The sequence below is a fragment of the Aulonocara stuartgranti genome (genome assembly GCF_965226115.1).
Source record: "Aulonocara stuartgranti genome assembly, chromosome: 19".
NCBI lineage: Eukaryota > Metazoa > Chordata > Actinopteri > Cichliformes > Cichlidae > Aulonocara > Aulonocara stuartgranti.
In genome coordinates, this window is record NC_138955.1 from 9,990,831 (window position 1) to 10,279,188 (window position 288,358).

Here is a 288,358-nt window from a genome sequence, read left to right on the forward strand (position 1 = left end):
GTGTCGGGGAGCAACAAATCTTTCTTATTGCTTGCAACTGGGGTTTCTCTGCAGAAAGTGCTTGCCTGCTGAACATGTGAAAGTAAGGAATATTCCCTCTATAACACACTGAGCTGCAAACGTTGAGCTTGAAAGACAATCGCGTAAAGGTTAAGAAATAAAAGGTAATTATGTTATCACATAAGAACCTTAACAACCTGCATTCCATTAACGCTCGCTGGGCATAATTGGCTAAAAAAATTGGCCTGCTTTGCGCAGGCTAAGCCTAAAGAGACGTGCAGCTTATAATAGAAACGTGAAAATAAATAATTGTTTAAAAAAAAAACAATGATTTGAATTGTATTTTTCTTTTGACACGTGTCCGACTAAAAAAACGAAATAATACTTAATGTCAAATGGGCACAAAATTGAAACCTGGCCATGGTTTTTAACTGTGCCGTGTATTTTCAAACTGCATGACAAGAGAGATTAAATTCTAAAGATTAAACTTATTCGCCTCATTTTCACCAAATCGCTGGAGCGTTTGGTCTGCTGTCAGTCTATGCTCGACGCCTGAAAGAGAATAAAAGAAGAAGAAGAAGAAAAGAAATACTTGGGTGACAAATAAGAAAAAAGTTATGATAACCTTCAAGTGCAATGAGATAGAATTTACAAACATCAACCAGCCAATTACATTACAGAAAAGCAATCATTCATTTCCTGCCATTTCCTTAATGATGCCATTTAAAAGCTTGAGATGAAAGTTAGTGTGGCGGAGCATAAAGCCACACAAAGTCGGGTCTTTGGAGCTGAACTTTTATTTTATTTTGAAAGGCAACTGATTATTATAAAAACAGCTGCATAAAATAAAACCGGTTACTGCTGGGGTCGAAAATGCACACATTTGTGGGGTTTCCCCCTATAAATAAATTCACATAATATTTCAGTTGGTGTTTCCTTGTGATGCTCACAAATAGGAACCTGTTTGTCATTTTTTTTTTGTTGGTATCTTCACATCATTGTTGAAAGAGTGAAGATGCGATCCCGTACGGATACTGGATTGCACTCAACCTGCCTAAAAAACAAAGCCATTCATGGTGGCATGTCCCCGTTTTTTGGATAGCAGGATGAGAGGGACCCGGGTGTGTGTGTGTGACACTCTGAAGTTGTCATGACAAACTTCTGGGCCAATGATAATTTAGGTCTGTGCAAACTCGATGGCAAATGGGAGGGTCCGATCCAATCAGCGGGGGGAGAACCCTCGGAAGCCCAGCCTCCTGATTTCAACAGATTGAAATGTAAGCCTGTCTCCAGCGCCGTCAGGAAACAGATCGAGAATTTTGTCTCTCTTGTTCCTTATCGCGCAAGAAGATTTTCTTGGACGCGATTTTAGAAAGTGGACACGCTGGACGCGGAGCAGGACCCACGCAGGAGGCACAAAGCGGACACCGTATTCTTCATTTGCGGCTTTAACACGATGGGTGAGTTCAGTGTTGTATCGCTTTTTGGTTTCTTGACAGGGATGCAGCGATCGGTGCAACTTCTTAAAGCAAGGTGGGGGGAATTTAGCGAGATATTGTCTGTGGTGTTTTGACGGATTAGTTTAGTCTTTAATCCAGAGGATATAAAACAGGGCGATGAGTATTTATGTGGAGGTTACGCACGAATTTTGGCACTTCCCACCGGACATCGGTGTGAAATCTACCCTGCATAAACGACAGCTATCAGCGATCACTTAACACAGTTGATCCATAACTTCAGTTGTTTAGCGGGAGTGAAAACTTTGCTGAAAAAACAAAAATTCAAGTTTAAAATCAAGTGCAAATGTGAGAAGGTTGATTTTTCCCCCCGTCGTATATAAATAACAAAAGTTGAAATATGTTGACTGAGACACAAATAAACTATCAGCATATCTGCTGAAATTCATATCTGTAATATAAGCATATATTATTTAAATATTCTGTTATATTATAAATAAGGGGTCGTTAGCAGTGTGGAGGGCCTTGGGTTGGTTACCTAATCGCTGTCTCACTGTTGTGCCCTTCTGTGTGTTTGTTTTTGACACCAGAGCCTGCCTTCGGTGAAGTGAACCAACTCGGTGGTGTTTTCGTAAACGGCAGGCCGCTCCCCAACGCCATCCGGCTCAGGATAGTGGAGCTGGCCCAACTCGGGATTCGACCCTGTGACATCAGCAGGCAGTTGCGCGTGTCCCACGGCTGTGTCAGCAAGATCCTGGCTCGCTACAACGAGACCGGCTCCATCCTCCCGGGGGCAATCGGAGGCAGCAAGCCGCGGGTCACCACACCCACCGTTGTCAAACACATACGGACATACAAGCAGAGAGACCCGGGGATTTTTGCCTGGGAGATCCGGGACAGGCTACTCGCTGACGGGGTTTGCGACAAGTTCAACCTGCCCTCCGTTAGCTCCATCAGTCGGATCCTCCGAAACAAGATTGGGAATCTGTCCCAGCAGAGCCAGTATGAGTCGGGCAAGCAGGCGCCTCATCCACCGCCACAACCAACGTTACCCTACAACCACTTATACTCATACCCGACGTCCAAAGTGCCCACTCCCCCTGGCATGCCCACCCTTCCCGGACACATGGCCATGCACAGGATATGGCCTTCCTCGCACTCTGTAACTGATATTCTGGGGATACGGTCTATTACAGAGCAACAAAGTAAGCATGGCTGCATGGAGGGCGGTTACATTTGTTTATTGCACCACATATAACCAACTTTTGAAGGGGTTTTGCACGCAAGAGTGCGAATGTGTGTGTGTATGTGTGTGTGTATTTGGAATAAAACCGGCACTTGTGTTTTTTTTCTCCCTTTGAGTTAGTGTAATTGTTTTTAAAGGCCTCCAAAAGTAACTATTGGAACGTTATAAACCCACAGGCCTTTTTGGAGAGAGAAAGCTTAAATGCCATTTGACCTGCCTGCTGATATTGATTTTAAAAGGAGGCAGGTTAGTTCAGAAACAGATGGTCCAGCTTGCAAGAATAATTAAGAGGCGGATGTGGAATATTAGAGGGACAGCGGAGGGAAAGGCGGTGAGACGAAGTGTATCAAAATGAGGTGTGCTGAATGTTTGCCATGACTTGGAGCGAGTCGTTTTGTGCAGAACTGTGCATTCAGCGGTTTGCCCGATTCAGGCCTCAAATAAGTATCTCGCATTAGAATGCGTTTTCTGCTGCGTGGGTTGTGTTTTGTCCACATGCAGGTAGGCCCAGATAACTTTGCCTTGTACTCAACAAAACCGCAATTGTTTTGGAAACAGTGAAACAGGATCCAGCATAAATCAGTGCTAATGGTCGGCTCGGTGGTGTGAGAGGGCTTCTTCTAAGAGCTTGTTTTCCAGTGGCAGGAAGGGAAGTGTTGTCAGTCCATTGCCGCAATCCTGTTGCTGTCAGGATTCAGGGCTGCCATGCAGAAACACGCCCCGGCCTCTTCCACTTCCACCGCCATGCAAAGCTTCACTCGAGCAATATAAATAACATAAATGTAAAGCAGATATCCACGAAAGCTCACGGGGTGGGGGTGGGTGGGGGGAGAACAGTGTTTTGAGGGGCTGCCTTTATAAACAATTTATGCATTTCTAAATTATTAGCAGATGCTTGTGGCAGGTTTTTGAACGCTGAGTTGAAGTTTTTAGTACATTTAGTAAAGTGAGAGATTTGCCACATACTTTTTTAAAATGGGTTTGGAATTAATGGAAATGATAGGAAATAAAATAAAATAAAACACGTGCACGGCTAAAAATGTAAAATATTAGTGGCTTTGTCTAGGGTAGTTTTTATTTTTACGCACACGGACAACACATTCAAAACTCCCGAGGGTTGATAAAGTCGCAGAGTGTTATAATATTAATATGTGCCGCACGCAGTTTGTTTACAGCTCTTTGTCGAAATTGTTGTGATGGCTTCTCTCACAGTAAACAACGGGGAATCTATGTAGTGTGCCCATCATGCACAAGAAGGAGACGATGAAAGTCAATTCAATTTGTCTCCGACAGCGAGACAATTTTTTTTTCTCTAATATCCTTGACCCAGAGAGAGGGAGTCGCTTTAGCCATAACTTAAAAAAGAAATGGATTAAAAAAAAAAACCCAACTACATTTAGTCCCATGTATTCTGAGCACATTTTCTTTACGACGAATAAAATAAATAAATACATAATTAAAAATATGACAGATAATTTCACCTTTGTGTTAGGTTCTCATTCACAGCCCTAAAGAAAAATATAAATTTACGACAAAAGGCAATTATCAGGCAAAAAATACTTTCCCCAAACTTTTATTTTCAGAAGAGATTATCTCAATTTCAGACATCTGGAAAATTTTTGAAAAAAATAATACAGAGTCTAGGTTTCATACACTTGAAACTCGGCTGAAATACAGTACATCGGATAATAGATAATACAAAGATAATTGTTTAATGGCTCAAGGAAACATTTAAAGAAGCATTACGCACAGGAAAGACCTTCAACCTACGTGCTATTCATACCTAAATTGACAAATAATCAGTTCAGAATGTCACAGGGTTTATTGTCTTGTGCAACCTGGCTAACCTGCGGTTAACGGATGCATGAATCACAGCAGCGGCCTGTGCCGGTCTTTTTTCCCCCTAACCTTAGCACAGTCTCCTCCTGACCGCCCTCTCTTCTCTCTTTCTCTTTTGCCCCCCTCCCAGTTAGTGACAGTCCATCCTTTCCCAGCACCAAACTAGAAGAATGGAGCGCTATTAACAGGACTAATTTCCTACCAGCAAGCTCTCCACTAGTCAATGGCGTGGATAAGGCGCATTTAGAACCTGAGGCAAAATACACACAGGTAAAAAAGTGGAAATCTCAATTTTTAATTTTTTTTTGTTTGTTTTTTAATCAGGAGTACAGAAAGAGCGAAAAGAGTGTAGGCTATTAATCTACTTGCAGACTTGAGTATTCTTCTATTTTAACAGTTAGCATGGAAACTTCCCATTTCACAGCATTAATGCGCTCCTTCTGCTGGCTGGGGTGCATTTTTATTTCACTCTCTCTTCTCTTTTTTTTATTCTGGCTTTACAAGGGGCAGTTCGTTTAGGCCCTGCTGCTTGGTCAGTGCTTTTATGGATGATTACAGAGCAGATTATTTAACAATAAGCACATCAAAGGGGGTTTAAATAGCCTAGTTATTATTAACTTTTAGGATTTTGAAAATTAAGTGTAGCGTGCTTCACACTCGAGACAATGGCTGGACCCCTGAATAAGAGCCAGTTGCCTCCTGTTTTCGTTTCCCTGGTAAATTATACAGTATTTGAATTGGCTGGTTTTTAATGCTGTAGCCTAGTCAACGACAACCATCATCCCGTCATTTGTCTGTGAGTTTTAAAGTAGGCTTTGGGATATTGTTGTGTCCTTAATGGCAGTCCTGCAGCTCTAAGCGTCCGGTGCATTCGTTATTTTGCTGGAGCGGTTAAGTCCACGCTAAAAACGCCGACTCAAACATACAATAGTGAAAAATTAATACACGAATCGTTACTGACTTTCATGCAACTTAAGATGTTTTTCGTTTTATTTCCTAATGTTATGTAGCTTTAATAAAATGTATATGGCCAAACTCAATAAGCTGCAAGTCTGAAAGTGATTGGATAGATTTTTATTCAGCTTTATCTCCGCTTTTCTATCTAAAACTAACGCAGGTCTACACACCACTCATCGCAGGCCTTTAATGTCATTTCCCTCCCAAATCACGCTTGTGTGCGCATGCTTTCCTTTTCTTCTTTTATTTTGAAAGGGCTTGTGATTCTGGTCACTGACAGAAAACGTTTCCATGCACATCATTTATTTTGCTACTTTATCATGGGGGGCTTTTCATTCTCATTATGAAGGAAAAAAAAAGATTGAACCGATGCTGGAAGATTAGGAGCGCTCAAAGTGGACGCACAATAACTGTCTGAGCGGTTAGCCAAGCAGCTATACAAAAACAGAAGTGAGCCATTAAATGCAGAAAATAACAACTCCATAAATTACACAGTTTATTGCATGAAAAACAAAGAATGGCGAAGCAAGAACTGTTCCACCAAAACACTGAGGATTAAAATGTGCCCCATCACTCCGATTTTATACATGCAGACTCTGCAGCCTGCTAAGATCTAATGTGACTTTAGACTTTGTTAAATTTGTGTTTGTCAGACAGGCTGAGACGCAGGGAAAGTGCGCGGTCTTGCCAGGATCGTGTTCAAACAAGATGGCTAAACAACTTTGTATCTATCAAACTACAAGTCACTTTTTACCACCAGTTTCAAAGCACGATCTTTCTTGCAGCAGCAGGGAACTTGTTGTTTTTGGTTTTCTTTTTTAATTTTTCTAAAGGTTGACTTTCAGCTAAGAAAACTAACCAAACCTGGCCAATGAAAACCTTTGACGGCTTTACATTTCTGACAAATTTCCTAACACCTATTTTTCCATAAGGACCAAGACCGCGGCTAGAAACCTTTGGCCTCTGCTCTGAAGGCAAAGCGGGCAGATGCACCCGTGTGTGCTTCTCTGCAAGATTGCGAGCATCATTAACACAGATTAAGGTTAAATCACGAACCGCGGCTCGGAGTTAATGCAAAAGTGTTTTAAAAACGCTTGAAAGAGGCGAAATGTTTAACAAAACATAGCCTACATATTATATATATCTAAAAAAAAATATTTAAAATTTGTACTCTCTAGAAATTTAACAAAAAAACAAACAAACAAACTCGTAAATGTCCTGAAGTTTAGTTTAAATTATTTGTTTAAAAAAGAAATACAGGGATTAGAGCAGCAGTAAATTCGCTAAAGTATTTTGTCGCATAGTCGACCAAATACACCAAGTGTTTTATTTATTTTTATTATTATTCATAACAATGAAACACTTTAATGTTATTATTATTAATATGAATTTTAAAACTTTTTAATAGTAATGTTAAAGTAAGTACAAGTGATGTAATTCAAGTTTAAAAACGTTTTATATATACGGAGGGCGGAGGATGAAAGAACAGGTCCGCCTTATAAATTATACAATCAGATACAAGATCAGTCCCATAAATTCGCCTTTTGTATACTCGTTTGATTTTGTTGACTTTGTGTCAGACAGGTGTTGATTCAACTATGTGGTCGTTCCGGAGGCTGCAGTTAGTTGTGTTCTTGCAGTAGTCAGTTGCGTAAAACTGAAAGGGAGTTTCTTTTCTTTTCTTTCTCTCTATATACTATATATCTATATCTATGTTATATCTATACCTATAGATAGATAGACATTGCCATGAGCCGAATGTGTGTCTGTATGTATAAGTATACCATGTGCAAACACTAGGCTGTGTGTAATATATGATGTTTTTCAAGAGTGGAAATGTGTTAATTTTGGGGAAACTGTTTAATTACATTTGTTGATTTAAATTGGAAAAAAACAAGAATAATATAATGGGCTGTCTGTACAGGACTTAATGAAATACATTTCAGTATATTTGAGTGAAGTTATGATACAAAACACCCGCATACTCATACACACATGGTCAGACACCCACAAACAACTGCCCCAGACACCCACAGCCACCCAGTACAGACCCACAGACACCTGCAGGCCCAGGCCCAGGCATGCACACACACACACACACACACACACACACACACACACACACACACACACACACACACACACACACACACACACACACACGCAGTTTTTTCTCTGTACTTGTGTTTTTATAATCACCGCAAATGCCAGTTAGGAAGATAATTTTTCATATCTCTTTTAAGATAGTTGCCAGTGACTTTGTCAGTCAAGCAAGTCTATGAAAATAAGTGAGAGGAACAGAAAAGATCCCAGTTGTATAGAAATAATTCTCAGTAGTCCGGGACCACCCAGGAACAGAAATTCTGCCTCCCTGCTGAAATGCTTTGGTGAATTCCTCAAGTTAAGTCCTGTCGCTGTGCCAGAGAAGCAAAGCCCATTCCTGGTTCGAACCATGATATTTCCCCTGTGCGTGCCTTTTCCCTCTCAGTCTGTCATGACATCCTTTAAGTGCAGTTTATCAGCAACACTGGTGCAATGTCCACTTTTGAGTTGAAAACAAGCTCCATATAGTGCACGTATGCTTCCCGAAACTGGGAAAATATTTATTTTCATGTGGTAGCTGTGAAGTTAGAATTAAGCTCTCTGCTGTTTATAATTCAACCAACATCACTTTCACTTTCTTCTACAGCTTGCCCCAGTTTTTCTTTCCTTTTCTAATTACAGCAGCTGCTTTTGTGTGTTTCCCTGGGATGGGCAGAAATTTTTTGAACTTATTACAGTCCCTATTTAGGAAAATGTCTGTGGCAAACAATTTCTTTTTGATCATTTTTTAGAAAAGGAAAATGACTAATGATGAAATGAGTTATTAGTGACTTTTTAAACCTATAATTAAGAGGCTCTTATCTTAATCTTATTTTCCCCTTTCTTCTTTAAATCCCAGATGCCGAATGGCTTGCCCACAGTGAACAGCTATGTCACAGCACCCAGCATCCCTCCCTACCACCCTCCCACCCAAGTGTCACCCTACATGGGGTACAGCGCCACCACGTCGGCCTATGTGACCGGACCCACGTGGCAGCCAGCCAGTGGCAATGCTCTATCTCCCCACAGCTGTGACATTGCCACCCCGCTGGCCTTCAAGAGGATGTCAGCCAACCGTGACGCCATCCACCCAGTCGCCGCCTCGGTGCTGTGAAGTCAACTCCACAGACTGATGGGAGAAAGGGGGGTGGGAGGGTATGAAGGGGAGTGGGTTGGGTGAGAGACGGAGAGGACATTCAACTCCAAGTCTGTCCGTGGTGGCAACTGTTTTCCACTCCCACTGCCAGCTTTCTATGAAGGACTCGGCCCCAGGACTCATATCTGCGCCACTGGGTATATGATGCCCCTCCGAGCTAAGCGCAGTCAGACCAAAGACACACAACGAATAAAAAGCCTGTCAGTTTTTACAGCAAATGTGTTGTCTAAAAGTACTTGCAGGACAGGTGTTCCAAAGACTGACATATGACTGCTACACCACCCATCAACATAATTCCTCTCAGATTCTTTACTGCACATCTGCAAATGTCTCTGGGCAAAATGGGGTAATGTATAACTTCATGAATACAGAATCAAAGAAAAGGGAAAAAAAACTTTACATTAGTGTTTCAGGGTGCTTAATAATAATAATTGCTATTGTTTTTTTATGTTTGTATGCTTTTTGTTTATGATTTGATAAAAGTAACTCTGTTATGGAGCGTTGTTTTCCACTTCTCTAAAAGTGTAGCCTATGCAAGAGCTTCAAAGGGAAGTTTATTTATTAGATTAAAGGTACGTTGAATGAAGTGCAATTAGTCTTACAGAAAGCATGGACATCTCCACGCACATTTAGACAGAATTGGCATTGGGCACATTGGAGTCTAGAGCATTAACATAATTAATTGTCAAATGTTGCACAATGAAATTGAATGTATCTTATTAAATTGTTTGGCTTTTATTGGTCTTCGTGGAGTTTTCTGGCTGTTTGGGGATTCCTCAACACTTATTATTCGGAGAACAGAAAACAAGTGCACCATCACAGCTAAAAATATTTCATCTCTTTTTCTTCCAGCTATTCTAGACTCAGGGCATTGTGGCCTACTGGCCTGTTTTACATGAGCAGGAAACTGCTTTCCATAAAAGAAAAAAAAAAAAGACGTGTGCACGCTGACAAGGCCTGTATTTTCTATTACCATGCGTCATGGCTCACTAGGAAACTTCATCAGAAATGCTTTGGGAGCACGAGTGTTTGCGACCACTTGAAGCAATTCTTTGAAAGTCCTTTGGCCATTAAAAATGGGTACATGTCTTCTCACCTCATTACATTTAATGCGGTCCTTTCTGTAAGCATAAAAAATTATACCTGTGCATTAGAGTGACAAAAACACAATTTGAGTAATTTGGGTTCGCACTATTTTAACAGATTATTCCCATAAAAATTATAAATAAAAATAAAACACAAATGAATAAAATGTGCAAAACATAAGAGAATTTTGGACATTTCCCACTGCAACCAAACTGAAAAAAAGTCAAAATGCAGTGTATATTTATACTTTGAAACATAGAATATTAATTCCAGTAAAGCCCTGCTGTCTTTAAAAAATAATAATAACAGCCTAATGTCATGCATTATAATTTTCAACCATTTTAAGTCATAGAATTTTTTTCATATGGTTTTGTGGGAAAAATAGTAAATAAAAATATCAGCTTTTCAAACAAATTTGAGATCTGTGTGCCCAAGAGTCCTAGACTCCTGGGGTCAGGTGCAGTCCATGTACATTCAGAGAGCCACAAATAGACTCATTGGCCTGCGGTTTCCAAGGTCATCAGACATGTGACCCAAACACGAACCTCCAGCAGCCACATAAAGGGCCAAATAGGACTGTCAGGGCCAACTCAACGTGTTCATTACAAAGGAAAAGCACATAGGCCATCTGACAAATGACATGTTTGCAAAATGATGCAAAAATACTTTCTGAAAGTGTAGAGGGGGGAAGAGTGTAGTGTAATAAATTACGAGTGAGTCTGGCAAGCCCTGTCTAGCCCTGCAGTGGAAACCACAGATTTACACAAACTGGGCTTTAGTTGAAGTTGTAGATTGATAACTTGATATAGGTGCTTACCCAGCTCTTTCGCATAGCATTACCTGCTGCCGATGGTTCAGTAGGTGCGCGGCTCAGTTTTTCTTTCCCTCCCGCGATACAGCATAAACAGCCTCTGCACGTGACAGTGTCAACAGTCCTCCCCATGCAGGAGCTGATTTGACTTGGAAAGCAGTCTTCCCCGCATCCAGTGGTCACGGACCGTTGCTCAGGGATCGTAGTGTTTCTTTGACCGTATGTGAACCACATCACAGAGACGAGATGTTCACTCGCTGTACCAGCCAGCCATCACGGCCACCCTTTTACCATCCACCATCCATCATGAACGGCAAATGATAGTTAAGTCTCTGAGTGGCATGAAAGAGTCGTTACACGCTCTGTTCTTTACCTCAGCCGACACACAACAAGGCCAAACAACTTTTCCTTTCAACTAAGCTACATGAACTGCACACAGCCTTGTTAGTCTAGTCTGACTCACAGAACAAAATTAAAATGTGGTTGTCTTAATTGACAACAGTATTCAAAAAACAGGAACAGTGTGTTTTCTAGACAGGAGGAAGCTTCTCGAAAGTCTAACAATCCCTGCTCTTGTAGTTTAATGTTGGTCAGCTTTATGGAAAGAGAGGTCTAAAAGGCGTACTTTAAAAAAAAATAATAAGGGCAGACACGTGTTTACAATTAATTAAGTTGAGTCTGACTTCAGTGTCATATGGTTATCTTTACTTCTCCGCATGCAATTAGAAGCAAGACAGCCATTTACAGAGTAACACTGAGCAGAGAAAGTAATACCGGCTGAATACAGGACTTCATGCGTGCTTCTGCTCAATGAACACTTTTAAAAGCAGCTGACAACAGCCAGAATGTTTTCTAAATGTCTTAAAACAACAACAGTGAGGAGACAGGTGAGCAAAATGGAAAAAAATAAGTGCCGTGTTTTTAAAAATCACGTCTGGTGCCGTGTCTTTGTGTGTGTGTGTGCATGGCTGACTGCTTTTTACCTACAGTGTAAATTGCAGACATTTTAATATACTAATCATTAACCACATTTGCACTGGGAAAGGCAGGTAGAGCCATGCCCAGGTTGCAGCCTTGTCAAAGCGGAGCCACTGAATTGAGATGTTACAGATGAGGGTGGGAAAATCCATAAAAAGGGCGCAAAGAAAATGACGTGAGGGAGACTTATAAGATTTATAATTATTGCAGTGTGCAGGGAATTCATGGTAAAGTTTCACAAGCTTTTAAAATACAGATACAGATTCAGAACTCCATTACATAAAGGACAGGTTAAGCTCTTACAATTCCATCAGTCTTCAAGCCACAGTTGTTAGTCTCTCACCGCGGGCCCCTAGGCAAAAACTAGGAGCCGTTCCATTTTGGCAGAGAGTGACTCCCACATTAATGATGACTGTCAAATGCCAACGTGGCTCACTATACCAGCTACCAGATGAAGTTAAGATGAGTCTCTTCGAGAAGCCACTATGCCTAAGGCTGTGCAACAGGTGTGTGTATATATGTGTTTTTGAATATTTGTATAAGAAACAGACCGAGAGAGAGAGAAAGAGAATGTGTGTGGTAACCCCCTCGATCCCTGCAGCCCCATTTGAATTCTTGGGGCTTGTTATTTTAGCTTGCACTAAATGTTCGAGCGCTGACTACCCGCCAGAGAGAGAAAGACTGACACTAAGTTGGCTACGAAGCGCTCGGATGACAAAAAGGAGAGTGATGAAGTGGCAAACTGTAGAAAGGGGATATTCTTATATCGATGCCAAGATGAAACGGTCCCAGTTAAGACAAAAACAACAACACGAATCTACTGTTACAGGACACGCAACACACAATTATACAGTGACGAAAATGTGGGTTCATTTTTTCTTTTTATTTGTTACCAATACATGAAAGAACTGTCCAGTTGTTGTTTTTGATTTGAGGTTTTTTTTTCTGGAAGGTCTTAAAAAGGAAAATCCACACAACATTTTATCAATAAAACCTTGAAAACATATAAAACTCAGATTTTTTTTTTGGAGGTACATTAAAAACAGAAGAATCCCATCGAATACTGTCCATTTTCATGGTGCAGGGTGCACCAAAACCTTCATATTTTCCATAGCACTTTTCTTGACAAAGCCAGAAAATGATTATTGAAAAAACTGAACTGCATGTTAAATTGTTGTTGTTGTTGTTTTTTTTAAAATAACGTGGAAAACAGGAAGCTCTCAAAGATGTTGACAGTTTTGTGACTGATTGTCTCAGGCAGGACGGTTTGCCCCCAGCATCCAGTATAATTATGGAACGACATCAAAAGAGACTCTCCGCGTGCCTTTGCGATGCCATGGGCTTCTGGTGCCAAGTTTGATCCGTGTATTAAGAACAAACTGGCAAAAACATATGCATTAATAACTTTTGCAATAAGCTTTCATAACGTCAGTGTAGACATTAAAACACTATTTCAGCTAAGGCTCAGTAGTACACGGATGAAGATAGGTGTAATCAATAAGCAGACTTCCAAGGAATCCTCCAAAAGTTGCAGTAGCACTGGGAGCAGTGCTTTGCTGCACAATGAGGTGTTCTTGAAGGCTGCTGAATTTAAATTTAAATATGATTTCTACTCTACACTATGTCTGAACTTCCTGATTGCATCTTGTATTTGCATTTATGAATACATATACCATAAAAAGATGAATATGTATATATATATATATTATAATGTGATAAAATAGGAGACTGGAGATTGATCGTTGTACAAACTCATCTTAATTGAGGATATATGTTCAAGTATAGCTGTAAATAGACAGAAATCAGGATAATCATAAAAATGCCTTCACTCTATTTTTGGTGTTTTATGTCATTTGAACACATTTCAAGTATTTCTATATAAATAGAGTTCATATTCTGAAGCGTTCAGCTCAGTCTACTTTGTCTTTGTCTATTTAATCTGTGATTGTTGCACCAAACCAGTGAGATGAGCCCAAAAAAGAAGAAAAACATGAGAACTACAACCAATGAAATGTGAAAACACTATGTTAATGCATGACTTCATTAGGAACACTGATTTGTCAATGATTTTAAACTCAATGAAGACTATTTTCAGGTATTAGAACAGTTCCTTCAGACTCAAAATGTGTTGTAGCATTTTGAATGTGGGAAATGAAAGCTGCATTTTAAAACATAATATAATGCTGATTTGGTAATTTGAGTTTTTTGTATTCAAGATAAAAAAAATATCGAATTTATTCCGATATGACTCTGATCAGGTAACGATACTTGCAATAAGGCACAGTTCATAAGGCACCATTGTGGGGTTCCCTGTTTTGTTACCAGTTTCTCTGCAGCCACTCAGACACATATTCATAGACCAACAGCATTACTGCTCCACCTGTGAGAGAATATAAGAGAAGTACCCGTTGTGAATTTGATTTTCAGAGGCTTTACTTCCCCAGTGAGTTTCTGAGAGCAGGAACATGTGAAAAGCTTGTAGCACTTGTTTACAAAGGAGGTGGACGGTATCTCTAGCTCACTGTATTTCCATTTAAAGCTTATTATTGTGGAATATTATGTAAATGTGTTTGCTACAGCCTTATTTCACTGGAAGCACTGCATGCAAAGTTGAAATGCTAATATGCTTAAGGGAAGGCTTTTTCTTGCTTAATCGCTCTCTTCACCAGCCTTATCTGCTGCAACAGGTGTGACAGATGTGAGGATGACAATGATTTCAATATTAACACGAGGAATTTTTTTTTTCTTACCTGGTCCAAGCCTCATTATCTTGGGAACCAATCCCTTGTATAGTGCCAAATACCTGCAAAGAAAGGAAAGAAAAGCTGTAAGGTGTTAATGTGCAAAGATTTTAGCTAGAATCCAGTATATGTAAATCGTTTCAGTTTGCGTAATGGCTGTGCTGCGATGGAGTTGAAATGTAAATTAGTGCAAATGGAGTGGTGGTGTGTAAATTTTAGACTGCACATAAGTACTTCTCATGTGTCCTACTTCATATGTCAAATCCAGCACAACTCAGAGGCAAATTTTAAACCTCTGACATCACTTCATTTATTAAATATCATTTTAGATGCTTTGCAGATCTCAAAGAAAACCAATGTAAGTGAACTCTTGTGTATGATAATCTATTATCATTTGATCTAAAAAAGAAATTCAGAAGCTGCCTAGCAATTCATGAATCAAGCCCCAGCTTTATTAGATGTAATGTATGCAATGCATCAATACTTACAGTTCGCTATTATAATAAGCAAGTTCTGAATAGAGTCATTTTTACATGATAAATCTATTTGTTTTTGGAAGTGTTTGACTGATCTGAGTCCTTCCATATGCTGGTTGTATACATGCGCCTGTGCTCTTGCTTGTGAATGCATGAATGAGTATACATGTGAGAGCCTGTCTGTCAGTCTGTCTGTCTGCTGCGCTGCCTGTCTGTCACTCCATCAGGTATATAGGGTCCAGCGGCCAGCGCTACCGAGTACCTGCTCCTTAATGCATTCAAGGTGATCAGTGGCTGTCCGCCTCCGCCTCGTGCTCCCTGTCCCGCTCCCTGCCCCCGCCACTGATGGCGTTAATAAGGCTCGACCCACTTCCTCCCTGGCCCTCTGTCTGATTAGATTGACCCGTGGAGCGCCGTGCGGCTCGTTAGGGTCTGCTTAACGACGTCTCCCATAGGGACCACTAATTAGCTGGGACTGTGTTGTGTTAGAGAAGGGGACTGGATGTGGCGGATGGGGCACCATCCATGCACCCCTGCAACGACAACATTTCAGTGCCATTCTTGCAACAACCTCTATACTAACAACATCCACTAACTACAAACATATCGCTGGCCCTTGTCTAGCGGAGCAGCATGGGGGAAAGTGGAAAGCCTGAGGCAATTGCTAGCATAACATACATCTTTCCTTGAAGCTTCCATTTAGAGCTGTCATTCTTTGAGGCATGAAAATATGTTAACATTTACTAAACAACTGACAGGCTGCAGAAATGTATGATCGTACTCATGGGGAATACAGCCCAGAATCTAACATCATTATTTAGTTTCCATTCATTGGATCACAGTTTTGCATGAAGCAATTCGTGCTTTTTTGCTGTATTTAGTGTAGGAAAGTCACTCCACACAATCAAACCCTGCTAACTTGTAGCTCCAGCTGGTACATTTGTCTTTTCTGACAGCCAGTTTGGCAGATAACCAACTATCGACTGATAACAAAACAGACAAAGTGGCTCATTAATTCTTGAATGAATCAGCATTCCAGTTTTTGTCCCGAACATCCCCTGTTTTTCTCCTCCCACATTTGTCCATACCCCTCTTCGCGGTACACTAGTGCCATGGTCTGGAAGCAGGTGCGGTACTTGATCTCTCCTGGCACTGGCTGGGGGCCCTGGATCCGGCTCTTGGCTACATCGAAGGGAATATTCACACAGGAGGAGATGGTCCCAGACAACAGGCCGATGGTAAACTTGCGCAGGAACTCTAGGGTAGGGTCCTGAAAAAGGAGGAGATAAAATTAGGTATGCCTTTTTAAGGGTGACACTTATATTTTTAAAGTGTGAACCACAGGGTTAAATTTGGTCCCATAAAACATAAACAGCAAATAGAGCTTTTGGAAATAAAAAGGAAAGTAGTGACAGGGAGTTGACAAAGTCAGCGCTGAGACATTATGTGTCTACGTCTATGAGCGAATGTGGGGGAGAGCATGAGGGGACTTGTGCATATGATTGCAAAGCTTGCATGAAAGCCCTGATCATTTTATGGTAGCGGGGGGCAGATTAGTGCTTCCTGACTGCAGTGCAGCATTCTGATTGGCTGAGCAGAAGCACATGTTCACCGGGGAGCCAAGACAGAGGATTTATAAACAGGGTTCATGCAGGCAGACTGGGGAGGCATATGGGGACAATTTGGGTAATTGGGCTGTGACTCGGCACAGGGGTATTACTGTACCAAAGAAGCCCAGACTCAGAGAGCTCTGACAGCTAATTGGCCAGGATATTTTTACAAATGACAGCAGCCTCTCTGGTCCAGGCCTTTCTCAAGCGGCTGGACACCCTGAGAGCCGTGGTAAATCAACAGCTAATCCCACTTTTTCTATTTTTTTTCAAGTGGGATGTGGAGAAGGGGGCAACGTAACTGTGGCCTAAGTACACCCATCAACCCACTTCCTAACAGCCTTAAGCAAACATCTCCTCACACATTCACTTGTGAATGATGGCAGTGTGCTATCTGCCTCCTCTGTTAGTCAAAAGGCCACATGAGAGAAACCTGGACTCGACAGTCTGAATTCGACTGCAGACAAGTTTGAGTTGCAAGCTCATTGCTCATGTTGCTGACACAAGGCCTTTGAAGAAACACCACTATCAGCTCAGCCTGTGAATTGCACAACGTCCGCAATATTTCTGCTTTTGCTGTCTCGACAATGGCCACTGTTAGCATCTAACAAACAGGATCGCTCCATCAATGTGCATCGAGACGGATAATTCCCAAAAAGCAACTGCCACAATCTAAGAAGGGAGCTATTTGAGTCATCCAGCCACATAATTATCATTCACAGAAGATGACCACTTGGTTTTCTGTACATCATGCGTCATTGGAAAAATGTTGAAAATTTAGCAGAGCCTGGCCTCCCACTGTAACCCTCCTCTTGAAAATAGTACAGTTGTCTGCTTCCAATTAGTTCATTGGAGTTAATCTAATGCTCCAGTTTGCACATGTGGAACTGGCGTATGGTAACGTTTCCATTAAACAAAATTAACTTTTGTTTGGGCCATCAGGAACTGCCGGATGTGTAATCTGAAACTTTGAGGATGTTATGAAGAGCAAACAGAAGAGGTATTAGTGGGGCTGATCTTCCAAGTCCTCTCTGATTTTTGCTTCCTTCCCTCCATGCCAGTCAGGCTAACTAATAATACTGTTAAATACATTTGGTATTTCCCTGTGGCAAGGTTGTTGGCACACATGCATATCACATAGCCTATGGATAGCAAAAAAACTAGGTGTAGTCAAGGTTACCAATGTCAAAGCAAGGTTAAAGTGGTTTGGAAAAAAAACCCAAAACAAGTAAGTGTGTGATCATAGATTATGATTGGCATATTACCGGGTTGGTAGGAATAGCGTCCTTGACATTGAAGTAGAAGCCAAAGTAGATCATGTTGAAAACTCCATGGCGCCCCAGTGTTGATGTTAATCCTTTATTAAGGCCCCTCAGTCCAAAGCCGTCTGACTTAATTATCCGTCTTGCTTGGGCAAAGGAGGAGGGTTGCTGTATTGGAAAGATTGAATTCGAAAGAAACACATGTGAGCAGATTTCTATGGAAAGATGTGTAGATTACCAATATTTTACACATTATGACAATATTTGATTTCAGTCAACCTCTTTGAAGGAATCCCTGTTGGCCTGGAGACTGACTTTCACCACCTCGAATGGATTGATCACTAAAGCCTCAGTCAAGCCAGAACCAAGCCCTGCTGCAGACAGCGCCTAAGGGGAGTTGGACGTGATTTAGGACTCAGAATGTGGAGATAATATTTGGGTAGAGACAGAGCAAACTAGATAAACTGATGAAGACAATGAAGAGTGACAACGTGTCCGGGTTACAAGAGCTGCCGTTGTTATTTCATTTCCAGAAACCTGAGTCTTTTTGTCTTGTCTAAAATATGTATTCGTCACAGCCATCATTGTTACTTCTTGACAAATGCTTTAAGACGCCTGTGTTTATCATCAGACAGAATGCCAGATGACAGATGGGAATGAGAGGAAGGTGAGTAGAAAGTAGGAATGTGAGCAAGGTAACAAACTTGCACTGAAGAAGCCAAAAAATTATTTTCTGCTTTCATTCATCTCATCACAATCAACATGCACTAATGTAGCACCGATTTTATACAACTGGCTGTTGCAACACTGCATGTACTTACATTGGTCTGTCTATTTCTGCATCTAAGTGTGTGTGTACATGTGTGTGTGTGTACATGTGTGCGTGCATGCGTGCTCAGAGCGAGGCGTAATGGGAACATGTCAAGAACGTGTCTATAGCTCATTACTCTTCCTGCCTCTTTATCCTGCTGTCAGAGCCCCGGGACCCATCCTCTCAGAAATGCCTCGCGATGTTTACACAGCCAGCGAGCCACGTTTTAATTCCTTATTTGTATTATTACTGTGTGTGTCCTCATTAATCAGAGTGAAGGCATTCAGCTGTGCCATGCTGAATAGGGGGGAAGAGAGAGCACCATTCACAACCAATCTGTAATTCACTTGCATTAATGATCTGATGTGATTACAGTACTTGATATGCGAGGGCCTCTGGGGGGAATGGGGTTAGAGGTACTTGAGGAAGAGGAAGGGGTGGAAAGAAGATAGTCAGAAGGAGGCATAAGAAGAGTGGGAAGAGGGCATGATGAATGGGACAGGTAAACATTACTCCAGAAATGGCTGTAAAAACAAGATGAGGATATTCTCCACGCTGGGGCGGCTTTGACACTGAGCTACAGGTAAGCCATCCATCATGGCTGACACTTGGCTGCCACCTGAATAGGTGGTGTGCGGTGACCACACCCCACCAATACAAATCTTTCTAGCTTAAAACTCTGACTCAATGTAACAGAAAATCAATTACTCAAGAAGGATGAAACCTCTTCTTACCTCATGGCCTGTGGTGTAGCCAGTCTCCAGAATTAACAACCGCCAAGCAAATTGGTCAAGTTGGTTTTAAAGTACTGTGTTAAATATTAGACTATTTTGGCTCTACTTCCAAACATCGGGGTTTGAAAGGAGTGGTGACTATGAAGTTTTGTGGGTTCATCTTAATTTAAGAGGCAATCTGTGTTTATGTCCAGGCTATAAAGAATCCCACCTGCTTAACTTGGGGATGAAGAGAAAAAGGTGCTACTATATAAACGATATAATCCCAGTGGGTTGTCCCAGTGTAGCCACGCTGCAATAAAATAACGTGATTAAAGTTAACTAAATGGGAACTTGAAATTTTAATACACTGATTTTTAACTGCCTTTTTTCTCGAATTGGGATTAGTTGCTGTTGGACGTGCAGTTGAGGTTGGGTAAACGATATTATCTGATCAGCTGTCTCAGTTGTTATGAATTCAACCTTTAGATCACTAGCATGTCACAAACTTTGCTGGACTCCTTTTGCTGTTTTAAATTGTAAGGTCTGACTTCCCATATGGCTGAGCTTATTTAAAAATGACTGAATGTCACAGCAGACAGGCAGTATTGTTACCGCCATAGCTTTTCTACTTGCTTTACATTCATTGTAGAATTGCAAAGTGATTTTTCGTCTGTGTCAGCAGTGAAGGGGCACACTCATTTTGTTTGAATAAGCATTAATCAAATTGTCAATGGACAAACCAGACTGCAGATTCCAGGATTATACCGAGTGCAAGCACTATGATTGGTGTTGTGACTCCAGGTTACAGATTTGGGTTGTCTATTATATTAACACAACATACAGCATGGGCAAAACGCAGCACCTGCCCAATGTTAAGTCTGCACCGTAGTCTTATGGTAACTGTTGCTGTTATGCAACATTTAGCTCCTTCCTATCTTCAATTTAAAAAAAAAATCTGAATAGATTCTCACACAGTGTGAGTCAATGAAATGAAAACAAAGTCATTATTACTTGTGTAATTTTAAAAAAGCCTTCTAATAAGCTGCCAGTTATACTGGATTAACACATACGTAGCAGCACCGAACAAACGCTTGTAGTTTTTGTGGCTGCTCTGTTGCTGGGAATGAAGCTCATAAAAGCAAAGGTTCAGCCAGAGACATGGAGTCATTAGTGCCACACTGATCACAGCTGATGTCCCAAACTGAGTGCCAACTACATATAAATGTTGCTTCATACATTTAAATGCTAAACTGAGGTGAAAGTGGAACATTCAGGGTTTGTTTCAGAAGTTCTAAAAATGACATTGACAGCTACATAAATGACTAAATGTGTGCTGAATTGCTCGCACTATGCCAACAGTATTAATTTAAGCTCTGGAAATCATTTCATGTTTATCTTGTCCAATGTGTGACCAAGATAAAAAACACAAAATGAGTAAGAATTTCCCTTCTAAACCTATTCCTTCATTACTAAAAGTTTTACATGAAACAGCACTGAAAATGAAATGTTAACAAGGACATTTACATTTTTATTAATTCATTTGCCTGGCAAAATTATTCTTGGCATTTGTCTTTGTTTTAAAAGCCTTTGGCAGGTGAGCTGTTTTTATACTCTAAAACATTATTCCAAATCCGGTGTGCGTGCGTATTTCTTTTTTCAAGTGAGAGTGTATTCAGGTGTCCCTGGATGGAAGACTCACCACACCGGGAGACAAAGGGGTCAAATTCAGCAACTTCTTGTACTGCTCAAAGGTGAAAAACTGCAGTGGGAAAGATCAGGATAAAAGCGCTGTCAGAAAGTGACATCTGTGCACACATACACACCCACATATGGTGTACATAAAGAAAGCTACCTTAAAAACACACAAAAGGAAAGGGGGAACTACATGAAGATTGCATGTATTTAGTAAACGAACATGAAATGACGGTACGCTTTGAATTTCAGACCTTGATCTTTGTGGAAAGACAAAAGTCTCAAAAGCAGACAGATCCACGGATCTGTTTATTTGACCAAGGGCAAAATGCCAGCAAGACTGTTTTAATCGGAGCTTTAATTTGTTTTCTGGCTCCAGACATTTCTCACCACCTAGCTTTGTTCTCAATGTGAGTGATTACCCCATCTTCTCAGTGTGAGTGCTTACTTTTAAAGTTCACACATCCTTGTTTCCAGCATCTCATTACAGAGGTGTTCTATGCCAAGCATCAGGGCCCTCTGCGCCACCCAACCCCCCGCTCACCCCAATCCCTGTCACCCCATTACACGTTAGCTCCAAATGCTAAACCTCATTACAAATATCCAAAGATGGCTCTCAAGAGATGGCTTTCTTTCAAATGCTTGTAAGTCAATATTTGGAAGACCAACAGAATGAACAGGAGTGGCTGAGGAGGCAGACATGGCAGAGGGCGTCATGTGTTTAATCAACACGTGTGTACCATGTTAGAACGATTGTGGTTTGAGTGTTTTCATATGGGAGTGAAGCAGTTTGCCAAGAAACCAGATCCTGAGCGTTGCATCATATGCCGAGAAGCTCTGCGGCCATCAGTGAACAAACGGCCATGTCCTTTGTCTCACCTTGACTGCTCTCTTTGGTGTCTCTGCCAGAATAGGAGGTAGGATTCCCTTGTAGAATCCAAATACTCTGTAGAAAGAGGAAATAAAATGTTTCTCTGTAAAGTGTGTGTGTTAGTCCCCATAGGGAAATAGTTCCTCTGCATTTAACCCATGCACCCAGTGAAGCAGTGGGCAGCCACCAGTGCAGCGCCCGGGGAGCAGTGTGCAGGGACGGTACCTTGCTCAGGGGTACCTCAGGGTAGCCGTTCAGTGGAGTCGAACCCCCGACCTTCCGATCATGGGGCCACCACTCTACCTAATGAGCTATCCCTGCCCCTCTCTGGCACTGAATTCGACTTAAGTTTTTGTAAAATGTTAGTTTACTTTTACATTGTACGTGTAGTGTATCAACACTACACGTACATCGGATCAACCAAACTGCTGCTGAAATATCCTCTAATACACTGATAACTTTACATCAACTTATTATTCATCGTTGTAATGCAATACAGCTCAACACCACAGCAACTCTAACTTAGGATACAAAGTACAGATTGCATAGGATTTAGGAAGTTTTAGTTATGCATTTTGCCATGTTCCAAGACAAGTTTCAAATGGCTGCTCACTGATTTTCATATTGTATGGAAATAAGTGGAAGCCAATGAACGTCAAAAGGCAGCGTGGTGCAGTGGACAGCACTGTCGCCTTGCATCAAGAAGCTTTAATCCACTATTCAGGGCTATGCATGCTTGATAAAGACTTGGCTTTGCGTGATGTCGCAGTGACTTGCTAGTCAAATTTGAGTTAAGGAATTCATACAATGTGCAGAATTCCTGTTTAAGGTTTATATAAAGGTTTAAAAATCACAAAGGGATTGGCGTGACATTTTCTCTTCCTCCTTATTCAGCAAGGCACATTTTCAGATATACTTTCAAACCACAAACCCTGGTAAACATGTTCTACATGAATATGCTGAGGAAATGATTTAAGGGTGTTTTTTCAGTATTTGATATGTTGGATATTTCAGAAGCAGTAGCTGTATAATTTTAGTCAATTTGGTCGTTTGCCTGTGCTCGATCATACATCCAGCTATGATTTAAGGCAGAGTCAGAGCCAGGAAAAATAATAAAATGATACAGTGAGTTATTCATATTGAGATGTGTGCCTACATGGAACACAGGCTATATTTTGGAAAAGCAAATTTTATGTAATGCCTTCACAAACTAAATGAACAGAATGTTAAATTAGTCATTAACACACTTATTGGGTGCTTTTTTTGAATTATATACAAATCTCTTCTTAACCTTTCCATGCTGTGTTCAGATTCACTCAGATTCTTGGATATAAGCTGAGTTATCCTCTCATAGGTAAATGCCCCTTTGTAACCAGGTGAGGTATGTTAACGGCTGATGGAAAAGTAACAAAAGAGCACATATATAGATTCACACGAATGTCTGACTGGTTTTTGATGTACACATGCAAGAGGACAGTAGTAGGCTTTGTTTTGCACACTGCATGTTTCGTATACATTCAGAAGTGCACACACATGCATTTCCCACAGCCTTCAGTTAGGTCAAAACATGTTAGAACATTTAGGACATTTGTTTGAACTGGTCTAGTTTACACTAATGGGGCCAGATTGACATACTTTAACTTTTTCTTACTAGTTGTAATATGTTGTTTTTGTCAAACTTTACCACGTGTGCCACAGGCTCCAGGTCTAAAACGCAGCACATCTGAAGCATCGGATACTTTGAGTCATTAGCTTTTGTGTTGATAGCAAACTGTTCCTGGCAACAGCTACCTCTCCTCCACTATTATCATTCCTAAATGTTGTTTTAAGGGGACTGTCTTGAATTAAAACAGGTAAAACAGGTTTAAATCTTCAAAGAAGGGAAGCAGCAGAGGCCACTACTCTTATACTATCAGTATAAAGGACAGGACAGGTCAGGACATTTTTATCCATAATAAATCAATCAATCTGAAGATGGGGTTATGCATGTGTAATTGCGATAAATATTTCAATAAATATTTTGTTTAATTGCCGTGCAAAGCTCAGGGCAACGATGTGTAAACACATAACAAACGTGTTGCTATGGAAAAACTACATTCTTTTGTGGTCACCACCCATCACAAGCTTTTTAGATTTCCCGCTTCCTTGTTTATTTACCATTGAGATATTTTCCATGATACAAATTCCATTCATGGAAAATGCAAAATATGCTCTTCGATCACAACGTTTCAAAGCTTCCTCTGTTCAATTTTTTTGTTGCTACCTTACTTCTTGAAAGAACACTTTCAAATGACATCAGTGGTTATTGTGAAACTGCAAGATGGCCTTAATAAAAAAAGTTTCATTCAGCTGTTTTCTTTTCTTTAAAAAAAAAAAAATACAAAACAAAATAAATATTCCGTGGCTAGTTATCTGTGCCAGCTCTAACCTCGAAAAGTGAAAACACACATCAGTGAATCAGAGATGCACATTATGACATGCCCTTCATTACAATGTGGAATACAAGTCATTTTGAAGGAATAGTTACCAGAAACCTGATGGCGTTCTGAAGATTTACTTCTAAAACTCAAGGCTAATATTACAAAGTCTTCGCTATGCTACAAAATAAGAATTTCTCTTTCTCGACCTGCAGATAGAGACTCAAGTAGAGGCTCCAAATGTGGGTTGATGCACAGCTAAAAAAAAAAAGGTTCAGAGAAAAGACACGATTTACTCGGTATTTCTCAGTTGTTTCAGGAAATCATCTAGCCTCCCCCCCATTTGTCATCTAAACAAACACACCACCCTGACAGCAATTAATGGGACTAAGGAGTCAAAAACTAATCTTTTAGGCCTTTCCAAGGAGTTTACTGACAAATAAAAAGTAGCCTTATTACCAAAAATAATTTCTTTATCTAAAAATAAAAAATAATAGATAATAATATTCTGTAAATGTACACATGGTCATTAAATATTTGTTGTGGCGAAGGGAAAGCGAAACTATCAGAGAGGGCAAACTGATATTGAATACAAGTCAAAGAGGACAACATGGCGTGGCCGACTGTATCCTGTGAACAGCAGCACCAGCTCTGTTGTGGCAACATTCTCTAAAAGTCAACAGAGATGATCTTGGTTGATTGGGTACAAGTGTAAATATTTTTGCTGCTGGAACACATTTCCACTGACTATAACCTGAGACCGACAGGCGATTACGCTTGCACAGAATCCACAGCGGCGAGGGCGCCTAGCAAAAACAGCAGCAAACCACAACTAATTATCAAAAGACTTTTCATCAGGTGATCCAGCCTATTTGATCAACACCTGAAGCTACACAAGCAGCGCTGGCTCTGGGTAATTGAGCCCGCATTATCATGCCAGAGCAAGGGATTATCGCTGAGCAAAATGCTGCCTGGAAGCCAAAAATGAATCTCTTATATGGTTTGTGTAAACAAGTTATTTCAGTCAGACGGAAGGCCTTTCCCTCTCCTCTCTTTGTCCATGCAAATGGTGGCCACAGATTTCCCGGGTGTGGTCAGGCTGGGGAGCCACCAGGTGATGAAGGAGGAGTGAAATTTGTTACAGAACAAATATGGCCTCTAGTGAGTGGCCATCATTTGAATCCTTATTTGATTGCCAATGTAAAGTACACACTAAGTCCCTTTTTGTCTTTCCTAAACAAATGGCCTCCTGACACAGAGCGAGGGATGAGGGATGTGTATATCCCAGCATTAGTTGGGTGTACTTGTATGCTTGTGTGTGTAATTTGGCTTTCATTTTCATAAACCTTTCCTTTTTTAACAGCCTTCATCCATCTGGAGAGAAGCGTGTCAGTGACACAACTACACAAAAAAGACCAACTAAATAAATCCACTAACAGCGATACCAGTGACAGAAATAAAAACAGACAAAAATAGCGTAACAGTGAAAATGTGCAAACCTGGAAAGTTGCTGCGATTTACATTTTGGAACACACATTTTATTTTCACAGTCTTTGAGGAAACTGAAAAATGTTGCACAGGGAATATTTTAGCATTTCCTAGTGCCTGTTAAAACTTGACATTGCTCCTAACAGGAACTAAATAACAGAATTCCCAGTGGCCAGGATTAAATCCACCAAAACTGCTTCCGTTTATGCAACTTAGATGTCACCTAAGTCACGAATAGCTATAACTAGAATAAAAAAAACCCTGTGTTACTGACGTAAGAGATTGTACGATAAACACTTTTACCTGCTGTAACAAAAGGACGCTATAGCACATGTTGTGGTTGTCAGGGGTTTGAGATTTGGATTAATCTAGCACAGTCTGTAAGATAAGTAGGTTTAACAGTAGTTTAACAGTATACTGTTCTTTCTTGCTTTGATTCTGAATCATTAGTTTTTATTCATCTCTGGCTCTCTTCCACATTGTGTCTTTTGTCCTGACTCCCTCTGCTCACCCCTTACCGGTCGCGGCAGACGGCTGCCCCACCCTAAACCTGGTTCATGTTTCTTCCACTTAAAAGGGAGTTTTTCCTTCCCACTGTTGCCAAATGTTTCCTCATAGTTGATCGTATGATTTTGAGGGTTTTCTTTCTAGTATTATTGGGTCTTTACCTTTCATTATAAAGCACCTTGAGGCAACTCTTGTTGGGATTTGGCACTATATAAATAGAATTGAGGATTAGATATATGTGTATTTTCCTTTATAAATGCAATGCAAGTAGGTCAGTTTAGGATCAAAACTAAAAACAGAAGACAGCAGCTGGCCTTGACAATGTCTCTTTACCTCCTTACTATATCTCCATCAAAAGCTCACTAATAATCTTGGACTATCTTTCCTTTATAAGCTATAAAACTTAATTTCCCTTCAGAGATCCCAGTTATGCATGTTTCCAAAAATGCCAAATATTCCTTTAACCTCTTCCTTTCACCGTCGCATTTCATACATGATCTGGATCATCATAATCGTATCTGCTCTTCTTCACACTACCACGAATGTATACATATTTTTTGCATGGGTGGTCCCAGCTGGATTCAACCCCACATCCCTCAACCCTACAGTGTTAGTTCCAGGCATTAGTCACTCATCTTCAGTATTTCCACCGTTCTCATGTAATGCATGGACCCTTTTAATATAACCATGGCCGCGCTTTGGGTCCCGACCCAGTCTCTGGATACCACACTAGCAAAGAATGCTAGAGAATAGAGTCTTTTTGTTTGCCTCCAGACGGAAACACTTAACACATGCTCGCGCTGCTGCACCCACATGCAAAAAAAGAAAGAAGTGCAGACTGTAAGGCAATACACAACCAAGTGTTAGTGAGTGTAGTTCACACGGTCACACACTTATGAGCACAGCTACAGGATTTCATGCTATATTTCAGAGATGGCAAATGTAAAATTTTAACAGATATAACTCTTAATTCGTGTTAAGCATTCACGTGCATCTCCTTGTATATGAAATTAAATACTATAGGTGCAGCTATTGTGTCCAGGCTTGTGTCTTTCTTCAGCTTAGTCACTGAGCTCAACTTTAGAGCTCAGGTTTCCTCCCTCACCGCCTCAAAGAGGGAGAGAGAGAGTGAGAGAGAGGTCTGGTGTTGGCCCTGTTCTGCCATGAGCTGACGGGAGAAGTTTATTTTTAATAATAATTCTACAACAGTGGGGCCTAACACTATTTATATAAATTATAACTAAGTGGTTTGGCCTGTAGGTAATCCTCAAAGTGCTACTGGGGAGTGATTACATACTCAGCAAAAATATACTGTTAATGATAATTGGTCGACAAGGAAGTGGATCTTCCGTATTCAGTGATTCTGCGGCACGTCTCGACTTTGTTAGATGAGATCACACTCAAACAGCACTCAAAAGCTTATGTTGATATTGTAAACGCCACGCTTTATGTCAACCATTTTATGTGCCAAAAGAATTCTCTGGAAATTCGTACAAGGTTAGTCCCGCAGGACACACCCAAAAAGTAGGCAAAGAAGCGTTAAATGTCACACTGTCAGCATGCGTATGGGGTGAAGAGGGCATGGCTACTGTAACAGCATAAGTGTGTGTGTTGAACTCCAGCCAACTGAGGATTTCTAACTGTCACTAGCCAGCCTCTTGCCTTGCGCTCACTCACACCTTGCAGCAGATCAACTTTATATCCGCAGTAAAGCTGTCGGCTCATCGTAAACAGAGCGAGTGGCAAACACTTTCTCCTACGCCTGCTCTATCTCACAGACCTTTGACAGGGCAGGCAGACGAGGAGGGAGCATGGCAGGATGGCTGTCTTTAGTTAGTCTACTCGTATCCTGTACGAGATACAGCGTATAATAAGGTATGTTCAGTGGTTTGCTGCACGATATTTTTGGAGGCTGACAGACACATCAGCCATTTTTAAGGAAGCCAAACTGTAATGCTCACATCCTTATAGCCACCAAACCACATAACTTTTGGTTACATTTAAATAAAGCAGCATGTTTGGAAGAAATGTCACTCACAGCATAGCTGACTACATACTTTTCTCCCTGATATGCTGTTAGTATGACAGCAACAGTAGCTTTTCCTAAGAATTAAAGACATAAAAAGCATAGCATACCTATGGACACAACAGCATAAGCAAACACCAAGTTTTTGGTGGCCAACTTAAAGTTTTGCCTTGATGTCACAGTACATTTTATTGTTCTAGGTTGTTGTAATAAAGATGCATTCATTGAGTTTGTGCTTGACTTTTGCCCCTCAAGGAACTATTAAAAAGAAATGAATTTAATAAGCATAGGCAAATAATGGCACTATCAACCTTTGTGTTTTTCATGTGCAGGAAAACAGAAAGACTCATGAGTGGCTTCCCGTGTTATTTTGAATCACTACTGAGGATAACCTACCCTTCACTCTGGAAAATTGTCCGGAAGCAGTGACCCAGGCTCTTGTAGCTGGTGGGGTCAGTGGTGCCTCTTTGGATCTGAAACCTGCAACAAGAAATTTCTGATTAAAAATTCAGTTACTTTAAATATTATGATCATCAGCTCCATCAACTTATGTTAACTCTGCATAGGGACTGTTATCATAGCTAGATGTTGGTTTCTTTTAATTTCTATCCTCATTTCCTGTGTAGGCTATACTCCGACATGGCTTCAAAAGCACAAATTTGAGCTTGTTTTCCCTCTATTTTCTTCCCTCTCTTTTTTCCCTCCTCCACTATGATGAGAGGCTCCTTCCACTCAGTGCAGGAGAGAACTTAAACATTTATTTAACCCAACTGATCCAATTAACCACGCAACACACCAGGACCAGGCCTTTTGCACAAAGCATTTCAGGTACTAACATGCCAGCAAGCCTATAGTAACAGCTCTTGAGTTACGTGTAAATTTTTAATACGATGGAGCCAGTCGAGTGACTTTTTGTTGTACAGCAAACATGCAGGTACCTCTCTAATAAAGTCTGGTGAGCTGTGTGTAAATCTTGAAAGAATGAATAGAAATCATGCTTGTTAGTGGTAAAGAGCTTCAGGTACTCATTTAAGACTCCTCATTTAACACCACTGTATGCCTTGGAATTAGAGAAAACATGATGAAATAACTAACGTCTTATATGTGAAATGACATGATGACAACTGTGTTTAACAAGATGACAAAATCTAACTTGAAGATCTTAAATAACATTAGCAATTCTGAGGAGCGAAGCAGGAGACACGAGTAAAAAAAGCAGGCAGTAATGGGACAAGAGAAAGATTCCCTCCTCATATGGCTTCAACTTCTAGGTCACAAGGTCAGCAGTAAGTCGTCCACGCGGGTGCCTGATGGGGCCATAAAGAGCCCCCAGGTTCCAGTGGAGGGGAAGTTTAGTGGGGTGAGCGGCCTTTCATATCACTAACAGATTAACATCTTAGAGGGGTGTCCCTCAAATCCTATTTGGTGGATTCCCAAATAGCTTGTAACTGGTTCCTGAAAACTAGTAAAAACAGGATAATAAATAGATGTCTGACACCATATTAAAGACAAGAAGAAAAGAAGGACTCAAGGTATGAGATGATGGTGAAACAGGGGGTACTGGGAGGAGGCAAAGACCAAGAAGATTTAAGACCACAGGGGCTTGTAAACAAATTCAAATCTGGCTTAATTAGAGTCATATGATGAAGGGGTCAAGGATGGAAGGCACTCTGTCCTCAGTCTCCCCCTGTCTCCTTTGCTTGCCCTACTTCGACCCGAACTGGCCCTAAGAGAGTGAGGTTGGCAATGCCGTGGTCCAGTTCCAGCCCCCTGACTCCACTCGTAACCCCGGGGTCACCTCATTTCCTCATGGCCCTCTTCTACCCTGTCATAAAAGCCAGGGACCAAGCAGAAAGGCCCAGGGAGTAGAAGATAATAGGGATGAATATAAGAACTTATGGCAGCAGGGGAACTGTCAGGCCCCTGGCTAGGAAACTGCTTGTGTTGCTTTTCACAGCAACCAGTTGTAGAAAACAAGACCCAAAGCTTCAGTTGGTTGTGAGTGGATGTCCTGTTTGGGGGGATTTGTGCAGACAAAAAGCTCTAGTTTCTGTTAACACGGCCTCAGTGAATACAAAGATATACTGGTTGGCTGAAGAAGAGCAAAAGATATCCTTTATATTGCTCTGGCAGATTTGCTTGGCCTTGGAGTCAGCCCTGCAAGTCATAAACTCTACAGACGGAAGACCCAAGGAAAACCCTGGGGCTTCTTTAAAACACACTGCTTGGAGCATCTTCTTCAATCATCAGTGAAAGCTAATGGAGATACAGTATACCAAGAGGTGATGAAATCTGCAAGTTCATCAAGGCTCCCCCATTTGTTCTTCACCCACATCCTACTCTCTCTGTACTTGTGCTTTATAGGCCCAGAGCTACCCGGGAGAGGGTGAAGGCGAGGGCAGGTTGGTGATTCTGCAAACGAGACAAGCACTCTTGTTTAAATAATACGAAAGACCTCGTCCACCTGACCTCCAATACCTATAAAAGCACAAATGTCAGGCATCCACAAAGATGTCAAAAAGGTAAAGGAATGTGCAGTAGAAGGCTAGAGCCCCATTCTTTGTATTTTTATGGATAGCAGAGGAGTGTTTCAGGGCTTAGCAAGGCTATGCCCGCTCCCAGACCCTTGTGGTAATGGGCTTGAATGGGCCACCGACAAAATGGGCTGTCATCTCATAGATGGTGAGATGTGGAGGTGAACCTACAGACTGTGTTAAAAAAAAAAAAAGCCTATAGGAAGGGGGTTGCTAGGTTGATTCAAGCGCATAGGTTTGACTGGGCAGATTTAAAAGCCTTTCTTAAGAGATATGGATATTCCCTTAAAAGAAATTAATAGCTGGATGAGTTTGATGACTTGCTATTTATTTAAAAACTCTTATTTATAGCTGTTCAGACAGACTGACATTTAATTAAAACACTAAGTAGAGAAGTAATGACCTAATCTACAACAGGCAGTTACCTATACCTATCTATTATACTGTAGTATTTCATATAGTGCAATTTTCCCCAAGTATGAATGTTTTATGATTTATGTGTTTTGCTGCGTATTTGGACTGGTTGCTACAGTGAGAGCCTTGATCTGCCCATGCCTTCTCTCTTGGAATGCCAAGTGCTTTGACAAAAAAGGAGAGAAACAAAAAATATGATTGAAGAAAAAGAAGAAGTGAATCACAAGGGGGAGGAATGAAAGTTGAGCAATTTCTCATGTTAGATCTGAAGTACATAAGACAATCCAGAAGGAAACATAAAGGGGAAGTCTATTTTTTACAACCAGACAGTTAATTTTAATGAGCAGGATCATAAAGATGGTAAAAGTCCATTGCATTGGTACATGAGGTTACGACCACATTTCCGACATAAATGGTCCAACATGGCAAATTCCTTCAATTGTGACTTTAGCCATACAGTCTTGCATCAGGGTAAAGAGCCAAAATAAAAGGCTCCCGTCTTATTGTTTTGACAACGGAGATGACTTAGTCCCACAGAGTAAATAGTGTGTTCGATTTAAAAAGCACCATAAATTAAGGTGTATCACACTTAAGTTTGATTTCAACTCATCTATGCCCTGTCCATAAAGAAATGAGCAAAGAAAAAATTGATATATTAAATCTATAATAAAACTGTTACAGGAAAAACTGAGAATAGGAGCAGAAGGGATATAAAGACAAACCTTTGGAGAACAGAATAGAAAAAATATTAAAGGGGAAGAAGATGTGAGATGGGAGCTCAAGGGAAGTGATAAACTTTTGGTGCTTGCAACACGGCAGGCTGCCAGAGTTTGATCTGGACCAGGCCAGGTTAGGTTTCACCAGCACCCACTGGATCTGGGAAATCCCAAATTATACATGCAGTCTGGATATCAGAAAAAAAGTTAGTCTGGTTGTTAAAGGGGCTACAAAATCCTTCTGTCATTCTGGATTCTCTCTCACACTGATAAAACTGGTTCCTCTGAATCCCAGTGGTGATGTTGGGACTGTTTCGCTAGTCCAGATGTCTGCTCATATGCTGTGACCCTTGTGACCTGAGATCAGGCAGTGTTACTGGAGAAGAGCAAGAAAAAAAGCTGCATAAAACACCATGAGGCAGGGCCAGTCTAAGACTGGGACCTCAAATGCTTTGAGCATTACAAACTTCTGCTTGACTAAGAGATAACTCTGTGTTAGAGTGGACTGTGGCAAATTTAGAACGTGACTGCTGCAGAAGTGGATCAGATAGGTGGAAAAAATGAGCAGTCTTACCACCATTTCCAGAAAACGATTGCATAACAGGAAGGATTTCTTGGGTGTTTAATCTAGAGTCTTTTAAACTCTGCCAACTGCTGTTAGCTGAAATTATGGCGCTATGGTGCAGTTTTAATTATGGCATCATATAAAAGTAAAAGTAAAACAGTAAAACCTCTTTTGCAGGTTCTTCAAGTACAAATTAAGAACAAAGAAAAAAAACTCAGGTTACTATAACTCAATATTATTTTTTTTTATCATGGCTAAAACTAGACCAACTCTCTTTTTCGATAATTAAGGTACTAGTCTTTCGATTGATTATCTCATCAGTCATAGAGTAGTCCAGGAGAGGACAGTAGAAGCCACGGTTGGGAACTTCTGCAATATTGTTTAGACTCCCATGAGCTACCAACATGACATGTCTCAGCCTTGGCTCAGGTCTCGACTGAATTTGCCAATAATCATACTTAACCTCCTAGGACCTGACATTACATTTTGGGTTATTTAGACCAAAATACTAAATTTTACACAATAAGGGCCTGATATCCACTTACGAGGACATTATACTGCTACTGTTCTATGAAAATTTTAAACGAATATCCTCATATGTGGCTCTTATTTTTCTTAAAAACAAAAATAAGGTAAAAAAAAAAATCTGGTAATTCTTTGTTTTTACATTCATCGGGCCCCAATATGCCGAAATATCAAAGAGAAATTAAAAATGCATGCGGTGGAAGAGTTCGGGTCTTAGGAGGTTAAACTACAGAGGCCTTGTTTCAAGAAATTCAGTCATCTTGCTGTTACATTCTTCATTTGTTTAAACATTTGTGTCATGATGTTTTAGGGTGTAGATGCCAGTTTGTCTCAGGGCTTGTAATATTGTTATTTAAAGACTTACTGATCAGAAAGTTGTTGAAAAAGAGTCACCCAGCCACGTGTGGATAAAGAAGAATACTGTTACCTTTCTCTGTTGCTTTTCTTTCAACTTTCTTTTCATCACATATATCTCTTAAACTCTTTCTTGGACAAACTGCTATCTGCCCTTATCTGGTATCACTGACTAAGAAGTAAGCATAACGCTTTGTGCAAGTGCAGGCCACAGTAATTTTTACTGGACGCCATCCAGATCTTTTAGCTTAAATCCAGTTATTTTAAGAGCTTGAGTGACATGAAGAATTATGGATCTAGTCAGTGATGCAGACCTATGAAAGTTACAACCAAATCATGCCAAGGTTTTTAAATAAGTCTGGAATGCTTGAGCAGTGACTTCTTCTCACCCACAGGCCAGATCACTTTCAGAGCAATGTCAACTACATATTACACACCGTTGTGTAGTCCGGTGCAGTAAACATGCTTGGCTCTATCTGCCTAAACACTGCATGAAAAAATGGGAACAAACTTATACCTACGCTTTAGGCACTAGTACGAAATATCAATTTAATTGGATTTAAAAGATTTAATGACTGAAAGAAAAGAGGCAATCTAGAGAGTAAAGAAACTGCCAAACAACTACGAGTTGTTCCAAAGCAACAACAATTTGTGCTGAGCTTGAAATGTTGTGTAAGAGCGACTCCAATGTGGGAATAGCTTCTCGCGGGAGGCTGGAACTTTAGTAATAAATAAAGGATGCACAGACATGTATGTCTGAGTTTTGAAATGGTGCGGCAGGGGGGCAGCCGTGTGGTTGCAGCACAGTGAGGGTGTAGTGAAATCAAAGCCCTCTATGTTTTTACTCTGTAATTAGTGCACTGGAATGTGAACCTCTTCACTGATAATGAATACAGGTGCTCAACTACAAACACTGACAGGCCATATGCTCTTTACATGCACCTCTATAACACAAACTTCTATAATAATCCATATGACTGTTAGCTATAGCTCAAACAGCTGTGTGTAACTCTAGTAACATCTGTCACAGCTGTAAAACTATGGGTGTGGTTTTTAAGGGCTTTTTTATGGTTGAAAGTCAGGTTAAAATAAGTGGGTAGTAACATCTTTCAGACATGCATGCCTTTCTGTTAATCCAACCAAAATGTAACATGTCAGCGGTTTGTCGAAATTTCCATTTAATCCACAATAGCCGTCAACCTAAATGGATTGTTTCTGTAACACTTCCAAAAAAAAGTCTGAATGAATACAGTCATATTGATGTAGGATGATTTTACATCATCCTACATGATGGTGAGTACCAATAAGGACCAATAAGGACGCCAAAGAACTTGATGATCTAACTCTAGACTTCATTCAGAAGAGTATGGTTTGAAACCAAGAAGAAATGTAGCTTTCTGGACAACAACACAAACAAAAGTTCTTGGGTTGCAAACTGGTGCAACGCCAAGAGCGCAACTGTTGTGCCTTCAGATGAATATGAGAAAACCAGGCAACCAAACAGGATGACAAACAGACTGTAAGGATCATACAATATAAGCTATTTTTCTGTGATGTTTTGGCATGTTTGAATAAACCCGTGAAAAACACTGATGTAAAAGTCACCAATGTCACGATGACACAAATCTGGCTTGACTAAGCAGTGACTTGCCTGAAAAGAGATGGAACATTTCAGTTCTTAGTTCTTTGATATTTTAAACGTTTTTCATTAAAACTGCTCAACAGAAGGAAGGGTATATTCAGGGATATGTCACTGTTTTTCACTGAACTATTTTTGGACTTATTGATGGCGTCATCTTGGGAGAGCTGCCCACATATAACGCAAGAGCTGACAAACTTATTTGAAGGTGAAGTTGCACTTAAAGGAAGGTTAGAGGAAGGATCATGAGCCTTGTATTGTATTGCTTAAACTCCTTTTGATTTTTTAATGAATTTTATTTTTCACTGTGCAATACAATAAAGTCACAATGGAGCAACAGTTACAAAAAATCAAAAATAACACAAAATCACCATCAAAAAGTCAAACACCCATCATATAAAAGACAGAAGGATCTCATAATGTTTCAAAAGCAATTTAAAAAAAAGATTTTTTACTCTATTTTTGCAGCATCTGCAGAAAGTTTAGTATAGTACTGCACAGGTTTTGGAAAAACTGTGGTTATGATGAACAGAGGTATAAGTTAGGCACATTAAAACACTTGGTAGGAGAAAGATTATGGTTACGGTTAACAAAACCACAAATGTTAATTGCAGGTCTGTGACAAAATGAACTGTCAGCATAAACGTGGGATGTATTGACCGATGCACCTCCTCAACCCACCGCACCCCTACTTTCTGCCTTTCTACATCGTTCGCATTTCAGTCAGGACCGCTTTAGCGAAAGAAAATTATTATTTCCATTTGCAGTAATTTATATTTGGTGGTTCTGTGCTGTTCTAGTAGTCTCTACCCACCCTTTAAAGTGCATCAATGGAAAAAAAGCCTGAAGCAGGAAAACCAGCAGTACAGCTCTCTAGGTTACAGAGGAGAGGAGGCATTAATGCCAACCTATATACACAGATACACAGGATGAAAAGAAAGAGTTGGTATGAAGGTGGGCTGCAAAGCTGCTTGCAGAGAAAGCAGTGAAGACAGACTAAAGTAGAGCATTGCGATTGCGGGGCGATCGTGGCTCAAGAGTTGGAAGTTCGCCTTGTAATCGGAAGGTTGCCGGTTTGACCCCTGGCTTGGACAGTCTCGGTCGTTGTGTCCTTGGGCAAGACACTTCATCCGTTGCCTACTGGTGGTGGTCAGAGGGCCCGGTGGCGCCAGCGTCTGGCAGCCTCGCCTCTGTCAGTGCGCCCCAGGGTGGCTGTGGCTACAATGTAGTTTGCCATCACGAATGTATGTGTGTGAATGGGTGGATGACTGGTTGTGTAAAGCGCTTTGGGGTCCTTAGGGACTAGTAAAGCACTATACAAATACAGGCCATTTACCATTTTTACCACTGCCATTTGAGTATACAGAATAGCATTAGTTATTATTAGCATTAGTAATACTATTCTACAATACCAGATGAACTATGATTGCTAGCTTAGCTTGACTTTGAGGATTGCCTCAACCTGTGCTATGCTCAATATGAGTAAAAATAATCAACATAATCATATAAATAATTATTCATAGTGTGTTATTAGGATGGCAGACTTGGTAAGTACAACAGTCTAATGAACCATATTACAAACACTTATGTTGAACTGCATTTTTCACCATTGAGAAATGCAAGCGAGCGTGACTAGGCTATGACTATTCATATTGTAGTCCTGCCAAATATGCAGTTCTGCTCTGCCCATGAAAAGAATTGCTCTCTGCCTTTTGAACTGGACTCACAACTAACTCACTCAAGCAATGCACTGACTAAGTTGAGTTTATCCTGCATTCGCCCGGCATGTGTCTAGCTTTACATGTTGAGCGAAGCCTTGCCCTGCGGACTGAGAGCGCTGGGGGGGATTAGAAGCCAGCTTGACTACCGCTGACCTGCCTTTCCTTTACAAGGAAAGATCAGCTATCAGACTGCTACTGCTTTGTGCCCTGCTGTTTGAGGGTTGTGTCAGGGATTCCTCCTTAAGTGCACAGGGGTTCACCAAACAGTTGGGGGCAAACAGACGTGGAGGGAGGAGGCCTGAAACCTCTCACTATCCTTAGTGCTGTCACATGTTGCCCAAAAAGCCTGGATGTCATCTGTCAAAGCCCTCATCAAAGAGCACTTTCAAGCTCAGCAAGTTTCATGCGTGCTGTGACCAAATGAAGGTAGTGTTTCCATGGATACTGCCCCAATTGAGGGCTAGTACCAGGTTTTTCTAATCAGGCTTGAAACAAGCTACTGGCAGGCTTAGTGGTTTGCAGTGACAGCCATGTCATACAACACAATTTACAGAATTGCACAATTCAATACAAATCTTCTAAAATGTACAACAGGGATCTAAAACAAAACATTATATAATCGCTCAACTAACTACAAATTCAGAAGAAAAGATGCAAGTTTAAACAATAGATTCCACATGATATTGATGAAGTAGTTATGTAATAAGGTTTATATTAACAACCGTAGTGGTTAAACAACAACAGGTTAACTGAGACGTTTGCTGAAAAACTGAAACCACAGAAGAATGCAAAAACACGAGAAAGCGTTTGTATTTAAAAGGTTAAAAAGTTGAATGAAGCACAGTTAGAGGACAAAGAAAGAGACTTAGAGGAACAAACAAGGAATACGTAAGGAGAGGATACAAAAAACTAGAATGGCAAAAAGGCAGAATTGGTGCAGAGGGCGACAAGATAGAAAGAAGGAGTGGCTCCGTCAGAGCGATTGCTTAAAAAATATGGGGCCTTATTAAAACAAACACATCCGATCATGTATGCACTGTAGAAGCAAAAATAGCTTCCCTGTGACACAAGCTGCTTAGGCAGACACAGACATGAGGAAGGTGTGGTTTCATTCTCTGGAAGGAAGCACAGCATAAGGGTTGATGGGAAGCTGTTTCAGATGTGTGTGTGAGTATGTTTGCGCATGCATGTTTATAAGGGTGGAGCTCCATGTAACAGGATCTCAACATGAAGGGAAATGCGGGCTCATTGAGACTCTCTAATGAGAGGGGGAACCTGATCAGATTCAGATGGGGTGCCCCGAGCGCACAGCCCCCCTACAGAAAGTGCCGCCCGACACCCTTTGTTACCTCCAAGTGAGCTGAGAACAGCCCATGAACCATGTAACTAGGTGGTTTCCAGGTTAATGAAAAGCTGTAACTCCGGTCCCACTGTCTCTCTCGGCTAGAGTGACGACTGCCCTCCCCTTCCCATGTCGTATCACCCCCCCCCCCCCCCACCCCCTTCTTCACCTCCACATTCCTGCCCATGTCCATGACGGGAGTATCAGGGTCAAGGGCAATTAACTTTGCTTTGTGCGAAGTATGCTTTATTTATATCTGAGGCTTTTTATTATCCAGAGGAGTGCACAATATAAGAAAAGTCAAAACCTCTGAGTGGTATATTTTGAATTAAATTATCTGAAATTGTATGACAATTAACAGAAATGTGCATTATATTACCAAAAGGGCAATTCACACTAAATTCACTTTGCAGTTAAGAATTTTTTTTATCAAGACATAACCTCTACTGATTCATTTGCTGCACAAAAATATAAAATGCTGTCTTGTGCCCAAGAAACTGTATGTTTAACTCTCTTTTAACGATGAAAGCGGTTGTAAGTCAAACTGATGGCAGGTGGGCTCAGCAGGAGTCCCTCAGATGTAAGATAGATGTACTTGTTAGCAAAGGTGAGTAACAGGAGTCATGGCTTGACTGGTCAGTAAACACACCACAGAGAGTTAAAGTGCAGCAACAAAGGCAAAAATACACACTGTGAGTCATCTGACAAGACTTTTACTTTTGCCCATATTTAAAGCAATGTCGAATGTGCTTTAATGAAATGCTGGCTATCATTACTCAAAAGTGCTTTAATAGATATGTAGAGCTATTACATTGTCTAGCTATTTCTTTATCTACCAAATCAGTCATCTTGGACGAGTAAAAGCTGCCAAATGGTCCGTGACATTACATTTTGTTGATTCATAACAGCAGTATTTGGCTACTGGTGGAGAAGCAAACTGCTGATGTTAGTCCTAAATCTGCAGTTCACTCCCCCCGTCCCTGTGAAAGAGGAGAAAGCCAAATCCTCATTTGCAATACAGGTAAACATCAACTCCACGGCAGGTACACATTAGGGCGGGTTTACTACAAAAGAAAGAAAAAGGGAGAAAGAAAAAAAGGAAGAAAAAAAAGCTCCTTTGATTCTGTGTTGGTGGAAAAAAGTAAATTTACACCAGTTGCTGTTCAATTTGGACCGGTGGACAATAAAGCAGGAGCCAGTGCCTAATAAGAGCCATGCCTGAGAGAGAGAGGGAGAGACACAGAGAGCGAGAGAAACCCAGTGGAGGTGTGTCTGCGTCTCGGCTCCAAGGTTCCTGCTAATAGACTTCAGCTCCCTCAGTTTCCCAATTAGCTGGTATGTAATGCTTGGTTTATGAATTCATGTGTAGATACTAAGTGTTAGAACATGTGTGAACATGTACAGTGTGAATGCATATTTACACATACATGGCATTGTATGTGTACGGCAAAGATACAAGCTGTGTGTGTAATTATCACGCCAAATAAACAGCAACTACCTGTTGTTTATAAATTCATATACTGATTATAGTGGTGATTTAAATTAATTTTTAAAAATCCCCTATTTAAGACAGAAAGGAATCAGATTACACTGACCAATTCCCAGCCAAAATCTGCCTATCAACGTCAACACATGGCGACACAAACAGAAAACAAACAGATAAACCTGTCCAGTTTTAGTGCAGCTTTTACCACTTTTTAAGGAAGAGCATTACAAAGCAAATAGTGAGTGCACTTTTAACCCTGACCCTGTGTGAGGATGGACAGGCAGCGCTCAAGACTTACCTGTAATAAACCCCAATAGCTTCCACACATGACCATAAATCACACGGTATGCCTTCAAAGTATCGAATATCGACTAATACAACACCGCTCACCCCTGGCTTTTATCCCCCGTGCTTCCTTTTCTGTGTTCTGGTGGTGGCACTGCCTTTAAAGTGCAACCATCTCACTTTTTTAAAAGGCACGCCGAGCAATTTATTTACCAAGAAACTGCAGCCGTAAATGACAGAAAAAGCTTCACAATTTACGGACAAGTAGTGAATGGGGGTAGGGGGGCCCAGAACGAAGCCAGGGGTCTTGGCTGGGCCTGTGAAAGCCTATAAAGCTTTAGTAGTAGCCCACGACCTGTTTATGGCTGGCTGAGACGCTGTGGTGTGAGGCTCCTGATCACTCTGCAGCTCGTGACTGCTGCCGCTCTTGCATAACACACAAACAGGAGATGGTAACGGAAACAAGGCATTAAAACACTGCAAACAGATTCGGTGACATGGGCTTTATTCTGCAAGTCTCAGAAAGAAAAGGTCTGGGCGTTTTTTTTAAATAAGGTAACGAGGCAAAAAAAAGAAGAGTGACTTAAAAACAGAAAACATCTAACCTTAACATTGTGTGAGGAATAAATGGGTAAATGATGCATTTCATTTTCCACAAAACGTCTGAGGCTCTTGGCATTTGTCTTGGCCTGCTTAAATGTGGATTGCAGAACTGGCTTGGCATGCTGAGCTGGGGGACCTGGTATGCTCGGAACTTCACAGCATAGATGCAAATGCCCACCAAGAAGATTCAAGGCAGATGTGGACTGAAATGGCGTCCTTGTAAGTAGCCATTTGGTAAAGGTATTGCAGGAATTTTTTATTTTGAAAATGTGGCTCACCTCGTCTTCACCACATCGAGGGGATGCATCAAGCAGATCTCTACCAGACCTAAAAAAAGTAAAAAAAAAAAAAAAAAAGAACAGTCAAGATTAGTCACTTTAAAAAGAATAGGTAATTCGGTCTCTATTTTCCTTGCTTTCGTTTTTGTTCACTGCACTGATGACTGCTTACGAATGAAGATAAATGAAAAGCATTTTTTATCTGTCACTGGATGATTTCCAACGGTTTCAAGATTGTATTTCTGCAAATGCACTCCTTCTGCGTTCTGCACAGACTGTTTACCAGCATGAAACCAAAGCCTGCTCAAACATGACTGGTCAATACAACTGGACTACAAACAGAAACCAGACATTTCTGATGGTTAAGACAGCATTAAGTATGTTGAAGAAAGATTCATTGGCAGCATACGTTTGTCAGAAATGAGAGTAATTGAAAATTATGAGTTTGAGTCTCTATAGTTTCAAGTTGGCTTTCCAAATGCTCAGCAATTACTACTTAGTCTAAACTGAGCATATTTAGGTTTGGGACAGTCAACCCATGCACACAATTTTTTTTTAGAGATTTTAGTAAAACATAACTAAATGTGAATAAAATAATAAATAATCTACAAACAGTGATAACGTGACAAACGTTTATCAGTCTATTTTTTTGTTATGACTTTTTTGTCAGTCTTCTGTTTTTGTAAATCACATCAGTGCTGTGAGCCAATCAAATCTTCCACATAGATCATGTGAACTTGTAGATGTATGCGAAATCTCTGTGACCATCAGATAGCAACACAGTGTGTGTGACAGTCACCCTGTAAACAATCTGATAAGAAGCTTGTTTAACGTCTAACTGGGGAAAAACAGTGAATGTTCGTTCATGTGATATGTTTCGCTTTCATTTTAAACCCATTTAAATTGGAAAGTTCTGTAAAAATTACATTTTTTCATGTTTCTACCAAATGGTTTTGAGGTGCAACCCATGCAAGTCCAAGCAACTTTACATAAGAACCTCATCAGCACTCTGATTATCACTCTGCCTTTTGGAAACAGCAGCTACTTCAGTAATTCTCAGTTTTTTATGCATTGGTCTGAATGAGAGATCCGGCAAGACTTCTTTTTCTGTCCAAAAACCCTCTGAGTGCTGAAGCCACCGACTATATCACCCGTGCAAACCCAGTACATCAGCAATATGCCAGCAGAATCAATGCAGCCGGGTGATCATTGAAAGGCTCTGAGGTTTCACACACATGCTAACTATGTGCATCTGTGTTGAAAAGCCACTGCTTTGGCACGGAGGCTCTCTGACTCAATCAGGATTTTTTTTTTTGAACTGGCGATTCTCACTGCATCCCTTTACTGGGGCTCTGAGGGCTTCCCTTGCAGATTCCACTGTGTGTGTACACAGCTGCTGTGCAATATGGGGTCTTTCTAATTTGCTCAATTAAACATATTGTCTATAAAAGCGTGTGTCTTCTGGGGTTTTTCCAGGGAAGTAATTATCAAGTGAAATACCACAGTAAAAATTACTTTGTCTACAGTTGCATCTTAATGTACGAATGGGAGAACTAAGAAGCACTGAACCAAGTTGCCAGTGGCAGAGAGTCAAACAAAATTCCATCTGTTACGGCTCAGTTGACCTGACTTTGGTTCTTAATGACACTGCGCTGGAGAGGTAAATGCAACCGTCCATTGGACAGATTGTTTTCTGTCCTCTCTATTAATAGGCCTGATGTGAAGACGAGGCACGTCAAATCTTTCAACGGGTAATCAGATTACATGATGAAACCAAACCTGCCTGTTTGCTCGATCAGCCTGTGCACTTTCTGGGAAGTGACTGAACATGCTCAAGGTGATTGTATTTTATTGTTCATCACTTTGGTCAGCCTTGGTTGTTTTTAAATGTGCTTTATAAATAAACTTGACTTGACTAGAGGAGGAAGTGCAAAGGGGAAAAAGAGACAACTTCTTCAAACAGTGGACACTTGTGAGGAAGGCAAACAAAGATAAAGACATACAACTCTCCCCAACTCATTGTGAGCCTCTGTGTGATCTAAGTTAAAAGTAAAGCAGGAGTCGCATGTAAAATAGGTCCAACACCACGCCATAGTCAGCAGAGCAGGATTGCTCCCGCATTAAGTGTAATGGAGGGAAAATGCAAAATGTATTTTCGTGAATTGATGTGGAAATGAAATATGAGTTAGCCATTACTACTTGTATCATAACAAAAGGTGCTACTACATTTTTATGGCTAAATAAAAGCCCGTGTCTCTAGGTTGTAGAATGAGCAGAGATTAAAACAAACCCGAAATTACACTGAAGACAACAGAGCAGAAAATCTATTAGTAATCTATTATTTACATTCTTTTAAAACCATGGAATACATTTTGCATCTGTGCGTATCTAAATAGAGAAAAAGACGAAGATGCTTCTTTTGGCCGTTGACTTATTCACAAGAAGTCGACACAGCAGGCGGCTCGGCACATTTCATTTGGCAGATTTTCCCCCACATGCTGTTCCTGATGCAACCCCACAGGAGATGTGTGTCTCCTCCAAAGGGACGTGTAAACCATTACACTATGGTGTGACTATCTGTGCACATCTGAATATTTTACTAAAATGATTACTTTAGTTTTTCGGGCCTTGTGATCAACCTCAGATTACAGGAAATCTGTCATCCAGTTTCCCATACATGGATTAAATGTAACCCTAGACTAACAGAAAAATCTAATCCCTACTGAAAAACAACTTTTGATTTAGGACTAGGTTTAATCTATGTATGGGAAACTGGGCCTAAAGGATACATAATTATAACCAAACCAGCATAAGTAGATACTCTTTACCAACTGACAGGTCTGCCACAGTATGCAATTTAGGTACAGCAATTCATGAGGTGTGTTTCACTTCTCAGGGTATCATTATGTAAGTCTAAGTGCATTATGGACCACAGACAGCGTGTCAGTTAGCAATGTATGCTGCTTTGTTCCTCCAAGATGGCAGTTGCAAAAGGATTAAGTGATGACAAGCACTAATGCAAAACTCAGCTGTGTTTGTCTGAGTATTTGTCTAACACCCTTGCAAACAGGACATCTGAAGAAGAGTTGATGGCAGATGAACTGACAGGCTGTGTGGACTTGAAGAAAAAAAATAAAGTTTGTGGCCATAATCCTAAACTGACCTCTACATGACATCTCACTCACACAGCAGTTTATTTATAAGACACTCCATAGTGATTTCCAGCAGTGCTGAAAAATCGATTCATTTGTATTAGAAATCAATTTTATATTAGCACATATAATCACACTGAAGTTTTCTATTTGTCAAAAAACCTGTAAACAGCAGCTACAGTAGTTGTATGCAACCAATTTGTGATTATTTTGATAACATATTTGCATTTTGGGAAAACTAGGTAGAATAAAAACAGAACAATGATGTGGCGTGTCCTCTCACTCAAAGTACAAAGAATACACTGCGAGAAAGGGCACAGCAATTACATAAGTGATGACAGGTCCACAAAAGATGCAAGTTGTTGCTGCAATAAATTCTGATTTATAGAGACTATTTTCAGAGAAGCAATTAATTCCAAACAATTATGTTAGACAGCTCATTTTTTTCCTGCTAATGTCCAATGGAAACACTTCATCAAACTGTCTCTGTGTAAAAAACCAAGTATGTAATTTCCTCGACATTCTCACACCGCTGTGCCCCAGTGTATCCTGCCTTTCTGTTCCAACTGCCAGTGCAAAATGCTTTTTAATCATACAGTGCGGCCATAGTGAACCCACACACTCTCGAGAGCACTTCACACTCAACAGTCTCTGATGCAGTCACCGAGCATGCTGAGGACGCACTAAAGGGATGATACTACTGAACTTTTCTTATATTTAGCCAGAGTTTGGCTGCAACTCTTTCTGCAATTGCTTCCCTCCTCCAGCTGCAAGGAGGAGCCTAATATTACAGTGACCCACCATCTGGTTGATGTTTATGGCTTTGCCATGCATCAGTGAGTTGCATATTAGAAAATTCCATTATTTAAAGGTTCTTTTATTTCTGATACACAATAGTACTGACAGGGCTTGTCATTCAGCACATTGCAGACACACATACACACGCGGAGGCGCACGCGCTAATGGCAAAGGAGTGTCTGGAGCGCAGCCATTTAGAGACACTTAAATATACGCCGCCACACTTGTATTTCAGACACATGCATTCAAGGCTAAGATGCAGTGTGAAGGTGAACTGAGCAGTGGAAACAAAAGAGCTGGGCACAACATTAGGTGAATTTTATGCCCATCGCCAATGCAGAGTGGTGAAAAAGAGCTTTTATTTTGGCTCTCACATTCACCACATGTCTGAAAAACAACGAGGATCGGTGTTAAAAACTGCTGCATCACACCACAGTCAATCTTTTTTTTCCTACACAGTGCAGTGACTCTTTGGAGCAGAACCAACAAGTAGCTTCACTGGTAACACGGGTATTCAGACATTCCAGGTCGTCTGATAACTTGTCCAAAGAAAGAAGATCATACATCACACAGATGAGATGATTATCTTCATTGGTTTTGGCATGGGAATGCATACAGTTTGCTCCCACGCAAAAGTGAGAAAGAACAACAATAGCGCACCAGGGAATGATTGCTCAATGGGTGCAGGTGTCATCCATCTTGCCAAGACACACATTGAATGACTGTAATTCCCAGCAACCACAAGGAGAAGGTCACTGCTTGGAAGCAAGATTTTCCTTGTTTAATGGGCTAATACTTGAAAGACAAAGTAGCTGGTTATTTCTCATGCTTACTTGACCCAATGAATGCTATAATCTCAAACAATGGCTTAAACACTACTTTCTTAACAATATTTATAATATATTAATTATTTAAATTTAATAATAACTTATTTTAATTAATTCTATAAAATACTGACACTTTGAAAGTTGTAAAGATGTCAAAATTATGTACACTTTGTTAGTGAAATATCATGAAGAGCACGAAGAGATAAAAAAAAAGGTGACAGATAAACAGCTTAGTGGATTTTTTTCTAATGCATTTTAAAACCGATCCAACATTGCTAATTGTTTTCCAAAACCAACGTATTACTTGGTTCATTGAGAGCCAGAGCAGAAAATCGCAGCTTGCTCTGTGATTTCAAGGCGTGACAAGAAGCATGAGTGTCATAATGACAAAGCGTCACCTTGCAGGCCGACTCGAGTTTTAACAAGGGCACCTGACTGAACCTGCAGGAAATATCTCATGCCTCCATGTCCTCCATTAATACCTTTCAAAACACATCGGACCTGGAATGCTAAACAAACCCTGCAAGGTGTTGCTCCACTGCAGTCACAAAGCTAACATGATATCCATCAGCAGCGAGGCTGGGCACGCTGATTTAGAAAATCAACTTAATTTTAAGCTCTTTTAAAGCAGAAAGAAGGGACAAAGGGACAAATGAAAGAAGAATGTTTTTGCGATCAGATAAATTAAAAAATGCAGCGGTAGAGATGATGAACTCATGGGAATCACCAGATAAGTAAGTCACGGTTTATTTTGGCTGCATCTTCACTTTCGTGCTATTTAACAAAACAAAACCCAATACACACACACGCACACACACACACACACACACACACACACGCACACACACACACACACACATATATATACGTATATATGTGAAAAATAAAATAAAAAAAACAAGACAAATCGAGGAAGTGCATGATATAAATGTGACATAAAAGTGCCCAAATAACATGGGGTCTCCCTGTTTCGGTCAAGCCATTAAACTTTAGTTACTACCAAGTAAGGCAAACCATAGTACTGAAATACAGCCCTTGAGCCAAAGGTGTTTTCACAGAAAACAGCTGGTGTAATGGTTCCAAACTGATCACATTAAAACTGAAATGGAGTATAAACCATTTTCACCCAATCATAGCACAAGCTATCTGTCATAAGTGTATAATGATGCCACGGGGAGAAAGTGAAATGCCTTTCTAGAAAATAAACCTGTATATTACAGATAATTAAAAAGAGAGGTAACTAAAGTAGCCAAAAAGCATTTCTTCATTATCTAAAGGAATGATGAATAAGGAATCTTAGTGACTTTTTCTTCTAGGAATGGGTCATCTAAATCATATATGGAGAAACTTACTGCATATGAATTTATTTATTTAAAAGAAAGCTTAGTACATGTGGAAAAAAAAAAGCCGAGAGAGTGAGCCTGAGAGAAAGACAGAGAGAGATAGACAGGGCTATTATGAGCTATTAATCACAAATATCACCAATCATGCTTCCTGTTGTGGGAGTGCAGAAGCTTCCCAGTTAAGTCCCCAAACACTCCCTAATTCTACACTTGAAAAAGCTCAAAGGGTGCTTAGAAAAACAAGCAGGGTCATCTCTAGTGACAGTGGGGGATTTATTTTTTTTTACCCCCCGGGGGCTCTGACATGAAGTGCAGGCATTCACACTTTCTCTGGGTCTGAGATGTCTACTACATCATAAGGCACACACTGTGGATATTCTCACCAAAGTTAAGCCATTGAAGCTAAAATATTGGATCTAAAAGGTTCAGGATGTTAAAACTAGAATTAAGTCATTTCTCTCCTTTGTAAGACAAACAAACTGTTACATACATTTATAGACATAAAGTATCTTCCATGTTGCAGTGCGGTGGAATTAAAAAGGGCAAAACTGGGAATTACAATGCTTGTAAACACTTCAAATTACTTTTCAAATCTTTAAGAACACATTCAGAGTTTCACCATCCCAGATAATTTTTATGCAATTCCTCTTCTATGTTAAAATAAATAAGTTCTTAATAACAAATGACACATTTCCTGTCTCCTGCAGAGCCTTGGCATGCCCTGTTTGCAGGTCAGAAGCCATAAATGCACGAGTTGGCAAGAAGTGAGTGAAAAAAAAGAATCCTTTCCCTTCACCTTATACTGCCGCCTTTTTGTGTAACAGTTGAGCAATTTCCATCAAATCAAACAGCTCCTTATTTTATTTATTTATTTTTCTGTTTTCTGGCCTTAATAAATGGTAGGAGGAAACAAACAAAGATTGCATTTATCATGGAATATGCTGACTAGAATATTACATTTGTAAATGATATATTGGTTATTCCATAAGTGTGCTGTCTCCAGTTTAGATTTATCTTGGAAGTCATGGCATATTTCCCCCACTGGCTATGCACAGGGAAAGCATGACTCTGTCTCTGTCTGTCAAACTTGAGATGAACTCTGCGATATTGATGGAAGTGTAAAGGTGAGTCAGGTGCATGTGCAGCTGACTGGGTCAACCTGAGCTGTCTGCCCTGACAGACAAACGATAGATATCAGTGTGTGTGAGAGCCTGCATCCTTCATTACTGTCACTGGTTTCTTAAAACCTGTGGTGACATCTTTTCTTTTTTCTCTACATGGCCATCTGTAGGAAAAACAATACGATGCAAATAGCTACACCGTGAAGGCGGAAGTGGCTATCAGGCGGAGAAGAAAAGGGTACAAAATGGATGCAAAACCTGGTGTAACTGATGTTTGACAGGAAGTGCTCCGTGTCCTCTCAGGGTGATTTCTTTCATGAGGATTGCTTTTTAAGCAAATTTTCTCCAACTCCTGCAGGACACCTGTCACCATCTAAATAAACTCTGTAATCCTCTAACAAAGGTTAGAGGGTGTGAAGTATGGCTCTACAAATATGAGCGCAACATGCAACTATAAACCCTTCAGGAGGTTTGAGCTGCTACATTGTCCACAGGAAACCAGTTGTTCCCCAACCTGTGGGTTGTGACAGGTCACGAGATAAAACGCTCCAACAGCAGTACTAAAAAAATTAAAAACATTTGACTATGTTATACTTGTTTCTCATACCATTAAACATACATTATTTTATTCTTTGTTTGTTACATTTTTAACATACTGAGACTTTTATTTCCGTCAAAAAGGAGAGACAAGTAGCTGCCGGAAGTATAGATCAGTATTTGTAACACAAACTCAATTGAAAAATGACAATACAATTGACAACAGAGCCACTAACAACTACAGTTCCTCTTAAACTTAAAAGTTCCTGAGCAAATTTAAGATTCAAAAAAGCTGTTTTACGTATACAGATGATTCATACATGTCATTAAAAAAATTAAAAGGCACAGTAAGTCAAATGTAAATGCACTGAATATTTTTATATGTAAAATATAAAATATGGTTAAATATAATCTCCAAACAAAGCTGTCATTTTATTAAAAATAAGCGGTAAGCGTAGCACGGGCAACATTGTTAATACGTTTCCTTGCTACTTCACTACGATCCTTAAAATCTGGGTATCAGTCATTGTACCATCTTGCTAAATTAAAGGAATGACGACAGAGGGGATATTTTATTATATATATATTATATACGTGTTTAGATTTTTCTAGGCAAAGAATTAGGTTTAATTCACGCAAATATTTAATAAAAGAAATACCGGGATTTGAACTTCCACCATTATGTATGACAGACACAAACGTCTTAAGGATATGTTTTTATTTCCGGAGGCTTTGCAGCCACCCATTTCATTCAACTGCCTCTACAAGCCCAGTGTAACATCTGCCAAATCAGCAGGTGAAAACCATGTAATTTTTAACTCAAATTATATGTCCGAGGCTCATCAAATGTTTTCGCTTGAAAACATTAATAATTATTTTCACATCTCTTTACACATCCACTTTGTGTACTTTCCCTAAAAATAACCTGCTGGTGCGAAACCTCAGATTAAGCCTACAGGTCAGATCTGGCCAGGAAACAAAGTGCATGCTTCTTGACTGTTGGTACCAGTTGATTTTATTACTATGTATTATAATATTATATATAAATTAATTTGTGACAATATTATTTAGACGTAAGACATGTCTTTAAAAAAAGGAACTACAGCATTAAGAGATTTCACTTTCACACCATCTACACAGAGCCTTGATAGAGAGAGATTACAGGTAACCAAAACAGTGCAAAAACATAAACAGCTCGTCCCCCTCCACAAACTCCTCTCTACCATCATGACTTCAGACAATAACAAAGAAACTGAGATGTTTATTTTCTGCATTAAGTTTATGCTACAGTGGATTTGCACACTGAAACTGATATAGCCCTGAAATGACTCTCTGGATCAAAATATTTGACTGCTGTTGTCAAATGTCCTCTGTTTTTAAAAACAACTCTTTCAGCCATTATGCAGGCTGGCATGTGTGTATACGAGGTGCTAAGCTTGTTTAGTGCACATTATGTCAGCCTTTAGACATTATTTTGTGGTCATCACCCCACATTGTTCTAGTCTGCACATGTTAAATAATTACACTATTACACAACTCTCCTCCGCCATGTAATGACACTGGAGAAGAAAATGAGCAGTAAGCACTGCTACCGAAGTGTTGAAGAGCAAATTGATTCTTAGCTTATACTTGTTCCCCTGGGGGTACCTCTGATGTTATCATACGTTAGGTGGAATGACTTTTGAGTATTTTCTCTAATCTAAAAAGCCTGATATATAGACTGTCACTATAACAAATGGACTACGAGCTATGACAGGCCAGCTTCACAGTACACACTACACAATTACCAACTGTGCCGTGGGGAAGGAGTGAAAACTAGCTAGAAAGTAAGCAGAGAAATCAAAATATAAACCAAAACTTGTGACAGAAATTAAAATTAGGAGTATTTATGTGCAGGGTTTAAATCATTTCTTTGAACTGAATTATTTTAATGGCATCAGCTAATGAGAGCATGTTGACAGTGTGGAAAAAAGCGGAAATTAACTGGAAGGGCGCAGAACTGTGCGTGGATGGTGTACATTCATCTTAAGAAACAGCAAATATTGCATTTATTGAGTTAATCATTTAGAGAATAATTATCCTTGTTTGTTGATAAATGAAAAAAGTATTATTGCTGAACACAGTAACAAACTACATCCCTCATACCTGAGATGGCAACAATGGCTAGAAATAACGCTCTTTGTTAAAAGCATCTTTGGATATCAATGGCTTTCCTCAGTACTAGTCTTACAGCAGAGTAATTGTTCTCCATCACTGAAGATAAAACCTGACCCTTTGTTATATAAGACACACCTACACACACACAAAATTGTTGCATAATTTTCACCCTCCGGTATAATACCTTTAAAAAGCTGTACTCTCGCACACACTTCTCTGCTTTTGTCTGTTAGAAAACAACCCCTATCAAAGCCAATTGGCTTAACTGGCAGTTGTGCTTCATTTGCAGATAAGTGGGCAAAAGACATGAGTCACTAGTTTGGCACAAATTCGGTGGAATTACCAAGGATGATTGGATCAAAAATGTATGACACCAGACACCAATGACTGCACCTGAATCAACTTGTGCGCTGCCAATCAGATCGGCACTTCAACCATCTATGCAAAAGAGGAGCAGCTGCATCGGAAAGTTTCCTTAAAAGTGCAAATAAGGGAGAATTTCACTTGACTGCAATATATCAATTTAGCCAGTTACAAAGCTTAAAATTTTGTCACCTGCTCCACTGACTTTGGCCAGGAGCTAAAAATTATGCTGAGAAAATCTATATATAATGATATAGCTTAAATAGATCACTTCATGGCTGAATTTTGAGTAAGCGATGACATTAAAACACATTTAATTAGCAACAATTTTATAGTTGCATATATCTAGCTTCTTCTGCATGGCTTAATATTTACACCAAAAAAAGTTGGGTTAATAATATGACCACATATTTTGGGATTCAGAATATTTTTAACTCTATTAATGTTTGAAATGTCCTCACACATTTTCATACATATAAAAATACATATATAATAGTGAGTTCAAAGTCAGTTCATATGAAACTTTAGCTTGGTTAGTTGGACGCTCAAATGATAAGGCTTCAAGGTTATGCGATGTAAGACAAATAGGATTGAAACTACTGGGGTTTTGCTCTGATTTGAGATGCAAAGTGGCACCGAGGGGGGTTGCTAGGGCTGACTAGATGCAGTGGTGCTGGGAAAAACATCACGACTACTTCCTAGACGAGAATAAAAAAAGTCGCTGCTGACTACAATTTCACAGCTAAAATAACAACCTCTAGTATTTTTATGAAATTGTACAGATACACAGCACATGGGCCATTATGCCGAGTCTTTATATGCTGCTGAGTGATGTGGAGCAGAATGGTAAATGGGTAGTAAGTGGAGTTTTCACCACGTGCACTGCCAGCATTAACTTCACCGCCACGTCACCGCGTCGCTATAACATCACTTCTCTGGCTGTAACCTATAGTTCTTAGAAAATTCACGTTTTGTAAATAAAAATCACACCTCATCCCATCTTCAACCCCCAGAGGGGAGAGCTGTGTCATTACTGTCACCTAGTGGATGGATGTGAGACAGAGATGGAGTAATACACAAAGAGGTGAGAGAAAGAGAGAGAGAGAGGGGGGTGGGGGGGGGGGGGGGGTGGAAAGCACATGTGGCCATTGACAAAAGATGACTCTGCCTGAGAGAAAGGAAAGCAGCTGTAGAGACCCTATTTAATGTATCAAGGAAATGGGAAATTAACCACCAGTAGTCTGTGTCACTGTAATAACTGTAAGATTTTAGTATCTGCTATACAGTTGTCATAGACAATCAATTTTTCTTTGTTTTTTAAAAAAAATGGAGACAGAACTGACCGCTCGGCCAAAACAAGCGTAAATTCCCCCGGAAGCTCACCTTAGTCCATAAAAGCTGATAATAGAGCCAATAATTGGGAGGGAACACCAATAATGGACTTTTAGTGAGGCAGTAAATTCTTTAATTAGTTGTTAACACCTTGTGTCTATATGCTGAAGTTCCCCCGTTACAAGCTGCTGTCTACAGCGGGCTGGATGGACACTAAGGCTGAAGCCCAGTGACTCATCTTTTAAAAAAGAGAAGACCATCACTTTCAGTGTTATAAGGCTGTTGAGCACCTGTGTGCTATAATGGCAAGCTGCTGGGAGACGTATAAAGCTAGAAAAGCTACCATGTGCAAAGTTGTAACTTTGCAGCTCAGGATCTAGTTTGAGGTTGAAAATACAGCCAGTGCAGAAATCTTCTGCGGACCCAGGCTTCATGCCACCTGGAAGAAAGCGCATTTTGGCTGACATTTCGGGACGCATCATGGTAGGGACGTTCTCCAAACATACAATCTTTGTGGGCACTGGGTAAGGCTGCAAGGTAGATAAATGCAAATGATGCAGGGACTGAAAAACCAGCGGACATTCCTGAAGAGTGATACCATCTTTCAGGCAACAAACTATCCATGGTAGAAGTGATACAGTAGGAAAGAGAGTGAAAAGGCTCACGGGGTGGTCTGTCCTTTTTGTTCTGGGCTGCCTGAAAAGTATAAGGGGCAAAAAGAGAAGAGCTACAAGGCTGCTATAGGAGTAGAAGACTCGCTGCAGTAGCAAAGGGGAAGTACCCGCATGGTTCCCCTCTTGTCTTAAGCCGAGAGAGTTAAAGGCAGGAAGCCATTACCAAGTGTAAATGCACTCAGCCATCACTGCTTAAACACAGTCAAAATATGTTCCAGCACTTGAAAACAGTGGGAGGAGGTTGTTCTTGTTTAAATGTCTCTTTTATATATAAGACTCTCATACAAGACATCCAACTGAACAGCTTCACACATATAGTCAGCAAGCTTGCTGTGTCTCTTTCCAAACATTGCATAATGCAGCTCCAGATGCACGCTGGTGGTTTGAGCCTGATGAGAGACCGTGATTATATTACATACGACCATGGTTGGATGCAGTAATTATGCAATCAGGAGCAAAGCTTTGTGTTTTGTCTATGATTTATCAACATTATTTGAAACGGGGTAATAAATTGTCACAGGCGGGTGGACAGGCAGGCTTATTGGCTTAAAGCGTGACAGGTCGTCGCTGACAGCTTTTGTTTTGGCAGATGGCCCAGTGCCACGTCGCTAACCCAGCATCAGGGAAACTATACTTGGGCCTAATCACACTACAGGCCTTATCCTCAGCCTATCAGTGCTTTCAAGGTCACAGATATACAAATAAGAGATGTAGAGATAGGGTACCAGATGCAGAGAGGCTTTGCAAGGGAGAAACTGGTTCTGTCATGTGCTGTGTGAACTGAAAGTGCTGGGAGTAAAAAAAAAAGAAAGAAAAAAAAAAGGTCAATTTAGGGAAATCCACCATAAACCAGAACAAACACAGCAGTATACCTGCAGTCTTAGACAGTTAAGTCAAGACTGCATACATGATCACATGCCACTCAGAGCTGGAAATGAGACTCCAGGCTCTCTAGATGTAGTCATTTAAGAGACAAACCGAGGCGCTGCTTCACTGACACTGAATGAGGGATCGACTTTTTGAATTGACTCAGTGTCCAAAGTGATGCAGAGAAAGGTCAAGCAAACATTCTCCGGGTCTCAGATTCATTGTCAATGGAGCAGATCCGCGTTTTGTCTCTCTGATGGCCTCCGATTATAGCATTGGCTCTTCGGTTTCTGGCTTTGTGAGAAACTTGCTGCTGAAGGAAACAGACAGAACCAAAGGTCACACATGTACTGAGCAGCATTTAGAAGGAGCCTCTTTAAATATATACTCCAGGAGTATCACATAATGCACATGCATGAAAATCACTGTCAAAAAAAAGAGCTTACATGTAAGCTAACATGCTTTAATTCAAAGCTGCACCGAGTTAATTTCACATGTGTGGATGCCAAATTGTTAATGAAATTCAGCAACACGCAAAGGACGAAATAGCTCCATCATCCTGTAATTGAGGGGTCAGGATCTCCTCGTTGGACAAACTCCAGCTGAACCGTGCACGCTTGTGGTGGTCGCTTTTATCCTGCCATTTGGCAGAAAAGCTGAAATAACTCCAAACTGTCAGCAGAGAATTATGAATGAGAGGTAGTGGGGGTTTTTTTTTGTTGTTTTTTAAAAGGGGGGAGAAAGTCACACAGTAACCAGACTAACAATATTAAAAGGAGTTTTTCCCAAAACATAACATACACCGTTTAAAACCGATCCGTAAAATGAAATAAATCGCAAAAAGGAAAGTGCAACTGTTTTATTGAGTATTTTGGAGGATTTAAGTAAATTTAATTACAACGTAACTGAATCTTTAAAAAAAGTGAGATAAAACATCATAAATTTCAGTGACCATTTTTATTTTTGTGTCAAATGGAAACACAGTATTTTCTTTTGGATTTGGTTATGTAAAGGCTCATAAAACTAACAGATGACACCATGGCTCCGATTCACGTCAATGTGTGAGGGCCGTTGTGTAGGCGCTAGTCAGGCCTTGGGACAGATCCTGACATGTCCTAAAAGGATCCATCAGTTTGCTTATGTTTAGCCATTACTGAAGCCAGTTTGGCAACAGCGCTCTAGCTGCATGGCCTGTGTACATTTGGAGCAAGAGTGAGCCGCTGCGGTGTGAGAGCAGCAAATGCTTTTTGGGCATCGACCTTGCTATGACAGATGCTAACGATGAACTCTTGACACTGGCTCAACGGGTTTATGTTCCACATGTGTGTCTCTGTTACTGTCTCTGGTTTCCAGAAGGCTGCCCTGACTGACTCACTGTGGACATGGGTATGCTGTGTATGTGCATGTGTGTGTGTGTGTGTGTGTTGAGGCCAGGGTGAGATGAGAGGAGCAGCAGGATCTGTAGCTATCTGGGAGGTTGCGCATAATGACACACCGGGGACAGATTAGGTTCCTGTCCATCAGGGTTCCATCAGGAAGACTCTGATTTACAGCCATGCTGACCAGCCCGCTTGCCCTCCACCCAAAGCAAACATACACGGAAAACACCACTACCTCTGTGTGGAGGCAGCTGGTGGGCTCGCACACATGTTGCATTTGGCTACCTCACACTCCGGTCATTTTTTTTCTCTTTACTTTAATGTCAGCGTAGATTCCAATGCAGGACTGTGATGAAGCAAAAAGACAAGCTTAAAATCACAATTTGATGTGAAATTCTTTGAGTGTGTGCACACGTGTCTGACTAAGCATTCTACTTTAGAACTTACCTCCCCTGAACAGTGAAAGAAGGGAGATGGACAGATCCATTAAACAAGATGTCACCCCCAAACACAACAATGATTAATCACACGCTGCAAATTATAAGCACCTGTATGAATGGACGGCAAAGGTCTCTCCCACTGTCTGACTGCATGCTTTCACTCTCTCAGACAGACACCCCACCACCTCCACAAGCCCCTTCTTTTCTTGCTGACCCTCTGCACCCCCCTCCCAACCTCACTCATACCAACAGGAAGTCTGCGTGAAATGAAATAACTCACTGGGCACAGAAATGGCCATTTTAACTTTAACTCCCTATGATTTCTGACACTTAAATATTGTCTATTTTTTCCATCAAGGATACAGAAATTAAATTAAAAAATTAAATGCAAGAAAAAAACACAACGTGTAAAAAGAAAAAGGTAATTTTTTGTTCCTCTTCCAACAAGCTGAATTTGGTTTTTGAAGACTGTGGCCCTCTGTGTAAAAATCACCTGAATTCATTATGCTAACAAGCTGGCCCTGCTGATGGGCACACTGGCTGATGTGAGGAAATGTGAGTTTGATTAATGTGGGCAAAATTGAGCTGTGCAGACTGCTCCCCAGCCCCAGTTAAAGGAGTCGCCTGCCATCAGGCTCAAAAGTCTGCGAGCTGCAGAGCGGCACTCCGACCAGAAGTCCTCCCAACACTTCACAGCAAATCTGCAGCAGACCTTACCTCTGTTGACACACAAAACAAAAGTGGCCCCTGCCTGGACCTGTGTTAATCTAACTGGCACACAGACCCCTAAATTAAAACCATATTTCTGATAGCTTACACAGTGAGAGAGATGTGCTTTGTGTTCTGCGTGCATGTCAAATAGACCTAGGCTGGTTTGTCTCTGGTTGTGATCTTCCAGTACTTTTAAACTAGCCAGACCACAGCAAGGAGGCAGGACCAACCCGGCCAACAAATCAGACCCTCTTCAAAGCCTGTCCCACAAGAAGAAACATCTCACGGACCCAGTGTATCAGTTGGCTTGGTTCAAAAGCAGCGACCCTCCAGTCTTTAGAGGAGCATGGCCCACCGACGTGCATGAAGAAGTAGAGGTGGAGATGGGAGGGGGAGGTGGAGGAAAGGAGGGGGAGAGCAAAACTGAGCAACACAGAGCCCCCAGGTACCTGCCTGTACAGTGCTTCTCTCCAAATGTTTACTTTGGATCAGACTGGCAGCCGAATGGTTGCAATTGACCCTCTACCAGGACGAGTTAGAGAGTGAACATGAGCCTTTTCCTTCTGGGAAAAAACATGGAGGAAAGCCACACACTCCTGAGCACACGCACACACAAATATGCATATCAACTAAATGAGTAAGTTAAATCTACAATCATTATAATAATACAAGAAAACAAACTTTAAGAATACATTGTTATGGCTGAGTCAATGCCTCACAAAGCCTTTTTGCTCAAAATAAAAGTGTGGACTAAAATTTCATAAATAAGTTGGAAAGAGGCCAGAAAATGAGAGCCGTCTAAAAACAACAACAACCAGAAAACCTTGCACACACACAAAGTCCACCTGCCACAGGTGTTAAAGCTCAGGCCTGTTGAGGCTCAGTGTGGTGGAGAAAATGGTGGCTGGCACACAGGATTGTGTCAGACACTGTCACCACCAAAAACATTCAATTCTACAAACTCAGAGACCTCCTTTGCCATTGGTCATCCACTCAAGAACAGAGAGAGGCTAGGATGTGATGAGGGTTGCACAGAGGAGGCTTGCTGGTCCCATAGACTAAATAAAACCTCTTAATCCTCATAAACTACTCCATATGAGTATTACATCCCTAACTATGCACAGCTCTTCCAAGGGAATGGAACTCATTTTGTGGATACAACATTACCAGAATTCCTCCTGTAGCTGCCTGGCTTCCATAATGGGTTCCGTGTTCTGCTGAAGACCGCTCCATTGCGAACCCTCAATTTCCCCACAAATATTGATGACAGAACGCGCTTATGATGAAAAATGCCCCGGAAAATGTAAATGAGCGGGCTGGCTAGATGCAATGATTACCGTCTATGACTGAGTATGTGTGTTCGGACAGGGAGTGCATGTTGCCTGAAAAGGATACAAACTATGTGCATAAGCCCTTTAGGGATTTGTTGCACCACAAGAAGACGAAAAAAAAAAAACAGCAGACCTAACATGACACCCTCTTTCTAAACGTGATCATACAGGCCTCCACAGTTGATATGATTCATCAATAAAAATCACATTCAAAACAAACACGTTCATGTAAACATTTCCCTTGTCAGCTGGCCTATTCATTCTGAGCACGCAAGCCCTCTGAGCATACACCTGAGCAGTGTAAGCGTGCGTCGGCTCGGGCAGGAAACAAGGAGGGGGGCGTTTGGGAGGGGGGCAGGTAGGCGTTTCACTTCAGGCCAGTCATTTGTCACAATTGTCACTGAATGCACAAACACAAATTACTGAATTATAACTGCGGATGTGTGTGTCGTGCCTTGGCTAAATCAAAACAGCGCTGGGAGCTGTCATAACAGGGGCTGCGTGGTGTCTGGGCCACCATGGGGTGAGGGAGGGGAGGGTTGGGGTGGGGTCATAGTCAGAGTCAGTTTATGCGACTGCTGTTTAGGTTGTTAGGTGTTTATGGGGGTAAACACAATATGGATGCATGGCTGACTGACATGGAAGAGAAATCAAGTTTGTATAATAAACATCCAGATGCATATTAAAGGTGCAGCAGTTAGCATTTTGAAACACTAATACATCACTGTCACATTAACTTTGATATATTGGTATAACTGCTGTAAACAAATCATGGAAACATGCAGTAGCTGCCTCCCTGCTTCCTGAAAGAAAGACAATGAGGCTACTTTGTTGAAATGATTGCACAGAATACGCTTAAAGTCAGTGTGTCTTGGCGAAGCGAGGCATACGAAAATAATTCCTTGGGTTTGGGCTTATAATTTCTGAAAATATTTTTGTCTTTCAATCTAAAAGTTAAGATTTTTGAGGAACTGAGCCTTCTCACTAATTTCTAACAAAATTTGCCATCAGCTCAGTAACAACTCAGTAAGGCTACCAGATTGGTTAGCAATGCATTCATGAATACAGTCTAAGCATACGTTCTAAAACAGTAAATCAACGACAACCATTTTACTTCTGGATACAACAAAAGTGCCTCATCCATCTGCTAAAACAAAACACCCAGTGTGGATAAATGAGATATTGCCTTACACTGACTCACTCTATTGTGCAGCGAGCGTGTGTGTCGAGGTGAACCACACAGGTACGGTGGCCCAGACACAGGAAACGTATTAACATGGACCACCGTTTACTCTTCTAACCACACTGCATCCCACGGGGACATGGATAAAAAGCTCAAGCCAAAAACAAACACACACGCACACAAACACGCACGCACACAAATCCAAACATATAAATTCACATACACTAGACAGACAGGCACACATGAATTTTCAATATACACCCTACTTTTGAGCAATAAAACAGACTCTTATCCATAAAGAAATGCAGATATACAAACACACAAATCAAGCCATACACACAATTTCAGACATAAATGAAAATATTTACACATGCACGCATACACACCCTCGCTCTCCTTCAGATAAACTCTACAGAAGCTCACACAGAAAGAGACATTTTAACTAACAGAGAGAAGCACTAGTTTCTCTACCTCTGCATGTTAACACCTGTCCACACAGACATTCAGACATTCACAAACTATCCATTAACACCTACATAAAACACCTACAGGCACCCGTACTCTATTAAAGGTCAGCACCCAGCTCCTCAATTTCATGGCCCATGTATGAGGGAGGCAAAGGTGATTGTGATGACAGAAGGGCATGCGAGCTGCACCGCTGCAGACACACATGCACATACCTGGAGAACATGCAAGAGACTGCCCCTGTAGGGCCATAGAAACATCTGTGTTATACATGTGATTCAAAATAAATGCAAAGTTAAGGAGATGAGAGATAGACAAAAAATAATTATAATAAGAAGGATTATTTTGATTTTCAACTCTTTGTCTTGGATTTCTCCATCTGTATTTATTCATATTCCTCTTTCTAAAAATTGGAAATATCTGCTTTCCAGTTTTTTGCTCCTTTTATCCAGCCAGGTCTTTTAGAGGTATCGAGTTATCCTCTTTGGCTATCCAACTCTCTCTCAACTCTCCTCTTCCCCCCACCCCCTGACTCAGGAACTATGTCTCTTCCATGGCTGGGAGGTTGTAATTTGTTACAGGCAGCTGGGAAGCAGAGTGGTCTCCCTCTTATCTGGACAAGGGATCACCAGGAAAATCATATCAGAGCGAAGGCGTGTTTAAATATAGCCGTAATTGCGGCAATCATTTCTTGCTGTCTCTTCGACCCCCACCTACTGCTTTAAAGGCCCCACCCTCCGTTCCCTTAACTTTCTCTCTCAAGCCTCCCCAACAGGCCCCCGCCATTCCCAATTCCCTGACGTTTTTTTTCCCCTTGGCTTTTCAGAACAACCTCCCTCTTCCCCAGCATTTCCTCTTCTAGTATCCAGTTAATCCTGGCTCGTGGTGTGGGCTGGGGGGCTGACAGTTGCATGACAAGGAATGTTTCCCTTTGTAAGAGCCTACTTCCTCCTTGCGCAGTTTTAGCCTAATTGAAATGTTTCCTATTGAGCTCAATCAAGGGGGCAATTACCTAATTATTCGCTTATGCCTAACTCGACCCAGTAGAGAGAGACTGAGAGGTGGAGTGAGGGGAGAGGGCTAAAAAGAGGGGACAGAGGAGGAGGTGGAATAGAGGACAGCGATATGAATTTTGAGATAAAGACAGGAAAATATGAGGAAAAATGTAAAGAGCAACTAAAGGAACAAATTAGTAGCCACATTTTTCTAACTGGGAATAGAATCTTAAAATGTACGGGTAGCAAGGAAAAGAGGTTAAAGCTGTGCAAAAGTGCAGAAAGGTTTTATAATTATCAGATAATTATTAAATACTACTAAACATACTGCCTTTACAATGCGCCCCTCAACCCATGTAAATGAGGGGTGCTGCTCTGCACCCTCCATGAGGCTGGCATATAGGAACCTGCACCAGATTTCAATCTGGTGCAGGTTCTGGTTAGAACAGCCTGCTGTTGCCACCTTCAGTCCATACAGGCAGCACTGAAATCTTCCAGTCAGCAAAAAAAGCAGACTTTCTGGAGAGGTAGCAGAATGATAGTGAGGAACTCAACCACCGGGTCAGCCTAAGGAAACATGAGATGGGAAGGGTGGGGCTAGATAGCTGTGTCTATACTTTTAAAAGCTGTGGATTATTCACTAATAAAGTGATGGTGGAAAGCACTGCAATATTAAAATAAAAATATAAAAAAAAATGCTGTATTTCCAGATATTTTTTATTTGAGAAAATGAAATAAACTCTTCTGCAAATATGTAAATCTTGTCATTAAGATCTTTTTAATACACTTTATGAAAAAGTTTCAGTATAGAGCACAAGGCTAGTTGAGATGACCATTTTTGCAGTGCATAGTGTAAGAAGGTGGTTCTCTGAGAAAGCATCTGGTTTTATGGGCTCATAAGAAAAAGTATTATCAAAGAGAGGAGCAAGGGGAACGGGGGAGACGAGAGGGAGACATTAAAGGAGCTGGAATGTTTTGTCCCAGCTTTGCCGGCCTCCAACACATTTAATAATGAGACAGGTAATAAAACACACTCACACTTGCACACTCAGATACACGCACACACACATACAACATGGCAATGGGAAGGTGTTTTCATACGTTTTCTTCTACACTCTACTGACATTAAAATAGATTGCCTATGTCATGTTCTAAACCATAATAAACAAACTTTTATAGCTCATTTGAAAATGGAGTAGTTTAAAAAGCAATCAGTACATCGTTAAAAGTATCCATCTTGTGAAAAGTAAAGCTTTACTTCTGAATAATTTATTTCAGCTCTGTGAATAATGTCTCTTAGCCATGTGAAGGATGGCATAAATATCACTACCTGTGTGAGAGACGCAGTGTATTTTCTGATGTGAATTCTGTCCTTCTTCTCTCTCATCTCCTATAGCCCGCCTCTAGCCGCAGCTTCAACAAGTGTTGGCTGGATGACTCTTAAATCAATCATTTAAATATATGGATAAATCAGCAAGCCGTCTGGGTTTAAGCACACATGCCGTAGCTTAATTCACCCGAGGAAACGAGCACAGCAGCCATATTTCAGCCAACATGTGCACCACTGTTGTCTAAACAAGCGCTGCAAGGCAGGCCGCAGAGGAGGGTCCTGGCTGGAGGTCATGGAAAGCAGTTATAATGCATGCACACAAACTAAAAAAGAAGAAGAAGAAAAGAAAAAAAATAAAAAAATATATATATATATATATATATATATATATATATATATATATATATATATATATATATATATATATATATATATATTTATATATTTTTTTTCTTCTTCTTCTTTTTTAGTTTGTGTGCATATATATATGTATGTATATATATATATATATATATATATATATATACACATATACATATACATACACACACACACACGCTCAGGCAGAGAAGAGAGCAAAGGCCCGGTGTTGAGGTCATGGAAATCAGATATAATGCTGCCTTTCACCAGGGAAAATGAGAGGAGCACTGGATCATACACTCAAAGTTGCTTTCCTGACAAGCAAGTGCGTGTATACATATGTGCATTCACAAATGCTTCGCAGTCTTAAAGACACACGAAAACAAGCAGGCAAACATACAACAGCACGCTATGCTCAGACACACACATGATCATGCTGACCTCTTCAGTCTGCAGAGAGAAGAAAAATGGAAGCTCACTCTCTCACAGGCTGGGTGGGCTGGTCAGCTGGACATAGTGGGGCAGTGCATCTGGGAATTCTGCTGAAATACTTTACACACGCAAATACTCACATTATAACGTCTCTATTTTCACAAGTTCACAGAAACTTGGTCTCAGCTCTTCCACCTCCCCTGCGTGCTAAAAGCAAGTCTGACAAGCTCAAAAAGATAGCGGTAGCAAAAGAAAGGGAAAAAAAAGGAAAAAACAAAACAAGAGGAAGCCAAAATGGAGAAGAGAAGTAAGAAGAGGCCAAAACACAGAAGGAGGGAGCAGATCTGTGAGTCGTCCAGGTGGTCCTTACCCCTGGAGCCTGCATGGGTACTGCACTGATGTAAAGAGCAAAACCTGAAACCCATGCAAATGTGATCACCGGAGCCTTGATTGGAACGGCCGCATATGATTAAATATAATTGCAAAGAACCTTTTCCAAATGCTTTAGTGGTTTTAAAAAAGTAGGAAGGAAGGATTTAAAACCAATTCCAAGCCTTTTTTAGATAAATGCGCGAGAAAGAGAATGTTTGTGAGGAAAGACTATATTCTGCAGGACAGTGAGACAGAAGAAGATAACAACTTGATTTGCTTCTTTCAAATCGGGGCTGGTTGTTACATGCAAGCAATGAGCAGGGAGGATTTGCTGGCAGATAAAATACGCTGGGGTTCGGGGGCAGACCCGTCACACTTGGATGATTGATGGCTCAGTCTGAATGCTTAAGTCAACAGAGCATGAGCACGTCTCAGCAGCCCAGCCTAGGCCCTCCACTCAGCACCTATTCAAGGGTCAGGTGCTTCAGAACACACTCACTGTGCAACTGCTCCCATTATCTTATCACAGCCTGCACTGAGAAGCAAAGAAAAAACAGAGGGTCAGTTTTTAAAACAAAGACCATGAATTTTTAAATTTGCTGATTTTCATTTTTGAATGATGGCTCAAATTTTTCTCAGCTGTTCAAACTTTTTTTTCTTTTTTAATCCCAGTAGTTACAGTCCTGCTTTAGTTGCTGGGAATTTTATACAAATTTATAATGTTATGGAGAAATACTCATTTAATCCAGCATAGGTGTGTGCAGCTACTAGAGCAAGTGTCTATAGGTAAGACTGCAAGCACAGACAGAAAATATTTAGTGTCGATGTGCATGCACGTTTCTGTGCATGTGTGTGTCTAACCCTCCTTTGTGTGAAGAAGGATTTGGAGTGTTCTGGGTCACTTGCTCCAGGGGGGCTGGTGTCCACCATGGTGATTTGCAGGCTTTTCCACTTCAACACCTTGTCAACCAACCTCTCTAACCCTCTTCCAAAATCTCCACCCACCTTACTCCATCATGTCATGAAAGAATTCAGGTAAGAAATCTGGGAAGTACTTGTCACACTGGCTGTAATTAGAAATGTGGATCTCCTCATCTACATCTGGGAGAGATGAGCACAGTTTACAGTACACCATGAGGCCTCCCATAATTTGGAGGAAAACTTGGGTCTTATTTTCATAGTTTTGGCCATCTCTTCCATGTTTTATGATAACATTTTACTTACCAGACAAAATTTACTGCAGAGTGCAATCAGGGAAGTAACAGGAGCTGACAGATGGACAGACGATAACATGGTTTGGATAATATAATTAAAAAGGGAATTTGTTTACAACCTGTCTAAATGTCTGACCGCAAGTGGACAGCGTGTATAGTGTGTTTACAGATGATGCTGAGACCTCAAGTTGGTGGAGAAAAATTTTGAAAACTTAAAAAAAAACTAAACTCAAGTTATACAAGTTAATATAATCTAGTAATATGAAGCTGTTGTAAGGTTTAAACCAGTCCTTTTTCAGGATTATCGCTTGAGCAACCAGGCCACCCTGCCTGAGCGATGCACTGAAACTAAAAATTTAAAAAAGCAGCAGTTATCAGTTAGCTTTGGAACTGATGGACAACAAATAGTCTTGGAAAGTCACAGATAACTGCCTCAGAGTTCCATTATGATCTGTGCCTGTTAGGTTTCCACATGTCAAACTTGCATAAATTAAACGCAGATGCACTACACACACACACACACACACACACACACACACACACACACACACACACACACACACACACACACACACACACACACACACACACACACACTTAGCTACAACAGTCTTCACTGAGAGTGTGTTTAAACAAAGTAAAATTAAATTGTGGAGATGAAGCTGGAGTTTGAAATGTGGTCCATGTGCCGAGCAAACATGTTTAAAATGCAGCAGATATGTGCATATACAATGGCATGGAGGTGCCCGTTTTCTACTCTAACCCCCCAGCAAGACAGAAAGAAAGACAGAGGAGAAGAAAGAAGCAGAAATAGTCGGGAAGCAAAGAGCAGGAGACAAATCCAGACAGAAATGGTCTTGTGGTCTGAGTCATTTTGATCAGTGTGTTTGTCTTCTGCTCCAAATGAATGGCAGATGCTACAAGGTGGACTACTAACAACAGTCAAGGCTCCTTTAACAGATACACACACATACATGGAGTCTCTCCCTCTCTCACACACACAGGCAGACACAAACTCAACAGTATATAGTTTACCTATGTGATACAGTGTTGCTTCAATTTATGTTTGATTAGGAGCAGGCCTCAGTCATTAAGGAGGAGATAAAGCTTGAGGGGCGGAAGGAGAAGGAAACTGAGACAGTTTTGACATGCTGTAGGTCTCTGCTGGAATAGAGCTCAATAAATCGCCTGGATTTCAGGCTCTGTCATGGTTCCGCCCAGACCTTAATGTACATATTGTATGTGTGTGTTTGTGCAGGAGTCTACAGATGTCTCAGGAATAGGCGCACGGCCCTGACGGAACCTCCACACCCATGCATATATGAGTATATTGTATGTGTGTGCATGCCCAAGTGTCTTTTGTATGTATGTCTCTTCCTGTGGGGCCTGCAGCTGTGATGGGACCTACATCACAACACAAACATCAGGAAAATAGCTAAGAACACAATCACTGGATCACACAAGATCACATTCAGTGACTCAGCAGGGGCCTGGGGAGCACTAACGAAACAATCACAAGTAGACAAAACACAAGGCAGCATGCACGTGCACGCACAGACACACAGACACACACACACACACACACACACACAGAGCAAAACAGGAACAGCATTTAACCTTCACTCTGTAGGGGGAATCTCATCTCTGATTTCCCCAATTTCCCTCCATTGATTTGCTCCCTGTTGGAGCCAGATGAGAATGAGGATGGCACAACAAAGGCTGGCGCTCTTGAGCTTCCCTCTGGTCATCAGTGTCCACATCGTCATCCTGACCAACTCCTCCACCCCCACCACCCCCCAATCCCTTTCTCACTCACCCACCCACTGCCACCCTTGGCCCCATGGGTTGGGTGCCTCCCAGCAGACTGGCTCGTCCTGATTGCGCCTGATTTGGGTTAAGTGATTATTACCCTGCTGCGGTTTGGGTAGGGACTCGCCCACATGCTGGAAACAAGGAAGGAGGGAGACATCTCCCTCTTAAACACACACACACACTGCGTATTTAGGTGTGTATCTAAGGGTGAAGGGCAGAAAGAGAGAAACTACTCGAATGGGAAAAGATGACTGCAAATGACAAAAAAGGTTATATTAATGTGCATTTTCAACTCTATCATTATGCAAGTATTAGTAAGTGGTTCAGCTTTTCCAGCTGGGTGCCATTTAATCATTGCAGAGGATGAGATGATGAAACGTAGTGACATACCTAGCAGTCAAACCTCATAAAATGACAAATTTAAGCCATTTAATCTAATGAATACCTGATGTTTTTATTTTTATTAATTCAGAGCATTTCCAAAATACTCAGAGGACAAAAAGGGCACTTTTGGTCCTCGGAATCTTTTGGAATACCCTAAGGTTCTATTAACATGTAAATTTAGGAAGTATCAGTCATGCAAGATTTTTGATATATTTGGCTATAATTAATATGATTAAACATTGTAAGTTCCGTGAATAAGTTTGATATTGAATATTCTGTTTCTGGAAGAAAGCAACAAATGCAGTTACTGTCATACCAGCCATAAAAGAAATCAGTTTCTGGTATTTGATGGAAGACAAAAATCAAGAAAAAGGATTTGTGATTGAAATGTTGGGGCAATACAGCTAAAAACAGAGAGACAGAAGTGATTTGGACATTTTTTCTATGACGACTTTGATCAAAACCAAAGCAAAGAAAAGCTATTCAAGATCTGAAAACCACTACTTTAGAGTTTAGAGGAGCAGAATGTTCCATGATTCAAGCAAGTCACTTTTTATTGTTTTTATCCAACTTTTCAACTTCATTCAAGCATGAAAAATGTATTGCAAGGCTTTCAATTTCTGCTGCTTTCGCTCTTTTATCCAAAAAATGACAGACAGAGACGGGCCGACTTTGGAGAAAAAACACACACACTATATATGCTAGAGCATCAATATAGCATAGTAACAAAGATGTCACAGGAGAAGCACAGAGGGAGGGAAAAAGCGAAAATGTTCCAAACACATATTTATGACCCAGAGTTAAACTGTCTCTCACTCTGTAATTCTCAGAGCTTTTTACTGCAGGCTGGGGGTGAACAAAGTGCACGTTCTGTTATTCTACCGTCCGTCTCGTCTTACATCCACCCATCAGATTTAGAGCTGAGGTTTCAGGGCCTCCACTATAGAGACTGAAGGCCTTTGGTGCATTAGGAACACCCTGAAAATTGGGTAGAGTTCAGGATGGGTTATGGGTTGCTATTCATATTCTCTTCCTTTCTGATTTGCTATTTCTGGACACACAGCATAGTTTCCTGAGCCAGTTCACTCTGAACTTGTGCTAAAATGTCATTTTTTGACAGATTCTTGGTTCAAATTGCTTCGATTATGATTTGCGACTCACGTAAGAATAATTAAACTTTGACTTTAGTTTATTGTGGCTGCTAAAATTAAAGTATTCACTCAGTTTAAAGGAAATTTTAAAAAAAATAGGAATATTTTAGCAGAAATATTTTTGATATTTTTGACTTTTCATTACTTTTCCAGGCATTCACAAAAACCAGTGATATCTGACACTACAACTGTTTTTTGTCTAACACTTTAACCAGTAGTAATAAGCTTATATGTTTACATTTGCTTACACATGTGGCCACTCTGTGAATCCCATCATCTTCTTCAAATTAAAAGCAGCTTTCTTTTTGCTTAATTTACCTACCCTATCAGATGTTCTTATCATTATGAATTCAAGGTGTCCTGAGTTCACACTGCAGAAAATAAGCGAACAGCTGGAGTCCAGCTTTGGCTCCTTAAACATAGCCATGCTCGGGCCGTACAACTCCCAGCTAAGATACTCGGCCCAGAAGCACATGAAAAGAGAAAAAGCAATGAGTTCGAAAAGAATACACACAGAACCTCTGAACGGCGGGAAGCCAAAAAACACACCATAATCTAAACCATACCAATATAATCATGGTGGGAAAGATTCAGCAAAGCATGCACACCTGCTCAATGGAGAACGTCCATATGGGAGGGATATTTCACAAGTTCAACAATGAATTTTAATCACGGGGCTGCAGTGGACAGAATGCAAAGTAAATGTTAATGCCAAGAAAAGAGTTTAATCTAGGAAAATGTATTTGAATTACCAAAATGTTCCTAAAAAGAGCTGCGCGGCATAACAGTTTGTGTTACTTAAATAAAGATTTCTATAAGCAGTAACTGAATACAGCACATTAGCTTTCCTGCTTCTACGTTACCACAGCATACAGTTAATAAAGGGGACACTTACTTATATGTATGCACTCACAAGCCACTATATTAGGCACACCTGTTCAACTGGTCATTAACATAAATATCTGATCAGCCAATCACATGACAGCAACTCAGTGGACTGAGGTATGTAGACAGGATCAAAATGACCCTCTGAAGTTCAGACTGAGCATCAGAATGGGGAAAAAGGGTGATTTTAGGTGACTTTGATTGTTGCATGGTTGCTGGTGTCAGCCAGCCTGTTCTATATATTTCAGAAGCTGGGATTTTCCCACACAACCATCTCTGTGTTTACAGAGAATGGTCTGAAAAAGAGAAAATAGCCATTTACAGCCCATCTGCTTAAAGCCCATCTGAAGACCACATTGGATGCTCCTCCTGCCAGCTAAAAGCAGGAAAATGAGGCTACAATTCACACAGGTTCACCAAAATTGAACAACAGAAGTGCTGATGGAACAGTCAGAATTTGGTGTAAACAACATAAAAGCATGGATCTGTTTGTATCAATGGTTCAGGCCCCTGTTGGTGGTGTAATGATGTTCTGGATTTTTGCTTGGCACACTATGGGCCCTTTGGTACCAATTAAATCATTAAACCAATTACATTTCAGAGCCTGTCTAGGGCTACGTTCACACTGCAGGTCTTAATGCTCAATTCCGATTTTTTGATCAAACCCGATTTTTTTGTCTGCTTGTTCACACTACAAATAAAATGCACACTAGTGTGAACTCGTCAAGTGAAGACGTCACACACAACGCGCTCTATTTAGAACCAGAGCAAACAATATTGTTTGACTGATGGCTCTTAATATAAAGACTTTGGACTTCACGTTTCCCAATTTTTGCTTTAAGTTATTAGGTTATTTACATAATATTGCTTATTGCTGTTTAAGAGAGGAGCAGTGCTTCAAAGGATAGTTGCAGATTTCTGTCAGAATCTGCAGATTATACAGTACAAATAAAATGTTCACGTTTCTCCAACGTTGTCTTCCCAACAGTTTCACTGACATCTACACTGGATGGCCAGGAAGCATTCGCGATGTCTTCTTGGGCGCTTCTCCAGAACTGATAATTGGCGTCTGTCTTGTGTCAGTGACGTAAAAGATGGATTTAATGCGACATGACCATTCAAACAGCAGTCGCTTTCTAAAACATCGGATATGTATTGGATTCAGTACCACATACGAAAGTGACCCAGATCGGATTTGAAAATATTGGATTTGTGCCGTTCACACTGTCATACCATGATCGGTTATGTGTCGTATAGGGTCAAAAAAATCAGATTTGATGCGCTTTCGCCTGCAGTGTGAACGTAGCCTAAGTATTGTTGCTGATCATGTCCATACCCTTATGACCACACTGTACCTGATGGATGTTTCAGGCAGGTTAATAGGGCATGTCACAAAAGTCACATCATCTCAAACTGGTTTCTTGAACATAATATTGATTTCACTGTACTCACATGGCTACGATAAAGTGTTTGATCAGTGTATATTTGCATGAACAAAACAAATCAAAGTGTATGTTAAGACACTGTCTTAACCCTCTCAAGGCAGGCGTTGCCGATTTGCAACAGTTAAAAGCTAACAACCTGATTACCCCACATACATATTTTATGAAGTTTTTTTACTCAGAAGTACCACTGCAGGAGTTGGTTGTGCATTAGCAACAAAAAGTTTAATTTGAGCCTGAGAGGATGATTACAATGTGACAAATGACCAACCTAAGCCTCAATGCTGATGCAGCTAAACACACACATACATGTTCAAACACACCTCCCTTCCAAACCACTAAAATAAAGAAATCATTCACTGAGGGATTTGTACTCGCATTATTACACAATAATAATATTGGGAAGAGGCCCAACAGTGTAATGAAACAACATGTTTCAGATAGCACTGGTGAAAAGCATGAACTCTCAGCCTTGTGGAGCATGGGTACAGAACTAAACCACACATAGCAAAAACCTGGTGCTAAATTTTGAGAAGCAAATTGGTCTGCTTTTAATTATGTAGAAAAGCAGTCAGACATTAAGGCTGGAATGCAGGGTGTGAATAGATTCTTCAACAGCAACTGATTTCAGATGTTTACTACGCATGAGCTATTTTAAAAGTTGAAAATGGTGCACTGAAGTGGAAAACATAACACTGAACATTTTTTTTTTTTTTTTGGAAGAGGCAATAGATGAATTATGTCTGACATCAATGCATGGCATGCTGAATGAGTGCAGGAATACACTTCTCTTAAGATATCTGACATGACAACATGAAATACAGTATGGAAATGATAGCTAAGTAGATACTTAGGAGAGTGCTGTAAGAGTGCGCACTGCTAAATTTAACGAGTGAATCATCCCACCTCTCCAAGTCAAAACCTAGTAACATGTGATTGCATGGCCTGCTTCATACAACGTGAATATGCGTAAGTGTATTCTCAAGCAAATCAAAATTCTACATTGGGTCACTGGGGCATAATACAGCATTGCATATAGTTGTCTAAACAAGGGCAGAGGGGAGCAAAAACATCAGCTGAGAAGGGGAAGGGTAGACCACCAAGGTTATTCCTCCTCTCCATATTTACTTAAACTTTCATGGCTTGGCTGAGGTCCTACAGGGCCATCTTTCACCCCATGTTTTCCCCTCCTTCACACCCCAAAACAGCATGCAGCGGAAGTGGTTTCCTGTAGCAGCCGTCTGATAAGTATGTACATCCTAAACAGGTCAGCACATGTGAACACATACAAGGAGGGAAACAAATCCCTATTGGTCAGTTTGACCTGTGGATAAGGTCAAGCAAATGGGAATGTTTACCATCTTGGGGTTCTCACAGAGGAACGTAATCTGCTCAACTATCCCACTTTAATGAGCCCTAAAGGTTTGGCTGAAGTAGATGACTTTGAGTTTGCTTTCAGTGTTTCAATTTATTTTATTTTGGAAGTTGAATTTAGCTTTCTATCGCTGAACATGCATGCAAAACCTGGACAGCAAAGAGATGGAAAGTCTCCCTGTCTGACTGGGTGAGACAACTTATTTCTGGGGAGGAATGCTGTGGGTTCACCCTTCCCAGGGGACCCGAGACCAGGATGACTGCTTGTTTTCTTATGGTCCCCTGTGGTTCCCCTCAATGCCTATAACAGCACCAAATACACTAAAATCACTGAAAAATATTCTGATCATGACATCAGGTCACTAACCAGCCGTCTGTGTATTTTCATGAGGTGTAAGTAACTAAGACCTCCTTGTTAGAATATGCGTACTGCTATAGTGCACATCTTCACTCTACGCACGTAACCGACTTCCCACAGAGGTCTCGTGCTTTGACAGGGAAGGTGTGTGTGTGTGTGCATGTGTATTTGTATGGGGGGGAGGCTGTGGAAAATAGAGGCAAGTTTTATGACCCATGTTCCTTGTCCTCCTGTAAAAATCACACCAGCCGTTTTCCAGCATCGCAGCAGCATCATCAGCCATGCAGCCAATGAAAACAATGGAGCGTGTGGAGAGGAAACAAGGCAAACAAAGAGGGGAAAAAAACCCTCTGAGACAGAAATACCTGCAGGTCTACTTTATATTTACACATCATCCTTTCCCTTCCCATCAGACACTGAGGTAGACCGCTTACCTACTCGCTCACATGTCAAAATCTTTAAGGAGCACACAACCTCAGAGAAGTTCTCATGGCTTTTCAGCAGCAATCCAACCTGGCAATCTTCCAGAGCCCTCTGTAGACATTTTTTGGGTTTGACCCAAAAGACCCCCCCTCCACAGAACAAAGATGCATCACTGCATAGACCCACCACATGTGTGTGGGTAAATGGGCACAGTTTTGTAATTCCATATTACCAAAGGAAAGCTGCCAGGCTACTCTGCCGTCACCCTAATTGTGATTGTCAAACTCTCTATTGAATTATGTGTAGAGAGGAGGAATGTATGTCTCTACTAAGCCTTGAAGATGAGAGAGCAGGAAACGCCAAAGTGGCTGTCCTGTGAGGTCCTGTCTACAGAGGTCGGATGAAGACATGCATTGTGTGTATGATTCATGTGCCACATTGCATTAGTATACAACAACGGCTGAGAGGAGGCAGATTGGCTTGGAACGCTGGAGGAGAGGGACAAGGCATTTGTATTCTCCTGTTCACGTAATACATGGTAACAAGGGTGATTTGCACAGTTAAATCAAAACCAACTGATGGTGACATTGAAATCTAATGCATCTTATGATGATGAAGCTCTTCAGTGTGCTTTGCATCGCAGCCCACTGTAAACCATTTGCTTCTCGGGAGACTCAGTCACTTGAGGTAACATGAAGAGTTAGTTAACCTGCGAGAGCGTGCTTGAACTCTAATGCGCTGCAGATGTAACCATCTTAGAAGTCACACTTTTTATTGAAAGCTGACTGCACTGTTGCTTCATTGCGCCTCTATCCCTTAAAGGAAATGTTTAGAGAATGACAATTGTGTCTGTTTATCTGGGGATGCAAGGAATGATACTGAGACCACTTTGATCAAGAGACACACACGTTTTGCGTTATAGTAACATGACTGTTTTGTTGGGGACGTTTAAGAAAGAACAGGCTGTAACCTCTGCTAAGGCAGCACTAACGTAGCCTAGGTGCAAGATACTGTAGATGCATGATAGGGGACTTCTGTGAAGGTTTCCAAAGGACATGCCTGCCAGGCAGCCACATTACTCATGTACTTGGAAAGTTTATTGTGAAATTGGCTATGCATTACAGGGACCTAATGTGGGCTGCTGGCAGTCCTGCACACTGCCTGTGGTGAGGCTATCTTACACAGTCAGTGGGATTTATCTGCTATTATGATCAGACCCACAGCAGACCTGCCTAAACACAACTTATCAAATATAACATCCAGCCTACGGAAAACGCATGAGAGAAAGCTCAAGATGTGCGAACCGGGCCCAATCAGAAGCTAAAACCATGTGAGAAAGTAGAATCTAAGCATTAGATGCACCTCTTATTCTTCATCAAAAATCCCCCCTCCTTCAAGGCTCCTCCTCATCCCCCCTTCCCTCTCAGACCACCCCCTTCACCGGCTCCATTGCTCCAGGAGATCCTATCATTTCTCCCGCAGACTAGATTTCTTGGGTGACTTCAAAGCTTGTTCACTAAGTGTTTAGAAGAATGCAATGGAAACAGGAAAATAATGTTCTGATTTCTGTAAACTTTATAACATCTGCTTTTGCTTAGTGCTGCTGCAGTGCGAAGCAGGGGCTCCATACTGTGTTCACTTTGGGTCACTTTTTTTTCCCACAGTTTAGCATTTGCGCTGTGTGCACAATGGGAAGTGAAAAAAAATTGTCTCTTGGATGAAGAATGTAATCTTAAGGGTAGCAAAAATGACATTAATTAAGCTTTGGGAAAAGGAAAAGCGCTTGTTTTTCACGTGGGCCAGTTTCATTCATTCCCGTGTCCTGTCACACATCATTTGAAAAGCAGGTAAGGATAAATCCCACAAGAAAGGTAATAGTTTACCCTTCGAAGACTTAATTTTCATTGCTGTTTGTGTAACCTTCATCTTCTGAGAATTCAGAGGATGCAATGAGTACATTTCCACTGAGAGGGAAAGGAACCAGGCGAGGCTTTGCGAGTGTCCCAAAAGGCCTGTGAGTAATGTTGTTGGCACCGTACAAGCATACACACAGACTAACGCTACCTCCTTGTGTATACACAAGATGACAAGCAGTTTTTAAGGCCAAGCCAGATAACTCCATCACAATCTCCCCATGCTAACAGGGCAGCATGACAAGAGTGCTGTGTATACACGCACAGCATCTGACTGGCAGCCTCGGGGCTCCTGTCTCCTTTCCCCTAACTCAATCATGCTCAGGTTTCACTCTCGCCCATCCGAGGCTAACTCGCTTCCTCTCTCTATCCCCTCATTCTACCCCCCATCCTTCAAGTCCTTAACCCACATCCCACCCATACAGTATTAGTTCCAAGTCCAATATACATGCGTTTCAAATCATCACGTAAAAGAGAAAATCTTACACCAAATGGCTATTCACATTATTGCATTTCCTAAAACTGAACTAGCCATTATGTCAAAATTAAAAAGGAATATATTGGAATTTAATACACTTTCAAAGGATAATCGCCAATACAGATTTATCCAGGCACTGCAAGATATTTTTAGTAGGATTCAGTCCAAGGCCAACACAGATACATGTGGAGCTTCAGAGACAGCAGCCTTAAACATTTAATTCTCCATGAACACAGTTAAAGGAAAAATCCTCCCTAAATCACCCTGACACTGCTGAAGAAAAATAAGCGCTGGCAGTGCACCTTGCACTTCTCCGTTTCATTGTTTGGTTGTATATTTTTCATATTCCAGGGAAAGTGCCAAAATATCAAAGGCATTAAGTCATGCTGAGCCATTTCCATTGCATATGTAAAGGCATCTGGCATGTTTTCAGGGAAATTTTTCACTCCTTTAAAACTTTAAATGTCAGGATTTGCTGTCACTCTCTCATCGTTTGAAAAGCCTTGTTTCCCTTCGAAATGTAACAGTTGAACACAGAAAAAGAGAAGGACGAGATGTCTACAAGCTGCAGTAAACCACAATACAAGTCGGTACACAGCATCTTGCTGCCCACAAAATACTGTATATTGACGTCTCCTGTTAGCAAGCCAAGAAAACAGTCTGTCTGACCTGACAGATTTGGTACACATACATACAGAAATGTTCCTCTCAGAGCAGAACTTTCATCAGGTGGGTTAGATTTTATATGGCCTATTTGAGACCGAGATTTAGTTTCTTTTAAAAAAGTTGCTGGAAACAATGCAAACCTTTACTCAACTTTTAAAAACAAAAATCATCAGTGCTATCTATATTTAAAACAACAACAAAAAACATTTGTTTTAAACTAGATGGGCAGCTTGCTGAAAAGAACTTTTATTAAATTACTTATTTGTAACAATCAACTCAATAAAGTGTCTTTGCCTACAGTCAAAGTTTTGGGTTATTATCTCAAAACATTGACTCAATAATTCAAAATCTTGAGTTACATATCTCTAAATTTGAACTTAGAAGTGACTCAAATTTTTAAGATAGTCAAAAAATTTTAATTTTGAGATAATAACCCCACATTATTTGTCTTTAGCTGTGTAAAGAACTTTCCATGGAAATCATAATCTTACTATAAATGCTAATTTATATTAGGGCTGCCACAAACGATTATTTTGATAGTCGACTAGTCACCGATTATTTTTGCGATTAGTCGACTAATCAGATCATGCATCCATTGAACGTAAAACGTACAGCTTATTGCACTAGCAAGCATCTGCTCTTATATAACTATCATTAGCTTACAGCTTTAAGTGTTTAAGGTATGTGCTAACTAAAAATAAAGACAAGATGATAGTTTATTAAATTTTAATAAAATGTGCAGATTGTTTCAGTGGAGTTTAATAAATTCAGCTGTCTGCTCCTTGCTATCTAAAATATAACAGGACACCGGAGTATATACTCAAACTATAACTTAAATCTCAGCCAAACCAATTTACTCAGGAACAAATAAAATATTGAAAAAAGCGCCTTGAACCCCGGCTAGCTATCAAGCTGGTGGGTAACAGACGTCTCCAAAAATGTCGAAGCGCTTTTGAAAATATGTGGTGTCTTGATAACCTGAGCAGATATTTGAAGTTTACACAGCTACATTCTCACCTGAAAATATGTTAAACATTTATTTTGTGACCCAGAAAGAATAATAAGAGTAATGTTAAAACTAACTAGCTGCCGCCATTGTTGGAAACTGAGCAGGGCCGTGCTATGAATTCTGGGATAGATTGGGCCACGAAGTATAAAGTGGGGCAAAAAAGTATTTAGTCAGCCACCGATTGTGCAAGTTCCCCCACTTAAAATGATGACAGAGGTCAGTAATTTGCACCAGAGGTACACTTCAACTGTGAGAGACAGAATGTGAAAAAAAAATAAATCCATGAATCCACATGGTAGGATTTGTAAAGAATTTATTCGTAAATCAGGGTGGAAAATAAGTATTTGGTCAATAACAAAAATACAACTCAATACTTTGTAACATAACCTTTGTTGGCAATAACAGAGGTCAAACGTTTACTATAGGTCTTTACCAGGTTTGCACACACAGTAGCTGGTATTTTGGCCCATTCCTCCATGCAGATCTTCTCGAGAGCAGTGATGTTTTGGGGCTGTCGCCGAGCAACACGGACTTTCAACTCCCGCCACAGATTTTCTATGGGGTTGAGGTCTGGAGACTGGCTAGGCCACTCCAGGACTTTCAAATGCTTCTTACGGAGCCACTCCTTTGTTGCCCGGGCGGTGTGTTTTGGATCATTGTCATGTTGGAAGACCCAGCCTCGTTTCATCTTCAAAGTTCTCACTGATGGAAGGAGGTTTTGGCTCAAAATCTCACGATACATGGCCCCATTCATTCTGTCCTTAACACGGATCAGTCGTCCTGTCCCCTTGGCAGAAAAACAGCCCCATAGCATGATGTTTCCACCCCCATGCTTCACAGTAGGTAGGGTGTTCTTGGGATGCAACTCAGTATTCTTCTTCCTCCAAACACGACGAGTTGAGTTTATACCAAAAAGTTCTACTTTGGTTTCATCTGACCACATGACATTCTCCCAATCCTCTGCTGTATCATCCATGTGCTCTCTGGCAAACTTCAGACGGGCCTGGACATGCACTGGCTTCAGCAGCGGAACACGTCTGGCACTGCGGGATTTGATTCCCTGCCGTTGTAGTGTGTTACTGATGGTGACCTTTGTTACTTTGGTCCCAGCTCTCTGCAGGTCATTCACCAGGTCCCCCCGTGTGGTTCTGGGATCTTTGCTCACTGTTCTCATGATCATTTTGACCCCACGGGATGAGATCTTGCGTGGAACCCCAGATCGAGGGAGATTATCAGTGGTCTTGTATGTCTTCCATTTTCTGATGATTGCTCCCACAGTTGATTTTTTTCACACCAAGCTGCTTGCCTATTGTAGATTCACTCTTCCCAGTCTGGTGCAGGTCTACAATACTTTTCCTGGTGTCTTTCGAAAGCTCTTTGGTCTTGGCCATGGCGGAGTTTGGAGTCTGACTGTTTGAGGCTGTGGACAGGTGTCTTTTATACAGATGATGAGTTCAAACAGGTGCCATTCATACAGGTAACGAGTGGGGGACAGAAAAGCTTCTTACAGAAGACGTTACAGGTCTGTGAGAGCCAGAGATTTTCCTTGTTTGAGGTGACCAAATACTTATTTTCCACCCTAATTTACGAATAAATTCTTTACAAATCCTACCATGTGGATTCATGGATTTTTTTTTCACATTCTGTCTCTCACAGTTGAAGTGTACCTCTGGTGCAAATTACTGACCTCTGTCATCATTTTAAGTGGGGGAACTTGCACAATCGGTGGCTGACTAAATACTTTTTTGCCCCACTGTATATGACCAAATAGGAACATTTTTATTTTCCCCTCTGTCTTGTTATAATGTTGAATAATGGCCAGAAAAATGTTTAGGCAGAATATTTCCATAACGATATTAAAATGTAATATAAAAATGAACTTTAATATGCACTGGAAACATGACACGGTTAGTATCTCAAAAGGGGAACGCGCAAAGTACATTTCAAATAATTTATTTGCTCACTAAGCAGAACGCTGGCAGTACTCAGAGGTACATTCAAATTAAACCAGGCCACAAGCTGGTGGGGGGCAAATCCTTGTCAAGCCAGTGTGAAACTGAACATGTGCCGAGCCCAGACGATCCAGCCCTGCTCTGTTCTGTGTAAGTTAGGACTTTACGCATGCACTTGTAGAAACTGTGACAATGCCATTTTGTTTACAGCACTTTTTTTTGCTAGCAGTGTTTAAAGGTTAATAAGTTACAGATGAAGTGTCAAGTTTGTTTCTAGGATGAGGAAGTAATGCAGTGAGGATGTTAAACACTATACAAGTTAAGAGGGTCAAGTGCAATGTATTGTTAGACTGAGTAGGGATGAGTGTAAAGCCCACTTACACATATACTGCATGTTTGTTTGCAGGAATGCAGGCATTATATTCTCCTTCATATGAGAACATTAGATAGAAGAAGCAAGCATATCTAATTGTGTGCATACAACACATTCAGTGGTCAGGGAATGCCCTGAATGTTTTCTAAACTAATCTGGTGTCTTTTCTTTTCCTCGTTTTCAAAAACTCAGTCAAGGGAAAACAGAAAATGAGAAAAAATAAACACAGAGGAGAGTTGCAGACCTACAGCAGGGAGTAGCAGAAAAACAACACAGACTATATGAGACTATTTTTTTCCTTGTATTTGTTGATGTCATCAAAAATGTCTGAAATAATTAGTTAATGATTAATGACTAACAATAATTGATAATAATCATATTTTTTTGTAAAAATCCAGTTAACTTCAACAAAGCTTTCTATACTACCAAAGCTCCCAAAACTTGCTATAAAATATATATGACATACCTTCAAACAATCTTATCTTTCAGCTCTTAAAGCCAAAGTAATTGTAACTTGAAATTGAAAATTAATACTATATTTGAATGTTACTATGGAAACACTGGAGCCCGAACTTGACAGAGGTTCAAGAGGCAAGCAGGCAGTGACACTTTCCCTAATGACCATCTTTTGCAGTTGGCCGTGTCTATCAGGCAGACGGGGGAGGAGTTTAAGTGCTGCTAATTTTCCCTGGTCGTGGGTAAACATTAATTTCATGGCCAGTTGGAGTCAGTATGTGTCTGTCTTAATTGAACTGCAAAAAAAGTGACATCTTTTCTGTCCAATGGCTCGCCTTCTAACTGTCACATCCTTCTCCCCAAACTAACTCCATCCAGGTCCAGCCATTTGCTTCCTGCTTTAGACGCCCACTCCTATGATGAATGGGCCCAAGCTCCATTCAATTACGCCCAAAGTGCGAAGACGCAGGGACAATGGAAACTGGCCTCAGCAGTGCAGCGCAGACCCGCAGCATTCTTCGCAACAATTTAGTCTAATTAGCATCAAGTCCAGCCCCATCCATCATACTCCTCAAGAAACATAAACAAACTGTCAGCTCTAGCGTAACAAACAGATCGGCCAGCTACTTAGCACAAATTATTCTTACATGAAACGCAGCTTCTCAGGCAACCCCTCCCCCCATTTAGGCCATCTGGGGGAATGGAGAGCTATTAAAATTGAAGACATATGTTTCAGTCAAGTTCAGCTCTCTAGAGTGCCACAGTGGACACAGTGACAGTTCACTCTGCTGGCTCGAGTCTGACGCGTTGCGGCTGCAGGACTCACTGAAAGCAATGTGGTGACCAGAATTCGTTTTTGCAAGGGGGTCTGTGTATTACACAGACAGTGCACATATGCAGACATGTCACATATATGTGCTTTTGTGTACAGTATAAGAAATATACTGTACATGTGTGTGCATGTCCATAAGTATTACTAAAACAATTTTGGTGTATAAGCCATGGTTTCATGCGTTTCCCATGTATTTTCAAACCCAAGCACTATATACATATATATATATATATATATATATATATATGTATATATATATATATATATATATACATACATACGTACGTATGTATATATATATATACATACATACATACGTATGTATATATATATATATATATATATATATATATATATATATATATATATATATATATATATATATATATATATATATATATATATATATATATATATATACATACATACATACATACATACATACATACATACATACATACATACGTATGTATGTATATATATATATATATATATATACATACATACATACATACATACATATATATATATATATATATATATATATATATATATATATATATATATATATATATATATATATATATACATACATACATACATACATACATACATATGTATGTATATATATATATATATATATATATATATATATACATACATACATACATACATACATATGTATATATATATATATATATATATATACATACATATGTATGTATGTATGTATGTATGTATGTATGTATGTATGTATGTATGTATGTATATATATATATATATATATATATATATATATATATATATATATATATATATATATATATATATATATATATATATATATATATATATATACATACATACATACATACATACATACATACATATGTATGTATATATATATATATATATATATATATATATATATATATATACATACATACATACATACATACATACATATGTATGTATATATATATATATATATATATATATATATATATATATATATATATATATATATATATATATATATATATATATATATATATATATATTATCATATACAGACCAAAAAAAGGGTCAATAACCTCAAAGATGCTGCAACTATTAAGCAACTGAAATGACTCATAAATTTACGCTGTTTTATTGAACTGAACGGACATTTGAGTCCACTTTTATGTCTAACAAGAAATTTGTCACAAAAAACAAGAAAAAGCCTACAATCAGGTAAAGAACATCACTGCCTTCTTATAAATGCCAAAGCCAGAGAAACTATCATCAAGGTCCTATTAATGCAAATAAAAATTAACTGTGATTTTGAGTAGACGCAGACTACACAAATGAAAAGTTTACACAATCAACACTTAACAAAACCAGAAACCGTTTGATCACATTTAAGATTTTAGCTTTTGATTGACTTTTAAGTGGCTGCCTGACCCACCAAGGAAATGGGCCAACCAAATTTAAAACATTCCTTTGGTAAAAAAAAAAATGCCATTGAAGATATGCTGTGGTTGCATTAAAATACAATTAGGCACATTCCTCTTACGCTTATCTTGGTGCTTATAATCAGTTATGAGGCCTGTATGATAAACAAGTGTAAATACATTATCTTTAATGAATTCAAAAATTTTAAAAACGTCTTATTAGAATGAAACCAGTGCAATAAAAAGCCACATCTCTGCTGACTGGTGTAAAGTGAACTAAGCTATACAGTAAGCTTGTTTTAGAGTGACCATGTGCTGCATTGGACCTCCACCAATCCTACTCTCAAAAAAAAAAAAAAAAAAAAATGAGCCTCTACGGGGACCATGCTTAATTTGTCGATTTTCCATTTCCTTTTAGATGTTCTGCAGAGTGTGAAATGCTTTGCTAATTATCTAGGAAGTTTGGCAGGCGAGGCTTGTTGTTTTTAAAGCGCTGATGGCAAGCCTCACTCGTCCCCGCAAAGAAGGATCTGTGCAGACTCACAATGACAAAAAAACCAGACCACTCCTCATACCAGCTGTTAACAGAAAATAATGTTCAACAAAGACGCAAAATTGTTACTTTGTGCTAATTTTTCTTTAACGTACTTCTTGCACAAGTGACGATGGTTAAATCTTTCAAAACAAAACCAAAGAAGCTGAAAGTGAGAGAGATTTTGACAGGCAGGCTGCAGAGGAGCTGGATGCTTGGCCAAGGTGAGACTGCAGGGTTATTCTAATCAAGCTAATTCCCGGCAAACCTCAAAATGATGTCATCCAGTGTTTGGTCATTAGAGATTCCTGTCAAGAGGCCAAGACTAATTCTCATTCGGTCGTGAATCCAGCTCACCTACTTTTTCTTTACAATCATCTTTTTTTCTTTTTTTTTTTTTAAACAGAGAAATTAAAAAGACGCACATTGTATAAAACTACGCGCAGGGAGGGATCAGTTTCTCTACAATGACTAATAAATGGATTACATTTGTCATGTAGTCAGCTCACAGCATCTCAGCCTAATTCACATACATGCAAAACCACCCTTTTCCCCCTTGCTTTCCCACAAAGCTCAATTTTTCATGTAGGACTTTTATGCAGAGCTTTACGCCCCGTTTCTTCCCTGATGGGTATCACTCACAAGCCGTTAAGCTTCTGAACTGCTCTTTGGCCCATACTGTCAGATCTGTGACTCAGCTCGCAGAGTGATTCTCAGATCCAATGCACAACTGGATCAGAAGAGCGAGTGCCAGTGCTGTCTTGTGTTTTCTTTTTATCCTGCGGCCACTCCCAGATCTTTCTGAGCTCTTGTTTTTCATCTCCTCTTAACTACTTGTCTTTAATGTACCCTTTTCAATGACCACATCAGTTTGTCCGCACGCTTTGTAGCATGGCAGGCTAGGCACAGCAACGATGGTCATACAAGTTGTATCTTGTACTTGGACCACTTAAATCCAGCCTTCATATACACAGATCAGCCATAACGTTAAAGCCACACCGTTTAGGTCCTCTAGGGGTTTAATTTCAGTTTGGTTAAAACGCCAATTTTTCTTAAAAGGGGATGAATAAAAAAAAAAAAACTCCCAGAGATTTATTTATTTATTTTACACCACAAGCCTGGATTTTTAATCAAGAATAAAAGCAAAAAAAAAGAGAAAAAAAGCTGTATTATTGAGATTTATTTCACACATTATCAGAGCAGTCTTTAAACTTTACGGCTTTCAGCAGACTAACATGCTTATACTACACAACGGCTTCACATGAGCTTCTTCACCTGGAAGATGGGACTGCGATGGGACCATTTGTAAGAAGATTATGGTCTTGGTTTCAGAATTGTTACAGTCCACGTTTAACCAGTTGGTGCATGAAGATATAACCTCTGGGTATCAGCAGGGAATTCCTTGGGTGTTGTGGTTGTGGTGTGAGACATCTGGAATCAGATTTGTCACAGTACATTTATGGATGTTTGACTGGATTCTTGTTGGGGAGTTTGGAGGCTACTGGTCTCCCACAAGCCCCCAGTTGGCCTGCAGGGAGCGAGTGCTATTGAGGAGCGATGTTAACATGAGGAGTGTGTATAATTATAATGTATTATATCAAGATGATCAATGCTGTTTATTTTACTTGCTGTCAGTGGTTGTACGTTAACTGAAATATTAAAGAGTCCCAACCAGGGCTGAAACTAATGATTATTATCATTATTAATTAGTGTGTCAAAGATCTCCTGGACTAATTCTTTAATTGATGAAAACGCCAGATATTCTCTGAAAGGCTGCAAATTGTTTGTCAGTTAAACTGTTCTCTCATAATTTATCATAAGGCTGATTGATCAAAGAGTCTTATTTTGTTAGACACAAAGACTAAAATCCCAAAAGTTGCAGTTTAGCATTATTGGATACAGAGAAACTCACCAAGCCTTATAGAAAATGAATTTTGGGAAGATTTGACTCCTCGTTTGGTACACTGGCTCTTGGTAAATTTTTCAGTCAATTCAAATGAATTAGTCAACAAAATTTAAAGTCCTCCTTCTGGTATTATTGTTAAAATGGACTTCCCTCTCCTGAAAAGCTCTTGTATGTCTGGCAATCCATGACATGACATTGCATTATCAATATTATCAATATTATCCTGTTAGGTTAAAAAAAAAACACTTTTTTTTTGAGTATTTTTCTTCTTCAGTTATCCAAATATTTTAATGTATAGTAGACAACTGTCTTGAAATGTATTACAGAGTCTCTGATACCATTGTTATTATGGGCAACGTATCATATTGCAGAATGGTATCATATTGTAACTTACTTTGTGGTTCTCGCTACTTCTTAATATTTATAAACACAGCCCTTGGGCATCATAATGGCCATGAAATTAGCTTTGCTGCAGAAATAAGTAAGTTAGTAATTAATTAATCAGTATGTAATTAAAGAAAGTAAAGTTATAGCAGAGGGGAACAACTGATAATAATTTTTAATTGTGATTTAATGACTCATCATTTTATTAAAATCTTATTTTTTCTTTTTAAAATTATTAAAAGTTAGACATGCCTAGTAAGTTTGGTCAATTAAGTAATAAGTAATAATTAACGCTGATATTTTTCTTTCTTTTTGGGATTGCTACTTTATGATATTTCCTTTAGTGAAAGACAAACTTCTTTATATGGTCGAGTAATACCAACAAATGGAAACTCTGACTGTACAGCACAGGTTGATGATGCTGTGAAATAAAGTGAAGCCACAGAAACCACATTTGCTTTTCACATTTATTTCTCCTGCTGTTGTTGCATACTGCCAACTTACTGCATATAGTGTAATAAGCTAAATATTATGTGGGTTGTGTATGTTTACAGGTCCACACAAACACTGTCAAGCCACCTTAAGGAGGCTGCAGAAAAATAACTCTCCTGATCTACCATACTGCTCACCATGTGATGAAGCTGACTAAAGCATTTCATATACACACAGGCCTGGCACAGTACAGTAAATCACTCCCTCTACTGACGGTAGTAGGAGAGCTGCTGCATTTCAGGTGCAGTTCATCTGGCAGAAGTTTCAGAGGCCTGCCTCCAGAGAAAGAAAACAAACCCCTGATCTGCTTTCCCGCGAACGGCTCCCAGCGAGCCAGCCAGCGGCCTCCAGGAGGTTGTCCAGCCACTCCGGCCCCTCGGACCAGGATGTTTGGGTTAGAAAATGACTTTGCTACTCCCTCAGCCCCTTTCTCTAATTGCCCCAAGGGTAATTACCTTGTCTCCCTTCCACTTAAGAAAAACCAAGAGCCATACTGTTATTGTATCAAGTAGAAAGCAAAGTTTTCAAAAATTAGTAATATTGTTCTAATCATTATCACAGTTACTAGAATAATAAATGTATTAAATTTGAAAATGTAGGCGATGTAAATATCAATGAACTATTAAAATAAAGAGTAGTAACAACCGGTGGTCTAATAACAGATCTACTTACTTTCTCCTGTTTATACAGCGGCTTACAGAATGACCTAAAATAATCCAGCAGAAAATACTTTACTAACACCTTAACATAATCACAATAAAAACAAAAATTTGCCAAACCGCAGTTGTCTAAATAAGATCACTCAAGACTTTTCCCACAATTAAAAAAAAACACAACAAAAAAAAAACTACTCTCGCTTTAAATTCTAAATATGATGGCGAGTGGGGGGGGGGGGGGGGGGGGCTATAATCGCAGAAGCATGACTGTGTCATTCTGCCTTCCTCAGCCTCGGGACTGACAGATTGGTGCCGAGTGCAGTTTCTCCCTTGGGTGTGATATATCAGGCTGCAACGGTCCAAGTACCATTATGAAACACACCCGAGAGTACCGCAATTCAGGAAAGACCAGAACACCAACGGAGCTCTCGAAAGATTTCGCCTTGTGCGGTATAGGCAAAGATGCAGGAAAATGTTCTGACTGATTCCCCTCTAACTTCAACAAACCACGTGCAGACCTGGAAAACACAAATTTGGGTTATGGAGGTAAATAAAACTTCTAATCAGAATATGGAAAATTATAGGCTCAATGGAAAAAAAATTATCAGTGCTAATATGTAAGTGAGAAAAGGAGTAGCGTTACATGTTGAAAAACACGCTCAGCTATAGTTATTGTTGGATTCACATTCTCCTTTTGAAGACAGTAACATCAGTGCTTCGCTATAGAAACAGCTGTCCACCTGTGTGTTCCTTTAAAGCTTCTGGGGGATTCTTATCGAGAAAGCATCTGTTAGAGCCTCTGATTACAGAGCTGCCCAGCTGAGCGCTCGCACTGTCAGACCACTGATAACTTAACCGTCCTCTGTCCCATTTCTCGGCCACTGCTTTCCCCCTGGACGTGCTTCAAACACCGCGGAGCTGCCAGGCCAGCGCCCTGTGAGGTCTCTGTTCTACTGAAAGCATCTCAGTGTGAAATCTTGTTTTAAAACTCACACGGGCTATAGAAAATACACTCTGTGTCGCATCTGAGTCACGATTTGGATCTCAGAGTGGGATGAAACAATTTTAAAGAATTGTTGTGCTGAAGGAAAGCTTGGATGCCTTTCAGAATAAATATAGACAAAGTCTGCTGCACACCTTAGTCTTACTGGTAATACTAACATTTCCAGTGACACCTGCAGCAAACTAAACACAGATGTGAAGGATATCTCAGACTTTGAGAGTTCTGGTAAAATGAAATCATTTGCACATGCATATGAAAGGATCCACACAGTTATCCCCCTTCATATTACCTGAAAACCCATTACCATAACCATGCTTTACTACTAAAAGTGCAGATGAGAAAAGAAAAAAATGCTTAACTCAACACACGAGTCAAAACTAATCATATTCATGAAATAATTTAACCACATTGTTCTCTAAAAAGAAAACATTTTAATCCTCATTAAATAGCAAACTAATGCCCACATTTGAAAAGCCTGGATTGTTTTCTTTCTTCTATGAACAGATGTTTTACGCTCTGTCTTTTTCTCAGAAATAAAAACCAGATACATTCAGAATGCACCGTCTTCAGACCCACAGCCTTAACCAACAGATGAACATTAACACACTAACTCGCTGCTCTTTTCTACAACTTAGCAGCTTCCTTTCCATCTCTGCTGCTTATCCTTATTTCAAATAAATTGAAAAGAACTGGTGCATACCTCTCACTGTTCTTCACAAACTCTTTCCAGACTGTGACATTTGTGTCCACTTTGATTTTACTGCAGAACTCTTTGATTTCAAAATGATAATGAAATGGTAAACAAATTCCTAGCATGACCTTTCATTCCGTTTTGTTTCTCATTATCAGATTTTTCCTCATCCTCTGCCAGAGTCCACTTAACTATGTCATCCTCCGACCACTCAAGATCAGAAATAATACAAAGTGTCTATAAATTTGAGCTTCCCTAATTAAAGCCTTGCCCCAAGACATGTTCCTCGCATGGCCACCAGGCACGGGATACGTCCCCTGAAACGACACAAATTGGCCCATGAGCACAACAAATTACATTATGATTACTGCACTGGCCCAAATGCTGTTCATCTTGATAGAGTTAACCCAAAGTGGCTAAGCCTGTCTCCCAACTGCAGAGCTAAAAAGGGGAGAAAGAATTACAGTTTTTGGCCAGGGCTTACTGTAAAAACCTGTGTTGTAAATTTCCAGCTCATCCAGAGAATCACAGGGCAGACACACACAAAGCTCACATCCATCAATGCATACACACACACACACACAAATACATATACACAGAAAAAGCCATGTAATTCAGGGTTTTTAGTTTGTCCAGTTTTGTTTTTGTTTTTTTGACAGTACTTATTATGTTTATTTATATTTCAGTGCTTACAGCAGGAGCATGGAGGGTTTGTAATTACAGTATCTGAACTCTTGTATCAAATTCAGTTGAAATAACATGAGGTTTGCCGTGGCCTTGGCTTTTTTGAGGGGAGAAGATTTCCTGTAACAAAACAAAAACTATTAAACAAGCGATCAAAAGTCAGTGAGCCTGAAAAATTAGCATTAGGAATCCATCCAGTGGTTACCTCTAGTAGAACAGGCCCATATGTCTGACCTGCTACCAACTGTGGCTATGAGTTACAGGGCAGGAGGTTAAATGCCCAATTCAAGACTTTTCAACACATGTCAGTGTTCATAGGGAACAAGGTGGTAGAGGATAAACAGAGGACATGCTGCTCTTGAGTCAAAATCCTCAAAAATCAGAATGTTAAAATGTAATTTGGAAATTTTCATAAAGTTTAAAGGTAGAAATGTCTAGGAGGTCTAGGAGGGATGGAGGGATGACTGACAGCTGCTCTCCAAAGAAAGAATTTGTTTCTACTGTGACTTAATTGCGAGGTTGAAGACTCAAAAATATATCTGAAAACATAATCCAGATGCATGCAGAACACACACACACTCACTTAAGTATATCTATTTCCTTGGATGCATTTGCACGCATGTCTGCGCAAACACTTGCAATTATATCCCATTTCCCAGCATAAATTTCTCATCTGGATGCACATACACGCAAAAACAAACAAACAAACACATACACTTGACCATTTTGTGGCATGAAAACACAGCCCCCACACACGCACAGCCATTTCCTTCACACGAATGCATAATTCAGCTGCACACATACACACACCTAAACACAGAGTTGATTCTCACAACTGTAAATGCAACATTTCTTACAAGGTCACTCTCTTTCTGACCCCTTCACTACTTAGTCTAAGTGCTCAATTAAGCATAGCTTGTTGTGCTGATTTTCCTCCCAGTTTTATTATTGTTGCCATGTGCTGCTCTATGTATGCCTTCACTTTTCACTTCTGAATTTTGGTGTGATCTCAGTGGGCCCTACACATCTGTCCTCCACCTAGTTTAGCATTCTATTTTATGCTCCCCACACATACAGTGCAAAATGATGACGTGTACGGCTGGCACGCTGACTAGTAAAGTGTCGTGTGGCGAAAGGTGTAGAGGCTCTTTGTGATCATCCTGTTTGCAGTATGAAATCATTGCAATGATGCAATGAAACACCATTTGTGCCACAATCTAAAAATCAGCTGCCTGTAGTGCACTGTGCTGTTTTTAATAAAAAGTACCTCTAAATAGAAGGCAATGATCCAGAGAAAGCCTCCCATGTTGAGCAATCATAATTTTCTTCCTGAATCCATACTTACCATAACAGCATAATTATTATTATTATTCTAAGAACTTGTATGTATGATAAATGTCCTGTGAGTGCAGGCTGTTAGGCCGGGCTTGCTAAGATGTATGCACGGTACCACAACTTAATAGTGCAATGATGCTTAATAAACAGAAGCATCATCGCACAGATCAGACTGACTATAACTGGTTGCAATCAAGTTGTTGCAATAGCGGCATCCAAAATCACTGTTTTAACAATTCCAGCAAATAATTACTGGGAGAACCGGGACAGCTGAATTATGCAGTCTTGAATGCTCATGCTGAGAATGTCAGGAGAATGTTGTGGGGTCTTTGCATTTGACCTTCCATGCATGCACAAAATAGGAGATCCGCTTCAATCACATTCGCACTACTTCAAACTTCAAACACTGTCTGGCTTAGACAAGGACACTTCCTGAATAGAGCATTGAGGAATTAATATACACACATGCACAGACTTTGAATTTACAACCAGTGTCAGACATTTGTTTTCTCATGAACATCAGAGTTGCAGTGCACACACAGACACATACACATATTTAATATGTATATGGGATATATATATATACACACACACATACATACACACACATACACACACACACACACAATTTAATACATTTATTTTTTAAAGAGACTATAGTTTGCGTATTCTTTAATGTCACCCACACACCAATAAAGCATGTGGTGGACAATCATAATGTTTATAGCTGTTTGCTTTGGGGGGAAATAACTATAGGCTCAATTATCATCAATTAAAATCAAAGATTTACTATGCATTAAAAAGCCCGAAATGACATTAAGTGTTAGAATGGCTGCAAAAGATTGGCATAATAGAACACTGTATGCATTTATGCGGCCGTTTCATAAATTAGGCAGTTTTGTATCATTCATGTATCCCGCTGGACTTTCCCTGACTAACAATGCTGATTCAGAAGTCATTGCAGTGCGCGCGTCCTCCCCTGGCTCCCTCTCAAAGTTTAAACCGTGCGCGTAACCGTGCGAGCTCGAGCAAGTACTATCCGGTAATTCTCGCGTCTTGGCTGGACTCATTTCACACACAGCCTTCCTCTGGGTGCTCTCTCCCCAACGCTTGGCCTCCTCTGACCCCCAGAAACTCCACCAGTGAAACATTTTCATAAATCATGTCGTTAAGATAACGTCGGGAGCGCGTCTGGAGCTCATACGTCACATCACATCATAACACACTAAATAGGGATTTTTTTTTAATAGTCTTACCTGCCAGCTGACGGATTAACGTCTTAAATGCATCAGTAAGATACAGGAATATGTTACACCTTAACCTAATTCTACTATGCTTTTCAAAAGATAATTTAAAAAGAAAAATAGAGATTGTTTAAATCCATTTGAATTTCGTAAGCTTTACGTTTTACACTGAGAGACTACAGGCCTGTTCACTTTTGAATTTAGCGTTAAGGACTCTATGTTCTAAGGTTTGACAGAGACCGATCTCACTCGGAGTCGGGAAATTTCAGTGAATATTGATGGCTCTTGTCAAAATAACGATGATTCACATGCAGCCTAAAGCCTTGTAAGACATTTAACTCGAAGACACGGCTAAAGTGAAACAGTGAAGATTGTGCTGCTGGAATTAAGAGTTAAATTCTACTTTAATACCATAATCAACGAGGCTACTCTAGCGATTATGCACTTTTAAATGAAGAAAATGGATGTTTAGATTGTTTTCAATGTAGGGTAACTAAAATATTTCAGACACAGGCGTGTACTGCTGTGAAAACGCAGTTGCAACGCTTGTAGCGGGGAGTCGGGGTGCACGACCGCCTGCACCCTGTCTCTTAACGCAGAAGGAAGAAGCTGAGGTTCCTCACGTCTGTCTCGAAACGAAAAATCACCATGATGTCTGCTTTGTGCGCGTAAGTAGTGGACAATATGCTTTTGGGAGATGTTACAGCTGTTTTTGGACTATAGGATCATTTTGTTTGTTAAAATATACCTTACTGATTTTTTTTAAGTTTCATTTAAGATCTGAGGGCTAATTCGGGCCTAATCATACCGATCTAAAATATATCAACCGACGCCAAATTGTGCAAAAGCATTCATTATTTGATCATCAAAATCTCAGCGCCAGTTAACCTTTTGGCTTCTAACTATTTTGGGATGCGAGGCATTTGTAGTGCATTAATTAGACTACCATTAAACTTGATGCCTGTTCGCATTCAGCTAATTTCTTATGGCATTGTGATCATTCACATCTACCGGGGAAGGTAATTAGTTAACGGAGATAATAAATCTTCGGTGTTTGTTTTAGGATTGATTGGTGTGTTGTACTTCTTCCATATTAAATGAGGGGTTACTTTAATTACATGCTGCACACCCTGAAGCGTGCAATTTATTCCTAAAGAAACATCGTGGAGAATTTCACTCGGATTCATGTGTGAGATCACTTCGATCGAGAAATCAGTTCGTCTATCAGACAGAAAGATTCCAGCAGGTATTCGTGTTAAATCCCGCTTCTTCTTTTTAAAGAGAAGAAAACACACGTGTCCGGTTAAGTAGTCATCCTTCAGCACTATCATGGCTCATTTTAGCCAAGCCATCCACGACCCCATGGGTGGACATGTGTCTGTCAAAGACGGAGTAAAAAAATGTATAAGGGTGCTTTTTAATCTAAGCCAAAACACATATTAAATATGAGTGATGTGAGCCGCCACATGCCCTAGGCTGAGACAAAAAAGAAGAAAAAATGATGAGAGGCAGAGAGAGCTGATTTAGAGGAATAGGCCAAGAAGCACCCCATCCAGAATCAACATTACTTCAAACATGAGGTCATCTAAACATCTGTCTACAACATGTCCGCCGGGAGTTCAATCAAAGCCCTGCTGAAACATGTAGGCTACAATTGTTTCTGGAAATAAATATTAGGCCTAATTCGGCTGTGATTGGTGCAGCCGCTCGGGAATCGCGGAGAAAAAACACTCTTCCTTAACTGCGCGTCTCTGTCAGTGGATAACCCCCACCACTGCAAAGACACACACACACGTAGCCTATGCGCACACACTTTGGTTTGACTTTATTTATTTGATTCCTCCTCTCCTCTTTTCTTCCTCTCCTACATTTAGGTTAAGTGGCTTTATTTGTTCTTTCCCGACTGATTTCAGGTCCGCTGTTTAAAACCAATTATATCAAAGGAGCTGCGGTGCGGTCTGAGCGAGGCTCTGACAGTCTGGAGGGAGAGCTGCAGTAATCACACGCGGGGCGTCTGTCTCATGTCGTCACAGTCCATTTGCTGGAGACGGATCGATTTACTCATGGAGTTTTAAAAAAGCATCTACCGAGGAAATAACAAAGGACTTTGAGAAAACATTACAGCAAAGAGCATGTAACTGGATAGATTTTCTATTTTTATATTTGGTCCATTCGGTACTTAATCATAATGACTGCATTATTTTAATATTTATACTCTTTCAATGTTTTCCTTCTCTTTCTTTTTTTTTTTTTAGCTTAAAGGAAATTATTACTATACTATATGCCTTGTTCCCCCTCCAAATAAGAAAACACGTTTTTAAGCTGCCTTTAAGATGCAGCACAAATGGCTACTGTCTCCTTGCATCCAAAGGTAGTGACTGAAGCTTGGCCTCTAAAAAGTTGCAACTTCCCTTTACCAAGAAACTAAACATAACATGCAACTACTACCCCCTTGTGGATAAAGTTTGAATGACCATTAAAAAGTAATAAAAAATATGTATAAAATTATATATATATGAACGAACTGATAAACGACAATGGTCATTTTACCTATTTTGGTAAAAATTTACTAATTTACAATAGTAAATTTAAAATAAATAAATAAAACTAGCTGTAAAATCATACTGCTCTTTATCTTTTAGTATATTTTAGTCAGATATGTTACAAAAACAAGAATTAGGCAGTTTTGGGTGGATAAGTTTAATGTTGAGTTTGTATAAATAAGCAAATAAACCAGTGTTACATTAAATAAACGAATGAATACATTTAAATCTGTAACAAAAAAAACAAAACAAAAAAACCCCCACATTTTTAATCAATGTAAACTAAGTAAAACAAGCAACCCCACTGTGGAAGCTAAACTGAATTATTTTATAATTCTAACCATAATAATTCTGTTGTGATAATATGTGGAATGTAGACCTATTGCAAACGCACTGGTAACAACAATGAACAATTTCCTCAACTTCTACTTTATAAGATTCATTTGTAAATATTGTCTACTCTCTTATTTTGTTGTGTCAACAATGCAGTTGTTTAACTGTCAGTGTGCCCCAGGGCAGCTGTGGCTACAATGTAGCTTGCTATCGCCAGTGTGTGAATGTGTGTGTGAATGTGTGTGTGAATGGGTGAATGACTGAATGTAGTGTAAAGCGCTTTGGGGTCCTATGGACTAGAAAAGCGCTATACAAATGCAGGCCATTTACCATTTTTACCATTTTAACACACCCTCACACAATACAGAGTACATGCTGCTCCTCAAAAGATGGGCCTAAAACCCACTAACCGCGACTAAGATTTAAACTTTGTGAGGAAGGAGAGACTGAAATTAATGTTTCAGTTTTGTTTAAAAACAAAATAATTTGCAAAAAAGTGTATTTCACAGAAACTCGATATTCACCAAAAAACATATTGAAACAGACACACAGACTCCACAAACTGTCAGCTTATCACAGGAAAGAAGTTCACAACCCGTCTTTACAAAGAAATGGAGCCCAGTTAGAGTGTTGACCCTATAAAAAGGTCAAAAATAGCTGCTTGCACCTAGAATGCCAAGCTGAAATCAGATCACTTTACAGAGTGACAAATACAGCTTTCTTCGCTCAAACCGCATTTAACTAAAGCCCTGTGACCAGGTTGTACATAAATTATCTCCAGTCTCCCTGTTAACACAGAATCAAGATTTTCAAAAAAGTTAAAACAGTGAGGTCTTTCTCTTCTGGTATAACCCTCTGCCCCCTGAACGCCCCCATCACAGATGAGTGCGAATCAAGACAGAAGGTTGTCAGACCCAGGGGGCTTGTGAGGAATCGACAAGGATAGACAAGCTGCAATAATATAATATAACACCTCATTTCATATATATATCTATATCTATATAGATATATAGATATATTTATTTGCCTTTAAATTGATAATGACAAATATGGCACAGGAACAAACCGGTCACAAAAGGCCTCTACTCACTTTTAGCTTTAACCACATAAAAAGTAAGAACAATGGCATGACAACTGAAACACCAGTTTAGCCAATAACAGAAGACTGCAAGTCAGCAAAATTGGCATGCACATAAAAAACGAGACTGATGAAATAGAATACGTGTTTTAGGCTTCACTTTCACCTCGAAAGACAATCTTTTGATGAAAGGAGGCGAATATAATGTTGAGCAAGAGGTTTCGTAGGCATTTGTAAAGTTACTGGGTTTGACTCTATAGCTAATCCGTGTGATGAAGTAATTTACATTTTTTTATTGTTTCAATACAAATGCAAAAGAAATATAAATACTGCACGCAATATTAATATAAATATGGAAGTGCAATGTAAATATTGCTCCGAAATACTGAGAGAAAATTGCGAATGATTCAAACAATATTTTGGCATATCAAAAGTGAATATTATATTAGTCCAGTCTTTAAATATTTAGGAAATATATTCTTAAACTGGAAGATTAAGATAAAAACTATATGTAGACAAAAAATAAATCATAGATAAAGTCAGTGAGGAGGACATCAGCAACAACATGAAAAATAACATTATATAGACAAACCAAATGGTTTGTCTATATAAAAAAAAATACCATTTTGCTAATTTTTTTGCAAAATAATGAGCAATCCTGCAACTGCAAAACTGCCACTTCAGTCTACAAACAAACAATGGCTAGAGGAACACAACTACCTTGATGTCTAAATAAACATATAATATTCATGTTAAAGGTTGAGTTAATGTAGACAAAAATCAGCTTTTAGAAAATGAAAATTTCGCCATAAAAGAAATTCTGTTGGAATGACTGCATCCTTGTATGCATTAAAAGACTTTAACAAAGCATCCACAACTTTCTTTTTCTCCCCCTCACATCCAATGCAGAAATCCACACAAACCACAAGTTCAAACTGTCAGACAGTGAGCTGCACATCAAGAGTAATGGAAACTAAAGCTGAAGTTTCACAGTGGTTCTTTTTAAAGGGTAAATGATTACTCAAATTCAATGACTAACCGTGCAAATCTTTAACCAAAGACATTCCAGCAACTGCAGAATCACTGACAACAGCGGAGACTTCTGCTTATTTGTTCAAATCATTCCCTGGCTATCCTACAATATAAGCAAAATAAAAACTATAGTTTTATATATATACATCTCACAAAAATGTACCAGTATAAAGAACAGTGGACGCACAGTTTCTAACGCAGTGAACCACAACCAGTGTGTGGCCAATTTCAACATTTCAAATGTAACGCATTTCACATTCACCACTCAGAAAGTGTTGTGAAGCAAGACAAAGACAAAACAAAGCTCAGTTCTGCTCCCTTTCTGGTTAGGCATGGTGTCTTTCATACAGAATTAAAACTCATAATCCTGAAGTGACAGAACCCCAGTTTGACTCTGATGTCTAAGTTTTATATAACACTTAAAATTAAGAGATAAACGAGCAAATTAAATACATAATTAAATTTAAAATTAAGAAAGAGCCTTTTTCTAAGCTGATGAACTTTAAAGTCTCTTTTTTTCAAAAATATAAATATAGTTAAATTAATTAAATCCTAATTAACCCCTGTTTAATTTGAGAGTCTTTAGGAAAAACTGTTCTAGCACCAAAGTTATCAAATATTTCAATATTTTGAGACAAGGCTAATCGAATATTGAAACATGGTAATGAACAGTATATTTGCATAATGACTGAAATCTAGCACCACTGATTAACAATTAGCTGTTAACATGTGGTGCTAGTTTGCAATTATGCAAACATGCTGTTTATGAGGTTGGGAAACCTGCAGTCAGCTGAGAATGAAGAAGTCACTTGGATGAGTGACGCTACGTTACTTTTTTTAGGAAACCATAAAAGCGTTAGTAAACTATCCCTTCTCACTGTGAAATTTAATTAACTTTCATTTGATTAGATATATAATAAGACCACTAATTACTATTGCCTTCTTTTTATGAAGTGTGACTATCTCTAGCCAGACACATTGAAATTGGCTATAAAGATCTCCTCTTTTAAAATAAGCAGTGAATCCATCTGTATATCCCCGACTATGCAAACCCAGCAACCCACTTCCATCATGGTGTCAGATGAAGGTAAATAAATCACAACCCAAGTGATTTAACTTGAAACATAAAAACGCAAAAATAGAACAACTCATTTTGCACTCCACAAATATGTAAATAGTACAGCCTTGAGGTCCCTGGGATTTTCTAAAGGTCGCCGAGTGTGGAGCGCTCAGTGATGACGTTGCCTGAGAGCACCGGGACTAAAATGAATGTAGCATTTGTTGAGTTTCATTTCAGAGTTGCTGTCAATTGTTTTTAGAACACAGTGAAGGACATTTGTGTTACTGATTGTAATAAAGCTGTTTGCTGTTCACATTTTTAAAAAAGTTGTTTTTTTGTTAGTTCTTCATGTTCTGTCTCTGATGATAAGAAGGATAGTGTGTATTTCATGATCTTTCAAGTGTCTTGTATCCATAGACAAAAGACACTTTAAAGGTTATTTAGTTTGTTCTCGCTTTGCAACTGTGACCCACTCAATTTGAACTTCTTTTTTTCCCCCTCACATGGTAGCCAGAGGTTTAAACTTTACGTTTCATTTTGGAGTCTTTAGAAATACTCTATTCTAGTTCCAACACTGTTAAAATATTTGAACATTTGAGACAATCCAGAATGGATAATCTAATACTAAAACACAGTAATGGTAAGGCGACATATATCTTCTCTATGCACAAAAAGTATTTAGAGTAATAAAGTAAAGCCATAAAAATATTTTGAATTCTAATATGTTGGAAAAATAAAGAGTTTATTAGCACCATTTAAAACCAATTTGAGTATTTTTTTTTTGCAAGCACTTCTGAAGACATTAAAAACGGTTAACTTCTTCAGCTTCAGCTTTTTCTAGGTTTATCACAGAAATATCTGAGAGTTGCTGGTGTAAAACTGACAGATTGGACTTCAACACATTTAACCGTGCCGATCTTAGGCAAACAGTCTTAGAAAAAAATCAGCATAATTTCAAAACTGCTGTAACCAGATGTGCATACTTCACTGCTCCTCATATCCACCTTTAATGTAACATAACTTTTAGCAACTTTAATGGAAGTCTGCCTCTCTCTCCATCCTTCAGTGGAGTGCTCACTAAGAAGAATATCATCACTCTACTGAGTTTCTATTTTGAAAATGTTACTCAACTGATAAACAAATGCAGATTTTGATCTGGGAGCCAATCAATAACGCGCATTTCCAAGACTATTAGCCTACTACATATCTAAGGAAAACAAATAGTGATAGAAAACAACTTGCATGGAAGTTATACTTTTAATAACAGTGATGTCAAAATGAGCATTTACCTAATTTCTTTGTCTAAACTGGTACTGAATAAGCTTGTCCAGCAATAATATCGTTCAGCAATTTATTAAAGCTGAAAGCTAAGTTGATTAGCAGTTGCGCGCATGCGCACAATTGGCTTTATGTCCCGGTGTGCAAATTCAGCATTTGAGGAGGGTGGGAATTATCTTGGCAGCACAAGAAAATCTTTGGGCTCCACGGACAACGAGAAACAGTTAGTAGCTTAATGAGAAAGTAGTGGAGAAGTGCGTCGGTGCTTTTCGTGTAGCGATGCTGCTTTCACCTCGCTACGTTCACGCTTTCAGAAGTGTCAAGGGATTTCAATAAATCGTCTAAAAATCATTAAAAGTTAAACCATGGTTGGACTTACCAGCGGATCCACCGGCGATGACCTGACGAGAGGCTTCTCGGAGCATGCTCTGTGGCTTTGTGGCTGTCATTTTTAGTGTTTTTAGATGCCCTGTCACAGAAAACACGGCCATACGCTGTTACACGCCCTGTAAGGTTACTGCTACTGTGGCGTTAATGCTGTATTACACCTACGTCGGTGCTGATTAACTCGCAACAAACCTGTGGATTTCGTGCTCTTCGGTGAGGCTGCTCGGTGGTGTCCTGCCCCGTGCGGCTCACGGTTGACTCAGAGGTTCCTCTGCTCCTGTAGCGGCAGCCCAAGCTGGAGACAGCGCAGCAGCGCTATCTATCCGAGTGCTCACGGGCTAGGCTAGGCTAGGCTAATATGGAGTAGTTACCCCCCCCCACGGGCCCACACTTACCTCTCCACTCTCTGAATAGTTTAATTTAATCCAGCCACCGATAAACGTAAAGCAAATAATCCTATGTATAGATAATTAATATGCACTTAGTGCTTTATATTAAACAAAGGCAGCTATTAAATCTTTATGCATTGTTTATATTACAAATGCAGGCGTTTTAATTAAATTAATTATAATCCTATAATATTAGATGGGTCAAAGCCCTGGTGTGCACGCCAGAATGAGACCACTCACGAGCACTATTCGTGGTTTTCAGGGGTTTGGGGATCTAGAAGCAACACACTATACAATACCTCTTCAATAAATTAATAAAATAAAATCAGATATTGACACACACACACACACACACCCGGCATCTATGGTGTAATTGCCATGCACCGTGAACTCAGACGTCACTCGGTAGAAGTCAACGTGAAAACACAGCAGTGGGGCAAGTCAGATTACACATTAGTCAAACAGCTTTGTGGTGCAAGGTCCATGTGATGTGGTGTTGTACAAGTGTGTAAATAGGTCAGCTAAAGACAAATTTGGAAATTATCCCATTTGTCCAAAGTTCATATTTGAAAGTGTTTATAACGGTTTAAAGTCATGCATTTTGTTTTATCTGTAGAATGCATGCATATCTGCATAATATCTGCGCGAGCCCTTTTGTAATGTACCGACATTGTGATCCATAGAGGTCAATTAAGAGCAGGTGCTGTAGATTCCCATTGCTTTTCCAGTTAAATGTGTTGTTTTACAAAGATGTGAAATGTATGTAGGACTCACACTGTTGAATCCCTGTAACATTATTTATTGTATATTTATACGTTTGAATAGGGTCATTTTTTGTGTAGTGCTGAGTTGAGTATTTTTACTCTTCACAATATAATTTGTTCTGTTATTCAAACTTTTTTCTTCCTCCAGCACTGTTTTTTTCTTATTTTTCTTTTTTGTCTCTGTGTTACTTTTAAGCAAATTGATGCATTTAGGATGCCAAACTGCACTCTGAAGAAACTAGTTAAGAAATATCACCTGCTTTGTGTATTTTTAAAGAACATAAGGTTACAGAGAAAACAGCAAAGGGTAAACTCTGGATGACTTTGTGAAGTAAACAGTCAGATACGAACACAATGTTTTTAAACTATGTACAGACATCCTCCTTTGCAAACATTAGTCTAGTTAAACACACACCCAGTAAGACTTTCAAGGTAAGCAAATGTTCATCTACAGCTACAACATTGAGATTGTTTGCTATAAATTCAAATAGAGCATGTGGCCTTATTGCACCATGGATAAAGTGCAAAAGATATTCTTTTTTGTTTAGAAATGAAGGCATGTAGAAATTTAGCAGTGAGCCCTATAATAGAATTTCATTTTGTATGAGAGTAGTTATGGAACAACAAGAGCTCCAGACAAGCTATAAAAATCTGGAATTTATAGCATACATTTGGCAGGAAAATACCATTACCACTTTGACCTCCTTGGATAAGAAAAAACAGAGCATGATAATATATACTTGGAAGGCTGTGTACAACTGGCACAGAAGGTAAGTTTATGGACAAAATGAATGAGAGAAGTTCTGTGCTCTCCAAGGGACGCTTTGGCTAGAACACGATTCTTGTCACCATTGCTTAAACCTTCTGATTCATGATTAAACTTTATAGTACTTAGTAGCAGGAGTGTTTCATAAGGGAAAGCCAGTGGAACATTTGTTCCAGGAAAAGAAAATAGGACAAGTGTTAATAGCATTTAAAATGTTTCTACCATTTCCTTAGACACATAATTAATAAAAATGGAAGCACGCCTAGTCATGCCAGGTGGCCGCCCATCCCTGAGCCCAACTCAACAGAGATTTCTTCCTGTTAAACGGGAGTTTTTCCTTCCCACTCTTGCCAATTGCTTGCTCCTAGAGGGTTGTCTGACTGTTGGGGGTTTCTCTTTGCTATTGCAGGGTCTTTATCTTACAATATAAAACACCTAGAGGCAACTGATGTTGTGATTTGATGCTATTTAAATAAAACAATTGAAAATTGAATTTAAAAAAAAATGTACTTAGTTGCAATACTTTCTACCACTCTGAAGTATTAAATAGTCTACATAACAAAATTTATACAAAACTGGAGCTAAAAAAAAAAGTCAGGAATTTATCATTTATTTTAATAACCATACACAGACATATAAGCTACATCTTTTAAACAATTGCAACATATGTCAATACAGTAACCAGACGTACTCTGCTACACAAAGGAAACTACATTTTCCCCACACAAATGTGACATTTGTGGTAAACATTTCCTAATGTTATGGAGAAATAAATAGCTATTATGAACATAAGCAAGACAGTGGTTTATCCAAAACAGTTCAAGTCATTATAATATTTTGATAGCTCTTTTAAAAAAAAAAAAAGAAAGAAAGAAAGTGTTCTCTCCTTTTGTTTGCCTGATGATCTATTAAAAATAATGTAATTTTAAATATACTGTATGTTTAGTGTAATTAGGGAAGACCATTTTGTCTTATTGTGAAAGAACAAAGCAAGAAAATACTATCAATTCACTGTTTCCAGTAACTCAAGAGTCAAATATTTTTCCAACTTTCAACTTTTTAGACTATTTTTCAACTAAATCTGAATCTGTCCATTTGCTAGAGAGACATCTGTGAGGGGCATCAACTGAAATTTCTGACATTTGCAGGACAAAATATTTCATTAATTAGATAATCGAGAAATTAGTCATTTCAATCTACCATATTAATTGCTATTTGCCGCCCTACATTAGTCAAATATTATATTATGGGTAATTAACAGATTAAAATGTATGAATCTGTCCTAAAATACGCAACATTAGCTCCTTTCTAAACGAGCAGCAGCTCTTCATCATATTCAGACTCTTGCTTCATTGTCATTTACTTTTGATCGCTGATGATGAAAAATTCTAGTGACACACAGGCAGACAAATTATGACTTCTGCAAGTGGGAACATCGAGTATCATCAAGTCCTCAGATCATTACAGTATTTCAGGAATGGTTCTGATGTCCAATTTCAACACTGAATTCCCAAGTGAACTAGCACCTATGAAATGCAAAGTTGAAACACCTGTGTTGAAATAAATAGTCTAAAAGACTGATCCTGACATTTCTAATTCTAACTCTTAATAAGAACAACAACAATAATAAAAACTTTAATAAAAGTACCTCTTCTGTAAGAATGAAAACTCAGGACATGCAACCCAGTGCACTCCAGATGAATGCAAAGTAATAGTAACTGCTGCCATCAAACCTCCCTCTACTAACAGTCTTTCTCAATTTTTTTTTATTTTCGCAATTCACAGTAGCGTGGGGCCCTTGGTGGTGTAGTTCATGGTTGGGAAGTGCCTGCTGTCTGCATCCCAGTGACTGAGGGGCTGGTGAGAGGCAGATGGGAGGCTGGGGTTCCAGTGGTTAATGTAGCTGGCCATGAGCAGAGTCAGCTCCAGTATCTGACATGAGAGTGAAAATAGATTTTAACAACCTAAAGTCAATGATATTAATGAGTTTTATGTAATTCAGGTGAGCTGGAAGCCCAGAAAATGCAAGAAAGCCAACTGAATATGTTTACCTTGATTAGGTAAATGCAATCTGACCACAAATAGATATATAATTACAATGATAAAAGCAGGAAGTATACCTTAGGTTTAGGCATTGCAAAGACCAGCTTCTCCACGCTCTTCTTCCCGGCTCCAGCCTCCCTCTGTTGGCTCGTGACCACCATGAAATCATCACGACAACCACCAAAGGTAATCACAGACTGGTAGGAGTACGTGACCAGAGTGTGCTGAAAAAAAGGAGCATTGCCAGTGTGAAATCTGCAGTGAAGTGGATATAAACAGAATTCATGTTCAGATTTTATTGCTGACCCCATTATATAGTATGGAATTCACTTAGGAAATCATTTTGGTTTCTCCTTCTTTTTGAGGAGTAAATTGAGTGTGAAGATATGTGACATAATTTCCAGCAACTTATTCTGATTTTCACTTTGTTTTCTCCCATTTCTTTCTGAAGGCACATGGTCTGCACGCCAGACCAAGAATGAAATGAATCAACATGAGCTGCAGAAAATTACAGAGCTCACGTTAGCATAGTTTACATGATGGAACTGCTGTGTGTCAGGGTCAAGTATGTCAATTCAGAGGCTGGCCGTTTTATTTTCCTTGGGATTTCTGGTGTTCGAAACACCACAGAACGAAAATCATTCCAGACCAGTGGGTCAAGAAAGCTTTGCAGCTGTGTCCTATCCAGCTGCTGCAGCAGTTAAAAGCTATCTCTAGATTTAACAGTTATAAAGTCAAGCCGGAAATTCAATAAAAGAATGGACTTTCTAAATTCTAAATTGTTCTGGCAGCAGATTTTATTCTGAAAACACATGACAGGATGGTCTGCTCAGCTTGAAACTCACCATTGTGTAGTCCAGCACACACAATCCATCCTCATTGACTGCCAGCCACACCTGGCTCTGCTCAATAGTAGAGGGGGGTACAGGCTGTGGACAGGGGAAACAAAGAAGGGTCGTTTTACAGATGTTATACAGCTTCGTCTCAAACAGGTTTGGGCTTGAAAGCTTAGTTCAAGGTTTTGGTTCAAAATGATCTAAGTATGCTTTTTGGTTTTGATGAAGAATCACATCAAGACCGACATTTAAAGATTGATTAGACAAACAGGAGGCGATAAAGTTCACATAGAATAACATCAGTAACAAAACAACAGAAGACATGTATTCAACTTTTTTTTTGTTACCTTGGCACTGAAGAGCTTGGCTCCAAACAAAGGCCATTTCCGAGCCACAGTTAGGTATATTCTTACACACTCGGATGCACTGCACCCACGCAGCATTGACCACTTAGTGGCGAGACGCTCGGTAAGGTCTCTGAGAGGATAAAAGGAACAGTGGTGAGTTAAAATATGGCAGGATAACAAAGCTTTATAAAGTTCTCAGATCAGGTTCTAGATTAAGAAATTGTGGAATGGCACGTTTATTTGTTTTTGGGGTTTTTTTTCTTTACTTGAGCTGCTCTGAGCTGCAGTCCTGTTTGTAGCGTTTTGGGTAGAAGCGTTCTAAGGCTTGAAGGAGAATTATTTGAGATTTAGGCTGAGAAGAGCCAGAGGGAGAGGAGGCACCTGGTCTGTCCAAATCACCATGTTCAACCTGGAGGACAAAAGAAAACAGATAGTTAGAAGACAAAAAGGCTTTCGAAAACGCACAAAATCATACATTTCAGCACTGGAGATAAAAGAATAGCATTTTTTTCCTTCCAAAAAGTCTCTTTTTCTTGATAGAATTGTTACAGACCTGGGCCAAGAGGGCAGCCACTTCAAGAGCCAGCTCTTTGTTTACAGGAAAATGGCCTTGCTGGACTTCATCATTCACCTGGTATGCCAGCAGGAGGCGCTCTCGCTCCATTTCTCCCTTTACCTGAGATCTGAAATACAACCTGCATACAAGAGCATATTGTTATTAAGGCCGTTTTCTTGGGAGAAACTGAAAGTTGAGATATAACATCAGCATATTTCACTTTGCAGTCTATAACATTTTTTAAAAAAATCTTTAAATACATCTCTATGACTATAGAGTAAAAGTACAATGTTGCTGATGTGTTTGAGTGCTACAAAATTGAGATATGAAAATAGAAGTCATACCTGTTCTTGTATGTTAGCCGTACAATCCGTGTTCCTTCATTTTTCCCAGGATGCAGCTCCTTTAGAGCCTGTTCCCATTTGGAAATAACATCACAGATCTGGGAAAAGCAAAAGTTAGTCTCAAGTCATACAAGCACACATTTTTTCACTCATGTTACAGTGAGCAGGTGATCTAGAGATTCTGATTTGTACACAAACTCTTATATACAGTGCATTGCATGAGCCAGACAGACCTATACTTCTGTGGAATGGTGGATTCTTTTAACAACAATAATTAAAAAAATCTAGAGGCACTACTTTAAATATGACTGGATAGAATTAAAACACAGAAAGGTTGTCCTATACTAGACCACATCCTAAGTTGTCAAAAAATGTTTGGACAGTGTAAATTTGCCAAAAAATAATCCCACTACTCACTACTGATCCTCTAACTTATTAGAAAATTTGAGACAGATGATCTACCTTCAAACCACAGAGCCAAAAACCATCAGTGATTTCTGTACAGCAGCTTTCTCCCATCTACTAATGGTCTGTGACCCACAGCCCTACCTTGGCAGATGGCTGCAGGCAGTGCTCCAGGTCTTTGCCAGATGGATCATCAGTGAAGAGGGCAAATCCAGTCAGCTGTGGTTTCCTCATGCTAATCCTCTGGTTCAGCGTGTTGAGGAACTCCTCCACTGTAGTCGACCCATCGAATCCCACTACCTATAGTAGAAAACAAAGGACACAGCTGGCACTGAGTTTCAGATTCTGCAGTGGTTGCAGGAGTTTGTAGTTCCAATGGCAGTCAAAAAACTGCAACAGCAGATTAGAAATGTAACAGAAATAAAAAGGAGGTTCATTTTCCAAAAAGGACATATACAAAGTACAGTTGGGAAGGTATAGATGCAAACTAAAATATATACAACTAAAGGAAAGCCTAGAGGAAATTTGTGCATGAAGAATGTATTATTTGCTTCTCGAAACAGGGGTATAGTCATTACAACACCTGTGCTAGCTACCTGGTAAGCTATGTGTTACCTGGTAGGTGTTGTTCATGAAATGAACTGGGATGCTGAAAGGTAGTGAATGGTGGTAGGGGTTCCGCAAAAGGATGGAAACTATCTCCATACGTGAAGGTTTAGCCTCCCGCTCTCCATTCTGCAGAGTTCGCTCCAAAGATCTCTGACAATACACTGCATATTTCCCCACCTCACTCCTGTATGTGGTGGGAAAAAGGGAAAAGATAATTAGAAGAGGTTTTTATGTATTGGGAGTTTTTCTGCTATATTTTAAGGTGTGGATTAAGTTAGCTCACCTTGGGTTAGCATTGCGTTGCAGATACTGTCTCAGGTACCACAGAAAATGTTGCTGAGGGAGGAACAGAGCCACACACAAAGACAACAGCTGCCAGCACTGCAGGGAGAGATAGAAAAAGAAGACATATTTTAACTAACGCGTTTTATCTTAAAATATATTTTTAAAAAATACATTTTTTAAAAATATATTTTAAGTACATAAAAAAGTACATTTAAAAATTAATGTCTGAGCGCTTTAAACATGGCTCCTGACTCTTTACTGTGTAGTGGGTTGACCTGTGTGAGAGAGTAGTTGTGTGGCGTCCGACAGTTGGTCTGTTTGATGAGCTGACAGTAAATTTCATTCTGCAGCTCTGGGTGGTTCAGGCACACTTGCAAAGCATTCTGGGCCAGCGAGGTGTGGTAATCAATAGATGGAGACTCAACCAGCACATTGATGAAGAGCTGACAGGACTGCAAAATGTCAAAGAAACAAAATTTAATGGCACTGAGCTACCAACAGGTGGAGACAAACACAAACCCAGAAACCTGAACACAAAAGTAAGGGACACATATTGAAAGCAACTTAAAACAGTTAAATTAATACAGGATTGGGTGATCATAACACTCGGGTGATGAAAACAACAAAAAATATCCCAGCATGAGGTCAAGAAGAGCTCCAGTGTAAGGGGGGGAAAAGGGTGAATGTCATTACTTTGTTCTCATTCAGTGTGACAGCTGAAGACAAAGACGCCATTTAACAGGTTTAATCAGTCTTGTCAGTCTCATTAATACTTCAAAGACATGAAGTAGAGCATAGACTTGAAAAGCATGCAACGTCCTTTCATTCAGTTTCATTGTGTGTGTTTGGGACAATTTTTAAGGCTGGATGGTCAGAGAGAGCCGATCTATTCAGCCATCAATCCTAATGTAGTTGGTGGGGCTGTGAAGCATAAATTGGAAGGAAGGGGCTTCTGGTTGACATGAGAGGAAAAGAATCTGCCATCTCCCTACAAGGTCCTTGTTCTGCTCTGATCCCATTTCTTCTTCCCTATCGTGTAGTTTCCATATCCATTGCTGTCACTCTGTGAAGGCCTTGACCTCCCATGTCTCCTCTTAAAAGAGGGCTACCTTCACGCTGGCTCTAAACCACAGGAACAGTTAGCTTCAATGAAAGCAGATAATCAAGGCCATTATCTATCTTCAACACTTTTGATGAGCTGGGCCCCTCGGTCCTCAGCCTTTGATCTGGTTTAGTGGCAGGAGGGGTGGGGTGGGGGGGGGAGACTGCTGCAGAGCTCATCCAAGAGTACAAGGGGTTAAAGAGGGGGACAAACTGGAGTGGGATGGATGATGTCTTGAACAGATCCTCACAGTGAGTGGGAGATAGAGAAGTGGAAAGGGATTCCGAGAAAGGGATAAAAGGGAAAAGCATAATCAAAAGTAAGTGGGATGGAACAAAAGAAAGAGAAGGGTGAGAGGTGGGCACACTGACCTTGAAAAGCTTGAGAGCCTCTGTCTGCAGAGCTTCAGAGGGCAGCGTGGTGAGAGGCAAGCGGAGACCCTCCTTACAGAAGCTCAAGGCCTCACTCTTCCACAACACAGACTCTGGGAAAAGACGGACGGTGAAAGACACACATATATAAAAAGGCACAAATATAACACGAGTACACACGGACAAACAAAGATTGAGTTTCAAAGCTTTAATGACTCAACAGCTGATAAAAATTCATATACGGTGCTACAGTCTCAAACAGTGTCTGCAATGTAGATCAAAATAACATGCAGCATGCTAGTGTGTGCATTTATACCCACTTATAGATATTCTAAGCCAGGGGTGTCAAACATAAGGCCTGGGGGCCAGAATTGGCCCAGCAAAGACACCAAACTGGCCCACTGGGCACTCTGGAAAATATGAACTGCAATTTTGCAAGTTTTATAGCTTATCATAATGAAAAAGTCCTGCATCATGGCTATTCATACTATATCAAAGTAATCAACCAATAAACATTGTTCCTGGTTTTATCTACTATAGAAGTGTCTAAAAAATGAACTTTTTTGTCAACGAGCAAAACAATTCTGCTGTATAATTACAAGACAATTTGGCCGATGAGTTACCAGAGCTGTTTTTGTAATTTTACACATTACAAAAATTTACACATTTTACATTTTTTTTATAATTTAAGTCCAAAGCCAGCCAGGGGATGGAATCAAACTCAAGACATTCTTACTGTGAGGCAACAGTGCTAATCGATGAAATCTAATAAATGAAATGACGTCACCTGATTGGCAGCCTATATAACCTGGCTTCCTTTCAAGACGGCTCTCTCTATTCCTTGAAGGCTGCTGCCTTTGAGGCACCCAACTTGATTTTCATTTACTTTGGTTTGATTGAGTTATAGTTCTCCCATTTTTATTCACCTTTTGTCAGATTATGATAATAAATTTGCTTAATGAAAATTGTTATTGTGTTGCTCTCTCTTCTTTTAATGTACTTGAGTGAGCCAGCCATAACAAGCGGGGGCTTGTCCAGGATAAAGTACAAACTTTTGTAACAAAGTAACCGCTGTTTTGGGTTACTAAAACACTATCTTACGAGCTAATGATAGTGACTATGCGATTATAACACCCTGGTGTTTTCCTGTTAATTATCTGCTGTCAATAATTAAAATCAAATAACAACATCAGAAAAAAACATCAGAAAGGTTTGGATATGATTGAACTATTTTTGTTGAGAAATATGGATTTCTTACCAGGGTCTCCGTCAGCATCAAGCAGTTTACCAATGAGCTGCTCATACTCTGTGCCTACTTTGAAGGCTGCATTGCTACAAGCTGCTACAGTCAGGTGATACAACCAGGTATCCTATGTAAAATAAAACATACTAATTAATATGAAAACAGAATTTTATTTCTTTTTTTGAATGAAAAACAACTCATTAACATATTTATTGTTGGACTACCTTCTCCTGTTTGGTGCCAATGAGCAGATATGTAGGACTCTGGTCTCTCGGTTGGACCACTAAGGTGTAGTGGGAGGAGAGAAAACCTCGAGAGCCTGCCTCATAGTCCTCATCTGAATCGCAGGAGCGATCTACTTCCTGAACTGATGCCTCCCGCATTTGCAGCTGACCCAGAGGAAGCTGAAAAAGAGAAAGGCAAATCAGCATCAGCTAGGGAGCACTAAAATAAGTCTTGTCATGTCAGGAGTAGAGAGATGTTTGTTTAATAGACCTTGTCCTCCTGGTTGCGATAGTAGTAGAAAACCTTTCCAACCAAAGAACACCACACTAGTTTTGAGTGGCCGTGTTTGACCTGAAAGCACAAGACAAAAAAATAAGCAAAGTTTCAGGACAAATCCAAAGTTACCAGGAAGTTACTCACTACAATGAATCTATGATATTAGAAAGCTTGTGAATTTCTAGACAGACTGAAATATGATCATTAGGAAATTTCTGCTTCTGTCCATCTGTTGGGAAGCCAGTGTGAAAATCACTTAAGAAGTAAAGTGCAAGCTAATTCCTGCCAAAAGAAAACAGTCCATCCACATACACGACTCCCCTGCTGCATTCATTCAGTGTCATATTAAACAGTGATGCAGCTGGAGATGATAATCACATGTCATTTTCCCGAGAAGGGGTTCTTTCAAAGCGTTTCTTGTATCTGAATGGAGCAATGATGTCACTGGAGGATGCCTTCCAGACAAAGCCAGCTGTGCTTCCCTCAGAAGGGGGTTATCGAGGTTAACTAAGCTCTGAGAGGAAGAACATCCCCAGCCTTATCTGTTATCATGTCACAACAGATCAAAGCCAACTCACAGGAAGGGAGTATGGTGTTGGTGAGAGGACAAGGGCTCCATCATCTTAGCTTGGGGTTGTCAGTCATCTGCCAGTAAGTCATCAAACACACACGCACGCGTCAGATGTTTAAGTGTTTTAATTTTAGCAAAACAAGCAGGCCTCAGTTAAGAAAAGGCAGGGGGAGACTAGAGGAAGGTGGAAGGAAAGAGGAAAGAAGCTCTGCAGTGTTCCAACAGCTCTAATCTTGTGGTGTTGTCCCAACATGAAGGAGTTCTTTTAAGAATCTGCTTTAAGAGTGCTCTATTCGATCCTCACTTAAAGAGTGCCCACTGTATTATGGATTATATCTGCCATGTTTTCCTGCATTGTCTTTAAAAGACAAAACGCTTCTAAAAGCCTATAAAAAATATATGTTTTTGAGTGTTATACAACTACCCCAACAAGCAGAACTTTAATATCATATCGAAATACTTTGCTTCCTACTTTGAGATTCGGATGACAAGATTGTTAAAGTTGTGATTGTCAGTGTGATCTTTGATATAACTTTTAGCACTGCACAAATCTGAATGCACTCTCACCAGAGGCCCACATATGATCACTGTGCAGTCTCTTATCCATCTTTATATTTTGTTTGGTTCACTAGAACTAAAAATGTTTAAATAATGACTTCTGACCTTCGTAAGCCAACCTCTCACAGAGGGCTTTGCAGTCGTCTCCATGGTAAGTGGGCTACTAGCCTGGACTTTGAGTATATTCTGCAGAACCCTGATCCACTCCTCCAGGATGTTGGGTGAATCCGCGGTCAGATAGAAGGTCTTCTTCTCTGTAATCAGCTGATTAGATGGAAAAGAGAAATATGGGAAAAATGCTAAGCCAAGCCAACTGAGACAGCAGCATCATGTCAGAAGAGATCAGAATCAGCTTATGAAGAGCCATGAAAACATTCCAGTCCGATGCTATACCTGATGTCATCTCAGGCCGCTTCTGTGGTATGCAGCAGTAAAGCTCTGTTGTTATTTAGTGCTATATTAAGCACGCTGTGTGTGAATGAGCATCCTAGTGCAAAGTCTGTCTCTTTTTTTCTTACAGTTTTAAAACTGTGGATTCTAACCAATAATTTAAATGCTTTGAGTAGTAGTGCCAATTTTGGGTATCCTATGTTTGGGATCTCTTACAGAAAAGCAGTGTGTTTGCACTCACTTGAAATGTCTGCGCTCCTTCTCCACGTACTATACAGCAGGAAGAGTTTAGCTCAATCTGACCCTGAGGTTTCCTGATCACGTCACTCTGAAAACACATGCGTAAAAGCATCACAACTTCTGTCCAAGATTATACAGAAATACAACCAAAAAAACAAACAAACCCAAAAAACAAAGAATGCAGTGAGCACGAATGAACATTTTTGTTAAATTTAGATATAAAAGTTGTAAATAACGCATGCCTTTACTGCAGCCATCCTGTACTTAAACACACCAATCTTAGAAATATTTCTACAATGTTTTCCATGCAGGCTGAAAAACCTTAGAAGGAAGCAGACAGGCATGCTCGAAGCGAGACACACTCACAGGAGATTTGTAGTACAGGATCTCTCCATTCCTCAGGATGAACCAGCGGCGCTTCCAGGCTTTCACCTGACTGCCCATCTTGAGCAGATATCCAGACTTCTCCAGCATCTCCTACAGACATAAACAGCACAGGTAAAGTTATACTCAATAACTGTGACTGATTAATTGCTGGTATACTAGTGATTATCTTGATTAAAGAGTTTAAAGTGGAGGTGCCTCTACTCACAGGCCCAGTGCTCTCACAAGAGTAGGATGAGGTCCGCTGGACTTTATGCTCTGGTTCAGAGTAGTCACTGTCTAGGGAGTAGGCATCAGGAGGAATGGCATAATCGCTCTCTGAACTGATGGAGGACATGGACACACCTGGGGTACCAGAGAATCATGGGGAAAACAGAAGAAGACACAGAGGCAAGGTAACTTAAGGAGTGTTGGTAAAGGCCAACATTGCAATTAAATATTCATATTTTACAGAGAACAAAAGATTCAAGACTATTGCACTGTTGCAATGCAGTTTTTTGCATATATTGGTTTTTTTTCTGTGCCGTCTGCACTGTAATCCATAACAATCACCTCTCTTGACAGCTCTCGGGCTGCCAGGGACGCTTCCCTTCCTATCAGGGCTCAGAATGGAGGTTCGCACGCTGGCCAGAGAGCTGCTATCGTCCTCCGACCCAGAGTCATCATCTGGCAGAGGCACACTGCTGATCTGAGTGGCTTTCTACAGCACACAAAATAAAATAACACAGATGAAAGGTGGTGTTGTGCAACACATAGTGTGTTAGGCTGTATATTAGCATCCAAACTGGACAAAGTTAAGCAAATGTGAAAACGCAAAGAAAATTTCACTCACCCCTTTCAGTGTGGTGTATACTGGTACGCTGATATTCTTATAGATCAGCTGAGTGAATGGGCCTGCTGCTGGATACTGGGGTAAGTTGGATCCTGCAGCGTAAACATGTATTAAAGGACAAGGAACATTTTTAACAAGGTCTATGCTTATTTTAGGGTTATATGCCCCATAGACATGTTTGGAGTAGTGGTCTGTGTAGCACTGATTTCTAGCTCTGTTCCACTTATTAACTACATTAGAGATATGGCCAATGTGATGTCATCCAGTCAACAAAGTCGGCATGAGGATTTTAGCCACTGCTGCCTTTTTGTTTCAAACTGAATGCAACAAACAAAGTCAAACCCAAGGGACACTACACCCATGAGTTAGCCATAACCTAAAACATACCCTTGGTTTACCATCCTTTTTTACTCCAAACGGCCATAATTTACAAAATGGTAAATGGGCTGATTCTTATATAGCGCTTTTCTAATCTAAGCCCTTTATATAACTTGCCTTGTTCACATAAGCACTTATTTTTATGCTCTTTCCATGCAAGTCCTTTCTATCTAATGTTCACATGCATTCATACTCAGATGGATGCATCAGAGAGCAACTTGGGGTTAGTATCTTGCCCAATGATATTTGGCTTGCAGACTGGAGCAAACAGGGATTGAACCCCCAACCTTCTGATTAGTAGGTGACCTGCTCTACCTCCTGTCATGTTGTATTCAATTAGACACACTAGTAACTGAAACACTAAACTCAGATTCAGAAGGCTGAGTGGTTGTTTTCCCGTAAGCTTCTATACAGTCTGATCTGAGGAGCTGCCTCTCTCTGGCTATTAGAGTTTTAAGGCACTTTTCAGATGATAAACGGCCTATGGTTCAAAATAAAAAGTTCAAATCCACCGGCACTTTTACGAAGAGGTCTTTGAGTGAGAGAGAGAGCGGGGAAAACAGTGCATGTAACCAACTGCAGATCTGCTGCCCACCATGGGTTAAAGTGGGTTGGAATGATACAGAAATCCATTCTGGCACCTTCAGTTAATGAGTAACTAATTGGTGGTTTAAGTTCGTTTAATACAAAGTGGTTTCATCTGCAAATTGGTGGTCATTTTAGCTGATGCCACAGAGACATTTAAATCGCTACATGATTCCGCCATACACATTTATGACACGTGAACGTTTTCCATGCAGCTGTCTGCTAGCTAAGGATACAGTGTCTGTATTTTCCAGGAAGATGAAACATTAGTTGTGTGATAGCTTTACTGTCTGAAATAAAGAAAGATATATATAAAAAAAGAGAAAACACAAGAGGAAGATATTCTTTAAAAAGGTAAGAACTAAACAGCAAGTAACATTATGTAATCTGGAAATTTAAAGCTTATATCCAAGTAGCCATAATGGCTCATGTCACATGCGTGTATGGGTTGTAAAATATAGTTGAGCAGGAAACAACCTCGGAACCAGCAGGAGCACAGGTCAGCCAATCACAGCCTGTGTACAAAGAAAATCTACCGGAGCTCACAACAGAAATGATTATGTCATTTATTTCTAAGTGTCAAAAGACTTAAAAAAATGCACAATTATGAGTAGATTAACTGGGATTAAATAAACTATGATCAGAATACAGTATACAGTAGTGAGGACAGTGAGTAAAGTAAAAGGAAAAAACAGTAATCCAGTTTGCTAGTATCAAAAGAGTCTCCAACATTTTCCAGCAGTCCTTTGCTACAATCAAAATCGATTTTAGCCACATTAGCCATGACACAACCGAGTATCTTCCAATTGTTTGAGATTATTATTATTATTATTTTAAATTAATGATTCCTCTGGCTCGTCAGTTCTTTAGAAGAAAACAGTGCATGAAGACACTCCTGCAGCTTTTTCTCTCAACAGGTGATCCAGGAGTTTTTTTTTCTTCTTTCGCTCTTTAAGTGCCCTTTCTCACTGTCCCTCTTCCCCTCTGTTTTTTTCCATCATCTTTCTTTCTCCCTTTCCTATCCCCTAGTCATGTGTCTCCCGTCTGTAACAACTGAAAATAAAATAAAATAAATAATAACAACAAAGGTCGATCAAATGGACCAATACGGCAAGGCCGTGATGATCCACTTGGTAAAGTAAATCCATTGGGTATCCTCGTTGGCCTTCAGACAACAATTCTGACGGCTAAAGTACCAAATGGGACAGGCAAAAAAAATTAATAAATAAATCATTTTTTTCTGTTCTAACGACAACATCGGACTTCAGCATACTGCGTTACAGGCCGAGCAGGATCTGCTGTGACTTTGCCCCAGTGGGTGTGTCTTGCGCTCCCCTTGGCAGCTGACTCCAATCAGCAATGAGATCATATGGATAAACCCAGACAGTGGACAGCTACAGTGGCAGAGTGTCTTGGCTGTATACATCTGCTCAGTGGAGATAAAGATTTTTTGTTTGTGTATCATTAGACATTTTAACTTTATTCTAACTGTTGTTGTTCTCTTCCTTCACTTGATCATGATAGCAACTTGTCTCTTTTTGGTTAACTAATAATTACAGTAATAATAATAATAATAACAATGAAAATAATAATATTCAGCTTTGTTTTCCTCCTAACTTTGCTCCCTTGCCATCTTTGTTTCAATGCACTCTTACTTCCACACATCTGTGCTAGCTGTGTTAGCCTTCTGCAACTCCAAAGTTTGGTAACCTTCTGCAACACCAGCAAACGTCAAAGACGAATGAGCAGTGTTTTAAGGCCAGCATGTTTCTTGTCAACCAGAATCCATCTATTGCCCCTGACCAGGACTTTTAGCAAATCTAATAAAGCACATCAGTCATTGTCAGGATGTTGATTAATATATGTATTTTAACTGTGCTTCATTTCACACTAAGAACATTTTTTAATGCATTTTACCATTTTAAAAGGTAAAAAGTACTCTACTATAAAGTAAGACAAGTCAGGACAAATCCATTTTTACACATTTTTCTATCCACTGAAAGGAAATTTTTAAATTATCTTCATGTAAAACAAAGTTTAAAAAAATTACTTCCCATGGTTTAATTGGGTGGATACCTGAATTTGCCTGCCACTGATGCAGCTTAAGAGAAAAACATGCCTGGAAGCTGAAAAAGCTGAGCAAGCAGCAACTTAATCCATAACAGTGATTTGGCAGTCAGCTGCATGTACATAGCAGTTACAAATTTCAATCGTCCAAGTGCTGTCAAACTTTAGCTCCTGCATCCTGACAAAATGGATGATGTTGCAGCAATAATTACACCCAGACCAAATCCTTTCATCGCAGCTGATTAAAAAGCAGCCTCTCTATATACCCCCCCTCCAAGGCTCTAAATAAAGACAAGGTAGGGAGGGGGCAGTCCTCCTGGAGATCAGCCCACACCTGCACAGGTGTGTGGAGCCTCAGGCCAAAGGAAGTGACATCAAAAGCAGCAATGACAGATCCAAACAGACCCCGCTCAACCCACACAGACCCCGCTCAACCCACACATCAGCTTAAGCATCAGCTGAATGACATGCCTCTTCACAGTACTGACTCACTTCCCACAACAGAAGCACCACCACCCAAGCTGAAGACACAGATGCAGAACAATGAGCACAAACCCAATGTTATAGTGGAGAAAATCTTTTTTCTGGCATCCTGATTACAGACTTTAATTCCTTGTTATAGTATAACCGTTTTGATGACTGAGTGGATGACTAGCTTCTTGCTTCTGGGTGCAGGGGACTCACCTCGTCCAGGGCTTCTGCCTCCAAGACTGGCCTCTGACACTCTCATTCCTGACTTAGCCACAGCGTAGATCCGACTCTCCTGCAGAAAGCAACACAGTCAGAAATATTCATGATTATTCAACTTAAACATGACTACCACCTTCAAAGAGACAGATAGGTATTTTGGCACTTGGTAAATCTTTAAGGAAACAGCGTGACATACTGCAAAACATTAAGAAAATTAAGGTAATGCATGCATTAAAAAACAAACAAACACAACAAAAAACAAGAAGCATTCATATGTTGCATATTTAATACTTGTCTCTCATACCCACGAAGGGAATCGATGTAAAGGCGGTGTTGGCGGTTTGAGAACTTCCGGATCTAATCGGTCTAACTCTTCTGCAAGCCCCACAAATGAAACCCCATCCCGGGACAGCTCATCTGACGCTGGGCCCTCCACTACTCCATCCATGCTGTCTGGGAGCCCATCATCAATGTCGGTCTCTTCCACAACCTGAGAGAAAGGTGAAGAGGTGGTGCCTGCGCTCTTAAGAGTGGAGGAGGTGGAAGAAGGTGTCATAATGTCTATGTTAACATTGAGGTGGTGGAGTTTGTCCAGGCTGGGCTGAGGCTGGCTGTAGTGCTTCTTGACCAGCTGGATGCTGTCTCTGGGGGTGAGGGGAGTCCGTACCTTAGGTAGCGTCATGCTGGTGCCTGACTGGTTACCCAGTGGCTGGTGAGGTTTGGGAAAGGGATTGCTGGTGGAGGGGGAACGAGACAGCAGCACACTGTTGGGTGCCATTATAAAAGACGACTCTGGAGAACTTGATCCATGTGCCATCTCGTAGGCCGAAGATGAAGATGAAGAGGATGAGGACGAATGAAGGCACTGAGAGCGAAACTTGCTATTGAGCTCATCAGATGAGTTGTCTCTGTCAGAGGACCCTGCCTGACCCTCTGTAAGCTCTGGTGCACTGATGGAAACAGAAGTGTTGCTCCGACTCTGAGAGAGAAGATCATGAGTGAGGTCTCCGAGGCAAATCCCTTTACTGACTTGTTCAGGAGTCCTTTTCACATCTGAGGAAATACAAGAGTGTGATTAAATCTGAGACAGCCTATTAAAGAAGCGGAGAATGCTGATAAAAATGGTTTATTACATTTGTTTATCACAGAGTGCCACGCTTCAAGGAGCTAGACTTTCTTGTAATTTTTCAAAGTGGCCTTGAGCAATACTTTTCTGGGATTTCTGATGGTGTTTTAAAGGTTTTCTTGGGACACTGGATGCTTTTTCACTCATTATCATTCCAGTCCTGAAGAATGATTCATTGGCTTGTTAACTCACCTAACTCTGGCCTATGAATCATTCAAGCATAAAAAAAAGGCGCCTAACCCAAGGGATGAGCCAGTGATGTATCAACATGGAACAGACAACTTAGCAACACACCAATTTCTAATTGTATCCTTAGCCAATTTGTTACTGTCAGCCACTCACAAAAACACATAATTTCCACCAATTTCTTTAGCTGAATTGATGACATGCCAAAGATAACAGTTTGACAGGCATAAAACAGTATTTTTGCACCAACTAGGTCATTCCCAAATAGCCATTATCCAAAACTGCATATTTCAGCATCGTGTGCAGTGTGTGATTAAAAGAAATTGAGCAAACAACATGTGGAGAACAAAAGAAGAAGTGGTAGACTTAAATAAAATCTCCAGCAGATGAGCAGTATTTGAAAAGTTATGGATTGGCCTTGTCAGACCATCATCGTGTCAGCAACATCACTGAAGCAGTGTGGGATCCAGACTGAGAGCAAAACAAAAGGCAACAAACATCCAAAGAAGAGCTTTGGATGTCCTTCATGAAACCCGGAGAACTATTCCTGAAGGCTATTTAGCACATTAGAAGAAAGCTTGCCTAAGAGAGTTCAGCCTGTGTTGCAGAATAAAGGTGGTCATACCAAATACAGACTTTCAAGCTTGTTAGAATTGTAAACACTGTAGTTCCATTTGTGTTTCCATGTATTAATAAATCACTGGACCCATTTCCCTAGCATAATATAAAGAAATGAGGAGTGTCTCAAGACTTTTTCACAATATTTTATTCATATTATTTAAAAATTACTCTTTGATTTTTTTTATATTGGACTAATAAGCAGCAATAAACATTTTGGATACCCATCTGAATTTGTAATGGTTTAAAATCAGCCTCAAGTTTCCCCCCATTGTTACTGGTTCTACCTGGTCATGCGATGTGCCCAGCTTGCATTCCTTCCCCATCCCAGCATAATACAAATTAAGGACAGCACACCTGCTGGTGGGGTCTTGATGTTTGAGCTGGCCCTGCGGGAACCTGTCTGTCTCCAGCTGTCATCTTGGGCAGGTGGTGTGCCAGGGCAGCTGGGAGGAAATAGGGGGCTGTTGGGCACCAGGTGTGTATCCATTACCGGGGAAGTGGCCGGGGATGCAGAGGATGTAGGTTTCTCTAAGAGGGCTAGAAAAGAAAGACAACGCCACTATATTTTGAAGTCTGAGATCTCAAGTGTTTCTCTACTTTGACTTTTATAGTTTATAGTCTCTAAACACCTGCACAGTACTCACATTGCAGTTTGTCTTGCAGCAACATTATCTGTTCTGTCTGCTTCAGGTTCGCCATTTTCAGCTGCTGGTTTTCTTGCTCCATCTGTAACTCAGCATATATGCGACATTAACCATAATTAACATTAAGTCAATGTACTACTACTACTAATAAACTATATAAACAAGTTATTAGGGATGCATCCATACATATGTTACCTCTCTTAGCTTAAAGGTGACCCAGTCTTTAATCTTGGCAGCCTTCTCCTCAATGACTTTTGCCTCCTGGGCTCTGACTAAGATCTATAAGCCAGAGAAAACAGGTTTTGTGGAATTTTTCAACATACACTTCATGAACATAAATGGACATTTCTGTTCTTTATCTGATGGCTCCAGACATACCTGTTTTTCCAGCTGCATCTCTAATCTCTTTATTACAGCATCTTTCTCTTGAACCTGATTGGTCAGCTCTTGATACTTTCTGTACAGCGAGCTCTCGGATTCATTGGTTTGTATGTTTGCAGACTTCAGCTTCTCTTCCATGACATGGATCTGAAATACATAATTAGAGGAGTGAATGCACACGCAGGGCCAAAAGACAGCTCAAATTTACGTGGTTGTTTAATTTTGATGGGCACTACACAAAGCCAAAAGAACAGTTTTCTAAGCTCTTAGGTATTTATCGTTTTTTAAAAACAAGAAAAAAGAAAAAGAAAAAAAGAGAAGAAATGGTGCCATTAAATTACCACTTGGGGAAAACACCTGGAGCAGACAGTAATGACAGCAAATTAGAGATTAAACCTGACACCAAAAGTGGCTGAGTATGTGTGATATCTATGAGGATTGTAATCCTAAAACCACACAATCCTTTTATTAAGTCCCATTAAAGGCTTACAAAAAAAACTGTCAGGTCAGGCTGGATTTTCTTTTGCTGTAATAATATACAGACACCGTTCACCTACTAAAGATGAGTACAGTGAGTCAAGTATAAGCTGAAATGGTGCCCATCTACCTGTTTTTCAGCATGCTCAGCCCGCTGGTCAGCCTCGGTCACTCTCTGCTCCAGCTCCTGCATCTGAAGCACGGACAAAAGATGAGGTTAAAATGGTTTCTGACTTGGGTCAGCTGTCTCTGTTTGCCAAGGAAGTGGGTTGAAGGCTTGGGTGGTCAAGGGAAAATCCCAGGCTCTCACTAAGTTAAAGGTTGACTTCTTGCCCTCTGTGAAAAGTTATGTTTAATTTAAAGATTAAAAACCATCTACAGGTGCTATTAACACAGATCATACAGGCCTTGTTGTACGGATGTAACTCCAAGCTAGAAGTTTGCCTGGTATACAAGCAAACACCTGCAAGAGTGTGCAAAAGTAACACACTTAGTCCTTAATAATCACTACTACTACTGAAAAGACATTTAAAAGATGAATGTAGTGAGACATTTTTAACAGAGCAGCTATAATAGGAAAGCATTTTAATAGATGGGACATTTCAGAATTAGTAACAGGACAGTGAAAGTGGCAGAGAAAGTAAAATAAAGGGTAATGAGGATTCAACAAAGTCTGAGGACATCTAACAATGAATTACACCTTGAGCAAAAGGACATAGGCATACTGCAGTCATAGCTGAGAGGCCCTCAGACGAGGCTGAACATCTTTCACTCTACTACTTCTGGTCAAACACAAGTGTGATGGAATAATGCTAGGGTGTGTGCACAAGCTTGCGTCACCTTTTGTGCAAGCATGCATACTCATGCTTTCAAAGGCAAACACTGTCCATCCTGCAAGTATGCACACATCTGCAAGGACTGTCTCTCTCAAACACACACACATACAGAGAAGTGTTTGCACAGAATACACAGGACACCTTTTCTTACGAGGTCAGTGACCCTGCTGAAAGGAGAACAAACATACTAATGGATTCACTCTGCTTGAGAGATGCATTTGAATTCCTCTCGAAATTTTTGTTCCCCTTTTCTTTGTCTCTCTCAATCTTCCTTTATGCCTTCTCATCACCTCGACAAAGGCCCCCTGATTCCCAGAATCCAACATTCACAACATTTGAACACTTCCCTGCAGCCGGCTTAACACTCACTAAAGCCAGAGCACATCTGCAATGGGAGATGTGGGTGGAGACTGATGGTTAGTGGTTGGATGACTGCTCACCTCAAGGTCAAAAGCCTTCATCATGAGTCAAGCTCAACCCATACTTGTCTTTATTTAACAAAACGGAATCGGAAGAGGCTAAAAAGGACTTTAGGTAATGGCAAAGTACTGCAGAGGTCACAGTCTGGACTTCTCTGCCACACAGTTTTCACAGGTACAAAGAACCTTCGAAGGAACTCTACCTTGGGAAGTTCTGGGAAAATAGCACTTTTCTAAAAGGATAAGAACTCTGGGAGTGCTTAACATTTTTAACTGATTGAGTATTTGGAACATTTGATTTAGTTTTTGAAACATTGTTGCAGTTTATGCAGTTTGTCGATACTTCAACACAAGTTTCAGCAGAAAGCATGCAACACACGGACCAATGAAAAGGTTCAGATTGTATTAATTATTTACGCTTCTTCTTCCGGCTGGTTAGTTAAGGGGTTACCACAGTAGATCACCCGTCATCCCCCTTCTGTCATACTAACCATCTAAATGCCCATAAATTCATGGATCCTTCTTTCCATTTTTATTGTTTCCTCCAAATGTGTCTTCTCTCTCTTCACTGTCTTCAGCCAACAGTCGGACGGTTTCCACCAAGCCCAAGCCGGCCAACAACACAAGAGGCGGTCATTATTAACCTAACTCATATGAAATTCTTATTGATCATCTGCATGTTTGATTTGCCAAAGATTTTATGCCAGATGCCCTTCCTCGAGCAACCCTCCCTATTTATCCAGGCTTAGGACCAGCATTAGGAGCACACTGGCTTGTGCCTGAAGAAATGCCTCATCGTGTTTAGTGGACAGAAGGAGTTGGTTGTTTGATTGTGGGTCATGGGATTAAAGTAAAATCTAGCAAACAATCTTAATGTAAACCCTCCTGTGTGGTCTTTACAGAAAGTCAAATTGTACACATAAGGCGCTAGAACTACAGTCATAAATTAGTTTGATCAAAGTAATATGGAGTGACAATGATAAATGAACAGGAATGCTTTTGAATACAGTTTTTAAACAGTCTGTGCTGTTGCAGCGATAAAAATAAACCGAGTGCTTGGATTGATTTGATTAGTCAGTCTATATAATCAAATGGCTAAGCTGATGGCAACAAGCTGACCTTAAGCCTTGAGATATGGATACAGACAGTGTAATCTGGAACTGTTATTTAAGCTCTGGTTGTTTAGTTATGGAACAGTCCAACTGAAGTCCGAGTTGCTTAACAGGAGTGACACAGTTATATTAGCTATTCTGAATCAGTCAGCCCACAGTGCAACACATCACCTTGTGCTGCTGAGAATTCTTAAAATAGATAAGCTGGAAATTAAATTTTCCAGTTGTTTCTCTAAAGTTATTCTTTAGAGAAAGAACTAGTAAGCAGTTGATAAACTACACTGTTCCCAATCCTTTAAATCCACACTAATTTGACTAGCAATTACTGCCTTAGTGGCCAAAGATATGACCCCAGAAAAACACATCAGTGAGCCACACTTTTGCACTGGGTAGTTTATTTGGAGTCGGACCCACATACATGTCTTACTGTCATAAATACTCTATAGGGTAGCCAATCCATAACTGAAAATAGTCTCCAACAAATGCACCTCCCATTTGTGTAACGTAAAACTTGAGAACCCAGCTGTTTAACTCTTTTTAAAGGATATGCTGATAATAATGTTACCAGATTCATCCTTCAGTGTGTGTCTCTCACACACTCGCAGGCAAAACCTTGTAGGTAATTTTGTTTTAGGTTTATATTGACTGTGTCTTTCCCTCATGGGAATTCATGCGGGACTGATAACAGAGTGGTGGAGATAAAATGAAAGCAGGCAAGAGACAGCAGATCATCCATTTCCCAGGCAGCTAACAGATATGTCACAACTAAAGATCTGTTTGCTTTTGCTGCCAAAACCAAGTGACAGAAATCTGAGCCCACAGATTGTATTTCAAGCCAGCTGGCTTGATTATCTAAATCGGAGATTCTCCTCCATTCCCAACCCAGACTTGCCTCTACCAAAATCATTTTCATTCTGTTGCTTTAAAACATTTGCACTCATGTCAGTAAGATAGATCTATTGGGCTCAATAACTGCAAGAGGTTCTGTGGTGGCAAAACAAACCCAAAACATCACCCCTCCACCACCGTGCTTGACAGTTAGTATGAGATGTCTGTGCTGATATGCTGTGTTTATGGTGCTGCACATTATGACCAAAGATCTCCGTGGTCTTGGAGATGTACGGAATAAGGATGCATTTCAGTTTTCACAGGACTGGATAACTGTGAAAATGTTTTTTACATGACTGTATTCTTTAAGGATCCCAAAATGTCATAGTTACAATTAATTTTCTTTTCTTTTATAATACTTATGGTTAACACTGATCACAAGGGCCACTACATTACATTACAGAGAAAACTGTAAAAGATAAACCGTCTAAAAACGGGTTTCACAGTAAAAGATTTGCCTACTGAGGCGTTTCACCTGCCTCCCAATGTTAAACATCAACTTTGCACAGTTGACAGCTAAACTCTCCCACTCAGTTATTAAATATTAAAACCGCTTTTTTCCCCTCAAAACAAGTTAAAGAAATAAAATACTGAGAAATGATAATAATACACGCATAAATACGTGAGGTGAGCATTAGGCACCGGTTGCCATTATGCATTTCCTTATGTTTAAATTAACTTTTTACAATGAAACATGCATGGACATGGGGAAAAGAGGTAATTTTATCAGCAAGACAGACGATAAAATGTCAGAAGGTTTCATAGGCTACAAAGAAGTTAAACAGTCTTTATATCAAGTCCAGACTTTTACAGTTAAACTATTAAAAAGGCGGCTGATCCAAACAAGTCTCCTCATGAAAATAAATGTTTATGCACACCAGTGTGTACTTGGTGACCTCTCTGCAGCCCTCCTTGCTGACTGAGAACACTTGTCTAAGTCAGATAACAGCATTTTACTCCTGGGGCCATGTAAGGCTTATGGGAGAGATTAATTCAATTTGTCCAGCATCCAATTAGCCAAGTAATGAAAGGAAACCTAGAAGTGGGAAGGCCACCCAATTTAAAAATTCCTCTGAATGAGGTATAGCCAGGACTTCCTAATTAGATGTGAAACTCTAAACTTTCTGGATTTACCTCCTCAAAGCTCCAAATCCACCAACTCCCATTGAGGTTTCTGATTGAACTTTTCATCTAAAAGTCACCTTTTGTGAAGGGTCCCTCTGACTTCTAAAGTTTTCTTTTCTGTACAGAGTTAAAAAAAAATGTATTTGTTAAAAATGCTGTGAATGGCAGGTCAGTTGTAACTAAATGTATTATTTTAGTCATTTCTAGGGAGGATTTTATTGCTTTGATCACTTCAGTCAGTGTGTTTAAATGAAGTTTGCTAGTTTTGTTTCCTTTAGATTACCGTTCATTTGTTAACATGTATGCCCTCCCTTCAAATTATTAACTTTGGCTTTTTGGTGGCTCCAAAAGCTGCATTTGCTATTTTAGAAACTCTTCAATTCTTATGGAGAAGTTTCTTTTTTTTAGGCTAACTGCCAACCACCATAGGTTACACTTTCCCAGTCTACAGTTAAAACTCAAACAAATTCCTGAATGCAGTAATCTTCCTGTTACACTCCTCGCATAGCAAATGGGGCATCTCCTTCCCTCTTTCTTTTCTCCTTCACTCTCCGTCAGCCTCTCGAGATAAATGCCATGTCACAGGCAACCGCGTCAATTTTTTTTTTTCATGTTTTTCCATACCAAAGTGGGTCAATGTGTAAAACACTCCTAACTTGGCAAGAGAGGAGATGAAGAGCGTGAAGCAGTCTTTCCAAACAGCAATAACATGACGGAATGGTAGTCACTCAGCACCCTCCCCCCTCAAGAAAGCTCAGAAAAAACACACTCAGCAGCACGGGACTCCACTTAAACCCAGCTCCGCACTGTGTGTTTGTGTTTGTCAGAGTTTACAGTGTGTGTATATGTTTATAACAGAGCGAGCGAAGGAGTAAGTGAGAGATTGATTAACCTTTTCACAGAAAAACGAATGTTTTAGCAGCATTGCCAAAAAGAACATTTAACAATGAATGTGTGGTTTTTATTGGACAGAAAATGAGAAAGAGAGTAATTAGTCACTTTTCAAAAAAATAAAAAGTTTGAACTCTCGTGTTTTAGAAATGAGAAACAAACAGTGAGAATATACAGTATAGCTCCCTCACACATGCACTCCAGGCCTGAGCTTTTCTAGTCATTACATGGCGCAGCTGCATGCATCTGACATTGAACTGATTTCACCCTTCCAGGCTCCAAGCACAAATTATGTCTGACCTTAAAGGTACAGTGTGTAATATCTCTGCTAGATGTCGGAGATTGGAGGTTACAGTCAACTTAATTCTGTTTTCTTACCCCTCCTAACTCAAGTGCATAATCCTAACAGTAGGACAGAAAACTCTGGCTGCTGTTTATCTGTGACAAGTGGGCGCTGTCAGTCTGCAGTTTACCTCAGCTGGTGTCCACTGTTATTTACTCTGGAGTAGATTGTAAACTTTATGAAAGGAGACGGTATACGAGTCGATGAGGCAACTTCTGTCGATGACAGTGAAACTCATGCGAGTTCTTGAACTTTTCTATCGGTAATCTCTGCTATTTTTGGTACAACACCTTTTGTCTGATTTCACCCAGCAAGAGCCAGTAACTACCTGAACTAGTGGTGGGTGGATCGATCCAAATATTGATTATATCAATACCAAGTCGGCATCGGTATTGGATCGATACTAGCCTGGTGAGATCGATTCTTTACTTTAAGTTCCGCTCTTGTTTGCAATGCTGTGGTTTCAGGAAAGACAAAGAAGCCTGGTCGCCGGACTCACTGCTGCTATGTCAGCACAGAACAGGCACACTTTGCTCCCCCTACCCCCTCTTGTGTTTAGCTGTTGCGCTGTCACGTGACGTGACTAAGGCTACGTCCACACTAATGCGTTTTCATTTGAAAACGCATCATTTTCTCTCTGTTTCGGCCTCCCGTCCACACCGAGACGGCGTTTTCTCCGAGTAAAAACGCGCTCTTGAAAAAGCATACAGTTCAAAACTGAGCTGTCCCGTCGCAGTGTGGACACTCAAAAACGCAGACTTTCAAAAACGATGATGCATTTTAGTCATGTGATGCAGTCATGTGACCAATTACACAGAGATAGCGCAGGGCATTATACAGCAGTTGTTTTGTTTGCTCTCAGACAGCCCTATTAAAGATTAATATCAGTCTGTACATGCTCCAGATAGCTTTTCTTCAAATTATTTAATTCTCACTCGCTTTGGTAACTTTGTACTTTTTGTGTTACTCGCAGCAACAACTCCACCTCATTGTTAGTCCATTTAAAAAACTCGGTGCTTTTCCTCGACCTTTTGCCGCGACGTTTCAAAGAGCCGGAAAGTAAATAAACGGCAGACAGAAATGAGGCAGGTAGAATCTTCTTGCGTTTCACGCATGCGCAGTACTAGAACGTAAGCATTTTCGTCCGTTTCAGTGTAGACGCACAACTCTGTGAAAACGACTGAAAATGCTAGTGTGGATGTGGAGTGTTTTCAGACGGAAACGCCGTTTTCAAATCTATCCGGGCTAGTGTGGACATAGTCTTAGACGCTTTGGGGGAGGGGTTAAGTTGTTTACATAATATTTATATTTTCACCAGTTGTTGTTTGTTGTTGTTGAGAATTTTAATTGTAATTTTTGTATTATAGTTTCTCAACAGTACTTGTTTGTTTTCATTTGTTTACTGGTTTGCATGCATCCACCTTATTTATTGAAAAGTATCGGTATCGGCGATACTGGCCTGTATTTACTTGGTATCGGATCGATACCAAAATATGCAGTATCACACACCACTACTGTGAACCGTTGCCAACCAATCAAGGAATACAGATTTTTCCCTAGCATGTCCAGTATTGATGTTTTGCAGACATGTGACCACTAACCATGTGACATTAACTTGTGGGCAATCATACTGACAATGTAGGGTCAAGTAAATAAAATCACAGACACCCAGGCCTAGAGTCTAATCTGCTAACCATGTGGCAACCACTAGTCGTGAGGGAAAAATTAATATTCTGACTGATTTTGAGTAGCTATGAGTAGTTCCTTCAGCAATCACAAGGAAAATGATTCCTAAAGCCCCAGCCTGCAGACCAATCAGTGACCTCCTGGCAACTGTCTCTTCAGAAACTTTTTCACACTTTTTCATGTTTTAATATCACTGAGTTACTAGGTAGTGAGTATTTGCAATGCGGTGAATACGATGTGAAATTAAACCATGGCAGTCTGTATCAACCAAAGCAATCACTCAGAGGTTTTTGGTTCAGCGTCTTCTTTATGGTTTCATCCGACAAAAGCCAGCAACATCCAGGAAGTAGTGTCAATAGGTCGGGGAACACAAATCTTTCCGTAGCAGCCTGTGGTTGTATTACATCCGATATGGTGGACAACTTTCACATAACGTGCACAGTACTTGATACCAATACCCAGGAAAATCCTTGATACCATAGGGAAAGAAATTAAGAGGTTGCTTTATAAAGAGCTAAGCAATATAAACAATAACATCAGTAACAATATTGTGTTTAAGTTAGATTACTGTAGTTCATTTGCAATTTAACAGTAACATACAAGATGAACTCGGTTGCGCTCAATATTAATTTTATCTCTTTATAAGCTTATTGGTGCAGCCATCCACAACAATTACAGGGTTATGTCTGGACTGTAAACGTACTGCTGACTGACTGACCGAACCACTCCACAAATCTGGAAGTGCAAATGATAAAGCAAGTGAACACTGTGGCAAATAAAAGTACCTGAAAGCTATTCCGAACTCAAAACCCGTCCATATGTAAATCAGATCAACACAAAAATTGATTTCTGCTGCTAAACTCATGCTTTCCTCTAATCCAAACATTTCCAGTTTTACCAACAAATCTTAAGCAGAAAGCTGAATCTCCTGATGACAGCTGATTACTTTCCAAAGTGTCTGGTAGACAGGCTTTATAACAGCCACAGTTTTACAAGCATTTGGCCAGCGATTGGCGGTTATTTCCCCAGCTTGAGGGTAAGCACCAGAAGTGAGTTAAACGGTAAATATTCCTTTTGGCTTAAACTGCAGCCAACCTCTGATGACACACAATGAGTGGACCGAGTGTTTACCAAATAAGCTGGATAAGCTCATCTGTCTTCCCTCGCACTCATAAACATACAGTCATCCAAACCTGTATTTCTAACTGAGTCACGTGCTTTAATAGTTTCCTCATGCACAAAACACTTTAAACACACTGCCAGATCACAAGAAGAAGAAGGTGATGAAGCAATGTGATCTGAGTGTTTGTTCAGAACATCTAGCGGCATGTCTAATTTTGCAGATCAAAGTAGCATGATAAGTTTAAATCAAATTTCCATAATATTATGGTTCAAAAAGCCAAAAGCAGTTCATACTAAACTATTCGTGCCACATCACTGCTATATTAGGCTCAAACTTTAAAACTCAGGCTTTAAAACTCAGTCCTTACCAAAAAAAATGGTTCTGAGGCTTGTAAACCAATATTTTATGATAAATTTACCACGTTTTTGTTTGACAGATTTCTTGGTAGCACAGTCAGGCATCTATCTACCAACCTCCAACTCTACCACCTGAGCCACAGCCGCACACATCTTTAACCTTGTACAAAAACCAATAAGACAGGATTTGAGCTCCACTACATGACAGCTATAACTGTGTCACTTTGACTGAATAAGGATCAGATTATAAAGGCCCCATAAGAGCTTGACTGGTGTTGAAATGGGAATCATTCTTGTGTATTAAGGAATTTACACTTGGTGATAAGTAACTGCACACTCCTCTAAAAACTTAGAGTATAATGCCGTCTAGAACTATTGGCCTGTTCAGTACTGTCAACTCCTTGTATGCATTTCTAGCCTACTTGTTTGCCATCATTTTTTAATTTATCAGCAACAGCATAACCACCCCAATGGAAGGACTCATAGATGTGATCAAAATCAAGGAGATTGCAAAAAACTTTCGGAATGGATATGAGGGTCAAATATGTTTTGATAATGCTCCATGCACAACCATGAACGCTGGCAACAATGTAGCCATTTATGTAGGTCACATTTTAGACTCTACAGAGAATCACGTCTGAACTCTAAATCAGTCTCGTGTTAACCGCTACACCATGGAGCCACTTAAACTTCTTTTGGCTGCTCCATTATTTGCATAGTCACCTCATTGTAGACACACTTCCTGACGCCACTCTTCCAGGGGTTTTGCATCTCTTCCCAGTCCCAAAACCATTCACATGCAATCGAAATGTCTTAACCAATACACCATGGAGTACTAATTAAGCTCTCAATTACACTTTTAACAAAATGAAATGAACAAATTAGCATTTGCACTAAGTTCTAAAGCAACATTACCATATTTCTATGTTACTGTAGTATAACTCTGAACCTGTAAGAGTTGGAAAATTGTGCCAATAACTGTTAAACGTCCCAAATGTCAATACAGTTCTAGTGTCTTTTAAAGAGGGAGTAGTAAATGAGTGAATAAGAGAATGATTTGGGGATTTTGGGCAGAGTTTCTATGTGTAACTACTACCCATGATGCTTTTCACTCTCACCTTCTCTGCCAGCAGCTCTCGGATTTTCCCTGCCTGGAGCCGGAACCTCAGCAGCTGCATTTCAAGAGCGATACAGCGTTTCTGCCAATCCACACTGGCCGCTCCAGCGGCTCCTGCCCCGCTGCTCTCCAACACGTCAGCCATGGCGAGAATTCAGGGCTCTTCCTCTGGACTGAAATACAGAAAACACAAATCTGCTTGTAAACTTTGGGCCTGCATGGTTTGACTTTAATAGTTATGAATGGGCTGCACAAACTTGAAAATTTGCAAATTTGATCAAAGACTGAAAATGACATCCCTGAGCAGGAGGTTAAAAAAAAAAATCATCCTGGAAAGGCATTTCCCTACGAGGCTCAGCTTCTGTTTTCATTTACAGCACAAAACCTTTGCTGACCACACTTCCCATGATTCACTGACGAAACGTGAGTAAGGAAAATACTAACGATGAATCCACAATGACACAAGTTTAATGAAAGCTTCCTCTTACTTTCTGTGTTGCTTTGTGACACATAAAAAGAAACCTACATGCAAACACAAGTGTTAGGCACATAAATAAACATTGTAGAGAGATCACCACAGGATTATTTTTTATTTGCCTTTCCTATTGGAGTGGAGGGCCCACTCCTGAAGAAATTCTATGACTCTGTTGTGGCTTCTGCTATCTTTTATGGCGTGGTCTGCTGGGGCGGCAGCATCTCTGCTGGGGACAGGAAGAGACTGAACAGGGTGATCCGAAGGGCCAGATCTGTTCTAGGATGCCCTCTGGACCCAGTGGAGGTGGTGAGTGACAGGAGAACGGCGGCTAAGCTGTCATCCCTGATGGACAACATCTCCCACCCCATGCAGCAGACTGTGACAGCACTGAGCAGCTCCTTCAGTGGGAGACTGCGGCACCCACGGTGTGGGACGGAGAGATTTCGCAGGTCTTTCCTCCCCACTGCTGTCAGACTCCATAATAAAGACTTTAACTGATCAAGCACACACATCCATACATATGCAATAATACTAAGTGCAATAATCCTTTCTGTCATCGTTGTATTTTTACTCAGTTGTATATAGTATTTGTATTCTATTTTTATCTTATTGTATATTTATTTTATTTTATTCTACTGTATATAGTATTTTATTTTATTCTATTCTGTACAGCTGTGTACTGTATTTATTCTTATTGTATTCTAATTTTTGCCTCATAACTTTTGCACTGTCCACTTCCTGCTGTGACAAAACAAATTTCCCACGTGTGGGACTAATAAAGGTTATCTTATCTTATCTTATTCTTTCTTAGTCTCTGCACATGCCCACACACACTGAACAAAACCTCAGCAGGGAGACTTTTTGTCAGTGGGGGAGCCGGTTCATGTGTACTGGCTCTCAGGTCTGCCAGCCACAAAGCAGGTCAGTGCTCTGCTTTTTAGCCAAATTACCTACTAACCCAATCCCCTGCCCTCCCCCCTATGCAATCCCTTCTTAATTACAAGGAAGGAGCAAAACGGGATCCTGTGCAGCACAATAGTGTCTTTCTGCATGACAGTCCCATCACAGCTAAAAAGGAGGGGGCACCAGCTTGCTGCAGCAAAGAAAGGAGGAAAGAATGTGTGACAGTGAATGGACCGAGCTCTGAATGTGGGAAACTGGGGCGCTTAAGTTGTTTTTACCTGAGGACGATTGACTGGTGGCTTTTTTTCCCTCGACAAGATACTCATTTAAAAAGGTTAAAGGCCTGCTGTGTGAACATCCCGAAATAAAAGTAGTTCTAATGATCAGCTTTGAGGTTGTGTGCCTAATGTGCAGGTTTGTGTGAACATTTGCACATCAAAATGAAAACAAATGAAGCTCAAGGAAGTTATAAAAGCTGAGTTTTCAGACAGAAAGACATCCAGTCTCAAAGTGCAGCCAGACACCATCAGCAGAACAGCAGACGTTCAAAGTCCGGCAACTATAACTGCAACATGGCGCTCCCTACAATTAGCATGCTCGTAAATACAGGCCTAGAAAACAAATTACAGAAGTCATGCGAGTGGAGGTTTTACCAGCCAACCGCTGTGCCCAGCCTGGACAGTCAAGGTCCATCTACCAAGAGTTCCCCTGTGTCTCTGTCTCTCTCTGGGGCAAACTGGAGGGTATGAGGGTCATGCAAAGCCAGACGCCATTGTGGGTAAGAGGTTGGATCCCTTGGCTTGAATAAGCCCTTCTGGGTCATACTGTGCAGAACAGGGAAAGACAACGCCAGATGCTCCTCCAGGAGCTAAAACAGCTGGGTGTAAACAAGCCATTTGCTTGTTAAACACTCTCAGCACTGCTATGCTAATTCTCCCTGAACCAATTCCTTTAGTGCTCTTTGCTTGTTGGAGACATTAAAGGTTGTTAAAGCTAAGGGCAACCTGTGCCAGGATCCCAGTTGAATAATCAGCAAGTGTAAAGTTAAACTTGCTCAAGGTGAGGAGGGAAGGCAAATAAAGATTACAGAAATGTTTTCTGCTCACTTCCTCAGAGTGCATGCAGATAAAAATCAACCCCACAACACCAGCTTGTCAAGAATTAGTTTATTCTCAAGGTGTGTGGGAGCAATACAGCCCAACGTGAATTAAACTGGAGTCATTTTATCCTTTTCAAGTATAGCCCTCAATCATGGGATGGTTTACAGCAATGCAGAAGGCAATTTTCCACTGAGTCTAGTGTTAAATATGATCTGATAAATACTATTCTCTACTCAAGTATCGTCTCTTGTGCTGGAAACATTCAGGTGGTAGGGGTAGAAAGAAAGAAAGTCAAGACAACAAAAACAAGCTTTCCAGGATCTGCACGGTAGATCCATGTTTGGTAACACTTGGGCCACCCAGAGCGGACTGTGTGGGGAGATGCATGCGAGGGATGTAGCGCAGAACGGCGAGTGCTCTCCTGGCAGCAGATAGATGTGAAGGCCCTGGGAGCTTCTCTACTTCCATCTAGCTGCAAGAACTTGCACACAGCCACAGCCAGAGCAAACACTGGGAAAGACGTCTGGATGGAAACGCCACCGCAACGATCCCAGCAGGATAGTTTCTACGCCTGCCATAGGAGACGACCGCTTCCCACTGACAGTTATACTGCAGTATTCCTCAAACTGAGTGAGATTTGGTATTCAGTAAGGAGAGGTTTTATTCATAATCACAGATTGAAATAAAGGAATTTGTGTGGACAGCGTGTGAATGCACCTTTGCCATTCTGCGCACAAAAAAAAAAGGAGTCTCAAGTCGGTCCTTTCGTTGACATGAACCTCTTTAATCACCACGTATTCAAACACACACTCCGCGGTCAGTCGTAACTCTTCAGCGCTTGCTTACCAGAGCACAGGCAGGCGCAGATGGAGATACACAGAGGACTAGATTGGAAACAGACACATGTGCGTGCACACCACTGACACACTGCTGAGCATGCAGCTGTGGTGATGTAAGTGATTAGGTGGTTCAGTCATATCATCCCCACCAGACATTTCAAATCCCCGATGTTGTTGTCTCCACAGAGGTCCAACTTGGCTTCCCTGCATTTTGGCATGTCCCCCCACTTTGAAAAAGACTCCCATGAGACAGCACAGCAGCGTGTGCGTAAATCTGGGTCAGTCACAGCAGATTTGTGTCAGCGTGGCAGATCCCTCTGTGCATGAGAGCTGACACAGAAAACCTATCCGAGAGCACGAGGAGTCAAGTGTGGGTGTTTTAAATATTGCCTTATCGTCTCCTCGGTGGCCTCATGTGTTTAACAAAGGGGGACCACTGTTGACTCCCATCTGGTCAGGTAGGCCTCACACTTTATATTTTTTTTAAGAATCAGTGCCTCACTGTTTATTAACCTTTGACCCGATTCATGATAGAAACATAGAAAAACAACATCATTTGCTGTTGTTTTTATAGTTATACTCAAAGGGTAACTTTACAATTCTAAAATTACACATTTAAACCACTGCAGAGCCTTGTGGATGTTTTTAGGCTATTTTTAAAATCTCAACTACACCTCACCTTTATCCTCCCCAGTTATCTTATCTGTCTTGTCTTACTCACCTCTCCTCCAACACCTCTCACTTTCCATCCTCCTCCCTTCTTTCCTCCACATCCTCTCCTCCTCTTCCTAACCTTTGCCAGCAAGAAAACCTGCAGCTCTCTCCCAGCCCAGGTTAATGACAGGCCTCAGCAAACTGACCACACTCATTATCAGTCTCGGGCTTAAATACAGGCCCTGACATTCCTCTGCACTGAGGTGTAAACATCTACCTCTGCAACTCTTCTGTCCTTTGCACACACTTTTAAGTCCTGGCTTCTGCAGTTATCGCTGCAGGGCATAGAAAGCCTTTGCTTTTGACATAAAATCCAAGAGTTATAGCAGGAGACACGCTTAAACACACTGTGTGGAACAGAATATATATATATATATATATATATATATATATATATATATATATATATATATATATACATACATACATACATACATATACATCTCGGGTCTATATATCAGCCTGAGAATGTGTTAAATCACAGCAATAGCCCCTGCCGGAGAAGTCAGTTTGATCTGGAGCAGCAATGTGAGCCTTTACGATTTCCCCACATGTTAAAAAAGATGATGGGATTTTTAAAAAAAGAAAAGCTGCGCACTTTACTCTAAGGTCATGCAAACCCAATGCAACAGATGTTATTTCCTTCTTACGTCACATGCAGACATCGCAGTTTTAATATACGCATTTAGAGCTAACCCAAGGGCGAGACATTATACGAAAAAAGGTCCACAAGGAACAGGTGTGTGCACAGCTCAGCAGCACAGCATCAACCGTAAAGCGTAGGTCTGCAGAAACAAAAAAAAAAGTTAACCGAGCCATCAGGAACCTCTCAAAATACACAGGCGTCTTTTGTCCCCAGCAGCCTCCTGCACGCGACTTTATTTAATTTTGCACGATCATAAAATTCCGCGAGTGACTGAAGATATAAATGAAATAGATCACTTAATGTCATGTGCTTTTAAAACGGACCACTGTAAGGCTTCTTTACCTTGTGACTTCGTTGTTTATGCCCACCTCTCAGTCGAGTCTCTCCTCTCACGGACACCTTCCCCGGCAACTCGTCGCAACTCGGCTCATAACGTCTCCGTCACCGCGTCGACTTCCACTCGCTTCTCTCATTCATTTCTTTGCTTTCATGTCTTGTGTCGGTCCGTCCCGGTGCCGTCCTTCGTTTTCCTTCGGAGCGCAGCGACTTCAGTGCAACTCACTCATAGCTCCATTCAACAGACTCATCCCATTTTCCTTTAAAGGGCCGAATGCGGGATCAAATTTCTCCAGGAGTCAGGCCCCCCTCTTGTGCGCAGAAGCTGCTCAGGATATTGCATTAAGGCAGACTTGGGTTTTCCCTTTAGGATGTAAACAAAGAGCAGTGAATATTACTTTGCTGAAGAAGAAGAAAATCCCTATAGTCTATAAACCCGAGGAGAGATGAAACAGCTTCATGTTTTAAGGCCAAGGATGTTGTAAAAATGGGGCGACAGGAGATGTCAGGTCACCCCAATTTTTATTTAGAATACATCATCAAAGAATCTTAAGAAAGTTTTACAGTAGTTCATTATTAGTTCTTTTAGATTTTCAGTCTGAACCATAGTGGTTGGTCTACTGCTGATAAATTTCGAGCATTGGCAAAAAGCATGCCTGCCTTTTCTCCCTCAGTTTAGCCTGTCGATTATCAAACATATTTCATGTAAAAATGTTTGAGAATTAATCAGAATTTATCTCTTACTTTAAAGAAACGTTTGAGAAGTAGGAGAAGTATGGCAGCAAATACTACTGTTCAGGTTTGTTGATGTTGGACCTGACCTGCCACAAGGTTCACTTTTGGGGCCTTTACTGTTTTTGTTATATCTGCACCCTCTTCAGTACACTTTGAACATTTTCAAGGACATTTCTTATCACTGGTATGTTGATGACATTCAGTTATATATCTCTATTTAGTTACAAAATGTTTCTAAGCTACAGATCTAACATAGTTGCTTAGACTCAACTAACAGTTGAATGGCTGACAACAATCCTTGTTTGTGCGCCTAACAGATTTGTGTCAAAGTTAATGAAAGCTCTAGGTCCTCTTGCCACTTCTGCTATATCTTCTATCAGGAAGATTGATCACTTTGGTTGTTAACGTTAAATCTCTGGTTCACTTTAGCTTTCTTCACTTAAGAAATATTGCCAAGTTGAATTTCTTATGTCATGCTTGGCGTTGGAAATTTATCTTCCTCACTTAATTTCATCACATTACAAAACTTCCCTGGAACATCTGCAGAATTATCTGAATGCTGCTCCAAGACTTGTTGGTCACGCCCTTGCTGACCCAGCTGCACTGGCTCCCCAGTAACTTCAGAGTCCACTTCAGGATTATGTTTTTAACTTTAAGAGCTCTGAGCAGCGGCACACATCAGTGAACTTGAGGTCCTTGACCTCATGTGTTCAGCAGCCACTGGCTGTGCAGCAAGAGCACAAAGCTGATAACTAAATGTGACAAACTCGTCTTTTCAAACTTGCTTTTTGGTAACCTTTGTTCTGATATCCTTGCATTTTTGTTGTGAAGTACCTTTTACTTTTAAAATAACATTTTAAAAGCAGCTTGTATATTACAGCTGATATCAAGAATTTAAAGACCACCATGTGTGAGCACTAAAAAGTCCAAATTTGAGGTTTTAAGTAGCCTAATTACAGTTTGTATGTTTATTGGCAAAGCTTGCAGGCTGGGCTTTACTGGAATCAAAAGTTGTTAAACCAATGTGTGGTGCTTTGCCACTGTAGTGAATAATTATCTAGGCAGTAAAAGAATTGTTAGGGGATCATTTGGGAGTAGCTGAAAACACACCAACGAAATACAAGTAGGCTCAGGTCTTGCATCCCCTTCAGAGTCCTGGTCTTATTTCCTTAAACCTCAGAAGGATTCCCTCAAATGTCAGAAGTAGTTCAGATTCAAGCGGCTTTAATCAGCAGTGTAGTCTGAAAACAAATGGGGCCTAATCAGAAAGCCAGACTAGTGGCCCTGGTGGGAAGATCGGTTTCTACTCATGGACTTTGCATATCTCCATCTGGAACGTTTTATAGTGTCTCTCTGTCTGTCTGTGCATTTCAAATGCTGCATGTTATACCCAAATAAAAAAATCATTAGTAGCAAGCTTCCTTTTACATTTACACAGCATCTGATACTAAGCAGCAGCAGCAGTTCAGTTTCAAGTCGCTCAGTGTAATAACAAAACAGCAACAATAAAAAGATCGAATTAAAATATGGCCAAAAATGGATCTGTGGCATATTTTATTTTAAAGTTGGTTTGTTAATGTAACAAGCATGCAGTGGTGAGACACGCCCTGCTTCGTCCGCTGACTGATGTAGTAAATACAGAGGGCATGCATGAAGACATATTCGGACAGAGACCGAGATTGCACACAAATAACCACAAAAATCTTCTCAGCTGATGATGTTGCAAAAAGTGGACAGAGATATGAGGCACAGTAACAACATGTGTTTATTTAGTTATTTTTAGCGAGCACCAACTTCATGTCGTAACTGTTTCTAGCAGTTCTAAGTTAAGCTGATGTTGAAGGTAAAGTTGAGTATTTGTTCACTTAAATATTGAAGAATACAGTGTGTAGAGATGACCTGATGGTGGGGCTGTTTTAAAGCGTAAATGATCTTCATTTTTATTACAACACTGTCATGGAGATATCCATCAAAGAGATACAGCACTGTGCAAAAGTCTTGAGTCAACCCCTCACTTCTTTATCTTTTATATGTGGTCTTGGACTATAGTTCTCCATTTCTGAAGGTATTTCAAAGTCTTTCTTTGGACGTTGATTGCTCTTTATTGCTTTTCCTTCAGTCTGACCATTTTCACAGAAATGATTCTTTGTTTGTTGGCACTTACCTATGAATCCTTAAAGTATAAAAAGACACTTAAATCAAGGGATGAACCAGTGTTGTGTCTACATGTAACAGACAACTTGGCAAAGAATCTTAAGAATTATAAAAATATATTTTTAAGCCCTTTGTTATTAGAAGTCTATCATAAAAAGACAGGAATTGTTTCCATTTCTTTAGTTTAATCCATGAAAAAGATAACACAGTTTGCTATGCATACAATAGTGTTTTTCCACAAACTAGGTGATTCCCAAAGAACTATTATCTGAAAACTTTGCATGTCTTAGCAAACTGTAATCTGGACAAGTTGAGGATAAAAGAAGAGAAGTGATAGGCCTAAAATCCTCTCTACAACAAATTAACAGTATCTGAAATTCATCTCCTTGAGAAACAGTAAATAATCTAGCAAAGACCTGACACAGGACCTGAGAGATGCTTCTGGGCCTTCAGGTGATCCATCCACTGTTCAATGGAGCCTCATCAGAAACAAGCTCACTTGAAAGGTGGCTGTCAAGAAGCAATTCTTAAGGAAAAAAACAGAGCGAAAGGGCTGAGGAGCGCCAAATTACACTAACACAGGGAAATCTGTAGCAACTGGTCTTTTGTGATGAATCCACATTTGAAAATTTTGGCTGAAACCACTGTCAGTATGTATGGAGGTGGTCAGGAGAGAGATATAATGATGAGTGTCTACAGCCATCTGTACACAAGTGTAGATGCACAGTGGAGTGTTTTGTGTTTGCATTTTAGCCAGAGGCATTGGAGAGCTTCTCACAGTTGATGGAATTATGGACACAAATGTAGAGAATGCACCAAAAGGCAGCCAATATCCAAAGAGCAGATTTGGATGTCCTTCAAGAAACCCGGAGAACTATTCCTGAAGAAATTACTAGAAAGCTTGCCCAAGAGAGTTCAGGCTGTTGTACAAGCTGTTTTTACCTTATATACTGTATTTACATGTATGTTTGCACATAATTTAATAAATTACTGCACCCATTTTGTCCAAGAAAAATATAAAGAAATTAGGGTTACTTTTGCAAAGTACTTCAGTATTTCAGTCTGGGTCTGAATACTGGACCTACCAGCTGACAGGCACTGGCTTGATCATACTGCTTGCATGGCTAAAACCCATATGAAAGATGTGTTCAGCTTCCAGATCTATAAAGAGAAGCCACTGAAGAAGTTCCTTAAACCTGCTTTCTGTCTAATGGCCCTCAGGGAGGTGAGGGCTACTGGGGATACTGTGGTTGCAAAAACAAGTCAGATTTATAGAAGTTTATATGAAAACGTCTCTAATGCTCACTTCATCTATGACCTCAGCAAATACTCTACTGATGAGTTTATAGTCTCCGCTGCTATTTTCAAGTCTTAATAAATTCAACATGATGTTTGCTTTATAAATTATGGTCCCATTAGTGACCAAAAGGATGATGCTTCAGGGCAGGTCAACGAGGCTTCACAACAGGGCTTCACTAACCAACCGATGACATCATGCTTCACAGTCCATACTAATAAACTTCTGCTGTTGTTTTGGACTGATACGGGGTTCACACTGCATGTGAATACCTTTATTTTGATTGTAAACTGCATAGACATATGAAACATGTCATTAAATTAAAAAAAATTCATTTTAAAAAACTTGCTGGGTTTTGCTGGTTGCATCAACATTTTCTAACATGATTAACTGCAACTTTCTGTGGAAAATGTTTCCAAACTTCATCCTGGAAATGATCGATTTAGACTGGGAGGGTGAGTTTACAGCAGGGATTTTGGCATTATAGCTGGCCAAAAGACTCTGCCTTGTGTTGCACAATAAGTCAGTGCCTCAGTGCTCTCAGTCAAAACAACTGGTGTCAGGCCTACATGGTTTACATGCCTATTCTCGGGCACAGCTGCCAGTGCACTGGGGGGAGGCAGGACAGTAAAGAGGGAGCTTAAGGCCAGTTTCATCAAGTGTTCACAGATTAATGTGTTTTCTTACAGCTATTTAACTTGCAGAGCTATGCGATGACCCAGACTGTGACAGGGTCACTGAGCAGACCCGGGAGATCCAAGTGACCCATTGTCAGAGCTGAGAGGAAGTGGTAGATGACAGTAGTCTGAGATAAAGTGGACTTTGTAGCCGACATTAGGCAGAGATAATAAAACAGAACAATGATTGTTTGATACTTGAACATTTCTTAAAGAAATGAAGAAATCTCCTCTTCTCTGCAAGGCCACAGTCTGGTGTACCTCTTTTCCCTCACTGTCTACATGCAGCATATGTTATTTTGATTAAATCCAGTACACTCATGCAGACAACCTGTTGTGAATGCATTTTAGCACATCAACAAAAAGCCCTGAAAAGAGACAATATAATTACCAAATACTGTACTTTATACTGTGAGGTAAAGACCCTACAATAATAGACAGAACACCCCAGAGACGACTCCTTTGAGCAAGGACAGTGGGAAGGAAAAACTCCCTGTTTTTAAAAGGAAGAAACCTCCAGCAGAGCCAGGCTCATGGAGGGGCAGCCACCTGCGTAACCACTTGCGGGTTAGGTGAAGTTTACGGGACAAAAAACACTTGTTTGAGTGTTACTTTGCAATGTTTGGAATATATATCAGTGAAATCAGATTGTGTGTCCAGTTGGAATGTTTCATATGGAGGAATCTTCTCTGTTGACATGACTCAGATAGAGGGTAGAGTGACACAGATTTGTCAGTGCTGCTTCACTTTCGAGGTTCCACAAACCAAAATAAAAGCAGAAAAATCTGCTTTCAGTCTTCAATCACTTCACATCCAAATGGAGCAGACTGCAGGGAAAAAAACTCACCGTAGACTCAGTCATTCCAGTCTTGCATTTGAAAGCCATAATTTGAGCAAACAAGTAAAGAGAGGTTGTTTTCATGATGACTCCTGAATTTTTTTATATGACCAAAGCTTCTAGTTTGAGTCCTGTTTTTGTTTCTTAATGTGTATTCTTTTCCTCTTGTATTTTGCTTATTTAATTCAGTGAGTTTTTATCTGAAAGTTCACAAAAAAGAAAAAAACATAAATTAAGTAAGTGAAATTAGATGGCTGACAGACACTGACAGTGAAGCTTCTCTGTGGCTTTTTTAGTCCACTTGTCTTGGCCTTCACTATAGCACTAAAGCAGAGCATTGCTCTTTTTCTCTCTCGCTCTCTCACATGTTGACTGGCTTTTTAACTACTGGAGATTTTGTTAGGCTAACAAATAGGTCTCCTTTTCCCTCTCTGATGTCCTTTGAGCATTTTACTACCATTTGGCCAGCCGTGCTGGAACCACAGAGGGAGTGGAGCATGATGGAAACTCCATATAAAAAGAAAATAAACCAAACTCACTTAAACAGCAACATTGTGAGAGAGTGGACACTGCTGTGGATGAGAAATGCAAAGGACAACACGTTTGACACTGAGGGGAGTTGATGAACATACATTATGAGTTTTTATGGCGGAAAAAACTACTCACCATTTCATTTCCCCCCCCTCTGTGATAACAAGACCGTTAACTCCTCTTCCTTTGCCTTTCTCTTATTTCCTTTTCTTCCTATTTGGGTTTGCTGTGCTTCTTTTCACTCTGTGTGTGGTCTGCTTGATGAGCGACAGTGCATCTTTAAGCTGACAAAGGCCAGCAGTGAAGGTAGGGGTCATCTTCCTTTTGGTTACTGCTGTAAAAGGACACACACACACGCACTCCAAAAGCCACTGTCCTACATTAGATTTATTTTTGGAGCGATTGCACAACTAAAGCTGGATTCATTTGACAATTTTAAAATCACAGCCGTTTTAATTGATGACAAAAATCTTCGTACAGCCACTTTCATCAATATGAGGAAGTGCGGCGGTGGTTTCTCAAGCTATTTAAGCACTCCTGGTGGAATATAGACTGTCTTTTGTTAGAATATACTCAAAAAAGAAACAAAGCAGAAAAAAAGCTCTGTTTACACTTGCAGTATTTAAAAAAAAATCATTCCACTAATGCGCAAACATGCATAAAATAGGTGGATAGTAAGGCGTTTCTGTTTTTGTTTGTTTGCCATATATGCTATGTATTCTGGCTTAAAAGTAATTTTCTGGCCTATAGTCACATACACCACATAACACATGGTAATGTTACCAGTTGTTATGGCAAACTCCTTGTTTATTATAAGCTGCTTTTTGTCCTGCAGGATCGGGGAACAAATTCTAGCTTCTTAATAAATGCAGCACCAACATTAGTGTGTACACTGTGACTTAATGCTGATCATGTGCAGCAGACGTTAAAGCAGAGGTCTGGCACTGTGCATACTGTCAACATCAGCAGCGCTTAGGATCTATTGGAAAATACATCTGGTGAGTGAGATGTAGTGCAGTGTGCTTAGTGACAATGTCCTTGGAGGCAGACAGCATGAGTGTGGTCAGGCAATGATCCCTAAATCACAGGTCCAGGCAGTGATGACTGTTTAGCCACTCCACAATAACACTCATTTCATAAAGCTGCACGTGGGAGTGTATGCACGAGCGTGACTCACACGCGTGAGTGTGTACCTCTAAAGAACATAAGTAAGCATGTGTTTTTCTACAGAATCTGCATGTGTGTTTGCACATGAGTTAATGCCTGTCTGTGTGCAGGACGAAGCCTTGTAAAGATCTAAATTACCACACAGAATCTCGTGGTCGTGCTTTGCAGCGAATTACCATAGGTGATCTGGCCAGAGTGTTTACATTTGGTCGGAGTGCAAATCGTAGCCAGTCCACAAACCACCAGACCACAATTGTTGAATATAGTTTTCCACCCAAACTAAAGCTGTGAAACTAGCCACGTTCACATCCTGCGGTCACAAATTCCCAACTTCAGTCAAAAAAGATTTCACTCTGACAAGCTCCTAGTGTCATTGGATTATGCAATTGAAAATTTAGCTGCCCTTTAAGACGGCTTACATGTGCCATTTAAGAGGGAAAGGTTTGGTGTCTTTCCTAACACTTTTAGATAGAGGAGGGATTCAACCTTTTAACCTTGCAGCCATGTGATGGTCTCATTTGTCAACAGGCTAGCTTAAAAAGAGCTTTTGCAGCTGTCACAGAGCTAAATACTCTGGAGCACTTTCTAATGTCTCAGTGAAATCCACTTACTTTCCTTTTGGTATTGTTAGATCAGATGATTCATAATTATTTCTCATTGTAAACATGATAGTTGGCTGTAGTTTCATGTAGACAATCCTCACAAGAAAACAATTGCGCATTTTATATCCTTTCAGTATGTGTTCCACTAGATGTAGAGACAGAAAAACTGACTAACACACCTAACTAAATACCCTTGGGTTTTTGTGAATGCAAGTGAGAGTGAGTAGGAGCATCCACTTGCGAGCATTGCAGATATCAAAGTGATTTCAATCCATCATGGTGATTCCCACAGACAAAACAGCCAACGCTGAGGACAGACAAGATCTGCAGTGACACAATACACTCTCTGTTTACACTGGGAAGTGGGGAATCGAGTGGGGAATAAGCTAAGGAGACGAATAATGATGGTGGAAGAGATAGAATTCGAGTGTACTGCCAGATAGCATGCATGTGTGCTGAGAAAATTGGATAAAAACACAGTGAAAAGGGTGGAGGTTGAAAAAGCAGGGTGTTTTGCAAGCAGAGGGTGAGGCAATGTCACATGACCCTCTGAAACTCTATGGATGGGGAGCTGTGAAAACCAGAGGACAATGGAGAGTATGAGAGCATTAAATGGACAAAACCCAACATTAAAAACTGTGACTCTAGCCTGAAGGCTGTACTCCTCCGGGGATATTCTGGCTGAGTCCCACCCTGCGTCTGGTCCAGTGTCAGTGGTTACAGAGTGTTTTGCATGCAGGGATCTAAAGATCCGGCTTTGATAAGTGCTTTGTTTGACACAGACAGAGAGGAAGTGAGGCTTGGGTGCCACTGCTTTAAAGAAACAAGAATTCAAAATTGAAAATGCCCATTTCTGTGCACTTTTATCATGGCTACATTGGCTTTCATTCTGTCTTTAAACTTTATATGAGGCCAGCGGTGGGAAAAAAATAGTAATTTGGTTTTACTGAAGTGGAAGCAAATGCAAAATCTTTAAAGTCACGTATATTTGCTTGCCCTTTTTTCTAATTTAGAGTCAGAGAGGAAGTTTAAAACAACTCAATAAAAGGTTACTGCCAGTTAGGTTAGCACAGAGACTGGGAACAGAGGGGAACAACCAACAACTCTCTCCACCTGAAACAAACCCCTTGCAAGTAAAGTACCTTGCTGAAGTGCACTGTAAAATGGAAACACTCAAGACCAAGCACTTGTAAATTGGATGGCACACACACTATCACCATTGAGGTCAAACAGAGCTTTTCTTTTCCTTTTTCTCCAACTGTCTTTCTTTATTCTGGTCCTCTGGAGAGAGCTGTGTCAATGTGTTAATACAAACACACACATAGACATGTGGTGCTGGAGGTGGCCAGTGCAGAGTGAGAAAGGAGTTCCAGTAGAAGGTGTAAAGCCCACACAGATCTTTATACAGTCTGAACCCCCTGCTGTAGTCTCCACATATTTAAAGCTTGATGTCTTTTGCATTGTCAGAAGAGTGTGAATGCCCCACAAAGGAAAAAACACCAACACAGCCTTGTTTTTCTAAGCGATACCACACACATGTTGACATGTCTTGATTTGACTTGACTTTCTTACATTAGAAAAAAGGTTTGTATATGCAACACAATGCCAAATCAATCAACCTGCAATCTGTTGCAGAGTGTTCATTAGCACTTGCTGGTTACACAGGCTGACAGAGAAAACCAAAGCACCAAGTGACCGCCAGAAGGGAAACTGTTACCTATATTCTCAAACCAGACATTTATGATGCCATAAATCTCCTGCTCAGTCAGGGCTCAGAGGTGTTTGTTAAGGTGGAGATGTAAATGCAGACAAACATGCTTTATTGTTAAAAAGACCCACTAGTCAGGAGCCACGAAGCACATTCACGTGCACATGAATAAACATGTAACCACATTAGAAAATGAACTGTTTCTCATGATGAAATGTCATAAAATATCCGAAAATACACATTTTGCTGTGCATCTTGCACACGGCAGCTCAACTCATAGACTAAAACACTAAAAATAATACTCTCTCATGTTTGCTGCTGTGGGTGGTCTTTAGCATCCAAAGAGAGGAAAATAACGACACAGCTCAAGATGTTAAACAACAATGCTCATGTAAAGAAATGTCATGATTTGCGATGAAGCTAGGAGGCTAATAACATTTCTAACATGCAGGTAAGACACGTCATTTGTCTTACTTTGAAAGCAGAGTAAGAAGCCAACAGTCCACACTAAAGTGCCAAATTACAGACATTACCAACTTTACGAGCACGGTGCCAGTATGAATAAAATTCTGATTCTGAAGTGGCTTTGTGCTTGACCTGTGCCCTTTATGCTGTTGACTATCACATTGTCTTCATCACATAATGTGGATGCTTTAGAGTGGTTCTCCTCATATATGTCTGAACAATCCTTCACGGTACTTGCACCGTAAGGTTCTGTTTTGGGGCCTTCGCGGTTTCTGTTACATCAGCTCTCCCTTCAGCACATTTTAAATAATTTTTGTGATATCTTTATTACTGCTACACCGATGGCATTCAGTTATAAACCTCTTTTAACTCTCAGGATATTACTAACTTACATAGTTACATAGTTGCTTGGACTCTCTGAGAAATTGGCTGGCTGCGAATTTTCTCCAAATTAATGAAGAGAAAACAGAAGCCCTGGTTTGTTTCCCTGACAGATTTGTGCCTGAGGAAATGGAAACTTTGAGCCCCTTTGCCAGATTTACTAAATATTATATCAGAAACTTTGGGGTGTCCATTGAGTCAGTTTTCACTTTGGATGCTCACATGAAATCTCTGGTTTGTTCTTAATTTGTTAACTTTAGAAGTATTATCAAGTTCAGATCCATTGTGTCATGCCCTAAATTGTAGATTGTCATTCATTCCTTTACTTCATCACATTTAGATTATTGTAATGTGTTGTTTACTTGTCTTAACAAAACCTCCCTGGAACATCTGTGAGTTGTTCACATGTCACACCCATGCAAATTCAGTTACACTGCCTCTCATTAACTTCAGAGTCTCCTTTAAGATTAGGGTTTTGACTTTTAGAGCTTTGCATGGACAAGCACCAGGACACGTCAGTGAACTTTATATCCATACATCCCCAGCAGGTCCTTTGAGTTCATGTAATCAACGCCTGCTGCTTGCATAGCATACAGGCGCAGAACGAAAGGGAGCTTTTTGCAACACTTGTCCCCAAACTTGAGAACTGTCTACTTCTAAGCCGTTGAGTTGAAGTTCTCTTTTTAAAAACAGGGTAATGTTTCGATTTGATGTTGTAGCATTTTTGCTGTGAAAGACAGTGAAAGATCCACATGCCTGTAAAATCAAATCAAGATTCAACACTTGGAATATTCTTCTGTGTTCATCACAGAAACAAGACTGCATATTCATCCAGCCCACATGTAATTTGAAAAACCTCTGAAAAGGTCCAAGACGAGTAACCCCCCCCCCCCCCCAAAAAAAAGAATAAAAACAACAACTAATGAAGCTTTGATATGTAATGCAAACATGCAGTTAAATGCTGATTTCGTCTCAGAGTAGAAGGATGCAGAGCTATGATGAAATGTGTAATGAGCATGGTGGAAAGACTCAAAACAACACATGCACACATATTCATCCCCCCCCCCCCCCCCAGATCAGATGTCAGCCTCTTTGATCTCAGTGGGAGCTGATGTCATACCCATGCAGTCAATGACTTTGACAGCATTTGGACTCAGAAGGGATGGAAAAGGCAGATATGGAGGGAGTGAATGGACAGATAAAGAGAGAATGGGCCAGAGGGAGAATTATTACTTAGGAGAAAAAAAGCAACAAAAACATTTAGAGAGAGGGAGGGAGAAGGGTGAGGAGACAAGCAGTGAGGAGACATGTAAAGAGTAAGGGTCACAAAAAGAAATAAAAAATAAAAAAGACACAAAGTTTCAGCTGGGGCGGGGGGCAGAGTGATGGCTTTAGCAGAGTCAGGTAGAGCTGAAATTATTATAGTGAGGAGAGGAGAGAAAAAACAGCTCTCTCTTGCACAACTTAAGAACCAGACATGGTTTCCCTGCTTCTGTGGTATCGTCTGTCTGTGTGCAACTTAAGCAATGTTGACAGAGAAAGAGAGACTCATGGGGGCTGAATTTAAAAAAAAGAGCGAGAGAAAGTGAAAAAAGTAAAAGGAATGAAAAGAGGAAACAGATTAGAATAGCAAATGCAGTTTTCTGTCTTGACCGAGCCGGAAAAGGTTCAGTCCATTCGGTAATTTTAGGGGTACGCTGCCCTCTGCTGGACAGCAACTGCACTGCCCTTCGTGAGTTGCTGTTTTTATTTTCCTCCGCAAGGGGACTCCCAGAGCTACAGCAACTGTGTCACACACAAGATTCAGATGATAAAAAAGTTCACGCCAAACTCACATAGAAGGAATAAAAGTAAAACTGATCTTAATCAGCTGGTTCCAATTGGTACCAGAAGACTTATTCTGTTTTAGTAAGGAGCAGTTGTCTCCAATATCGACTCTGTTTGAAGTGGTTATGCATTTTTAAAACAACTGAATTTATTTGTCTGCACTCACCAGCTAATCTACCAGGTATTCCTGTTAAAGTGCTCATTGAAACTCCTATCTAATCAGCCAATCACATGACAGCAACTCTGTGCATTTAAGCATGCAGATGGATAAAATAACCTGCCAGTGTAAGTGGCACTTCTCTGGGTGAAAATACCTTGTTGAAGCCAGAGGAGCTTTGAACTGATAGGAATGCAACAGTGTCTCTAAAAACACTCATTACATTAAAGCTATGCAGAAGAGCATTTCTGACTGTGCAACATCTCAAACCTTGAAGCAGATGGACTACACCAGCAGAAGACCGCACCGAGTTTCTTCAATGTTTGAACTATTATGTTCGACTCCTAATATTTTGGATTTGTCTGGTCTTCTTAGTGTCTTCTTACATCTTGCTTTGTCTTTATCTGTTTTATCATTCCACATGTCGTTGCTTCCTGTTTTGTTTCATTCATCCTTTGTAGCTTGTACCCTGCCATTACTTTTAATTTCTTTAATCACTTGTCAGCTGTATCTGGTTACCCTGGTGCTTTCCATCTCTCTGATTGCCTCATGCGTCTATTTAAAGCCCCAGTTGCCTAAGTTCTTTGTTGAGTCATACTGTGTTATTTGTTTCTCCTCTCCCATGTGTGTGCTCATTGGATTTATGTTTTTGGTATCTTTTGGGTTTCCTGCTCAGAGGGTTTTTTTGTTGTTTTTTAGGGGTTGTTTGCTGCCTTTGAAATTACTTGCTTCTGGTCTTTGGTTCTGGTCAACCTTCCAAACCAAAAGATTGTGTCAGGGGTGTCTTGTAACGGGATGCGAAGGTAAAACGGGAGTTTTACAAGATGGTAGTGAGACCTACTATGACTGGTTTGGAGACCCAAACTTTACAAACCCTAACCCAAAAATAGGAGGTGGCTACTTTGAAGATCTTAGCATTTTCATCGGGAGTGATGCGAAATGAGTATTCCAAAGGTACAGCTCGGGTTGAGGCGTTTGGAGAGGAAGCTAGAGAGCCAAGGCTAAGATGGTTTGGCTGCCATCTCTCATCTCCTCCACACATCACTTATTCACTTGGACACTAGAAGGGGGAATTATGTTAAAATGCTCTTCATCGACTACAGCTCTGCATTTAATACCATAATTCCCTCCACACTCACCGCCAAGCTGGAGCATCTGGGACTCAGCTCATCTATGTGTCAGTGGATCTCCAACTTCCTAACTGGCAGACCACAGGCAGTAAGGATGGGCAGACATGTCTCAGCCTCCATCACTCTCAGCACTGGAGCCCCCCAGGGGTGTGTTCTGAGCCCCCTGCTGTACTCTTTGTACACATATGACTGTGTGGCCACTACCAGCTCCACCGCCATCATTAAGTTTGCTGACGACACCGTCGTGGTGGGCCTGATCTCTGACTGGATGACTCATGAAAGAATAAAGTTACGTTGAAACCAAGCACACCATTGCTTTTCTTGTGACATTACCAATAAGCTTGATGTGTCACATGGCCGTCTTCCTATTGAAAAAAAACAGAAGTTGTATCCAAGATGGCCGACTTCTAAATGGCCACCATGGTCACCACCCATCTTGAGGAGTTTGCCCCCTCACATATACTAATGTGCCACAAACAGGACTTTAATATCACCAACCATTCCCATTTTATTACGGTGTATCCATATAAATGGCCCACCCTGTATATTTCTTCATATATTCTTATATATTTTCTATATTGTGTATATTGTGTATTTTGTTGTACAGTTATTTTATTTTTAACTTTAATTTTTATATTTTATTTTATTCTTTCCTAGTTAAATTTAGCCTTCGCTTTAATTTTCATATTTATTTCCTATCCTATTCATAGTCTTTTTATTTTAGGTCACGAGTAGTTGTCTAAGCATTTCACTGCATATCGTACTGTGTATGACTGTGTATGTGACAAATAAAATTTGAATTTGATTTGGATATGTGCAGAGGATGTTTAGTGGATATATTAGGGGAAAATATGGAGCTGCTAGGCAGGGGGAATAGAGACCATGGGAAATGCATGAATGCAGTGAAGGAGATGCAGGGGTTGATGTGAAGCTGCTAGGGATAGGGTGAGACGGAGGTAGATGATCCACTGTAGCAACCTTTACAGGGTGCAGCCAAAAGGAGTGCTCTTGCAGACCATGTCCATCCCTTTGATTTCTGTACTCCACACTCTAGTGTCCAATTCGGGGTATAAAGAGATGATTCTCATGAGAAACAAAGAATAGAAAAATGATGAATTTTAGTGTCTTGGTTCAGTAAATTAGTCAATATTTTTCAAATTTTACAACCAACTTTCCAAAAGGGGAGATACTTTGCTTTGTGTGAAGTTGTAGTTCAATAATTTGTGATAATTTGCATTTTAAATTGTGTGTGTGTGTGTGTGTGTGTGTGTGTGTATATTATTAGAAACGTCTGTTTTGCCATTAAGGAAGCCGGTAAAGCTAATTTTCATCCATCGGGAAATCAAATGTGAAACTGTGCTGATTTTTGGTCTTGTGGGTTGGAATCTAAAAAGTGAAAATCGTTACACATGCATTGTATCTGTTTTCCAGCTGTATAACAGAAGTCACAGGAACAACTTGTCTTGCAAACACATTGAAATTGTGCTGAGCCGAGTTTACAAGTTTATATTTACATAGCGACAACACTGAACATGGAGTTCAGACTGAGGGGAAACCAGACTCCTGTTTTCCTGTTAGACTCCCTTTATAATGCAACAATTTAAGGAAATGTTATGACACATTTTAGGTTTTTAAATTTGTCCACATTTTGAAGAGACTTTAAAATGTGATCTCATGTCCCAATTTCAACTTTTTTTTCTTTTGGTTTTGGTTTGTTTTCCCCAAAATTTATCTCATTCTCTGGGAATTTTATTTACTTGAATTATTTGTGCTCAGTTTAAAAACATAGGTGCAGATTTATTTTCACCTTGGACTCCAATTACATTACCTCCCCCCTAGTCATGCTATTCTGCTGAGTTGGATTTTTTTTTAATTTTTTTTTTACACCTCTTCCCAACATCACTCTTAACCTGACCGATCAATGCCAGCACTGTCAGCCAAAGATTCGTATCTAATGTTTAGGTTTTGTTTCTTCCATTACAGACTGCAGAGTCTTGTTGTACAGAACTTCCAAGAAAAAATGTGTTACACAGCTGTTAAACGCAACAGTGTCATTAACAGCTGAATATTCTGATCAACAGTCTTTGGCCCAGTACAATAGAGTAAATGACACCAGATTCTTGAAACCAACAGCTCCCCTCCTGCTTGCACCCCTCCTCCAACTCTCAGAAAACTCTTGCAAGTCTCAAAACTATCACAGATGCTGCCACCGTGACAACACACACATACTGACACAGTCAATTTGTCCTTTGTCTAGTCTTGTATTTAATCTACTCCTCTGCCAATGCCTTATTCGCCATATCCTTAATCAAGTTGGGCAGCAAGAAAAGACAATGTTGTGCAAGACAATGAAAATGGATAAATTTCTGAGAGGGGGTGGAGCGTCTTTCAAGTATGAGCCCTGGCAACAGGTCACGACCTCTGTATCGGCTCGTTATTAGGGACGAGCAACCAGAGAAAGAAAGCGACGAGGACAGTTGAGCACTCTCCTTGCTCTCAGCCCCAGCGGCCTCCTGCCACTCTTAAACCCCCAACAACACCACATCCCATTGATTAACGGACACTTTGATCAAAGGGGAATTCCAGCCCTCAGTCTCTCGCCTTCCCTATCTTGCTTTATTCGGTGAACTGGAGCGAAGGATGGAGGGCATACTGGTTATTCAGTTCCTGGTATACTGATTAGGACACAATGAAGCCTCACGCTGGGTTGGTTGTATGTGTTCCTTTACTGTTCTATACGCAGACATGCATGGACACAAACGCACAGGCTACACATTCTGAGCTTCTGCAGTCTAAGACCATGCCCCTATAGCAGGTGGTGTGAGGGGAGCAACTGCTTGTGTCTAGTTGGACTCTGTCGGTTGTTGGCCGAGAGCCTTAACAATTGTCAGCAATGGTAAGACTGACAAGAATGACTCAAGAGGAAAAAAACACACTCAAACCGTGAAGAGACTGAAGTCATGGAAAAGGGAAAAATGAGAAATGGAAAGAATTGAACGAAAGATTAATCCAGGGGGTCAAATATGTTTCAAAGTGGTTGATATTTACAAAGAGTGTTGCGTATTTGATGTTAAATTTTAGGTCGGTGGAATTTATTTTCTAACTGCTATTAGGGGTAAGATTTACCCGAAATTTTGCATAAATACTTATAAAAGTACGTATCCGATGCAGCAACTGTCCAGCTGGTATGGAATATATGCTGGAAGAACATGCATGCAGTTTTTATGCTTGACAAAAAGTCACTTAATCCTATGTATCGTTTGCACATTCAGTCTGCAATGCTAGTTCTTTTAGTTTAAGGTTTTAAAGCTGAAGTGATGACATCACCTGGATGGTTTGTATGAAATGATCAGTTCCACAGAAGAGTACATGACTTTAAATCTGTGGAGTTCCTCAAATGGTAATACTACAGTTGGCAATGAGTTTACCATTATTTTTGCTCAAATATCATCTTTGTTGCATGTTAACCAGTCACTCAGCTACAGCGGATGTTGTGATAAGCACAATCTTTGTACACTGCTCTGACAGGGAAAGCTTTGACAAGTCACATATCTATCACTCCTTCACAGTATCCGCTAACACATATCCCCTTCATGTTCCTCTCACTTCCTCGCTGGGATTTGTGCCATCTGAAGTATGCCTGTTCAGTTTTCGTGCCGCATTAACCACAGATTTTCCACACCAACCGAGACTAATGCAAAGAGCAGAACTAGGCGGGGGTGTCGTGTGTGCTCGGTGTTCACAGGGATTTTCTGATACAATCATTTAGTCATCATCTGTCTTTTGATCTTGCTGATAAATTTTTGACTTGTAGAGGCAAAGCATGTTTTATTTTTATGTATTTATTTTGCATTAAATATTAATTCTGAATATGAGATTTTTAATATGCATTTATTCCATCACCATTGATCTTCTGGGGAACATCAGAGAGCGTACTGATTTTAATGTGGCTTCAAAAAAAGCTTCTTGGTGAATCTCATACAACAGTCAGGGTGTAGGTGTGATTCTGCACCATTTTCTGCAGAGGTGAGAGGATTGAAAGCAATCATTTTCTTTCACTTATCCAATTCAAGGTCATGGAGGTGCTGGAATCCATCTCAGCACGGTAAATAGCAGGACACACAGTGGACTGGTCGCCAGCCCGTCACAGGCCTAAAGATAGACAACCATCCACACTTGTATTTACACCTGTAGCCAATTCGCAATCCCAGTTCTGAGAAAGTCTGCATGCTATTTGAAATGTGAATAAAAACAGAATGCAATGATGCAACAAAAGACTAGAAAAGTAAATAATGGTAAAAAGAAACAGCTGGAGGAACATTTTGCAACTTGCTAGATTCACTGGCAACAGGTCAGTAACACGATTGAATATACAAAATGCACATATGTTTCTATACAATACATAATATCAACAGATTCAGATAATTTGGAGAAATTTCTGTGAGCAAGGTACAAGGCTGAAAATCAGTACTGGATGTCTGTGATCTTAAAGTCATCAGGTAGAACTGCATTAATAACAGACACGATTCTGTCATGGAAATCACTGCTTAGGCTTTGGGAATTTGAGACAAATTGGAAAATTACTGTTTGGTCAGACAAAATGAAATTTGAAATTCTTTTTGGAAAAGAGAGTGAGCGCTGCATCCTCTGGACAAAAGAAAAGAGAGACCATCCCCTTATCAATGCTCAGTTTCAAAGCCTACATCTGTGATATTATGAGACTGCATTAGTGCCTATGGAATTAATAGCTTGCACATCCTAAAAGGCACCATCAATGCTGAAAAGTATATACAAGTTTTAGAGCAACATATGCTCCCATCCGGGGGACTTTTTCTTCTGGGAAGCTACATTTCAGCAAGAGTCTAAACCACATACTGCCTCAATCACAACAGCATGGCTTTATAGTAGAGTTTGGGTGCTGTACTGGCCTGCTGCAGTCCAGACCTTTCACGGGCTAAAAGAATTTGGCACAATGAAATTAAGACATGTTAAGCAGCTAGAATTCTATATCAGATAAGGCTGGGACAATGCGCCTCTCCATACAGTCCAGTAGCTGGTATCTTTGTTTCACAGACAGGAAGAGGTGATGCTACACAGTGGTAAACATGACCCTTTCCCAGTTTTTTTGAGACATGTTGCTGCCGTCAAATTCAAAATGACCTTTACTTTTTCTTAACCGGATACATTTTCTCAGCTTAAACATCTCATTTGTTTTCTATGTTCCATTGTAAATAAAACATCGATTTTTGGAATGGGAGCTGCAGAACCAGTGGATGTCTTTGCAAAAACTAGAAACCAGAGTAACTGGAGAGAAGCCATGCAGGCAGGAAGACAACATCCAACTCCACACTGAAGGGTCCTAGCCTGGATTTTATCCCAGAACCTTCTTGCTGTGATGAGGCAGTGCTAACTGCTGCAACACCACACTAGCCAGATTGCATTTATCAGTTGGCAATTGATTGGTCAGCTGGTATTGTTACCAATATCAGGTGCCAATACCGGCCATGGTAAGCACCATTATTTGGAGGTAAAATTGAGAGAAATCCAAAAAAAAGAGTTCCATAATTTTACTGGAAAATTTTTACTGGAAAATTGCAAACTTTGCCATAGCAAATAGTATAGTTCAGACTCCTTCCATTCATAAGGAAGATGTACCTTTGAGTGTAGGTTAGAATATCCAGATCAATGCAACAAGAGCAGGAGCAGAGGAAGTAAAGCCGGGAAGATTTTGTTATGACGGGCTAGGCCACCTCATAGGGCTTGTGGTTTCTCCCTCCTGCTAGGGCCGGAGTTTCCTCTCAACACCTGATTCAGCATCCCACATCTGTCCCGAATTAGCATGCTAATGGACGTGCCTAAGCCCCTGGAGCCAGCCAACAAGGGGCTGAGGCAAACAGATCCCCATGACACACAGACTAATTCAGCCAGACGGACAGCCCGCAGGAACGCCTCACATGTTCCACACAGAGGGAATGCAAAACATCCTGCATTCAGCAGCACCTCAGACTACAGAGCACATCTGGGCCGCAGATGTAACCAGAAAAGAGACGAGAGGTTGCTGTATGGTTCTACGTGCATGCTCGGGTGCTTGTGTGTAAGAGTGACTGTTTGCATTCATATTTAGAGCATATGACACATTTGTTTTTCATACAGAGGCACACGTGTGTCTATGTATATAACCAAATGGGCCATAGCAGGGTGAGCCGTTTTGTGGGCGGAAGGAGAGAAGATCAGACGCAAAGCTTCACAGGAGTAAATACAATCAGCTATTGAGAGCTGGATTCTGTCTGAGGCGTGGAGGCTCGGCATGTATGCAAGCAGAGGAGTTGTTTCAGGTCAGTGGAAGACGCAGATGTTCTGACCACTACAGACACCCTCCCTGAAAGCATAAAAAAGGAAACAAAATACTGAAGATAAAGTAACATCAATGCATATAGCATATAAATATTAATGCCTAATAAAAAGCAGATCCAGCCTGTGCTTGAAGCCTGCACAGGGTATCTTGCCACATCTTGCTTGAGTTGAGTTTGTCTTTAAACTTCACGAGATGCAGTGCCTTTAATAAGGATCTAATGACTCGTGACTGATCGCCTGACCAAGGCGGCTTTAAATAGCATCACTGAAATGCTTAAGTTGCTGTTGGTTGAAAGGCTCACTCTCTTTATTGTATACTCACCATTATAAATGCCTAGGTCAACAAGGGGTAATCAGACCAGATCATTTCCTTTACTTTGTGCCCTTTACATCAGCTTTTTTTTTAAAAAATACACATCCTACACCTGTGCATCTTACAAGAAGCTTCTGCTTTGTTGGTTTATGTACACTATCCCTGGACTTTATAGGATGGCTGCAAGCCTTTAAAATCCAAACTAAAATTAGCATTGTTATAGGGGTGGACTGTGCCACAAAAGGATCTATTCATCTTCTACTTATCTGGTTCAGCGTTGAGAAGGGGTTGGAGTCTATCCAACTGTCATAGGGCTAGAGGCACACCCTGGACACCCTTGCCAATATATACCAAGGCTAACATACAGAGACAGACAACGCTTCACATTAAAGTCAGTTTAAACCCATGCAAGCCACAAGAAAACTCACAGAAACACAGAGAAAACATGTCTGGATTCAAACCTAGTACCTTCTTCCTGTGAGGCAAGAACTACACCACTGTCCAGTACTTAAAAATGTTTTAAAATCTTAATAAGTAATTTCAGGACATATAAAACACTTGTTTTTCATCATAATTGGGAACATTGACCTTTATTGTTATAACAAAAACACACAATTTTTTACTCATTAATAGGTTTAATATGAATTCTCATAAATACCCCATAAACCCTGGGTCTGAAGTATACCATGGTATAGTAGGTTATATTTATCACTCAGGTGTAAGCAAGGCCTTAAACAGTTTGCAGTACTGTTTCTGTCCACTGGAGGACACTTGTGCTCTTTATGTATAAAGTGCGACTTAAGAGACAGAAGTTCCTGAACACACCATGTTTTCAAAAACCCTGAGGTGAGCACTGTACAAATTCAGATTTCTCCTTGAGAGTGAGTCTCGTAGCCTCCACCAATACACGTACTATATAAATGACAACAGAAGCATTGTCTATTTCCTCCCTGAGTAGATCAAAGAGTGATTATCATGTACATTTTGAGGAATTTAAAGTTGCCTTTTTACTCTTTTCAAATAAATATAAAGTTTCAGTGATCATTATTTACATTTTACACAGCCTCCCAGCTATTTTGGAAACAGTTATATTCTTTGTCTCTGTTTCCAAAAGTCAGAAGGACCACATACAGAGCACAAAGGACACACAGCACATTAAAAGGCATAATACACACATGTAAAAACATCCTCACAAGCATATCATGTGTGCACCGTATCAGACACCTTGTGAACCTTCCTATGCATTAGCAGTATCATATTTCTCAATAAACTCTACACCCACTCCATGACATGTTGGTCAGCCACAGGAGCTCGTTCAGTGAGAGACTGAGATTACCGAAAAGCACCACTGAACGACACAGGAAATCATTCCTGCCTGTGGCCATCTCCCTGTACAACGCATCCACTTAACACACTGTTTGCTGCTACAGCTACACATGTTTCTTTTCCAAATATTTATTTATAAGTGACTTATGTATGTATGTATGTATGTATATATATGTATATATTGTACTATTCTTAGTTAGCGTATTGTCTGTCTTGTCTTAATGTTGGTTTAAAATGGAGCACTGTAACAAAAAATAATTTCCCCCAGGGATCAATAAAGTATTCTGATTCTGATTCTGATTGAAGATACCGGAGGCATACTTCCTGTCACAAATGAAACACCTGTAGGTCTCATGAATGACTGGAAACAGCTTCATATGAAACCGCAGCAGAATGTGGCTCGGCAGGTGAACTTTCCTGGCATTGTACTTGTCGTTGTCCTCAGATCTTATTAAGCTACTGTTTCCCTTCCTCTCTGTTGCACATTTCTTTACCCTCCCCCCAGAGGGAAATCCAGTACAGTGTTTAAAAAGTCCTGTGGGACACAGAGAGAAGAGCAAGGTAAACACATTGAGCAGAGCCAGTAAAAAGACAAGAGACTGGGAGCTGTCAAGTGAGTCAACATGTTCCAGAAAGTCCACAAACAGAAGCTGAACCACTGCCCATTATTAGTCATCGCCAAGTAACAAGACATCTCTCTTTTGAGAATATAGAAAGGTGCAATGGGTATATAACCTAAATGATTATAAACGTGTGATATTCTCGCTTTGAATGATTAAAAGAAACAGTTCTGATTTAATAAAAAAAAGGAACACTGGAATATTTTCAAGTTTTTAACCTCATTAAAGGAAAGTAGAATAAAAACCGGAAGCAGAAACTCTTCATAACAAGACATCAATCTCTGCTGACTTCTCCTATATGGTAAATAGGTATCGCAGACTTTGATTGCCTTGTGATTGGTGTAGGTAAGGGGGCATAAAACCAAAATAATGAGCTGAAAGATGCTAAAATGTTTGGGCTCTTTCAGCTCATTGTTGTTATTATAAAAAGGTTGATACTAACAGTATAAATCTAGTAGATACACACTGAGCCAGCTTAATGTTATTTTCCTAAAATCTAAGCTGTCCAATAAGCCGCCTTGATTGAAAAGTAAAGACAACATAAACAGAATAACAAATGTTTATCTGTAAGTCAAACACTGTTTTGCTTTTGAGGTTTAATGAGTCAGGGGAGGTGGACCGCATGACTCAAAGCAAATACCAGGATACATAGACCTTTGGCAAAAACTGCATCCTGACTGAGAGACCCTGATTGAGAAACCCCTACAGTGTGTGTTAGTGTGTGTCTCTTATTTTTTATACCTATGTCTGTGGACGCTTGTATGTGTGTGTGTGTGTGTGTTCTGAATGCTCATCACTTGAAGAAAGAACAAGTTATTTCCCACAATGTGGTTAACACCTCTGTTTAATCTCGCCTCTCCTCCTTTTCTTTTCTTCCCCCCTCCTGCTGAATGAAAGAGTAAGTGGGCTCAGGCTGTAATTACAGTAATGAATGATTTTGCTGTACCTTTCCGCCCATGTAACATACTTTTTCTGAAGCCCCTTTCACCCCTCCCTGTCCCACTGGAAGTGGGCTGGCTGCTCAGGTCTCTTTGTTTTTGGTAAGGAGATCCCCTGTTTATGTGGAGCTGGGTGTCCCTGGGTGTTCTTTTTAACCAGATTTCTTTGATCTGCTCCTCCTACTCTGCATAGCCATGTGTCTCTGTGCACTTGTGTATCTTGTGTGGTTTTAGTGGATTCAGGAGGCTTCATACTGGAAATGTTTCCTGAAAGATCCAGTTCGTCCAACTCCACTTACAATACTTTGCAAAAGTTTTGAGCCACGCCTCGTTTCTATATGCTTTACCTAGAGGATGTCAAATAGGTGCCGTGATTTATTGAATCGAGAGCAAACATACATGAAAATGCAGAACACAAGGCAAAACCGACATTGTACAATTCTTTCTTTTATTTGGCCTTCTTGTAATTTCTTTAAGTAGTATCTTTAAGATGTACCTCTCACGTTCTCTGATTTATTTATTTATTTTGCCTAAATTTTGTTCTCTGTGTTTTTGAGGGGCAACTATCTATGGCAGATGGGCAGTATTTGACGATACTGCCCATCTGCCATGGATAGTTTTTAAGCCTTTCTACAAGTCAACTGCCGTGGCATGGCGTATATCTTAACAATTTTTCTGAGCAGTACATAAATTAATTTAAGCTGGCCTAACTTAGCTATCTTAAGTAAACTATAAGTAGTTTTTCTAAGGCAACAAATCTGCATGTTTTCTTAAGTACAAGCATCTTATTAGATTTGTCAGCATGCTGATGTATCTCCAATGACACAAACTGACTTAATTAATGCTTTTCTAACATGTTTGTTCTATAAATTTCATAGTGTACGAGTTTTTGCTTGGGGGCTTTTTTGAGATACAGCTGTTTCTGTGGGATTCAGCAAAATTTGGCTGCAGCCACGTAATGACTGACCCGTGAGCAGGCAGCTGTCTGTTAAAGGGTGAAATAATTTCCTCTCTAGCTTCCTTGTTTTTGTAAAATCACCCCAGACACCAAAAAATACAGCTTTACAAAGCATTGCTTATTCAGCTGATGCAGCATATCACATACAGTTTTGTTAAGCACTTGTGCTTTTGGAGCAGGAGAGGTAGAACGTAAAATTTTCAAGTTTTACAAGCTCATGGAGACGTATATAGGAAGACAAAGAAATTTTGAAAAAGTTGTAAACCAGTGTTGTTGGTTGCAGAAAATATTGTGTGTTTTGCAAGTTCCTTCAGCCCCTTTGAAAAATAAAGAATTCAAATTGCAGGGCTGCGGTCTAATGCTTTACTCCAGCCTCCTGTTTGGCCTTTCACCCTCACACCTCTTAACTCTCTGGCTCACAGCTGGACCGCTCCTACAGGCTTACGCAGCGTTACTACCTGTCAGACAGACCAAGTGCTGGAGAAATGGCTGGGTGAGTGGGTGGCAGTGTGGGGCTGACGTGACTCATCCTGCCTCCCTCAGCCATGCAAAACTCACCTCTTAGCAAAAACAGCAGAGTAGTGGGAGAGGAAAAATGATATAAAACCCAAAGTCGCTGACCCCTGGTTCCACAGGCAGTTCACAGAGAGTTGAGTCAGAGGTGTAGGACAGCTAGCTAATTCCTCCTTTCCTCAGCGGGCTCCAGTGTGAGCTTGCATGCAGTATTATCCTCTAAAATTACAGCGCATGCAGTACAACTGGAGGAAAAACGGAAATCCTTTTTAAATTGAGAGTGAAGTCAACTTTTGGACACAAAGTGGACAGCTGTTCCAAGGCATTATAAGTTAACTCCAATGTTTGCCCTAAAGGGAAAAGCTGACAATGATGTAGCATTTAAAGCATTACATGATTATTGCTTTAATGTATTTAGATGACTTATTTTGCCTTTAAAATCCTGCTAGATTCCTGCATGTATCCACTACTCTTTGTTGCGGCTACCACTGGGCGCAGTTCCTCTATTGGTCACTAAAAGCAGGCTCCTCTCTACAAAATTTCTCTTGGAAAACAAAGTGTTATTTTTCTCATGAAATGATAGGGTTTCAGACATTAATTTCACTTCCTCTAACAGTTGTTTTGAACATAATTTCAAAATCTTTTTGCGGTGCGGGTGTGTTTATTGGATTCCCTGTCTCACATTTTGTGTCACACACACAAAAAAGAAGCTATCACTGCAAAATTTAGTTTTGCGTTTCCTCATTTCTTCAAAATTACCCAGAATCAATCAAACCCACATTTAGATTATCTGGCTTTTTAAAAAAAACAAAACAAAAAAAACACCAAATGCCATCTGTAGGAAACGAACGAATGTCCCCAAGAAACGAATGCAAGTTTTCAAGAAAAGAGAAGATCACAGCACCAGGAAATGTTTAAAATTTAATGCTCCAGTTTTAGATGCATGGATCAAATCAATGTTACTATAATTTCGAATGTGATATGCATGCAGAAATGTAAGAAAAAAATCCTAAATTTTGTTGTAAAGTTATGCTTGATTCGACAACAAGCCAGTCTAGAAGTCTACAAACATAAATATTACTGTGTACAGTACATTAGCTTAGATTATAAAAAATTCACACAACCTTGATACAAACACCCACAGTGTTTGTAGACTTCTAGACTCAATTAGTGAGCTGTGAGAGCAGGGTATCAGTCAGCTCACACCAGCCCTATCGATAAGAGTGGCAGGGCTTTAAATGAAACACCCGAGTTAATGGAGAGAGTGTTTCTAATTAGCTGGTAAGCTGGACTTCTCCACAAGGGCACGTGGAACATATGGGCAGATTGTTAATCAACAAACGATGGACTCCTACTCCTGTCACCTCCATAACCTTCCTCCACCCCATCCCTTCAGCCCACTTGTCCCATCCTCAGCTCCCTTAGCTGAGCTTCACAGCAGTCCTGGGAGAGGCATGTAAATCTGGCCCCCTTTGAGCAAGCAACTGGCTTCGGAGAAAATAAATCTGCTGAGGTTCACGATGAGTTCAGCCAAGCCGCTGCTCGAAGCTTTTCTCTCTCTCCTTTTCCTTCTCTCTCTCTCCGAAGCTGTGGCCTTTTCTTTCAAGGCATCTTTTTTCCCAGTCTCTATCTTTCGCTCTCATTCCCATCTTTCTTGCTGCTCTGCTTTTTTCCTCTGTCCCCAAACCTCATCTTAGATTTGCTAATGTTACAGGCAGACAAAACTACAGTGATATCATTGTTCTGATAACAACCTCGGGAGGAAGAGGGACAATCCCCCTCACATGTGTTGTGTCTGGTCGGGTTTGGTCAAATGTCTGATTCAATCTAGTTTAGTCTAGTTTGGACCAAGCTTGATGCATCGCTATAAGCCTGTTTCCTCAACCCTTGCTTGAAAAGCAGTATGTTCTCTATAGTGGGAACCATATGACAAGAATCTTTAGCAAATTACTCTGAAAGGGCAAGTTTGCATGTCGTGACTTTAGAGGACTATTTGATCTTTTTGTTACATACTAATGCATAAAAGGCTTGAAGTAGTGTCTATCAGTTTGAAAAAGAAAACAAAAAAGAGGGCACTTTTTGTTAAGTGTGATGTTTCGTCAGCTCATACATCCACCCCAGCCTCGTCTCTTTGTGACTCCGCCACTGATTATAACTAAAGCCACTAAAGATCACAATAAAACAAGGGCTTATTGTGCTGTTCATACAAATGCAATGCACACAATGCTGCCCAAAACAGACAGTCCTAATGAACACAGCAGGATTTGATGTGGAATATATTCATGAGCACACGCTCAGTTGTTTGCATGAACATGGTTGAAGTTTCAGTTTCCAAAGGCTTTATGCATGCACCTTTAGGGCTCTCTGTGCTTTATCTGTCTCACGTTTAAATTGTATACTTTAGTGTGATGTAGTGAGGGAAAAAGCAAAGGTCTTGTAGACCTTTGCTCGTTACTTTTATTGTATTTGTTTATTTAACCAGGAAGTGCCTTGAGATTAAAATATCTTGCTAAACACATGATTACAAGGTTACAAAAACTATAAATAAAATCTCTTTATTAAGAACTACTTATTATAGCTACTGGAGAGTGTGCTGTCTGTTAATGGTCTGTGTTGCACTGCATTGATCTAAAATAAAAAACAACAATAAAAACAAGAATCTAAATTTATTTGAAATCAGATTTTGACAAACCGCGAATGAAACTCCTCACTTGTTTCGTTAATCTTCATGTTGCTACAGACTTCTTTCAGTGTTGTTTACCGGAGGGAGCGTCTAACTGGTGGTTCATGTCAGGCAGCTCTGTGTTGACATTGCTAAAACCTTTCTTCTGATGTAGCTGTTTATCAGAAATGGACACATAGTTTTGAAAAGAAAGAGGAGGAAGAGGAGGAGATCTGGTCACTGAGTACTTCCAGACCTCTAATGAATGAAGACAGATACGAGGACAGAGTGTTAGCCCTACCCCTGCGAACTTTGACCTGGATAGCTTAGGGTTAGTTGACAAAAAAAAGGAGAACTTTGTCTTGGGAGGATGACTTTATTTACAACGGTTAATTGCATGATATAGTTCCAATCCAGTGAATTGAGCAGTTTCACGCCGACACTGGAGGAAATGTTTTCAAAGGTCTCATTATTGCTTGTGCAAAATGTGTCCTACTTACACTGATATACTGTGTAATATCATCACTGGCTTTCTGTTAAGACCTCAGCGACAAATTGTGTGAGTAATTATAGGCAAACCATTTTTGTCTGTCATTAACTACCCCATCTCCTTATCTCTGGATTTTAGACCAACCCCAGTCTTTTGAGATTACTGAAGTCTTCCTTGACAAGCGCTGAGGATGTCTCAAAGTAATGTGCAGCTCATTCAGCAGGGCCTTATCCTTAATCCCTGACCTAGGAGAAGGAGGACTCAGTTTAAACAGGGAGTGGTGGGAGTATAAGATTACACTAAGACTGTAATTATAAGGCCCCTGGGCTGATAGGGAAATGCTAACATACATGAATGCACAAATATACAAGCTCCTGCACACGTGCATGCATTCATTAACTAAGACAAACACAGGGCTGTGGGTATCAAAGATCGAGGTTTGGTTTTAACTAACAAAGGGTTCAAGAATTCTGTAGCTTAGCATTGCTGTTTTAAAACCTGGGTTGTTTTGTAATGATACAAATAATTGAAATATGGAGACAAATTCATATGTGATATGAAGGAAATAAGCCGGTCTCAGTCTGGTCAGAGACTAGTTTTAGAGGATGACTTCAGTGAAACTCACCTCTCCAACAATGGCCTAAATGGCACCTGTAGCTAGGTGTGCACTGCTTTTAATGGGATAGACATTTTAATTCTTCTTAAAAAGCATTTTGCTGGTTGCAGAGCCGATCACCAATTGGCTAGCACCTTATTCCTTCATTTTTATCTACACTTAGCCCTGCAAAATATGATATGAAACACATAGCTCTGACTGTAAGCACAGAATTCCCACCCACCCTTCCTTCAAACCTTCTGTTTGAAAGGGACAGCCAATCAGAAGAACCTTGCCTAAAAGTGATTTGTTTCAGGCAGTGGATAGAGTGAAGAGATTGCACCAGCTCCCAGTAAAATATAAATAAGGATGATTGTAACGTGTGAAAAATGTAGAACTTTTCTACCACAGTCGAAGAACAAATATGAAGCTGGAAATGAGCATCAAAGGTCCTCTTTAAGCAGAAAGACATCTAGACAGAAATCTGTGGTTCAGGATATACATGAACACTGAAACTCTTATTTAACTATGAGAACAACACTGAAATAGTCCAAACACTAAGGGTTACAAGAAGTCTGAATAAGCCAAAAGCCAAGGTGAAAGTGCTGTCCATCGGTGAAAATCAAAGAGAGCGCTGCAGCATCATCAAAGCCACAGGGGTTAGAGCTGACATAACAAACACAACAAGCAGGCTTGATCCAATTCTCTTCAAACAACCACTAATTTCATGTCGCATATTTGAACGTGAATGCCCAACTGTGTTTGCTCTGTGCGCCCTCTGACCCCTGTTCCTCATCCCTATAACCCCCTCCTCATCCTGCCATGCTCAGTAGGACTTAGACCAGCCCACTCAGTGGAACAAAATGCAGGCCTCCTAATCAGCTCATTTAGAGCAGATCAATGGCACTGATGACAAGAGCCTAAGCGGAGACTGTGCACCAAATGAGGGCTGAACAAAACAGCCTTCTTAAATGATTGCCTTGGAGCAAATAACCCCCTGGCTGAGTGGGGTCATGAGGTTGGTGACCTAGGTGGGTGCAGCAGTGGAGGTGTCCGACTGCGCCTGAGAAGGGGGGGGGGGGAGTTGAGTCCCTGGTGTCCCCGCTGGTGGGCCAGCTGAACAAACAGCTGGGAACAAGGCCAGACTTCAGTGTGCAGAGACACAAAGCTCCAGCCATGGAAGTCCAGTTTCAGGTCAGACCAGGCAAGACTTTAGACCCACGACAGCATGAAGACAGTGTGCTGCTTTCTTCTCTGGAGAAAAGGCCACCTCTGATCAGGGCACATAGCAAAATGAACACATACCCGTCTAACTGAACCCACACGCATGTACAACAGAGTATGTACACATTTACACACACACATGTAGACACAGTCTCTAATCCATTACACAAAAAGGCCTGTGTCTATCTGACTTTTTTCTCAAAATAACACTCCTCTATCTCCAAGCAATTGATCTTCACTCGTCTGTTCCTCCACAGGACATCTACTGTTTCTGCTGACTTTACTGCTCTCTGGCAACTCCTAAATATGTGGCCTTGTTGACATCCCCCCAGTGGTAACCACATTCCATGAACCTTTCCATATCTGCTCAGTGTCTTTCAAGATGTACATTCTTTTGCAATAATGATTATGTAAAAGCTTGGAGCTCTGACAGCTGGAGAAGAAAAAATTCAGAAAAGATGCTGGCTGTGGCTATTATAGGCCTGGGAAAGCACGACAGCTAAAGAAAGTGACAGAGGTTGTCCAGATAAATCCATTCCTCACGCACGTCGCCAAACAAAAACACAGAAAAGCCTCGATCAGCTCTGCTCAACCTGAGTCACATGCCCAATTTTTGCGCTCCAGTTCTGGCAAAACAAGGTCAGTGCGAGATATGAAAAGGTTTGGTAAAACACACATGAACAATCGTACACACAGAAAGCCTTGTTTGGGACAGCGGGGGGCACAAGCTGTGATAATGAGTGGCACAGATGAAAGGGTGGCTCCTCCCGAGTAAGCAAACTTCACCAGTGGAGCCGTTGTTAACAAGCTGACCTCTGAGCCTTCTCAGTGGGAACATTGCACCACCACCACCAAAACCACCCCACATGAAGCCCCTCGGCTTGCCCTTCTGCATGGGAGTGCACCATAAAAATGACATCATTAAGCCTGATGTTCTGCATAGAAGGACGGCTGGTAAATGGCAAAGCGGAGTGTGAGTCTGGGAACACATCAATCTCTGCAAGCATCTCTACACAATCGATCATTGCGATAACAAAGGAATCCCAGAATGCACTGTGCTTCAACAGGAAAATTCTTTAAGAAATTTCCAGGAAAAGATGTTCTTCCTGCACAATAACTCTACACTGGTTCTGACGTAGTGCACCAGTGCTTTTTTCTCAGCCGGGACACCCATCATTTAGGAGAAGTCTACAGCAGGTGGACCAAAAATGTTAGGGTAAAAGGTCATGTTGCCACAGCTCGCAGAACCACAGCTTCACACTGTGACAAAATTATACTTCTGTGGTGAATCTATGCAGCGGCTATGATGTAGCCTACACAGTTGGCTGACGCTGTTGCTTGCATTTATACTGTACTTGTGTGGGATGTGTCAATGGTAAGGTGTAGTTACCCTACTATGGTGTAGACTGAAAGAAAAGTTTTTCCTCCTCTTTTAGACAGGAGAGGAAAAATTAGTCTGCAGCTATAAAAGAAAGGCAAAGATTGGAGCGATGACTCTTGCTAATACATTTTATTAGATAAGCACGCTCAGTTAGAAAAGTAATTATCTAAATTATACCATTATTTATATAATAACTCATCTTGATGCGACAGGATCAGTTCAAGAATGTTGCTGAAAACAAACATTTCTCAGTTATACCTAAATGGGGTGTTTTTTTTAAATTTTATTGTATTTTTTTCTCTTTAAGATAAGTTATCTCAGAAATGAATATGTGGTATTTGGGGCACTGAAAGCATCTAGATAATGTTTGAGCAATTTCAGTCTATTAGTGGGACCTGAAAGTTTTCCAGTGCATTATTCTAATACAGAAATATATTTGTCTTTTTCCTTGTTTTAACAAACTGACAAGAACATCTATAACATTTTTAAATCAAGTTTTGCACCTGCGGATGTTCGGAGCACTACAAATTTTAAGCACACTAAAATATTATCCTATTAAGACTAAGTATCTCTGTTAGCAATCTAAACACAAAAAGCAACATTAACATCAATTTGGAGCTATCTTTCCAAGTCCACACTTCTCTTTTAGCTCTGGTCGGCTTTTTCAACTAAATGATTATTTTATGCTAAATGATCCACTGGGAGGTTTCGGTGCTGCCAAAAGAACCAAAGCTATGCACTGAAATCTCTTAAAGAACTTATAGCTGGTTTATTATTATTTGCTGTACAATCTGCTGAGTTAATTTAGGCTTTTGAAACATTACTGCAGTTTTCGCTTGTATGCCTTTCGACTGGTGACATAAGGTGCCACCAAAAAAGTATTTGGATTTCTTAGTGTTTTGCACATTTCCACATTTAAATCTTTGAGATAAAACTTATTATGGGGAAAAAGTTATCCAAACCTACCTGGGCATATGGAAAAAAAAAAGTAATTGCCCCCTAAACCTAATTACTGGTTGTGCCACCCTTGGCAGCAAGAACTACAATCAAGCGTTTGCAATAACTGGCAATGAGCATTTCACATCACTGTGGAGACATTTTGGCCCCTTCTTCTTTCCAGAACTGTTTTAATTTGGCCACATTGGAGGGTTTTTGAGCACGAAGGGCCTGTTTTGCTTTAACTAGACCACACCAAAACCTTGATTTTGTTTTTTGAACCATTTAGAGGTAGACCTGCTGGTTTGTTTTGGATCATTGTCTTGCTGAAAAATCCAAGTGAAGTTGAGCTTCAGAGCACAAACTGATGGCCGGACATTCTCCTTTATTATTTTCTGGTAGAGAGCAGAATCCATGGTTTCATTAATTATGGCGAGCCATCCAGGTCCTGAAGCCACAAATCAGCCCCAGACCAACACATTGTCTGACTGTTGGTATGTAATGCTGTGTTGTAACGGGATGTGAACCTTTTAAAAAACTTCAGCTTTCGTCTCATCAGTCCACAGAATGTTTTCCCAAAAAGTCTTCGGGATCATCAAGATGTTTTTTTGGGCAAATATGAGACAAGCCTTTGTGTTTATTTGGTCAGCAGTGGTTGTCACCATTAACTCTTCCATAGATGCCATTTTTGTTTCTTTGTTATTGTTGAATCATGAACTCTGACCTTAGCTGAGGCAAGTGAGGCCTGCAGTTCTTTAGATGATGTTCTGGGTTGTTTTGGGTTGCTAATGAGGTCTTAAAGCAACTTGGGTAGTCTGGCTAAGACTGTTCCAAGTTTTTCCGAGTTGTTCTCTCGTTGCCTGTCAGCATTGTTTGCTGGAGTCCCAGAGCTTTAGAAATTTCTTTGCAACCCTTTCCAGACTGAAAAATGTCAATGACTTTGTTTATCAGATGATGTGTTGCTTTTTTAGAACCTTTAGCCTGCTTCACTTTGTTGGACGGGTTGTATTTAAGTGATTTCCTGATTCAACAGGTGTGGCAGCAATCAGGCATGGGTGTGGCTCGTGAAATTGAAACAAACTTTCCAGAAAAAAGGTGTTTAATTACATTTCATTCTTGACTTCATCATTAAGAAATCATAAAAATTGTTTGATGATTAAAAACATTTAAATGTGACAGTTATGCCAAAAACTAAGAAATTGGGAAGTTCGAAAATACTAATCACAGCACTGTACATCCAACTGAAAATAACAGTGAATGTTTTTAATTCGTATTTTGGGTGAATTAACCCTTTATCTCTTCACATTTGCTGAAAGAACAGTGTGTCACAGTCAGTCTGAGAGATACACAGTCAAAATAAAAGTGGATATATGCAGGTAAAAGCAAACACAACCAGAGGCGCCCAACTAAGCCACCCAAACACATACACAAAAACAAAAAATGATCGCTATTCCCTGAGGAGCTACACGAGGAATCCGTTGGGTGTCAGAGCTCACTGTACCACTCTACATTGTAAGGAGACAAAGGGCAGGGGGTGGGGATGGGAGGGTGGAGGGTCACTTCTCCTCACAGCATCTCCAGTTTCAGGCCCTCTAAGGGCAGCCATGGGCGTGTTACGTAGGAGGATTGTGTCTCATGAGCAAGGTGGGGGTGGAGCATAAACACTGGACGCTGCATGCACGATTTTCACATATCAGGAACACCTTTCTGAATATCAGCGGGGACCTCTTGGCACAAGGCGTCAGCACCCGTTCCTCCCGTGCCTCCTCTTTGACCTGTCATCACCTCAGAGATATATTAGAGGATCTCTGTGTGCTGCTGAGTGTACTAGCATGATTTCTGGTTCTGCTTACCAAATGTCTTAAAGACCACAACAAAGATATCAGCTTTCATCTGACTGTGATTGTATCATATTAATACAAGCATATTTCATTCAATTTATTTTAAAGCTTAAATTTAACACATATGGCTTCAGTGTAGCCTCAATCGTTTGGCCAGGACAGCGTGAAAGACCTTGTGCTAAAATCCAGATGCAAGTAGATAACAGCTGTATATTATCATTCCATCTAAGTATACACTCTCTGTCTCAGCAGTTCAGATTTTCCCAACTTGGAATGTTGAATTATCTTTTTTTAACACTCCCTCACTGTTTGCATGTGTGCAGCTCTCCTGTCCAAATTGATAATAAATGGTACATTACTGTCCAATGAAAATAACCACCCGTAATGTTTTTTTTAGGGCTACAAGAAAATATCCTCCAGGCTTAGTCAACTGGAGAGATGTGAATTCCCTTTTAAAACTATTGTATGCTGACCAGACACAGACAACTGCCTGTCCGTGCCAGTTCCAGGCAAGCTCTTACTTCCTTTTTGACATGTGGGGACTTCCTCCATTTCACAACAACAAGTCGTGCTGTGCCTGACTTCTCTGTCTTTAATCACAGCACACCAAAACATGTCCTCCTGGTGACACCTGATACCTGATAGTGTGGCCCATTTGTCACTCGTGTTTACGTCTGGGATGTGGAGTGCTGCTGGGGTGGAATACACCCAAATACACCCTGCCCCTGAGCACCCCCCAAGGGTGTGGGTGCTGTTGGGATAGGTGACACTGTGAGCAAGCTGGAGGGTCTGCATGAGTGTGAAGGAGGGGCCAGAAAATGTAAGCCTGTCTTCAGGAAAATACAGGTCTTATCATGTCCCAGGGCGAGGAAAATATAAAAAGCAACATAATAGGATTTAGAATGAGCTTAATGAGTAACTGAGCTAGGAAATGAGTCACAATAAGTGAGAAAAAAATGAAGGAGCAGTTTACCAAAATTATGGGAAAATTATGGGAAAAATCATTATCTTTTATGCTATCTAAGCATGCAGAAAGGTGCGGCTTTATTGGCTTAAAACTGCCTCTAGTGCAATACAATATGCAGGATTTCAATTAGTGGCGCTAATGAAGCAGCGAATGCTAGTTGCCAAACAACATCTGGGCTTGTCACCTGACACATTGCTGAAATTAGGGCTGTTTTTCGTAAGCGTTTATGTATGAGTCACTGCACCAAAACAACACACTGCACCAAACAGACAGAGGAGGCAGTGTAACATAGCTGATGGCTTTTTTAAAATCAAATTCTCATGTAGTTTGAATGTATTGCAAACTTCAGTAGTTTTAAGTAAGGCAACCTGACCTGACCTGTAAGTATCGACCTTCTCTGCGCTATCCAATATGCATAGCTATTAATTCGGCAGCACTGGACCAATCCTCACTCCGTCTTTTGCATTCCAAACACAATAACTCTCAATACCAGTGCACTAGTAAATAGTCACAAGCTCTCTGGCGTGAAGAAAATAGCCCAGCACGGAGAAGAAAAGAAAGAATTGAGGAGGCAGGGGCTCAAAGAAAGGATCGGAGCAAAGAAAAGATTAGGCTCTGGAGAAGTACAAGTTTTGCAAAGCTGCCCTGGTTCTTGGCATTAGGCCAGGGACAGGAGACAATGCAATGCTGTGCAGATCCAGGGATCTATAGACGCTCACTGGAGCATTGGACTATTGGGCAGAAGGGTAAGGCGGGGGGCTGAGCCCAACTGTTTTCCAAAGCTAAGCACAGAGGACGTGATGGGGGACTATGGTAGCTGAAGCCAGAAGAGGAGCGTGGTTGCAGCAGAGATAGAAATGCAGTCACAGTGTATAGAGGATATTGACCTGACAGTCAGTCAGGGGATATATAGGGGCCTTAGTATCCTGCTTGCACCTGCTCTATGAAAGAAAAGATATAAGGGGGCTGAACAATATACCGTTAACAATCTGCCAACGGGCCATCTTCAGTACACACTGCAGGCCTTTTAATAAGAGAGGACAAGAGGGATATGAACTGGATTTTTGTTTCCCCTTCTTGCTTTATATGCTATTGTTAAGCCTTCTCTTTACTTGATTATATTTTCATACACTGCAATCAGTGGTTAATAATATTCTTTCTGCCCTCTTGGCTGTACGTGGAGGGTCAAAGCTGGAAAAAAAGTGAGGAGAAATGAAGAGAGGAGGACAGGGAGGAAGAGGAGAGCGAGGAGTGAGGTGCACCCCTCTAAGATCAAAGACTCAGCCCCATTGTGAGGCCTGTACAATGGAGTACAGCACTGAAAACACTTAGAGAACCACCCCCCATGCCATTTCCTCTACTGCCCTAGACCCCTCCTCATCCCCTGGAGACTAACTGACAACACAGTGGGGAGGTAAATGAGTGGGACTGCATATAGTGAACCACAGTTATTTCAGATGTTTGGATAAGTCATAATAAGTAAAATGACCGTATGACGAACAAGGTATCAGTTTGTTACAGATGCTGCACACTTGTTTGGGGGATTTTGCCGTGACCAGCAGAACCACAACCACATTAGTGGAACCATATTGCGAGCCTGATTCCAATTTTCTGGTCATGTATTGACAGATAACACATCACTGACTTTTGTTCATGTTATAAAGCTATTAATAAAAATTAGTTTCTAACTACAAGAAAAATGTAAGCCCACAATTCAATTTTTATTTTGGTCAATTCAAATGTTCACTGGCTATGTGTTCAGCTTGCCATTTGGGCAAGCAGTGCTGGGCAGGAAGTAGGAAGGGGTTACAAAAAGATCTGTGCTAACTGTTTTTGCAAAAAGAAAGGGTGTTGTGGTGAAGGTGATTCAAATCATAAAGGTGTGTATTAAACAAGAGCTCCGGAGCGGATGCAACATTCTGTGATAATTTTTTGCAGCTTCATCAGTTTAAGGGTAATCATCACACAGCAAGGTTGTTGGGTCTATTGTTACTTTACAAAAAATATTGTCTATTGTAGCTTTAGGTTTGAAGGATGATTATAATCTCTGCGATTAAGGACAAGTAGCTGTGTTTGTCTTTCAACATTCAGTTCAAACCACTAGCTTCCTCTAATCTACACAAGGTACTTTTACAGAACAAACATTTAAAGTTTTTTAAAATGTATCTAAAGCTATATGACTGCTACATTTCCTGGATTGAGAATGGAGTGCCGTTGCTCCTGTTGGATTGATTTACCATATAACCAATAATTAAAATGTACATAAAGATACCAATAAAAAATGTCACAGCCAAAATGAAATGACACATACTGCATAAATGGAAAATTACCACTTCCTGAAAACAGTTTAGCTCTTATTATGTCATTGAAATACCATCCCGTGTGTTAAAACCCCTTATAAGGGTTCATATCTTTTTATTTCTCTTTCGGTGTCACATTACTTGTAGTGAAAGTAACCGCAACGCAGAGCAAAGCAGTGACATATAATATCCTGTCTTCACACAAGCTGGATTAGACATCGATGGGGCCGCCCCCTCAAATGTAAGATGCAAAGACAGATAAATCTGAGTGTTAAGTCTTGTGTACATAAAAAAGTAAAAAAGAAAGTCCCCAAAGATCCCCCACAGAGGCAGAGGAGAGGTAGCGGTTGGGGTTGTGCTCTTTCAGCTGTAACCAGTGAATGAACTTTGAGTAGAACTCTAAATCCTCAAAATAAGAAGAAAAGTGAATTCTTTAAAAAGCTCCACACCTTTTAGTGTATTTACCATTCAGTGTTTCAAGCACACGTGTGATTATTACCTTCTTGTTAGTCCTTTTTCTCTGAGTTAACTATTTTCTTTTCTTCCCTGCTCTCCTGCCACCTCCTTCTCCCCCTCTTGTGCTTTCCCTCCCTCAAAGCCTGCGGGGTTTATCTGCAGGGATGAGGGAGAGAGGAGAATGAGGAAGACAAGCACTTTCATGGCTGAGTTGGGAGCTATTAGCCCCCTGTGTGCTCGGACCTGCTCTACCTCCTCTCAGTATTAATCTGCAATGACAGCTTCACTGTTTACCAAATCCACCCAAGATCCTGGGGGATGACTGGCCGGCGCCACTCTGCTCCATTAACCTCTGACCTCCAGCATTACGGCACCAGACCGAGGCCAGGGGCTTGGGGTTAGCTGGCCTGAGCACCCGGCTGGACACCTGTCTGAGGTCCAAGACTGAGCTCCTCTCACACATAAACATTGTGTGCGAAAAGACGTATCTCGGCTGGACTTGGTGCCATTGTTCTCAGAGCTGCGGCTCATATACTTGTGTGTATTTTACATTTTCAGGTTTTACTTTCATTTTGAGAGGGTCTGGCAGTTAAAAGTATATACTTTTGGGAAAATCCCTAAATTATCTGTAAAAATAAAAGTAAAACTAACCTGGAACTTAAGGGCCACAAGTCTGGTTCTGTCCAAAAAGTAGGAAATGACTGTTTCCCTAGGCTTTCAGTTTTTATGCTAAGCTAAACTCACTGGCTCTGCCTCTGTACACTGCAGAGGCAACAAAACACTTTTACAGACCATCAAACTATTCCTTTACTATTCACTGACTGATTGTCTCAAATGGGTTTCCTGAACTGACTGAGCATAATTTACACCACTATCAAGCTTTGGTGACTGGTACATGAAGTAGAAATCACTTGAAAGGTTTTGAAACAGCTTTGACAAATTAGAAATCCAAGAGAAGAATAGTGAGGCAGCAGTGCTGCTCCTTCTTTCAATTAGACATCCATGTGTCCTGTAATCCATTTGGCCAACCGCTGCACGATGAGTATTACACATTATTCCTTTGAAGAATCTCAACTTGTTCTCTAATGTGGGCCTTTCTCTTATACTTGTATATATTTTTCTTGTTTTGTATATATCCCTTTGACTGTATGTATTTCTCCTTTTTGCTATTTATTCCTGCCGTCTGCAGTTGCATCCCGAAGTTGATGTGAAACACCTACAATTTTGTTGTACATGCACAATGACAATGAACGAGTATTATGTTCTATTCTATTACAATAAATCCCCTCTTCTTTTCACAACAATCTAAAAACATCTATGAACTGAAAGGTTTTGGCTTTTCGGGGAGGAATGTGGGGGAGGCATGTTGTCCCATTCCTCTCTAAAATTCTGTTCAACAGTCCTGGATCATCTTTGCTATATTTTTCATTTCATGATGCACCAAATGCTTTTATTTGGTGAACGATCTGGACTCCAGGCCATTTCAGCTTCTACAGGGTGGGCCATTTATATGGATACACCGTAATCAGAATCAGAATCAGAATCAGAATACTTTATTGATCCCTGGGGGAAATTATTTTTTGTTACAGTGCTCCATTTTAAACCAACATTAAGACAAGACAGACAATACGCTAACTACGAATAGTACAATATATACATATATATACATACATACATACATAAGTCACTTATAAATAAATATTTGGAAAAGAAACATGTGTAGTTGTAGCAGCAAACAGTGTGTTAAGTGGATGCGTTGTACAGGGAGATGGCCACAGGCAGGAATGATTTCCTGTGTCGTTCAGTGGTGCTTTTCGGTAATCTCAGTCTCTCACTGAACGTGCTCCTGTGACTGACCAACATGTCATGGAGTGGGTGGGAGGTGTTATCCAACATTGTCTTTATCTTGGACAGCATCCGCCTCTCCGACACCACCTTGAGGGAGTCCAGCTCCATCCCCACAACATTGCTGGCCTTACGGATCAGTTTATTAAGTCTGTTGGCATCTGCGACCCTCAGCCTGCTCCCCCAGCATGCAACAGCATAGAGGATCGCACTGGCCACCACAGACTCATAGAAAATCCTCAGCATTTTCTGGCAGATGTTGAAGGACCTCAGTCGCCTCAAAAAATAGAGACGACTCTGGCCCTTCCTGTAAAGTGCTGTGGTGTTTTTAGCCCAGTCCAGTTTATTGTCAATGTGTACTCCAAGGTATTTATAGTCCTCCACAATGTCAACACTGACCCCCTGGATTGAAACAGGGGTCAAGTGTTTCCTGGTCTTCCTGAAGTCCACGATCAGTTCCTTGGTCTTTGCCACGTTGAGCTGCAGATGATTCTGCTCACACCACGTGACAAAGGAGTCGACCACAGCCCGGTACTCTGTCTCATCATCCCTGCTGATGCATCCAACCACCGCAGAGTCATCAGAAAACTTCTGAAGATGGCAGGTCTCTGTGCAGTGGCTGAAGTCTGTGGTGTAGAGGGTGAAGAGGAAGGGGGAGAGGACAGTCCCCTGTGGTGCCCCTGTGTTGCTAATCACCTTGTCAGACACACACTGTGGGAGACGTACATATTGTGGTCTTCCTGTCAGGTAATCAACAATCCAGGACACCAGAGAAGCATCCACCTGCATCGCTGCTAACTTATCACCCAGGAGGGTCGGCCTGATGGTGTTGAAAGCACTGGAAAAGTCAAAAAACATGACCCTCACAGTGCTCGCCGGCTGGTCCAGATGGGTGTAGACACGATTGAGCAGGTAGATGATGGCGTCCTCTGTTCCGAGACGAGGCTGATAAGCGAACTGAAGGGGATCCAGATGTGGTCTTACTATGGGTCGCAGCTGGTCCAGGATGAGCCTTTCCAGGGTCTTCATGATGTGGGAGGTCAGTGCCACGGGCCTGTAATCCTGGGGGCCACTGGGACGAGGCGTCTTTGGTACAGGGACGAGGCATGATGTCTTCCACATCACCGGGACCCTCTGCAGACTCAGACTCAGCATAAACAGTTTATGAAAGACTCCACACAGCTGGGGGGCACAGGCCTTGAGGACAAGGGGACTCACTCCGTCTGGTCCAGCAGACTTGCCTGAGTGACGTCTCCTCATTTGCATCTCAACCTGGTATTGAGTGAAGGTGATGGGTGGGGGAGGGGTGTCAGGAATCTCACAGGAGGCAACATGTGAAGAGAGAGGCTGGCACAGTGGTGTGGCTCTGGATTCCAGGCTGACTGCAGGTGAGGTTGTGGGGGTGGGAGCAGACACTGTGGTGTCGAATCTATTGAAAAACAGATTCAACTCGTCGGCTCTATTCTCACCTCCCTCAGCTCCCCTGCTGTTGGTTGGCCTGAATCCAGTGATGGTCTTCATGCCCCTCCACACCTCTCTCATGCTGTTCTGCTGGAGTTTCCACTCCAGCTTCCTCCTGTAATTGTCCTTAGCCTCTCTGATCTTGTCCTTTAGTAACACCTGGACCTTCCTCACCTCCTCTTTGTTGCCCCCTCTGAAAGCCCTCTTCTTGTTGTTGAGGAGGGCTTTGATGTCCTTAGTCACCCACGGCTTGTTATTTGGGTAACAATGAACAGTCTGAGCTGGAACAATGGAGTCGGTGCAGAAAGTTATGTAGTCTGTGATACACTCAGTAAGCCCATTGATGTCCTCGGCGTGAGGCTCACAGAGTGTTTCCCAGTCGGTCACCTCGAAACAGCCCTGTAGTTCCGCTATTGCCTCCTCTGACCACCTCCTAACAGTCCTGGTGGTCACAGGTTCCCTCCTCACAATTGGCACATAGCGGGGGGTGAGGTGAATCAGGTTATGATCTGACCTACCAAGTGGGGGGAGGGGGGAGGAGCTGTATGCATCCTTGACGTTAGCATACAGTAAGTCTAAAGTTTTCTCTCCCCTGGTGGGACAGTCCACATATTGTTTGAATGTTGGTAGTGTATTGTCCAGTGATACATGGTTGAAGTCACCCGAGATCACAATAAAGGCACTCGGGTGCTGAGTCTGTAGCCGAGCTATGGCAGAGTGGATAGTGTCACATGCAGCTGTGGGGTTAGCAGAGGGGGGAACATAAACAGCCACCAAGATGACGTGAGAGAATTCCCTGGGTAAATAATACGGCCTGAGTCCAACAGCACACAGTTCAGTGTCCGGGCAACAAATCCTTTCTTTGATTGTTATGTTGGCAGGGTTACACCACCGGTTGTTAACTAAAACAGCAAGCCCACCTCCTTTACGCTTACCGCTAGCGATGCTGTCCCTGTCCGCCCGAACAGTGTGGAAGCCTTCCACGGAAGCATTCTCATCGGGAATGACCTGGTGCAGCCATGATTCGGTGAAACACATCAGGCTACACTCTCGGTATTCCCTCTGACTCCGTACCAGTGCTGAGAGCTCGTCGATTTTACTTGCCAACGATCGCACATTTCCCATCACGATAGACGGCAGACACGGTTTAAACCTCCTCCTTGCTTCGAGCCTCCGCTGTCTCACCGTCACCTTTTTTCTTCTCTTCTGTCCTTGACCTCTGCATCCCCGATGTGTTTTCCTCCAAATTTCAGCTGGTACTTCTGCGGGCACTTCTGCGGGCCTGGCCAGCGAGCCGGCCGGCATCAGGGCGATCAGCTGATCTCTGGAGTAAACAGTCCGTGCGTGTAGGAGATGTGCCGCGGTCCCGTTCCATGATAAAAGTAACAGTTCCACGGCCACCAGAAGAACAAAAACTCTCTCAATCCACATGATTGAGTAAGAGATAGAAAACGGAGGAAAATACAAGTCAGAAAAAAAAAAGAATACGTAAGAAAAAAGAGCTAAACTAAGAGAAAAGCAGGAGCGACTGTAACAGGCTGCACGCTGGTTGGCGCATGCGCACTTGTAACTTAATAACATGGGAATGGTTGGTGATGTTAAAGTCCTGTTTGTGGCACATTAGTATATGTGAGGGGGCAAACTCCTCAAGATGGGCAGTGACCGTGGTGGCCTTTTAGAAGTCGGCCATCTTGGATACAACTTCTGTTTTTTCAATAGGAAGAGGGTCATGTGACACATCAAGCTTATTGGTAATGTCACAAGAAAAACAATGGTGTGCTTGGTTTCAACGTAACTTTATTCTTTCATGAGTTATTTACAAGTTTCTGACCATTTATAAAATGTGTTCAATGTGTTGGATTGTCAATGCAACCCTCTTCTCCCACTCTTCACACAGTGATAGCAACACGGCAGGAGAAATGCCAGCACAGGCATCCAGTATCCGTAGTTTCAGGTGCTGCACATCTCGTATCTTCACACCATAGACAATGGCCTTCAGATGACCCCAAAGATAAAAGTCTAAAGGGTCAGATCGGGAGACCTTGGGGGCCATTCAACTGGCCCACGACGACCAATCCAATTTCCAGGAAACTGTTCATCTAGGAATGCTCGGACCTGGCACCCATAATGTGGTGGTGCACGATCTTGCTGAAAAAACTCGGGGAATGTGCCAGCTTCAGTGCATAAAGAGGGAAAAACATCATCATGTAGCAATTTCAAATATCCAGTGAGGTTTCCATTGATGAACAATGGACCCACTATCATTGTACCCCATATACCACACCAAACCATCACTTTTGTTGTTCTAACAGTCTTGGAGGGATCCATCCAATGTGGTTTAGTGTCAGACCAATAGCGGTGGTTTTGTTTGTTAACTTCACCATTCACATAAAAGTTTGCCTCATTACTGAACAAAATCTTCTGCGTGAACTGAGGGTCCTGTTCCAATTTTTGTTTTGCCCGTTCTGCTAATTCTGTGCGCCGATCTGGGTCATCCTCATTGAGATGCTGCAGTAGCTGGAGTTTGTAAGGGTGCCATTTGTGAGTAGCTAATATCCGCCGAAGGGATGTTCGACTAATGCCACTCTCCAGTGACATGTGGCGAGTGCTACGCTGTGGGCTCTTGCTGAATGAAGCTAGGACAGCCACTGATGTTTCTTCATCAGTGACAGTTTTCTTGCATCCACATTTTGGCAAATCCAACACTGAACCAGTTTTCCGAAACTTAGCAAGCAGTTTGCTGACTGTAGCATGGGAGATGGGTGGTCTCGTAGGGTGTCTTGCATTGAAATCTGCTGCAATGACCCAGTTACTGCGTTCACCAGATATCAACATGATTTCGATCCACTCCTCACGTGTTAACCTCTTCGGGGTTCCTATGATTGTTGGGTTTTTATCTATGAAGCGCCTTGAGGTGACTTTTGTTGTGATTTGGCGCTATATAAATAAAATCGAATTGAATTGAATTGAATCTTTTTATCTAGGCAACTCTGTCTTTCTAAGATGCTCTTTTGATTCCCAGTCGTGTTACTGACCTGTTGCCAATTAAACGTTGGGTTACTTAATGTAATCCCTGGTTCTTTGATAACAGAGTGAGGTGTTTCACTATGGGAATCACCTTGGCGTGACCAACTACGGAAGCTGCAATGACACCACGTGTGTCTATGACACCCCTGTTGAGCCATGCTCAGGGCTCCGCCTCCTCATTCTAACACGGCCGACCAGCTCCTCCTAACTCATTCCAACAGATTTCTTTCCGTGCCTAAGCAAGGAGGGAAATTTTGGTGAAACACCTCACTCTGTTATCAAAAAAACAGGGATTACGTTAAGCAACCCAATGTTCTTTTTCTAACTTTGCTCAGTGTTTCACTATGGGAGATATGGCCCAGTCCCGGATTGCGCCAGCTCCCAAAGCTACGCTCCAGTACTACTCCAGGATTTCAGGTCGAACCTGAGGCACCAGAATCCAGCACTTCCTGAGCCAGGGATGACTGTGCAACCTCCAGCCGATAAAACAGGACAAACGTGTGTGGCATAGCCCAGCTTGCCGCTGCACAAATATCCTGGACTGATACACCTCTGAACAAAGCCCAGGATGTGGCCACACCCCTAGTGGAGTGAGCTCGAAGTCCCGGGGGGGCCTGCAAGCCCTTACAGCTATAAGCCAGAGCTATGACCTCTACAATCCAATGAGCTAGCCCCTGGCGTGATAAGGGCCTGCCCTTGTGAGGGGAGGCCCAGGAAACTAACAGCTGATCTGACTTCCTGAATCCAGCTGTTCTGTCAACATAAGTCCCCAAGGCCCGGACAGGGCACAAAGTGTTCAGCCTCTGCTCCCTCTCTGAGGAGAATGGAGGGGGGTGAAAAGCCAGGAGCTCTACTGTAGAGCTCCTGTATGATGTTTCCAACACTTTAGGGACAAAGGCTGGGTTAGGCCTCAGATGTGCCTTAGAGAGTCCCGGGGCCAGCTGTAGACAAGAGGGGTGAATAGACAGAGCCTGTAATTCACTAACTCGCTTGGCTGTGGTTAGAGCCAACAGCAGAGCGGTTTTAAGAGAGAGAAACTTCAACCCTACTGCCCCAATAGGCTCAAAAGGGTGGTGGGAGAGAGCATCTAAAATGACTGACAGATCCCATAAAGGGACCAGTGGTCTAGAGACTGGGAGCGTTCGACGTGCCCCTCTCATGAGGCGACATACAAGGGGGTGCTGACCAGCTGGTTTATCACCAAACCCCACGTGGCAGGCTGAAATAGCTGCTAAATAGACCTTTATGGTGGAAAAATCTCTCCTTTTGTCCAGCAAGTCTTGAAGAAAACACAACAGCTCCACCACTGAACACTGAAAAGGGATAATCTGCTTTTCATGGCACCACTCTTCAAAAACACGCCATTTACTGCTGTAAATGGAACGAGTGGAGGAGGCTCTGGTATTCTGAATGGTCTCAATAACCTTCGGAGGCATGCCTGCTGCCTTCAAATTCCACCTTTGGGCCAGGCCCAGAGAGCAACCTGGTCTGGATGGGGATGGTATATCTCCACACGCACCTGAGACAGAAGGTCCCTGCGGATGGGGAGTGGCCATGGCTCGTCCACCAGAAGCTGGATGATTTCTGCTATCCAGTGTTTGGATGGCCACAGTGGAGCTATTAAAATCAGTGACAGCCCCTGATCCCTCACTCTGATCAGTGTAGGGGGGATCAGGCTGAGGGGAGGGAAAGCATACAGCGGAGTTTTTGGCCATGGATGGGCCAGCGCATCCACACCCAGTGGAGCGTGTGCGTCTGACAGGGAGATAGACAGAGGGCACTGTGTGTTTTCTTGCGAGGCGAAGAGGTCTACGGCAGCCCGGCCGTATCTCTGCCAAATCTGCTCCACCACCTGTGGGTGAAGCCTCCATTCTCCGAACAGTGGATTTCCTCTGGACAGGAGGTCCGCCCCCCTGTTCAGAATTCCTGGTACGTGAGTTGCCCGAAGGGAGAGGAGCCGAGTGCTGCTCCACACATTTATTTCCCTGGCTAATCTGTGTAGCTGCCGGGAATGGGTGCCGCCCTGGCGGTTGATATAAGCAACTAGAGTGGAGTTGTCTGTTTTCAGTAAAACATGTTGTCCCCGGAGATACGGCAGAAAATGCCATAAGGCTTGGAGAACCGCACGGAGCTCCAGCACATTTATGTGATTCATAGCGAGTCTCTGTGACCAAACGCCATTCACTGCTCTGCCCATCATAGTGGCACCCCAACCTGACAGGGATGCATCTGTGGTCAGTGTCACCCTCGATGATACTGCCCCGAGAGGTACCCCCGCAGCGAGAGCTGTCGGGCTCCTCCAAGGCCGGAGAGCCGCGATACACGGCTGCATTATTTTTACACCACGACTGAGATGTCGGCGAGGGCACAGCTGCAGAGAAGCGACCCACCGCTGAAAATCTCTCATCATAAGCAGCCCCAAATGTACCACCGATATCATCGAGGCCATGAGGCAGAGGAGGCGGAGACAGAGTTGGAACCGCACTACTTTCCCCAGCTGAAAACGGGAAAGACAGCGAGTGAAGGATGCGATCCTCCGCTTTGAAAGTTCGATACGATAGGAGATGGAGTCTATTCTGAGCCCCCTGTAAACTGTGCGGGTTCCAAGTGGCTCTTTTTCAGGTTGATTGTGAACCCGAGCTCCGTGAGGTGATTCACTACCACCTCGGAGTCTTTGATCGCCTGCTGGCGCAATCGTGAGCATATTAGATAATCGTCTATGTAAGAGAATATTCTGATGCCGCTGTTCCTTTTTTTTTTTTTTTTTTTTTTTTTTGCCGCTGTTCCTTAATGGAGACAGCGCTGCCTCCAATCATTTGCTGAACACCCTTGGGGCTAAGGATAGCCTGAATGGGATAGTTTGAAACTCGTACGCTACGCTCTGATAAGCGAACCTGAAATATTTCTTGTGTGGCGATGTGAAAATATGTGTCTGATAGGTTGATTGTAACAAACCAATCGCCTGTGTTAATTGAGCGACAAAGCATCTTGTATGTGAGCATTCTGAACGTGTACTTTTTCAAATGCTTGTTTAACACACGCAGATCCAGAATAGGACGGAGCAATGTTCCGTCCTTTTTCGGGATGAGGAAATAGCGGGAGTAAAAGCCCTGCTGAGCTTCTTTGCTTGGAACCGCTCTGATTGCCTGTTTGTGTAACAGGGAGGATATTTCCTCCTCCAGTACATTCGCTGAATCGCCACTGGCCACCGAAGCTAACACTCCGCTGAATCTCGGTGGTTTTAACGCAAATTGTACTCTGTAACCATGGGAAATGGTTGACAAGACCCAGGGATGAACTGCAAATGCGCGCCACCCCTGTCTCCCGAGAAGGAGTTGGGGCTCTCCCCTCGGGAAGAGCATGAGCTCCCCTTGCTGGGAACAAAGACAAATGGCAGTGATTTTCTTTTGTTTTTATTTTGAAACTGGGGGGACATTCTGCCCATGGCAAACTGCCTGGCTGCAGAAATGCACATTTTATTTCTTTTGTTACCCCCAAAACACAGTGAAGTGTCTGGTGACTCTGGGCAGTGCTTGGTGACATAGACAGAGTGCTTAGGAGTGCTTGTTGACACTGCACCATTTGTCCACAAGTCTGTCCTCCCTGAACTGGAGGAGGAGACTGAGAGTGTGCTCCTAGTGAACTGGAAACTTCCAGAGACCCTAAACCTTGGAGTGATTTGGTTACCCCTTCTAACACCTTCCTTCTCTTTGGGGGAGAAGGGAGGGGTGACACCGAATGTTGCAGGTGTGCTAGGCTGACCGCTTCTTCTCCCCTCTCCGGGGTGTGACGGCTTGTTCTTTGCAGCAGCTGCTTGCCCCAAGGTCTTTGGTTCTCTACTGTAGCCTGGTGGGCAGACTGCGGGCCTCCTGCTCCTCTCTGCATTCTGACCCCACTCCGTCCCCCTCTCACAGCTGCTGCTGTTGCAGCAAAGCCAGCTCTTGGCACCTGCTGGGGCTGAGAGTTAGGTTTTCTGGGTAAGCAGAGGTTGAAGGCTGCATTAAGCGAGCATACTGACTGTGCAGCATATTTGTACATCCTTTGATAAGTCGTGAGGCGATCCATCTTGTTGGGCAAAGAAATGCTAGAAGAAGCTGAGATTACCCTGCGGTTAGGGTGAAGGTGATACGCCACTGAAGGCTCCACTGATGGGGGTTCGGTCAGCCGCAGTTCACCCATCCCCTGGATCTCAAGCTTAGAGCAGCCCTTGGTCGGAAGCTTGCTTTTAAAAGGGCTTGACCAACAGCGACTAATTTCTTTCATGCAGGCCAGGACTGCTGGCAGAAGCTGCTTCGATGACGGCAAGGCTGGTGGGAGCCTCTTGCCGTCATACAGGTTGCGTTCTGCCCATTCGGCATCCTGGGCGGCTGGCCATGGGATGCCTAGCTTGGCGGCACCCCTTTGCAGACCTCATACAAATTGCTGTCCACCGGGGTGCAACTTCAGCCCCACTTGGTGGCCTGGACTGCTGGGAAGGAAAGGTAGAGTCATCCTCCTGTTCCTCATCCATATCCTCCAGGTCGTGGAGGTCGGAGTCGGCATCGCCCTCCGCGTCCTCGCCCTCTGCGTCCTCGCCACCCGGCTCGCCCACGTTTTGATCGAGGAGGTCCTCGGATGATGGGGGCATGAGCGGGGACTCTTCTTCCATCATGTCCGCCCAGCTTGTAGAGGCTCGCGGATGATGGATATTGCTCGTAGCAGTAGCGGCCGAAAGGCAGGGGTCCTGACTGTTCATTACTGCTACTCTCAGCCTCCTTTCCAGGACTTTCTCTGGCATCAAAACACAGTGTGGGCATCCCTGAGGGTCCGCCAGTGAAGCTGAGCATGCTTGGCACCCATACAGATGATACACATTGGATGAGGGTCCCTGCCTGAGATGGTGGCACCGCATGATGTGGGGCACGGGCGGGATGCAGCCTCTTTGGCCGTCGGCTCTGAGCTTTTGGCGGGGGTAGGAGCCGTAGACATGGTTAGCGAAAAGGGGTGAGACTAGGCTACACCGGGCTCGTCTCAACACGTTAGCCTGTAAGTAGCTGGGACTAGCAGCGGGAGTTAAAATCCGAGCTAGTCGCTGCGGGAGTCAGCTTGTCGTGACACGTTAGCTGCACTCCGCTAGCCAATATTGTTAGCAACTTAATGCTAACCAAACCCTAGGTCGACTAACAAGCTGATGCTAGTGAGACGCTAATGTGGTTTGTGGCCTGCTAACAAGTTAACCCTAGCCGGACACTGAACAAACAGCTCGCCGTAACGCGTTAGCCCGAGTTACACAGCGTCGGCTACCTCGCTAACTAAAACCAGGAACCGCTGGGACAGCTCGCCTGACGCGGTTGCTGTTCCACAGTGTAACTCTAAGTACACTTCTTTCGAAGGACTTACTCAGCACCATCCAAACTGGAACCGGAAAAACTGCGTTCGGCGGCGTACTCCTACACGGGATGCCTGAGAACTGCTAAGCAGCTAATCAAGTTAGCCTGAATGCGCTGAGGGAGCTCAAAGTAGTTTCTCACAGGAAGAAAGCAAGAATGAGTTAGGAGGAGCTGGTCGGCCGTGTTAGAATGAGGGGGCGGAGCCCTGAGCACGGCTCAACAGGTCTGTCATAGACAGACGTGGTGTCATTAGAGCTTCCGTAGTTGGTCACGCCGAGGCGATTCCCATAGTGAAACACCGAGCGAAGTTAGAAAAAGAACTAATAGTTGCGAAATATTCCTCTAGCTGTTTCTTGTACTACCACTTACTTTAATTTAATCTAATTTAAAATAAACCTAACATTGCAAACCAATGTTTTATTTGCATTTTACACAGCCTTTTTGAAATTGCTCATTATGCCAAGTCAGTTTGCTGACTCTTGTACTGTTAGGATTTTAGCATGTCAGAGATTGAAGTTCTATCGTTGAAGTAAAACAAAAACATACATAAAATTTCAATTAAGTTTGAGGGCCTTTTACTTGTTCTCTGAATAGTCACTTACTGGTAACATCTTCAAATCAAATATGTTTATTTGTCTGTCCAAAAGTGCTGTTTAGCACAAAAAATCTTCTATCTTCCTCCAGATTTCCACATGAGCTTACAATATTCTGCCAAACCAAGATTGATTTGTTTATTTCACAGAAAGTCTTTGTGTATTTGTGCTTGTATTGCCCTTGGATGGGGATAAATCGGGATTTAGCAACTTTGACCGTGTTGCTTCCCCTCTGTTACTAAAGTTTGATAAGACTACACAGAAGCAGATTGTGTTTTTGCTTTGGAGAGTTACAGTTATCTCCTTTTCCCCAAATAATGCAACTTTTGTCAGTGATCGAGAAAGGTTAAATATAAAATAAGCAAAACAATAAACTTATTAAGGCTGGATTCGGGTTAATATCCCCCCAAAATAATCTTATAAGTTATTAGTAACATTAACAATTTTACCACATGTTTTTTCACACTCCCTAAAGCATTAAAGTTATAAACTAAACTTTGTTAGACCACAAACCAAACCTTACCAAAAGAGCATGCAGAGCTGCACCTTCTACTTTGCACAAGATGACATTTAAACATAGATAACTCAGTATTCCTCCTCACCACGTTCTTGTGAAGCACAAGATCTCTGACTGATCTTAAAATGTTTACTTTGTGGTTTTACAAGGGTTCAATATGGACCAAAGCAGGCCTGCGGACTTGTGCGTCAAAGTAAGAGACATGTTCAGCTGAAGGTAAACAACTATGAAAAAATGCATTCTGCATTTGTTGAGAATGCATTCTGATGCATGTTGCAGAGAAAAGACAAATCTTTTGAACAAAATCATCAACTTTGCTGCTAATAGTTTTAAAACAACTGTTGTGTTCACATTCCATGTTGACACTGAGAGCGGATGTTTTGATATGCATGCATACACAGACTTTTTATTCAGTAAAACCATGCGGGGAAAAATGTCAATAAAATGAAATAAAGTTCATAGCAACCATCTAGGCACACATGCTAATAGTAAAGATCTGCAAGAGTGCACATCTCATTGTACAGTCATAATGCACACACCCTCACACACACACATTTCCCAGCAGACTGGTGGCCTGCTGCAAAAAATTACCAGCATGCACATTCATATGCAGTCACATGCATATAATCACACACACATGCACACTTCTGAAGCCAAACACACTCAGTCTCCCAGCCTGACACGAATAGTGACAAAGCACCAGGTTCTTCCATCAACAGCCTGCAGAGTCACTCCCTCTCCCAATCTGACCTCTGACCTTGATGACAACAGACTGTCATCACCGTCACTCCTGGTAGGTAAACACTGCATCCTACAAAAGCCAGCAGACACACAGAATGGTGTGTGTGTCTTTGTGTTAATGTATGCTCACTTTAATGTGTGTGCGCTGTCCTGTTTAAACATTTGTTGTTGTTGTTGTTTTTGGTTTGTCCTTTACCCTACTTTTTTATTTAACCCTCATGTGCCTCGTTTTATCACCTCTGCCCTTTAAATAACTAGTTCCTGAATCCAGTCCACTTGCAGCCAGGACTGAGAGCCAACACTCTTTGATTTTTCTGCTGAATGTTCAGGAAAAAGCAAGGTTTAGGGCACACAAGCGTTGCCAAAAAGAGAAATATTTACCCGGAGTGACGCAAGTAGTGCCCCGCTATTGAACCACTCTCAGCTATATTTAGAAGTTCCTCACCACCAGACCAAACTGCTGCTCTCATCAAGATAACATGAAAGACGTAAAATGAATCTTCTTAGCCCCCTACCCGCTTCAAAGTTAACCCTCTCTGCAGATTCCTGCTGTTAACAACTGATCCGTCACCTTGCACATGTCGAAAACCAGACCGTTCTGTCCCAATTACACTGACAGCTCATGTTCTTCCCTTGAAACCTCATAAACTCACTTCGTTATTAAAAGGCATTGGACACAATCAGTGAGTGAAGTTTGGACGACAAGAACAAACACATTTGCAACGCTCATGCTTGATTTCCACAAATCATATATAAGTGTTTATGGGATTTTTCCACAAATTAAACAAATAAAGACGGGGGTGGGTTAGGGCTAGAGGGGAAAAGGGATCGGGGGAGGCAAGGCTCTTGGATGCTGTACGAGCCAGAGCCTGGAACCAGCTGAGGACTCCTCCTCTCCCAGGAGAATCTTCATGTTATGGCCAGCTGGAAACTATTGACAGGACTTTGGGGTTAGTGAGCAACGGAGGAAAGGGTCTTGGTGGAGAGATCACTGGGCCCTGTCTGTCTTGATGAATCCATTTTCTGCAACCAAAGTAAGACCAGAAACCAAGGAAGATGAAGAAGTATGTGTCATATACTGCTGTAATATATTTTCATGCTGGGAGTGTGAAAAAAAAGAAAGACAGACTGAGTGTGAGTCATCAGCTGCATTTCCCGAAAGAGTTCTAGAGAGAGGGGGGAAAGAAGGATCATCTCCAAATGGGATATATCGTCATTCACGAAAATCAAAAGTTTACATGACTTTGTGACATCCAGTCACAAGGAAAGAAAATGAGAACTACTTCAGCACAAAAACAACTTTTTCAGACGAGTAGGATGAAGACACTGTGCTGATTTGAGTCATCCAGCGCTTGACACTTTGGCGTAATGTTTGAGCAAATCAAGCCTGTGTTGAATTACTGCCATTTTTGCAAAACGTCAAATGGGGAAGTGGTTTTTGAATCTTTGAAACTTAGCTTTTGATGGGTACAAGAAGCATGTGGGTGTTCTCTGGTGCTTTTTGAGTTTATCTCTGACATTTTTAAGACTGGAATCAAAAACCACTCGATTTGGCGCTTTGTCTCAAGTTATAAGAGGTGGGAGAAACAACAAACAGGGAGAAACAAATCCCAGAAAAAGACAGACCACCAGGTTTTTAAGAGCCAGAGCAGCACAAACAACCTCCATCATCAGGCCATATCACACTGAACAGCAGCTTTACTCAACATTGCGATTACCACACCAACAAAAGAAGGCTTCTCCATGACATCAGCCCTCTGTTTTTGCCATCCACTTAAAAAAAAACAACAATGAGCACTTGGCAATGCAAATTTAATGAGTGAATCATCAGTTTCTCAATAAGGAAAAGAACACTCTCCTAAAATGGAAACATTTGAACAAAACACACGAGTAAAGCAGACTTGATTTCATTCTCGTGAACTAAAGGAGGCATTCTATCCCTTTCTCAAGCACCTTGTTTTATACACGGGGCCTCACAAAGATCTGTCACTTTGATATCCTAAATTCAAGCATGAAGTAATTCATTTCACAACAAGTTCTCTTCCTTTCTGGACTCTGGATGCACATTTTCTATTTTTGTTATTGTTTTACCTGAGCCATGTGGACATCTGTTTTCCATTTCCATTGGTCAAAACCAGAAGGGCATGACTTTCCAACTCCCAAATAATATTTTACTAAAGTATCCAGCAGCAGCAAATCTTGGTATTGCCATCAAGTTAAACTACTGTGAACCATGTTTCAAAATATCAATAGTGAATTGGCTTGTAATGGCACCATCACATTGGTTAATGCAGCTTCAATATTGGCTCATACACCAATCTTAAACTATATATTTAAATAATTAAATTTAAAGAAATGTAAAAAAAAAAAAGAGCTTAAAGTTTATACAGCATGTTATGCATCAAACAAAAGTGGCAAAGCTTCACACATCAATGAGCAGCAGAGATATACCCAGATTTCTTCTGTGAACTTGACTGACTCTAGGAGATTACATCTTTTAGAAACTTTCCCAAAATTCGTACCTGCACCTGTTCCTGAAGTCAGCAGGCAACAGAATAAAATCTGTGTTGTGTCCATTTTTTACTCATGTTTAGGTTGATGTTTGTGTTCTGAGTTTTCAAGACAGGCACATCCCACAGCAGAGAGTCTAACAAATGATTGCAAGAGCATGATCAGAGTGTTTGGGTTTTTCTACAGCCATGCCCCTGGGATAGTGGTCACAGCCTGGTGGGAGTCTACTCATGTTTTAATTCCAATTGGCTTCCTTTCTTGGAGATGATTTGAAAGTCTGCTTTTCATTACAGATGTTTTTTTCTTTTTCTTTTTTGAGTGGAAAAGAAAATGATTCTCCATCTGACTATTTTGGTTTGCATATGATGGCAGTACAACAGAGAGACAGAATCCTCATCACCTCTCTTTTGTGCCATGCTATGCTGTAGGTGCACATGCAACTGCACGTGCACCTGAAACTAGATATGGCATTTACCGTGAGTGGAAAAATACCCAAGAGTAATGGCATCAAAAGCAGTGCACAAGCAAGTTTGTTGTGTTTTTTTTTCCACAGTTATGGCACAGGAAATTGCTTAATCAGCAATGCCTTTTCACAGCAGTGCAGTTGTTTACACTAACCCTTCACTAACTTTCCTGTTTTGGCATCACTGGTTAACACAAGGTAACAATATAGGATTCTTTTACCTTATAAAAAGAGCTACAAAGTCAATTTGATGCTTCGCTGACTTGAGATAAAGCAACTAGCATGTCTTTCCTATGATTCCCAACCTTCCAGTAAGTTGAAAGTATTAAAGTACATTCAGACTATGGACAGCTAACTAAGCTAAAGGCTAACAAAACCAGAAAAATCCTCCTGTCAAAGCTCTGGCTAGTATGTCTTTTGTGTTCTTGCACTTGCTAAAGTTTGTACTGCATTTCTAAAGCTTTTGACTTTTTTGTTGTTGTTGTTTTATTTTTATTTTTATTTTAGTTTTTTGTTTTGTATTGTTTTTTGTTTTTTTTAATCATGAGCCAAGTTAGGTTTAGTTGTTACATCTTCCTGGAAAGCGATACAATCTGATTTGCTAAACCTTTGCTGGTACAGATAACATGGGTTTCTTCATTCTTATTTGAGCTGGGGAGTTTTATCCCCCAGAAAGTAAAAGGTTTTATCAACATAACACTGAAAGGGGTTCACAGACCTAAACACCTGATTGGGCAACACCTTGAATCACATTGAGAGCTTCATGAACAACAGAGGCAGCAAAGAGAGATTTGAAGAAGTGAATGAAATTGAGGAAAACCCACCTGACCAAGAAAGCGCAGCCCAGTTATCAACTCACAGGGGCCTATAGGAAAGCACAGAGTTTTTTTTAGCTTGGGCACATGTGACACTGAGCTACTTGTGTTGATCTATGGACAGTAAAATTGCTGGTGGAACTAAAAGGCTGCGTTCCCATTCAAACTTGAAGCCTAGCAGAATGGAATCATGCAATTGCAACTTGGTTCCACAGGGGGCGCTGTTGCCTCTGCTCAACAAAATGCTCCAGACTCCTGTTTTAAGGAGATTAGGGGAAATGTGCTGCTTTTTTGCTTTGACCTGCTCTTGGCAAAAGAAATGAAAAGACAAAGGGTAAGAGGATTTCAGGAGGCAAGAGAAGAGGAGTTACTGTCAAGGATATCCCCGGGATAAGAGATGCAGCAAGAGCCATCCTCTGTGCAACAGATGATGACACTAGGGAGTTTCCTCTTGGACTTTGGCTTGCCTAACATGGTCATAAAGACCTGTTCCAGCAGCAAACCTGAGGGCCAACAAACACCTCAGCGGTGAGGAAAACAGGGTGTCATCTCTGTCAGTGATCCTGCACTCCTTCAAACGATGCCCTCATTCATTTATATAACCATTAAATCAGTGGCAGATGTGAAAGAATAACAATCGGATGTTGGGTAAGCAAGATGCAGACAGAAAAGGAAATAAAACAAAAGGTGGAAGGTGTTTTTCCAGTATAACTTGTGCAAAACATCAGCGAGTGCAGTCTGCAGGTAATGAAGTAAGGTGTTATTAAAGGCAGATGTTGCTTTAAAAATCACAAATATGCTCTGTTATGGCCATATATCTCGGTGTGTTTGTGTTTCACAATTAAAACATTTACAGACTGTGAGAGGCTTGCTTTTAATTTCACGTCAGATTCAAATTTTTCTTATGAGTTCATGGGAGAAATATGTTAACACGCGCCAGTTTCAAGGCCTCCGGTTGATGCACTTGAAGAAGCGAACATCTATTCTGACTAATGTGTTCGTTCGAACACACTGATCACATTAATAAAGTCACTCAAACAAGATAAAATACTGTTTCAGTTTGATAGTGGTTGAGAAATGACATAGTTTACTGCTTATCACCATAAAAACTGACAGCTAAATGGAATAATTTATTTGATTATTAAATGGAATAATATTTCAGTTCTTTTTTTGAAGGATTGGAGGTTACTGAAGACAAAATTACAGACTTTGTTTACTGTAATGATAAATGTTGAATACCGGCAAGAGAAACAATGCGCTTATTATGAGACTAATTTTCAGTTTCCTGTGTAGTCCCTCAAGTCAGTCTATTGTCTGTCCAACTCTTGATATTGTGACATTGTTTCCTTTGCTGAGCCAATTCAGCCCTTTTAAACATAAGCGAGCGGTGAGCTATGTCCACAGGCGTGCAGCCCACCGCCAGAACCTGAAGTGCAGCACGTATGGAGGAAACCGCTCCAGTTGGAGAAATCGAATCCATCTATGGGGAATATCCCAAAATAAACCCCTCTGTTCTCCCATATCGGGCCTTGTATAAATAAGATAGCACTGCAGGCACACTGCACCATGGGAATTAGCCAATCCAGTCCTGTAAACATCAGCCAATGACTTCTGGCAAGCTGGCCAGCTCTCAGGAGGGGAGGTTCTGCATTGGAATTCATAAATAAATCACTTTTCTGGGAGGATTATGTGTCCACACAGCCCCTGTCCGCCTAGCCCCCTCCATCAAAAAATAAACAGGGCCAAGCAGAAATAGCAGAGTTTAAGCACCACTACAGGAAATTATCTGGGCTTCTTGCTATAATTTAGGGACATTATTTTTGTAGCATTTGCATTTCAGTAAGACACAAGCTTTTTTCAGACCATGTTACACAATCAGTACAGTCCCCTCTGCAATGTGACTGTACATCTCTGTTAGAGCATAAATAAACAAAACAAGTCACAGAAACAGACTACAGAATTCTTGTGACTTAAGGACGGACCTTTGCTTTCTTTCATTCTTCAAATAGTTTTCATCTCAAATCACTGCTTGTTTTCCAATTGAGTGGTTGTTTTGGGGGACTGCTTGTGCCATTAACAGGTTCCCACAGGAAGTAATGCAGCACTATTTAAACCTACTTAGTCTGGCCCTGCCCCAGCTTTCACGTAATCACCTCTTTAGACAAACACGGGGCCCAAGTGACACATGCATTGGAAACGATAAAAACGAAAGAAAGAGTTTTGATAATAAGCAGAATGTGTAAGACATGCTACCAGGAATCAACACACACGCTGTTGTATCCATGTCTGGTGGGGAAAAATAAACATGACTGGAGTTTAACACTATTTCAGTTTCACAAAAGTGATTTGTGGCAACTATTTGATTGCAGTTAGTGGTGGTGCCATGCTCATAAATGTAAAATGCATTTGTGGACCTCACAAAGGTCTCCTTTTTGAGTAGGTGTGATATTTGTTTGGACTATTGAAATCCATCAAAAATCAACAACATCCAAGGCAAAAAATAAAATAAAAATAAAGTCTGAAAGTATCAGCTCTTCCAATGTACTTTTAATGGCTCACTCCATTAAACATTGTTAGTCTGTAAAGTTAAGCGTGTTTAAAAAAAACAAACAAAAAAACAAAAAAACAAAACAAAAAAAGGTTTCTGGTCTCGAACGCTAAGATTATGCATTAACAGCAGCATGGCCGCTATGAGTGGCAGGCTAGTGCTGCTAGCTTACTGGAACTGTGTTTATGGTTTTGGTACCTTTTGGAGCATTTTTAATATGATTACTTGAGAAATTATACAGCTTGCTTTGTGGAGGCTGTACTAACATATCACCAAAGAAGTCTAGGATTCACTTTCGGGAATAAAATTCTGGTATTTTATTTATACATGTTATTAGCTAAAGTTAGGAGGTATCTGTGTCCATATACCTTGCTAACCAGACTAACTAGCATTAGCAGATAACTTTGTTCAGGAATAGTTCTCCAGGCTTTTTGAAAGACAATAAACGCTGTCACCCAGGTTGCTAGTAACAAAATGTTTAAAGATACATATTATAAGAAAGTCTGGCAACATGGAAACGATATAAATAAATGGGGAGGTGGCTCAAGACTTTGCGCAGCACCTTGAGCCAACAGTGGTGATTTTGCGCTTTATAAATGAATTTGAATTGTCCTGAATTACTGCACTTGAATCATTTCTGTACAGTCTATTAAAATGAGCACTATGACCTCAAATAGGGATTAAAGTTCATGTAGTTAGGGTAAAGTTATTTAAATAATGAGCACCATGTAAATTTGCAATTATTTACTATGTTGTGCTGTTTGCACATAATATAGCTGTTAGCCAGAGAATGCTAACACAAACTTAAAGCTCCATAGAGCTGAGGGTAACACTGTCCACATCACTCAAACAGTTATGTGTTTGTATACAAATGATGATTATAGCTAACATAGTGTCTGGATAACCTTTGGTTCCTGCCTCTGAGTTCTTAATTGGATGGCACATGATCATTACAATAAGCACAAGTGACGCATAAAGTTACCAATTTAAAGATATCTTACAAATCTTGAAACTTTCTTAGACGTAAATAATTAGGAAGAATGATCCAAATGAACTCGTCATGGAATTACAAATAAAGCAAACAAAAGTGCTTAAGTAATTTAAAGCAGTTAAAGGGGGTTGTTTCCAAATGGAGTAGGTGGTTGATGTTATTCTTGCGCTTTTCTAATTTATTCTCATGTGGGCACGAATGGGTTAAACGGCTGAGCAATGAGACGCTTCATGCTTTCAGATGTACACAGAAGCGTCAAAGAGTGGAGCGCTCCTCGCCTCCTCTGCATGTTCCATAATGTCTGCAGAGCAACTTTTACTCATACAGTACAAGGCACAGAAAAGCCTTGTGGGTGGGACGGATGCCTGCAAAATGAGACATATACACACCAATAAACCCATACATCCTGTTCAATACAGTTTGCACACAGGTGCTGCAACCCCATGGCACACCCAACATACAGGCTGACACATATGTGATATAATGACAGTTATGAATCAGGAAATTAAGTTTATTTTAACACCTGTTTAGTGGTTACTATGAAAAGATTTTGGTGTTTTTTTTTTTCAGCTCTGAAATAACATTACAACATTTTTTTGTGGTCCTGTGACAAGTAGGTCTGGGGAAAGTAGGGGGGCTTCCTTTTTCCACTTCTATAAGATAAGAGAGGAAGTGACATAAGTTCCTGTAGCACACTGTGCAGCGGTGGCACGAGGCTCAGAGCGAGTGCTGCATGTGTTTTACGTTCACAGAAAAGAACTGACATGAGAACTTGCTCAAATTTGCAAAGTTATCTGATGCTCAATTATATCAGGCCTTCATTATCGTCAATCTCTATTTAATGTTCTTTCCCCATGCTTGACTGAAGATTTTTTTGGGTCTTGATGCTAACTCTTAGATGTACTGAAACAGGTTATTACTAATAATATATAAACTACAGCCTTTTAGTCATAACTTGTTGACTGCAGATAAGAAAATGTCCTAGATTAACCTCTGTTAACTCTGCAGGAAATTTTGAGGGAATAAATGACTTGAGTCTTATCCCATGTGTTAATATTTCCATAACCTGCTGAGTTTATCAAAACTTTAATATTAACCCAATAATGTGACTTTTCATGGCTTATTCTTAGATCAGTAGAGAATCTGTCATCTTGAAATGAAAAATAGCTGCATGACTTTTATTATAGGACAATGCCAGAACTCAAACTCAAATGAATAGAGCCAAAATATGGTTTAGTAAGTGGGAAACGAGACTTAAAACGGGATTTTTAAGTCCGATGTGAAAAAGCACATCACAGCAACAAGTGTGACCATGGACAGAGAGGACACATTGAGCAACACTGTTTGTAAACTGAACCCTGAACTAGCGTCTGTCGGGTTCACTGTGTGACTCACAGCCTGCGGTGTCACAAGGGTTTAGCAGCTCAGTAAACACAGGCCGCCACAAAGGAGAAAGTGCCCTGGAAAGTACCCAAATCATCTTAGGCCTCAATCAATTGATAAAAAGGGCCACTCTCTTTATCGCTATGTGCATAGGAAGAAAACAGATTTGCTGAGACAAGAAGTTGCTTGCAGGCTGAGCTCTTTTTTGTCTTTGCTTGTTATGAAGACTACAAGAAAAAAGAAAGAATGTGAAACAGTGACAGGAAATGAGACAAATGAGAGTGCCAATTATGTCTCCATTTTCTCAGCCCAAATCAATAAAATGACCTTTAATTCAACATGGCTTTCACTATTTGAAAGTTCTTTTTTTTCTTCTTTTTTAAGAAACCATCCAACTCAGACGTGGTCTCACCTTTTGTTCTGTAAGGAATAGGGTAATAACTCAGAGTTGGCATGGCGCTTGACCAAAATGAGGGCTAGTGAGGGTCAGCGTGCCACTCTAGTTTTAGATAATGGTCCGGCAGGGCCACATGAAGACAGAGTCAATGCACTGTCAAAGTTAAAAGTCCAGAGTTTGAACCCACTCCACTTTAGACTTGGCTGCAACTCAGAGAGGCTACAGGCCACTTGCTCAGTCTGATAAACAACTGAGGAGCCCAGTCGGCACAGAAACAGGCCAACTGCGAGCAAGCTGAGGTGAACATGTGCAAATCTTCAACACAGAAAAGTTCCACTTGTCTGATTTGTATAATTTTTTCACACCTAAACACCTGTAGGCCTTAACAAAGGCGCCGGTGTCTCTCTTCTCTCTGTCAGTATTTAATATTTCCCCTCAAACAGACAAGGTGATAGCATTTAAGGACTCCAAAATGTCAAGTGATGCATGATGCAACGTACAGAGGAAAACAGAAAACTGTAGGTCAAAAAGTCAAACATCTTGTAAATAGCAGTGAGTATGTTTGGGTGAATACCGAGGGGAAAATGACGCAAGAAAATGGTAACCATCATCACTATATAGACTCCACATCACAGGCTTGTTACTCCAAGCCTTAGCTATGTCACCTGATGTGTGGTATTTAAACACCTTAACATACTGTTTTCCTACTTGATACTGCACAAAACTGGATCTGAAAAGAGCCATGATTGGCTAAGATCTCCCATCACATCACAAGCTGTAAAGTCCAAAAACATACCCCAGCAAAGATAGAGGATGCTTGCTCCCTCTATGACCAACTAAATTGCAATATGTTGAAAGATTATCATGATTTTCTTTCCAACTATGCCAAAAAAAATGTGGCCTATCACAGCTTTAAATTACTGTAAGATTCTTAGACTTTTCTTATTTCTTATTATAATCCTTTTACCTATTCAAGTGATTCTCACCTTCTCAGTCAGAAAGTCACATGGTCTTGAGAATCTTTATGGATGTGTCATGAGATGGAAACATTATAATGTCAGTATGGCTCCTCTTTTTACTTTTGCCACATTGGTTTCACTTAAACTTGCTGATCTGCTTCTTGTTTCTTCCTGTTTGCTTTAGTGAAACAATAGAAAGACATCACCAACAGGAGACATCATTTGTGAATATTTGAAATAACAGTGATCACTTCACTACTGTGGGCTTTTTAGATCGCATAAATTCCCCAGGACCTCTAGACTGTGGGCATTTGACATATTTTAAGGGCATTCATGAGCCCCGGTGAGTTTTGTTTGCACAGACTAGCATTACATCAACACACAAGCACAGGAAGTGGGCAGAAAGGGGACTTCTATAGACTTAAAATAGCTTGTCAAACATCAGAATTTATGTCTCTCGGGTTTTACACCTGATGTGTCTTCTTTCGTACTCTAGTAAGACTCAATAAAAGAGTAACTATTTTAAAAACACAAAAACAGATGAGGGGGATTTGAACCGAAGAGAACCCGCTCTCTAAAAAGACTCCAGCATAAAGTCAAAGGAGAGCCTCAAACAAAAGACAAGGTAATTTATTTCAGCTCACTTAAGAAAGTGTAGTGGCTGGAAAGTGCGTTAGCCAGTGACACTATTTCTTGGAAATCTCGAGGGGACTCTGTATGGTGGAGGGATGTGAAGTCGGTGCTTCAACTTCGAGGAGGTCACCTCTTTAACAGCCATGAATCACATAAAAATCAACAAGCCAAGTCATTCTCACTAGAGCCTTTTTCCATCAAACTATACCAAGGGCCATATGAAGTATGAGGCGTGTCATTGTACGCTGTGTAAGGGAGTACGGGTTAGGAGATAGGTCATAAAAATATCTTAAAACCTTAACCTACTTTAGGAGACTGGGTAATAATTCACTCATCCTCCTTGCTTTGTGTGCATTGGGATTGTGGGGGGGAGTTTTTTCATCTCTTTTCAGAAGTCATCAAATTAAGGTGGAAAGAGCTCATTAATTTCACTTTCCACTGGCCATATCACATGACAGGACAGAGGGTAATGGGAACACTTTTTGTAGGCATAACAAAATTTGTCATATAGCATAAGGAAGACGTACTGTACGACACCAGACTAAACATAAACACACCAAGAGTTTACACTGAGAGCTAGAGGACTGTTAACAGTGCTGGCATGACTGCTGAAGCACCCACAGTTGCATATGTGCAGACTGCTACACTTCAAACTCCTGATCCATGGCATTGCTGTGCATATCAGAAAACTACAAATTGTATCATGTTATATGTATATATATATATATATATATATATATATATATATGGCTGTTAGCATGTGTAGCATGTGTTCTTTATGCACTCACTGTCTGTAGGAGTACACACTCAATATAAACACAGTCTGGAATATCTAAGAGCTTCTGCTTTGTCATTCTGTCCTGCAGAGGTCCCAGGAGCAGCAGGAAGACAGGAAGCTCCACCCATTCCATACTCCTTTAGCTCAGACAGCAACTGAGGCCCCCAGCCAGCTCCGTCTTTAAGCTGTTATCATGCGTGCATGAAACCATCTTTACACAAACACACCTTTTTTCTCTCTCCCTTAGACATAATCCTACAGAAACTTTCTTTTACACAATTTTTAAGCCCAGTGATACAAGGAGACCAAATCAATTAACTTCATCACAATACCAACTTCTCCACTCTCGCCTTCTAACTTCTTCCAAAAACCAAGTGCTCCCACTACTTCGATTCTCCATTTCTTGTCCTCCCCCTCCCATCCTCCGTCCTCTTACTCTCCTCCCACCCCTTCATCTTCCTGGCCCTCTCACTGACAGCTGGCTCTGATTATAGCTGTGAAAAATGGGGCAGTCACGCCAACAATCCCCCCTCCCCAGCATTCCTACAGCATGACTCCGCACTTTCTTGTTACTGGTGCTAGGCCTGTCTTTGCTTCCCTCCCTCTGCATCCCTCAGTTTTACTCTCTCTTTCTTCAGCTGCCTTTTGTTTCTTGCTTGTTTTGCTGCCTAAATACTGTATACTAACATAGAAGGAGGCACAGTTTATGAAAGCAGCTGTTTTTGCTTTGTTTTTTTCAGTTTTGGGTTGGTTTAAAGGGTATTCCCACTGAAAAGATAGAAGAGATACTGAGATAGTGTCACACAGCTTTTTCACATATAAAGGATATTTTAAAAACAAAAGACTGCACTAGAGAAAAACCCCTCCATCACTTTGTGCTGTGATGTTTATGGTACTTTAAACAACTATATAATGATATAGTAAGGCAGAAAACACAATGCTTTGGGGGTGGGTGGGGGGGGGGGGGGGGGGGGGATCATTTGTTGGTGGAATGAGGATCAACAGTGAATGCTGGTTATGTTTTGTTACATGATTTTGCACAACAATCCACACCTATGCTTGTTTGATAAACTTCCTGACTTGGTTGCTCCGTCCATCTTCTGCTTGATATGCTGGAAAACAGGAGACTTGCCCAGAATTCATAACAGATTCTTGACGCCATGAAACTTAAAATAGTTGGCTGGGAATTCTTTTTCTTCATCATGAAAAAAGGGCCGGGGGATTAATAGATAGAGTTTCACAATCGTACAATAAACCTGAAGAATAATACAGAACAATAAAGTTTATGATAGCATTTAATGAAACATGTTACAATGAGTCTTCAATTTACTATGTAAGGTCTACCACTACCAGCGCTGCAAAGTATTTGTTTTCTAAAACACGATGCATGAAGACAGGTAATGAATTTAGGTCAGTGTTTTGTTGACAGTGTTATGCTTCTCTAAGTACCAGATCAGATATCAGATTAAACTTTGCTTACAGAACATTAAACACTCACTGGCCACTTTATTAGGTACACTTTGTTAGTGCCAGTTTGAGTCCCCTTTTCCTTAACTCCTCATGGCTCAGATTCCAAAAAGTGTTGGGAACATTCCTTAGAGATTGTGGTCCATATTGAAAACAAAGCAAGTTTTTCTTACAGAGGATATACACAGCATGGCAGTATTCTGTTAATTATATCCAGGTTAAAAAGACAGGACAATCTAACTGAATAGCACACTTTTCTAAACAATAACTTAAGGGGACATCAAGGTTAAATCAAAACCACACAAAAAGAAGAATTTATCAGAAACAGCATCCTCCAGATGGTTAAGATATCAGGTGTCTACTGGTATTAATTCTCTGCTGTTTTTAAAGTTGTTTGCTTGACCTCCCCAATACTTACTGAAAGGTATTTTGCTATTTCTTTCCTTAAAAACATCCATCAATCTGTTGTCTTAGCCACTTATCCATTTCAGGGTCACACTGGGGCCTATACTAGCTATACTAATGCACAGAGACAGACAAACAGCCCCCCCCCCCCCCCAAAAAAAAAACCCCTGTAAAACAAAATTGAAATCTATATCTTTTGATTTGACTGTTTCTGTACTAATCATAAGAAAAACTGCCATGCATTAACCACATAATATTTTACAGTTATAGCTCCTTAAGGAGAGTTTTTCTTATGAATGCCCGCTATGAAACAGGCAATACAAAAAGTGGCTGTTCTTTCACGCGTTAAAGATCTCTCAAATTCTTTTGCTAAGTGCATGTAGCTTAGCTTTCCCAAAGCAGTGAAAAGCTAAAAACAATTTTCCCACACCCCCGCCATGACTCTTCCCTCTAACAAAAACATCTCTTTCTTCAGCATCTAAGGTGTCATTGTATTTGACACCAGAAATGAATTCTAGTGAAATTATTTTTCTCTTTACCAATAGCAGATCCAGTATTAGCTTACGCATCGCAATCAAATCATATAATACAACTCCTGCTTTTACTAGATATGTTGAGCATTTCAAAAATGACTCTTGAGCAAATCTAAACAGTAAATCCAGTATAAACTTCTGCATCTAAAAATCTTTAAACAATTCAGTGCACTGCTATTTTTTAGCTGGATTAGAATAGAGCTGCTACATTGAGCTATTAGGTTTAAGCTAGGTATTGTTCTAAGCTAAGTCAAAAAACCACTAAGTGCAGATGTTTTTAAAAAACACCCAGCAGTAATTTACCTGCACTATTCACTGTAATGCCTGCAATCAGGTTTCATTGTCTAATGGGGACTGGTAGAGGGTTGTTACAGCATTATCTGAACACTCCAGAGGCTAGCAGATGCCTTGTGTCAGGTTGCATAAACAAGATGGAACACTTTCATCCATCATGTTGCTGAACTGGGAGCTTTAGGCCCTCTTATCCGGCTCAAGGCATCTTGTTGAAGCAAAGACGTTTTCAGGACGCTGACCTTGATATTACCTTAGTGGAAATAAATCATGGCTGAATACTGAGCTCTGTTAATACCCGCTCTATGGCTCTCTGAACTAAGAGAGGGGTTTCGACATTATAGTTTCACAACTCTTCATCCTCAAATCATGTCAAAGTGTTCAACCCTTGTTTATACCCAAAATTCTTATGATAGCATCAGGCAGTGTTAAGCTCATGTGACATCAATGTGATGGGGGCTGTTGATTCACAGGCTTTTCAAATACTCATACAGACTCACATCCTGTCTTTTGGCGACGTTCAGACAAAAATAACATAAGAGCACTTACTCAAAAATCACACACAAGACGTAATTATGAAAACCCAAAGTACCAAGCTTCATCCTGTGGTGTGATGTTTGTCTAATGTCCCTTGTTTTAATGCAGGCAAAATGCACGTCAGTGTTGATGTCATTGTGCAATTACGAGACTTTGTAGGTGCATGCTAATATGCGGACTGTAACAGTTTTCAGTGGTATTTCAATCTCATCAGTGAGTCACGCAGTGATAAAATTGCCCACAATGGAAGCTCCAGTACTGTACTCTAGCACAGTCCCACCTACACACCACCCCTTTGTCTCCACAGCTGCACTTATTTTTGCTCTTCACCTGCCAACTCTTTTCCATGCTATTTCTCCATTCACACTGTAGCTTTTCAGAGTACATGAAAACTTGATTGATTATAATTTCAGCTAGTGTGGATGATTAAAGAAAGTTGAGGTGAACTCCCAGGGTGCTTGGAATCAGCTGTGCAGGCCAAGACTGAGGTTTTATTAAAAAAGGGAAAATGATTGAAGTCACCATATTAAACATAATAACAGGTTTCCCCCTGTAGGGATGGTGCTCATGTGGAACTCATTTCAGCCTCCACTTTATATTGTCTTTGATAATATTGGATCATGCTGACGGCATGTTCTCGCTGTCAGAAGATCCGAACTAGAGTTTCACACGAGCCAGGCATGAAAGTAGATCATAATCTTTAAAAATGGACAGTTTTAAAATATTAATGAAGCTTTTGCATATAGCAGTCTGTGCTTTGCAGTATTTAGTCAAACATTTAATACAGCTCAAGTTAAAAATGAGGATTAGAGGTAATAGTGAAGTAGGTAGTTCCCACCAACAGCCTTTGGACTGTTTTCTCTCTGAGGACTGAGTTGGAGGGCTTCAGTGGAGTAAACACTGTTAATAGACAGTTGGAACGTTTCAATGAGAAGAAAGAGGGATTGTTTGGGTGTACTTTGGCAGCGGTTTTGGCATATAGTGGTACTGGTAATGGTATGAAGGTGGGGGCTGCTGGCTTGGGATTTTTGGTAAATGTGCCATTATTTACGAGTCGGGTGGGCTGATGGGGACAATAAACTTTCATTTCTGGGAAAGCCATTCAACTTTACTAGACTTTATAGAACCTATAAGAGTACAAGTCAAGTTAAAAAAAACAGCAAACCAGAAAGTATTTAACAAGCGCAAAAAGTGTTTCCATATTCAGCTGTCACACAACACAGCAATAATGTGAGCACGCCTCTGGGTTGCCATGTCGGCCTGATGTGACACTTACTGGAAACATACACAAGGATTGCTGTGTATGTTTCAGAGGCGACGCTAATGACATCAAAACCACTCACAAAAGCTAAAACTGAACTCCATGCATAATTCATACCAGTTTGTGCTTGTTAAAGCTCCAAATCACAACCGGGCTAACTTGCTGACACACATGTTGTTGGTCAAATTACAATAAACATCTGTTTTGACAAGTAATTTAGCCTCATATTCAGACTTTGGATCTCATAGTATGTAAAAAAAAGAGGCAATCTATGCCAACCGGGTGAAGTAATTCCACTTGTTCTCAATTAGTTTCTTATGTCTGACAAATTCTTTGTGAAATTAGTGTCAGTTCCTTTTAACAAGATATATAGTTCTATAGAAAATGGCATTTGTTTATTGTTCATTTTGAGAAAATCTGGAAATGTAGCTTTCTGTTTTAGGGAGGCAGGAAGTGTTGAGATAGCAGTGTTTAACATCAGCTCCCCACTGGTCCCAGACCTCAACCTGTTGAAGCAAATGTGTGTTATATGGCCGCAGGACAATCCCCATTGTCCTGTTGTATGCAAGTGGCTGGAGCCCAGGAGCCCAGGAGCTACTCTGTTAGGCCCTGGCACCACAGCTTGGCTTTGGCCAGAAAAGTCAACCACAGGCTGATTTTTTCTCATTCAGCCAAAAAGGACTCCACACAGCTGCGCTTTCTTTCACTGCCAGCAAAAAAGACAGTCTGAGAAAGGGAGAGGATAAAGAGAGGCGGAGAGGGGAACAGTTGGGGGCATTTGGACTGGACAAGTTCAAAGACCCAAAGGGTTGTTTTCTTTGAGGAAAAAAAAGCAGGGAGAGGAAAAAAAAGCTGCTTAGGCTCATCTTGGACATCAAACTCTATTTTGGGCTACGCCGTGTTTGGACTGCAAGCAATCACACCAAATCCCTGAGCTGTTTTTGTTGAGTGATTGGGAATGCTTTTGCCAAATTACAATCAAAGAGGTAAGGTGGTGACGTATTCTGGAGAACAGCGAAATGCTGTTTGTGCCTTTGTCTGAGGAAATCATTTTGCCATAGGCTCCTTGATCTTTATCCACATAGCTTGAGTTTTGCTCATTTCCTCTTCATTTTCCATTAAACTGAGAGCTGATATGTTTCACTGGCTCGCGTTACTATGTGGGACTCATGGCAGGTCACGGAGAAGCAGTGAGCAGACGTAAAACAAAATCATCTCAGGAGGTGCAGTTTAACCGAGGAATAATCTACTGATGCTTAAACACCTGTGGCTCTCAAGACTACAGCAGAGAGTCCCACCACCATATTTTGATCAAGTACACTACCCATGGGTTCCTCATAAAACATGAACTATAGTAGCCCTGAGACCTCAGCATTTTGCGGTTAAAGAAAACACACACAAATAGATAAAACACCATATTATACAACACAATGTGGTTTTCAGTGTGGAACAAAACTAAACTATTACTCAAAACCAAACTGTGCTCTTCATGCAGGAACAAGAATTGGATAGCTCTTTTAAATTCGACAAACAAGTGTCTTCTGTTGTCAAATCTTGCTTCCATCAATTGCGTCTTATTAGCAAAGCCAGAGATTATGTCCCACCTAATGACCTGGAAAAGCTTATTCACGCCTTCGTGACATCTAGGTTGGATTATTGCAACTCCCTTTACTTTGGTCTTAACTCTACTCTTCTTCATAGACTGCAAATTGTTCAGAATGCGGCTGCTCGTCTCCTTAGTGGTAGTGGGCGGCGTGTCACTATTACCCCTGTCCTTGCCGACCTGCATTGGCTTCCCGTTAAGTATCACATTCAATTCAAAATCCTGCTGCTCACCTTCCGAATTACTAACAATATAGCGCCAGGGTACCTCATTGAGCTACTTAGATTATACACCCCTATTAGAGCACTAAGATCATCTTCCCAGTCACTCTTGGGACTGCCGAGATCCCGGCTGAAGACTAGAGGTGACTGAGCGTTTGCTTTGGCTGCACCCGATCTATGGAATAACCTCCCCATCGCTATCCGCGAGTCTGATTTCATTCAATCTTTCAAATCGCAGTTAAAAACCCATTTATTCGGCCTCGCCTTTTCTACCAGTTAATACTTGTTTGTTAGTTAGTTTAATGCTTATTTCTATCTTCAGTCTAATCTTAACTACTTTAAATCGTTTTTTAGATTTTTGACTGTTTTATCCTTTACACATATTGTTCTTTTATGCTTTTATATGCATTTCTTTTGCTTCTGTGTTTTTAATGCCATATAACCTGCTAGCATGTTTGGTACTTTGCCATAGCCTTCATCCTTCCCTGTTACTTCATCTTACCCTCTTATATGTTAAACACTTTGGTACACCACTGGTTTTTAAATGTGCTATATAAATAAAGTTTGTTGTTATTGTTGTTCTATATAATAAAAATATTCTGTATTTGAATTCCAGCTCTATAAATTAGGAAAAGGCCTGGAAACAGCCAACATGGTTATTATGTTTCAATAATATTTGAAACATATGCATACATAATAATAACTGCGCTATTTAGAAAGTCATCATTTGTGATTCATGGGGTCTTTTACTGCTTTTCTTTTATATATTTTGTGTTAAGTCATTTCCTGTGTTTTGTTATCATTCATGTTTGTCATTTTACAGCGTTTGTGTTGAGTCATTTTCTCTGTTATTCATCTTTGTGTATGTTTTACTTCCTGTCTTTTTGAGCTTTTAGTCCACTGTGATAGTTTCCCCTGCCCTCAAGAGTATCACCTGTGTTTAGTCTGCCACACCTGTTTCCAGTTAGTCATCAGTCTCATCAGTGTATACTTATACACCTGCACTTGCTCTCCCAAATCCTGTGCAGGCATCCGATGTGCTGCATTGGTATGCTACACCAACAGTTTTCTTTACGCTTACCTTATTAGCTTATAATGTGTGTATGATGGCTATCTCATATGAGCAGGTGTTTAGCAATAATATTAGAAATATGCCATGAAAATGCTATAACTTAACTTAAATTGTTAACTCCTTTGGCTGGTTATATTTTGTTGTCCTTTCTCATTCAGCTTCCCTCTCTTATCAGCATCTACTGTTACATTCTGTTATTCATTTTTTGTTTTCTACTTGTATTAATTGCAATGATAATAACAGGAAAAGAAAATGTCTTAAACCCACAAACATCTCTGATTGTATTCATCAAGTAGCCTGCGAATAGCTATCATTTGTAGCATTCTACTGGCAATAAACACAGGCACCAAAAAGGATCAAATTAGATTTGCAGCAACAATAAAAGCACAGTTTTTCACAATAAATCATCACACGCCTACAACAATGAGGAATTTGACATCGCCATATGCCCTGGGTCAACTGAGGACGACTCACAAACAACGGATCTTTTTCTCACGCTCAACATCATTTAATGAAAACCATCAGTTCGCACTTCAACGCTCATTCACGATAAGCGAGCAGTTGTCAAAATTCAAATTCAACAAAACCGCAGGGATAACATGTGAGGAAAGTGGGTAGGATCACACGGGCGGTTGACTCTGTATACTGTCCAGAGTCCGGACACATGGACTCTGTAATTCTAGTCTTGGAGTGACCACACAGGGCTGGTTGTGAGGTCTGGGAGAGCTGCAGAATTGAGACAGATGGGACAAGGGAAGGATTTTTAGGGGGTGAGAGAATGCTTTCCACTGTTCCAACATTATACAAAGCCCATTGATTTTTTGCAAGCGTTGAGTGAGGAGCTGAGGAATATCTGGTTTCAGCGTCCACTGCATGGTCATGACACCTGGGCCAGGGTCATGTCTGTCCAGTCCAGTCCGGTCGGATCTGGTCACAACAATCACCATGATTCATCATTCCATCCCTAACTTTTTTGGCCTAAGTGCCATCGCTGTACTGTGAATTTAATGCATTATGCATCATATCGCTGTGGTCATCAACTCATTTCTGTAGCTTGATGGCTTTGACCTCGGCTTCATCTGTCGTGACCCCCAATGTGTGTGTGGAAAACCAAACTATCCCTTCCCATGAGCCCTCTGCATAGACAGAAAGATTGTTCCTCAGGAAACGCAGGTCAGGAAGTCAGAGGCGGAAGCCAGCCTTTCGTTCTAAATACAACCATCCTCTAGAGATTGCCGTGTCAACAGAGAATTGGGCAGTATATCTTCTTTAAACGCTGACCCCTCACTCTCTTGTTTTGTTGCTATTTTTTGCGACTTTGCATTTACCGAAACATCATCCTTCTTCTTCTTCTTCTTCTTCTCCTATTTCGCTGCAAATTGGCAGCAAAGGAGCCACAGACTTACATTTCCAACATGGTGTTTGTTTTGAACTCCGGTCATGAATGTAATGCTGTGACGTGTCAAAGCCATCCAAATGAGCCAGGGCTAGCACTGATGCCGCATCCCACCCAGTGTGAGATGAAGGGCAGTGGAAGTGAGTGGATGGGCATGTTGGAGCGATTCATGGGAACAAGATCAGCAAGAGCAGTTGGCGGTTAACCACTAACAATGCTGTGGCTACTCTTATGGACAATTAATCGCTGCTTGTTCTTATTTTGCTCCTTCCCTCAATCCTTCTCTCTCCCTAAACTCTCTTCCTCTGAGGCTAGGTTCACCCTGCATGATGACCACAGTCCTCCCATATGAATTTGGCAAACATACCATGAAACATGAAAGGAAGCAATCATGGTGTCCTGGCTGTCAAGGCTTATACAGACAAGGACAGGATCACACAAATTGGGAAGTGGGCAGTGGATACAGAAACAAAACCCGTGCAGGATCACAGTAAATATGAGATCACACATGACAGCATATTCAAGGAATCAAAGTCTGTTTTGTATTTTTTTTTGCTCAAACTTGACTATCCTTGACCACTGATTACTCAACAGTCAGCAGAGTGATTAGCTGTCCTGATGAAAAACAAAAAGGAAGTTGTTGAGTAAGCAGTGACTTTTAATAGAAGCAGAAACACAACTGACTCTACTCCTGCAATATGTCACATTTGCAGTAGTGAAAAGCATATGTACTGCGTTAATCATTGTTTTGTTTTTTTCATCTTAAACTCCTTTGTCTTCCACTTTTATTTTTCAGAGGACAAATGTACTCCAATACAGCTGTTTCCACATATTTAAAGTAAAGAAGTAGTTCAGTATACTTTAATTGAGGTTAAAATAACCTGTTGTTAAATTACAGCTAAATGCAGCACTTAAAAGTGTCTCCTCCTCAACATTAAGTACTCAAATAAAGGTCACCTTCCATCTGTTATTTAAAAAGAAAGAAAAAAATATATGCAAATATAACCATCTTCTGAACATTGATTTGATACACTGTAACTACCTTTACTTAAGCATTAATAACATAACAAATAAAGTTGAAAAAAACACAATATTGTACTTTGCAGTTGGATTTAGCATTGAGGAAATGCTTGTGACTATCATAAAAATATGGATTTTAAGGAAATCTGTATGTTTTTCTTCTATTTAGAAGGAAACATACAACACAACTACAACACTACAACACAAATGGCAACTACAAACATAGCTTTTTTTCACCCTGACTATGTCCCCTCTTCTCAAATCTAACCTACACGGGCACTACTAAGATCTTAAAGGTTGTTTTCCCATGACTGGCAGAAATAACTAAGATGTGCCAGCGACAAACTGAAAATACATTTCTTGTGAAGCAGAGATGTTCCGCTCACAGCTGCATATACAGTAATAACCTTAATATTAAGGAATTGAAAATGCAAGTGTGTGGGGGGGATGACTGTTTAGTGAGGCAGAAATCTCACTAAGTGGAAACCACTAAGTGACTGGTATTCATCAACAACCCTATCAAGCCCCAGAATACACATTATGCACCATGCAGCAGTAAAAAGTAAAAATACTACTTATTTCTTCTTTAATACATTGTTTAATGAGCTTGCGGTCACCTTAACTGGGATGTGGTGCAGCACGGTTTGAGATTACCACAATACTAGTTTGAGTAATTGTGAGTTTTGTAGCTGATAAGTCCCTTTGCTTCACACAAGGCCAATGTTAGTGTATCTGTGGAAAGGCTGATTACACAATTCACAAGTTTGTACTGAGCACTAAATTACCTCAAAGCCGCACAAAGAAGGAGCTGTCTTTGACTGAGCTGACCTGCTGGTCTAATCTTAGAAATTCCCACTCAATCTAGAACTATTATGTTGAGGTAAAGTTATGTTTTAGGCAAACGTGCAAAGACTTAAAATACTGTACAAAAATAGAGTTAAATAAGACCAGAGGAGAGAGAAGCGGAAGAACTTTGCCCTCTGTTGGCTGCAGGGAGGAACTGCAGCAAATTGTTGCCACAACAGTCACCTCCCATTTATTTGTTGTTCTCCTCCATGACTTCTTTCATCTCCAGTAGTGATAGGTGAAAAATTTAACATCCTGTCATCCCACTTAAACATTATCAGTGACCTCAAGCTCAATCCCCATCCTCCCTTCTGAGCTTGGGGTCATCAGAGTCAACGGCGCAGGAGGCAGAAATCAAACGACGCAGCACATGCTGAGGAGTGACTGACTCCAGCGCCAGCAGAGCCTGGAGGAAAAAAAAGGAGGACAGCCTTGACCTTGGAGAGCACAAAACCTCCGAAATCAAGTCTTCTAAGAGAGAGCTCAACTCAGTCAACAGTAAGAGGAAAATACTGCCAGAGAATTTGATATATGGATCGTGCCTTTTGTGTTTGTTGCTTTGGAAGTCAGTGAAAACGTCATGATGCTTCTACGCACCTTAGTTGCAAGATTTCTGTCATTTGTGACAACAGAAAATATTTGGATTTCAAACTCTTTATGAGATATTTTTTTCTTTTTAAAGGAAAGAGAGTCCAGAGTAAAATAATGCAGTTTTTTTTTACAATGCATTGTGTTAAAGTCTTGTCAGTAGTAATTACAGTGGTTTACTGTCTCCATTTTTAAAGCATCTGACTTTATCCCCTGAGAGCACAGCAGGCTGACTTTTTTCTATATATTTTCATTTTGGCAGGAAACAGGTGCCTCCTCCTAAACCTGGAAGGACAACTGAGTCACACAATAATATCAGCAGGCACGATATATCTGAGAGTATTAAAAATAAACAAATGCACTGCATGAGGCTTCTTAAGGCCAAGGTCCAGTATGAAGGCATTTCCATCAGTCAGTGGGTAGTTTGTTTTTGAGTTTAGAGCCCTGCTGACCTTGTGCGCTTTAAATCCTTGCAAGTATCTACAGTGAAATTTCCAGCTCCTGCATCACAGTTACATGAGCGTATTCTTCACTTGTGTTACATATTACGAATTCCCACACCAGCTACGGGATTTTTGCATTTGCAAAATGAAAAGAAAAGGGGGAGAAAAGTGATTCTCTTTCTACTTCCCTGCTCTGTTTCTCCCTTAGAGGGAGACAATCGATCTGGCCCACTTAATCAATCAGTGACAGGCCCTTTGAACTGCAGACGAGATTTCTAGCAAGTCTGTCATCCCACCCTGTCATCTGTGAAAACACTCCAGGGGGAGATTGCTCTGCACAGGCCTGGCTCGTAAAACTCTTTTTTTTAATGTTCCAACACACACCCTTGCTGTTCACTGACAAGGTCCAGAGTAACCGGGTGTTTGCATCTACTTTTCTTAATGCATAGCGAGGAGGATGTTTGAGTTCCAAAAAGGTCAGCTCACGAGGTCTTAGTCAGATACTTGCTTGAGAAGCTGTGGTGTAATCTGGCCTGTTCTATTTCAGCTCGTTTCAACATTTCAGCGCAAAAACAACTTCCCTGCCTCCTTCAGGGCTGCTAGCAGTTAGAGACAAAGCTCTCCACCTCCCCACTCCCCCCCTGCATGGCTCCTGTATAGGCAAAGAAGAAGAGGAAGGGGAAAGGGAATGTTTGCCTCTCTATCCCACCCCTCTTCCCTCACTTCCCTGGGGGCAATGCTGTGTAGTAATAAACGTCCTCCATAAATCTCCCCCTCACGCCATCATCCCCTCCTCCATACTCCAACTTTTTTTTCTGTATGTTAACAGCTTCTTTTCTTCTCCCCCTCCTCCTCAACCCTGCTTTTCTTTTCCCTCCTCTCCTTTTCTACTGCAACCCAACCCTGACATTAGGGTCTGCACATGGCCGATGTCATAGACTTTATGAAGGGGGGTGGGCAAGATGAGCCACAATACATGTGTGTGGGTTTCACTCTCTGTAGTCTGTCACGCCAGTGCGGTCGAATCTAGTGAGGTCACTCATGTATCAGATTGTCGCCTACAGTACCTGATGAAATGACATGCATGTATTCAATTCAGAAGAGGAGTTTTATACCTGCTGGTAATGAATAACAAATGAGCTGTGGCTGAGAAGAAGTATGCTGTAACAGTGAAATAGCTGTGGTCGGGAAAGAGTTAAAAGTGCGAGTGCCTGAATTCACCGGAAAGTCCCACAAGTGACGTTACAGTCCAGCAATTAAGAGTAAATTAATTACAGAGTAGTGGATGGTAGCTGAAACCCCGAGGATAATACAGTAAACAACTCCAGAAGTACAAGATTTCCATTGCCCTACTCCTCTTCACTTGCCTTTGAAGGCTTCTGATCGGACTTTAGTTTTATATAAATATATTTAAGCTGCTTAATTATGAACTGAAGACACTTTTCCCTCCAACAAAATTAACTTTTAACAAATCTAACCCAAAGTTCAGATTCTCCGATCAAGAGAAAAAGAAACTTGTTTTTAGTGCTTTATCCCTCCTAACTGGTAGCCTAAGACAGTTTGGCATTCAAAGCTCACCCAGCACTGGAGTAATCTCACATAAACTGACAAACCAATGCAAGTTTTTTTCTCTACAGTTACTAAAGTTACTGAAAGTTCACGCCCGTTTTTTTAAGCTCCTCCCTGCAGTCGATTGATTAAAAAGCAAATGTCGGGGTTGGTGCAGGGCAGAGGGGGAGAGTTCAGTAGCTCTGAGCAACTTTCTAACAAGTAGACTGGCTTTCTTTTTTTTTTTTAAACTACTTTTGTGATTTGATTCCGGTCGCTGCAAAGATGACCACAGCCGTGGTATCGCCTTTCTTCGACTTCGAAGTAATGAACAAGGTAGCTTCCTAACTTTTCCACCCCCTTCTCTCTGTGTGTGTCTTGTGGGCTGACGTTAGCCTGTTAGCAGCGGGGAGTTAGCCGCTGTGGAGGAATGACGAGCTCCGTGCCCGCGGCCCTCTGCGCGGAGGCTGTTTTTGTTTTGCTGTTTATTGCTTTGTATTCCGCTTTGAGTCAGCTGCGTGTTTATTTGTTTGCTTCGTCTGTTATTTCCTCTCTTCGGCCTCGTCTCTTGAGGGTTTACGCTATAAGCGCCTTCAAAGTGGACCGAAGCGCTGCGGGAGCGTTAATTTAAAAATTGTTTAAAAACATGGTGTTTTTATTTACTTGTGTATTTATTTAATGTTCAACATAAGCCACATCCGCTAACTTTAATGTTATCTATGGTTTATGCTTTGAGGTCGGTGTGCAGTTTAGGCAGCCAGCGGCTGTTAAAGTGAAAGCTTTATGTCCTCTTTATTTTAATGAGATCACTTTTGCGCCACTTTTAATGCCGCTTTCAGAGCAGCCACATGCTCGCTAATCATTGACCAGATTTGGCTGGCTTTAGCCCACTTTCTACCCCTATAAAACTACTTAAACTACCGGCATCGTCTCACCTTAACACTTGATGCGTAATTCGTTTTCATACCCCGTTTTGAGTGTCAGATTGCCTCTCAAAGCGTTTTTGTTTTTCTTTTAGCCTCCCTCTGGAGTTTGTTGGATTTTATTTACACTGTCATGTTTATGTAAATCATGACTAACTGTTCATTTCCACTAGTATGGAAATGTGTGAAAGCAGATCAGGTTTCCCTTGTAATCCACAGAATGTTTGGCCACTTTCTTTCTCTTTCAAATGATGCAGGCTCTTTGTAGCCCACACTGGTCGTCCACAGGCCTCTCATGTGCTGCTGTCCTATTGACTACACAGGCGCACACATTCCTAACCTGGGCAACTTGCCAAACCAGCTGCTGTTCTATAGGCCTGTATCCGCTAATGTGGTCTGAGCCAAAAAACAACAGTCATGCAGGCGGAGGTGTAGCCCCACCAGTCCCACAGTGCCCGTCATTTTTATTTATTTATTCAGGGAGAGTATCTGTACAAATGGTTTATAGGCTCGCCTAACAAGTGTTCAGTCACTTTCAGGAGTTGCATCAGGATGGCAATCGGACTTAAAAATCAGGGAGCTGCTGAAAGTAGCTTTTTATTTGTGCTCTACTTTTTCTAATGCTTGCATTTTCTGTCCTTTATTTTTCTTGCAGAACAAACTTCTCAGCTACAACAACAACCTGGGTGTCTCCCATCCAATGTCTGTTCCTTGCACTAGCACCAACGTGCCCATCTCCAGCTCCGCCGGACCCCTGCTGGACAGGAAGGCGGTGGGATCTCCCTCAGTGGGAGGCGTGTACCAGCGGCGGCACTCTGTCAGCAGCACAAAGTTCAACCAGAACCAATTTCTGAATAGCCTGAAGGCAGCGGACCAGTCCTCCTCACTCATCTCAGGGGTTGGCAATGCCAGCAACAACAAGGAGAACCGCCTGCGAGACCGCTCCTACTCCGAGACGGGCGAGAGGCTCATCAACAAGTGCCTAGGCCCTGCCAGTCCCACTGGCAGCAGCAGCCAAGTGAACTCCAGCCGTTACAAGACAGAGCTCTGCAGGCCCTTTGAGGAGAACGGTTCCTGCAAATATGGCGACAAATGCCAGTTTGCTCACGGAATCCATGAACTGCGCAGCCTGAGCCGCCATCCTAAGTACAAAACTGAGCTGTGCCGCACCTTCCACACCATCGGTTTCTGCCCATACGGGCCTCGCTGCCATTTCATCCACAATGCAGAGGAGCGTCGTGGACCTCCCCAGCAGTCCTCTCCTCTTAACTCTATGAACAAGATGGAGCGACCTCGGCTGCAGCACAGCTACAGCTTTGCTGGTTTCTCCAACTCAGTTGGGCTGAGAGACAGCCCCACCTCAGTCACCCCTCCACCCATGTTCTTCCCTGATGAGATCCCAGACTGGCCCAGCAGAAATCCCTTCACCTACTCCAGCCAGGAGCTGGCCAGCCTGTTCGGGCCCAGTCTCAATGCCGGTCCTGTAGGCACAGAGCCCAACACCCCTGCACCTCCCTCTCCAACAAGCACATCTTACTATTTCAGACCCATGTTGGAGTCCCCTCAGATGTTGGAGTCTTCATCCAGCCCCCCAGACTCTATGTCGGATCAAGAGGGCTACCAGAGCAGCTCTGGTGGCAGCCTGTGTGGCTCAGAGTCCCCCACGCTGGATAACACCCGCCGCCTTCCCATCTTCAGCCGCCTCTCCATCACTGATGACTAGACTGCACGCATCCACTAGTGACTTTTAAATTTGACGACACAAAGAACATGGCACTCCCCTCTACCTCTGCCCTTCAGACTCCCCTCTGCCCTCAAAGCTCCCTTACACATCACGTTAGTTCCTTGTTAGCATTATGAGGATATAATCAACTAAGGGAACCCTCAGCTAAATCTATCATTTCTTCCCACTTAATCTGCACAGCAAGTTTTAAAAGAAAGTACCCCGCCATGTGTCATAGTGCCAAAAAAGGAGAGGAAACTGAACAATGAAATGATGAGAACAACAATTGACTGTTTATGCCAGGTGCCACTTGTTTTTCTTTTTGTTTTTCTTCTTCTTCATGTATTATTGAATGTGTTGCAGCACAAGTGGCCTTGGAAAGGGGTGTGCTTTGCACTAGCCCTCATCCCCCTCCCCTCTCTCCCCTGCCATCCTCCCTGATGATACCACTTCCCCTGAGCTTGCTAGAGGGTGCTCAGTAATGTAACTGTAGCTCTACACCGCAGACGTTTTTACAGACTGAGTTAAGACAAACGGAGAGAAATGACAGACCCTGAAAATATATGAATAGTTTTTTTGTTTTTGTTTTGTTTTTTTAAAAAGAAATGGAGAAAAAAAGTGCCTGGGCAGTTTCTGCATGTGTTTAGGGTGAATGGACTACTGTTTGTTTTGGTTCTTTCTCATTTGCCCCCACCCACCTCCTTCTACCCCTCAGTCAAGCCCCGTCTTATGTAATTTTGAACCGGGTGAGTCTGCAGGAAGGACTTTGAACTGGAAGTTGGTTATGGCCCCCCCTCTTCTCCTGTTGCTGGTCACTGGCTGTTTCCTTTTTTTTTTTTCTTTGGGAAGGAAGTTGATATCAAACTGATCATTAAACCTGCAAGACTTTGTCCTGCCCCCAGCACCTACACCTTCATCTTCACCGATCCGGGGAATTCCAGCATTCCCATAATATAGTTATACGTCGCATGACTTGACAAGATCGGATCTCCAAGCTATTTTACTTTACTTGTCCCCCTCCCATCTCCTTCACTTTAGAACCTGCTCCATGGAGCTCTCTACTCTCATTACATCCCTTTTTGCTTTCTTTATTTGATAATTATTTTTTATTAATGTTATTATTACGGTTATTATTATTTGAGAAACTTTCCAGACAGAAGGTTTGCGTGTCACTGCTTATTTAACTTATCAGAACATATTTATTGGTGATCATATGCATTTTTTGTTAATTTTGTTTTTTGTATTTATCTGGATAATGAACAATAGAATATATTTTCTTTTATGTTAAATTATGATCTTCCATATTAATCTAAAGATTGTGAAGACGTTTTTGTCAGTTTTCCTTTTTTTCACAGTTTAATATATTGTACTTCAATGACTTTTGTTCTGCAACTACACTTTGTCAAAATGAAACTTAATTTAAAGCAAGAAAAAAAAAATGCAAAAAAAGCTGTTTTGCGTTTTGATTATTTATTGTACTTTGTTTTTCTTACTCCCTCTTATTGGACTGCATTTCCATCTAAACTAGATTTGCTTGTATCCATTCCTCCCCTTGCACATGTTACAGTAATCTGACAGTAACAGTAGCTAACTGTTATGACATTAATTCGATTTTTTATTTTTATTTTTTTCTCTCCCTGATCTCTTGTCCCCACTTTGAAGAGGATTATTCCTACTCGGGTTGATGGTAGACTTAAAGGGGTGCTAAAAAGAAAATTTGTAACATGACTCGTTTAGCAGAGTCTAGCAGTTCAGAGGCTGGCTGTGTTGAAATGTGTTCTGTCACCCAGTCTGTTATTACAAGCAATAGTTGTGACCAAATGAGTTGAAAGTATATCTTCTTTTAATTCAATTGGATGCTTGATCAGTGGAAGTGCCTCGTTTAATACATTCCAGGTAGCTAAGGGCTCTCCGCCTTTTTATATTTGATAATGGAGGACAATTTTTTTTTTTTTTTTTTTTTTTTTTTTCTCTTCTCTCTCCTTAAGTCACTTGTTCTGTGTTGCCTTTGTGTGTTCGGAAGAGGTGAACAAATTCTGACACAAAGAAAGTAAAACTGTTGAATGTATTTTATTTTTTTTTTTCCCAGCCATGTTTTTTCACTACAGTAATTTCTGTGAGTTTATATGAAAACCTGTTCTCTCTTTCTCTCTCTCTCTCTTTCTCTCTCTCTCTCTTTTTGTAAGTATTGATTGCAGTTAAGTCAATAAACCTGTATTTTTTTGAAAAGTTCAACTTTGTGATGAGTGGTGTGTAAAAAGTTCTGGGAAATTGAGCAAATATGGGGAACGTTTTATGCTCAGTTTTGGGTACCCATTCAAACTCTAGAGGGCTTCCCAGGAATGTGAGTTAAAAAAAAAATAAAATCAGTCTTATTCTAAAACCTTACAATTCCAGAGCTTAATCAGTATTCAAGTTTCTTCAGTATCAAAAAGTCCAATAATGGCTATGAGGAAGCTCTAATGACTGATACTGCATACTTTAAATGTTGCAATTTGTCCAAAATGTGAAGAAAAAAGAAACTAGTTACATTTTGTAACATCATACCCAAGGAAACTTGGGTTTTAACAAAAGAGGCACACAGTATTATATTTGAGGCTGTAATCAGGTGAGTGCTTTTTCGATGCATAATACAGAACTAAAGGGAGTTTCGGTGTGGTGCAAGTTGATTGGTGAGCTGTGCTTGCAGCAGCCAAGGGTATTGACCTGGGGATAGTCAAAGTCTGAGCAGGCTTGATTACACAAAGACCTGGCATACTTAGTTTCAGCAGAAATATTGATCAGGGGGAGCTACTATAAAGTTTCCAAGAATTAAAAAAAAAAAAACAGATTTGATGAGGTTGTGACCTAATCAATATGTACACAAGGATATTTCAGGTAAAAAGGAGGATAAACGGTGCAGTCATAGTTAACACTATGCCTTGGGGTTAATTTGATATATTCTGTTTTTACATTGAGAATAAATACAGATAACAATCACAAGTTGGCCATTAATGCGAGCAGAGTGGTATTCAATTTCAGTAGCAACTTCCACTTCATGCACTCGACTCAACACTTCATGCACCGCCTCTGCATTTCCTTGGCCTCTGGACACTTCCCGTCTGTCCATGTTTATATTCTCTCAGATTGCAAAAAAACCGGAGCAGCAACAGGAACTCCCTCCATACAATGGTGGGTGCTGACCCATCACAGCTGACCCATAGAGGCCTCCTTGTTGCTTTATCCCTGAGAACCTGGGCCTTGTGGCGTCTAGTCTTGATCCTTAGGTCCCTCCATTCTTCATCACCCACCAACCTACTCCCCCATCCCATATTAGACCAGCTGGAAATGGTCTAAAAACATACTGGTGGCCACGATAAAGCAAAGAAAGTCCTTGATTACATTCAAAACCAGAGAGCATTCATGGTTCCTATAAAATAAAGCAATGATCAACACCAACCACGATGCAACAGCTTGTTTAGAAGTACAAAGGTGCTCTTAAGGAGTCAGCTTAAAAAGATGAGATGATATAACATGTATATTTAAATGCTACTGATGGAGAGTAATTGCTTGTTGAAAGGCCTCTTTTTTGTGGCTTTATGGAATGTTTTACCTGTGCAAAGATGGGTGTTGTGTTTGGGAACAATACAGTGAAAATTGCTTGGATTGCAGATTAATGTTTCTATGCACTACCCCTTTTAGAAACTTTGAAAAAGCCTGTTTGCATTAATTTCATTTGAATTCTACAAGAATTTGTTCATAAGAAACAAGGGTCTTGAAACTTAATTAACATCAATTGAAAGATATCATACTCTATATTTCTTTGTGAGAGAGTTTTTGGCAAACAAAACCAATATTGCATAGTGTTCTTGTATCTGCAGATGCCACACAGCGTATGAAACATCGCATACTGTCTTATTTGGTGCAAGCCTGAAGCAAGATGAAAGCGATGGAAACTTGTTACCACTTCAAAACTGTTCTGCGTATTTGGTTTTAATAAGATAAGAAGCAAAGAAACAACGAATTCAAAGGAAAGGCTTCTCAAGCTAAATCAGGTGAGCATTAGTGATGCACACCTTTTTCTTTGCTGCACCCTTTCAGAAGAACATGAAGTGCATGCAGTTTGAGGCTGATGAAAGAGGGCTGTTTCCTGTTTGTGTGGTGTACGCATAGAGGCACCTTGAGATGAAGTACCAGGAAGTGGGTTTCTGAACCTCCGAAGGTGGCGGATGGAGGGGGTCGCCTGCTCTTTGATATGTTTTTGAAAAAAAGAAAAAGAAAGCTTCCATTACTTCATCAAACTTAACAGCAGGTAATTTTCCAATATGGAGACGATGCAGTGACACAGACCAAGCTCGTTCACTCATTGCTTCCTGCAAAACAGGATAAAGCAAGTTTGTAGTTCAGCTCTCAGTCCCAATCTCCATTCACCTTTAACCTGCAGGGTTGAGCAACAGAATGTCAGAGCGTGTACACTTTGCAATTGTGTTATCGCAGGAAGGTCTACCTCCTTGTTTGAGAAAGAGGTGAGTAAATAGTGCTGATGTTCTAACTGTCTTTTATCTACACTGACAGCTGAGAGAAGGGTGGCTGCAGTGCGGTGTGCATGCATGTGTGCATGCTTGTATGTCACTGCAGCACAGCAGGTGTTGTGGGACAACGGCTAAGGTCAACCTCGAGCGAGGAGGTTAGAGGGAGCTCAGAAATCTGCATGGAAAACGGTAAAGAGATCATCTGTGCAGCAGCAAAACACTGACCCGTGGACATCAAAAGCATAATTTTCTCAAATTATGCTTTGTCACTCTGTGCAAAACAGGCATACAGCCACCCATAAATTCCTAATTAACACATTACACAGTATTCAGGGGGGTTTAACCCATGTGAAGATAAATAAATCTATAAATAGTAATAATGAGCCATTTGCTCTGATGATTCTAAACTGAAACTCTGACAAATCAACCATGACAGGAAAAAAAGTCTTAGTGTTTGTCTGTCACAATCCCCATACGCTGACCTTGCTGTCAGATGACAGATTTGCCAAAGGCCTCATTTGCTCTTATACAGTGGCAATGCACAGTCATCCTCTCTGTTTGTCCTCACTTTTAGCTCTGCTCTTTGTTTGTCCATGACTTTGCAAAAGAGGTTGTTGGGAGTTAAAGTCTGGTTTCCTAAATATTGAAATTCTTAACTTAATTATGGGGATGTGTTTTATAATTTGTGCTAACAAGGGACCTTCTCATCCCCCCTCTAATCTCCTCCTGACTATTATCAGCCTGTAGTGAATGCATTTTACTGTTTGTGAAGTTTACCGTTTGAATACAAAACAATATAGATTAGTCACACTGAGTGACACAGAAAGTGGAACACCCAATACCTAAATCTATGGGGGAAAAAAACCCTTGTCGATAACTGCCTTAACAAAGAAAACAATATTAACTATGTCCTTTGAAGGAGCTGCATTACAGTTTGTAGAATGGCATCACAGCAGTGACGCCACCCTCTTTTATCAATAGCATCAACCTATTTTCACAACCTCATGATTTCCCCTACCATACATGTTTCTGGGTAATCATTTCATAAAATATCTTATCTGAAAGTCATGCTTTAGTAGTTGCTTTACAGTTAGCATTTTGGTAATCACACTGCTGCAATCTCAGTATACAGTATACAGTATATGCACTTTTTTTTGCTGCCCGCAGCAGCCAACGGGCTTTATCTTTGTAGGTCTATGGCTGTATGTGTCACAGCTAGACTCATTGCAGATCAACAAAGACAACAGTCACAAACACTCCCTGATCCCGTGGCTTTAATCCGGGCTCTCCACGCTGCTGTTATCTAGCCGACTGAGGCTGTGACACACTACTTACCCAATAATTACTATTAGCCGTGTCTGGATCCAGTGTCACATGTGCTTTTCCTCCCCTCAGGCTAAAGTGGCAACCCTTGACCTTTTAAAGAAAGGAAGAGAAAACACATGTGTTGAGCAGAGGAGCAGACAGGTGAGGAGGCTTCAGAGGAGAGGACTGGTGATGGCTGTCTGACAGGTTGTGGAAACACACCCTTCCACTCCTTACTGTGACAGAAAAACAAACACAAAGCCACTAGACTCTCGCTGAGCTCTGCGCTAATGGACAGGTGATGACTTTTTCCTAACGAGACACTGGCCCAGTGGAAACAGGAGATGAGGAGTGACCAATAGGAGAGGCTGTAACAAACCTGACACTGTTTTGCTTTGGGTTTCTGGTCCACTGGGCCGAGTGAGTCACACACAGTTCTCCTGAGTATTGAACCACTTCAGTCTTCCTGTCTTATGACTTCCAGCGTCACGGCCTGATGGGAAAAACGCGGCCTCCATTAGCAGAACAACACTTGCTCTGCTTTATTAAAATGCGAATTCTTGCTTAAATGGCCTTGACAAGCATTTGTACGACAATATTTCTATGACATTTATGAAGGTCACAGCGGGGCTCAGGGCAGCACTGATCATCCGGTAGGTTGTAAACAAGCCTTTTCTATCTGTAACTCACTCAAAGTCTGATTTTCCATCTCTGAATGAGTTTTAGGTGCCTGAAGAGGCACATTACACAATATCTCTCCATGTAAAAGCAAATAATTGTGCAAAAAATAAAGCATATTCATCAGCTAGTCACAAAGCTGAGCTTTGGCTTAGTTTTATTTCGAGGTAAAGTCTGTAAAAACTCCATGTTGGATATCGAAAAGACATGTTACTATATATCCAACTCTTTACTTATGCCTCTGTGTGTGACACAAGACAGTGAATGAGGTTAGCTCAAAGTCACTGAACCATGCTAAAGCTAAAAACAGCACGTTTCCTTACACGTGATTCTCAGTTTTGTTTTGCAGCATCTGTTTCCTCTGGTGACAGCGACACTGGAAAACAGTCTCATTCTCACTTCTTAAACGCAGTTTTCAGTTTCTCACTAGCTCAATACTGATTTAAATGACCTCACACGCACATACGCACACACACACCCACATGTACATATCACGCTCCTAGAAATAAACTTCCTCCTCCACCCTTACACCTACAGAAGTATATTAGAGAACGACAGACTCAAAGTTGGCTAACTATGAGTCACTCTGGCCTTTTAGAGGTAAAAGCAGACAAAGATGACATCAGTGACAGTTTTACAGGAAGTCCTTGCACCGAGGCCAAGTCTGCACTACACATAGACGATCATCTCTATCTGCAATCTAACACTCAAATGCACTCACATGATGTTGACTTTAAAAAAGTTTTTAAAATTATGAAATAGATAAAGTACAAGCCTTTTCATGGCCAGAAGGGTTTAAACAGTGTTTGAAAACCAGACAAAGAATGAAGAGAGAGTGACACAGAGAGTACGTCTGGACTTCAGTTACCCTCCTGCTAATATAACCATGACTGTATAAGTTTTTTTTGTTTGAGTTGTAAACAAGCCCTAGATACAGTATCTGGCCTTGGGACGTTAGGGAATAGTTAAAAGTGAACTCTGTCTCTATGTGCGTGTGTATTTCACAATGATCTGCTGGCGGAGACTCAGAGGGACAAAGATAAGAACTGACTGTGAGAAACCACAGATCTCACACCCACTCATTTACACGTACACACACATACGAGACAAACGTGCATGCATTCTCCCGCTCGTATGCAAGTCTAAGACAAACACACACATGCATTTAACAGCGCGCTCCCTCAGGAACATGCATGAGGCTTCTCATGATGGAGGAATTTTACTTTAAAAACAACCCAGATTGTTTGGAAGTGTTTGACTGCTGCTCAGATTTCTCAAGGCATGTCTTCGATCAAGATAAGGCCGACCTGAAACCTGTCAAGCTCGCTCCTGCACTGTGCTCGCCCTCAAGCATCACCTGCTAACCTGTTGTGACAAGCACTCGCGTAGGTAGAGAGGAAAAAAGGATTAAAGCCTAACTTTACATGAAGCCTTGAGTAATGCTGGCGTAAGGGCATTACTATGACAGACTCATCTTGTGCCCAGTGGGAAACACTTTTGCGCGAGACTTTGTAAACTTTACGAGAAGATGACAAACAGTTGAGTCAAATTCTTATTATTATTACTAGAAGTGAAGTGTGTCTGGGTTCAGGGCTTGGGATCTGAGAAGTGAAACTAAAATTTGAGTCAGACCTAAACCACAAAAATAAGTTTCAAACTTCAGACTTGACTGCTTTGTGACTTGGCCTAAAATGACTTGCTGAAGTGTTAAACGGAGATAATACAAGGTCAATTTCAAAATGCAAAATACCATACTCTAGCTTAAAGTCTTAATTTGCAAACAATAAAGACAACACTGGTTGGATTGGTCCAGTAGGGTTTTGCTGTTACTACTTTGTGCTGGTATCACCATTGAGTGGCTGTTATTGAATCTCCAAATGAATATTGCTGTATAAATTACATTTGTCAGAGTGCTTTTGTTATTATGACTCTTTGCACAGTGCTTATCATGTTACACATTAACACACCAGTACAATTTTATATCAACATCATCCTGAACTTGTATATACAGGTACATTTATTCAGTCAAGTGTTTAAAAAAACACAATTGTTTATTTCTTGTTAAAAAAAATCTGCTCATAAAGTCTGACATCATTAGCCATCTCTGGGTCTATATTTTTCCCAAAATTTAACACTGAGAATCCAACCAGGGTTAAAAATTATCCAGAGTTTATCAGCACCAATAAAATCATCAGTGTGGCTGTTGTCCCAATATTACAGTAAGGCTTATCAAAAGGGCATCTATCAAAAAGAGGATTTACAAGGTTACTGGAATTAGAAATTGGTAGGAAGTTAGCTAGGCCAATGTTACACCATCGTATGACTTAAGCTTTCTATAAAAATAAAACATACTGCTCCTATATACATTTGGACGTCAACAAAGATTGAAAATTAAATACCAGGTAAATGTAAGGTTAGTGAGGTTGTCCTAGCTTACCTTTTATAACATGCTAACTGGTGGCTAGCTACAGTTAGGCTAATATAAACACATTAGCAAAGAAAAGATGTATTAAATGGTTAAATTGGATACATTTGGGTACATTTTTCCTCAATGCACATTCATGTTGAGGGTCCTAGATAAACTGAGACAAATGTCATCATATAGCAGCAAGAAGATGTTGAAAAAGAAAATCTATCTGTAACATGGAGTTAGTCATTAATATGTTGATGTGTGGTTTGGACAACTCGCTACGAAAAAGTCACGCTCCTGAGCTGGTGTTTGTAATGGTTTGTAGTGTAGCCTGTGAGTTTTTAAAAACTGAGGTTAAAGATGAGTTGCACATGAGTAGAGCTAATGAAAAGCCAGAGAGGCCAAGAGCAACCACCGATGATTTTTAGGGGCTTGTTTCTATCAAATAAAACAAGAGACAAAGTGTTACAACACCTTAAACCTTGGACCTTGGAACAAGGTTGATAGGTCATCGCTTAACAAGCAGATTGTATTGGCAAGCAGAGCAATAAACTGGTCCAGAGGTGTGTGTTCTGACACCTTACTTATGAGCCTTGAAAACGTTGCTTACATTTCCAAAAAAGTGAAGCCAAGGCCTCTAGAGCTCTGTATTTTTGAAGCCACAGATTCAGTTGAGCAAACATGCCAAATCAATCCAGGGAATGAGTCATCACATAATTGAAGACTGACTGGCTCTGATTTTTAACCCTTAAATACCAAATATAAATAAGAGTTACAACTAAGCTTCACATTAGAAGATCTTGGGGGTTTACAGTATTCAGAATAATCTGCAATACCTTGCCAATCACCTGATATTTTAAATAATATTGCTTATTTGTCTTACTTTAGTTTTCACATTGCCATCTCCTGCATATAACCAATACCTGCTTGCTGATAACATCCCTCAAAAAAGCAGTCAACGTAGTAGAACCACTTAGAAAAGTTCCCAACCCTAATATTGATGTGTTCTTAAGGATTAGAGCTTTAATTTAAGACTCACCTCGGTAGAAAACATCTTTCCTGGGGTCTACATCTACCCAAGAAAAAGCTAAATCACCTATACAATAGCTTCACATGGGGAAACAATAAATTGGTTCTCTGAGAGGAACTCATCTGGGTTTTCCACTCTGAGAATCAAACATCATTGTTATCAGTGACACAGAAAAACAAGCAACAAGTTCAATATAATGTGTGAGAGCTGACTGAGGCCCAAAGGAAGGCCGCAGCACAATGCGTGGCAAAAGAGCTCTCGATAAATCACAGCCCTAACCTATTCGCCACCTGTGTCCGCTGCCTTCCCAGAAACACAGTCACATAGGCAGCTGCCCTGCTCTGGAAAATCGTCACGGCCATAATACTCAGACACGAAGTCACACAACAGGAGATTTGGATATCAAATGCCAGCAATGAGTAGAACAAACTCCCTCTTTAATGTAGAAATTGTTACTTTGGCATAAGATTTTAGAATGACGTTCCACAGTGGTGCACACTCAGCTGTACAAATTTATGCCTTGCACACATGCGATCAAACAACACAGCCATTAATTAGATTAGAAAGCCCTCAGCTATTTCTAGTTTTCAGTCTTAAAAGTGCATTGTGGTCTAAGTAAAACCAAAGCCTGAAATAAATTAAAGTCATCCATAAACCATAATGATATTAACAGTGAGACAGTGCCATTCAGATTTATAATGTTTCCCAGTTAAAGTTTGTCAGAATTTCTGGAGGTGACATATTATATGTGTGTCTGTGTGTGTGTGTGTATATAGTCATATGTAAACACATCCGAATGTGTATGAGCATATAAACACATATAAATGTGTATAAGCATGTGTGCTGAAGGGGGAGGGTTGTTTACTTGGGCAGCCTCTCAGAGAGTGTCTCCTGGCCGGCTCCCACTTCCTGCCCCTGGAGCAGCAGCCTGTCTAGTCAGCCACCTCAGGCTGACAGGGAGACCACATGCTAAAAGACTTATTGGCCTACTTTAGAAGACCTATGGGGTAGAAGGGGACCATAGGCCTGCTTTGGGTGGGGCTGGAACTTTTCTCTCTCTTTTTTTTGAAGCAAGATTGGGGGGTCTATGGGGTGTCTGATTTTTTTAATAAAGCTCTCAGCCAGCCTCCCCTCTCTCCCTGGTTTCTTCTGAGTGCTTACAGCTGCGGGGGTTGAGAAGGGGGGCATAGCGGAACAGAGCTCTGCATAGAGAGAGCCCTTCATGAAGTCACATCTGGACCTTTCCCAGAGAAGTCAATGGAGCAGAGAGGCTAATGAAAGTCTTAAGTTATGTAATTGAGCTCTTCCATGTGCACCAGACGGTAATGTTGGCTTGATCTGCAACACAGGAGGTTAGCAAAGTCTTATGGACATTTATGCCCCTCGCAAAGGTCTGATAAATTCAGTCGGGCTCATGTTGCTACTGCCATGCCTGTAGCATGTCACTAACTCAGAATATTTGAGTTCCAGCCCCTTACATGGAGTCCCTGAAGTAAGAGACTTGGCCTGTGGAGCATAACAAACAGGGTTTGGCATTTACTGTTACTAAAAGGCTTACTTAGGTTGATTAGCCCATGTTGTTTTTGCTGTAGTTAGGCTTCCAGTGTCCAGCAGCAGTGGAAAATCACTAGAGAATTATGAACATTAAGTATAACGCATAATTAAATGTGGTGTACAATGATTCTTTTTGAACTTTGTTCAAAGTGTAAATGATTGTAATGCAATTTTGAGCCTTCCAGTTTATGACAAACACATGTCCGCTGGTGTATTGTTATGCTTAGCCGTGACTGGAGCAGAAAGGCTGTAAAATAAACTGCCTGGCTGCTTATGAGTCAAACAGGCAAAGAGCGATCTGCGCTGTGGGATTACATGGTAAGAAGTGGATTGATGAATGTTCGAGAACACCTACACACACAAGTGCACAGAGGCAAACAAGCATGTAGTTTTGTATATATACATGTGTGTGTGTGTGTTTGTGTTTCCATATGTGTGAGACAACTGTCTGGATTGAATAAGGTCTCCTGTATCATCCCCAGCTTTGATTTACCTTCCACAGCCGAAGGGAGTAAAAGGAGGAGCAGCCAAAGCAGAGGAGATGCTCTTGAAATGAACACCTTGGTAAAACCTGCTGATGTATAAAGTGTCAGTGCTGGGCCCCTCGGTGGCGTCACGCCAAACCAAGAGCCACTATCACCTCCACCGCCGTCACCACCACACCACTCTGCCTTCCATTAATAAAGGAGAAGAATAACAGTGACAGAGAGGAAGATAGGCCAGAGCAACGATACATTACCTGGCAATTAGATGAAGGGCGGAGGCAACGAGGGGAAATGTAGACCATATGGGAGGCTATGTGAGAGGCCACCTGACCCAAGGGGCCCACAACTCTCAAATCAACGCTCCTCGCCAGACTGGACCTGTTTGAAGTCTTACATAATTCTTTGAATACCACCCTCTTCTGCTTTTCTCTCCACTGTGTTTCCAACTTCTTCTCCTCCTCCCCTCTTGCCCTCTGCTTTCCACTCTGAGACCACAACCACAGAGACAGTTCCCGGCCAAGACAAACACAGCCCTGAATCAAATCAATTTTTGAGAAGTTATGGTGCAACTATTACAGCTTAACACGCTGTCGACAAGCCGCATGAGACGGTCCCCTGACGAGTGTGAGAAGAATGAAGACGGTCACAGCTGTAACTTAAGTGATCAGGCACACAAGAGACAAAACAGGGATTGCCATTGACAAAGTCTTTCTTCAGGTCTCTTTCATATAACATGCATTAGTAATCCTGATGATTATTCCCTGGACGTTTCTCAGTGGAAATAAGCATACCGTGACACAGATCTCTTGTGGTGAGTTATTACAGGGCCTCTCCTTGTGTTTTCCAGTGCTTAAAAAGAAAAAAAAATCTCCAAACATTTCCTCTGTGAAGGAGCAAAAGTTTAGCCTTATTAAAACAAACATGGGATACCTTATGAGAATGGATTTTCATTTTGGTAAATACACTTATTTGCTTTCTTGCATCTTATTTAATGAGAGGATCCATAACATTCATGTGTCCACAAAACATGAAGCTTAGATAAACAAAAGGACAAGAAACAGCCACAGTGACTCTGTCCAAAAGTAACAAAATCTGCCTGTCAGCACTTTCGAGGTTCATTTATTACACATGAGGTCTTTTTTGTTTAAACTGCTGTTTTAAAATAACAAGGAAGGGAGTTTTGCATCTGAGAATTTCTTGGTGGGGTCCTAACATGAAAAGACTCCATACATACATACTCTTGATCACTTATCTACTTATTGCTGGGAGCGCTGGTACACTCTGAACAGGTCATCGAAAAGACTCACAACTAAGAAATACTCTGGGGCCGTTTATAAAAAAAACCACATCTTTTCCATTGTTTACTGATGGAATAAATATAACATATTATTACGTTTGTAAGCAGTTCTTTGGCTAGAATCAGGTTTACTTTTTGACTCGCACTCTGCAGACACAAGATTCTGTGCGACTGTGTAAGTGAGATCACACACACTGAGTTAAGTGACACACAAATTTGAGCAAACTAATTTTAAACTCAGCTAATCAGTTGTTAGTCATATCTTGACAAATGGGCTAGAGATATGAGAGCAAAAAAGCGAATAAGCGCACACAGTGCGTGACGGTTCATCCACCAGCTCGACCTGGCTAGCTGATGAACGGCTCGTGGCCAGGTCTACTCGGATCCAGAAGGGCCAGCAGCAGCTCTGTGGAAATACTGACTCACCAGCACGGGGCCTTAATTCAATTCTCCCTTCTCACAGCTGCAATGGTGGTGGGGGAGAAAGAATTTTATTTCTAAAACACCTCTATTGTTACAACACAAAACATAAAAGAGCTAAAGCAAACTTGCAAGAAAACCAAACCACAGTGTGCACAGGAATAAATCTCACACCTCACATAAACAAGCCCCAGAAACTAACTCACATTAAACATCAAGCAGCACCATGGCACCCAAGCCTCCATAAAAGAAAGGAGTGAGAGACAGAAAGCTGTATCATTAAGGTGGTTGGACCACTGGTAGACTGCCGGCCAATTATAAGCCTCTTATTAGACAACTCTGCTCAGAGAACTTGTGGTCTAATCATATAAAACTTTGAGTACCAGCTCCCTGTGTGCTGCACCACTGGCTTATTAGTTACTGCTCTGTTTTTGGTGCTCCGCTGCGGCAAATTGACTTATACTTTAGACTTACTTTAAAATGCTGTTTCGAGGGAGGCCCTTCTGAATTCTAACAAAAAAAAAAGCACAGGGTGAAGCGGCATTGAGGTGTCATTAAAGTCACAGTTTCTTTCACACTGTTCTGTGCAGTTGATGAAAGCTCAATCTTTCATCAGTCTTGCTCAAATATTGTTCTAAGTAATATGGACAGAGCAACAGCAAATACACTGAAAGTTATAGGTCATGCTTGCTTAAAACAGGCATATAATATCATGCAAGAAAGTTGAAAATACCATCAACTCAGTGTTTTTGTTCCTTTGTGCATTAATGTTGCAGATTGGAGACACTTTTTTTCTTTTTGAACCAGGTCATTTCACCTCCAAGCAGAAAAACAGAATTTAATCACTGACATTTTTTTTAATCTAACACAGGAAAACAGGAAACAGCAGTGATAAAGGAAGTCGAAGTGAATAACAACAACAGCAATAGCTGTGGTGAAAGAAGCATGACAATTTAACTGTTTGAGTCCTTTAAGGTTTCAGATGCTCAAGCAATATCAAATGAACAGTTGGAAAAGTGCAGATGTTTACATCAACATGTAAACACAGGCAGGGGAGAATAGAAGGGAATGGGACTGCATTGCCCTCTAATCATATGACATTTTAGAGCGTTTGCAGACAGCTTGATGTGGGGGCTGGTGCTGAGCGTGGAAGCATGATCTGTTCTGCAAAAAACACTTTTGTTTCAGCATATATGTATAAACCTCGGCCATTTGCATGCATTTAACCTTTCATTTGTGGTGAAGAGCGATGGCTGCAGGGAAAAGAAGTTTAGCATTACAAAGGGCATGAAGACAAAATGCAGATTTGTTTGTATTAGTGGAATAATTCAACAGAAACCGAGCTAGAGCAGGTAAGCAATACAGCCTCACCGATAAACAGCTATTGAAGGAGCTGGCTCTCTCCAAACTTCACAAATCTGCTTACCAGCAACTGCACTTGTTTTGTTTCACCTATTAATAACCAGAAAAACAATTTCCATCCTGATGTCACAATGACGTTTCCTGCCAGACATGAAGGGGAATAGAAACACAGAATGACACTGAATAAAACAGCTTTTATCAAAAATTCATAAAAATGGCATCTTTACTAACAAATAAGGATAGAAAGCAATCACTAGTGGAGGTTTTTCAACTTTGGCCACTGTTATGTCAGGTATACTCCTCTGCCTCTCTGAATGCAAAGCTAAACCAACCATGTTGGAGCTCTAGTGGTATCAATCTTCTCATCTACTTCTTATCTTGAACTTAAAGGCTTTTGTCACGATAAAAAAAAGAACTATATCTCTGAACTGACTCATTAGTGACTAATGCCAGCCCAGCTTACGCCTTAAAGTGGAAGTTGTAATTCTGATCAACTGGAACCATTACAGTTTGTCTCAATGAACAGATAAAATTTTGTGACAATTTTGATCCGAGTTATTTTTTGAGTCAATTTACCTTTGTGCTTGGACACTAATCACTAGATTACATCTTGTTACTATTTCCAGAAAAACTTTGAGGCTGCTTAAAAGGACCGAATATGTGTATTTCCTCAAGTACTGTTTTCATTGTTTTTAAGTGTTTGAATTTTCAAGAACTCAGAGGAAATCTCCGTACACGGAAGCAGCTAGCACTTAAACACTGTTTTTATTGAGTTGACAGGCATATAAAAACCTCTGCAATAAAGGCAATATGACTACTATATCTGGACCCCCACGCAAACACGCAGACAACAACGACAAGGATTAGATCTTAGAATAAAAACACAAGCCAATGTTTCTCACCACCTACACCCCCCTGTGTTCACTCTCCAGTCCGGGATTTGGTGTGAATCTGGGTTCCAGCAGCTGTGTCGTGGGCTGCAGAGACCTCTTGGTCTCCAGGCCAAGTTCCATGTCCGCTCTGATTATAGCACTAGAACAATGCGGGCCATTGTGGAACAGTTAGTCTGGAGCCTTTTCAGTTTTCTCCATTTCCTTCAAACACAGTCATTCACACATATACACACAAAACAGCTGGAATGGACTAAAGCACTGAGAGAATCACTTTAGGGTAAAATGTATGGCATTTTTTCTTTCTTTCTTTTTCTTTTTTTCCCTTTTTCTGAATGAGCATGAAATATAGTTGACTTGGTCCCTGGTGCTCAGGCAACCTGCCAAGACTTGAAGCAGGCAGTTGAAATTCATCGCAGTTAGGCACACACAAAACATGTGCAGTCACATATACACGCACATGCGCTCATGCACATACACCCTCACTGCAGGAGACCTCAGGCCACAGGGGAAGAACAATCTCACATGCCACACAGTGAGGCTCTCTGCAATTAGACAGTCACTTTATCACACTACAAACTTCTCTCTTTCCATCGCTCTCCCTCCCTCACACACACACACATACACACCCAAACAAACACACAGAGGTGTAATCACTCACAAACACACTGCCAAACTCAAAACTGCTATTATCTGTCATTAGGGACTCACACACACACACACACACACACACACACACACACACACACACACACACACGGTTAGAAACACATCTCGCAGCCTCACATTCTCCATAAGCAGTCAGCTTTGTGCCACTAGCCAGCACGTTACAGCAAAGTGCAGTAGCATGAGTACAGAGAATCCCCATTATGAACAGAGACGTTTTATGTTATGTCTGTCCCTCAAGGGGAAGAGAGGGGAGAGCAGTCATGACCCCTTTGCCCCATAGCCTTTGACCCCTTACCCTGGGGGTTCAGTGGTCATGCTGAGAGTCAATGATGTACACAGGGGTACATAGAAGCATTACCCTTTATATGTGTCCTCGTGTCTCCCCCTTCACCCGTATTTCCTGGAGCACATCTTGAGTTCTACTGTTCTGCATGTGGGCTCATTTCAACATGCAACCTAATGCACATAAGTCACTTTTAACACATGGTTACAGGCATGCAGGGTGTATTTATTTATGAAAAGACACAGTGTATCACTCACATTTGCTGTACCCTTGTATTTACAGAGTAAGCAACTCCATTCAAGCAGTCACTGGGAGATAGTTTCGGACCCAGAGAGCAAGGCTATGATTAAAATTGTTTACATGGTTTTTTTTTTCCCTTTCCAAAGACTAGTATGCACTTTTATTTTGATGTTTACTTTTGTAGGTGTTGGCCAAATTGCATCTGCTGCTTAGCAATTGATATTTTAGGAAATATATTTTATTTTTAGCTTCCTTTGACACCCAACACATGTGGCCGCAACTGAATAAATCATCAACTAAGAGACTCATAGTGTGAACACCGATAGTGATTGGTCAATAAGAGTCATCCTTTATTCTTTCAGCATGTTTTTGACTGCCGCAGCAAGAAATAAGAGTTGGACAGGACAGCACAGAAAGGCATGGTCAGACTCACTCTAAAGCATGGGCAACTGACTCTGTGTATTACCTGATGAAGCTCAGAGATTATTTGAGTTTAGCCACAGTAAATGTTGCATTTTTTCTGTGGACCGTGATACATCTTATAGAAGTAATTTAAAATAAATTCACTGTATTATTCTGAGAGAAACTTACTTTGGGCACAAAATGGAATTTTTAATCAATTTCAAAAGACCCAAGACAATAAAATAGGAAACACAAAGGTTAATAAACAACCCTTTTTTATATTAGGTCACTAAAAAGCTTTAAAAATATGTAAAAGGGAGTACATCCTTAATTGTGAAGGGTTCAAATCCAAAAATGTTCGGGAACAGCAGCTATTTTATTATAACCAGCTGCAACTGTTTAGTTTCTCACTTAACCTGCTACTTTGCAACTTTTTCTACTTCTTTTGCAACTTAATACAGTTAACTACTGATTCATATCTCAACTCTATATTATAATTATAGTGCTAATTTTCACTTACCTTCAGACTAAGCTATTTTTTAAAATCCAAAGTAGCTAGTGTAAGAGAACATGATCTGCCCAAGTAAAGGCTGATGATGTGCTCATCTGCTTCTTTCATATAAAACCAGTGTGTCTCAAAAAATGAACTCTCTCTGTGGAACAGGGAGCAAAGCATGGGGGAGTAAAGTTCAGGAGATGACGCCAGAAAAGATAAACAAATGCAATTCAACTTGACATCATTTCCTTTGGTGTAAACATGCAGATGCAAACAGTGCTAAGACCAGATGGGATGACTTGGAGTGATTTGAACAGATACATAAAATGTTTTACATAAGATGTATGGAGTGCGTGTCTACATGTGTATATGATTATATAAAGCCGTCCATGTTTTCCAGTCTCTAATGATGCAAATGGAAGCGACTTTGAGTTGAACCTGCTGCCACTTCATATCAGTGTCTCCTTTCAGTCTTCTGATCCGTATAGTTGCCATTAAAGACACTAGAGTTGTCTGGCTGATGTTGGGATACGTCTGGCCCTGCCTGTACACCCTGAGCTATTTCTCTTACCCTATAAAGCTGGTTTGGTTTCAAACAGGCTGCTACAGGTCCCCGCATCTGGGATCAGGACTGGGAGACATGGAGCGAATCTTGCCTGTGCACTGCTCTGTGTGTGTGTGTCATTGTGTGATTGCAGATAGTGAAACAGATTTGCTAGAAAGGGCAAACGTGTTGCTGCATGCTGCTAGGATCTGCTGTTTTCTTTTCAGTGAGTAATACTGTAAAATAATCTTTATATAACATCTTCTCAAAAAAAAATAATACAAAAATAAAGGCATTTGGAATTAAACCCCTAAAGCAAATAAAAGCAAACCTTTGTATATATGTAGTAAATATATAAACCTCCAGTCAAGAAGGAAAAATGTGTATTCCCTGAATGGCTGTTGAGTTGTTTCTGGAGGTAACTGGCGGTTGATCAATGAAAGTAGAGACATAGAGCATGCTGCTTTGGTTGCCAACTGCTTGTTGCAGTCACTTGTAGTTGAATAAAGACACTGACATATGCGAAAAATCTCACGAACTACTACAGTAGTTGTAGTAAAACTTGAAGAAGTGCAATGCAACCCAAAAAAGGAGGCTGCTTGAGTTTAATGTAAAAGCTGGAACTTTAGAAACACGATGGCTGGAGCACAGAGGCAAAACTTTTATATTCAAGGTGAACAGCTTCTGTTTCCAGTGTGTGTTGCACTTTTCAGTTTCACTACTGCTGGCAAATAGTTTGCGAATAAAGAGAAGTCAGCAACGTTCCATTCCAACTACTGGTGGCCGCAGTAACTCATTAGTGACCAGTGTACAAAGCAATCATAGGGAAGGTGTCCGTGCAGCACCATATACCTCTTTGTGACCAGTTTTACACTAGTGACTTTCACAACCTCAAAGAACCCTCCCGAACTGGTCACAGAATGCATGTTTTTCTCTAGCACCTGGTAGTTTCTGGGCCTGAGGCTTTAAAGTTCTCTTTTTTCTTATCTCTCCCTTTGGCACTTTTTTCCATTAAAAAAACATAAAATAAATAAAGCTTAAATACTAACTAGCTAGTTAAGTGGTAACAAGCTTGCTAGCCCAATTAACACATTTACCATTATCCCCAAAGGGGCGGATGGGGCAGAGTGATGTATAAATAATATCCGAATTTAACAGGGAGCCAATGTTGTATCCTCCAAATGATACTAAGAATATTAGACAGTGAAAAGCCATATCTCTTCTGTGTTGGTTGATTTTGCTTTAATTATATAGGGATGCAGTAAATTACAGCATACAAAAATATGATTTATATCAGGGTTTCTTAAGAAATTAGGTCAACCAGCAGGGCGTGTTTTCTTGTTTTACTTGCCTTATCAGGAGAGCGATTAGAAGAATTGCTCACAACTTTCTTAGTATGAGTATGACTATCCTGCATGACAAAGCATAACATCTGCTAATAAAATTACAAATTTGCCACTAGGTGCATTTGTTAGATCCTGAAACCCTCGACTGGCACCTGATTGTTGTCTTTCACAGGAGGTTCCCCTTGTGTTGTGGAACACTAGCTGCTGAAATTTCCATTTTCCAACCACTTTAGAAATAATTCTGTCACACTGGTTTGACACCCGAGAGTGAAAGATGAACCTTGACCGTGGAAACGCCGGTAAACAAAACAACTTCACAACCACAAATTCCATTTCCTGACTAAGCTGGAGCATTAAACCATATCACAAAACCAAGATAAAAACAGCATTACAAACACTTTGAATGAAATCCAATTTAGCTAAATAACAAAGAGATTTTCCTCTTATGAATCAATCCATTGGACAATGAAGTCTATGCTTTTAAACACAGCTATAACTTGCCCCAAATGACTTTTTTCAACTATATTTTTGATTTAGTGTTTCTTTTTTAGTCACAAATGTTTACAGTAACTATGGATAAGCAGTTTTACAGGCTTCTTCTTCTGATAAACATGATGGAAAAGTATATTTGTGTATAAAGAGTCATATTTATATTGTATTATATGTAAGTAATACAATTTAAACTGGTAAACAGGTGTAAGCTGTGAGTGAAAATGAGAGAGTGTGGCTCCTAATATGTCTGTGGTGAAGATTAATAAGAATAAAAGCTGTAAACATATATTTCAACCTAATAATAACGACATAAAATCAGAGCTTAGCCTTTCTACTCCTCTGTCGGGAGGTGATTGTGCAAGGCACCCTTGCATCAGACACCCTATGACAGGTTTGATAAGAGTTGATGGACGTGATTGCACTTCATGCCTCGGGTCCTCGCAGTTTGGCAGGGTTGCAGTCAGGCAGGACCAGACAAGCTGCAGCTCACAAGAAAGGACATGATCACGTGATCGCAGGATAGGATTTGAGAAAGCGTACAATAAAACTGCCTTTTCTAGAAGGGTCAGAACACAGGGTCGTCTAACTCTGCAGCTGCCTCAAGTAGTTCAAGTGAGTTCAAGTGGAGTAATCACCTCATTTACCGCAAGCCCGTTTACCTCAAAGAAAACGTTTTTAATTACATGCAGTCACATGTTGCACGAGTAGCATGATGTGCACTGTGCTTGAACAGGATAAAAACAACACATGCAGTTGGGTGTGTCTGAGTTATTATTCTCTTCATAGAAATTTCTCTGACCACAATCAGCAAACACAGGTATCTTCTTCTGTTGCCAAAATTGTGTCATACTCTTTATTTGCACAGCTCATGAAGAAGTAACTGAAGCTTAATCTCCTACAATTAGGACATGAAAGATTCAGAATTCAGAAAAGTGCTAGCAGACAAGTGAAAGAGATTGTTGGTATATACAGACTGCATTCATTAGCTCATTACTGGCTTCATAACACCCAATTTATCATGTTTTAGATACATTATTTAAAAATACTACAAATACTGGTGACGATTTTCCACAGAGTAATTTAAAAATATTTAGGTTGTAGTTTCTAGATACATTTTTCTTTAGTAGGAATGTCAGCTGTTGGTGGCAAATTAATTTTCGATCTATAACTCAATCAAAAATGTGTCAGTGTTCCGTTTTAAGACTTCAAACCCTTAACGGAAAGAAAATGATGGCCACACGTGAGAAACTGAAGCGGGGTTGCCGACGCTCACACCTCAGATGTGTGAACAATGCTTTTAGTGTCATTCTCTTACAGTTATGCTGTTCTAACAAATTTCACATCATATAAAGAGATAAGAGAAGCATCAAAACAAAACTAGATAGACTTTAACAGATGTTTTTTTCCTTTTTTTTTCTTGACATCAGGCTTGTTCCACTTTTCAGCACCAACACCGGTCACAGTCTGGTCTCTGGGGAAAAATTAGTATTCCCGCAACCCCCAGTAACCCCTCGACTGGTTGGCGAGAGGACAAGGGGGATGCTGCACGAAAAATCTCCATGCGATTATACGTTGGTTACTAGATGGTTGCCGTGGTCACCCGTGGTTTGCGTGAAAGACGCTGACTTGTCTGAAGACAGCATTCATTTACTCTTAAAGCTATAGTGAACCTGTGAAAAGTATGTTACAACGTGAAAACATCTGCTTTCAAAGTAAAACTTGGGCCTTACCACAGTGACCAACACATTTCAAAAGGCACAACTTGTACTTTGAAGTTTCACCACCACTTAGCGAGGAGTTTGCAGGTGTTTGCAGGCAAATTAGCATCTTTAATATGAACTATGAGTAACCAGAGGTGTGGACTCGAGTCACATGACTTGGACTCGAGTCAGACTCGAGTCATTAATTTTATGACTTTAGACTTGACTTGAAAAAATGTTGTAAGACTTGTGACTTGACTTGGACTTTTACACCAATGACTTGGGACTTGAATTGGACTTGAACCGGTTTACTTGAAAAGACTTGATATTTTACCCCAAATATAAAATTTAACATGCATATTATATAGAGATTGAAAATGTGACGTCATTCAGGGGTAAAACCGCAAAGGATTCTGGGAACTCGTGGCAAGCGGTACTAGCGCACGCAGGCTTTTAATTGAAATCAGTTACACAGCGATAAAAAGAAACACAAAAATGTCAAGAAGCTGTTGTATTATTAACTGCAATAGCCGGTCGCATGACAGCCACGGGAAGCCGACGGGTAAAGAGATCGGTTGTTATCGGATTACGTCGTTGAAGAGAAATTGTTCGAGCCATGTTTCTGAAGTAACAAAGACGCGACGGATGGCCTGGATTGCAGCCATTCAAAGACCAAATATAACGTCCCAGAACACTCCAGCTCACAGGTTAGTCTGCTCCAAGCATTTACACGAAGGTCAGTCTGCTGTTGTAGTTAATACGTCATTTTCATAACATAATTGGTGATATAGGTTACAAGCAAGTCTGGCGCTGAACAGAAATTGTCGCGCTATGCTCCTTTGTTTATTGTGCATAAATAGTGAATTGTCCTGACACAATATTGCGTTTCGCTTCTGTTATTATGGTACATTGACAAAAACATATACTTTTATTCACAGGATAAAACAGGTTTGTATCACTAATTGCCCAGTACGATTACAGCATACAGTCTTATTGTCACTGCTACATTTCTGTAATGAACCAGAAATTATTTCCACTGCTAATTAATTACCGTTGAGCTCAAAGGTCCTATTAATAAACGGTTAAGGAATGTGTATTTATGACGACGATTTGTGAGACTGGTAAACTTATGATACGTACGATGGTCTTTCGTTCTACACGGTGCATTTCAAGGTCCTGCACCCATCCGTCGGTAAACTGTACCTGGGCTTGTTGCAGTGACCGGAAGTTACTAAACTTCATGAGTGTATGCACTCACTCCAAGAACCGTGTAATTATAAATATGCATATAAATATGCTACGATGAGATAGCTGACTTCATCTAACTAGCAAATGTTGTCCAGGCTACGTTGGTGATACAGTTTTTTTTAATGTGTATGATATTTTTGTCATGCGATTTTAAAGCTGGTCCTACAAGCGCATCCAAGAATAACATGCAGCTTATCTCAGAACTGTCGGTGAAAATTATTCTTGGAGCTAGGTTTAATTGAGCTGCATTTTAAAGAGGTGCAATTTCACAATTTGTGTATATTTTCTAAGTTCACTATTTTGTCATGTGTTGAGAAAAACTGATTTTAAAATTACATGGTCTAATATTTACATTTAGCATAACTGCAACATTATTTTTTCGTTTTGTTTTTTTTAAAGACTCGAAAGGACTTGAAATTCAAAGTTTCAGACTTGTGACTTGACTCGGACTTTTACACCAGTGACTTGAGACTCGACTCTGACTTGCCTGACATTACTTGAGACTTGACTTGAGACTTGAGGATAAAGACTTGAGACTTACTTGAGACTTGCAAAACAATGACTTGGTCCCACCTCTGTGAGTAACTACAGCAAACTACTGTGACTATGGTAGTCTTCTAGCAACCGAAGCAATCACCAGGAGGGTTTTCAGTACCTCTTTGCGAGCAATTGCATGCTAGTGACTCACAGTGACAATCGCCAACCAGTTGTGAAATATAGATTTTTGTTTTACCTCAGAACTGGTGTTTGCCAAATAGTCGCTGACAGGTCTCTAGGCCTTGCAACTCATGACTCAAGGCAGCGAATTAGCTTAAGACCAAAAGGTAAATCACAGTCTACAACTGACAAGACAAGTGAGCTGTCACATACACAAACCTAGGTGTACAATTAAAGAAATTAACATTATTATAAACTAATAAACTGTTTAATGAGCAGATTTGAGCTGATAAACACTAATGAATTAACTGTGGTATTATTGTGCTGTGGAACATAGCATCAAGGCTAACATTACTAGCTTGACACAGCTAACAGAACAACTACAAAGTGGATGTGATGGCTCTAAGTGGGACTTTTTTTTTAATTTATCTTTCTTTATTTTTTAACATAACATTGTCACAGTGTAATAAAATGTGAAGTGCCCTGGCTGGCAACAGTGGGTTAGCTTACTAGTACAGGTCAAAAGCTGGTTAGCCAGACATGCTAATGCTTATAGATTTTACTACGTTAGAGCAAATCCAAACTAAAAAAGAAAAAAATTTGAAAATCGTAATTATATATAATTCCAAGCGGGCATGTTTAACATGTTTAACAAATCTGAAGTTGTTAAGCTGCAATCAGACACCTCCTGTAAAAGAGTGTTTAGTGAACACAACCGATAAACTAATTTCTCTAGCATAACTTTCAAGTAGGTAAAAGACCATTCCCAGAAAATTAGCTCTCTTTTTCTTTCGTGTAGCCAATTAACTCAAAAAGTAGGCCTGAGTAATTCTGCCATCGGTGTTACAGTTTATAGCCCCGAGACAGTTAAAGCTGGTGAGGGCGTTGCTCTTTTAAAGAAGAGATAACTCAGCCCATGACAAAGGTGTTTCAGTGCCGAAACATGCCTGTGTACGCTTCCTTTATTTTGACATAATAGAAAAATCAATCAACAGGAGACGGCCGCGAGGTTTAAGGGAGGAGTTTGTGAGGGTTTCAGCCAAGGAAACATGTTTCAACAAGGAGATTGTATAAGCTTGTCACATATGACCTGGTTGCTAAACAAAATAACAGTTTCCACGCCCAAGATCTCCCATTCTGCCAAGTGTGTGTGTGTGTGTGTGTGTGTGCTGTAATTGGTTGGCAATGTGTGTTAGCATATATCTGGTTTCTAAATGTTTTCAGCCAGATTCTAGGGGCTTTGAAAAGAGAAAGAGAAAGAGACCGTGCCCATCCATCCTCCACCCGATTTCCACAGTACATTTCAGTTTCTTACCGTAAATGTGTGGTTAACCAGAAAAAGCTGTCTGTGGGGCCAGAGCAAATCTTGAGGGAAGTGCATTTTGAAAAATCTAATTTTTTGGTAAGATCGAGGGCATTGTGGATTTGCTCCTGCTAAGGCTGCGAATCACCCAGGGCTGTGATGATTATTATTATTTGAGTTGTGCATTTGTATGAGGATTACGCTCATATATGCTGCCTCTCTTTTGCTCCTTTGCTATACACGAGTGCAGATATTGAGGAGGCTAGAGCGTGGCTGGAAAGATAGAAGGCCAAAAACAAGTCTGTGAATGAAAGAAACAGATAGCAAAAGAAAAGGAGTGTGAAGAGGGAATGACAGAACCAGCACGAGTGCGCAGAGAAGGGGATGGGGGGTGGGTAGAGGAGGAGGGAGTGACTGAGCATTGCTTTTCAAGAGCACAGAGAACAAAGGCTCTTTTGTGCGTAGTGCTGAGAGAGTGAAGTGGAGCCAGGGCTTAGGGAGTGTTTAACAGTGTACACCGACTGCATTCCTGCAATGTGATTACAAGACGCTTTTAATTTATACTCAGGAAATGGACTTAACTCGTTCCTTTCCTTGCATTCCCTTACACTCTACCTGTTCTTGCTTCCCTTCTTAATTTTGGTTATTTGAGTCTTTTAATGAGCTCACTTTCATCCAGTTAAGTCCAAACAGAACAGAAATTCGTTTTATATCAAACTTAAAGAGGCTTAAAACTATAAACATCCATAAGCACAGTGTATTATCAAAGTTTAACGGACTTCTTGAATACATTTCCTTCCTCGTTCATGAGCCAGATATTCTTAAACATTTGCAGTGTTAATATTTGTGCACTTGCTGGCAGTAAATGCTGTGTTTCTTGGTCCATTACAGCCACCGCAATACGGATGCAACGCTGTGCTGTATAAAGCTGATACGGCTAACGTGTTACCTCATCAGACATCCTGCAGGAAACATTAACATTCACTTAATGGCGAATGCTGGTATAATAAACATATCAGCCGCAACATTACAACCATTACACCCCGTCTGACCTGTCAGGGCACAGACATGGGACATCTGGAGGTGTCCTGGATCTGGGGAGTTTCAAAGCCAGGTCAAGGGTTCTTGAGCACTTTTTGCAGAGCGGTGGTTATGAAGAGTGGATTTGTGTTAATACCATCAGCAGTCAGAGGTTTTAATGTTGTCGTTATTCAGTGTATGTGGCTGTTTAGATGTTTAATGCTTCACCAGCTTCACCACTTCATTGCAATCTTCAACTTTTAGTAGGCAAAGACAGACAGACAGACAGACAGACAGACAGATAGATACATACATATTGAAAAACAACAGTTTCTCCTTCCACACTAAAAATATCCCAGCATTGTTTACAACCAGAGTGCCAAAACATATTTCTGCCTTCATTATCCAATTTAGCAAATGACATTTGGGCCTCACAGTCTCCTGACTTGGCTTGCCGAGTCAGATTTTCCTGCTGAAGGTGGAACAAGAGAGGGGAAATCTGGAGGATCTGAAGGCTGAGGTCAGGGCATGTGGACGTCAACCTATGGCCTTGCTGCTGCAAAAAAAAACAACCCAAAAAAACAGTCCCTGTCTGGAAGTGATCATCACAGCTGCTTGTTATCAGGAGGGAAACATCTGATCTCAGATCATTGGCTTTCCTCCTCCTTCTCATCACTCTCTGCTTCTCTATCGAGTTGGGACGGAGACAAAGGTAAAATCTTGGTGTGTCCTCCTTCCATGAGACTGGCCACTAACTGCTTCTTTTACAGCACACTTCCTTTCCTTTTTGTTATTCCACCCCTTACCCCACCACCCACTGTATTCATACATTCAGATGTAAGCTGAAACTCACATTTCTCCCTGCTTTAAATCCTCCCCCTTGCTGAGTGATTTACTTTTTTTTCTTCCCTCCCCTTTCTCTCTCGACATCTTTGCTCAGACCTCGTTCCAGTAATGAGGCTCTGCATTGTCCAACTCAATCTCAATCTTCCATCAAACGCTGAGGAAAAAAAATATTTCACTCAAAGTAAAGAAAACCAGGGGTGGGCTGAGAAAGAGAATGCATGAAACAAGAACAGAAAAACTTTTTGAAAACTCTTTTAAAAGCAGAAATGGCCAGCTCCCCACCCACCACCAGATTAGCTTTTCTTCAGAAAGACGGTATAAAGATTTAATTAGCCAACCGTTTCTGTAAGGCTCAGTCTTTCCTCTCCTTTTTTCTTTTATCTGTATTTCAATATGCCCACTCTGCATTTTCCAGACCACCTAAAAACCTTAACTCCATCATTCTGTGTGTGTGTGTGTGTGTTCTTTTCTTTTGCCTAATCAGAAATCCAGGTCTTTAGTGAATGGAAGGTTTAAAAGGGTGATCTGGGTGAGGAGGGAAAGGGTTTCAAATTGGGAAGGAGGGTGAAGGGGGTGTTACAGTATATTGCCCATCAAAAACAATGCACGTTTTATATTCAGCAGGGATTAAGCATCCTATCAACACGTCTGGAGTGTGTGAAGAGCCACATGAGGAGCTTGTGATTGTGTATATGTCAGGCACATAAGTAGTTTTATATGTATGTTCATGTGACTGGACAGATTTCTCATTTATTTTGACTACACTGACACAAATGCAGCTATATCAGAAAATGCATGTTACTTTAAGCTTCTCTCATCTGCACTATTTAACCCCAATGATTTTATACATCAAAGGATCTTTATGTCTGTGGATGAGTACTATTTGCAAGGTAAAAGAACAAAGTTCCATAAAAACTTTCATAAAAGCCTCTGTAGCATGCTTTACAAAGCTGCTCAGGGCTAGGGGGCTCAAGGCTAGATTTAGCACTAATGGTAAAATATATGCAAATTGTCATGCAAACTGTCAGCAGTCAGGCATGATTTGGGGTAATGTATAGCCTTTTTCCACCAACATGGTGCAAGTGCCTAATCTAGAACCAGTTGCATCCATTTCCATCAAAAAGAAAAAGAAAAAAATCACTGGTGTGCCACAAAATTACTGGGGCCAAAGTTGAAACAACTAAAGTTAGTGGTTATGGTCTGGGCTACCACAAGAAATTCAGCATGATTGGCAGATGCACCGGGGCAGAACTGAAACTGGATGGGCACCATTCTGATGGAAGGAGGTGGTCTGCTTCGTGTCTTGAACAGATAGAAGGGTGTGTGAAATTAAAAAAGACAAGCCTCTGGGTTCTGCTCCATCAGACCCAGTATAGTTGTGCCAAAAATCTACGAACTCCTGATGTATGATTTTTCGCATAAGCTCAGAAGAGACTGTGGTGGCCTGTAGTGCCCTGACAGCATTGAACTCAAAGTGTTTTTACCTTGTAAAACAAAGCATTAGAGATCTGATCTGGTGTTTCCATAAGAATACCTAAATGTCCAACTAACTATAAGTGATTGATTGGTTAAAATAAAACAAAAAAGCAGATACAATAGTCATATAAACTTGGTAATGATACTTTGAAAGCTGAGTCACACATCCATTCCTTTACCTTAGTACCATATTTAGATTAATACTAAAACTGAAATATTTACAATGATGACATTTGATGAAATAGTTTGTTGCGTGCAATGCACCTACCACAAATGATCCTTTTCAGTCTGTTTTGTAATCTGTAGGTGTAGGAGAAGTATTTGTAGATCTAAAAAGGGCAAACCACAAATGGAGAATATAACATGCTGATGGTCATTCTCAAAATGTAGGTTTCCCTCCCCACCACTGAAGAGTCAAATCTTCAAAGAGTTTCCTTTAGGGACTTAAATAAGGGCCAGCATAGTTGTGATACACTGGATACCAGATAGTGCGGTTGGAGAAACACTAATAGGGGAGGAAAATCTCTACCAGACAATATAATGTTCAACATTTTTGCATCTGGAACTGGCAACCAAACTACTTGAGTTGTTCATCAACGCAGGACTTTTCCCCCGCTTTTGAAATTTTATGGTGCTAAGATAACCATGTTTCAACACTTTCATGGAAGCAATACATAAATTTGGGGGATTTGTGATTAAACCCCTTTGAATACAGTATGTGGAACAAATCCCATTTTAATAGGTGATTGTTTTTGTGCCCGTTGGAAAGTTCACAGTTTCTCAGCAAAGTCTAAATTGCAGCTGAGGTTAGAGGCCGAGAAGCAAAAGAGTGAAAGAAAGAAAAAAAAAGCAAAGCGCCAAAAGAGCTGGACAAGTTTGGAGGAGACAGCTCAGTGTGCCGGAGGGTCTGTTTTGTCAGTTGAAGAGCAAAGCAATGAGGGAGTAAAGGCGGGAGGACGGTGGGTGGGAAGGAGGCACGGTGAAAGTTAGTCTGTATGAAAAGTTTTTTTTCTTTTTTTTTTCCACATCAAAGCTCGGCCTGGCAATAGAATTAAAAAGAGGCAATCTGCATTTCCATAAGCTCCTCTTGACCCTCCTGCAACCTCCCCTAACCACCGCCCCCTCTTCCACCCCACCTTCATTATCCTCCCACACACCTCAGCTAACCAACAACCATTCTCCTATTTGCGCCAGCAAGACCATGGTCATTTATTATGTTATTTTACCCAAGAACTCCTGTCCTGATCCACGTCTTCCCTGACCTTTCACCTCTTCTGACACCTTTCTGAGGAGTTCAACCCTAAACCAGTTTTAGGTAAGTACTCTTGAATGGGAGAAACCTAAATCAATTAAAATCATCTCCATAGAAAAGTTCCCTTTTAATATATTAGATGCCTTCAGGAAAGAAAGAGAACAAGTCCAGTTGCAGAAGTGTATCCCTGCATCTGGATGATAATCTTCAGATAAGATATGTTGCCAAGGCACAAGCTTGATACCACATATCTATGCAATTTTCTAACTAAGCCCCATTCTGTAAATGAGCACATTTACCAGAACATAAACATTTCAGGATACAAAAATTGGATGGTTTGTGCATGTCTGTGTCTAACTCATCGCTTCATGGACTTAAATCTGTCTGTCATTCGTCTGCACACTGTAAGTGTCAACATGACATCTCCAAGACTACATTATCAAACAGTGGATAAATTAGAGAAAAGAGAAAAGAAAATTATTCCAATAATTTGCTTTACAGGAAACTGTTTGGCTGTAATGCTAATTAGTAAATGGTTGCAAACTAAAATGCTAACATGAAGTTGAAAACGGCAACATATAAGCTAAATATCTGCACATTAGTATGGTCACTGTCAAAATGTATATAGCATTTAGTTCAAAGCAGTGCAGTACCAAGGACGAGTTCAGAATTTGCTTTAAAATCTCTTCTGAATGTCTTGGTAGCTAGGTCGCCCATCATGCTGAAAGATGCTGACTAGCAGATTTTACTCTAAAGGTGAACATGCTATGTTTCCATATTGCGGCACATTTTTTTTCACTACAGCTTAGAAAGTAAATGTTTAGTGTCTGAAGACAGGTCGTCATCTTCCATGCAGACAAGCAACTGTAGCAACTAGCGACCATCTACTAGCGACCAAAGCAATCGCAAGCAAGCTTTTGATGAGGCACCGTCTTTGCCCACAATTTAACCTAGCGACGCACTCTCATGCAGTCATTCAAGATGCTGACTGCACACTGCTGGAAGCAGATGACTTAAGTAACTGCCGAATGGCGATTGGTTGACAAGTAGGGCGCAATAGAAAAAGGAGCGATAATGGAGTTTACTGGGAATAGGGGAACTACAAAAAAATCTCCAAAGATTAAAAAAACCACTTGGTTTCACAGCTCTTTTTGTGTCATAACTTCGGTCTCCTTCTGGATCACAGACCAACAACAACATGTAGAAATCAACCATGCTTTGTACACTGCCACCATCTGACAACAGAGCTCACTGCAGGCAAACGCCCAGTCGCTAAGCTGGAGCGGACAGTGAACGTGCTCCCTCTGCTCGACCATAAAATTAGCTTAACTAACATAACTTCCTCAACTGTTTCATTATAATTACAATGGCTGCTAGCATAGCTTTAGACTCTTAGTCCTTTTATCTCGTAAGTGAAATTTCTATATTTTAGCGTGAAGAAGATTATTAAAAAGAGAGATGACTAATCATCTAAACAGATAATTGGCAGTGTCACTGCTGTCTAGTTCTAAACTGCACATTTTTAACTGGATTAGACTGATTGTGCTGGAATTATTTTTCCATCCTCAACCGCAGTACTTATATCAGACACTCAAATATAAGACGGTTTATAATTTTTTTATTTTTTTATTTAGATAGCACTGCAATTACTTGACAGGTGTAACCTGAAAAACCTGATCAACTGAACTCAATGGAAAACGCCACTCTAAATAAAGAGAATCCTCTGTACACATAGGTACAGTTACAGCTGTACATATTCATCTCAATACATGGCGGGTTTTAGCTGTGGGGGTTAAGGGGAGTGCTTGTTGAGGTAAATGACATCATGCTACAAAGTTACATGTCTGCTTGCTTATTTCCCCATACATGTTACATTTGTTTGTTCTGACTATTGCTGGATTGTACTGGTTTTTGTTTGTTTTGTTTGATTGATACTGTGGTTTCTGTTGGTCTACTTCAACATTTTGGGCCATAGCCAGCTCACGATTGCCACTGACTTTTTTGTTCACTGCATGTTAGTGGCTTCCGGATTAAAATCAGCCCCATTTTTCTCAGTTAAAATGTTAAGAGTAAAATGTTTTTGGCCACAGATTCACCTACTTGGGCCAATGTGACATCTAAAGTCTGACCATGTAGCAAAAATACTGCAACTGACTTCGCAAAGGTTATGCTAAGGTTATGCCTCGGATATGTTTTAAGATTTGAACGTGTACTTGAATATAATAGTTCTGTTAATCCCGTTTAGTGACTTTGCACAGCCATGTTTTGGCATATAAAAAAAGCCATGTTGCTATATTTGTCAACCTTTGCTGCCTGCAATGGGCCTCCCACACATCATCTTTTTCAAAGTCTGATCTTTCATTGTCTGTAGGTGCAGTAGACGTGTTTACAGATCTAGAAAGGGCAAACCACAAATGGAGACTATCTAAGAGAGGCTGATGGTCATGGCCAAAATGTGGGTTTCCATCCCCATCACTGGAGACTTAAACCTTGAAAGAACTTCCTTTGGGGGTCTAAAATAAGACCCAGCATAGCTGTGATGCATTGGGTACCACAGACTGTGGTTGGCTAGAGTGATGTGGTTGGAAAGCACAAACAGGAGACGACAAATGTCAAGAGAGAAAGTGTTTACGACACTACGGAGGTAGAAAGACAGCGAAGTAGGACGTACAAGACAAACACAAGTCAAAACGATACCATCACTGTATATTGTGACATTAAGTTATTAATTCAGTCAAGATGCTGAATAAGCATCATGTTTTATGGTTTAAGCTAACCAGAACTATACCATAAGAATAATAATCATTTGGTCTTAGAGTCCTTTTTCTAAATTTGAATGACCTTAAAAGCCTATGTACCCTTAGTCTTAAAAGCCTTGAATAAAAGATTATACACTTGATAATACTGAAAGTATAGTATTAGATTTTGAACTTTATGTGGATAACATGAATAAACATTTTTGTCATCACACAACAAACAGTTACCTGTATTACCCCCTGCCTCAGTTCATGGGAAAAGTCAGATGAACAGAAATAAACAGCTGCAGAGCTGTTTTGCACCAAAAAAGATGATTATGATATTTGGGAAGGTACATAAATCAAGAGTTTTATTGACATTTTAGAGAGATAATTTATCTGAAAATGACTCTGTAGTGCTTTTATAGTGAAATACACTGCTTGTCCGGGACTATGCTGTTTACTTTGTAGGAAAGATTATGCAAGTTGACTATGAAGATTACTGCAAGGGTTACTCTTTACCCTGAGGTACCCCTGAGCAAGGTACCGTCCCTACACACTGCTCCCCGGGCGCCTGCTTAGTGGGCTGCCCACTGCTTCACTGAGTGAATGGGTCAAATGCAGAGAAAAACAAGTAATTTCCCCATGGGGATCAATAAAGTATCCATTATTATTATTATTATTATTATTAATGAATTAGGTTTATATGGTCCACTAGAGGCAAACAGGCTTTTTTTCTCTCCTCTTCTTTCCTCATGTTGTGCATTTTCCATTGTTACACCTCTCTGACCGGTCTTCCCCATGTGATGTTGTGTAATGTATGGCGCTGGCAAAAGGTCGGCAGCCTTAACCCAATTTCCTTCGGGGTCAACCTTCAGGATCAATAAAGTTTTATTGAATTGAATTGAATTGAATATTATATACAGCTATAATATACATGATATAATATTCAAATCCTTTATAAATCAAATATGCTAAATTGCAGCTAATTTATAAATCCAATATAAATCCACCAGCTATGGAGTAAAATATCTGCCTGTGCCGTTTCTAAATACGTTGAATAAGTTCACTGGGTAGTTACTAAGTTTGTGCTATAGAGATATTGTGGTTTATTTTTTTCTTGGTTTGGTTGGGTTTTTAGACTGTGGTTAGGAAAAGAGGGTTTGGACCCATGATGGTTAACCAGACTTAGAAAGCCCCTTATGAGTGAGGGGAACTGTAGAGGTCGGTTAATTTTTATATCTGATAATCACTATGAGTTGGCTCTTTCCTATTATTTCTTTGTTGTTTCTCTTTCCTATTCTAGTGTAAAATTACTCATTCAAGCAGTGTAAATGTAGAGCTAGGCTAATGTATGTAGACATGTTTCTGATATGCACTGATATTGCTTTTTTTCTTACATTACACACGCAAAGTTGCAAGATGGTGAAGTAGAGTCAAGTCGTGTCTTCGAGTTGCAAACTAGCTTCTGAAATACCTTAATGGAAACTTAATAAACAACAACCTCATCATGTTCAACTTTCAGTAAATCTCTGATACAAGAACTGCAAACATGTGACCTGGAAAGCGTAGCAATATGAAAGATCCTAAAACTGAAATGAAGATGTGTACACACTGATAATAGCGCTGCAGCAAGTTTTTCAGTTTCAGAAGTTTATCAAGTCAATGAAGTAGAATATGTATCTATCTCTGTGTGATTGTTTTGACAAGACAGAGTTGTGAAATCACCAAGTCCAATTTACATCACTGTGTCCCAGTAAAACAATGACCTCATGGTTCAATCGTTTTGTGTTCCACCTGGCAACATAATCACCTAACTTGCAGTTTTCAAAGCTATCATTTTCTTAAAGTGGTCTTATAGAGCAACAGTTTCACTGGGTTTCTGAAGGTCTTTCAGTGTGTTTCTTTGGACATGGACCGCTTTTTCAGTCCAGTCTGTGTACCTCACCAGTTTCAGACAAATATTTTATTATTTGTTAGGTCTTTTAATGCTGGCTTATGTATCATTAAAGCATATAAAAGACACCTCACTTAAGGGATGTTCAAGTGATTCGTTTCTTGAAGGTTCTGTCTATACATAACAAACAAAGAACCGATTTTAAACGATGTCTTTACGCACTTTGTTTAGATGAATCTACAAAACATACCAAAGATGACATAACTTGACGTAAAATTATGTCAGCACAAGTTGATTACCTGAAAGTGTGGCATACACCTGCGTTATCTGCAATGTGAATGCAATGAAACTGAACGAGTGGGGGGGAAAAGAAGAAATTAAGGGTCTAAAAAATCTGTCTACAGCAGATGAAAATTATCCGAAGTAATGTCCTTAAGAAAAAAGACATCACAACCTGTGATCCAGCTAATGTTGTGGTGGTGTGGGGGATTCTGTCAAAGTCTTTGAAACTATGAAAAGTACCATCAGATTTTGATCTGACCTCAACATTATTGAAGCAGTGTGCCAGTATGTTGACAGAGAATTGAAAAAAAGGCAGCCAACATCCAAAGAAAAAAATTGAATGTCCTTCAGAAAGTGTGGAGAACTGTTCCTGAAGAATACTTAGAACATTACAAGAAAGCTTACTTAAGTGAGTTCAGGCTGTGTTGAAGTCTAAAGTTGGTCACACCAAGTCTTGACTTTCAAGTTCATTAGAAATGTACAAACTCAAAACAGAAGAAAATAGATGGATGGATGCGCATGTTTCACATGTTTTAAATCACTGCACCTAGTTTCCATTTTCCTAGGTAAATTTTCCAAAAAAGAAGCTTTTTAAAGCATCTGCTTTTTCTAAAGTTGTTTTTACATGTTTCTTTTAAAGACAATTACTAACATTATTAAATGAAGATGTCTGGTAAAACTAAAAGCACGTGCCTGGCACACTAACCTGATAAGGACATTTTGGAAACTCCAAGTGAAAGTCCCTCTTTATTTATTTTATGGCTAAGTCAGTAATCAGTTTAACATGTTAGATCTCTTTTGAAACACGGTGTACACATTTGAAAACACCCCCACAACCACTTCTCTGTTTAGACAATAGCAGGATTTGGAAAATACGGGTGCACTCGTCCAGATTTCATGCTTCCTCAATCACAGTGTAGAGGTGTTGACCCTGGCACTGCTGTGCTAGCTCTCGAGATACTGGGCTCAATTCAACCCTTAAGGCCCTAAAATATGAAACACCCCATTGTGTACAAAACAACTCTGTCCTCTGTGTCTTCTTCCTCCAAGCCGCTTTCGTCCTCTCTGTCTTTACAGTGTATTGAATTCTCAGCCATCACTCATGCGACTGACACTGGAATGTGTTGGTTGGCATAGTTCACTCAAGAGGGATTTTCAGGCAAAACATTATTCAAATGAGGTGCAGTTTTGTTTTGGAACTTCTAATACACCTGTCATTTATTAAGTGGCAGAATAGGTCAACGGACTTTTGTCTCTGGCATGTAATCATCCTTTGTGCCTCTCGCAGAGGCACAAAGGATGTCTTTAAATGACTCCAAATGAGATGAAATCGGTAAACTGCTGCAATTGTTCAGTTGCCTTTTAGTGACTCAACAGTTGGACTCTTTATTGACCACAACACTGATCAGAGCACTAATGATAAAAGAAATGAAGAGCAACAGACCTTGTACCAGCAGAGCAAAATGGGCTTTGCCAAGGCTCAGAAAAACCAGAAGTCTTTGTAATAGAAGACTCAAAACCCTTGTTTACTTCATCAAAACAACAGGCTGAAAACGCAAAATGTCCCGTTCCAAAAAGACAAAAGAGCCACATGTATTTTATTTACGAAAAGCTGAAACGGGAATGAATAATAGATCAGTTCAGGCTATCCTAACATAACCCCAATGAGGAAACGGGGACATTCTGGCTTTTAGACAACATTTTAAACAACAAGGATACCTGGTAGCTACCTTAGATGGTAGTGAAGCTCTAAAAATAGATATGAATCTTCATAAATAGGAGAGAGCGTTGTGGGCGTGTCTCGGTTTACCTCAGCTTGGAGTCCATTGGTTGAAGTGTGCCAAACCCTTGTATCGTACGAGATTAGGCAGGGCCAGGAAATCTAAGGGTGGCTTTAGTGTACAGATCAAAAACAAGGCTGAGCTCGGAGCCTACAATAATTGACTGCTCCCTCGCTGCTCTACATTTAACACCTGGTTATTGTTCTTGCTCAATGAGACTGTGGAAATGTTGACTGCGAGGACTTTTTTTATACATCTGACTCTTGTCATTAACTCTTAATAGCAGTTTTATGTTAAAAAAAATATAAGGATGGATACAAAATTCAAGCAACAGGTGATACAGATCCTCGGAAGTTAGTGAGGATTTTTTTAAAGCAAAGAGAGTGTACATTTTTGATTTAAAGTCATCAGGTTGCTGCAAACAAAAGTTCAAAATCTAATGCTGCACTTCCTTAAAACATGGCTTAGTTCAAAGCCTGGAGTAGTTTGAATTTAGGGGGTTTCTGATTGTTTTGTTTTATTTGCCATCACAGTGAAGGATTAAATGTTTACATTCACAGCATTTAAAGAGGGTACTGAAACCTCTCCCACTTGTTTTCACTTTACTGTAGTTCCTTTCCTCTTTCTCAGATTCACAAGAAACTTTTTCCACTGAAAGACCACAAAACACTTTACTGTGGGTGTGTTTTGTTCATCCCACCATAGTGATTAGTATCCTATAAAAAGCAACCAATATAGAGTATATCAAACATATATAAAAAAAAAACTGCCTCCAATTTCATGTTTAAGCATCATTTTTTTGATTCACAGTCTTACCCAGCAAATACAAATACAGCAAGTGGGAAGGGATGTGTTAAGTCAGACGTGCAATGCATATTGAATGCAAAGTAGTTTTTAAGGGTATTTGCAGCACACAGTGCAAGAAAAAGGAAAAGGTTTATGATTTGGAAAGCACTAATCACAGTAGTAACTCCAGCAGTGTCAGGAAGCTGGTTACTGGCACTTAAGGAGCTCTCTAAAAACTCTATCAAACGCTACACAGCTGAGAATATTTTCTTATTTACCAGCGAGAGAAAGAGTGACATGAGCTTCACTCTCCAGTAACATCCTCTAAATCACCGCCCTACGCACACCTGGGAGTAATTTGCGAGCAGTATGGGCTCTGATGAATCCGTAACAGATTTAGATTTAACAATCCAAATTGGATGGATTACACAAACAGAAGACAAGTGCGCCTCCTCGCCTGGCTTTGCCCCATCTTTGTTTAACTGCGATACCGCTGCCACCTTCATCATCGCCATCATGCCCTTCCTCCCAACACTCAACTGACCTGTGACCCAATCTTCCACATCACTCACGGGTCATCAGTAAGAAGAAAGGAGATTTAACGGCTAAGTTGGCTCGTGAAGGCCCGTGGAGGCGGGGGCCGAGCATGTCTCGGAGAATTCCAATCTTCAGCTGACTCCCCCTTTTCTTCCCCTCCCACTGCGCTTTTCTGTTCCCAGTGAGCACCAGAGAGAAAACATCTCCCCTCATTTTTGAGGATGATTATTGGGGCTGGAAAGCACGTCTGTCAGGAGTCTACTGATGAGGAACAGAGACGCCAGCTCTCTCAATGCACGATCTTGGAGAGGCACAGCCAATGATCTGTGGGGAAAAATAACTTCAAAGAAGAGTCTGATATTTTAGAAAACACGCACATTTGCTTTCTATCAGCACCTCCTAAAGGGCAGTAATTAAGCTGAAGTAAGTTGTTCTATAACATTATTCTGTGATCAGTGTTGGGTAACTTAAACTTGAACACCCCTTCTTTTTTCTTGCCCACTTTAGTCATATTATCCATAAGTTGTGCAGCAGCTTGTAAATGTCCTTGATCAAATTTGAATTAGCGCTCATTGCAGTTGACAGACACTGAATGTTCTTCATGCACAATTGGCATTTCACTGCTCTTGCCTTTTATTTAGCCAAAAAATTTAAAGTAATGTGAATATTTCCAACACTGGCCCCTTTAATGCAGCTGCCTGCAACGTGCATAGAGTGCAACAGAAGCTAGTAGGGAACAAAGGGAAATACGGCAAAACTTTAAATTGTGTATCTAACAAAGTAACTACTAACTGATTAGTGCAAAACTAAAATGTTCCGTTACTAATGAGTTACTTTACAACAAGTTACTCCCCCCCAGTACTTTCTATTACCAAGTACGCCACCACAAAGTCTGGATGCAATCACAAACTAAGCCAGTTAAGATGTTACCCATCAAAGTGGCAAAAATGCACCATACTGAATTTAGGGGACCACAATTGTTAGTAGGCCTCAAGAAGTTACTGATCTCAGCCAAGAAGTCCGGTACACAGCTTTGTGGAAAATCCCAGCCTGTCATTTCTGCTCTTCAGGTTTCTATGGATTAAATTAAGAAGATTTTAGACATTTATATATGTAGCTTGTTTAATTCTTAGCAAGAAAGCAGATTTGCAGCGCTATTCCTTTCTGTAAATCAACAAGTGACTTTACTGAGCTGGATGGGCCAACTAAGCATCTGAGGAGTGAAATTATGTGTTGTTGTCTAAGAAAAGAGACCAAAAAGATTAAAGGATCAAGCAGGAAATCACAAATGCAATCCCATCTTTTCTCTAAAGAGCCTCACATCGCCCATTGAGAGGGAAAGTCATTGGAGGGTATTTGTTCCTGCCAGGATTCCTCAACTCACTGCTTCACTTCTGAAGCAGCGCTGGCATTGCAGAGGTAGGGGGGTTTAGCCTAGAAGCAGGAAGGAATAGTGAGAGGGGCTTGTACAATTATTCCAGCTTGATCAATAACGCTATTAAACGCTAATGCATTCAGTAGAGGCAGACTCAATTTGATTGTGAAGCTTTATTTGAACATGGCAGGAAGCAGCAGCAGCAGAATCACATCAAAGACGGGCTTTGTGAGGAGAGGACCAGATTAGGGCCTCTGACGCAAAGATGGACCTAGCCAAGAGGAGGCCATGAATGCATGAACACACACACACGCAAGCCAACACACTGCAAAGGCATTCAATCTATTTTCACATTTTCCGTTCGCCTTTGCTGGATGGCTACACACACAGCTATGCAGAAGCATATGTGCCTGCACATCATCTGCACCCCAACACACAATACACCACAAGATTTATGCTTGCTATTACAATCTAAAGATAGAGGCAGCTCTATCAATCTCCTTATCCGAAGCTCAGCAAAAAAAAAAGGTTGTAAAACTTCAGCATCATTAACATTTTATTTAATTTATACTATGATTAGTGGTTGTAACAATCCTCTAGGTAATCATTTCAGTTATAAAAGTGCTTTTTATGTTAGTCTTGCATTCAAAAAACAACTTGAAACCAACATACGTTTGTTTTTTACACTTTAAGGAGCAGCTTCAGTGTGCTTTCCAGTACTTTCTTATGTTTCCAACCCGCCTGCGGCACTTTGCTCCAAGTCCATCTGTTCATACTGATGACATAAAGGTTACAAATATATAGTTTCACATTTGTTAATAAAGGCTTTGTAATTTTATAAGACAGTTCGGCAACTAAGCTTCTAGCTAACATCAGTCAAATAGTGCATTTGCTGTGGACTGCACACATTAATAGACATTTGATGCTTCGGTGGCTATTCACAGCAGCATGCTGGGGAACAGCAACTAACTTCAAATTAACAACATTTGCCATGTTTATTGCAGTGCAGGAAGAAATCAACTGTGTTGCTCAGTGATGTGCTTTTTTTTGTGTACTAAAGAATATTTATGGCAAATGGGAATAAGATGTATCAGGTTTTTATTGTATATCTTGATCTTTGTGGTACTTGTTGCCCATAAGTATACAGATTCTTAATAGACAGAAGAATCTGGAAGAGTTTCTTTAATAGTCCCCGCATGATGATCGCACAAAGAAGGCCCTGCATTGGCTTTCATGGCTGCGGCCTATGTAGCGTTTGCATGTTGTTTGTGTACTCAGCCTTTACCCCACAGTCCATAGTTGTGAATTCAAGCATTGTCTCTTTATGTTGGACCTGTGATGGACTGGCAATCTGCCCAGGATGTACCCTGAATCTTTCCCAGTGGAAGCCGAGATACTTTCCAACCTCCCTGCAATCTTGAATTGGGTCAAGCAGTTGAAAAACTGTGTGGATAACCAGAACAACGAAGCTCCATGATTTAGATATACTGTGGCACAAATACCTTTAGCAATACTGGTATGGGAAAATCCACCGGTTCATTGTATTCTTTAGAATCAAACAGCATCCAATATACGGTCTGAAAGCAACTAGTCGAGCCTGACCAAGGTCATGTATAGTCATCCAGATGTTGTCATTAGATTTGCATCTGCCACACCAGAAAAGCTGTGCAGGAGAGGACAGAAAAAGAAAATGTTCATCTGAGAAGCTTATGAAGCACCTGGCTGTGCTAAAAATACAGACCCAGTAAAGTGGGTTAATGTCGCTAAAAATGAATATTCAACTACAACAAAACAGAAACCATGCACACTCCCACCCCTCCTCCCAATCACCCCTCACTCCCACCTCCGACGTACTTTACGATGCCCTGCTTCCTAATAAACATTTGTGGTGTTTGGAATCCATTAGGAGCAATATCCCACTTCTCAAAACATCCTGGCTCATTCTGGGGGAGTGGAGCAAGGAGACGGTGAGCCGCGGGAGGGGAGGGCCTCAAATTTCCATTTCTATTAAAGGCAGACGCAGGGGATTTCAGCCGAAAGAGCAGGAACGCAGAAGAACAGTGTACAGTCCGATACTGACGTGACAGAAAAGGTGATATGAGTGGGGTTGGTGCTGATAACAGGAAATGATCTTTGAATTTAAGTTTTTATGTACAGTGCAACAGTTTGATTACATATTATCATGGGTTTTCTTTCTGAAAAACACATTAAAGTGACTCTAAATTCAAAACACACTAGACTCACTAGGATCATAGAGCTCTTACTTTACATTTAACCCTATGGACAGGGTCATACTTTCGCACAGGGAAGCTGGTTGTAAAGAAACTTGGATCACAGCAACACCAAACTGTGAGAAGTCTTGCAGAGTTAAGAACCAAAGATCAAACTAACAGGAGCCACATGGAACAATGAAATGTTCCTCAAATAAAACAAATGAACCATGTAGGTGTTGACCCAGTCCTTCAGTTAGTGGCCATAAATCTGTTTAGCACCAGTTAGCCAAGGAACTTTTGTTTTCTTAGTGCAGTGTTTGTTGTGATTCTTGGTAAAGGACATTGAAACGTGTCTGATTTCTTTCCTCCTGGGTTGATTGGTTTTATCAGAATAAAACAACATAGAAGCAGAACTCAGTGCCAAGGCCACGGGACTAAAACTGCTTTAAAGGATCTGAGAGTTCACGCTTGACAGAACTTCTATTTTCTTTTCTTTCTTTTATTATCTTCTCCTTCTCCCCTGCTTCCCCCTTTAAACTTACAGGTATTGTTAGGTACTGTCACACACTGCTCTTAGTCATATGTATTCCCACCATATCAGTTCTAGTGGGTGTTATCCAGCTCCAAACAAACCTTTAATCCAATTCAGATAGCAGGCACTCAAGTGTCGCAACAATTGTTCCCACTGTGTGAAAGTAAGCCACAATCTAAAAAACACAAGAGCTGCAAGACAAATGTGTGGCCAAGCGCCAACAGTGGGAGGTACAGGAGCGACGGGCCTGAGATTACAGACAAAGCAGGAGTAAACACTGCCTTCAGATAAAAACACAGTCGGGTACTTTTAACAATAGTTCTTTCCTGGTGGGGAGTAACACCAAAGCGCCTTCCTGCATGCGCGCCCCCTTGCATGCGCCCTCACTTCCTGTGGACGCTCAGACATGTGGCTCGCCGGAGACGCGTCAGCACTGACCGACTCTATGTCCCATCAACCTCTGACCTCTGAGCAGCTTTCTCACACACAACAATGGCGAAAACAGAAGAAGCACTTAAAAGCGACAATCCAGCAAAAACGAAAAGAGTCGCCTTGCATATACAGTACATGAACACAACGAACAAAATACAAAAAGTCTTTGTTCTTCGCATAAACTCCTCCTGTGGCAGGTGGGCTCGTCTGAATTTTCCCTGTTGTGTTGTGGTCATGGTGTCCAAAAGAAATACATTTTAGGCAAATAAGCCAATGCCATGATTTGAATCTCTGTGTGCTTATTTTTTGCAATGCCAAAAAAATCTCATTGATCAAGGTTTAGTTCATTAAACTCATTTTCTACAACAAAATAAAAATCCTAATCGTCTCTGTTCTGTTTTTAATTCAGTGACATCACATACTGACATTTTGCCAAAGCACTTTTGTCTAAAAGATATGAACAAGGTTGAGCTGATGCTGTGATGCACCTGGTCTTAGCGAGGCTGAAAGGAGTCTCACTTCCAGCTCGTCAAATATGGACATTTCTTAAGGATAGGGGTAAGGATAAAGGCGGGGTTTGCCTTTAAGCTTAAAGTGCAGAGTTAATGATGTAAAGAGCTATATTTTCACCACAGACAGTATAAAATATGGATGCAGCTTCCTTGTGCTTTAAACCTGCATTCTATATGAAGGCCACCAGATGGCGATGGCTGTGGTTGCCTATGGAAATACATCCTTTACAATTGTTTCCTAACAAGTTTATGGGCTCAGTCACCCATCTTGGGACAGGCTGAAAAAAAATCATTTTATAAAAACATTCAAAATTATGTTGGGGTTTTTTGCGGTATGAAACCATTATCCTCATTGGCTAACAACTTATTAATCACAATTTGACAGCCAATGAGAATGCAGCCGCACTGTCAGACCAGCCGCTCCTTGTCACATCCATTTTTTTGAAAGGAAAATGGCAGCAGACAAAACGCTACATTCATCTTTTTTTAGCCCAAACTATTATGTTTTTCTTAATCTAACCAAGTAGTTTGTGTTACCTAATCCTAACCAAGCAGTTAGTGAAAAACACACAAAATTTAAAAAAAAACTAAATACTAGAAAAAAGGAACTTTTTAACACAGGGCAAAATCCCAAAGTTCAAAGCACAGATTGGATATTTTGGTGGAAAGTAGATGAAATACCTGTTCAACCAACAGTAAATTCTTTTGCCACTATGCTACTTGAAAGACCTGTTCCGAGGTTTCTTTCTGTAAAACACACGTTGCTTATTAGTTGTAGTTCTTTGTTTCTCGGGACACGTAAGATTAAAATCATCAGTGAAGTAGAGGTTAAACTCTTCTGTGGTGCAACAGCTTACAGTCCATGTCAAATGTGATTAGGGGCCAAACTCCAAACAGTATTTTTTTGTGAGGTAACCAGCTTATCCTTTAACATAATTCTTAAATATTACTGTAAACGTAACCAGCTGTAGCTATCAGATAAAAGCAGTGGAGTTTACAGCACAAAGAAGTCTTTCCTTTTGAAATAAAGTGGAGCACAAAATAGATATACTCAAGTAAAGTAAGTGCGTGAAAATGGCCCTTGAGTAAAGGTACCTAAATATAATTAATTTTCAACAGTGGAAAACACACACCAGGTCCCACAAGACATCCTTATCATCAGAAACTCTTCTCATTCCCACTCCCACTCACTGATTCCTGCTTTACTTGCCTCCCTTCCAAACAGCACAATCATCTCAAGGGGCAAACAGTTATCTAGAGAAGAAATTACAGTTCAAACTGGTTAACTGATTCATTATGTTTGTCTTGCTTTCATAAGTTCTGGCAACACATAGTCGACTAACATGAAAAAAAAAGCATATTTCTGGATGGCACATCTCTACGGACAGCTAAAAGCCTCTTTGCTTCTAAATCATAACTATAAATGATGTTTGTGCGCTCCATGCTTTTATGATTTGGGCTGGGGAGGGGGCTGAGAATCGTAAAAAGAAAAGAGAAAAGGAGAACACAGGACTTGTGGGTAATTGTAGTGGAGGGTGGTGGGAGAGAGAGAGAGAGGGAGAGCGTATGGGAAAGACTCAGCAGCCAGATGTGTGAGGAATGTTCTGGCTGCTGCAGCGTGCAGAGAGGTGGGTGGATGCATGGGTGGGTGGGTCGGGTGAGCGAGCGAGCGGGGGGGAGGAATAGAAGACCGGTCGAATCGTTAAAGCCTGCAGATCGTTAAAGAGCTGTCAAGCCTCCAATGTTTCACTGTGTATTTCACATCATCTCATGATCAGCCTCACCTTACATGTTGGACTAGAAAGTGGGTACATTTACTCAGGTACTATAATAAGATACTTAGTATCTTAGTAGTATTTCCATATTATTTGAGTGGCCTTTAGATTGATTAGGCTAAATCCTTCCCCTGTTACTGAAGGTCAACAATGGTCTGAAATGTAAATCCCACCTGTCTTTTCCTTTTTCATAGTTAAAATGCACTAACAGTTATGCAGTGGAATTTGGTCGACTCACGTTGGAAAGTTAAGCAAAAAGTGTTACTTCTTGATATTTTAATTATATTTTGCCAATAATGATTTTGTGCTTCTCCTTAAGTACGATTTTTGGTATTTTAAGCCAGTGATAGTTCTCCCACTGATGCGCACAGCTGCATTACCGCAGGCAGCCTATGGCGATCAATCTGGAGCCACAAGAAGCTGGGCATGTATTTACACAGGCTACCCACAATGCACCTGGAGAGCTCAACCTGCGTCACAGTCTGATAGCGTTTTTAAGAAAAGAATAAAAAAAAGCACGCCCTCCATCTGCTTCTCATCATCGTCATCCATCTCGTCTTCCTCCCCCCGCTCTTGTCATCTAGACTCTCTGTTTCATGCTCTGCCTCACCAATTCATCCAACCCTCTACCACTACCACAACCTCTGGAGCTGTGGCATGGATAAATAGGCCGCAACAGCTGGGCCTGAGTCCTGAGCAGGACCACCCCTCCAGACTTGACCAACAACACACCCTTTTCTTTCCCACAATGACCACCAGCACCTCTATCAGTCTGAATCCACATGTTTTAAAGACAGAACTTGAGAGAAGGTTCCTTGTTACTGCCTTTGTTTATGTTATGATTTATTTGGGTGTGGGCGTATTTTTTATTTTTATTTTTTTCATTTTTATTCATTGAAATTTACCTTAGGTGTTGATAAATGAGCGTCCAACTGCGTAGTCTGAGCTCATAAAGGGTTTGTTTACACTTTCAAAATGAAGAAATAAAAGAAAAGATCCAGGTTTTGACTTACAACAACTGCACAAAAGAGTATTTTCCATGTTATCGCGCAAGTGCTTCAGGACCATACACAAATATACCCAAAACGTACATGGTTCCAATAAATTCTTGATTGCGCCTTTAAGTTGAGAGCGTGTTGTTTGTTCAGCTGCTGAGGGCCTCAGAGAAAAACCAGGGGAGGCCGCAGAGAATTCATACCTTCCATTCATCACACGGCGCGAGGGGGGGGGGGTTAAGAAAGAGCAAGGAAATGAAGAGACAAGAGTGTGTGTGTTTTTTATGCTCTGCTGAGTAAGAAGAGAGGTGAGCTCAGCTTTCTGACAGCTGGCCTGAAACCTCTGCTTGGATGATCTGTTCATGTGACGGTTTTGCTATAAGTTTGCTTATATTTATAGCCGATGCCCTTAAAAGAAAGTGGGTCATTTTCGTGTTTAAGAAACTGATGAATCGGGCACAACAAATACAGGTAAATATGCTTTTTCACTACTTAACAACAGGATGCCACAATCATACTTGTACAGTATACATAAGGCTTTGTTGTGTGTCAAATCATATTTACACAGCTACATGAAGTGCACTACAAGAACTTGCATCAGGTGCTCATAATGCAAAAGACCTGAATGTTAAACTAGCTTCACCTCCAACTCTTTGGAAGTGTAAAATGGCCAGCTACGGGTGGTTACTGGCTTGCTAAAGGATTGCTAAAGCCGCATTAACACAGGCGTAAGGGCCTAACTGGTCAGTGACCACTGATTGCTAGAGAAAAGCGTGAATTCTGCAACTGATTGGTGAATGGTTGCTGGTTGCAAGCATGAACTTTGTCACAAGGAGTTACACCACGGTGCACCAAAAGCCTTCTTGAGAATGGCTTGTTTGCTAACATGTTCCAGCGTTTGTCACTTTTTTTTGCATGGAAGACTGATTTGTTTGCAAACACTTGCCATTTACTCTCTAAGCAATCTAGACACTTCAAAGTAAAAGCTGCACCTTTTAAACATGTTGGTTTCTGAGGTAAGGCACAACTTTTAATCTGAAGGCAAACATTCTCTGTTTCTAGCTTATGTTGCATTTCTGCTGTTTCACCACAGCTCAGAGTGTAAATGGGGTGTGTTTGCAATCTGCAGCTGGCCAAAGCAATCATAAGGTTTTTGGTGCAGAACCTTCTTTGTGATGGTTTTCACCTAGCAACAGCCACCTACCTCCAGCAACCACTCGCCAAATACACATTTACTCCAGAGGCTCTCAGGGGGGTCCCTTATTGGTCTCTAAGCCTGTTTGACTGAGACACAACACAACTGTCATACACAACTGCACAGTGCATCATGTCCTACAAGGGAGTGTCCCAACTATTTAAACTGAGACACAGCTGTTTCAAGTCTTTGTACTATGCCAAACTAAGAAGCAGTTCGCTGTAGCTTTATGCAATCAATATGAGAGCGGTATCAATCTTCTCATATAATTCCCAGCAAGGAATTTTTCAAAGCAATAATTTTCATACGGAGCTGGAACGGAACGTGTTTAGTTTGGAATTGCATAAAGAAAAGAAGCCAGTGCGCACAGCTACGCTGGCTTACTCTGCTGTTCAAAATTAAACTTTACACCATTTGGAGCTTTTCTTAAAAAGAATTGAAGTCTAATAAAAGACTTCAATTCTTTTATTAGACACTGATGTCACAAAGTAACACACAAGTTGTCCTTTGGCACCGGCACACAGTGCTGGCTGTAGCAATATTGGACCATGAGGACTGAAGTTCCTTTTTCTTAAAGAGCAACAGACTCTGTTGGGGAATAGCTCCTTTCCAGAATTAACTTACAAGCTTAAAAACAAAACATAAGTGCATTTAAATCTGGCTTTCAAGGGTCCCAAAGAAGCACCACTGCGTTATTAGCTGTCTGTGAGGCCTCTCTTTGTAGTATGATGGCCTAGAATGTAACATCACCAACACCACAGGACCCATTATGTCGCTCAGATGTGATGGGTGCATTGTTATAGTATGTTATAGTATTATAGGTATTATAAATCTTTGTAACTGCATAGCTGTATTAATGAGGAAACATACAGTCACCTTTTAAGTCTCTCTTAAAGTTATCAACTCAAAAGCTGGAACCACAACTTGTATATTATGTAAGCTTGGGTTATCACACAAAAGACTTGAAAATGCACACAAGCGAGTGATGAATAATCGCTGCTGGTTTGTTCATCTGTAATTTCAAGTAGCTCTCCCTTTACTGTCACTATGATTCAACCTGAGATGCATCTCCATTGTGTTCCCACTTCCCCAGTCATGTCCAAGCATTGCTTCATCTTGCTGTTACTCCATCTTGCTGTTACTCAGTTGCAGCAGTGCTTTTACACAGCTGTCTCATCAGCACTTCTCACTTCCTCAAAATCACAACTGAAAAAAAACACACACACAAAAAAAAAAACAACAAGATGGCTGACCTTAGATCACGAAGAACACAGCCACTGTGGTAAAGAAATTATTCCAACCACGTGAACCACGCTGCGCCCAGAACAGCTGTGGGCTTTGCTGATTCAACACAATTCTAACGCTTTTAAGGTTTTCTGTCTATTTTTTTTTTTTTACCATGTTTGGAGTCAAATATTTTGACATAATCACATTTTCTATCATACCAGCGCCTGTCGGAGCCGAGCCCAGGCCAGGGAAAAGGAACTGGGACAGGAAAAATAAGGAAAGGGCGGGAAGCAAAAAAAACACACAGAGGAGTTGTTTTGAGAGCCCCAATCGTTTATTACCCTCGATTTTCAGTGGCTGAAATTTCAGCCTCGCTGTGAGGAGAAACTCGAACTGGTGGTCCAGCTGTCCACAGCCTGCCAGAGTCAAGAAAACCTCCACTGCACACGCTCTCGCAAACCCACTCCCACACTTTTCCCCCCCTCTCACGTCTCTCTCCCAGCCAGGTAATCAATGGGCAATGCACACCCAAACACAACATGGTACTCGGAGAGATCGGGGCAGGCTGTTGTGACATGTAGGCCATACAAACAAATCTGTCACACGGCTCGGTGACCATGTTCCCGGTTGTATGTTTTAGAGCAGGCGAAAAAAAAAAAACAACCCCACAAATATTCTTCAATATTCAAATAAATTAATATTCTGTGTTTTGCATTTCCCATTGTCGGGAATCTGTTTTTGCCACATGCAAATATAAAAAAAAGATCATATTGTTTACTGTTTTAGTATCATTTTAATTTGCCGCAGGAGAAGGTCTCAGGTGGTTTCAATACAGAGCGAATACAGTGGAAGTGAAGACAGAACAAGAAGCTCCTCTATTGAGCTACGGCTTTGTTTAATGGGGTCATGATCTGTTATCCCAGAAGCTCTCTCTTCTCTATCTATCACAGAGTGAATAAAGAACACACTGACCATACAGTGACTCATCATCAAAGCCTCTGCCACACACTGGGAATTAGCGACCTTGGGCACCTGACAATAAGATGTTGTCCAATCTGCTTGTCTTATCAGTCTCCAAGCAGCCTTTCTATATCTGGGAAACTTATCATCAGGTCTTTTCAGGCTAAACTCTCCCACAGCCTCCGACAACTTTCCTCAGCTCAGACACAAGGAAAGATATGCAACCATGGCAATGTGGAGCTTAGCTTTGATCTGGGACATGGTACAGTAAATCAAATCAACTGCGTTGTCACGGCTGGCGGAGGGAGCCGTGTGGTGTGGAGGAAAAGGAGGACCCAAAATGCAGCAAACTGATGATACGAGTGACGTTTTATTTACAGGGTGGTAGTGGCAAAAACAGGCAATGAAGCACGAGTAATTACAAACGGAAACCTAAACTGGGAGAAACTAAGTGACAAACCTGGGACCATACAAAGGGGTGCGGGGCAGAGAGACGCAGAGACAGGAACACCATAGAACGCAGATGAATGTAGATTAACGCAGTGATACATGGATGAACGCAGACGAGCCGACAACGAACACAGACCGACACCCACTAAATATACACACACAAGGTAATCAGGTAATCACACACAGGAGGGAAGAACAGCTGAACCTAATACACCTGGGGACCGGAGGAGACAAGCTGAACACAATAACAGACACAGACCTTCAGAACAGAACAGGAAATCCAGAACACGAGCCTTCAAAATAAAACAGGAAACAGACTGATGTACAACACAACACGGGGACATGAACAGAGCACCAAGGACAGACACAGGTAGGGCTGACAATACACCAAACTTCAGGTTAACCCTAACTAATACAGATCAGAAAAAACGCAAAACGCTGGGTCAACGACCCAGGACCATGACATGCGTTCCTTCTTGTGCTACTTTATTTATCTTCAGCACTTTCCATTCACTGTTTAAAGTTACTTAAAGCTGTACAGGTATGCATCTTTTGAATGTAGGTATACCTTCTTCCTTTTTTTTCAAACAGTTGCTATTTTAGCTTTTTTGGGAACAACTTGTACTTTCCTCCAAACTGGACATTACAGGCGAAGAATACGTGTGCATCTGGCTTTTGAAAGCAAGTGTGTAAGAGTTTAAACATGCATCTGTTAATTTTTTGGCCACTTACCACTGTGATGTTATTCCCCTAAAAGCTGCTGTGAAGAAAACATTTCCCTATTTGCATATGCAGTAGACACAGAGCATTAATTTGGAATTGTGGTCACGTTCAGTTTCAAGTTTCCTTTGAGTGTTTGCTGTAGGTTTCAATAACTTGGAGGGAAATGCCATGTTTCACTGTTTTGGTGCCGCTAAAGGACAGCTGTTCAATCGGAACAGCTATGTCCTGGTGAAAAGGAGACAAAAATCACTGAAACAATCAGCTGAAAGGCACTCCTTTAAATGCTCTGCAAAGGGAAAGCTGGTCTGTCAATAACTTTCTGTGATTAAATCTACATGATTTCCTGTAATCTGATTCGTGTCACAGTAACTTGAAAACATTAAATCAGTGCGCCCAAGTGCAGGAGGCAGCTGCTCGGGAAGTTAAGCAACAGTTTAGCGGCGAGGATGCAGAGCTCAAGGTTGTTTAATTCGTACTGAATCAGCACAAAAATTTCTAAAGAAATCAGCTATTGCGAGAGAGGGGCACAAGACACGTGCATTTGGAACTGGTGACTTCAAAAGGACTTCTGCTTCAACTGCTGCTATTTGGTGATGACAGTGTGTCAAGTAAGGGGAAATTTATCAGCAAAATATAAGGAAGAAGAAAACTGGTAGCTGTGGCAATGGGTGATGAACAAACCCAATGCCAAATTAAGTACGAAAATTACTGCAAAAGCTTTATTCGGGCCTCCAGCTCTGTTACTGTGAAACACAGCTCTGTGCCTGGCAGTGTCCTAACAAAGCAGCCAACATGAAGCCAAAACTGCAGTTCCTTTGGTGACCACTTGGGAATGGTGCTATTATAAATGTTCATGTTAAAAGGCAAAAAATAAAGATAATTATGATTAGTTTCCCCTCAGGACAACTGCACTGGGGTGCATTTCTATATAATCCCATTCAAATTATATTAGAGGTTAAATTTAAACACTTTTAGATTTTTTTTTCATTAGCCAAAAGTAGCATTCTTTTCAATGCTAAAAGGAATTTGGGTTGTACTTTGCTAACCAGGCTAGCTAGCCAGTGCTAGCGAACATTTAAAACTAAATCTCTTTTGTGCGCCTTTGAAAAGCCAAGATGGTGACATTCAAGCTGCTCCATCAAATTAAGCTAATGGTGCCTACTTCCATCCTTTATTTACAGTTTATTTTATTTTCATTTTAATATAACAAAACCATTGTACTTTAACCTTTAGTCATTTTTTTCTTTTATTTCCATTATTATCAGCTTAATAACAGTAGTTGTTGATTCCTAATGACTTTATAATAATGATTACAGCGTGACATAAAATATGTCACATTGAGGCCATCTTACAATGGTGTCGTTTGCTGGTTTTAGAAGTTTGTGATGTCGGTAGTGGCAGAGCAAAATGCAGTGCGGAAGAGGGTACAGGGAGGAGGAACACGGTTCATGGTCCAGCAGATGTTTTAGCTTTTGGGTTTTGGCTAGAAAAGGGCAATTAAGAGCTGCTCTTAATGAGGCTGGCAGCCACCCCATAAACTGTCTGGTTCAGCGAAAGAATTGCTCATTAGACTGAAATGCCCAGAAAAACACCCACCTCCCCCGATCGCCTTTACCCACACTGGAACAGGAAGTGATGGATCAGACATTTGAAATATTGTAAGCCAGCATCAGACAAAGTTGCTTTCTGTTATGTCTGGCTTTAAAACATTAAGTCCTGTGCGTGTGTGTGTATGTTCATAAGTGCGCGTTTGAATGTGTGTCCTTGTGTGCTGGCATGTTTGTTGCACACCAAGCCAAGAGTGGTAATGATGCACATTTTCCATGAGGTAGCTAACTGCGTACCTCCAGGATTAAAAGGCCAGAACAGCCAACCGAACATTACTGATGAGATTGGTAACATTAAAATGCCAAACAACCAAAATAGACCCCGCTCTGATCTTCAGATGTTGTTTTCCCACCCCCTACCCCCAATTTCTGTGCGCCATAAATTTCTAATTTAGCTAATAAATAGTAAGAACCACAGCAAGGACTCCAGAGAGCTGGCTTACAGCTGGTTATCAGTCAGACACAAATACAAACACAGATTTTATTCCCTCCAGTCACCCACACACTTCCAAATCAGGACTCCACAACTGGAAAGTACATTAGTTACGTAGAACACAAATTTGGGGTACCCGAGTTTGTTTCATTCCACTGTATCCTTGTACTCCATTCAAAAGTGCTAATACAGTGATGGCTCTGCATAAATGTAGAAAAGTATTTATTGTTTCAGTAATATTTATGCAAAACACCAAACATCTTTTTTCCCATCTAGCATTACAGCAAAATAATTTTTGACCAGTGATCAGACAAAGCAATAACAAAGATGTCACTTTAACTTTCTGTAGTTGTGATGTGCATTTCTCAGTATTCCATTCATGCATCCAGCCATCTATTTTCTTCTGCTTACCCAATTCAGGGTCAAAGGGAGGGGTTTGATCATATTCCAGCTGCCACAGGGCGAGAGGCAGGGCTCACCCTGGACAGATTGCCAGCCCGTTGCAGGGTTTCAGTATTCCCATAACAACAATCTGATGAATTGACAAAATATTCAGCAGATTAATGTTCCTCCATTGCTGAAGGATTCTCCACTCTCACGCTATCTGACGAGGCCTGTCCCCGGACCTGGCTGGCATCAGGAGCCCCTGGCACGATGCTCCCTATTGAGTCTTGACAAAAACTAGGTCACTTGCAAAGCTCCTGCTGGACACGCGCAGTGGAAAGAAAATAAACGGGGCAGATGAATGGAGCTCGACTGGAGGTGGACGGGCTTCCTGCGAGGGCCTCAGAGGGATGCTGAGAAGGAGGTTAAGATAATGCAAAGCGAGTAATGTAATGCTGTTTCTGTTATTCGCTATAGATGTGGAGATTATCGTCCTTCTGATATCTAAGTCTTCCGTTCATTGTTCCATATTTTGTGTGCGATGTAGCTGTCCAAACTTCCTCCTGTTGAGTTCAATAACATTTATCTGATCTTATAAATTATGCAGGAATTTCAAATCCCATGTCTCTTTTATAAGGCATCCTCCCTTCGCTCCAGTGGTTAATGTCTGATAGCAATTAAGCTTTGGGGAACAAACAAAGATACAACACATATGACCTATTGTTCACAGCACCGCGAAGCCTACAACAAGTTTGCTGCGCACATGTTGTTGTCAACACCACAAAGATGGGGCTTCTAGAAATATGGAGTGGAAACCAGCCGTACAGGAAGTGAGGAGAAAAATGCTCAGACGAAAGACAGGAAATCAGGTGACTTTTATTGTTTGGTTTTTTTGGAGGGTTTTTTCCCTTGTCGTGTCAAAGTAGGAAAAGATGCAGTAGTGCCAAACAAAACAGGACAAATAACACACCTGAAAGAGCCATATTCCTCCCAGTGAAAGTGAAGCACTGACGTTCTCAGTCAACAATCTGCAGAGTTATGGAATCGATCCCTGCCCCCACATCCTCCCTTCACCGTGAGCCTGAAGCGTATGTCTGCCAGATGTCCATAGCAGAGAGGGGGATATGAAAGAGCCAAAGACTGGCTAGAGGTGTCTTATATCGGAGGAATTATTATCCTAACAATATAACATGCCGTCAGTCCCTCCAGGAGTAGCAACCCTAGATTTGCATTACAACCTCATCCCTATCACTGAGCTGACGTTTCAGAAGGACGACAGACAGATAGATAGATAGATAGATAGATAGATAGATAGATAGATAGATAGATAGATAGATAGATAGATAGATAGATAGATAGATAGATAGATAGATAGATAGATAGATAGATAGATAGATAGATAGATAGATAGATAGATAGATAGATAGATAGATAGATGTGTGCTGAAGTTCAAGAAAAGCAATGCATAACTCCTACACTGAGCTAACATGCGCAGCTCAAAAAAAGATTCCTGAAATCTGTTCTTGAGCTTTTGCATGTTCTCGTAAGCTACATACACGTAGAGAAACCTGATCCACCGACTTGACTGGAGTTGTACTATGTTGCTCACATGTATACAGACCCTGCTAGATGGATATCTACCCCTCAGCCCCTAGAGCATTCAGTGAATAGATGAGGAGGAGGGTAGACAGTACCTGACATTTACTTAGTACTGCAGGATAGACAGGGCATTGTCTTTGCTGAAATGAGAAACTCTGCCACAGAAGGGCGAGCAGAGGAGAAAGAGGGCAGTGTCAGACAACCTGAGCTCAATCTAATGAAATAATAGCAAGTGCTCTGATGTGGATATCTGGGATATCTAGACTTTATACCCCATTGTCAAACTCTTTCTCGACCTTGGGAAGGGGGGTGACACAAATAGGGTGAACTCTGCTACACACACTCACTTTCACTGCCCCAAAAGGCGACACAGGTCGAATTAAACAAAACTACCTTTAACACGAAGCCTCTGTAAGTGTGAACACAGAGAAAGAGATTTCAAAGATTTGGCTGAGATGGCACTGATCAACCTCACAGGCTCATCAGGGCCCTGGGCTTGTTTTTCTGATTGTCTGTTGATAGCTAACAGAGAGGTAAACAGGCAGAAAGATGGAGACAAGCAGCACATGTGGCAAGCAGAAACAAACATACAATGTTAAGTCCAAGTCCAATAGCACACAATGTCTCCCGATCTGGATTACTTTCCCGCGTCTGTGGAGCAAGCCAGACCAACATGCTTCCACAAAAACAGCACGAACCACTCAGCATCCATCAGAGAAAAAAGAGGAAGGGAAAGAAGAAGTCAAGAGCTGGTGAAAGGAAGTGAGACTGAAGCCAGCAAAACATCTGTTCTAGATCCTTTTTAGAGAAGTCCGACCCCTTCTTACAGAGTGTTTTGTTTGTCCATAGGTCAACACACACACACACACACACACACACACACACACACACACACACACACACACACACACGCATACACACACACACACACAGATATATATCTATATAAATACACATGCACAATGAGGTGCTCGGAGATGTGTGCACACAGAGGGAGAAGTTAATAAGTCATCAGAACAAGGTTCCATATCTTATTGGGCCTTGTTTTAGCTGCTAGTCCAGGAGAATAATAAACGGGACTGACACAAATCAGTGTTATCTTTTCACTCATGGGGGTGGATGGAGCGAGCCAAAGAGACGAAAAGAGACAAAAAAAGAACACAGGAACAAAAAGGAGGAGAAAAAAGGAGTGAATAAGAGAATGAAAAGCCCCCTTCTGACTCGCAGTGACCCACATACATTTGCCCAGCTTTTCTGGGGCTCGCTCTCTCTTGGCAACCGGCAGCCTCTGTGAAAGAATCCCAGCGTTCAGCCAAAGGCAAAGCCCATGTGAGGGTAGGGGAGGGGAGGGGTGAACGGCAGAGAGCGAGAGAGATGTGGACGGATGGACACGAGGCCCCTCCTTCTTCTCCCAAAGGCCTGTTGCTACTGGTGACCAGCGCTCAATGGATTCCTCCAGATCCAAGAAGGCTAAACAAGCAGCGCCGCAGATTGCAAGCAAAAAAAAGTAAAACTAAACCATCAAAACACCCTGGTATGAATATATAAAATTAGAATTGAAACAAATAAAATGTTCATGTAAATGCATTTGTATTAAACACCCCCTGTTATAATATATCAATATGACATGATCAGACTTTTAAAAATCATCCTTTATACTGTTTAAAGGTTACCAGAGGTAAAGGCTTTTTTTGATGAGTTTATGGCCTCAGACACAAAATTTCGGTCATACTGGGCAAATAATTAAGGCCATTTTGTGTCAGAAAAGAGGATTATCGGTGGTATACTCACTGACTAACGATCTATGAGTGACAAGGCACTAGTCAATGACCACAGGGTTTCACAGTTAGATCGATCCCTCAGTCATCTTGTCTGGTTTCAAAGCACCAAGACGGTGATGGTGAGAAGGCTCATCTTGAGGTTTCAGAGCTAGACTTCATTGACCAATGTGTGATATGCCCATCTTTTATGCTGCGTATGGCAGTCGGATTTGCTATGATCTATGGGTTGGAGATGGGGGCACTAACAAAGGATGTTGAATGTGGAGCTGCCAGGCAGGAGGAAAAGAGAAGAAAAACGAAGGACATGCAGAGGGTTGGTTGGTGTGACATACGAGGATACAAAAGATAGGTGAAGATGGACTGCGGGATGGACGGTGACTCCTAAAAGGAGGAGCTGAAAGAAAAAGCACAGAAGTGCCAAAACTGCAGTTCCGTACGTGGTCACTAGTCTCCAATACAAGTCTGCAGACTCCAGTGTTACCATATTTAACTTCTGTTACAAAAAGCAGTGTTTGTTTGTGTGTATAGCTAATTTCTCAAGTGTAGTGGGCTGTTTTTTATATTACTCAACACTTCAAATTAAATAAAAGCTTAAAGGTAACATTATTAATGGCGTGTAATTGGACCATCACAGTTGACTGCCCTAACACTCTCCAAGTAGCCGTGTTCTTGTAGAAGGAAATTCTAGTATTTCTATAAATCTATTAGCAAGAATTTGTATCTATCTTAATCTGTGTGATGGATCCAGACAGTCTGTAGATACAGCTTGCTATTAATTATGTTATGGTAAAATAACAAGCTGCCTAAACTTCTTTAAATTCTTTAAAATTATCTGAATTTTTATTTACTTCCTGCTTTTAATCAGATGTTTAATGAAATCTGCATCCTAATTGCAGCTGTCAGATAGTGTGATGAAATAAAAGCTACACCTACATCTATCCATGTTCATCTTTATCTGATTCAAGGAGAGCAAAAAGAGACAAAACTGCATTATCTTGGCATACTGGTTTTCCCGGGACAGAGCAGCAGCTGCAATCAGTGAACAAACTGAAAAGAGACCAGTAGAAGGTTTTAATAGGGCGTTTGATTGGGGTGTCCAGACTTGTCGCCTAATGATGGATGAATGCGGAGCCTTCTAAGCAACAGTGACATAATCAGAGAACTGTAGGTCAGCTAGTGACAGCTGAGTGGCTGCGGCTGAGCAGGAGAATGGGCCCTTTCAGCTCCAACGCTCACGGACGCTGATCCAAGTTCATTAGCAGTCAGACTGGCTACAGGGCCTGTTGCAGGCTTCTCCAAGCGACACACATGACACACATACACATGTATCAGCAAGCACTGACACACTGAACATCACATAACAAGCAGCTTTTTCTTCTTAAAGTGAATCCGTTTTTGTTCTTAATGGTCCCAGGCTGTGAATTTTCTCCCCTCTGCTCGCCTTTTAATGGCTCTGGCAAAGCGTTTTATCTATAAACAATAAAAGGTTGGGGCTAAAACATTTTTCTCTGGTTTGGCCCCTTCACTACTAATCATCTATACACTCTCCCCTCTTTTCCTGCCATTAAGCTACAATTGAGCCAAAGCCGCAGCCCAGCCAAAGAACCTGATAGTCGTGGAACCCATGCAGCTCTCCCCCACCTTGGAATGCATTTCTGCTGCGCTGCACTTTTCGCCATCCAGCAGGGAATGGATGCAGCCCCCCCCAAAAAAACCCCACCCGCACCCACCCACTCAGACGCAAACACAACACCACTTGCTTTTGGCGAAATTGCCCCACAAACCTCGCTAGGCCAACAGTATATGCGCATGAACTGACTGACACCGAGCTGCAGAAAGCATCTGCGTACATTTCACTCATGCAACTGTCAGCTGTAATTAATTCGCTTTAATCTATTCATGCCCAAACCTTTTTTATAGCACTTTGCACTCATAGCACTAAGTCAAAGAGACATTTTCTTGTCTTCTGATTTTAGCTCTGAAATGATGATTCTAATTCTGCAATATTTTAGAAAAGTTAAAAAAAAAGAGCAAATTCTTGAAGCAGGGCATTGTTATTTTCATCCTATCCCACTACATATCTCCCAAACCACTGGGCTATACTTATCTTTACATTTTGGTGTTCATTCTCTTACACCAGGCCTCTCCCACCATTGCAGACTCCAAATATCAGGGTTTAATAGCACTAATTTAAACTCAAAAGCCTCACACAATCACGAAGAGCCACAAGCACTCACACCCTTCTCCTCATAAATGACCACAACTGAGCGGAGACAAATTCCTCCCCCGTTACACTTTTCAGCCTCCCTAAACCACAGCAGGAGTAATCATGAAGAAAACTACTCCTCTGGCCATAGAACATTTCACTTCATCTTCAACCCCCTCGCATTTCCTTTCTGGTGCATCTTTCACCATACTGTACTCGACTCACTTCTTCCATCACGCCCACAAAAAACGCCGACCTCGCACCCCTCATGAGTGGGCCTGCAACCCTGTAGCAGTTTAATTAGAGATGGAGGTGTTTGGACCAAGAATAGATGCGACGCATCAGTGCTCTGAAACTGAAAATGGCAAAGCAGAAAGTCCAGAAAACTGACATGCATTCCTACAGCGAAGCCCCCCCCCCCCCCCTTACCCCCTCCATCTCCTGCGGGAACTATTCTACTGCCCCCTGGTGGCACAAACCCACAATTAGTGACATTGCACACCTCTTTCCCACAGTACAGTAACACCAAACCGTCCTACACAGTTCATTCACTCTCTCTGTGATGACTCAAACTATACACCACATTCAATCTGTAATTACATATACCCTAATGTGTTTACCTCATATTAAAAGGCAACTCGCCCATGCTCAGGTAAAGTCAAAGGAGCTGCGGGGTCATCGTGTGACCAAGGTTTTCCACACCCTGCCACGCTATACCTCACACCCACACGCCTGCAGAGCAGCAGATTGTTTCATGAAGGCATCAACTGGGTTACGACCTGATTATAGGCGTAATGGATGTGGAGGCAAAGAAAAAAAACAACACCTGAGACTGCTCCCCTCACCCTGGGGCCTGCCATTCTGTAGTGGGACTGTGTATGTGCGTGTTTTTTACAGTCATTTGAGCGTGTGCTTGGATGTTCGCCTAAAAAAAGTTTTTCTCAATTTTAAGACTCACTTTAATACATAACATGAGCGAATTCAGCATTGTTTTACAGTAGCAGGACATAATAAAACCTCAAATCAATGAAAACCCACAAAGGCACCACCCAATAGGGCGAAGGAAGGTATGTTGGGAAAGTTTTGCTGCTCAGCAAACATCAGGCCCTTGGTTTGAATACCTTAACAGGAAGAAACCTCACTATAGACAGACATGCAATAGATGCTCTTTGTACAGAGCAGACAGCCAAACACTGTAAACACACATAAACAATAAGGATTTGGGACAACATTTAGCAACAGCCTCTTCTCCACTATCATCCCTGTTGCAGACGGTGGTAAATGAGGTAAACCTACGGCTGACAGTGTAGTTGCTTGTCACACTTAAACTGAACCAGATTATGGCCTATAAACACCAAAAAGACCAAGGAGATCATTGTAGATTTCCGGAAGAGGGGTCATAACAACCATCTGCCTCTCTTCATTGGCAGTGAGGCGGTGGAGAGGGTGAGCAGTTTTAAATTCTTGGGGGTAACTGTGACCGAGGACCTGTCCTGGGGCAACCATATCACCTCAGTTGTACGGAAGGCCCAACAGCGCCTCTACTACCTGAGGAGACTGCGGAGCGCACACATTCCCAGATCTCTGATGTTGAACTTCTACAACTGTGCCATCAGCAGCGTTCTGACGTATGGATTTCTAGTGTGGTTCCCCAGCTGCACCAAGGCCGATCAGCAAGCACTCCAGCGGGTGGTGAAAGAAGCTGGCAGAATTATTGGAACAAGTCTGCCAGAGATCAGTAATATCTTCCCCACTCGCTGTCTGAGGAGGGTGCACAGTATCCTGCGGGACCAACATCACCCTGCGCGCCACCTTTTCCATCTGCTGCCCTCAGGGAGAAGGTACAGGTCTATACAGGCCAGAACATCCAGACTGGCCAACAGCCTGTATCCACAGGCTGTGAGGCTCCTGAACTCTCTGCCCCCCTCTCACGGACAATAACCATATCCAACTTCTTAATAGCAATGAACTGGTCTGCATTGGTGCATCATATCTTTATTCTCTTCCCCCTCCTGCCCCCCCCCCCCCCCCCTCTTTCTTAAATAGATAACTATCATATCTGATATCATATCTCACAGTACAATAATATTGAATGGGTTGCATTGTTGTATTTTGTCATGTTTCTCAGGTCTTTGTCTGAATTTCTACGAACATTATTGCTAAGGATTGTCTTATTGCATTGGAGTCACACTGGGTTAAATATGTACACTTGGGTTTTAAGGGGTATTTATTATTTTCTTCTTTTTTTTGGGTTGTATGGAAGCCCCAAACGCAATTTCATTGTTCTCGACAATGACAATAAATAAATAAATACTAAATACTAAAATAGCCAAGCTGAAGTTGTGGGTGTGAGTTGTGCACATAACTTAGATTCTCCGCTCTGCTTGTGGAGTTGTTTTCTGAAAGACTTCCTGTATTACATACTCCACTTACATAGTCATTTCATTTGTTATGCTTAAAGGTAGTACTTGGAAAAGTAGACATTTCTACCAGCTTGAAGGCTTTGCATTCATCTATTGTTTTCACCTTTCTTAGAAAGATAGCAGGAAGATAATTTTGAGTGAGATGTCTATCTGCATATGTAATTTGTAAATGGAATAGCCACATACCACAACTAAAAACTGCACAGGTGCACAGCTCAACCAGGAATGAAGGGCAAACTCAAAGATAAGAGGGGTCTGACCCTTGACTACTGCGTAAAGGCAGAAAACAGTTAGGCCAAGAGGCCGTATAATAAACTATACACTCATCTGGTGTTTAAACCTTCAATAATTATCAGCTGTGATAGCCCAGCTGTTAGTCTTCATAATGTGTTTGTCTATGTGTGTGTGTGTAAGCGTGCCATCATGGGAAAATGTGGTCATAGAGACACTGTACCGAGAAATCCAGCAAAGACAGTTCTGAGTATTTGGCTGGTGTGCAGTGTCACGCTTGGATACCTCAGAATTGACTTGCTTTTACTCAAAGTGATAGCATCATAGCTACAAAGTGTGACAGCTCAAATTGAAAAGCAAGTATGAAATGCACTGACTCACAGATACTTTCTGACATTTCCCACAAACCCTGAAAGTCAGTGAGTGTATATTTAGATCGAATGCAGAGTGTGTCTGCATGTGTAGGTGTACATCTGTCTAAGTGCTAAAGCTGGCATGCTTAAACAATGCTAAAATGAGCATGTGTGTGTGTGTGTGTGTGTTGATTTTCCTACAGGCCCATAAGCACTGTGGGGTCTTTTCCCCAGCCTGCATTTGAGTAAGTTATAGGCTCTGGCTGCAGTATGGGGAACATAATAGTCTCATTGACTCAATCACAAGCTCTAACCTGCCAGCCTGCCAGCTTTGTGAGCAAGCTGCGGAGTGAGCATTATTGTAAAAAGCCTTTTAAAAGTGCTATTAGGCCACATTAGATGCATGTGTGGCGTGTTAGTTTGAATGGGTTTGTACTGAACAATGTTGTTTTCACACATTGGAAAGAAGGTAGTACATCATGTAGTATATCAGTTCAGACAAAGAGCAATTTCGCTGACAGACTTCATGGAAAAAGAAATCACGAATCAGTTTTCTGTGCTTCTTTTTCCCGTGTTCAATTTTGGGTTTCTGCTTTTATAGCTCTGAAAAATATAGAGGTATGCATTCCAGTCGCTGTTTGGTCACATACTGGGTGCATAAGTGCAAAATTAACACAGTGACAATAACAGGATACAGGATCGGGATAAACTAGGGCTGATACACCAACACGAGAGCAAAGAACTAGCTCCTCTGCGCACATCAGAGAGGCTACAGCTGGCCAATCTACATGCTCACAATACACCTGCATGAGTAGACATAGCTGGTTACTTATCAGTAACAAGATATACAAGGGGAAAAGAAGAGGTGTAGGTGAAACCAAAAGAAGAAAGTCCTCTATTACTTGTACAAATAGTCCTTTCCTATATTGAGCACACAGAGTTCACCAGCGATAACAATCTATTTAGACACACAGCAGCACAACAGGTAGATTGATAAAAAAAAAATGACCCCATAAAATGTTTTATTTTATTACTTTGTTATGCAAAAGTATAAACTCCCAGTTGGCAAAGCTTTAACTAAATGCAAAGTCCCCTAGTACCGGCCAATTAAAAAAAACTACTGCAGCTGCTTACGTCTTAAATGTCCCACTGTCACATAATCACCTGGTGACAGATAACAAGTAGTGATGATGCCACAAAAAACAAAAAAAAGTATGGTCTGTTGCTGGTACTATGATTTCCTGACCTTTTATGAACATTTCTGATTATTTGCTAATTTTGCTCATTGTGACTGTGAATTGTATACTTTGAAAGACAAGACGCACGTTTTTATGATGTGAAAAGAACGGCCACAAAACACAATAATAACTATAATACCAATCACAAAGACTCCTAGACTTTTCATGGGTATTCTGGGCAATGACTCATGTCATCACACACTCGTAAACTGAATGTGGGTTAGAAAATACACAGATTTATTGTTCTTCCTAGAATTGCTATCGCTGTCTACAGCAGTTAGACTTGCTAAATATTAACAAGATCTAAGAATAAAGAAGAAAATCTTTTGAAGTCTTTTGTGACTTTTGTGTGTTGTTAGAAATTTCACATAAGCTTAGTGCCAGTGCTGCCTTTATTGGAGATTATGTATGGGAATTTCAGGAGCGGGACCACGCCTCCAAACACGCTCCTTCCGGTTCTCATCTATATAGGTTCCCCCAGTTCTGCAAGCTGTTCATTCTCATTTACGTGCCCCACCCTCCCTCCCTCCCCTTTTCAATTCTTTAACTTCCTCACTTCTATTTAGTACATGGGGATCTGCCAGGCCCAGGAGCCGTCACCAGTCACCTTCGAGGCCTTCCCCAAACCGCAGCTCAAGTCATGTCCAAGCATTCACCTTCACCTACTAAAACGCTGTCAAACCTAAATGAGGACGTGGGCCCTGCTAGTGAAATTCTTATTGAAACTCCTTCACATTGATCATCCACTGAATCTGGTTCCTTTTCTCTGTTGATATCACTTAAGTTACTTCCTTTTGTTCTGGTTTGTTTTGGGGGGGGGGGGGTTCATTCCTTGTATTTCACCCTTAATAAAAGTTTCTGCATGAAGATTTTAATTGATTTTTGCCAGCTATCACTCCCCTTTTGCCTTCAGCACAAAGCATTCTGGCCAATTTTTCTTTGACTTCCTGCATCAACAAGGAATCCTCTCACAGAGAACTGCTAGTCACTGGGTATTTTGTCTTTTTCAGACCATACTCTGTAAACCCTAGAGATGGTTGTGCAGGGAAATCCCAGTAGATGTGCAGATACTGAACTACTCAGACCAGGCTGTTTGGCATTAAAAGTAACTTAAATCACCTTTCTTCTCTATTCTAACACCCGGTTTGAACTTCAGCAGGTCTACATGCCTAAATACGCTGCCATGTGATCAGCTGATTAAATGAAAGTGAGTGCATACATTTAAATATTTGTATTGAGTGGTGCAGTTTTTTTCCTTTCCCATAAGGGAATCTCCCTGATTTCCCAAATCCATTTAGAAAATCTTTGAATGTATTTTTCAAATCTTTTTGAAAAAGTCTGGGTGGAGTTCTTCATCCTTCATAAGACGTTTAATTTAACTTTAACTTTAGAGTAAACGTTGCATGATCTGATAAAGTCCTTGCTCCAAAAGTGCACAGAATCTTTATAAAGATGCAATCTAGCCTCCTATATGGAGTAACAGATACAGTCTTTAGTGGTAATGTTTTCCATATATCTATAAGTAGAAGTGACTGTTTTTTCTCAGCCTTGTGAGTTCCAGCTATTGAATCCACACAGGACCTAAGGGCCAAGTAAAAGTCTGATTATGATTCCTTTTCCTTCTGTCTTTATCAACTTTATCATCTGAGTTACACATTCATGACCTCCCTCTTGAGGACAATAAACATTAGTCAGAGATATTTCAGGTTTTTTCTACAAACAAAACGAATCTTACTTCCTTATCCCCTGTGCAGCTTACCTTTTGTAAAGGCATGTGGACTTGCAATCATAGAAGCAATCTGTTTTTGAGTTAGGCAAGGACAGACATTCTCGTGCATATTCAAGTGATTAAAGAAACTATTTAATATAGGTATTAAACAGATCTAAACTTTCTACAACGGAGTGAGTGGAAGTTGTGCTGTGTTGTAGCTGAGAACTTAAGGCAGAGCAAAGTTAACACTTAACTATCTTTGCTTCGTGATTATCAGTTAGAATTAGGACAAAGATAATTAACTACATGTTTAACAAGGGGAAAATCCCAAATATTTACTGTTTCCTACTTTCCATATGTGAGGATCTGCTTATATATATGAGGACACAGAAAATAGTACTAGAAAACAAAAAAATCTCTATATGTCTTTCTGTTTCTTTGACCATAAACACCTCCACTGTGATCGGGAGTTAAGAAACCAAACCTGGCACAGAGGTAAACCTTGGGCCCCTGAATCGTCTTATCTAAATTAGATATTATTGTGTCATGTTACCCAGCAACCACCTAACAATGGAGCTAAAATGACCCATTTTTAGCATTTATGCACCTAAAACTTTATAAAAGCATTGTATAATTTGTATTTCATGATAATAACATCTCATCTACAACCATTTTTAAGTTGAACCACACATCATATTATACCATCGCACTACCTGACAACAATAACATAGCTAGGGACTAAAATGGCCTGATTCCAGCACCTACAACACCCTATGAAAGGATCCTATTGTTTAAAATTTATGACACTAACGTCTCATTTATGTCCCCAAAATTTGAATTATAATATCTAAATATGTAAATAAAGCACTGCATTAATATCTTACACATTGTTGTCCAGCACAGGAGAGAGAAATATACATTTTATATTTATATTGTATTTAAGGTAAAGCTTGCTTATATTTGAAAGGTGCCCTAAATGTGCTCTAAAAGGAACATTTATGACTAGAATACTCGCAGAAGCCCTCAAGTTGCTTCAGTATATCATTTTTAATGGACAATAAAATGACGAGTTCACAGAGTGCAAGCTAATATATTGTTAAACCGCCTCTGGCTGTTGTGACAGCGCTCAACCGTCGAAGCATTGACAAGATCAATTTCAGAACAGCTGATAGTTTGCGGTTCCAAATATGAATTGTTTCTCCCAAAGGTCTTTGGTTTCTGTACGAAATATCTCTGTGCACTTTTTAAGGTACGATGCACCACAACCACCAATAAACTTAAGTATTTTATTACATTCATTATTTTCTTACAGCAGGAATTTCACATTTGACCACACAGAAGCAACAGCACTGAGTCTGTGAAGCCAAGAAGTCGAATCTATCCAGAACCAAAGCTAAAGGTTTTATTTTCCAACAATCTGCCTGTCAACTTCACAAAACCTCTTATGTCATGTCTCTCCAGTGATCTCTCACCTGCACACACTGACACAGACAGGTGCAGCTTTAGTCTCGGGGACGCAGTCGGGTTGATTGTGTCTTGACAACCGTCTTCCCTCCCTCCCTCATTTTTCACCTTATCTCCACAAACATGCACTTTACCTTTGATCTGCGTCTTTAAGAGCCTTTAGCATTTCACATCTGTTCCGACAAACTCCAATAAACACTATCAAATGCTTCCCATATCAACGTCAATCACCTGCCGTTAGTCTGAATAAACAAGCGAAGAAGACTTTGGCCTGAAAGCATAACGGTAAACTGGGGTTAAAGTACTCCAAATTAAGAACGGGCACTGTAAAGAGGAAAGTACCTTTAATCTGCTCTGTCTAACCTATCTTCACCCTGCACTGACCCAGTCTTTGTCACAAGTATTCATGTGTGTGCCTAATATGAAAGAATGAGCATGTATGAGAGAGCACACGATGGATCACTGAATCATTTATTGACTTTGCACGAGCGAGCACATGTGAATTTCTTTAGATGATATTGAGCCTTTGGAATTAACTTACAGAGGCTCTCAATTGTCCCCAATGACGAGGCCACACACTCAGAGAGCGCCACACACTTAACACGGAGGCTGCAATCATGGCAGAGTTTCCCAGGTTAAGAGGGGTCCAGATGGGCTGGGGGATGCTCAGATGGACCACATTCTTGAGAAAATTTAAACCTGCCAGGACATTTTTAAAGATTTGGGTGGTCTGGCAGAGTAATGTTGAGCAGGCAAAGACGCAGAAAAGCACCAACTGTCGGCGAGGTACGATGAGCAGACATCAAAGCAGTCGGGCGCCCGGTGGAAAGTGACCCGCAGTCCAGTCTGGCTAAGTCTGTCACCCTGAGCACTCCGGACCTGCTAAGATCACAGCCGCACTGTCGAGATCTGCTTCACGCCATCCCAGAGGAGTAATGCTTGAATGCTCACATTCCCAGCAACCCAGAATCCCAGTCAAGGTCGCACGGTGACACCTGCTGAACACAGCTCGCGGAGAGGGTTATGTGCAGGAGAGTGTGAACTCTTAACCCTGTAACCCCGTGACCTTTGCAGCGCCATTTTGGCCTTTCTTTAAACAGCTGCAGGGGACCGATCACAGCTTTCCTTTGAGACCTAACTATTGTATAAAATCAATTATAAAAAAGGAATTTTCCAAATGAATGATATTTAGGAGCTGTATGTATAATAAACAGTTTTGAGATGGAGTTAATCTGGATTCATTGCAGGCAATGTGTTGCTCCCATAAAACTGTAGATACTCATCAGAGCTATGGGATTTATGTGCTTGGTACAATCAAAGCTCATTACTGATCGCCTGAGCTGTACTCTGGGTGTAGTGCTTATTAGCATGCATGCTAATGTGCTAAATTAGAGTGGGAAAATAATAAAAAGGCTTCTGCCCGAACACAGAATAAAGGCGCTACAGAATCGTCGCCCTTTTGGTTTGGGGGTGGGAAAAAATGGTTTTCATTGGATTTGTTTTGGAAACATTATCAAATATTATGGTAGAAACCTAAAAGAAACACAACCACATCATCTTTTGTGGCTAAGGCGAAGGACTGGAAAAAATACATTAATATGGGATATTCCTCACTGCCATATTTTTCACTTTGAGTTTGTTTTCCTCTGAATTTCCTTCCTCACAATTGGTGGCTGACATGACAACAGGATTCCTTGCAATCAGCATTACCACTTAGCCTCGCTGGTTTCCCAGTCATTGTCTAGACCTGGTAATCTTGGCTCCATGTGATCCTGACCATGTTGTTTTCCAGGGAAATTAAGGGAATGAGGTCAGTGATGAACTCACAAACAATGAGACAGACCTGGTTACTCACTCTGCCTTTGCACAGCCATTCACACAGCACACTGCTACTGCAGAAAACCCCCAAACCTGTAATTCCAGTTCTCCTAACCTATTTTCCATCTAGTTCACTCGAAAGGTCTGTGTATGTGTGCGTGCCTCTTTGCTCGTTTGATTGACAAGTCAGAACAGCCTGAGCAAACATTAAAAGATCCCTGTGAGCGGTAATGAAAGATTGAAGGGTGTGTGTGTGTGCTTGTGTGATATCAATCACTAGCGTAAAGCATGCTGACTCACAAAGGTCAAAAACAGCTCAGTAGAAACAAAAAAGGAGCCTCAGGTAAAGTTCCCACTGTTACATCACAACGACCGTCTACTGTCTGGCCACTGGATCTGAGCCAGTGAGCTTGATGGAGGGTAGGGCATGCCAAGATGATGGATGAGAATTAAAGACTATTAGGAACTGGCATCAGTCTAGGAAAGAAAAAGACGCGTGCTCAATAACAGGTCAGATCATGCCTCAGTTGTTTCTGTCTCCTGTGAGCTTGGAGATTTAGTGGTGCTTTATAGTCATGTAAAAAAGAACGTTTTTTCACAGGACTGTAAAAAACCTCCACCCCAGGATTTAAGAACCACCTTTAGCAGCAGTAACTTGAAGTAATCATTTTCTATATGACTTCATCAGTCTCTCACATTCTTGTGGAGGGATTTTGGCTGATTCTTCTTTACAACACTGCTGAATTCATTGAGAGTTGTAGGCATTCGTTTATAGGCAGCTCTCTTATGGTTCCACCACAGCATTTCAGTTAGAATGAGGTCTGGACTTTGACTGGGACATTGCAACACCTCAATCCTTTTTGTTTTATTGTGCTTCACAGTTGGTTTGAGGCATTTTTGCTGATATGCTGTGTTTGGTTTTCTCTTTAATTATGGGGCTGTTCAATGGCTAAACATTTCCACTTTGGCCTTATCTGTCCAAAGTACATTGTTTCAGAAGTCTCTTGTTTTTTTGTTGGTTTTTTTGGTGGGGTGGGGGGGGTTCAGATGCATCTTTGCAAACATAAACAATGCTGGCATGATCTTTTTAGAGAGACCTTTTCCAAACATGAAATACTTATCCATTATTTTCCGATCGTGCTATAAATGTTAATGGTAACTACTATTTTTTGCATTTTCTCTGAGCATTGCATGGTATGACCTTGCAAAGGGCCAGTTTGCTGGGACTGCCTCTCCTGGTAAGACTGAGCCATTCGGGTGTGTTTCAGGCTAGCAAAACATCTGCCTTCATGACGGAGGTCACGCTTGCTGATGTTCAGTAGCTCTAGCAGCTGACTGCTACCTACTCTCTTATTTCCTATGGAAGCAATAAGAGAGTGCTCAGTTTTTACAGGACTGCAAAGAATCCTGGGAAAACTTTGTTTTTCACGACTGTATAATAGATGAAATATCAATCCTAAAATAAGGTCAATATTTTTTTCAAGTACATTTGAAAGGTTTTTGTGGTATTACAGCTTTTTTTCTTCTTTTAAAGTTCTGAGCACTAGATATGCATTTCAGTTAACCTGCCAAAGGCTGTAACTCTCCCAAAACTTTTAATTCGTATGTCAAACTGAACACTTCATGTTAGTGAATAAGGAAAATAAGCATGTATAATATGTAAAAAATATATTATGATCTAATAACATATAGCCCTATGACCACATCAGCCTTAAACCTAATGCAATCCTTTGCAATGGAACAGGAGAAGACCGGGGAAGAGCCAGCACGTATGCCACAGCCATCTTCCGCACTCTTCTGCATCTTGCAGGCTGGTGACTCATAAAACTGAACAGGAGGAAAGCCAAGCCACAACGTTATGTTATTTCCATTAGTTGGCTACGTATCTACACTCCTTATGTTCAAATGAAAACTTGGAAAAAGCAGCATGACGTTTTAAAAAATATATATATTAATATGGGTTGTGGAGAGGAATGAACTCCATGAGAGGTTTTTGTGTCACTAGAAGCCTGGCAGCCTTATAACTTAATAGTCGGCGCTAAAATTTAGAGAACCTGGCCCTTTAAATAGCCGAGATGAAGAGATATCACTCTGTATTTGAGAGTAAACATCACTTTTATAAAGCCAGAAGTGCCCAATTTTAGGTAATACGTAATGATAAGCAGACATGACTGCTATATATATATAACTATAATGACACCATATTAACAACTATATATACTAACTTTGGATTAAAGAGGGAAAAAATGGGGGGAAAAGTTAAAAGTCATTACAGCAGTGGAGAAATTGGGGCTTACTCTAAAGATGCATGCTGTGGACCAAAGTATTAATGTGCTGCACAGCAGATCTACACATCTAAGGTGCTCACATAACCTGTATATAAATGATGGATGTAGCCACAGTTGCATCACCAGTAGGTTGAGGAAGTGCCAGTTTTGGTGCCAGTGCCAAGTGCTTGTATATTTTTTTTTTAATCATGGTCTGTAAGTTTGTTGTTGTGAACGTACTTCAGGTTTATCCTGTAGTTTATTATTTCCTGTTAGGATTCCAATGCTTAGTTATAGTTTGTTTTTAGCATGTGTCCTCTTTGTCTCCCTTAGTGTTGAGCTTCTGTGTGCATGTACGTATGGCCTCTCATTACTTAGTCTTACTTACTTACTTGTCTCTAGCGTCTTGTGTTTAGTTTTACTTCCCTTATCATCTCATTATATTGGATTATTATCACTTGTATCGTGTTACTCTGCTGTGTCCGCTTCTCCAAATTACCTTCATGTGTACAAACAGTCCTATTTTCAATGTTCATCCTCCTGATGTGTTTCTCAGCATTACTCTTGCATGTATCTTCTTTTTTTCATGAACATTGATTTTTGGACTGGCTTCTCATCCACCAATAAAGGTGTGCTTTTTGTTCACTCTGCCTGCAGAGTCTGCATTTGGGTCCTAGTTACACACTTTGTGAGTGTTTTCACTGTTATACGGGAACTCTGTGTGCTCATTGGCTGATATCTTGTGATGAAACATTAGTCAATGAGCATACCCTGTTTTTTCTTACCCTGTTGTTGTTGTTTTTTGTCACAAACAACTACAAATTACAAGTTAATTTCATGTTGTAGTTGGTGTAAGCTGCAGCTTGTGACTGAGTCATTAGTAAATATGGAAACAGGTCTCTGTCACTGAGAAAAAAATTTTGTCCATCCATAAGTCAATAAGAGGGGGTTGGGCTATCTCAAAATGTAATAATTTTTTTAAAGAACTTGAAATTTTCAAAAAATTTTGTTATTTTCTCTTATATTTGTCTTATATTTTGAGACAAAACCTCCAAATTTTGACTTATACAGGGTGTTTTTTTCTGTGTCAGAAAAACTTTTCTTTACATGAGGACACAGGGCAAGGGCGCCAAGGGAAGTTTTATCATACTCTTCTTTCCGGTCTTTAAGCGATGACATGAAGAACCCTGCTTCTGGGCCCAAACTACTCTGCGTTTAATAAGGCTGTTGTGTTTTTAACATGTTTTAATGCTTTGTATCTTGTCCTACGTAATCTCAACAAGCCCCTAAAAACAGTCAGTGATCACTGTTGGCCTCTCTCGGTTTTTATTACCACTGTTCATTTTAAAGCTCAGTTTTTAAAACCTTACGATGTAACTACAGCCCAGCCCATGCAGCAGTATATTAATGATTAATCTTATATTGCAGTTGTTTTCCTGACTGAAGTTTGGTCCATTTACAGCATCCTGCCATGCAACTGCATTTGTCCCTAACCATCAGGAACCCTCCCGTTAACTTTTATCGAGTGGAAAAAAGTCAGCATTCATCCTCCAGCTTCACTGTTTATATTATGTTAACACAGCTATGTCGCTAGCGATCACGTAGCACATCATTATATACCAGCTAGCCAAACTTCAGTAACCCCACAAACATCACTGCTGTTTACTTTGCTGTCTTCATTTATGTCGGAAATGGAAGCTAACTCTCTGCTAACTTCTAACTCCGTTAAATTTCATAAATTCTGTTTTCATGGATGCCTGGATGTTAAACTTGAGTGTTACACCTGGTAGAGCAGCCACACTGATCATTTTATTAGAGATGAAAGAATTTAGACAGGTTTTCTACTTTCAGTAACGCCACAGTGATCATTTGACTTTGGGACCTGCAGTGGAGTTTGGGACCAGACACGTCTAATGACATCAGACTAAAAGACCAGATACAAGTGGAAATCATCTGGTAACTAGAAGAGATCAGAAAGAATTTGATTTGGTCTTTTTTGTTTTTCCTCAAAAAGAAGTGGAGGATCAGCCTGTCTGTGGAGCAAATGTTACCATACTCACAGGAGCATTAAGTCCATTAACATAGCTATAGAATTGTCGTGCAATAAAACTATATTTGAGAAGCAGCTGAACAACAGCTGCTATCATTTATTATAGTTGTGTTTAGGCTGCTGTCATATGAATTTAGGAGACTTAAGCAGAACGATTTTAGTGTCAGTGGATGGGACTTTCTGCCGCTAACTATGTGACAAGCACGTCTCACGAAGCCCACTCAGTCATGCTGAGCTTTCCCTTTGACTGGATTTCCAATCTTACTATAATAATGTGTAGTTTGCCTTCTTTGAAAATGTAATCATAATAAAAAATGTGTTTAATTTGATTTTGTATTTTTCATTATGCTTTCATTCACTTGTTTATTCTTCTGAGTTTTATTTTGCAATTTTCTTAAGGTGTCTGTATAATAACTGTGTTGTTTAAATTTGTTCTTAATGTCTGTGATGCAAAGCAAAGTAAAAGTAGCTTTATAAAATGACAGCGAAATGTAGCTTTTTGAATGCTGATCTTTACAGATGTGACTGGAAGGCATGTGTAACATCTGTTTTTTTTTTCTTTCCTAATGCTGAATAGTTCCCGCATGAAGCTTTCAAAAGGACATCTGAGCTGTGACCTCGGCCATTTGTCATAATTACACCCGACACTGGAAACTTCACCTGTCACCCTGAAAACGGCTTCTATCGAGCACTTTGTACAGCAGTCACCTGTGAGCAATCACTCATCCACCTTCTCCTGTTCCTTCAAAAATCACACTTCTGCACACACTCGCAGCCATACAGTACCCAAGTCGTGGCCCACAGAGGGCCATTCTATTGCCAGATGCTGGCGTGCAAAGCTTCAGCTTAGGACTATTTTCATAATGACAAGAGAGATTTATAGAAAGGGGGAGAGTTGTTTGGGAGAGTAGACATGATGTAAAATAACTTAACTGCTTCATAAAATGCATTAGGGGAGGTGGGAGGCAAGTGAGGAGCATGCAAGAAGAAGGAGAAGCTCCCATGAGAGGAACATGCGAGCTGAGGACCACATTAAGACTACAAAAACCAAGCTGCAGTTTGGGCCAAAATCAACACGAGTAAACTGACCAGATGGCGTTTTTGCTTTGGCCAAATTAAACTTTTTTGGTGCTTGATGTTTTTGGTAGCTGGGTAAACATGTACGACCATTTTTCACCCTCTACTTTAACCCCCTGTTACTCATTTACAGGAGGTATAAAAATAATTGATAAATGTTTTTTAATTCTAATTAAGCTGAAAACATAACTTTTTTACTGTATTAATTGCTATCCTAGTGCATACTGCCAACCTATTAATAGTTAATTAAGTAAATATTGAAGTTATCATAAAGAGTTCTACAACAAAGTTGAAAACCATATAGGGTGCTAATTACATTAAGCCCTGCAGCGCTACAGCAAAGTGTGTCAGATAAAGTTGTCTTCTCCTGTGATGAACATTTGTTCTGACAGCTCAACTGTGGCCTGATGCCAGCAGTACAGTACAAGCTTCCTCCCCACATCGCCACGGCCGCGAGAGGAGGAATAACCAAGCAGCATAGCTCACAGGTGGCTCTCCGCAGAGTTCAGCGGGTCGCCCACAGTTTAACATTGTACCTTGGAAATATCAGCTGTCAGTCTGCACACCAAAGCAGCTCCATAAATAAACGCTGACTGTGCCCCTCTGCGTTCCCCTTCCCCAACTTGAGAAGGTGAAGGGGGGTTCTGGCGGTGCAGGAGTGGTTGGAGGCTAAACCACAAAATTGACCCATGCCGGAAATCACACTGTTTTCCTTTACTCTCAAATGGGGGCTTTTCTGATCACAGTAAATGGTTGAACAAACAAGGGCAATGAATGTCCAGCATATTTCATAATCACACGTCATACTGCAGCACACCTGCATAAACAGCGGCCGCACTGTAGCCTCCTGCAGAGCAGCTCCAATGCCAGTGGCTCATATACACAACATACAGTAATAGCCGTATTTGGGCCTCAGGCATGCTCCTATATAGTTTCAATACTGAGTGAAAACAGAGCAGAGCTGCAGCGCTCACTCCTACATATCCCAATCAGTGCCATGTTAAGACTTTAGAGCAGAAATAAATATGCTTACACACTGGAATATAAGCAGCTTTGGTCTCCATAGGTAACTGTGCCGTTCATGTACAACGTTTGCAACGGTGAATTTTTGTTTTTGTTTTTTTGATCATAGACTGTACATAAAAGATGGGCACAGTCACTGTAGCATTAGATTTTCAAAGGCAGTAAAAGACAAGCTTGCTTAGCAACGTAAATATCTGCTAATTAATGCTAAAACAAAACAAAACAATTTCATTCACGAAACTTGGAGCAAAGACATCTTGGATGGGTTTTAGTGCAGTTAATGAGAGCAGGTTATATTATTTGTAAAATGTTTCATTTAAAAATGCTACCAAAAAGCACCAACACCGCACACAAGGTCGAGTGATCCAGTTCAGTGACTTAAACTAGCTGAGTTGACCCACTAACTTTAGGCCTTCATGAGGTTTAAAGGTGCGAGTTAATCTTTACTAATAATAAAATCATTCTTTTATTTTTAACAGAAGACAAAAAGCCAGAATTAAGGTTCTAGTGTCAGATAAGAATCAGCTACCATAATTAGTATCACAAAGAGCACTATCTGTCAAGTTCTTCTTATCCAAATATGGTCACATGCTTAAAAAACAAAAAGCTTTGCCATTGTCATATGAAACACCAGACCACAAACCAGTGGATGATGTCACGGTGGCTACATCTATTCTTTACGTACAGCCTGTGATCTTTACTCATGCTCTTCCTGTTGGTCACATGAAAAAAATCTAAGAGAGATTTTTTTTCTTTTTCTTTGATGATTCTGTTTATCAGGCTTCAAAAGACATTATTTTTATATTTTCATGTAAAATCTGGATTTAAGAAAATACAAACTTATTAAGATTTTCATAAGGCAAGTGTGATTTCTATGTGATTTCTATAAAACACAGCTTCACCTTTTAAAAGTAGCTCAAAGAAAAAAGGTTTGACATTTCTCAGACGTTTCCACTACATTATAATGTAATGCAGTGGAAACCTAAAGTAGCATAAAAAAAAACATAAAAGTCAAATTTTCATGCAGAGTTTAAGTGTCTCGACATGAAACTTAAGAGCAGTACTTTAAATGCAGGTAGCTGCCCTCGTGCTGTGCATATAATGTACCCACAGCTGCAGTAACAAATATATTTGTACAGTATATCAAAAGTTAGTTGTTTCTACACCTGGGTGACAAAAATAAAATCAGGTCATGGGTGCCGAGTGGTGCAGCGGCAATGATCCAACATAGCAGAGACCCAAACACACACATACATACAAATAGACACACAGTTATAGCCACAGTCACTCAGCCTAATAGTATCCTGGAGTTCCTCAAGAGGCCTGTGTCAAACTTTGCCAAAACCACTGCCAGCGGCTTGGAAGCGCCACATGGAAAACACAAACGCTTGCCTCTACGGGCGAGTCATTCCACAGTTGGAAAACATGAGAGGAGGAGTATGACCCAAGAGGCTTATGCAACAAAAAGCATCTGCATCACCTCTGTGGGGGATAAGTAATACTGTTAGATTCTTATCTTAGATTGTTTGAATAAGAAAATAATGTGCACGGCCACATACGCGTATCTGCACCCCAGCTGTAATTAGTGTAAACAGACAGGGGAGAAGATAGTGTTGCCGTTAAATACAGTTAAGTTGTAATGTCGAAGTGGCAGTTTGCTTGTACCTGTATGTGTGCACGTTCACGGTGCTGCTGTTGGTCTTTCAAGTCAAGTCAAGTCAAGTTGGCTTTATTGTCACTTCAACCATATACAGTTTAACAGCACACAGTGAAGTGAAACAACGTTCCTCCAGGAACCAAGGTGCTACATGAAACATAAATTTACAACATAAATTAACAGAAAACACTAAACTAGCTAACTAAGAGGCCTAGTTAGCTGGCTAGCAGAGACAAGACAGACTGACCGAACATAAATTACAACGTAAATTAACAAAAAAAAAACAAAAAAACTTTCATAACATAAAGGGAGAAAAGTGAGTGGGATGTTTGTGCAAGTGCACAGAAACCTGTTCCACCACATCCCAAAGCTGCTCTACTGAACTGAAATCTCGTGGCTGTTTTAGTACAGTGAACCCATCCGTCATATTAAAGAAACCAGTTTGAGGTGGTCTGAGCTTTGTGATGTGGCGTCTTATCCTGCTGGAAGCAGGCATCAGAAGATGGATCCACCGCCAATAGCCTGAACCTTGAACCTGAAACATGATGGATCCATGCTTTCATGCTGTTTATGCCAAACACTAACTCTAACATCTGAATGTTTCAGTGGAAATCAAACTCATCAAACCAAGCGACATTTTTCCAATCTTCAATTCCCCAATTTTTGGTGATCCCATCTAAACTGCAGCCTTTGCTGAAAGGAGTAGCATCCACTGTGGTCTACTGCTGCTGGAACCCACCTTCGTTAAGGTTTGGCTTGCCGTGCATTCAGAGATGCTTTACTTTATATCTTAGTTGTACACATTGTTTACAGTTGTTTTTCTCTCACTTTGCAGTTATCCCAGCAGATCAGCAGTTTCTGAAAGACTAAAACCAGCCTGTGTGATAACATCATCCATGCCACATTCAAATTTGCTAGAGTTTGCTCAGATTTGCTTCTTCCTCATTCCCCATGATAAAGGATTCACAATAAATATATTATTCATCAGTGATAGAGGAACTGGTTAAAG

General features: G+C 40.8%; 4 protein-coding genes and 1 long non-coding RNA gene across 7 annotated transcripts; 3 read left to right on the forward strand and 2 right to left on the reverse strand.

Moving 5' to 3' along the window:
- The first annotated feature begins 1,288 nt into the window (after nucleotides 1-1,288).
- Nucleotides 1,289-9,475, forward strand: pax9 (paired box 9). The gene is made up of 4 exons (XM_082516899.1): nucleotides 1,289-1,460; nucleotides 2,048-2,662; nucleotides 4,673-4,812; nucleotides 8,441-9,475. The coding sequence occupies exons 1-4, from the start codon at nucleotides 1,457-1,459 to the stop codon at nucleotides 8,693-8,695; spliced, it is 1,014 nt and encodes a 337-aa protein (XP_082373025.1). The 5' UTR covers nucleotides 1,289-1,456; the 3' UTR covers nucleotides 8,696-9,475.
- Nucleotides 9,476-11,758: 2,283 nt separating this feature from the next.
- slc25a21 (solute carrier family 25 member 21) lies at nucleotides 11,759-97,981 on the reverse strand. Of its 2 annotated transcripts, XM_082516122.1 has the most exons (12): nucleotides 97,846-97,981; nucleotides 97,646-97,735; nucleotides 40,692-40,740; nucleotides 28,626-28,709; nucleotides 21,800-21,866; nucleotides 20,928-20,987; nucleotides 17,981-18,088; nucleotides 17,705-17,869; nucleotides 15,918-16,099; nucleotides 14,363-14,415; nucleotides 13,935-13,992; nucleotides 11,759-12,956 (listed from the first exon to the last, which is right to left on the reverse strand). In XM_082516122.1, coding segments are annotated over exons 2-12 (897 nt in total). In that variant the 5' UTR covers nucleotides 97,716-97,735; nucleotides 97,846-97,981; the 3' UTR covers nucleotides 11,759-12,955. The 2 variants fall into 2 exon arrangements, with proteins under 2 accessions (XP_082372248.1, XP_082372247.1); XM_082516121.1 differs by having other exon boundaries at nucleotides 11,759-13,992; nucleotides 97,846-97,979.
- A 2,185-nt stretch (nucleotides 97,982-100,166) lies between these two features.
- Nucleotides 100,167-133,570, reverse strand: plekhh1 (pleckstrin homology domain containing, family H (with MyTH4 domain) member 1). Of its 2 annotated transcripts, none has more exons than XM_082516901.1 (30): nucleotides 133,286-133,570; nucleotides 128,242-128,413; nucleotides 118,475-118,537; nucleotides 117,865-118,014; nucleotides 117,682-117,765; nucleotides 117,487-117,568; nucleotides 117,197-117,379; nucleotides 115,214-115,962; nucleotides 114,904-114,982; nucleotides 111,190-111,281; nucleotides 110,910-111,057; nucleotides 110,566-110,702; nucleotides 110,340-110,450; nucleotides 109,975-110,061; nucleotides 109,449-109,607; nucleotides 108,209-108,289; nucleotides 107,938-108,117; nucleotides 107,729-107,840; nucleotides 106,471-106,583; nucleotides 105,273-105,449; nucleotides 104,996-105,093; nucleotides 104,719-104,896; nucleotides 104,248-104,403; nucleotides 103,699-103,796; nucleotides 103,352-103,493; nucleotides 103,065-103,207; nucleotides 102,799-102,928; nucleotides 102,461-102,544; nucleotides 101,693-101,839; nucleotides 100,167-101,504 (listed from the first exon to the last, which is right to left on the reverse strand). In XM_082516901.1, the coding sequence occupies exons 2-30, from the start codon at nucleotides 128,383-128,385 to the stop codon at nucleotides 101,352-101,354; spliced, it is 4,260 nt and encodes a 1,419-aa protein (XP_082373027.1). In that variant the 5' UTR covers nucleotides 128,386-128,413; nucleotides 133,286-133,570; the 3' UTR covers nucleotides 100,167-101,351. The 2 variants fall into 2 exon arrangements, with proteins under 2 accessions (XP_082373027.1, XP_082373026.1); XM_082516900.1 differs by having other exon boundaries at nucleotides 133,260-133,569.
- Nucleotides 133,571-209,206: 75,636 nt separating this feature from the next.
- zfp36l1a (zinc finger protein 36, C3H type-like 1a) lies at nucleotides 209,207-213,939 on the forward strand. Its single transcript, XM_082516257.1, has 2 exons — nucleotides 209,207-209,394; nucleotides 210,637-213,939. The coding sequence occupies exons 1-2, from the start codon at nucleotides 209,344-209,346 to the stop codon at nucleotides 211,702-211,704; spliced, it is 1,119 nt and encodes a 372-aa protein (XP_082372383.1). The 5' UTR covers nucleotides 209,207-209,343; the 3' UTR covers nucleotides 211,705-213,939.
- A 1,985-nt stretch (nucleotides 213,940-215,924) lies between these two features.
- LOC309694876 lies at nucleotides 215,925-217,963 on the forward strand. Its single transcript, XR_014272978.1, has 3 exons — nucleotides 215,925-215,995; nucleotides 216,128-216,209; nucleotides 217,611-217,963. It is a non-coding gene; the product is annotated as an uncharacterized lncRNA (long non-coding RNA).
- Nucleotides 217,964-288,358: the final 70,395 nt, after the last annotated feature.

Excerpts from the sequence above, each read along its gene's own strand:
- pax9 (XM_082516899.1), top strand. Across the intron at positions 2,663-4,672 it reads GTCTATTACAGAGCAACAAA|TTAGTGACAGTCCATCCTTT; the intron begins GTAAGCATGGCT and ends CCCCCCTCCCAG. Across the intron at positions 4,813-8,440 it reads CTGAGGCAAAATACACACAG|ATGCCGAATGGCTTGCCCAC; the intron begins GTAAAAAAGTGG and ends TTTAAATCCCAG.
- zfp36l1a (XM_082516257.1), top strand. The coding sequence starts at position 209,344 with ATGACCACAGCCGTGGTATCGCCTTTCTTCGACTTCGAAGTAATGAAC. Across the intron at positions 209,395-210,636 it reads ACTTCGAAGTAATGAACAAG|AACAAACTTCTCAGCTACAA; the intron begins GTAGCTTCCTAA and ends TTTTTCTTGCAG.
- slc25a21 (XM_082516121.1), bottom strand. The coding sequence starts at position 97,715 with ATGACAGCCACAAAGCCACAGAGCATGCTCCGAGAAGCCTCTCGTCAG. Across the intron at positions 28,710-40,691 it reads CTCGATGTGGTGAAGACGAG|GTTTCAGATCCAAAGAGGCA; the intron begins GTGAGCCACATT and ends TTCTTGTTGCAG. Across the intron at positions 14,416-15,917 it reads CTAGTGTACCGCGAAGAGGG|GTATTTGGCACTATACAAGG; the intron begins GTATGGACAAAT and ends CTTTCTTTGCAG.
- plekhh1 (XM_082516901.1), bottom strand. The coding sequence starts at position 128,385 with ATGGCTGACGTGTTGGAGAGCAGCGGGGCAGGAGCCGCTGGAGCGGCC. Across the intron at positions 118,538-128,241 it reads GAGAGCTGCTGGCAGAGAAG|ATGCAGGAGCTGGAGCAGAG; the intron begins GTGAGAGTGAAA and ends TCCGTGCTTCAG. Across the intron at positions 108,118-108,208 it reads ATCGCAACCAGGAGGACAAG|CTTCCTCTGGGTCAGCTGCA; the intron begins GTCTATTAAACA and ends TCTCTTTTTCAG.